Source organism: Trichosurus vulpecula, chromosome 5 (assembly GCF_011100635.1).
Source record: "Trichosurus vulpecula isolate mTriVul1 chromosome 5, mTriVul1.pri, whole genome shotgun sequence".
NCBI lineage: Eukaryota > Metazoa > Chordata > Mammalia > Diprotodontia > Phalangeridae > Trichosurus > Trichosurus vulpecula.
Genome location: NC_050577.1, coordinates 112,250,714 through 112,539,071, shown reverse-complemented (window position 1 = coordinate 112,539,071; position 288,358 = coordinate 112,250,714). Strand labels below are relative to the sequence as shown.

Genomic DNA, 288,358 nt, shown 5'->3' with positions numbered 1-288,358 from the left:
AAGATCATTCTCCTCGATGGAGAAAGTAGAAGAGTAGGGTAGTTTTGTCTTATCTCTGTCATCCATTACCACTATCCCCTCCATATATATCACCAGCAGTTTTGCCTTCCCTTCTTACATCTCTTCCCTTTCTCCTCTTCCAGACTTTTGTCCCCAACACGGTTTTTAACAAAACTTTTTTATACTTAGCAGCCATCCATTGCCATCATTATGATCTTTTGCACTTCTGACACTGTTCTTACAGGACCTTGCCAAGCCTTTTTGTTCATCCTCTATTACCAATACTTATTTCTATTTTCTACACTTCTTTTTAAAAATCTAAGCTTATTGATGAACTCCTCCTGCCCTGTTTTCTTTGGCTAGCACTCCCTGCGCTTTCTCCTTAAAATATTTTATATTTAATGCAGGATTGCATTCTTAAAGGCATTCTATCCTTCTTGGGTTGATTTCTCCTCGGGGATTTTTCACCATCGAATCTTCTGAGGGCTTTGAAGTATTTGGTTCCAAAATTTAGGATGCTTTCTTTCTTCTCTCCCATCTCAAATTTTAAGATGGGTTACTTCCTTCCAAACATCCCATTTCTTATTCAGCAACCAGTTCCTCTCTCTCAGGTCCAGAATAGCATTTCCCCTCACCATTTGTTCTACTTTTTAAAGTACAGATCTATCATTAAGGCACGTCAAGAAATTATCAGCTACTATTCACTTCAGTCAGTCAGAAAGCATTTATTAAGTGCTTACTATGTGCCAAGAACTTTTTGGCAGTAGTCAGAATAGCTGAAATTTCCCCATCCCTTCCTCTGCCCAAACCCATCACTACCATACTGCACTTTCATAACAAGGTTGTAGTCTGTTTCCTAAATGCCTTGTCTATTCTGCCCTTCCATCCAGATGGTTGTAGTATACGCCACAATACTGCTCCTGGTCCTCCCTCCACCGATTTTCACCCAGATGGATCCCACCATGATTCTACTCCCCTCTCCAGGGCCTAGATTTCCTCCCACAAATAAGCTATAGCATGCCAACAACAAATTCCAGCCAACTATCCCCCATCCCACCAAGTCTCAGTGATTTCTATAGAGCCACATTTGCCTTGGGCTTTCTAGCTCAGTTCATCACTCATAATTTGTATGTGGATATTTGAAGTCATAGATTTTATTACTGGATCTCTTCTTGGCTATGCTGTCCTGTGAATTACTCATCTTTTCTACTTCTATTCTTTGGTCTAAATAGCTCTTGCTGCTCTAACTGGCATCTGGTTCAATAGATTATATGTGGACAGTTTTCTCCTTTCTCTCCTCAATTTAGAGCCCTCTTGATCAGAGTCACGAGACTCCAGGCAAATATACTTTAACTAGGCCAAGGTTCTTTCTGGTGTTATCAGTTGCCCCCAAGTGAACTTCCAGTGACAGATATTGGTTATATGTGAAAAGCCCTGGGAGGTCTGATGTGAAGTATTATTGAGAAAACAATATTATTTCATCCCAGGGTCAGTTTTAATTTAAATGATTGTGTAATTGCTTGTCCTAATGAACTCTTCAGTTTCTATGTTTCCCATGGGCTTTTCCAACTCTCACACATAAGAGAGAAAGAGAAGAAAAGAGAGGAAGAGGAATAGTGAGCAAAATGACTATTTGTATAGTGTTTTCAGGTTTGAAAAGCACTTTAGAGACATAATGATCTTTACAAAAGCCCTAAGAGAGAGTAAGGGCTATAATGTGTCCCATTTTCTAGGTCAGGAAACTGTCTCAGAGAAGTTCAGAGACTTATCCATGGTCACAAAACCAGGAAGCGAAGGACATGAGATCTGAACTCATGTTTCCCTAGACTGAATGCAGCACTCTTTCCTCTACTAAAACAATGAAGAATAAAATAAGCAAAGAAAGGAGTTGGAAAAACAAGAAAAATGGAAGCAACAGATTCCTAGAACTGGAGGATGATGGAATGTTAGAACTGGAAGAGATGTTGGCAGTCCCACCTTATCATTTGAGAGTTGAGGAAACTGAGGCCTGGAGAAGGAAGAAGATTCCTCCAGCTAGTTGGTGCCTGTGAGCCATTATAGAATTACAGAATGGCAACAGTTGGAAGAGGCCCCAGTAGACTTACATAGTCCAATCCATACCTAAGCAGGAATCCCTTTGACTTCCCCAAAAGTGGTCTCCCCTGGAAGACCTCTGGTAATGGGGGATCTCCCTGATTCAATTGTAAACTACTTTGGGGAAAGGACTATCTTTTTGCTTTTTGTTTCCTCCACACTTAGCACATGCCTGGTACCAAGGTAATAAATGTTTATTGATTAGCTGATTGACTGGGGAACTTACCCCCCTAGCAGGCCCATTTCATTTTGGGGACAGCACTTTTCGGCAATTAAAAAAAGAAGAAGAAAAACAAAACACTATGCCCTTCCTCTGAGCTGAAATCTGTTCCTCTTCATTTTCCATGCATTGTTCCTAATTCTAGCCTCTGAGGTCAAGCAAAACAAGCCTAATCATGGTTCTTAATGATAGTCTTTAAAATGTTTGAAGATAATAGCTGCCATGTCTCCTCTGCCTTCTCTTCTCCAGGTGAAGCATCCCCAGTGCCTTCAAGCAACCCTTTCCCAACCTATCTTCTCTTGGTTAATTATTTCCTATTTGTCCTATATATAGCTTGCTTTGTATATATTTATTTGCTTGATGTCTCTCCCATTAGCTTATAAGCTCCAAGAGGGCATGTACTGTTTTTTACCTCTTTTTATATCCTTAGCATTTTGCAAAGTGCCTGGCACATAAACATAAATGTTTATTGACTGTTGACTGACTTGTACAGCATAGTATTTTTGCTCTTTTGCTCCGCCCCCTCCTCTAGATACATTCGAGTTTATCACTGTTTTTCCTAAAATGTGGTGCCCAGAACTGGGGAAATTCTCAGGATAATATTCTCCCCTTGGATCAGACTACATCTAAAGTATAATTTTTCTGGGCATCACATTTTAGAAAGAGTATTGATAAACTGGAGTTTATCCAACACAGATTGCTTCCAGTACTGTACTGGTAAATATTTAATAACCAGCTCTCTGACACACTTTTCATTTGAGTCTGGGCAATCAATAGAAGCCTGATGGGCAGCATTAAGAGATTTTTTGAGGTGTAAATGCTCACAACTAAAAATTTAACAAATGACTCTCAAAGAGCTGGTACTTGCTGGTTCTGTGATGCCTCAGGTTGTCTGTTCCCTTTTCTGTCTGCCTAGGTATCAGAGTTAAGTTGACTAGTGCTTGTCAGCAAACATCTTCATGTTTACAATCCATTCCAAATTATCAAAGTGTAGTTAACCCCTGAATGATGCAGGAACTGAGAGAAAATCTGGACCTGGGAACAGCTTTGGGGTGGTACAAAGTGGAGTCTATTGGTCTTCCTGCCCCTGGTTCCTCTTGACTCTAGTCCGTCCTCCATAGTTGCCATGGTAATATTCCCAAAGCCCAGGTCTGACCACTTCACTCCCCTGTCTGAGAACTTTCAGTGACTCCATCTTTCATCACGTGCAGACTATTCTATATGGCATTTAAAGCCCCTCCCAGTCTGGTTCTGGCCTACTTCTTTGGGCTTCTTACATGTGACTCCCACTTCATGCACTCCACAGTCACACAAGCCTGGCTTGCAGTTATCCATGTACATACTATCTCCTGATTCTACACCTTTGCCCAAGCTTCTCACATGCCTAGGAGGTACTCCATTCTCACCTTCCCCTCTTCAAATCCCTAACTTCCTTCCAAGCTTGACCCAAGTGCACTCTCCTAGATGGAGCCTTTTCGGAGTCCTTCCTCCAGTTGCTAGAGCCTCTCTCACCTTCAAACGACCTTGTAATTTGTTTTGACTATATTTTGTATTTGCTGATATATGTATATATTTTTTCCCTGATAGAAGTAAGGTCCTTGAGGACAGGGAATTTCAATGGTTTTTGTCCTCATGGAACATATTAGATACTTAGTAAGTTTTAGCTTTAATAATAATGTTTTAATTGATTGATCTATCAAGGCAGATAACACATATTAAGAAAACTAGGAGTGACTATTGCTGGAAGGCCATTGCCAGGAGAAAACCATGGGGGAAAGCTATTCACTCTAACAAGAACGAGGAAGACTTTTTCTTCTCTCTTTGAGAAGGTCAAAATGAACTTCTACCCCTAGACAGACAGAAGTCAGTTCTTCCCTGTGTTGCATAAAATCACATAGATAGCAAAAGGTAGTATACTGGAAGGAACATTGAATTTGGAATCAGAGGTCATGTGTTCAAATGCTGTCTCTATCACTTGCTTCCAGTGTGACCTTGGACAAGTCCCCTCATCTTTTTGAGCCTTACAAGTGTTTGTTGCTTTGCCTTGTCTTATTAGCTCTTTCCACTCTATCAGCTCCAGCTCTGAAATTCCACAGAGCAGTAATTTCTAAACAGCCATAGACAGTACTTTCTTTGCAGGAATGGTTGCTAAATCAGAAGTATGGCTGAATCAATGTGGCAGTCACAATCTAGTCACTGTGCCTAAAGTCTATTGGCTAGATGCAGACCATGGGAAGGCTCTGGATACCACTCCGGAGGGCATGACTGAACTTTGTAAAATGGCACCAATGGCTTTATTTTATAGCATATAATGAGCACTTAATGATATCAATGTTGCTGATTTTCATTTTGGTTTTATCTGCCAAGTAAAACAGAACTGAAAGATAAGGAGTAGACAGAGACTATTCACAATAGTGGTGCTTACAGTTGGTGTGGCTCACTGAAAACTAGGAATGCTTGACCTTGTTGAGTTGGGAACAACTCCCATTTCTTATAGGAGGAATTTTTAACACACATGGGTAAGTTAAAGAAAAAAAGTGTAAAAAAGTCCATCTGTTCAATATCATTTGACCACAGATTTTTAGAGGTGAAAGTGCCCTGAAAGGCCACCTAGTCCAAACCTCCCATTCCACAGATAGGGAAACTAGGGGCCAAGAGAGAGGAAGTGATTTGTTCAAGGTCACACAGTAAATTAGGGCTGAAGCCAGGGAAAGGTTTCAGATCTTCCAACTCCCAGTCTCCAAGTCTCCAAAGTTGCTTCTCATCTGTCAGGCCATCCCCACTTTTATATCTTAGAAGCATAAACAAGATCTATTCTTGTAAATATGATAACACAAAACTGCTGCTAGACTTGGGAGACTGAAATGCTTGCCCTCAGGGTCCATGTTTTTGACCTGGGTTCAGTCCTAAGGGAAGCTTGGCCTCTGAAGAAAGAGGAAATGCCATTTTTTCCCTCAAATTCTGATTCATTAGTTCTCTCATCTCAAGAGCCCTGCGGAGAGGCACTTAAAGCTTTGGGTTGATTCATATTCCCCAAACAAAGCCTTGAAAGATGCTCAATGAACAATGTAGATCAGATATAGGACAGCTATTTAACATCCAGCTCTCACAGCTTTTCCTTCTAAGTTTTCCTTCCATTGACTCTGTGGGTATCTTATTTGTACCCATTTAATTACATGCTATCTCCCCCATTAGATTGTAAGCTCCTTGAGCATAAAGGTTGTTTTTGCCTTTCTTTGTGTCTCCAGCATTATAGAATCTCGCACAGAGTAAGAACTTAATACATGTTTATTGATTGATACTTTACACAAAAGAAATGCATAAAACACAAAAGACCTGCAAAGACCCTGACAAATACTTAAACATGAAGAATAACTTGGAATTACTATTGTGCTCTCCCAGGAGGTTGATGCTTCAATCACCAAAACATGAGATATTGGCATTTGGACTTCACCTCAGCTCTGCACTGTTCCAACAGCTCCCTCAGGGTAGATGTCCCATGGTAAGCCAGGACAGGGTTGGACTTCTCTTCTTGTTGGTGGTCATCTCTGCCAAAAACCACTGTAGTAGTCTTTAGGAAGTTCTTCCTGAAGTTGTCATCCTTGTTTGTCCTTCATTCTCGAAGAGGACCACGGCATCAGGAAGGTAATGTCATGACTTGCAAGTGAAATGGATTTAAGTGAGGCAGGCCTGTGCAAAGTCACCAGCCTCACTTTCCCCTCCTGAGCCATCTGGGTCCAGTAGCAAGATATAAATCAGGATGACTGGAGATGTCCCCAATGATGGATGAAAGATACTGTTCGAAAGAAGGGGAAAGGAGAGAAGGTTGGGATATTGGGTTCTAGAGGATGACAGATTCCAGTCCAATCCCGAACTCAGTACTATAGTTTTGGCTGTCATTCAAGATCAGCCATGTCATGTACAGGAAATGCTTGTCTCAACTCATCAACAGCAACCATATCCTGGAAAATCACATTTCCAGGTATGGTCCTGAATTACAATTAGCACTGAATAAGAAAATCAAGAATTCCCAAACTTCCAACAGAGTCACTTCCAAAAACTTCATCACTCAGGATTGCATTCTGCACGCTGATGCTTAGGGCAAGAAACATAAAGCAGAAGAGGCAACCAAAGGCCTGAAATCCTGATCAAGTCCACCTATGCAGTCCCTGCATTTGAAAATTCCTGAAATAAGGAAGGGTACTTCCATAACCTTTCAGTGCTACTGTTCAGTCATTTCAGTCACATCTGACTTTTCATGACTGTGTTTGGGGTTTTCCTGGCAGAAATACTGAAGTGATTTGCCATTTCCTTCTCCAGATCATTTTACAGATGAGGAAACTGAGGCAAACAGGGTTAAGTATCTTGCCCAGGATCACACAGCTAGTAAGTGTCTGAGGCTGGATTTGAAAGCAGGAAAATGAGTCTTCCTGACTCCAGGCATGGCATTCTATCCACTATGACACCTAGATGCCCCCCTCAACTCTTCATAGGAGTCTCAAAAAGAGAGTGAGTGATGTGTCACAATTTCCAGAGAGAGAAAAGAAAAGAGTTCAGAAAGTAGAATTACTTTTTTAAAAAATCTCCTTAGTGTGTGATTCTTCCTCTCTTCCTGGTTCAGTGACCAATCTTCTCTAATGCAGCCTCCTCTAACCTTCATTCACATACCATGTGCCCACAAAGTGAAGGCTTAGGAATTGCTGCATCATCCCAAACACCAAGTCTTCCAGCACTGAGCCAGAATGTGTAGTTGACCAGAACAGGCCAGAGTGAATGTGTCTCTGGAAGGGATTCAGCTCCAAGACCAGGACATGAGGCACTGCAAGGGGCCCATCACCATGGATATCTATTCTAGCCAGAGACATTGGGGAGATGGGATTTCCTCTGAACATACTCATTATACAAACATCATAGCAATTACTTGAACCAGGAGCCAGGAAGACCTGAGTTCAATGTCAGCTTCAGACACTTACTATGCTACTTTCTACTAGCTTCATTTTCCTCAATTGTAAAATGGGGATAATAACAGTACCTACTTCACAGAGGATCAAATGGGATAATATTTGTAAAGCTCTTAGCACAGTCCCTGGCACATAGTCCACACTATAGAAATGCTAGCTAGTATTATTTTTTCAACCAAAGCAACAGGTGGTCAGTGATGTTACTAGTTAATTATTGCTGAAATGAGAAGCACAGAAGAGCCTAGCCAGTAGTAGGTGAATATCAGCAGTTAGGATCAGCTGCAATCCAGAAGCTTCATTATTTCCAATTAGAAGTTTCAGGTTCCAGTTCATTGTTTCCATTTCCCTTTTCCCTTTTCCCACATCAACTGGTTGACAAGTCTTGTTGATTCTACCTCCATGGTCTCTCTCATATGTTTGTTCCCTTATCTCCACTCAAATAGCTATCATCCTAATTCAGATTCTCTTTGCCTCTGGCTTCGACAATAGCTACCACAATAGCTTCCTAACAAGGCTCCCTGCCTCCAGTCCCTTCCCTGTCCATTCCATACTCCACAAAGATAACAAACTAATACTCCTATAGCACAGGTCTAAATATGCCATTTCTCTGCTCAAGAGACTTCACTGGCTCCCTATTGCCTCTCAGATGAAATACAAAGTCTTCTGTTTGTCATTTAAGGCTTTTAACAAATCGACTCCAACCTCTTTTCTAGACCAGAGGTGGGAGGAATTAAGCGGCAGATCAGAGTGGGAATGCAGAGCCTGCTTGGATCTGGGTAGCGGTCCCGGTTGTTGGTTCTTGGGGGAGGAAGAGGACTGGTGTGGCAGACCTTGCTGTGTATAAGTGGCTCTGAAAACAACATCGAAGCCCCTCAACCTTGGGACAAAGTACTCTCTACTCCACAGGCAGTCATGCACTGACAAAAAGCTCAAGGGTCAAGTAGTTGGCTGGGAACAGGGCCAGGCAGTGAAAGTGGACTCAGATTCAGACTCAGACTTTGGAATCTTTCCTTGGTGACAAAGAAGATCAAAACATACAGCCAGAAGAAGTCAACAAAGTCAAAGAGCCTACATCAAAAGCCTCCAAGAAAAACATGAACTGGTCTGAAGACATGGAAGAGTTCAAAAAGAATTTGGAGAGGCAAGTAAGAGAAGTAGAGGAAAAATTGGGAAGAGAAATGAGAGTGATGCAAGAAAACCATCAACAACAAGTCAATGACTTGCTAAAGGAGACCCAAAATAATACTGAAGAAAATAACACCTTAGAAATAGACTAACTCAAATGGCAAAAGAGCTCCAAAAAGCCAATGAGGAGAAGAATGCCTTGAAAGGCAGAATTAGCCAAATGGAAAAGGAGGTCCAATAGACTACTGAAGAAAATACTACCTTAAAAATTAGACTGGAGCAAGTGGAAGCTAGTGACTTTATGAGAAGTCAAGATATTATAAAACAGAACTAAAGGAATGAAAAAATGGAAGACAATGTGAAATATCTCATTGGAAAAACCACTGACCTAGAAAATAGATCCAGGAGAGATAACTTAAAAGTTTTTGGACTACCTGAAAGCCATGATCAAAAAAAGAGCCTAGACACCATCTTTCAAGAAACTATCAAGGAAAATTACCCTGATATTCTAGAGCCAGAAGGTAAAATAGAAATTGAAAGAATCCACTGATCACCTCCTCAAAAAGATCCCCCTCCAAAAAAAATTCCTAGGAATATTGTTGCCAAATTCCAGAGTTCCCATGTCAAGGAGAAAATACTGCAAGCAACAGAAAGAAAACAATTTGAGTATTGTGGAAACACAATCAGGATAACACAAGATCTAATAGCTTCCACATTAAGGGATCAAAGGGCTTGGAATATGATATTCCAGAGTTCAAAGAACTAGGATTAAAACCAAGAATCACCTACCCAGCAAAACTGAGTATCATGCTCCGAGGCAAAATACGGACTTTCAAAAACATGGAGAAATTTCAAGCTTTCTCAGTGAAAAGACCAGAGCTGAATAGAAAATTTGACTTTCAAACACAAGAATCAAGAGAAGCATGAAAAGGTAAAAAAGAAAGAGAAATCATAAGGCACTTACTAAAGTGGAACTGTTTTGCTTACATTCCTACATGAAAAGATGATGTGTGTAATTCATGAGACCTTTCTCAGTATTAGGGTAGTTGAAAGGAATATACATATATATACACAGAGGGAACAGGGTGAGTTGACTATGAAGGGATGATATCTAAAAAAAATCAAATTAAGGGATGAGAGAGGAATATATTGGGAGAGGGGAAAGGGAGAGATAGAATGGGGAAAATTATCTCACATAAAAGTGGCAAGAAAAAGCAATTCTTTGGAAGGGAAGAGGGGGAAGGTGAGGGGGAATGAGTGGATCTTGCTTTCATCGGATTTCACTTGAGCAGGGGATAACATACACACTTAATTGGGTATCTTACCCCACACAAAAGTAGGGGGAAAGGGATAAAAAAGGGGGGACGATAGAAGGGAGGGAATATAGGGGGGAAAAGTAATCAAAAGCAAACAGTTTTGAAAAGGAACAGGGTCAAGGGAGAAAACTGAATAAAGGGGAACAGGATGGTAGGGAGGGAAATACAGTTAGTCTTTCACAACATAAGTGTTGTGGAAGGGTTTTGCATAATGATATATGTGTGGCCTAAGTTGAATTCCTTGCCTTCTTAGGGAGAGTGGGTGGAGAGAGAAGAGGGGAGGGAGCAGGGGAGAGAATTTGGAACTCAAAGTTTTAAAAACAGATGCTCAAAAAAAAAGCTGGTTTTGCATGCAACTGGGACATAAGATATACAGGCAATGGGGCATAGAAATCTATCTTGCCCTACAAGAAAGTAAGGGGAAAAGGGATGGGAGGGAGGCAGAGTGGGGTGACAGAAGGGAGGGCTGACTGGAGAACAGGGCAAACCGAATATATCCCATCTTGGAGAGAAGGGAGGGTAGAAATGGGGAGAAAATTTGTAACTAAAAATCTTGTCGAAATCAAAGCAGAAAACTAAAAAATATTAAATAATAAAGTATGGAATTAAAAGAAAAAGAAAATTAAGGATGAACAACAATTCTAAAGCACTGCCATTTATAATTTCTTGATAAATGTAAATAGTTTGCACACTGAGATCCTCTTGCACTTCTGTAAAGTAGCATGTAGGTGCTTTAAGTAGCTGTTTAAACACTGTTATGTTGAGAAGGGATATCATAGAAGTACAAGGGGAGGGCTATGATTTCAAGAGGGCACATATTCAAGCACTTAGGGGCTGGTGCAGCTAGGTGGCGAAGTGAGTAGAGCACTAGCCCTGGAGTCAGGAGGACCTGAGTTCAAATCTGGCCTCAGACACTTGACACATGTACTAGCTGTGTGACCTTGAGCAACTCACGTAACCCCAATTGCCCTGCCAAAAAACAAAAACAAAAAAAAAACAGATCAAGTACTTTGGGGTTGTTGGGAAGTTATCTGAAAGTAATGGTAAGAGAATAAGGGATTTTCTTCTGCTTGGGGGTACATTTTGTCACTTAGCATGTGTGCTATTCAAAGACAGAGGTGATATAAGAGGTTCCACAAGTTTATCATCCAGCATATAACGTTACCCATTATTTATCCTAAACTTAACTCCGCTCAGCTTCAGGATTCTAGTTCCTGTCTATGATCAGGTAAACAGGAAGGCAGTGTTGCTGTTCAGTCCTTCCACTCATGTCCCAACTCTTTGTGACCCTATTTGGGGTTTTCTTGTCAAAGATCCTGCAGTGGTTTGACATGTCCTTCTCCAGCTTCAGATAAGGACACTGAGGCCAACAGGGTTAAGTGACTTGCCCAGAGTCACATAGCTCATAAGTATCTGAGGCCAGATTTGAACCCAGGAAGATGAATCCTCCTGACTCCAGGACTGGTGCTCTATCTATTGCACCACCTAACAACCCTTAAGGAGGCAGTATTGTACAGCAAAAAAGAACATTGACGCTAGAGAAAAAGGACATAGGTTCAAATCCCTTCTCTGTGTTATAGCCAGCTAAACGATACAGTGGATAGAATCACTTAAGCCTGTTTGCCTCAGCTCCTCATCTCTAAAATGAGCTGAAGAAGGAAATGGCAAATCACTCTAATATCTTTGCCAAGAAAACCCCAAATGGGGTCACAAAGAGTCAGGCATGACTGAAAGGACTGAACAGCAACACCACTTGTGTTAATCCTGGATAAGTCCTGGATAAACTTCAATTTCCTCATCTGTAAAAATGAGGTTGGACCAGATGTCCTCTGATGTCCCATTCAAAGCTACATCTCTGATTTTGGATTTTCTCCTCCAAGACAATGGGTGGAGACAGGGAAGGAGAAGTCATACAAATGAGACTACTTACAACCAACCCATAACTGTCAGCTGAGTGTCACTTTCAATACCTGTAAAAGGGGGAAGGTTGATCCCTCAGGTCCCTTCCAGCTTCAAATCCTATGACCCTATTAGGAACTTAGGAGTATCACACAAATGCTTTATATCTGGCAACTGTTTCTGGGCCAGCTAGCAGAGGGCTTCATTCAGAGATTGTTACAGAAACAAAAGCAGTCATTTGTCTTTTCTAGAAATTCACATCTACCTTTCCAAAGACCAAAGACCTCAAACAATATTACCACTCACGTTTCCTGGTCTACCATCTTAATCTTGAATGTACCCCACTGCCCTTCTTCCTAATTTCCCCTCTCATGATGCAAGGGTCTTCCTCATGGCCAGCCAAGTCTTACCAGGAAATGCCCTAGAAGGGCAAGAGTCAAGGAGAGCTAGGTTTTCTGTGGATTGAATAAGAGGTGTGTTCCAGACTTCTCAGAAAGATTGGCATGAGAGTTAGGATGGGGAGAGATAGAGTTCTTCCAAAAGCTTTGTGATATACTTCTTCTTTTCCCTAAAGAAAATTCTCCAATTCTATCAGAAGACAAAAAAGCAGCCATATATAAACACTTCCTACTTCCATGATTAAAAAAAAGGCAGGGGAGTTATTGTAGGAGAAGTGTACAAAAACAGTATTATATTTCTTGGCCTGTCTTGGCAGGAGGGAAGAGTCAATTCAATTGACCAAATAATTTAAGTTCTGAATCACAGCAAGGCACTGTGCTGGGAATCAGAGCCATAACTAGGGTCCAATAATAGTGCTTTGACCTACCAACACCAACATTTAGAGGGTGAAAAAAACTTCGCATGCATGCTACTTCGCAGTACAAGGGTCATTCTCTTCCCACCTACCCCTTTTCCCCATTTGATTACACTCAGTTTTGCTAGGTAAGCAGCCAGAAACAACTGATTGGGAAGAAAAATTGGTTAAAAGAGGAAGCTAACAAACCAAACTCTGGACATTGTACTGTGAACTACTGGAGCAATGAATTTCCCCTTTAGCTCAACTGAATTTCTTTTCATTATGTCTTTTAATGACTGAAGTTAAAGATTCTGACAGACAGAGATGAGGAGAGAGTGTGCTTCAGGCATGGGAAACTTCCTGAACAAATACAAAGAAATAGGAGGTGGGATGCTGAGTTCAGAAAATAACAATCCAGTTTGACTGCAACTTGTCAGTTTGGAATAATGTGAAACAAGGCTAGAAAGGGAGAAAGGAGTGAGACTGCAGAGAGAGCCTTAAAGTCCAGGCTAAGGAGTTTGTGCTTTATCCTATGGCCAAATGACAATCACTGAAGGCTTTATAGCAGGTGGATGGCATGGTTATCCTTGTGACTTAGGATAAAGAGGACAGACATTGGAGACTTACTGGGAAACTAATTAGCAAGCAATTATTATGTAAAACCATGAGGTAAAACCAAAGTTATAGGTTTACACATACTGGGTTCACTATTGGGAGGGTTCTCTCTAATCACACTCTGCAAACCAATGTTTCTCCACATCCAAGGTTCCTCCTGGGAACATCAGAATTTGGCTCAATCCTAGTTCTCAAGAAACAGGACCCTCAGGGCAACTGGGTTGCTCAGTGGATAGAGCAGAGGCCCTGGGATCAGGAGGACCAGAGTTCAAATATGGCCTCCAACCAGCTATGTGACCCTGGGCAAGTCACTTAACCCTGATTGCCTCCAAAACAAACAAATAAACAAAGAAGAAAAAGGACCCTTAACTGCCATCTGAGCACTCAGCTCAAATCCCACTTTCCTCAAGTGGCCTTTCCCAAGAGGTCTTTCCCAGTACCTTCCTCCATCCACTTGCTAGTGCCTTCTCTCTGTAAATCTTGTATGTTCCCAGTATCTTGTATGTACATCAAGGTTTGCATCATATTTCTGTATTTGCCTGTATTTTCCAGTGATTAGCACAGTGCCTACTGTCATAGTAAGTACTTAACGAATGCTTGGACTTTTTTAAATTATTTTTTTTCCAATCAGCAAAAGTCTACCCTCTCTCCCTCCCCCTTAATTGATAATGAAAGAAAAAAAAAGCCCTGCTACAAACATGTTTAATCAAGCAAAACAAAACTCTGCATTGGCCATGTCTAAAAGAACATACACTTATATGTACATAGATACATATCTAACACATACAATCATGTTTTACATATATGCATATATATGTGAATCATAGGTCTCATTCTGAACTTTGAATCTCCCACCCACCAGGAAGTGAGTAGCATGTTTCATCATTAGTCCTCTGAAATTGTAGCTGGTCATTCTGTTGATCAGAGTTCCCAAGTCTTTCAAAGTTGTTTGTCTTTAACTGTTCCCCTGGTTCTGTCTGTTTCGCTCTGCATTAGTTCACATAAGTCTTCCCAGGTTTCTCTGAAACCAAACCTTTCATAACACAATAGTATTTCACCACATTTATATACCATAATTTACATACTACAATTTATATACCCCAAGAGATGGGCATCCCTTCAGATTCTCATTCTTTGCCACTGCAAAAAGAGCTATAACTATCTCTGTATATCCTGAGTTTGTTTTGCATAGGACTATTCCCTCCCCTAATGTACCCTCCTTCCAATTCCTCCTCCTTCTCCCCTTTCCCTTCTATTTCCCTGGTGAATGAAATGTATTTCTGTGCCCACCTGTGTGTACGTGTGTATTCTTCTCTTCCCTCCTTTGACTAGTTCAGATGAGAGTGAGCCCTGGCCAGTCAGCCAGTCCCTCACTCTTTGTATAGACTTCTGCTTGTGCACTCCAATTATGTGAGATCATTTACCCCAACCTTCCTTTCCTTTCCTCTCCACAATGTATTCCTCTTCCCCTCCCTTTCCATTCTCATTCTCCCTTCTATTTCATTAGATTTCCTCTATGACCCCTTATAATGATAGGGGTCAGAAGAGACACATGTATTATCTCCCCATATTAGAATGTAAATAGTTTATCTTTTAGTCATATTTACTTTTTTATGTTTGTCTTAACCTCTGTTTTTGAACTGGAAAGTGTCTATACAGCTCTGATCTTTTTATTAGGAATGCCTGGAAGTTTTTCTGGGTAAGTTATTCTTGGCTGTAAGCCTATGTCCTTTGCCTTCTGGAATATCATATTCCAAGCTCTTCATTTCTTTATAGTGGTGGCTTCTAAAACATTTGTGATCTTAACTGTGGCTCCTTGGTACTTAGTATCTTTCTTTTTGACTGCTTGCTGTATTTTTTTCTTTGAATTTGAAGCTATGGATTTTGACTATAATAGTCTTCAGAATATTCATTTGGTTTTTTTTAGGTGGTGATTGGTAATTTCTTTCTATTTCTACTTCACCTTTTGGTTCTAAAAGATCTAAGCAGTTTTAAGATTTCTTGAAATGTAATGTCTACACTCTTTTTTGTTCTAGCTTTTAGATAGTCCAATGATTCTTCATTTTTTTCTACTTCATTTATTTTTCAGGGCTGTTGTTTTTGCTACATAACACCCTATTTTCATTGTGTTTTTTCAGTCTTTTTTGAACATTTCTTGTTGTCTCATTGAATCATCTACTTTGATCAATCTTATTTACAGGGATTTGTTGTTTGGGTGAGGTTTTGTACCGCTTGTACCATGCTATTAATTCCTTCTCCAATTCTTTCTTCCACAACATTCCTTTCTCTTCTAATTTTTTCTTCTTGAATTCTTATTTCATCTATGTAAACATGCTAATTTTTTTTTAATTCTTGCTTTATCTCTTTCAGGAATCTTGGTTGAGTTTCTGCCCAAGTTTTGTTTTTCTTTGAGTATTTGTTTGTTGTTTTGGAGTCATTCTCTTTTTCTGGGTTTCTGTCTTCATTGTCCTTGTTACCATAATAGTTTTTTCATGGTGGGATTCTTTTTGGTTTGCTCATTCTTTTAGCCAGCTTCCTGACTTAAGACTTTATGTTAGGTCTAAGTACTTCTGGAGGAAAGGTCTGAGTTGGTTCTTTTTTGTTGCTATTCTAGTCTCTCAGGGACCTTGAGTGTTCCTACGTAGTCTGATCTAGGGCAAAGTCTGACCACTGCCCAAATGGTCTGGGCTCTGCAAGTTCCTGGCCTAGATCTGGGTATGAGTAGAAGTAGAATGCTACTGGATTCAGCCCTTATCAGCCATCTTCAGGTACAGAGTAACAGAACTGTCGGTTTCCCTTTGATCTAAGATATCTGACCTGTTTATTCCTCTGCAAGCTTCAGATTGGGCTAGAAGCTGGAACTGGGACCCACCTTCACTCCTAGGATCCAAGCCATCTATCTATTGCTTGCTTCTGAACTTACTCTTTGCTTGGTACACAATCACTCCTCATTCCAGAATGCTATTCCCGGACATAGAGCCCTTCTCAGTCTTCCTGGAAAAGAGTAGTAAGCAACAAAGCTGGCAATTGGCATTTGTTCCTGAACCCCATAACAGGTCTTGGTGTCCCATATGAATTTGGGTCCTCATCCTGTTCTTGTTAACAGTCCCTAAGCACTGGAGTATTCTCTGTGGCCAGCTAGACTCCATTTCCAGCATCCATGCACCTATCTGTCTCTGGACTGGTCAAATAATTCACTGTGATTTTCTCGTAGATTTTATAATCAGGATTTGGTCTCATACATTTTCTAGATCTGCTTAGAGAATTCTTGGGAGGGGGGTGGGGATATAGAGTGGAGCTTGCTATACTTCTTCCTGCTATTCCACCATCTTGGCTCTTTAATAAATCCTCAAAGAGGGGAGCTGGGTGGTGCAGTATATAAAATACCAGCCCTGGAGTCATAAGGACCTGAGTTCAAATCCAGCTGCAGATACTCACTTAGCTCTGGGATCCTGTTCAAGTCACTTAACCCCAATTGCCTCCAAAAAGAAAAAACCAAAAATAAATAAATCCTTAATAAATACTTATTGACTTGACCAGACTTGACTCAAATTACAACTACCCATCATATACAGGGCAAATTTCATTTAATCCTGCAAAAAAGGGGGGAAAATAAAGGAGTTTCATTCAAGCATGTCTACAGACAAGCATTTACCTTTATGGTGAGTCTCTAGGTCTCGAGAACTTATATAGTCACCTCCAAATATGTCATTCTGATCAGAAGTTGAGCCCCCTTCCTAAGCAGTGAAATAAGAATGGTTAAGGAGTTCAGCAGTCTGCCCTTCCTGTTAAATCTCTTCTTCCTTTTGGATCACAGAGCGAGTAAGTGTCTGAGGCTGGATTTGAACTCTTACATAGTCCATGTAACTTATAATACTAATGAAGCACAAGATCCAGGTTTTTTCTTCCACCTTACAATTCTCTCTCGTTCATTGATTCTGGCTCCATCATCCAGGAACTGCTCTGATGGGTCCAGGAAGCATAATCAAGAAAATTCTCAGTTGTTTTTCCACTGCTTCTGGACAAAGTTTCGGTTCTCCTTGGCTTGGCTCAGGGATGCCATCCCTGGATTCCATCTTTGGTTACATATAGGAACTTCAAAGGTGTACAGACTTCCCTTCCATGAAACCAACCAAGTCCCAGCCTCTATCTGTAGCCCTTCTCTTTTCTGAACAATATAGTTTCCTCTGCCTGTGTATCAGCTCTCCTCAATGTCCAAAGTCCAATGGCATAGTCTAGGTATATGAATCAATAAATTATCCCCCGTGTTGCCTTAATGAGGATTGGTGAGCACCCAGAGACAGGCAAAAGGGTCAGGCAAATTCACCCCTTGCCAAAGAGCAAATCTTGGGAAGGGAATTTAACATGGATATCTGTAGGTACCAGAGAGATTCAGGAAGGCCTTCAGGTTCCTCCTGGGCATGGTGCCTACAACAATAATCCAGATGTGAGGAGGGCCAACACAACTGTCCAACCTAGGGGATCATATTTTTGTTTTACTTGCAAGTTGTGTCAAGTTAGTTTTGCCCTCTGAACAGATGATTTTCAGAGGGTGCTGGCTCCTCTCTACTATTGGTTTATTTAACCGAGAAACCTTTACTTGGTAGAAGGAAAGAGAAAGAAAGGATGAAGGATCGTGGAATCATACTATGTGAGAGCTGGAAAGGAATCTTAGAGGAATAAAAACAGTAATACTTGTAGTAGTGATGGTAGTAATTATCGTAGTAATAATATAATTGAATATAGAGAATTTAAGTAGACATATATATTATATTTATTTATTTATTGCCTAGACATGTGATTTCAGAATTTGGAAACTCTACCACTACTTGGGGCAGGGGTGGGGAACCTCCATCCTTGAGGCCACATGTGGTCCTCTAGGTCCTCAAGTGCAGCCCTTTGACTGAATCAAAACTACATAAAACAAATCTGTTCAATCAAAGGGCTGTGCTTGAGGACCTAGAGGGCCACATGTGGTCTTGAGGCCACAGGTTCCCCACCTCTGGCTTGGAGCATGGAGAGATTGTGATTTAGACAGAGCCACACGGTGATATGGTCTAGAGGAAGGCCTTGAGCCTACATCTTCCTTACTCTGAAGGTGGCCCTCTCTATGCACTGTACCTTGCTGCTCCTCTGTAATAATAATGCAATAACAATTGGTATTTATCTAGAATTCTAAACTTTGCAAAGTGTTTTATATACATAATCTTATTGGGGCCTCGCCAAAGTTCTGTGAGGCAGGTGGTGCCAACAGCATTCTTCCCACTTTACAAATGAGGAGACTAAGACTCAATTAGGGAGGCTGTGACTTTCCTGAAGTTGCCATGCTCACAAGTGTCTTCCTAGGCTTTGAACCCATGTCTACAAAGTCAAAGCTGAAGACTCTTTCCACTAGACTCCACTAGGCTCTTGACATATTTGAGCTGAAAGGGATCACAAGGCCATCTAGTCCAACACTCTCGTGTCTCAAATTGAGTGAATAAGTCTGAGAAATGACTAAGGCCACAAAACCAGCGAGTATCTGAGCTAGGACTAGAACCCAAGTCTACTGATGTGCACTCTTCACTAAGCCACAATTCCTGTGATTCCTTTTTGGAGGGTCGTGTTGCTGCACTTTCACAGACTTCCCAAGATTGCCATCAGCTGGATTCCCCAGATAAGAGGTTGAAACAACCAAGAAACAAGCATTTTATCCACTGACGACACTTTCCTTGTATTGTTTCACCTCCCTTGCTCCTGGGCCTCACAGCATGTGCCTGACCTCCTTTCTCTTGCTATCACTAAGTACAAAGCTGATTTGGACAGAGTAGAACCCAAGAAGTTTATTAATTCAAGCTTTTGGCAGTGGGTTGACTCCATCTATGATCTGGTCTGAGCTACTAGGCACTAGATTGACTAAGATGTTGGGTACAGCTTCGTAACATGTTCACTTTTGTAGGGAGCGATGATGCTAGTGACTCCTGCACTCACACTTCTTTCTCTCTAAGGAGGACATTCTATGTGAGTCATTTTCTCAAGAGGAAAAGCACAAAATGTTTTGGTTTTAGTTTTACGTGACAACTCTGATATAGATAGGTGGTGGGGAAGATTTTTTTTTATTTTCACTTTACAGAGAAGGGGGGAAAGATCTCTATAACTATTTTGTTGTTGTCTGATTGTTTTTAGTTGTGTCTGTGTCCAACTCTTCATTAACCTATTCAGGATTTTCTTGGCAGAAGGACTTGGAATGGTTTGTTTCCTTCTTGAGCTTATCTTACAGATAAGGAAACAGAGGCAAAAAGGGTTAAGTGACTTGCCCAGGGTCACACAACTACTGTCTGAGGCTAGATTTGAACTCAGCTCTTCTTTATTCCAGGCTTGGCATGCTAACCACCATGCCACCTAGCTGCCCCTATATAACTAACTATACAGTAATATAACAACACGTTGGTTCAGTTAATTAAAGCAAGAAACTAAGAAGGTGATGCTGTGGATAGTGCATTGGGACCATACTTGGTTAAGAAGACCTGAGTTCAAATCTGACTGAGATGTTTGACTCTGGGCAAGTCAGTGACTTGCCTCAGTTTCCTCAACTGTAAAATTAAGACAAGAACAGCACCTACCTCCCAGGGTTGTTGTGAGGAACAAGTGAGATAATATTTATAAAGCACTTACCACAGTGCCTGTTACATAGTGGGTACTATATAAATGCTTCCTTCCTTCCTTCCAAAGAAGGCCAGTCATGGGTCCAACTCTTGCCCTGGTGACAGAGCAAGAACCTTGTACCATATCCATAATCCTGGCTTGCCAACTTTCATTAGTCACAAGGGGAACTTGACAGAAGAATATGGACGATTCAATGCAACTCATCCCTCTTCCAGGAAAAACACCTCAAGCATGTCTTTATGTGGATGGGGTGGGTGGGATTATTGCTACATAATGATGCCAGTAGCATTCTCCCCATTTTATATATGAGGAGACTAAGGATCAAGGTGGTTATGACTTTCCTATGACTTGCCATGCTAGAATTTGACACATTGAAGCCATGTCTTCAAAGTCCAAGCCTGAGGCTCTTTCTACTAGACTCCCCTGCCTCTTGAGATATTTGAACTGGAAGAGATCACTGAGGTCATCCATCCCAACTCTATCATGTTTACACATCAAGAGAATAAGGCCCTTTTTTAATAAAATGGGAACTTTTTTGCCCATAGAGCAAACGGGGGGAAAAATCTGTCCTTTTAGGTTTTTCTATTATCTAAGCTCACAAATGTCTCCATGATCCCCATGATCAAGGTGAATAGTAGCATAAGGGCCTTAGGATACATATTAACGATTAGACATGAACTCTGTCCCCAGGAAGCCCACAGTCTAATATTAGAAAGTACAGTCCTCCCGGCCTTGATTAGGTTACATGTGGAACTATTTCAATACCTAGCGAATGGATATGAGGGATCCTCCTAGACTCCAATTCTTTTCATCATAATTTATTGAGATCTTTCCTTTTAACATCACCTTCATTTCTAAATATATACTTCCCTGCTCCTATCCAGCAAGCCAGAAGGGAAGAGAAAGAAGAGAAAGTGCTTTAAAAATTCAGCAAAGCTAACCAACACTTTTACTGTCTAATAGTATATTTGTAAACCCATAGTAACCCACCCCTGCCAAGAAGGGAGACAGGTGCATTTTCTCATCTTTTCTTTGGGTACAGGCTGAGCTTAAGTGCTTAAAAAGTAGCTCCCTCCATAAGGAAGAGCCCCATGGGTCCTGCTAGAAGGGCTGAGAGAATGTGGTTTAATAAATCTTTTGAATTCCATTGTGTCCTAATCGGCTTTATAGCTTGGTGAAAAATGACCTCTGAGATGTGAGAGAAAGGGAAAAAAGCACATGCTGGGGATCACAGAGGAAGTAGACTAAGAACTAGTAGGTGAGTGTGTCCTGGTCACTCAGCTTATTGTCTGGGGATCCAGATGATGAAAACAGAATCAGAGGGCATCTTGGAAAGCCCCACAGGTTAGTGAAAAAGCAGCAGTCCAGTCCCACCCCACCGAAAGGAATTTTCTGAATTGTGGCAGAGTGAAAAAAGCAAAGAGGCCTGGGAATCAGGAGACCTGTGTTCTTGGTCTAACTCAGATCCTAATTAATGGCAAGCGCAGCTAGGTGGCACAGCGGACAGAGTGCTGGGCCAGGAGTCAAGAAGACTCATCTTCCTGAGTTCAAATACGGCCTCAGCTACTTACTAGCTTTGTGACCCTGGGCAAGTCACTATAACCCTATTTGCCTCAGTTTCCTCATCTGTAAAATGAGGTGGAGAAGGAAATGGCAAACCAGTTCAGTATCTTTACCAAGAAAACCCTGAATGGGGTCACGAAGAGTTAGACATGACCAAAAAATGACTAAAGGACAACAATTAGCTGTGGGACCTCAGGGAGCAAGTTGCTTTACCTGCTCTGTGAGGTGCTTTGCCAGCCTTATAACACTCTACAAAAAGGGACTTGAAGTTGATGCTCTCTAACATCCTGTGTACACAAAGGATCCCAGATTTAGAGCTAGGAGGTACCTTCGAAGTCAGAGAGTCCAACTCCATGTCTTGAGATAAAATGAGTTACAAATGAGGTAGGAGAGGCGCAGAAGGTTAAGTGACTTTCCCAGGGTCACACAGCTAGTAAATATCAAAAGCAAGATTTGAATGTAGGTCCTCCTGACCCCAAATCCAGCACTTTATCCTCTATTCCACAGGAATTCATCTTGCCTTCCTTCATCTTCTCCTCTACTTTCCTCCAGGCTTGGGGAACAATACCTTTCTGGGTTAAATAAAATGCCATCAGAAGAGTAGGAACAGGATAGGTGTGCTAGAGAAGAAACGTAATCTGGCCTACTCAGGTGAATGAAGAGAGTGGTGGGCAAGGGGTATAGTCGGATATGACTAGGTGACTAAACAACACAAACCATAATCCGTAGAGAGGGTGAGACAAAATTGAGCCTGCTGAGGGAAGGGTTAACTCAGAGGTCTCAGTCAAATCCCCTTAGGGCAGCTTGTTCTGAAACCAAGAAACACAAAAACACCTCCTCCTTCCACAATCCTTTCCCAAGGAATGTGAGAGCTTCTGAACCATAGTCTGCCCTCGGATGGTTTACAGGAAGAACCCTTGAAGCTGCTGCTGAGAAAGGTGGGGACATGGAAAGTGGACTTCTGAAGAACGCCAGCCACTTGACCTGCCTTCCGGGTAATCTTTCAGGTAAGGCTGGAATTCCAGGATCCTCCCCCTGACTACATGGTATGATAAAATTTTATGGGAGCTGGGAGGGAGACCCTTTTGAGTCACAGGGTCTTTTTGAGAGAAGGGGAAAGAAAAGAGGAACAGTGTCAGTGATGTTTGAATCTAGGTGGTAGGCTAGACAAAGTACCAGCTATAAAAAAGCTTAAGTTTCATGGGTTTTTATAAAGGCAGAGACCAACTTTTAGACAGCTGGCTGCCCGTGGTTCCGAGCCAGTCACTGAAGCAAGAGTAGTGGCAGGTCAGATGCAGCTCCCGATGGACGGGAATCCTGCATGTGACAGGAGCACAAGATCACAGGGTTCAGAGACAGAAGATCTCAGAGATCATGAGTCTGACCCCTTATTTCAGAGAGGAGGAAACTGAGGCCTGGAAAAGGGGGAAGGCTTGCCCTGGGTCACAGAGCATGCAAATGCAGGCCCTCTGCCTCCAGATCCAGCAACCTAGATTAGAGGGTAACAGAGGTATCTACCTTTACCCTGGAGACAGAGAGAGATTTAGATGGAGCAACGTGGCTGGGAGTAGAGGTTGGTGGGGAGTGGGAGAGTACATGTTTTATTCTTTTAAGGAGGTAGATAATTTCATGAAGGAGATATGGGTTAAAAATGCAAAAACAGTGGTTTGGATGGGGTAGGAGTAGAGGGGCACCAAAGGCAGGTTGTTCCATGGGGCTCAGATGATGTGAGTGAGGTTCAGAAGAAAGTCAGAGCAAAACTTTTTTATTGCTTATGTGGTTCAGATGCATTTAGTTTTTTTTTTTATTTGAGGCAATTGGGGTTAAGTGACTTGCCCAGGGTCACACAGCTAGTAAATGTCTGAGGACGGATTTGAGCTCAGGTCCTCCTGACTACAGGGCTGCCCCTGCATTTCATTTTTAATATAAAAACATGAGCAGGAGGAAGCTCTCAGTGACTGCCCTGCATGGTAGATTTTGGAAAGGGCACTGGCCTTGGAATCAGAAGACCAGGGCTTGAATCTTATTTCTTCCATTTTCAATCTGTGTGACTTTGGGCAAGCCATTCACCTCTGGGCCTCAGTTTCTCCATCTGTAAAAAAGGGGACTGGACTAAATGGTGTCTGAGTTTCCTTCCTTCAGCTCTGGCACTCTGTAGTACTGGGCCTTCAGCACCAGAGAACTTGATGATCTAACAATGAGCCTTCTACAACACATGGTTTTCTGGAGACAGGGTGTTCACTGTACTTATCTCCAGCCTTGGCAACCAGACGTAGGAACTTCTAACAACAAGTTTTTTATAGCAGCTGAAAGAATAAGATGTTCTGTACAGTTGTTTAAAATGGTATTTTCCCAGAAAAGCTGGGAGGGAGAGTGCCAGCTTTGGGGCTGGTGTCTGATTTTGTTCCTTTTCCTTCTTCTCTCTAGAAGCTCAATGCGTCAGGCCCCTCCCTCCTCCTTTTGGCTCCTACAATGTGGAGAAAGGCTCAGGCTGCTCCCTGGGCTCTGTTGTTGTCTTCTCTTGTCAAGTGGGATATCAGCTCACGGGAAGCACAACAACGATTTGCCTCTTGGGGGACAATGGTACAATTTGGAGTCATCCTGAACCCCGATGTGAGGAGGGTAAGAAATACATCCCATGGCATCGGACGATGCCTGGCTGGGGTTGGCCATTCGGGCAGCACCACCCATCTCACGCTAAGTTTCCTTATGTTGTCTTCATCCCAGTTACCCCCAAGCCGCCTAATCATGGCTCCCAAGGGGCAGTGACTGTCTCTCTCATCAGCGGTGCCATCATCCTTGCCATCTGTATCTCTTTTGTCATGTGTTGCCTGCAAGAAAGGGGGCTGAGGAGCAGCTCTGTGGCCACTCAGGCCATGTAAGTATCTCACATTGGGACAAGCAAGTTCCCAGGACATCTAGCAAACTGCTCTGAGCCTTTGGGGGTAGAATAATAATAGCTAGCATCTATATAGGCTCTACAGGTTCCCTACCCCTGAATAGAACCTACAATGTACCAGTATGGGGCAGCTAGGTGGTGCAATGGATAGAGCACTGGGCCTAGAGTCAGAAAGACTCCTCTTCAAATCCAGCCTCAGACACTTACTAGCTGTGTGACACTGGGCAAGTCACTTAACCCTGTTTGCCTCAGTTTCCTCATCTGTAAGATTAAATGGAGAAAGAAATGGCAAACCATTCCAGTGTGCTTGCCAAGAAAACCCCAAATTGGGCTCACAAAAGTTGGACACAACTGAAAAATGACTCAGCAACAATAACTGTGCATCACATATTAAGCCACATATTAAGTAACAGAACCAGGATTTGCCTCTACATATTCTGACTCCATATTCAGTGTCCCACTATACTGCCTCCGGTCTTGCTGGATCTGGACTTTCTGAATATAGCCAGTATATGAACTCCCAGGGCTTCTCTGATACACCCACTGGCTCCAGAGTTAGAGGACCTGGATTCAAATCCTTGTTCTGCTACTCAACATCTATCTGCCTTTGGGTAAATCCCTCAATAGGGCAGCTAAGTTCCATAGTGGATAGAACACTGGGCCTGGAGTCAGGAAGACCCAAATTCAAATCAGGCCTCAGATACTCACTATAGCTGTATGACCTTGGGGAAGTCACTTAACCCCATTTACCTCAATTTCCTCATCTGTAAAATGAGCTGGAGAAGAAAATGGCAAGCCACTCCAGTATCTTTGCCAAGAGAACCCCAGATGGGGTCAGGAAGACTTGGACATGACTGAAAAATCACTCAACAGCAACAAATCCCTTTACTTCCCTGGGCTTTGATGTCTTGATGGGGATGGATAGGTTGGACTGGAGTGCCCCTGGAGTATCTTTCAGCTCCAGAGTTACGATCCTATGATTCCTGGAAGCTTTGATCTCTCATCTCATCCTAGGAAGTAAGTGTCTTAACTGAAGCCTCACCAAGGATAGCAGCACCACCCAGTGGAGAAATCCAGACCACTCCTGCTCTTCCTCCTCCTCTTCACTGTTTAGGAGAGACTTTGCTGGATCAAGAACAGAACACCAGAGTGGACCAGCTACCTCTAGTTCAGACTTCAAACAAACTGAAAACTCCTTCCTGCACTAGCCCCCAGCGCTGTCCATGGTCCTGTTCTACTGAAGGATGAAAAGGATCATCAGGATTATATTATACACAGGTCAGGCAGACCTGATTATAGCTGGAACATCAGTTACAACAGCTATACTGGGCCCTTCTGATGTGTGGCCACCACTATACATTTCCCACCCATCCTTGACTGTAGTTCAATTTTTTCAGGTCCCCAATACTGTTTCAATATGTGAAGCCTCAATTCCTGATCACGAAGACTTCAGATATATCCACATCCCACCCAACAAACTAAGACAAGAAAAAGGAAAGAAATGTTGCACCAACTTAACTCCAGAAATTGCAAAGGCTCATTTTGCTGTTTAGGTCATGGAATTATAAATCTAGAGCTGTAAGGGGCTTCAGAAACCATCTAGTCCAATACCCTCATTTTACAGATGAGGAAACCGAGGCCCAGAGGTTAAGTGACTTGCCCAAGGTAATACAGGAAATAAGCATCAGAAATGGGATTTGAACCTAGATTCTCTGAATTCAGAGCCAGTGTTCCTTCCACTGCAAAGATGTAATAGGGTCTGCTTATTCCAGTTTAGGATGTGTCTTGGATTGAATTCTTTGCCTTCATCAAAAAAGGCCAAATTCAAGCAATCTTATTTCTCCCTAAATCCAAAGCCATTTAGTCATGAACTATGACGCTCTGTGAGAGAATAAAAAACCATGTAGAAGATCTATCCATTTTGGTCTGGCTTTCTTCCTCTCTCTTCTTCACCTTTCCAAATTAACAAGATGAGGTGAGTAGCTGCCACTCTTTAGGCAAGAGGAAACCTTGAAGGCTGAGGAGGGAACCTGCCCTTCACATCATGGTGGTGTGGAGAGGCATTGTCTCCTTCTTGCTCCCTATCATCCCCACCTCATTCCTGAACACATTAGAACATGTTCACCTTCTTGGGTTAAAAAAATGTCCCTCCCCACAGAGAGACTTTCAACCAAGTCACCCAAATGAAGGACAGGGTGATAACAGATTCTGGGGGTGATACAATCACCCATTCCAGGACAGGGTGGGAAAGCAGAGGTAACTACTCAAATCAAATTATCTAGCCAGAACCTTCACAGATCCCTGCTCAGCTGTCCTCTGGGCCATCCAGGGAACTTTGGGTAAGGCGTGCATCTTTGGAACTTCTATTTGAGAATTTAGCTGAGAATTCCTTGTTTGGCAATCATCATTCAAAGCAACCCTCCCAACTTTATACCATGCAGCACTGGGAAAATGGCTGCAATGAAGGAAGAATCAAGGGCTTCTTGTGACCTTAGCCTTGTACTCACTAGATCAAGTATTCTTAATCTTTTTTGTGAGGTGGCTCCCTTTTTTAATCTGATGAGGCCTATGGATGCCTTCTCAGAATAATGTTTTTCAACATATAAAATGCACAGGATTACAAAGGAAACTAATTATGCTGAAATGAAGATGTAATTTCCCCATCCAAGTTCATGAACCCCCTGAAATCAATCCACAGGTCCCTTGGGGGATTGTTCTGGGGGCAGGGGGGTGGTTCATAGACCACAGATAGGAACACCTGCACCAGAGGCATACTATGTTAATTTTGCCTATGGAAAGAATAAAAGAGCTCTTACTAGGGAAAAATCTTGGCTTACTTTAGGTTAAACATCATCAGCCTATGGGGTTACTCCCACAGAGTCAAAACCACTGCTGGCATCAGCCTCTCATGGCTATAATACCTAAACAACCTAAGATGATTCCCAGCACAAAGACAGCACCATGGTACTCTGGTCAGAAGGGCTGGCCTCAGGTGAAGATGCATGCTAGGCAGCATATATATCTGTTATATTGGTGTTTTATTTCTGAGGTTTGAGATTGGCAATGGAGAAGGTGGATGTTAGGCTATTGGAGAATTTCTGAAATGAGCATTGGACTAGAGATTAGAATACCTGTGTTTGAGTCTTAGCTCTTTTACTTACTAGTATAAGTACAAACTTGGGCAAAACCACCCTGTATCTCTGGTTCTCAGTTGTCTGATCTGTAAAATGAGGATAATAATCCTAGTGCTACAGACACCTCACTGGGCATTTGTCAGTCTCAGATAAGATCATGTATATAGAGTGCTTTACAAGCCTACACAGATTTTTCCTCGTCATCCTTTCTTCCATGCCCAACCCCATAAGTTTCCCATGTTCCCTTCCCCACAACTGCCAAGCCTGAGACAGAACAGAAGAACTCCAGAGAGTTCACCTTGTGGTTTCTGATTGGTGGACAGAGGCACACTTACCCCAAAATCTACTACTCAGCAATGGCCCTGCTCCACTTCAGAAGCACATACTCCTCCCAGGAAGGCAAGGGAGGAGGTTTCATGCTGCTTTCTTCCAGGGTAATATGAGAAAACCTTTCACAGATTCATTTTAGAGCTAGAAAGGAGTTTAGAGGTGGCCTAATCCATACCTTTCATGTAAAGATGAGGGAACAAAGGCCAGGGGAAGTTACGTGACCAGGCCAAAGTCATCCAGCAAATAGTGGTAGAATTTGGACAAGAGCCTCCAACTTCCAAAGCAGTGCAGTCTTCTTTCTGGGACAGCAGACTAGTATTAGGGTTTGCTGCGTTTTGCTTTGGTTTTTCCCTACAGGTATCACCAAGGCAGGATGTCTAACATAGGAAGAAGAGCTGATTCAACTGACAAGGTGCTACAGAGGCACATGGGGGCTGATGGGAAGGACCAGAGACAGAGGGGGAGCCTTCCTACTCTACTAAGCTCCATTTATCCTGGCACCCTTACAATCTATGACAACTGGGGCTTCCAGAGGTATTATTCTCACCTAAGTTCATGGGATACTTTACATGTAGGTAGGATCGCTCCTAGTTGGACATGCATGAACCCCAAAACAAATGCCTTCATTTGGAAAGCAGAGATGCACCCTTGGGCTGAACAGTAAAATGAACCACATTAGAGAGAAGAGCCAGCAAAGCAATGGACCAGCAATGTAGTCTGCAAGTGAGGATTCAGGCAGGATCTGGGGCCAGCTTTATACCTACACGCCTTCCCATTGAGCTACCAGATTATCCCACAGTTCAGTTCCTCACCACAATCCTTGATGCTTTACATTATGCTACTAATATTCTGACCTACCCCTACATAAGCATATACTATTTTTCCTGGGTATACTTCCTCCCCTCTTTCTCACATGGAAACATCATGGCACAGAGAACTGACCCATGAACCCCAAAAGACCTAGATTCAAGAAGCATTCTGGCTGGGTGACTCTGGACAAGTTACTTATCTCTCAGTGCCATAGTCAATAACCTAAGACAAGAAGTGGCAGAGAAGGTGCCAATCTGAATTTTTTCCCTGAAAGTTCCCTATACCAACGAAATGACAGGTCTTGTCCCTATCCCCTCTCTCACACACAGTTCCTACAACTGGGTTTCATTATGGCACAATAGCATTTAGGGCTAGCAGAATATACAAGATCTTGGGAAAGTTATTTAATCTTTCTGTAGCTATTTCCTCACCTATAAAAATAACGAGGGTAGGTTTAATGATCTCTAAGGTCCCTTAACATTTGTTCCATGATCCTATAATATTGTTCAGTACAGTCAGAAGGCTATGCTCAGAGAAGGCAGCCTGGGGATCCAGTACTCCATACCAGCAGAGGGCAATGCCTCCTCCTTTCCCATTGCTCAGAACCACCACCCGGAGCTCCTAGAAGCAGACAGCTTCTCTTCACCCAGACCAGCCTCTGCTCTTTGATTGGGAGGACCAGCAACATGTATTGATTTTGCTTAGCAAAAAAAAAAAAATCACTTCTTCTCTAATATCACAAAGGACATAGCAAGATCCTGAACCGGGTCTTGGATAGTGAATGGAGAGGGATACAATCAAAGTACAGAAAGTAAGAGCTTATGCTGTGGCGGGGGAGAGGCAGAAACGGATAGGAAAGTAGTAGAGGAGTATAGTTCCTCTTTGTATTGTGCAGCTAATGTTTTGACCTGTTCCTACATAATTATTTATTATGTTTGTTGGGTATATTTCCTTTTCTCTGTCTCAGATAGAGGCAGTATGGCATAAGCTGAAATAAGCCTTCAGCTCCAGCATCCATTCTCTCTTAGTGCTGAGAAATAGCATTGGGCCTGAAGGGAAATAGGGCAGGAGACATAGTTTTGTTCATTCATCATAGCCATGGACTTGCCTCGGTTGCCCATGGTGGCACAGCCTCTGTTTGGTTCATGGTCCCCTATGCATTATTCCTTTTTGTTCTGCACAGGAGTCAAGAGACCCTTCCTTGGGCCACTGTGCAGACTCTGGGCTCTGAAGTCCCAGTGGCTTTGCAGCAGGGATCCCTGTCCCCTCCTCCCACCTATATATACCTGCTCCAGGAACCCAGGGACCTGCCTCTGCTGCTCCCACTTCCACACTGCCACACTCACCTCCCCAGAGAACCTCAACCAGCCTGTACCCGAGGAAACAGAAGCAGCAGCATGGAAGACGGAGATCAGGATAAGCAGACCTAGAACCCCTTCCCTATACATCCTTTGAGGCTTTTGGAGAGGATCACACAGCTTGCTTTTTCCTGAAGCTCCCTTTCAAGCTTCCTGGGAAGGCATAGGGCAGATATAAAAGAGTCCAAAAGCCAGGGGGCCTTGCAAAGGAAAAGAATGCTCACGGCCCTCATACCCTTTCTCATACTTGGCTCAGCTGGGTTCAGAACACACTCCACTGGCTCCCTGCAATAATCCAAACTGCTTCACTGGGCTTTTGAAATCTATCATAATGTGAATCCAATCAATGTTTCCATACTGATAAAATCTTACCCTGCCCTCCACCCCAGCTCTATGTTCCAGCTAAACTGATCTTGTCATAGCCCCACAGGTTGGGTGGGGTCCACCTCCCACCTCCATGCTTTTGTACGGGCTTTCTCTCTTGCCTGGAATGCTTTCCCCTCTTACCTCTATTTCTTGGGCTCCCTAGTTCCCTTCAAGACACAGCTCTGATACCACCTACTACACAAGGCTTTTTCTCATCCTCCGTGGGTATTTTTTAGTGTTCTCTCCCCTCTGCCATCCCCATTATCACTTTGTATTTTACTTGGTACATATTTTGAATTTCCTTGTCAGTGTGGGTGGTTGTTTTTTGTTGTTGTATTGTTCAGTGAACTTAAGTTCCTTGAAAGCAGGGACTGTTCTGTTCTAGTCTTTTTATCGGCAATGTCTCACTTTAAAAATGTTCGTTTTAATGAATTGAAAATGCAGCAGTCTGACCTGCAGAAAGGGAGTCTGGGAGAACCTAAGTCTCCAAATCCATGAAGGCATATTGTACAGCTGATGACCGCCATTTTCCTCATGACCCCTGAGAAGCTGGACCAGATGCTGGAATCCTTCCTTGTATATCTCGGAGAGAAGCCCCTACCTGTCTAGGTTACCTTGGGGGAGAATCCTGTCCAGTGATAGGAAAGGGAGCTATTGAGATTCAGGTCCTACAAAAGTGAGCGATATTTAAGTTGAGCTGGACTATAGAGATCCTTCCAGCCACTTGGTCACTCGCCTGTATGCTGCACTGTCCAATCAGAACAGAGCCCGCAGTAACATAACTCAAGTTCACTCTTTAAGCGGTCTCAAAGGGTACCAAAACAAGTATTCCCAAACCCCCTCTGTTTTTGCTTCTCAAACCACATGTGGTACGGGAGAGAAAAAATAGCAAGACTTTAGGAAAAGCTTCCCCTTTCTTGACCTCTAGGGGGCACAGAAGGGCGCCAATTTGTCGCCGGAGGTCTTGGTCAATGAAATTGATTCTCTCCCACCAATTAGAACTTGCTCCGCCGAAGCACTGATCCTACTGCCAGCTTGCAAGGGCTACCGCTCCAAGGAAGCAGCTTTCCAGACCAGCCCCAAACACGCGTGCGTACGCACAGCCCGCCTCTGCTCTTATCCTTCGCGGATTCCTCTCTCCCCGCTACCGCTTCCCCTGTTTTCAATCGCTTGCACGAGAGCCTGCCAACTCCCGGTGACTCATCTTTCATTTATAAAGTCTCAGCTCTCCAAATTTCTCCTTCCAAATCTGCTTGTCACTTCAAAGCCATACCTACAACTCCAAGTGCTCACATGATTTCTCATTTTCTTAGATTTGCCCTCGTTAGTGATAAAACAAATGTCTGTAAATTGGGGCGGGCTACCCATCATGCTTTCGTTCTGAAGTCTCCAACAATGTAGTAGTGGCCTCTTTGGTGCCCTCACAATTTGTGATTCTTCATGCTCACATTTCTCTATTTTTTAACAAGTAAAATATTTCTCTGCCTCTTCATAATAGTAAACCGCTCCCGCACAAGTGAGACATTATTCTACATTGTTAATAAAGAGATCCAGCTCCTCAAATGTACACTACACATGATTTTCTCTCCGTTACTGTCAAAAATCGCATCTAAAATCTGTTTCTCCACATACATATTGTAGTAGTTTATATCCAAATAAAGTTCATTTTCTACACATAGCTGTATTATCTTTATGGAGCCCAGATTTAATCATCAATGTAGATTATGTAAGGAAAGCATGGAACACATCATTGCAGGCTGTATAAATTTAGCACCTACCAAATAACCAGCAGGATATGACCTGATGGCTAGAAGTAATACATCAAAAGCTAACTACTTTGACAATCACTATGAATACAAACCTCAAAATACCCTACAAAATTCAACCAAGATGCTGTCCTGCAGACCATCACTCGCCAAACTGTTACCCACAATTATCTGGACATAAACTTAATCCATAAAAACTTAAGAGTGTGTTTAACAGATGTTGCCATACCTCTCTCTCTGTCTCTCTCTGTCTCTCTCTCTCTCTCTCTGTCTCTGTCTCTCTCTCTCTGTCTCTCTCTCTCTCTCTCTCTCTCTCTCTCTCTCTCTCTATATATATATATATATATATATATATATATATATATATATAATTTCCAAGCTGAACATGAATGTAGGAATAGAATTGAGGTCCACATCACCCCAGCTATCCAGTCTGCTACTGGAGAAGTGAAGATACTTTCAGTGCACATACAGAGGATGAATTTATAGCCTAATACTTTTATTCAGCCTCAAACAGCAGTTACTTTATCCATCTCTGCCACAGTCCATAGAATGTTAATTATGATAATAATTATTATAATTATAATAGCTAGAATTTACATATCACTGAGGTTTACAAAGTGCTTTATACACACACACACACACACACACACACACACATATATATATATATATATATATATATATATATATATCTCTTATTTGATCCCCACAACATCCCTGGTAGGTCAGTGTTAATATCCTCCTCTTAAAGATGAAGAAATTTAGGTGGAGACTTAAAGTGACTTGCCCAGGGTCACACAGCTAGTAAGTGTCTGAGGCAGTATTCAAACTCAGGTCTTCCTGACTCCAGCCCCAGTGTACTATTCGGTAAGTTTCCTAGCTGTCTCCAGAAGAATAATAGCAAGATAGTGACTTGCCCCAGGACTGTTTCCATCTGAACCTCATGGGGAAGACTAGAACAAGATAATACCAATAACATGAGGCATCTAGGTGGTGCAGTGGATAGAATCAGGAGGACCAGAGTTCAAATCCAGCCTCAGACACTTACTAGCTATGTGACCCTCGGCAAGTCACTTAACCCCAATTGCCTCCAAAAAATAAAATTATTATAATCACTTCTTTTGAGATCTACAAAGTGTTTTATATGCATGATCTCATTTTAGTCCCACAAAATTCCTTTGAAGTAACTGCTAGAATAATCCCTATTTTAGAGATGGGGAATTGAAGTTAAAGTTAAGAGAGTTAAGAGAAGTTCAATGACCTCTTACCCAGGGGTACACAGCAAGCATATGTGCAAATATTGCACATTTGAAATATGAGTTATGATTTTAACCACAGTCTTCCTGACCTCAAGTCTAGCACTCTGTCTTCTATCCCACACTGCCAAAAATTGAAAAATTTCAGTTTACTTTGGAGCCATTTATCCGTCAGTCGGTCAATGAGCATTTATTAGGCGCCTTACTATGTGTCAGGCACTGGACTAAGAACTGGGGAAACAAAGAAAGGCAAAACACGGCAACCCACAAGGAACTCATGTTCTAATGGAGGAGATGGCATACAATTAACTATTTACACACAAAATGTATACCGTGTAAATAGAAAATAATACCAGGAGGAGGATAGGAAGTGTTGGAGGCGGGGAGGGAAGGGAATGAGAAAAGCCTCTTGCAGAAAGTGGGATCTGAGCTAAATCTGGAAGGAAGTCAGAGAAGGAAGAGCGTTCCAAATATGAATGAAAAGGCTCAGTTAAAGATGGAGCATCTTGTTGAAGGGACAGCATGTAGGCTTTTGTAGCTAGATGGCAGAGTATGCGAAAGGGAGTAAAGTCTGGAAAGGAGAAAATGGCTCAGGCAGCAAAGGGCTTTACATGTGAAACAAAGCATTTTATATCTCATCCTGGGGGTGAGAGGAAGCTACTGGAATTTGTTGGGGAGTAGGGGAGTGACATAATCAGACCACACTTTAGGAAGGCAGCTTTAGGAAAGCAGAAGAAGGGACTGGAGTGGGCAGAGACCTGAGGAAGGAAGAGCAATCAGAAATGTCCAGCGATGAGGAGGGTTTGCACCATAGTAGCAGCTGAGTGAGTGCAAAGTTAGAATCAGAAGAGAGCAATGTCACAGACACCTGGAGGACAGAGTCAGTCTCCAGGAGAAGACAGTTATCAACAGTACTAAAGGCTGAAAAGAGGTGAAGAAGGTTGAAGATGGAGAAAAAGCCATTAAGCTTGGCAATTAAGAAACCACTGTTAACTTGGGAGAGAGAATTTCAGTTGGAGAGTTGGAGGTGGGGAGCCAAGATGGCAGCTGGAAAGCAGGGACTTGCCTAGGGTTCTCCCCCAGGACCCTCCAAACACCGATAAAAATGGCTCTGAACAAATTCTAGAACTGCAGAACCCACAGAATAGTGGAGGGAAGCAGGGCCAGGACAGCCTGGATGGTTGCTGGGTAGGGTCTCTTGCACGGAGCTGGGAACAGAGTGGAGCAGAGCCCAGTGTGGGCTGCGCCCAGACCAACCAGACTGGGAGCCGGGTGGAACAGGCCCTAGCGCCCTGAATCAGTGAGCTGTGACAGTTACCAGACTTCTCAACCCACAAACACCAAAGACAACAGAGAAGGTTAGTGGGAAAAACTGCAGGGACAGAGTGAAGGGAGTTTGCAGTTCAGCCAGTGCCCCAGGGGCAGCAGAGGTGATGCAGCTACAGAACTATAGCTGCAGTTGCTTCTGGCCCCAGGCCCACCTGGTGGGAGGAATTAAGTGGCAGATCAGAGCAGGAGTGCAGAGCCTGTGTGGATCTGAGTCGCAGTCCTGGTTGGTGGTTCTTGGGGGAGGAGGAGTGCTGGTGTAGCAGAGCTTGCTGTGTAGAAATAGCTCTGAAAACAACAGAGCAGCCCCTCAAGCTTGGGACACAGTACTCTCTACTCTACAAGCAGTCATACCCCGATGAAAAACTCAAGGATCAAGTAGTTGGCTGGGAACATGAACAGGCAGCAAAAATGGACTCAGATTCAGACTCTGGAATCTTTCTTTGGTGACAAAGAAGACCAAAACATACAGCCAGAAGAAGTCAACAAAGTCAAAGAGCCTACATCAAAAGCCTCCAAGAAAAACATGAACTGGTCTCAGGCCATGGAAGAACTCAAAAAGGGTTTGGAAAAGCAAGTAAGAGAAGTAGAGGAAAAATTGGGAAGAGAAATGAGAGTGATGTGAGAAAACCATGAAAAACAAGTCAATGTCTTGCTAAAGGAGACCCAAAAAAATACTGAAGAAAATAACACCTTAAAAAATAGACTAACTCAAATGGCAAAAGAGCTCCAGAAAGCCAATGAGGAGAAGAATGCCTTGAAAGACAGAATTAGCCAAATGGAAAAGGAGGTCCAAAAGACCACTGAAGAAAATACTACCTTAAAAACTAGATTGGAGCAAGTGGAAGCTAGTGACTTTATGAGAAATCAAGATATTATAAAACAGAACCAAAGAAATGAAAAAATGAAAGACAATGTGAAATATCTCATTGGAAAAACCACTGACCTGGAAAACAGATCCAGGAGAGATCGTTTTAAAATTATTGGACTACCTGAATTTCAGTTGAATGAAGTCAGAAGACAGACTGCAGAACATGCGGAAGAAAGAAGAGGAGAGGAAATGGAGGTCCCAGTATAGACAGCCACTTCAAAGATTTTAGCTGAGTCCATGAGGAGCAATACAGAATGGCAGCTAGGAGAGATAGTCCCATCTGCAAGGCACTTAGCAAGAGGGGCCAGGTCAGAAGTGAATGGCCTTGTTAGTCTCTCACACAGAAGAAGCGAAGCTGTTGCAGGAAGGGGCTAATGCACCAACAAATAGCAAAGATGAGCTAGGGACAGGTAAAGTGTGGCTGATGAGGCATTCACAACACTTTCTGCTGCAGAAGCCTGAACTGACTTTGGGACAAAGAAGAAACATAACCCAGCAAGGTCAACAACATTAGAGATATTAAGAGGAGAACCATGCCTGGATATACTCACATGCACATTTTACTTCTTCAATACCAAGATCAGTGATGGATCACATTTTTGGCAATAGGGATAGAGAACGAAGAGGTGAGCCGATCCAGTGCCTACAAAAGTAACAGAAGCAGGCTGGGAAGAACTGAAAACCAGGCAATGTTTTAGAGAAATAACCATCCCTGTGACTTCGGGTAATTCACTTAACCTTTCTGGACCTCAGTGTCCTTATCTGCAAGATAAGGGGTTCAGATTTAGATAACCTCAAAGGTTCTGTCCAGATCCAAACCTTTGTGGGTCTGGACCAGTGATGTCAAACTCAAGTAGAAACAAGGGCCACTCGACTACACATAAGGATCCACGCAGGTCACAGATGGACTTAGAAAACATCACGAGTTTTTAGATACATAGATACATATGCATGTCTGTATGTCTATGCATATATATGTGCGTCTATGTACATGTGTGTATGTATATAGAAAAGTATGTATGTATATTAGAAATTATCATATTAGAATATAATATATATTATATTAGGTATTATTAGGTATTCGGTATAATTAGGTATTAGATATTATATTAGAATACATTCTATTAGGACTGAGAAAACCACATGTGTTTATATATATATATATGTATGTGTATGTACATATACATATATTCTTATTAATGCATCATCAACACATTAAAATCAGATAGGAACTACATTTTCAACTGATTCATGATGCACTCAGGGGCTCTGTGGGCCATGTGCTGCCTGCATTTGACACCTCTGGTGTGGATATTCTGCGGGCACCAGACCTGTTTTAGAAATCCAGTTCCTGTTTTCAAAGCAAAACCAGACAAGACAAGGCTAGCAAGAACTAGTGTTTCCGTTGGCCTCATGAGACAAAGAATTAAAGAGAAGTGGATTATGTGGAACCAGTGAGGATAGGAGCTTTGGAGCTTTGCCAGCCTTTCTCCTAGTCTCCTTTCCTGTCTTATTCCTTTCATTCTTCTCTCTTGGTTTACTCATCTACCAGTAGCCATTGGGAGAGACTCTCCAAGTCCTTTCAAGACTGTTAAATATATACTTTAGGGTGGCACAGGGGTGGAGAACCTGAGACTTTGAGGCCACATGTGGCCTTCTCGGTCCTCGGGTTCAGCCTTTTGACTGAGTCCAAACTTCACAGAACAAATCCTTTTATTACAGGGATTTGTTCTGTGAAGTTTGGATTCAGCCAAAGAGCCACACTTGAGGACTTAGAGGTCCCCATGCGGTCTTGAGACTGCAGGTTCCCTACCCCTGGAGTAGCGGAATATATCTAGTATTTTTTGCATTCGGTCTGGACCTGTGAGCTCATATGTGAGGGAAATTCCTGACGTGGAAAGTCTCTCCATCTGCAACAAATTTGTAACTTACAATCTTAGAGAGTTGCCTTGGGCACTAAAAGGTTAAGTGACTTGCCATTGGTCACACAGTTTTTATATGTTAATGTCATAATATAACCAAATTAGAGGTTTATTTCAAAATTACAAAATTTTGGAAGTAAATCAAATTATACTCCTCATATCAAGTTACTTTACAAAAGTAAACAAATATCTAAAAAGCTTAAGAATAATGATAAGGAGGGGCAGATAGGTGGCACAGTGAATAGACCACCAGCCCTGGAATCAAGAGGACCTGAGTTCAAATCCAGCCTCAGACACTTACTAGCTATTTGCCTACTACCTAGGCAAATCACTTAACTCCAATTGCATGGGAAAAAAAAAAGAATAATGACAAGGACTAGAAAATTAACATGAAGCTGATTGAATCTGTGTCAGTTATAAAATGTATAATAGGAGTTAACAGAAAATTTGTTATTAATTTTTATATTCTTAATATAAATACTTAATTAACAAGTATTTATTTCTTTACTTTCCACCTCCTCCTATTGAGAAGAAAAATTAATAACAAATATACATAGTCAAGCAAAACAAATTCTCACACTGGCTGTGCCCAAAACTGTCTCTTTCTGTGGCCAGTTCATCACATCTCTGTCAAAAGGACAGCAGCATCCTTCATCATCAGTCCTCCAGAATTCTGGTTGGTCGCTGTATTGATCAGAGTTCTTTAGTCTTTGAAAGTTCTTTGCTTTTACAACGTTGTTGTCCCCCAGAGTCTTCCTAGTTCTAAGATCAGTCCTTTCTCCACCACTCCCCACCAGTTCTGGTTGTTTATCATTACCAGAATCAAAGGCTAACTACCACCCTAGAACCAGGCTAGAAGACAATTAAAAAAAAAATAAAAAAAGATATGATGCAAGGTCATGGAATTCAATACTTTAGAGCCTCAAAACGACCTCTGGGTTGAGAACATCTGCCACAGTCTGGAATTTATTCTTCTGAATACTTGATGATGTTATGATGGTTAGACATGCTCTCTCATTCTGTAACATTGCTCAATATTACCTAACAAACATGAGTTATGCTCATCTTGAATAGTTCAATCTGAATTGAAAATGTTCCCGCTAGCTCATCATCACTGGCAGTTTTTTTTTAATTAACTTGCTGGTACTGCTGCTGTTTTGGCTGGGAGGGTTTTTGGTTTTCTATTTTCATTTTGTTTCCTTTTTTCTTTTCTTTTTTTTGGGGGTAGTGGATTAAGAATGCTCCTCTGTTATTTCTGTTTCTCTGCATTACACAAAGCCTACGTATGTACACACAAAATCCTTACCTATGGCCTTCTGTAGTTTCTGGCTCCCAAGTTTACCTTTTTACAATATAAAGAATTGTTTTTGTGTAAATTGTGTTCCTAGTTTGGTTTACTTCATTCTGTATCAGTTCATATTCAGGGGTGGGGATCCTGTGGCCTTCTATGTCCTTGGATGCAGCCTTTTGACTGAGTTTTACAAAGCAAATCCTTTTATTAAGGGGAGTTGTTCTATGAGGTTTGGATTCCATCAAAGGGCCACACCTGAGGACCTAGAGGGCCACATGTGGCCTCGAAGCCACAGGTTCCCCACCCCTGAATAAATCTTACAGGATTCCTTTGAAATGGCTCTTTTCTTAATTCCTTATTTTTGCAATAATATTCTATTACTTTCATATACCGTGATCTATCTGTTCAACCATTCCCCAACTGATAGATACTAACCCCCTTAGCATTCAGGTCTTTACTACAACAAAAAAAGCTGCTTTCAACATTTCTATGCATATGGGTCTGTTTCTTCTTTCTTTGATCTCTTTTGGATTTAGGCATAGTAATGGTCTTGCTGGGTCAAAGGGCAGACACAGTTTAGTGCTTTGGGGGCAGAGTTCCAAATTGCCTCCCAGAACAGTTAGAGGACACCACAACTCTGCTGACTGAGCATTATTGTGTTCCTCCTTTCTTTTTTTTTCCTTTCCATAGCCCCTCTTACAACTGTCATTTTCATTTTTAATCATCTTTGCCAATTTGATCAGTGTGAAGTGGAACCTCAGACTTGTTTCAAATTATATTTCTTAGATCATCAATGATTTGGAGCACTTTTTCATGCAGATGTTATCTTGGATTTCTTCCTTTGAGAAAATGCCTGTTCCTATCTTTTGACAATTTATCTGTTGGAAAATGGTTCTGTTCCTGACATACCTCCTCAGTCTCCAAATCCCAACCGAATGCCCAAGTTACAAGTACTTTCAGACAGTTTTCCTGGCTGATACTCCAAAAACTCCTCGTTCAACCACAATGGAAAGTGGTAGAAGTCTTCAGAACAGAAAAAGTGATGGCAGAAAACAGATGAGTGCAAAGCATTCTGCTAAGCTTAAAGCACCATAAAAATGGCAGCCATTATTTTTAATATGAATGGTCAACGGATGGTTTAGTTTCATTGGTAAGAGCGCTGCTTGAGAAGCCAAGTTCAATAAAACTGCACATATCCTTTGACCCAGCAATACCACTTCTATGTCTGGAGCCCAAAGAGATCATAAAATGGAAAAAGGACCCACATGCACAAAAATATTTATAGCAGCTCTTTTGTGGTGGTCAAGAATTGGAAATTGAGGGGATGCCCATCAATTGAGGATGGCTGAAAAAGTTACGGTATATGAATGTAATGGAATAGTTTTGTTCCATAAGAAATGATGAGCAGGTGGACTTCAGAAAAACCTGGAAAGACTTATAGGAACTGATGCTGAGTGAAGTGAGCAGAACCGGAAGAACATTGTACACAGTAACAGCAACATTGTGTGATGACTAACTTTGATAGACTTAGCTCTTCTCAGCAATGCAAGGATCTAAGACAACTCCAAAAAAATTCTTGATGGAAAATGGCTATCCACATCCAGAGAAAGAACTATGGAGTCTGAATGCAGATCAAAATATACTATTTGCTCTCTTTTCTTGTTGTTGCTTTGTTTCTTCTTTCTCGTGGTTCTTCCCATTGGTTCTAATTCTTCTTTACAACATGACTAATGTGAAACTATGTTTAAATTGAATGCTTATGTAGAGCCTCTATCAGATTGCATGTCATCTTGGGAAGGCAGGAAGGGAGGGAGGGAGTGAGGGAGGGAGGGAAAGACAATTTAAAACTCAAAATCTTATGGAAGTGAATGTTGAAAACTAAAAATAAATAACTAAATTTTTTAAAAAGAAGCCAAGTTCATAGATTTAATCTCTGCTTATGCCAGTTAGTTTCTATCTGTTCTCTAGTTACTTTTCTAGCAAAAATGTACAAGGAAAAGAAAATGAGAATATGAAACAGTTAAATGCCAATCTATCACCACTACTAAAACAAATGCTCCAAGGTAATATTCCAAAGTAATGCCACTTTCATTTGGGACATTAAAATACTGTTGAGATAGTAATGGTCATGATCAAAAAGTAAAACATCGATCTCTTAGTGAAATGTGATCTACTTCCTCAAGAGCATTACTAAGAATAGAAAATTAGATTTAGTGTAAGTCTGCAGTTTCTAGCATGAGTCCATATTTTAGCCTAGAGAAGTGCTAATAATAAAAGTAACAGTAGTTAATGGAAAACAGGAAATAACAAAGATGAGAAAAATTATTCTTTGTCTCTTCAGTAATATTAGAAAAAAGTGAAGATGATTGTAGATCGAAGCAGGAGAAAGAATAAATGCCAAAAAAATTTAAAAAATATAAAGATATATTGAGTTATATATAACTGCATATAACATGTAAATTATATATTAAATATAAAGATTAAGCCTATAAAGTTCTTACTGAGGAAACTGAGAATGTTTTCACCTGGAAACATCTAAGAATGAGCAACATATATGATGACTAGGTACGCAGGCAGCTAGGTAGATAGAATTACAGTGGATAGAGTGAGGTCCTAGAGTCAGGAAGATTCCTCTTCATGAGTTCAAATCTGGCCTCAGACATTTACTAGCTGTGTGACTCTAGGCAAGTCACTTAACACTATTTGTCTCAGTTCCTCATCTGTAAAGAGCTGGAAAAGGAAATGGCAAACCACTCCAGCATCCTTGCCAAGGAAAGCTCAAATGGGATCACAGAGATTTGGACAAGACTGACAAATGACTCCACAAACATTTATGATGAGAGGCAGCATAAAGGGTCCTCCTGGTCATCAAGAAGACTTAGGTTGAAGTGTGACTTCCACACTAGCTGTTTGACCATGGGGAGGTCACTTAACCTTGGTGCTCCAGTCAACTTTCTGATTGTAAGTTAGAGAAGAGTTGCACAATTGCCATTGATTGAAGGAATTTCACAGAATCCCTCAGATAGATGAAATAATAGGTCTTGACAAAATAAAAATATTCAAACTATTCATTACCTTCATTTTAGGTGATGTAGTAGATAGCTCAGGATATAGAGGGGGAAAAATGAAATAGCCCCCAGACTCAAGAAGCTTATATTCTATTGAGCGAGACAGCATGTACATATATCCGCATAGGTGGTACACTGAATAGAGTTCTGGACTTGGAATCAGAAAGGTGTGAGTTCAAATTCTGCCTCAGATGCTTACTAACTGTATGACCCTAGGAAATTCACTGTCCATCTCAGTTTCCTCATCTGTAAAATGTGGATAATATAAGCACCTACATCACAGGGTTGTTATGAGGATCAAATGAAAACATATGTAAAGTACTTCGCAAACCTTAAAGTACTACAGTTTGCTTGCTACTACTACTACCACCACCACCACCACTATAACTACTACCACTACGATTACTACTTAGTTTGGTTCAGTTTTCTCTGGAGGCAGGAGGAGAGAATAGCTTCTGCAAGCCCCTTCTGAGCCCAGGGAAACGATTTACTAATTTACCAATTTGTCTGGACACAGCAAACCCTGGCTTCCAGAGTCTTCATCCTAGTTGCTCGTCACTATGTACTCAAGCTTCAAGGAAGCAACAAACATTTATTTAGTTCTTACTATGAGTCAAAAATAATGTTAGGTGCTTAGGATATAGAGAAAAAAGGGAAACAGTCCTTGCTCTCAAGGGGCTTACATTTAAATGGGGGAAACTACACGTACCCATGTGTCAGCATAGGGGTAGGGCCGTAGAGTGTTAGACTTGGAGTCAGGAAGACCTGAGATGAAATCAATCTACAAATACGTCCTAATTGTATGACCTTGGGCAAGTCACTTAAATTCCATCTACGTCAGTTTACTCTGTTTGTAAAATGGGAATAGGAATAGCACCTACCTCCCAGAGTAATTGTGAGGATAAGATGAGACGATATTTGGAAAACGCCGGGCAAGCTTAAAGAGCTATATAAATACTAAATGTTATTATACTACAAAATAAAGACAAAATAATGTTTTCTTGCAGGAGAGACAGTATCAGTGGGGTGGTGGGGTGGAGACAGGATCAGGAAAAACCTGATGTTAAAGATTTTGCTTGAAATGGGCTCTGAAGGAAACTAGAGATTCTAAGAAATAGAGGTGAAGAGGAGCATCTTTTAGGCACGTCCAACAGCGCGGGAGATGGATTGTAATGTGAGAACAGCAAGAATGCCCAGTTTGACTGGACTACGTAGTGCAGAAGAAGAGAAATGTAGATGGAGCTTGGAAAGGAAGATTGGAGTTAAGTTGTAATGGACATTAAACACTAAATAATGGAGGGTGTATTTGACCCTAGAAGTTATAAGGAGTCACTGAAATTTACCTAGTGCTGGAATAACATGGTGCCTTAGTAATGTCATCTTGGATTGGAGTGAAGAAAAGCTTGAGCCAGGGAGCCAAGTTAAGAAGCAACTGCATTTGTCCAGGTCAAAGGTGATGAGAACTAGGTGATATCAACTAGGCAGGGATGGTGGGAGTACAGAGAAAGGGGTGGATGTAATTTCAATTTCCTTCATTTCAAGAATAATATAAGTGCCTATATATAAGTCACTATGCTATGTATTGGAAATACAAAGATAAAAAGCATAACAGTCCCTGCTTCAAGTAGTTTATAATCTGATTGTGACTAAGGACATAAAAAGGAAAAATCACTGGTTTGGGAGTACCTAGATTCAAACTCTCCTTCTTATCTGTGTTCTGTGACCTTGCATAAGCCACAACTTCTGAGGGCCTCAGTTTTCTCATCTGTAAAATTAGGGGTTGGATTGAATGGCCTCTGAGGTCCATTTTTGGCTCAAAATCTATGATCTTGATTCTCACATAAGAGATGTTGCTAAAAGGAAACTTCAGGGAAACCCCAGAGCTGCTAATCACAGTCAAGAACAAAAGCTATTTACAAAATTTGCTTTAAGGGTAATTATTTAAAGCTTTCATCTCTAGTTTGGTGCTATCCAGATTCCAGAGAGTTGACTTTCCTCTAGAAAAGTGTTTAATATCAGAATTAACATTTTAGAAAGCCCTCAGGCAGATGGTCCTTTGCTAGGGAAACTGGGAGTTCCACACTTAGCAAAGCTGAACACACTACACTGTGTTCCATAATCTTGTAAATGTTTATACAAATACTTTCCAGCTGACACCTGAGAGAATGAATTGGCCAATAGCCCTGGCATTTTGCTTCACCTTTCACTCTCAGAGATCAGTCTGGAACCAGCCCAGTTTGAAATTTCCCTGAAACGACCTGGGAAAATCATTTAACTGGGAAGACAAGGGAACACTGCAACACATAGCAGTTTTATTTTTAAAATTACTATGAAAGATGTTTCAGCTTGCACTCAAAATGCAAACAATGAGCCAGCTAGTCTAAACCTTACATGTCAACCTCATGGCCTAGCTTTCACAGCTGCTGCTTAAGAGAATACCAAGACTAGGCTAATCAGGGAATGAAAATGGAGGGAAGGAAAATGTATGAGAACTGGGATTGGATTTTTGTGGATGTGTAATCAATGGCTATTCAGTGTCATTACTGCCAACTTCCTGCTTCACTAGAAGAGCTTGGAGCCAGATTTCATCATCCCCACACTTGGTCCAAACTTTACACTTTCGATTGTGGTTTGCCCACATCAGCAGTACCTTATTTCCGACTTCTTCTCTGGGTCTGGGAGGCAGCATGGACCTAGGTACTCATTTAGGCAAACTTAAGTTTAACTTGACTTGAGAGAAATTGGTTCTTTTGATTCTATTCTTAAAAGACAAGAAAAGATTTTAAAAGATTCTACTCTTAAAAGACAAGAGTATCAAGCATCCTCCTTGTCCCAGAAACAGAGGGGGAAAAGTGAAATGGTTTATTCCATAGGTCAAATTCCATTATAATATTATGCCCTTTCTAAATCCTTTTGCTGTTTTCAGTGCTGGCTCTGCCATTACCTTCCTATGGCTCTAGGGAAATCACTTCATCTGCTCTCAGAGTTACCCTACAGGGATGTTCTCTCATTCATCTTTGATGTGGTATCACTTTATTCTTGAAAAAAATGACTTGAACGAAACTGACATTAACATGAAATAACCTTAACTCGCTGCTTTATAGGTAGAGGGAGGAGCATAAGATCTAGATGGGAGAGAGGCATGGTGCAGCAGAAAGACCATGAGAAATATTATATTATTGAGCCATAAGAAATGACAGAAGGGACGGATACAGGGAAATTCGGGAAGACTTGTATAAACTGATGAAAAGTGAAGCAAGTAGAACCAGAACAATGTATACAATGACTTCAACATTGTAAAAGAAAACAACTTTGAAAGACAAGAACTCTGATCTATTCAATGAGCAATCATGGCTCCAGAAGACTAAAGATGAAACATGCTTCCCACTTCTTGGCAAAGAGGCAATGGACTGCAGGCTCAGAATGAGCCATACACTTTTAGACACGACCAATGTGTCAATCTGTTTTGCTCATCTATACTTGGTGGTTAAAAGGGAAAGCTTTTACTTATTTGGGGGTAGGTGGGTGGAGTTGTGGTGGGGAGTGATATTGATGCCAAAAAAGGTGGGGAGAAAAGAGTGTTCATGAGGCATGTTAAAAATACACAGAAGGGAGTGCAGATGGGGACACAGATAAGCAGAACAATGTTGGTACTAGTACATTAAATTTAATATCTTCTAACCCTGCATTGCCATGGAGATGAGACATACTCGAGCAGATGTTATTCAAAGACCACCAGTTAGTGACATTTTCATACAGAGACTCCTAGGACTGTTTTATGAAGATTTCTGGGAGGACCTGGAAGAATGGCAGCTGAGAAAGTTCAAGTTAAGAAGTTGGTCCTCCATCTTGGGACCATGTGTACAGACAGAAGTTGAGCAGGCACTGCATACCAAGGCATGAGTCCTCCAGTTCTCCCCTTGTGAGACTGTTGCTATATATCACTGTTGCTGCCGCTTCAAACAATCAGTGTGATGCTATGATTGGTGGATAGAAATGGAGTTGATATGACAAATGAGGAAGGCCATGGTTGGTGTGCTAATCAAAGCAGCCCCCAGAGATCATTCCTTCCTCCCCACTTCTGTTCCAGGAGTGGCAGCAACTCCCACTAATTATTCTACCTGGCCAGAGTTTTTCTTGTTGCATGATTAATGATAGCAATACAGGTATAGGTTTGGGGAAGAACTGGTGTGCAGAAAGACAGAAAGAGATATTTCATTTCAGCTCAAGACACAGAAAGTATTTCTCCCCAGGTGTCATAAATGGACTAGAGGCACATTGAGGCACTCTTAAACCAGCTCAGGTTTTAGATGAAGAGACTTCAAGTGGAGATCAATAATCTAATGTGAATTAAAAGCCCTAGAAGAAATATAGACTCTTGAAACAAAGGTGAGTCAAAGGACACAGGAACAGGGACTCAGTGACCAAGAATACCTCACATGTTGGCCCCGCGGACCTTTTACCCATGGTTACGTGTGGTTCTTATTGTACACAACCTGGCCCTGCCCAGCTTTTCCTTGAGAGCAACTTTACCTCAGAAGTACTCCTGTTTGGGCAGCTAGGTGGCGCAATGAGTAGAGCACCGGCCCTGGAGTCAGGAGGACCTGAGTTCAAATCCAGCCTCAGACACTTCACACATGACAAGTCACTTAACCCCAACTGCCCTGCCAAAAAGCAAAAAAAAAAAAAAAAAAAAAAAGAAGTACTCCTGTTTTCTGTAGATCATCTAAGAGTGGTGGTAACCTTTACCCTATGCAGCACCCCTAAAGGGGTGAATCAGGTGGAATATATGTATTACATATGGGCGTCCCATCCTGGAGTTTTAGTTAACAGTAGGGCGATTAAAACTAAATTTACAAGAGAGTCCCCCTTTTCTAACTTTAAATATACTTTTAAAAAAGATTCTACACATAACAGAGAAATGAGACTTCACTGAGAAGCTTCTTTCTGGACTTTGTATATGGAAATGTTCATATTAATTATAGTTTGTCAAACACACAATTTTAAGAAAAGAACATAATAAAAAATTAAAGAGCACTGGACTGGGGGCCAAAAGATCTGTATTATAATCTCCACCCTACTGTTAAACAGATACATGAACTCGGGCAAGTCAGTCACAGATATCTTGTAAAACAAAGGAGACTAGATGATTTCGAAGGTTTCTTCCTATTTGGGACTTTGGAATCCCAGTTGCTGTCGCTGCCACAAAAGACAGAATCTTAAAATGTCAGAGTTGGAAAGAGCTTCAGCAAAAATCTAACCCAACCTCTCAGTTCTACCTGGAATATAACTGACAATCACCTGACCACTGTTTGGATACCACCCTCTGAGATACTTGTAAAACTTAGGCATGCTGGCTGTGAGAATGAATGTTTCTAAACAACGTTTATTTCACTTATTTTGGTTTCGCAGAATGGTTAGGGTACATCTGCATATGCGTGTGGAGTTAGGGGACAGACTTATATGAGGGAATTTGCAAGGAGTATCAGATCCCTATCCTAGCTTAAAAATGTCTCTCCTCACAAAGTCTATTAATTAGGGATTCATTTGAGTTAATAAGTTCTTATTTGGGGATTAAAATAACCAAGAGAGTAATAACTTTTGGTAATTCATACTGTAGTGTCAATTACTTTAATCAGAACATTTAGCTGGGACAAACTCAATAAATGGGCATTCTGATTCGGATGAAAAGAGGAGGATAATTTTAGAGTATGAGGTTCTTGGAAGATAACAGGCTTTGGTGAAGTCAAACGTACTAAAGACTGGCAGCATAAGGGAGGAAAAAGAAGGAAAGAGGAAATGTGCATGAGTTGATGGGGGGAAAGTAGGCCAGTTCTCTGCAGTGGAAGCATGTTGGGTTTTAAGTCAGAGGCTCTGGAATCAAATCTCATCTCTGCCTGTGAGACCTTGGGCAAGTCACTGAACTTCTACGGGCCTCAAAATGAGGAGTCTGGATTAGATTGCCCCTTTTAGCTCTAAAACTGTAATCCTAGGCTCCCCACCATGACCTTCCTTAGCACCTTTATTATGAATACTCAGGCATTATAAAATATTAGAGCTGGAAGGAATTTGGGAAATCTGGTTCAATCTCTTCATTCTATACAAAGGAGATGGAGGCCAAAGGAAGTTAAAGGAATTTCCCAAGATCACGCTGTCAGTGGCAAAGGTAGGTCCCAAATTCAGTTTCAAGTTCAGTGCTTTTACTACTACATACTGTGCTGGATTTCTTCACTTACGCAGAAGCACCACTGTCACTATACTCTAAGTTCTCAACTTCTGGTTCTCAGAATCCCTTTACATTCTTATAAATTATTGAGAATCCCCCACCCACAAGATTTTATGTACTTTATAGCTATCAAAATTTACGATACCAGAAATCAAAACGTCTTAGTATTATTATGAAAAGTTTTAACTTCCCATACCCCTTGAAAGGTGGCTGAACTCCACTTGTCTGATGCATTCAGTGATACGCTGGAGTCCGTTCCAAACCAGTGGCCAATTATTAAATTTTTAGGGTAAGCATTTACAACTCACAAATCAGCAAATGCTACGAATTTAATTTATTGCTTTGTTGATTGAGAGTCTGGGCTTAGACCTAAGAGAGTGAAGGAGAAAATGCAAATAATGCAGATTAAACTTAAAAGTATAATATGATGGTGGTGGTGTCTTTTGTTTTTTTTTTTTTAAGTGAGCCAGTTAAACTTTACCAGCACACCCATGACTGTACCACACAAATGCATGTGCCCCCTGTATACTACTTACTTCTATAACCACTTAGGAACACAGTCCTTCTAAAAATCAGAGTATACTCCTATATCTTGTTTCTTGTTTTCAGTCCGAGACCATTCTTCCAAGATTCCCAGTATCATCATGTTTTCCAAAAGGTTCTTAGACATACTTGCAACTTGTGGGTAAAATAGGGTAACACATAAATGTCCCACTCCCATCCCTACTTGAAATCACAATCACTTTTAAAATGATCACAACCAAGGGATTTCTTTAATCCCCAGGGTAGACCTTTTTAGCTCTTAATTCCAAAATGGGATGGGATAAGACTTGCTTAAGGGAGAAGAAATGCTAATGTTTATCTCATTTTTTTTTTTAACTACAGGAGAGCAGAGGTGCCATGAAGAGAATGTGACTGAGGGAAGGAACTCATTACCACCACTAGTTAGAAAAAAAATCTTACTGTAAACACCAAAAATACAATCCCCCCCACCCCCACCCTGACCCCCACATAGATGCAGCAGAAAAAAAAAACTGGCCACAACTGAATGGAAAAGTTTAAAGAAAAAGAAATCTGGTATTTTTGCTTGGTGGAAGCAATTTATCAGCAGAAAAGATCCACAGCCAGGTTCATCCTTAACAAAGTTCTGGTACTACTGTTGTTATGCCAAACAAAAAGAAAGTTTTAATTGGTTTTCTAAGGTGATCTGTATATACAACTGCTAATATGAAAAAACAGCTCTGCTCTCTCCCTCCAAAGGACAGCTTGAAATTCATGATCAACTTCTCTTATAACCCCACTGCACTTGAAATATGTTACTTCCCACACTGATTTCATCCTTATCATTTTTTCTTCTACCTTTAAAAATCCACCCAGGTCTCAAGGTCATCATGAGCTTAGCCCTTTTCCAGCTACTAGCTTCACCACCACCACCCCCTCCCCACCTATTTTGGTGGACTTTTTAAATGGGTAAATCTGTATTAGCCTCCATTTCCAGATAATCAATTTGACTAAATATTTATAAAGGGCCTACTAGGAGCACACAGAAGACAAAAAAAGTTTTTGCCCTCAAATATCTACTAGTTTACTTTCCTTCCATCTGGTTCCTATTTTTAGTGCTACACTGAAATTACCTTAAAGTCAGATTTATCCTTGACCAAATCGCAGTATCTTTTTAGTTCTGTTATCTTTAACTGCTAACTTTAACTACTAGCTGCATCTCTTCTTTATCATTAGCAACCTTTTTTCCCTTAATAGTTATTGTAGTTTCCTTTACTTTCTCCTTTTGTTCCCTCCTCCCCTCCAATGAACTGTTAATCAGGGCTGTCTTGGGTCCAATGTTCATCGTCATCTAAACATACTTCCTTCTGTACTCCTGTGGCTCCAATTACCTCCTTTAGGCAGGGAGGCTCCCAAATCTTTTAACTCCAGCCCTAATCTCATAGCATCTCCACTTCTGTATTTCCCATCCACAGAATGGATTACCTTTCATGTGAATGTCCTATAAAACATGAAAAATAGAGCTTTTCTCTTTCCTAAGGAAATCCATTACCCCTTCTCATAAGTACTTTCACTAGTCCTGTTTTTTCAGGTTCAAAGCCACAAAGTAATCTAAAAAAAATCTTCCCCCTATTCATCAATAAATCTTGCTTGTTTCCTCCACAGCCTCTCTTGAATCCATTCCTTCTATGGCCACAATCTAGATTGGTCAACATATCACTTGAATTGTTCCCATAAGCCTCCTAGTCAGGATACTTACCTCCACGTTATTCTTGACTCTGATTCCCTCTTACATATAACAGTAACCTTTTAAAAAGCAGTTTTGATCAATGCCGCCAATCTTTTTTGATTCCGACTGCAACTCCTATGTCACTGCCTATGCTTCAGACACTTCTACCAGAAGTGACTCACCATTACAACTACCTCAATAGCTAGAGCTCAACAGGAGCCTCTCTCTTGCCAAATTTGGTCCTCCACTTCCACTTCCATCCATGTCCCCATCAGCACCTTTATGTTTCCTCCCTCAACTTAAACAGCCAAAGCTGCTCAAAATCCATCTTCTTCACAAAACCTCCTGACACTGATTCCTTCTGGATATAATCAATGTAGCGAATCCCCATGGTCAACAGAGTCACTGGCACAGGCAGACTTTGCAAGCAAACTCTGACTATGGTGTCTAGGTCTTTACAATTTTCATGACAAGCACCAAGGCATAACACATTTGTTTGGATGCTGCTCAGAACTCTGTGAACATTTTCTACAGACGTTGCTTTTTCAAAATTAGCACTAAATCAGGCTTTAGTCATTGACTGAACACTTGGTTCCTCTTTAAGGATGATGAGTAGATATTGCCAATGATAAAAAAAATTATCTATTGCTTTCAAAGGCAAGTTGGTATTTTTGCACTACTGGGCAGAACTTAAGTGCTGCCTTTGCAGTGACCTAAAAATCAAGGCGCACTATTCTTATTTACTGAAATGACCGTAACTTCCCATAGCAATTTCCTTTAAGAGTAAGAGAGTAGAGATGTTATTGGAGGGAGGACTTCTATTGGAAAGGAGGGCAAGGGGAAGGAGAGTGCAGATTGCTAGTAATAGTGATGGTGACACTTTCAAAGAAAGTCAATGCAACTTTTTAAAAATATACCTAAGTTCAGAAGGGGGACACAGAAAAACGGGGTAGTAACTGTTACTACCATGTTAAATATAATGTTCACTTAAAAAACTGTACATGATAGTTCAATTTCCTAAATAGTAATTCTTTGGTTCCTTTTATCTTAAAAACGTTCATTTTTTGTATAATTCATAATGAATTTTTTTTAATGCTGTCAGACCTAAATTCAGAGCACATATCTAAATCAATCTTTAGAGGTAACAAATATGGTTAAAAGGTAGATAATCTTGCAAGAATACAACCCTGCTTTGTGGTGTTAATTATAAAGGTACATAATCTTTCTCATTCATCTAGCAGTTCACCCATCATTTGTGTGCACTGATCAAAGAAATACTCTTCACAAAGTTTGAGATAGCCATTTTTCACATACAGGTAGAAAATCTTGAAAAATCGTCTCACATGCTTAGTCACAACTATTTGTTTTCTACTTTGTGTGAGATACTTTCAAGTATTCTGTCTCCCTTTGGATCACTAAATAATATATGCAAACTGCTTTGCAAACCTTAAAGAGTCTTTATAAACTATTAATTAGATCATTAATCTCAAGGCAGGAACAATATCTATTTCCCTTGGCATTCTACAATCTGCTGAAAATAATCTGTATGCAGTGAATATTAGCTAGGAAAAACCCAAAAAATGTTAATGAGTATATTGTTTTCAGCTAGAGTTTGATATTGTACAAGTCAAATTGGTAGCTGTTGTTCTTTGGAGGAGAAGCAAAGAAACAGACATTAATCTGCAATGCCCATCCATACCAATCTCTGCCACTTAAAAGCTCCACTTGAGACTTAACTCTTCCTACACAGTTAAGTCTCAATGTAGTCATGTAAAAGAAAAAAAAATAATTAGGAGAAAAAAGGCAAAGGCTTTTTGGGACAGCTAGGCCAACTCAAAAACCTAATCAATAGGCTATACTAGGCATTGTCAAGAAATCTATTTCCTACTCTCCTTTTGACTCATGGTATGGTTTTTGAATAAAAAAGAAATCATTCTGTTCTCAGTCTCCGTCACTTTTTAGCTGGAAATGCTTAAGAGGTTAGTTTATGTTTCACACTTACCTTATAATAACTGCATGAAAAGAAACCAGAAAGCATGTGGTGCATTTCAAAAAGAGGGAGAAGAGAGGGAGTACAAATAATAAAAATCTTACAGGGAAGGGATGGAGTTGAAAGATCAATTAATTGGAACTCTACTATTCAATCTTTCCCAACCATTTCCTTCATCTACCTTGTACTGTGGAGAGTGATTAAAAGCAGATGTTAGCGGTACAGAAAAATTCAAGATAGAAAAGACACACTGTAGGACCAGATGTACAAGGAATTTTTAAAAACATGTCATCGATTTTTATTTGAACAAAATTAATAAGTGGCTAGTTGTTTCTTTTAAAATGTCTATAATTTGAGCATCTATTAGCTAAATCTTGGAAATAGTTTTTAAAATTATTCAGCCCACAAAAATCTCTGTTCATCATGCACCTGCTTCCCTTTATAGATTATTGGTAAAGGAAGCTGTAGGAGGTAGAAAGGGTTAAAAGAGTACAAACATATGCCTGCTAACAAATCATTTACCGATACAGATTCTTGTGAAAATATCCACCTCTGGACCTATAATCCAAAAAAGGTCAAGGCCTAGTTATCATTAGGACTGTCCTGGATATTTAGGACAATGATTTTCCTCATAGTTCTTAGAAATAAAATTCCAAATGATGTAGGTCACTATTGATTGCCAGAAATAATCACCTCAAAGAGTCCCTTCTAGAAGAGGTCACGGTGCAAAGATGACCTGGGCTTCAGTCCTCCACATGCCTCTGCACAAACAAGCTGGGTGACCCTGGGAAAATGACTTCTCTCAATCCCCAGGCAACCTTCTACAAAGTTACATGCAAGCTGGCCTTCTGCATCAGTGGATGAATGATTAAATCACAGGTACATACAAGAGCTACTTTGAATCACACCCATTTAATCAGGAAGCAAAACTTTCCAAGGAGTTATCCCTTTGAAGACAATTTCTCTTGACTGCCTCATGTGGGTGAAAGAAACATTCTTTACTCTTATTTTTTTTAGTACCCCACGCCACTGGAACTGGACAAAAGTATATGGGTAGAAAGACGATGGCTTCAGAGATTCAATATTTAAGTGTTTGTACTAATGAACTCAGCTCTCACTTGGATAACTGAAGATACTTCATCTGAATTAGGATACAAATCTGACTAGCATCGAACCACCACGGGATGCCCTGAATTAGACTTGTGAAAGCTTGTTCATCTTACATGCATTATAGTTTTCAGTGTCAAAACAAACATTGGTGCTGAAAGCCTGTTTTCTGGAAGCCCAGAAAACATGTGGCAGCAAATTTAGCAGTCTGTATTTTCAAGTGTTAGTTTCTTAAACCTTATATTACAGAGAGGTAGGGCTAACTCATTTTACAGAAAGAGGCAACAATTTCACTGATTTACCCAAGGCCCAGTAGGCCCCTTAACAGCAGGAATACATTTTACAAGTATCTAATTCCAATATAGCTTTATGTTGGTTTAAAAAAACAAAGTAAACAAGTTCACAACTGTATCACTTTTTTCATTGGACCAATGCAAATCTATGATGACAAAGTTTTAATTTGGATTAATATTTTCCATATGCAAGGCATTCAAACTCCATGTCTTAGAATACTCTTTAGGGAAAGATCAAACATTTTAGAAAAAGTACAGTACAAATATAAAAGTAAGCCAAGGTCAGGCGGTCAATTCCACCCTCTAGTGTATCACAGGATGGAGCTATGATTTTGAAGATCTGTGCAATGATATCCAAGCTGTAAATATCCTTTTTAATAGGGCACCAAGCTCAAAGTGCAACAGCAAGAGATTTGAATTTCTCTAGCTAATCCACAGCTAGACAGAAACCAGGCAGACTCCTTCCTGCCATCAGGAAAACCTGAGTTCTGCCTAATATCATCTTGTTCAATGGTATGACATTATTTGTCCCACCAAAAGCTCAGTGATATAAGTGGGTTAAGGAAGATTTGGTATTTGAGGGTTCTCTACATGACCTCAGTAGTAAGGATGGATGATTTCTGCTTAAAGTTGCTGAAGATCTTGATGGTCAGATATGTTGATTTCCAGGAGGGAAAATAGCAAGAACTGAACCCTTGCCCAAATGGTCTTCTTTAATTTCTTGATCTCATAATTCCTTTACATGCTGAAGATTTAATTCCCATTCTAACAAATGGAAATATAAATCAACACTTGACTGATCATCACAATTGTTTGAAACCCATATGTTAAATATAAGCAAAAATGGAAAAAAAAAAGCCCAAAGATCATCAAGTTTTGTGTTTTATTTAAGATTTTAGTTTTAATTCTGAAGAAAGAGGTACATTTCCTTGTTTTTAGTTTTAGCGTCAGGTTATAACCATGTTTATGTTTCCTTTTTTCCTGTCTTTTCAATACTGCACAAATGTCCAGAAACTACAGGGTTAAGTAAAAGCTGCAGGCAGAGGAGGTCAAAGGTTTCACTCCTGATGGTGATCATATGGCCCCAATGCAGTGCTATCCCAGAGTGCCCTAGTCAGGTGAATTTAACTTAAAAAAAAAAAAAAAAAGGAAAAAAGAGAGAGAGAGACTGATAGAGGAGACAGAAAGATTAAAAAAAAAAATCACTTGTATTTCGGCTGCTTATAATTATATTGTTTGTATGCTAGGTATTAAATCAAATACTTTAAAAAAAAACTTTTTTTTTATTTTGAATCTAAAGCCAAAATTGTTTAAATCTCATTTTCCCCTTCTTTATGAATTCTTGAGCAACAGGCCAGTTACTGCTACAGATCAATTTGTCTTTCCATCAACTTCCATGTCAACTCTCTTGCTTAAAGACACAATCAAGTCCCCTCCGACAACTTGCCAAAAAAAATTTAAAATAAAATAAAAGAAGCATTTTCCCTGCATAGTGATATGCTGAATATAAGATAGATGCCTAGACCACTGTTCCCCCCCCATATATTCAGCAATCTCATTTAAATTAATTTGGTTTTGAAACTGCAATTGATTCTGCATTTTACTCATTTACATGACCTTCCCTATAGATTAATCGTCATTTTCTGCTATGCAGAAAATGTCATTATTATGTGCAAAAGACAAACAGTAATTTTCTAAGTATAGAGACTGCCCTTTAATCTCAATTTCTCTCTCTCTCTCTCTCTCTCTCTCTCTCTCTTTCTCTCTCTCTCTCTCTCTCTCTCTTTCTCTCTCTCTCTCTCTCCTCCTTAAAATAATCAACAGTGTTGGTTAAACACTGGATCAGCAAAGACTCTTATGACAAAAAAAGATGGTACTGACCCTGTGATTGCATTGCATCTGGGGGTGGGAGGAAAGGGAAAAAAGAGTTGATCAGGAACTGGATTCTTCAGAAAGAAAGTTATGAGAAGGGTACTGTGGGTAAGTTGAGAGGGAGGAGACAGGGCGGGGCAATTCCTGCATTTCTAATGGTTTTTTCTCCTTCCCTAATGGCGGTCCAGTGCCGAACTCTGTAGTAAATCTGTCGGGGTTTTGCTGGGTGGTCTGAAGGCGGTCTGAAAGCCTGGGGGTGGGGAATGGAAACTGGTAGGATTTGAAGGGGGAGAGTAAGGATTCCAGCTGGCTCTGTGCAGAGGGATCTGTGTGTTGAAGGGGTTACTGTGGTGGGTTTGTGATGGCGCAGCACTGGGGCCGTCCATCTCTGTGAGGGCCTGAAGGGATTTTAGCCAGTGTGGAGGATTGTCATCTTGAAGAGAGTCTAAATTATTTCCTGTTGATGCTGGGATACCTGACAAGGAAAGAAAAAGGGAAAGAACTGTTGAGTTTATGCAGAAACATGAAGTTAACCTAACAAGCAGAAAATGTGATTAGTCTATACAAGTATACACTCACATTCAACCATACTTTCTTTCCCCAAACACCGTTTTGCCTCCCCTGCCCATGACCAAGGCTTTTTTGAGGATACCCACATTGGTCTAAAAGGCCCATGCCTTCCCCTCCAAATACAAGGGCCTAGTCCCTGCTCTTCTGTGAAGACAGAGGGACAAAACTGATTTCCAGTAATTCTATAGAGATATTTCTCAATAGTACTTTCCCCTTTCTAATAGGGAAAGATAAGTAAATAGAACAGCCTTATAAAAGAGAGCTTTATAAACAAGTGGAGTATGTCCCTTTTAAAATAGAACAAGTCAGCCCATTTGGTGCCTTAGCACCTTTATCTTATACACATGTTGTCAGAAGTTACACCTACTTGGACCTATAGAAGTGTACTAGGCACTTTGCCTTATGAAAAGTATTAGGTACACAAAGAAAGCCCTAATAAGCCAAGTACGCACAACACCTATAGATTCCACAAGGCCGCACGGCGCTTGCAGCTTTGTGAAAGGAAGACTATGTTGAAGAAACCACTGTATAATGACTCAAGTTTTCAGCTGCTGATTTAACTTGTGCTAAATACCAGCATGATGGTAGTCAGTGGAGCTGAAGGAACAAGAGAGTTACCTGTGATGATGGCGGGGTCCATCCAGCTGCCAGGGCTGTCCCAATTCAGGCTGTCGGTGGTGGCAGTGTTGGACGTTGGTGCACTGTGGTTGGCGTTGGAGGGGGAAGAAGCATTGGGCAGTCCACCAAAGTTGATGTTAATGTTGGGTAGAAGTGCCCTTAGCCCGTCCTGCCATTCCTTCATATTTAAACTCTCTACAGAACTGTTGTTGTCTGGGAGATTTACCAACAAAAAATGAAAGATAAAAAAAAAATAAAAAGCTGAAGTTAGAAACATATGTCCTTCTTTGGTGGGCGGGGATTTTTTTTTTTTTTTACTAAGTACTTACTATGGGTTGCCCTCTCACAGGATAAAATTGGTTGAGATTTTAAGTGATTAGGAGCTCAGAGTCACTGAAATAAAAGGGGAAAAATAACCCTTTAAAGGGCAGGGAACTGAGTTCCCTTGTGTAGTTTCTCCATAATTTTATACTTTTGTCATCAATATTTTAGAACACAATTTTGTTACAACAAGATGAAGGTTCGCTTTGTGAGGTGTTCAGACTGCTGAGCTGCTCTTTTCTAACAAAGGACAAAAGGTTACAAAGCTGAACATTAAGGCTTATTTCTGAGCTCATTAAAATGAAAAGTCAAGAATGATCTAAGAAAAACCACATCAATGAACAGAAAAAGAAAGCAATCACAAATTCTTCTAATTGTAAAACTGGAGATGCACTTCAGAGGGAGAATGTAGCAACAGGCTACTGAATTTGAAAAAATTCAATTCAACAAACATTTGTAATGCCCTCAATCTGTGCCAGGCACTGTGGTAGGCACTGGGGATACAAATACCAAAAATTGGAAAAAAACAAAAAACAAAAACAAAAACAAAACCCAAACCCCACAGGTCCCTTGCTCTCAAAGAGCTTACATTCTACTTGGAGGGAGGGAAAAAGGTGTTTCCTTTCATTTGAAGGATAAAGGGAATCAGGGCTAAGAAACTGTTTAGAATAGTGTCAAACATAAGACTGCCTACTCTCTTCAAATGAGTTTATCGATCATACAAAGAAGTGCTATTATCTGCTCAGAACGCCAAAGTCTTCAGGACATATTTTAATTTACCATCAAATGTATGATAATTCACCACCAATATGAAAACCTTCTATAGAAATCTTCCACTACAGAACCTATGAAATGAAACAGTATTTCCTAAGAATGGATGAGTTACCAGTTATCCAAATTCACATAGTCCAACTAGTTGGCAACACTTACAATATACACAACCCAATTGTATGCCTTTTGAAAAATAATAATAATAAAATGGCTAAAATGCAAAAGACAACACCACTATTCTTTTGAAAGCAGACAAAGATACTACTGACTATAGGTTAAAATAATTTTCGGGTCTCTGAAACCGATTCAGAGTCACCATTGGTGATTTCATATGGTTTTTACTATTTATAAAACCTAGATTTTTTAAAACTTACTTTGTTTTATACATGTCACCTATCTACAACTATTTGCAATTAAAATCTAAAAACCTACTAATTCATCTACAATCAGTACTATTCATGTATTATTATACTTTCATTCTGTGGATTGTGAATTGATTTTTAGTGGGTCAAAATACCATGGAATATAAAACCCCAAGAGCATGTGAGGCCTAGATCTGGAAGGAGGCAAGAAACAGAAGAATATAGAAACAGAGAAACTAGGGGCTGGGTACCATGTTACAACAGGCAGTTTTTGAGCTAGAGAGCAAAATGAGTTTGACAATTACCAGAAAAAGATTTCCCATCAGCAACAATCCAGTTACCAAGATTCCTTTAATGGGACATAATCCTAACACAGACTTAACTATAAATTGTGCTGGTGGCCATGTCATGTGCAGTACTGTAATTGCAGCATTCTTTCCTTTAAAGCAAGCTTTACTTAGGAAAACTAAATTAAGATGTTTTTCAAATAAGACAACAGAAATTTCCTAGCAATGAAGACTTCCCAGGAAAGTTACAAAAAACCATAAACTATATTATGTTATATAAATGTTAAGGGAACTCACTGGGGTTTTTTTCAACATTCATCTTTGCTTCATAAGTTGAAAAAAACGCAGTTATAGGTCACCCAAATGGCAACGGCACATATCAGGACAGAATTGTGCAGAAGTGAAGTAAAAGATACCAGAGAAATGTATGGTGAAAAAAAGAAGGGGGCCTGTTTAACATAGTAATGAAAGAAAGGGACAGACAACACACAGACCACTCATATGCTCCACCTGCATATATGTAATGTCACAGATCCAGAGGAAAGTCTCTCAGGATTTTGCTGGAGTGGACCCCCTGCAAAAGTTTCACAGCAAGACACAGAGAAGAACTGAACAGGAAGAGGTACAGATGGGGTTGGAGGGATTAAGGTCAATGATGAGACCACAGAAATGTTTAAGTATTTTAATACTGATTTATGCGCAAGAAACTATGTAAAAGACATCATCCAGAAATAGCAAAACTGGAGAATGAATTGGGTCACTCATCCTGAAAGAACAATAGATAAGACATGGATAGCCTGGGTACTTTATTACTATCAACAGATCCTTGGAAGGTCTCCAACATGTTGGCTGACCTCTTTGGAGGATGTAGGGGAGGATATGCAAAAGAATCGCATGTAAGAAAAGCTGAAAGGGTTAAGATCTATAGTGGTAGAGGAAGTATCCTCACAGATCCATTAAAATGCTGAAGTGATATGAGTTCTATCTTCCTCTTAATGGGATGTTACAAGAATAAAGTTATATTGTAGCTCAGGATGCAATTTTAAACTACTTGTATGGTAAATTGCTCCCTAATAGCCCAGGAGTTAAGGTACTTTTCCTAATGCCAAGGAAGGGAAGTTTACTCACTTGACTCAATCATCTGGGTTCCTCGGTCTCCAATTAGGAATATGGAAATCAAATTTTTTTCTCTCTCTCACAGATCAATTGTATGGATTTCCTTAATTATTTATGAGCTCTAAGTGTTACTTTGTGCTCACTTTCTATCTATACACAGGAATGTTGTAAGGACAAATAAAATGTGTAAAGCACTCTGAACTTTCCACATTAAAGGTATTATGGTACAAGCTAGAAAAACTTAAATTTTCAGCTTTCAACACCTCAGAATTTCTAATATTATCATGGATATGAAAATAAAATATTTTCTAGTACCACTTATCCATTCTTGAGTTCTAACATATTATGTTTTTTATTCTTAGGCACCATGTAAACAAATAAATGGATCTATTTTGCAGGAGGGAAAATGGCATGTAAAGACTGAAAAAATATTAAGTCAAAACAATATTTAATAAGTACCTACTGCATGCAAGTTCCTGTGCTAGGTGCTACAGGAGCTATGGGAGTGAGAATACAAAGACATGTAAGACAAGGTTTCTGCCCTTACAGAGCTTACAATCTAGTCAAATAAACACGAGACACAAAAGTTAAAACATTTTTAAAGAAAAATATAAGATTTAAATAACATTTCAACATAACATAAAGAACTGTTTGAAAGGTAGCATCATGGTCCAGTGAAAAGAGCTCTGGTTAGGAGTCTGGGAACCTGGTCTGAAATTCTACCTCTGCCAGTAAACCAAAGGATCATAGGATACTAGATCTAAAGCTAGAAAGAACTTCAGAAGCCATCTAGTTCACACTAGATTTTAAAGACGAGGAAAGTGAAGCCCAGAGATGATAAGCGACTTTCCTGAGGTAACACAGATCCTCTATGGGCTTTAGTTCTATTTAAAATAGGGGTGATGGTGTTGTAGTGGGGGTGGACTTGATGACATCAGAGGCCCCTTTTCAGCTTTAAATCTATGATTCCATACAAGAATGGCTAACTGCCAAAGAACGATACAGAGAGTCACTGCTATAGTTCAATAGAAGGCAATTTAGAAATACGTGTGTGATAGGTGGGAAACAAGATGAAAAATGACTATTCCCATGTATTGCCGCTATGTACAAGTCTATGTCTTTAAATTGGGATTGCCTATAATTACCCGCAGACTCAAATGATTTAACTCACAAGCTGAAAACCTGACATATCAAGATAACACCAAAATAATGATAGCAAAGTAGCTAGTGATACTGTTAGAAATCACATATAAAAGCACAAATTATGTTAGAGACATTAATATTTAACCAGCCTGTGAGAGAAATTTTTAACCAGCCTCTTAGAGACAAGCATAAAACAAGCAAATGCCAAATGGCTTGGACGAGATCATTTAGCCAGCATAAGGTACAATCAGCAGAATGAAGGGTTCTTGGCTCTTTATTAATCAGACTGACATAAACAAGTGATTATGTAGTAGAAACGTTTCAATGAGAAAATCCAAATGTACAATTCCTACCAAGGAGTTATCACTGTTGCTAATGCAGCTGTTGGTTACATACAATCTTCACCTAAAGGTTGTGTATATAAAAAATTATTACAAAATATACTCAATGAAGACAAAGATCATTTTTTGCTGCTAAAAGCTTTCCAGGACTACCACCCAAAGAATCCTATAAACCTCCATTTGGAAGGCCTGTTTTGTTTTCCTCAGGACTACATTTTCAGCTCCATACCATCTCTACAGGTAGTCTTGTTACTTATGCTACTGAGATGCAGATTAACTCACTAATCAGGCTCTTCACGGACATTTACTTCAGGTTTCCTAGTTTGTACCTCCGGCCTAAATTCTCAGGTTACTCAGTTCTTCTTTGCTGGCCCCTACGTCCACTCCTCTGATGTGTGTCCAAAGTCCTCTCTTCTTCCTCACTGTCCAAAGAGTCCCACTCACAGAAATATTCCTGACCTAACCTATCTGAAGACCAGTCCGAGAAAGTCTCAGTCAGTAATTCTGAATGTTGATTTAATTTCTCTATCAAGTTCACATACTTTCTACCACTACAACTGATGTAGAGACTACCTAGGAGAGCCATTTTGTTTGTTTTTTATCATCCATTATTACATTTATTATTTTTAATAAGTCAATTCCATTAGTATCTGAATTTTAAGAAGTCTGTCTCTTGTAACATCACAAATGAGAAATTCCTTTAGCATTATACCAAAAAAAAAAAAAAATCAGTCCCCACAATGTGTAAAGATCATAATCTCCTAGACGCTATGGGAAAGATTTTTAAAAACAAACAAAAAACCAAGAACAAAGGGACAGCCTCTGACCCTTTGGGGCTTGCCATCCAGGAGCAAAGAAGATATAGGTCCATAACTGTTAAGGCATAATGTGAAAATAAAATAAGTGCAGAGTGCCAGGGTAATTAATTCAGGAGGGAAAAATTATTTTGTTAGGTAGAAGCAGGAAAAAATTTCATGAAGATGATATTTAAACTTTACTCAAAGGTAAATATTGAATAGGTGGAGTGGGAGAACAAAGGTATTCAAAGCAGAGGCAGGAGAGTGAATAAAGGTATGAAGGAGGGGCAATACAATATGTACTTGGGGAACAGTAAGTCGTTCTGTTCAGCTGAAGCACAGAATTTAGGAAGGGGGCAAAATGTATTAATGAGGCTGGAAGTCTCCTGAGGCTACATCATGGGGGACCCTTAATGACCATATGATGTTCAGATAAATGAATAATGCTTGCCCTATGCATTTAACCAAAACCAAAAATCTAAGAGCAATCTCTTAATAGAACTTCAGAATAGGAAGACTATACGAAAGCAGTCATATTTGTAGTTTTAAAACAACCGGATTCAGGAAAACCTGATAAACAAAAGAGATCTCATGGGAAGGGTTGAAGAGGAACATTTGCAAAATAACACAGGATTTTATTAAATAATAATATCAATGGGTACAAAAATACACAATTATAGAAATTTAATTTACAAACGCTTTCTAGGAATGAAGCTAAACATTCTGGAATACCTGTATTATACAACAAATACGACTTAAGGAATCAGGTCCAACAAAAGCACACACTCCTAATACTTAAGCGCAAAGCTAAACAATTTAAAATTGGGGGACTTTGATAAAGGAAAGAGAAAGAACAACTAGCTTCTACTAACAGTAGGGGACAAACACTGTAATTTACTTTCTTGTGCCACTGCATGTATCAATATTTTCTGTTACTTATCTGTAATGCTATAGACACTTTTATCCAGAAGTATTCCCCCCCTCCCCAATAGCTGCCACATTGTTTTTACCTGAGAATGTCATTTCCAACTCTGCTTTGTCTTTGTATGATACATACATATTGTCCTTTACAGCAGAGGTATTAAAGATGGAGTCCTGTGGCCTCATTCGGCCCACAATACTCTGGAGTGCAAGCTGAACCAGATTGAAATGTAATTGAAAAATATTTAACAAAATGCATAAAAATACAATAAAACATAATACATACTATGTTTTAACTATTTATTTACAAAATACTGCACGTAAAAATTAAGTCACTATGGGACCCACAGAGATCCTTATGTATGGATTAGTGGCCTCTGTTTTTAATTGAGTCTGACCCTACTGCTTTAGAATCTCAGTTTCTGTAGTTTTATCTGGCCTTTTTCCTTCCCCCAACTCAAAATTCAATTTTAATCCATCTTAATCAGCTCAATAAATCTCTTACCCAAAACATTCTTCCAAGGTTTCATGAGGTATTCTTTGTCCTCTGCCAGAAGCCAGTTTTTAATTCTATAGACTTCAGTTCACAGGATCAAAGGAGTAAGAAGGGACCTTGGCCATCTAATCTAATTCCCTTCATTTTACAGATGTGGAAACTGAGGGCCAGGAAGGTTAAATTATTTGCCTAAGTCTATACTATGCTTACTCCCTGACAATTACTTTCTAGATACTTTCAGGAACACTTTGAGAATGATTAGGGAAGGAATCTCACCCACTAAATGCCAAAATAGCATTACTTCCATGTAGATAATAATGACTAAATACTTTAAAAAAAGCAAGATGAAAATCTAGGCTTGGAAGACATGGAAGCAATCAGATATTCTCAGCACTTTGTAATGTAAACTCTATTTTGTCTGGAGCTTGAGTTCATGTAGTTACCCCAGCAGTGAGATTAAAGATAGTAACTATCCTTTATGATTCTTCTTTGGTAGGCCAACTTGTAGGCGGGCAGGCAGGCAGGCAGGTGGGCGGGCAGGCGGGCAGGCAGGCTCCTCAACTAGTAAGAGAGTTTTCAATTCTATACTGCTAATGAAAAACTTGAGCTGTGTACAGATGCCAATGGAGGTTTTGCTGTTTCTGCAGCATAGTGTTCTCTAAGAATACTTTAAAGAGTCATTTCTGAAGGACTTGTGATGATGTTTCTCCAAAGCTCTAGCAGCTATTCTATGAGCTTCTAAGTGCCTTACCACCTCCTACCTAAGCAGACTTACTTGGTCTGGGACATAATCTTTTCATTGACATGCTAGATTTTGATAAGACTGGCCACAATCAGTATGGAGCAGCTTTAGGATTAAATTACCAGTCAAGAAATGGAAAAGACTAAAAATGTTTTTCTTCTACAAAAAGTGCACACTTCTTACAAAATATAATCTCAATATGCATTCAGAACAATTAAGAGGCAGATGTTTCATTTTCATAAAGTATATACTTCACGTTAAAACAATGATTTAATGTGCTAAATTTTCAATTAATTTTACAGCTACCTCAGAAAAACAAAACTAACAAACTGATGTTTACAAAAATCTTTTGAAGGCAAACAATTTCCAATCCAACAGATTAATCATAGCTATCTGGGGTATATTTTTACCACACTATATTAGTAGGAAAACAGCAATCACCAAAAAATAGGCAGTTAAATTTTTATTTTAATAAGACAAGTTATTTATTCTGAATGTTTCTTCATCAGCAAAGAAGATCATATTTAACACAATAAGAACTTACAAATCAAGTAAGGAAGCATATTAATTTTAAAATTTTGCCTTCTTTAGTCATAAATATGAAATGCTTATAAAAACAAAGATTAAACTTTGTTAGGCTAACATACATAAAAACATATTGAGATATGCAGCTAACTCCTCTTTCACATTCCTCAATGTTTATTTATACTTTGGGGGAAATCATTGTTTTTGGTATTTCCTAGTTGTAAATTATTTTTCAATTAAGAATTATGTTTACCTTTGAATCTACAACACTTATCATAAGAACTTTAGACATTAAGCACAATAAAATGTTCAAAGAAGAAACTTTAAACATACTGGCAGAATCAATCACTACTCTTAAAAATCTGGATTATAATATCTACTGGAATTGATTGGACTTGGGTGAAAATGTGAACTGATATTCACTCCCCATATGATATTGGGGCAGAGTCACTTCACATCTCTGGGCTTAAGTTTCCACTCCTGTAAAGCCAGAAGGTTAGAATAAATGACCTCTAAGCACCCTTCCAACTCCAAATCTAAATCCCCGTGAATTTAGGTGCTTGTGTGTCTTCTACCAATTCAATAAAGTCACTTTTTTTTAATTGTATCAAACATTCAATTAAGTAGCTTACACAAAACCCTGAAATTTATAACAGTTGGTATTTTGGAAGTATGACTGCTGGACACCCAATTGTAAAATTAAGCTTTATTCTCTAGCTATTAAAGGACTGACATAGCCTATCAAGAAAATGAGCTTGGAAATATTCCCCATGATTTATAAAACTTTTTGAAATGTTGTATGACTATAGTTTCAAATATCATTAGAAGCTGTAATCCCTATTCCATGAAGATATCTTGGAAACAATGTATAAAATGTGGGAACACCCAACAAAATGAAATACCATACAAAAATCAACACTACACAGAGAAGATGACAGGGTCACATAGCAAGGATGGCAAACAATAGACTATCCAACCAATATTTTGGATCCCACAAGACATAAACACTTGACTATGAGGTTGAGAACTTACGGGATGAGTCAACAGTCAGACTACTGGGCAAAGTTGGAAATGACAGGTAAGGTATTTGGTGGATTTGTCCTGACACTGATGAGCAATGATGGATTTGGATGTGAGGTGTTACACATTAGTTCAAATGGTGTTTGTATTAAAAAAAAAAAAACAACAGAGAGAGAATGAGAACTATGTATTATAATCTGAACATCAGTTAATCTTACTTAGGGAAAAATCTTACTTAGCCTAGACATTGGTCTTCACTTGGCAATCTGACCAAATTTTAAGGATTTGGCCTAGAAGGAAATAAATAGCTCCTTGAACAGTAACCTTTACAAACTCAAAACTACTAAGCGACCACAAATGTCATAGTAACAAATATCATGTTCGTTGTATCCAGTTATAGCCTAAATTCACAATGATTTCAATATACATAGTTAACAAAACTGACATGGATATCAAGACAAGAGTGTGGAGTAATATGGCTTCAACAGCTTTACTACTCTCCTTCTTTAAGTGAGTGATACTGGTGCCTTCTTTAAAATCTTGTTGATTTATACTATTTCGCCTTGGTTCAGAAAACTTCCCAGGCATTCCGCCAATCACAGATTCTCAGTTGGAAGGGACTTCAGAGATCCAACTCAAACAAAAGCAAGACTCCCCTCGATAATATTCCTACCAGACTCAGCTTGGAGACATCCAGTTGACTGATATGCAGTTAGTTCACTATCTCCCTGTCCCTAATATAACAATACAAATTAATAAAATGCTTTAAGTTTAAAAAGCATTTTCCTTGCAACATAAGCCAGGTAAATCATGGCATTTAAAAAATGAAAGTCTCTTTCCCCCCAAACCCTCCCCTCCCTTCCTCATCCCTATTCTACCAAGGCTCACTCAGGTAAGGAAAAGAACTAATGTCTCTTGGCTCCAAGTTTAGCATTATTTCTACTCCACCACTACTGATCTGGCTAGTTTCCCTTTCTAACCTGGGGGAATCTGCCAGAATCACATAATGTTAGAACTGGAAGAGACGGCAGAAATAATTTAGTCTAGCCTACTGAACCTCCCTCCCCGTCTCATTTTATAGATGAATAAATTAAGGCCTAAGTTTTCTTGTTCTTTTTTTTTTTGAGGGGGGAAGGCAGGGCAATGGGGGTTAAGTGACTTGCCCAAGGTCACACAGCTAGTAAATGTGTCAAATGTCTGAGGCTGGATTTGAACTCAGGTCCTCCTGACTCAGGGCTGGTGCTCTACTGACTGCATCACCTAGCTACCCCAAGTCTTCTTGTTCTAAAGTTTCAGCAGGCATATTATCACATCTAAGGACTTTTCTATTTTTCAAGATTTTGAATAATATCTAACACTAGAAAGGTGGATCCTGAAATCATATTGCTGCACTTAGGCTTTTTTTCTGCCTTTTAGGTTCTCATCCATCATGATGAAAGATATATTAAATTACAGTAATTATAAGATGCATTAAATTGTTGGTGCCACATTAACAGGATTCCCTTCCTGCCTAAAATCAAGGTTGACTGGAGTCACCTTGAGTGATATCCATTTTTCCTGTGATAAAATGGCATTATAAGTACTCATCAAGTAGATTTGGAAGGGGATTCTGGTTCTGGTATGGGTTTGATTTAGATGGCCTCTAGGCTCTTCTCCAACTCTGATTCTGTAGTCACTCAGATTTTTTGGTCACTGTTGTCAAACCAGTCTGGTTAGTTTATTTCTTCCACGGTCTGTGATAATAATGACTTCCTGTCAATGCAACCTCAGATCCCTTCAATTCATTATTACTAATATGTACCTATATATCTCTCTATCTATGGTTACTACAATAATCAGTCCAAAATACAAACCATAACACATGAACATTTTCCAAGGCCCTGGGAAGATGATAAAAGAAGGCAGAGTACTGGACCAAAGTGCCTGGATCCTATAGGAAGCGGGGTACACACCCTTTCTACCACTTTGGCTTCTTGGAAACGTCTTCCCCATATAATCACTGTGCACTGCTGGTTAACAGCATCTCCAGGAAAGAGACTGGCGTGAGGCTCACTCCAACTACAGATTAAAGTCAGATGTATTTCAATTTAACTCAGGGAGTTTTAGGTACTAGTACCAATTACAGTACATGGAATTTATTGTTGATAAACTCTCCCCCAATTTCCCACTAGTTACTCTCTTTGAAGGATGGATGAAGCTAGAGAAAGCAGTGCAAATGGCAAGGGCTTTTTCAAGGTTTCACAGTGACAACAACAGTTGCACAGATAGTTGTCTGAAATTTGACATCAGAGATGAACTAAAAATAGAAGCACGGAAACAAAGGCCATCAGTGGGTCTCTCCCCATTTCCTAGTAACCTATTTGAACCGGGGCCATCTTGAGGAATATTTGGGAAATGAGTTGGGAGGAAGAGGGAAGAAGTATATGAGAAGGACCAGGCCTCTTTACTGTTAGGACTGTCTAGAGTTCATTGTGATGACCAGCTAGAAAACTGTATAGACAGGGGTGGGTAACCTGCAGCCTCAAGGCCACATGTGGCCTTCCAGGTCTTTGGGTTCGGCCTTTTGACTTAGTCCAAATTTTACAGAACAAATCCTTTTATTTAGGGGATTTGTTCTGTGAAGTTTGGATTCAGTCAAAGGGCTTCACTTGAGGACCTAGAGGTCCACATATAGACTAGATGCTCAAGGTTCCCCACCCCAAAATAATAATTGACTGGCTGAGCTGAGTCTGGAACACATCAGAATTCAAATACTTCATCATTTCCCCAGCACTCAGTTATCTATGCTTATGACTTCACATGTACATATCCAGCCTTAGCCTCCCTCTGGAGATCTAGTCTCAACATTACCAACAGCCTACAGCATATTTCCAACTAGAAGATGAATAAGTATCTCAAACTCAACATGTCCAAAAAAGAACTCCTTATCTTCTTCCCCAAACCCCCTCTTCTTCCTAAGGAAATGATGAGTTCAAATCTGGCCTCAGACACTTCCTAGCTATATGACTCCAGGCAAGGCAAGTCACATAACCTCTTTTTCCAGCCTAAATTTCTTCAGCTGTGGATGATAATAATAGTGCCTACGTCCTAGGGTTGGGAGGATCCCAGGAGATAGTATCTGTCAGGCATTTGGCACAGTGCCATTTAGTACAGCACATAGGCACTTAATAAATACTTGTTTCCTTCCTTCCTTCTACACAGCAGGGATTTAATAAGTTCTTCCCTCTCTCCCTCCTTCCTTCTTTCCTAACTTTCCTGTTTCTACTAAGAACTCAACTGTCCTTCCATCACTTAAGTTCACAACTTTAGAGTCATAGGTGTGTCTTAGTTCTCCTTTACTCTGCTACATCTAATCAGCAGCCAATTCTCAGTGATTTCACTTCTATGACTCTTAGATCCATCTCTCTCTCCATTCACATGGCAACATCCCTAGTTTAGGCCCTTATCCCCTATTGCGCAGAAAGAAAGAACCATCCATGCAGCCATACTATGTGATAGGCATGGTGCTTTAGGAAGTTAAGTGCTTTACAGTATCTCATTTGATAACGTACCTGATCTACAGCCTGTACTATTCTAAGGGCCTCAAGTCTCTCTCCTTTCTAAGAAGAACCACACAGCCACTCAAGTGATATTCCTAAAGCAATAAATGGTCAAAAAAAATCTAATGGCTTCCTATTGCCTCTAGGATCAAATACAAACTTCTCTTTTTATCATTTAAAGCTCTTCATGGGCGGGTGGAGCCAAGATGCAGCTGGAAAGCAGGGACTTGCTTACGCTCTCCCCCAGGTCCCTCCAAACACCTGTAAAAAATGCCTCTGAACAAATTCTAGAGCTGGAGAACCCACGAAATAGCAGAGGGAAGCAGCGCTCCAGCCCAGGAAAGCCTGGATGGTCGTGAGGAAGGGTCTATTGCATGGAGCTGGAAGCAGAGCAGAGCACAGCCCAACCTGGGCCATGCCAGGACCAACCAGACCGGGAGCCAAGAGGAACAGGCGGTAGGGCCCTGAATCATTCAGCTGTGGCAGTTATCAGACTTCTCAACCCACAAACACCAAAGACAACAGAGAAGGTTAGTGGGTGGAACTGCTACAACAGAGTGAAAGGAGTGCATGGTCAGCCCCAGCCCTGGGGGTGCAGAAGTGATGCAGCTCTGGGGCTGCTTCCAGCTGCAGTTGCTTCAGGCCCCAGGTCCACCCTGTGGGAGGAATTAAGCAGTGGATCAGAAGGGGACTGCAGGGCCTGCTTGATCTGAGTCAAGGTCCTGGCTGGCGGTTCTTGTGGGAGGAGGAGCACCCGTGTGGCAGAGCTTGCTGTGTAGAAGTAGCTCTGAAAACAACAGGGCAGCCCCTCAAGCTTGGGACAAAGTACTCTCTACTCTACAAGCAGTAATACCTGATGAAAAACTCAAGGGTCAAGTAGTTGGCTGGGAACATGATTCAGACTCAGACTTTAGAATCTTTTTTTGGTAACAAAGAAGATCAAAACATATAGCCAGAAGAAGTCAACAAAATCAAAAAGCCTACATCAAAAGTAAAATATGAATTGGTCGGAGGACATGGCAGAGCTCAAAAAGGATTTGTAAAAGCAAGTTAGAGAAGTAGAGGAAAAACTGGGAAGAGAAATGAGAATGATGTGAGAAAACCATGAAAAATAAGTCAATGACTTGCTAAAGGAGACCCAAAAATTACTGAAGAAAATAACACCTTAAAAAATAGACTAACTCAAATGGCAAAAGAGCTCCAAAAAGCCAATGAGGAGAAGAATGCCCTGAAAGGCAGAAATAGCCAAATAGAAAAGGAGATCCAAAAGACCACTGAAGAAAATACTACCTTAAAAATTAGATTGCGTGCATTTGGGTGGCACAGTGAGTAGAGCACCGGCCCTGGAGTCAGGAGGACCTGAGTTCAAATCCGGCCTCAGACACTTGACACACTTACTACTAGCTGTGTGACCTTGGGCAAGTCATTTAACATCAACTGCCCTGCCTACCCCCCCTCAAAACAAAATTAGATTGGAGCAAGTGGAAGCTAGTGACTTTATGAGAAATGACTACAAAACAGAACCAAAGGAATGAAAAAATGGAACACAATGTGAAATATCTCACTGGAAAAACCACTGACCTGGAAAATAGATCCAGGAGAGATAATTTAAAAATCACTGGACTATTTGAAAGCCATGATCAAAAAAAGAGCCTAGACATCACCTTTCAAGAAATTATCAAGGAAAACTTCCCTGATATTCTGGAGCCTGAGGGTAAAACAGAAATTGAAAGAATCCACTGATCATCTCTTGAAAAAGATCCCAAAAAGAAAACTCCTAGGAATATTGCCATCAAATTCCAGAGTTCCCATATCAAGGAGAAAATACTGCAAGCAGCCAGAAAGAAACAATTTGAGTATTGTGGAAACACAATCAGGATAATACAAGATCTAGCAGATTCTACATTAAAGGACTGAAGGGCTTGTAATATGATATTCTGGAAGTGAAAGGAGTTGGGATTACAACCAAGAATCACCTACACAGCAAAACTGAGTATAATGCTCCAAGGCAAAATATGGATTTTCAATAAAATAGAGGACTTTCAAGCTTTCTCAGTGAAAAGACCAGAGCTGAATAGAAAATCTGACTTTCAAACACAAGAATCAAGAGAAGCATGAAAAGGTAAACAAGAAAGAGAAATCATAAAGGACTTACTAAAGTTGAACTGTTTTGTTTACATTCCTACATGAAAAGATGATGTGTATAATTCATGAGACCTCAGTATTAGGGTAGCTGAAGGGAATATACATACACACACATACACACACACACACACACACACACACACACACACAGAGGGAACAGGGTGAGTTGAATATGAAGGGATGATATCTAAAAAAATAAAATCAAATTAAGGGATGAGAGAGGAATATATTGAGAGAGGGAGAAAGGATAGAATGGGGTAAATTATCTCACATAAAAGTGGCAAGAAAAAGCAGTTCATTGGAAGGGAAGAGGGGGCAGGTGAGGGGGAATGAGTGAATCTTGCTCTCATCAGATTTGGCCTGAGGAGGGAATACCATACATACTCAATTGGGTATCTTACCCCACATGAAAGTAGGGGGAAGGGGATAAAAAAGGTGGGACAATAGAAGGGAGGGCAGATAGGGGGAAGAAGTAATCAAAAGCAAACACTTCCGGGGCAGCTAGGTGGCGCAGTGAGTAGAACACCCGCCCTGGAGTCAGAAGGACCTGAGTTCAAATCCAGCCTCAGACACTTGACACACCTACTAGCTGTGTGACCTTAGGAAGTCACTTAATCCCAATGCCCTGCCTTCCCCCCTCAAAAAAAGAATCATAAAAAGCAAATACTTTTGAAAAGGGACAGGGTCAAGGAAGAAAACTGAATAAAGGTGGACAGGATAGGATGGAGGGAAATATAGTTAGTCTTTCACAACATGACTATTTATGGGAGTGTTTTGTATAATGATACGTGTGTGGCCTATGTTGAATTGCTTGCCTTCTTAGGGACAGTGGTTGGGGAGGGAAGAAGGGAGAGAATTTGGAACTCAAAGTTTTAAAAGCAGATGCTCAAAAAAAAGTTTTTGCAGGCAACTGGGAAACAAGATATACAGGCAATGGAGCATAGAAATCTATCTTGCCCTACAAAAAAGTAAGGGGGAAAGGTATGGGGTGGGGGGAGTGGGGTGACAGAAGGGAGGGCTGATTGGGGAACAGGGCAATTAGAATATATGCCATCTGGGAGTGGGGGGGAGTGTAGAAATGGGGGGAAAATTTGTAACTCAAAATCTTGTGGAAATCAATTCTGAAAACTAAACTAAAAAATTTCTAAAACTAAAAAATATTAAATAAAGCATGAAATTAAAAATTTAAAAAAAAAACTTCATAATCTGGCTCCAACATAGCTTTCCCGACTTGTCTCTGCCTTTGCCTTGAATGCACCCCTTTTCATTTCCCCTTCATAGAATCCCTAGCTTCCTTGAAGACTCTGCTCAAGTGTCACCTCCTACATTAGGTTCTTCCTTCTTCCACAACTGGTAGTGCTTCCCTCCAAAATTATCTTTGATTTGGTTTGTACATATTTTGCATTCATTTGTTATTTCTCTCAATAGAATGTAGACTTCTTGAGATCAAGATCTACTTTAGTGGTTTTTTTGGTCCTCATATCCCCAGTACATATAGCCTGCCACAGAGCAGATGCTTAATAAATGTTTGCCGGTTGACTGAAAGGCATAGATAAGCTTTGGTTTCCTTGGGGAATAATGGAATAGTCAATAGCAATCAAAAGAACTGTCGTTTTTAATTCCATTCATTCTTCAAGAAGAAAGCATACCACTGCTAGATTTGGAGTCAGGGTCTGGATCCCACCTCTGACACCAGCTGGGTGACCAATGCCAAGCTTCAATTCCCTTATCTATAAAACAGGGATAGTATTATCTGTAGGATCCATTTCACATGGTTTTGTGAGGCATCAACAATGTACATAAAGTGCTTTGCAAAGTTAAAAGGTAGAAAGTATAAATGGAAAGTGGGGAGGACAGTTTACCAACAACATAACCCCTTTATTTCGAATACCTGATGGGCATTAGTAACTAAAATCCATCGACAACTGAAGTTTCATACCTTCTATTTATTACTTAGGCAAGTCACTTTAACCTCTCTAAGCCTCAGTTTCCTTATCTGTACTCACCATGGTGCAATACACAAAAGTCCTACCCTGGAATCAAGAAACCAGGGTTCTCGTCCTGCCTCTGACATACTCTACCTGCATGGACAGAACACAACCTCTTGCGCTACTATTTAAGATGACGTCTAATAGGAGCCTATACCAACGAAATCTCCTGTCTGGATTACCACTCTTCTCAAAAAAATGAGTGAGATGGACTAAATGACCTCTAAATTTCCTTCTGCTGCTAAAGTCTATGACTCTAATGAGTTATCAGACTTCATAACTTTTGATTTCCTTGTCTGTTTTATACCTTGTAAGTGCTGCTCTACTTGACAAGTTAGACAAGAAAAAGTATGATGTAATAGAGGAATACAAGCCCAGACTTGGATCAGTTTTAATTTTGCCACTAACTATCTTTGCAACCTCAGTTAAGTCAAAATCTATATGGACCTGAGTTGCTTCATGTGAACTGAAGGAGGTGAACTAGATAATCCATAAGAATAATTTTGCAGCTCTGAAATTCTATTTTCCAACTTCAGGATCTCACAAAGCCTCAAAGTCTATAGGAAAAAGTCATAGAAATGCCCAAGTAACCTTTCCAGGAAAATAACCAGAAAGTCAAGTTACTATAGCTACCGTACGCTTTACTTATGGAGTAATCACATAAAATCATCAAGATTCTCTAAATTCATAAAGCGTAGTACAAAATATCATAGAGAAAGGAGAGAAGGGTTATTTAAGCCTTAACCACAAAAGAGTCAAGCAGGACTGCATATAAAAAGGTTCAGGATAAATATAATTTGCAAGGCAAACATCGAGAGATCGGCAACATTTTAAAGAGGCTGCAACATCTTGTATAATATCATTAGAATGGAACCACATTATGTGATGTGTATTTTTAATTGACCTATGCATTTTTATTCTAGTTATGCAAGCTAATACAAAGAGACCAAATAATAGTTGCCAGAAGGCCTTCGTTATAATGTACATGTATATGGTCTAATATAGAGAATGAAGTAAGAATAGCCGTAAGCCTGGAGGACAGGGAGAAGTGATGTAAAACTGGGGCAATGACTATAGGGAACACGTCCAGGAGCAAAAGCCCAAAGGGGATTCTGTGCTTTGGGCAGTGTGTATTTGTGGTGGGGGTAAGAGGAGACAGAAAAGATGATGAAAGTGCTACCTATTTAACTTTAAGGCTAGGGAGTCAGTATTAAAAGAATCTAAGGTTTTCATGCTTCATTTTGGCTTACAAAGCCACTACACATGGCATTTAATAACAAAGAGACTGGTAATTTCTGAACAACTAAGGGTTTTGAACTAGTACCATATCAAAGAGTCCAAATATAGTCAGAAAGTCAACTACAATCCGAGGCAGTCTGGTTGAGAAAAACCCTGTTCCAGGGTTCACCTAAGGAAATTCTGAGGAGTTAAAAGTCCATTATCCATGTGGTTCAGAACATCTGGTGGGTTAGAACTAAGAACAACTGTTGAATTGAGTAGCCCTTTAGTTATGACCCAAACCCAGAAAAGGCTTCCTAAAATGGCATAAACCAGAATGAATACACTCATGTAATGTGAGAACCTGGAATTCTGCAATATGTTTATGAAACAGTATCTCACGCCAGCACTAAATGCCCTGCATAAATCCCAATTACAAATCACTCCTGTTTGGTTTCTTTGCTTCTGCTCTAGGGCACCTGATTTCTTTTAGAAACCACCAAAACAAACTCACTCTAACAAAGTTAGTTGCTGACTCCCTCTAGTAGAAAGTCTTTGTATTCACTGGAAGCACTAACAGGCAAACACCACAACAAGGGCTACCTTAGATCAGGCAATCAATAAACATTCATTAATGGATTATGTGACAGGCACTGTGCTAAGCACTGGGAATACAAAAAGAGTAAATAGTCCCTGACATAAAAGAGCTTACAATCTAATGGGGGAGAACCATACAAACAGATTTATACAAACAAGCTAAATACAGGATAAAGAGGAAATAACTAACAGAGAAAAGGCACAAGATTAAAGAAGGGTTGGGAAAAGCTTCTTGTAAATTATGGGACAGGGCTGCTAGCTGGCACACTGGATAGAGTGCTGGGTCTGAAGTCAGGAGAAGCTGAGATCAAATCCGACCTCATATACTGATGTGACCCTGGAAAAGTCATTTAACCCTGTGGGCTCAGTTCCTCATCAAAAAATGAGCTGGAGAGGGAAATGGCAAACCACGCCAGTATCTTTGCCAAGAAAACCCCAAATGGAGCTATGAAGAGTTGGACATAACTAATCAACTAAACAACAACAAAAATGCAGGATTTTAGTTGGGTCTTAAAGTAAGCCAGGGTCATCAGTAGACTGAGTTGAAGAGGGAGAGCATTCCAAATACAGGAGATAGCCAGAGAATTGCCTGGAGCCAAGAGATGGAGTACCTTGTTTGTAGAACAACTATGCCAGTGTCTCTGGATCAAAGAGTAAGGTGTAAGAAGACTATGTCCTTCCTTTTCAGGTCTCTTCACAAATCCCACCTTCTCTAACATCACACTTATACATAATGAAGGGGGGGTGGGGGGGGAAAAGAAGGTGCCTCCTCTTACTGATATGAAAAGAACTCCCAGGATCTGAGCTGTCTTATCTCAGTTATCTATTCTCTTTCCTATCAATCCAAGAGATATCCCTATACTCCAGTTATTCTCTAATCTACTCTGCAAGACCTGAGGTACCTTCTTTCCATATCCAGCCCCTCGCTCTAGCATCTCTAACATCTCCTCTCAGCCACATTTCAAATATGTTCAGATCAAGCCTCTTAAAAACAAACTGAAATACATGCACTAGACCCAGATGTCTCCGATTCCAGTTACCCAATTGTTCTCCCTAATTTCCTTTTCCAAGTTGTTTACTTGCCTTAGGGTACTTCTTACTGGCTCATTTCTAACACTATCATACATGTAGTTTCCCCATGAAGGGTCTTCCTCCTCTTTTATTTATTTATATTCTACTCCTACTTCAAGGCCAATTTAAGTCCTATCTCCACCATGATGCTTTTTCTAATGATGTCAGCATAATTCTGCATATAATGTCTTAGTTCACCAGTAGAGTCAGAAAACTTCGGTTTGAATCACAATTCTGTTATTTGTTACCTATACAACCTTGGAAAAGTCCCTTCCCTTCTCTAGGTCTTAGATCCCTGATTTGCAAAATGTGTGAATCAGACTGTGACTTGTAAAGGTCTCTTCCAACTCTAAAACTATGTTACTATATAATAAAGCCAAAGGTAGAAGAAGAGTCAATGTTTTGCTTGGAATCAAACTGCAGAACACTATGTCATTTGTTGAGTTGTCACATTTGCTTATCTGAACAAAACAAAAAGCTATGGTACCTTCTGGACTATATCATGATAGTTTTAACATTTTAAGGCAGACTTCTGAAAGTTCTATGGCAAAAATCATAATTACATTCAGACACAGGATATGATTCCTTATAGATTTCTTACAGGACATGTAAAACCATGGTGGTACAATGCCTACTGCTGTAAAAACGGACTTTTGTATATCAGCAATTAGGTTCAATATGCTGAATGTAAACTAAGATATTAACAAGTCAGGATATTAACCAATGATTATTAGGCATACTTTTCATTATCTATTTATAATTGTTACCTCTCAACCAAAGTTTAAGAGAACTAGAAGAACACCTGCCCCCTTCGTGGTTTTGAAGGAGAAACTTGTATCGAGAATGTTTGCATCTGTAAGCAAACATTCATGTAGCACACCTGAAAGCCCCTGGTATTTATGTTAGTGTGTAGAAGAGATAGGACCCATATCATTAGGAATGTTCATATTTAAGAACACAATCTGTAGAAAACTCAACTTGCTTCTTACTCAATGTCCTTGGAGTGAACAATATAAATGTCAAAAATATAAATGTTAGCAAGTAGATATATATTATTCAAATTTTAGAACTTCAAATTCTAAATTATCTTCAGTTTCAACTTTAGGTAGAAATATTCAATATTTCTTGGTACCACTGTCAAAAGACAGAATAATGAGGAGGATGAGCCACATGTTTGATCCAGTGTTGAAGGTTCCTAGGTTAATAATAGATAAGAATTGACTGTATTCCATTTAAGATGTTATGAGTATTAAATTAAAGTGTTTATAACTGCTACATGAAGCAAAGGAAACAACAGTTAAAAAAGTAAAGTATTTCTGATGGAAGAATCTTGATGACAAAGAGGTAAATACACAACATACAAAATGCCATGCTGGTTCAGACTGTCTGGCCCAATAATAGGTGTGAAAATGATGCTTTGTGGGAAGAGGATATGCTTCTTCACCAGTGAAGGTGAACAAAATTGAGCTTTCTCAAATACATCTAGCTCCCTTTAATAATTCACTGTGGATTTGTCTTCCAAAAACAACTGTGCATCTACTTATGTATTACATTGTCATTTAGTGATAATGAGTTCTATCTTAAAGCAGTATTTATTTCAATTTGATCTAAAACTGATCTGCTGGGTTTCTGAAGAAACCGTTGTACAAGTGGGGATAAAATGTTTTTGCTCAAATACATTTTAAAAATGTCCCTTTTGGGCTTAAGAAGAGTGAAGAATAAGAAGAATACCTATCAGAAATCTTTTTATGATTTTTGGAAGCAAGGGGATGGGAAGGAAAGGTTTTTGAGTAATCAGGAATGTTAGTGATGATTATAAAACTTGATCTTTCACTTCCTTATTCTGTGAAAAGAAAAAGGGATTATTTTAAAAAAGGAAAGCAGAGGTGGCAGCAAGGTGGCACAATGGATAGAGCACTGGCCCTGAAGTTAGGAGGACTTGAGTTCAAATCCAGCCTCAGGCAGTGCACTGTGTGACCCTGGGCAAGTCACTTAACTCCAATTGCCACCCCCCAAGCCTCCCCAAAAGCAAGTAACAGTGGCTGGGTAGAATACACACCATAACTACCTGATCCAGAAACACTAACAAATGAGAGTTGATGACAAACTATCAGCTGTGTGAAGAAGCTCGCCCATTAAAAGACTCAGACTGTTGCCAGTAGCAGCAGAACACTGAAAAGTAGCAAATACTACTAGAAGGAATCTGCTTATAAAGCCCAATGTTTTTATTAGCATTGTAAGTGAAAGAAAACACGTTTGTGGAGAGAGAAAAGAGGGAAGGAGGGAGGGAAAGGGAGATAAAGGAGAAAGGGGGAGGAGAGAGGAAGAAAGAAAGGAGAAAAGAAGGTGACAAGGAGAAGAAGGGAAGGAAGGAGAAGACAGAAGGAGTGACAGAGAAACTAGAATTAGATTAAGCAGTAAAGAATAAATTTAACAAAGTACCTAGGTACTCTTTTATTTCTATAGGGCTCCACCTTTCAAGGCCGAATTTAAAATGAAGGTAAAGTGCTTTATTGTCCTCAAAAGCTTTTGAAAACCAATCCCTAGGCTTCATAAAGTCTCTCTGACTTCAACAGGCATTTAACAATTCAAAGTAATGAAATGTGAACACTTTATAGTCATAATTCCATTTTTATCACCTGAACAACAGTATGATTACTTTGTTGAATTTAATCACACTGTAGTCACTATGACACAGTGATCTATCCATAGTAACACCAACTTCTGCCCACTAATTAGAATTAAATCCAATTTACTTTCAATATGGGCTCTAAAACTACTTGTTCTTTAAGCAGTCCTTAGTCTTATGCAAAAACATACCTACATTCTTTACTCTGTGCAATTAATCCCAGTCTGAACATTTCCAGCTTACTTTCATTATCTTTGTCCAATAATCTTTACTACAGTCATATAACCACATTGTATAAAGATTGAAGAGTCATTGTAGAGATACTACCTCATACACCAGGAATAAGATTAGGGAATGCATACTTTTAAAGAATACTAAAAAGGTATCTTGAATCTTAAAAGTAGCTTCTTGATCTTCTACATTGCTGAAAATTTTTTCCAAAATGTGTAAAACAGAAAAAGGTTTTAAGAATGCAGCAACGAAAAAGTTATGGACTTAAAAATATAACCAAAAACAATGAATTCTAATACCATATGAATTCTGCTTTCTGAGGATCTTAAAATTTTCATATTCCATATTCCTACTTTTGGAAATCAGTAAATAGGCAGTTATTACCATCCTAATGTGCTCCTAGGAACTAGAGCGATCTATCTAAACCATATTCCAACAAAGTACTACAAATTTATTTGCCAGAGTCAAATAATAACACTCATCGGCAAAAACAAAATTATGACTAACCTCTGCTAAAGGCCTAATGGAAAAATATTTTAGCACCCAGAAGATAACATATGAGTTGCAGGAAGCAGTGGTATGAAATAAAGTTCATACTTTGATTATTTTGATGTTTACTTACTTTTGAGATACTAATGTAATGGGACTTTAAGAATAAAATTTTTGTAGGTTTTATTCATCACACAAAAAGACAAGAAATCCCTTAAGAGGTACATATTAAATGCAATATCAATAAGGAATTATGCTAAAGAAAGATAAGCATAGTCACCCTAATACACTAATGATAGAGAGGTACACTAATTAAGCCACTGCTAGTAGTTTTGATATGATTCAATCATTCTAGAAAGCGATTTGGAATTACAGAGGGAAAAAAACAATTAAAACATCCATATGCTTTGCACCAGCGATCCTACTGCTAGGTAGGTATATACCCTATCAAAGACAGAAAGGGTCTTCTATATACCAAAATATTCATTGCAATATTTCTCATGGTACTGAAGAACTAGAAACAAAGTAGGTAGCCATCAACTGTGGAATGATTAAACAAAGTATAGTATATGAAATAATGAAATATTATGGCACTCTAAGAAATGAACGCTGTGATGAATATAGAAAAGCATGGGAAGACTTACATGAACCAATGCAGAGAAGAATAATGAAAATATGGAAAACAATATATACATGTGGATTACAACAAAGTAAACACAAAACAAAAATATTCAAGCTAAATGCTGTCTAATTATAATAATCAAGCTTAGCCACAGAGGAAAGTTGAGAAAATGTACCTCCCTCTCCTTCATTGCTGATACTGGGGGAATATGAGTGTGGAATGCTGCATCTGCTGTCAAACACAGTCAATGTGTTGGTTAGTTTTGCTGAACAGCTTTTTTTTTTCCTCTTTTTAAATTCTTTGTTCTAAGGGACAGTTTGCTGGAAAGGATATATTCAGAAATGAATGTAACATAAGAACAAAAAATATCAATAAAAATATAAAATAAGTTTTGAAAAAAGGAAAAATAAAAATAAAAAAGAGTCATGCAAAAAATCCAAAGGTCCATGCAAACACCGCAAACCCTATTAAACTCTTCTTTTCTGCTGTCAGGCAACAGTAGTTTCAAAGCTTGTAGGCAATGTCCTAGTGAGAGGGAAGAGGTTGATAGTGGCATGGTTGAAGGGTTCATGTCTTCTTCTCCTTTGGAAAAATTAGTCATAGTCTAGCCAGAGGTGTCTAGATCTGTTAAGCCTATTTTTAAAATTATGCCTATCCATGCTTAACATCAGGAATTTAGTGTAAAATAAGGCATGGATTTAAAAAAATCTTACAAAATATTTAAAAAGTAGTTATAACTTTATATACTTTTGAATCTTAATATATACTATGTTATATGAAAGGTATCCCATCCTCAAGGCTTGATATTTTATATCCAGAAAAAGGAAAACAAAAGCTATCCTTATAAAAGCTTAAACACTAAAAAATAAACAAACAAAAACCATTAAGAAATATTAGGTTAAAAAACCTGAAGTGAGGTTTACAGAAGGTAAGAAAAAGTCCATAGCCAAAAGGATCCTGAAATATTGCAAATATTTAAAAAATAATTTTTATGAATTAATGCAAATATATTTACTATTAAAGAAGATTGATTTTTTTACCCTTAAAAACACTAAGACAATAGTAAAATGCTATGAAGGAGAAGATTCAACTTCACTGAAATTTATTTAAGTTCTTCTAGGTCACACATGCTCAGTTCTCTTAATTATAATATACAAATTTTTTTATTGTCAATTACTTATTTCACATGTGAATCTACATAATATTAAATTATCAAATAACCTTACCCTAATTCAACAGATAAGACTCTAATAGAATTGTCCTTCCAACTAGAATTTCAAAGAAATTCATTGGTGAAATAAAACTCACACTTTCTATAGTGCCTACTTTTGGCAAAAATAGAATATTTAAAATAAACTTTTATAGATTTTATTCATCACACACACAAATATACAACAAGTGTACACTGTAGATGATGCAACAATAAAGAAAAAAATTATTTTAATTCTCAGAACAACACATGCCTTGGTTTCTGTTGGGCAAACTATGGATCCCAAACTCTTCAGTTTACAGATGGAAAAACTGAGGCCCCAAAAGGTGAAATGAATTGCACATGGTCACAAAGGAGGTAAGGAGCAGAGCCAGGCCCTAAACACTGGTCCAGGAGGCTCTATCACTAAATTTCCTCCAGGTGCCTCACAAGTACAAGCTGAGCATAGAAATACAAGAGCATGTGGAAAGAAAAATGAAAATCTATGACCACACTTTAAAGCATATGCCCTACAGAATTTGGTTGAATGTCTTCTTCAGATATAAAGGAAAGCAAAGTCCATTTTAAAAACTGAATGGAATTGCATTTGCGAAGAGTAACCCAACTTTCTAAGAATAAGAACACTTCTGTTTTTAAAATCTTAGGTATGTTACATCTGCTAAATCCCTTCTAATAACTTGTTTAGAAAAATTTGTCCAGCATTTCCTGAAAACAAAAGATCCCTACTAAACTAAAAATGCAACATATGTAACCTAAGAAAAACACTGCCAAAGTATTCCTTTTGTCTCACCTTCTAACTCTCTATTGTCTGGCTTGTGACTTCACTATTCCACTGCTCCTTCCAAAGTAACTATCTCCTAATTACCAAATCTAAGGGCCTTTTTGAAATCCTCGTCATTGTTGACCTCTCTATAGCTCTGACTGGCATGACCCCCTCCCTCTAGACACTGCCTTATCCCTAGGTTTTCATGACGCTACTCTCCTGATTCTCTTCCCACTTGTCTGCACCTTCTCAGTCTACTTTGCTGGATCTTCATCCAGGCCACTCCCACTAACCAGGGGTACACCACAGGGCTCTGTCCTGGGCTGCTTCTCTATTCCTAGAATATCCCACTTGGTGATCTCATTAGCTCCATGGATTCATGATGATGCTCACATCTACCTACTTATCTAGTCCTAACATCTCTGTTGACATCTGGTCTCACACAGACTACTGCCTACTGGACATCTTGAACTGGGTGTTCATCAAACAGCTTAAACTCAATGTGCTGCTAGGTGGTGCAGTACACAGTGCACTGAGCCTGAACTCAGGAAGATTAGAGTTCAAATTCAGCCTCACATACTTGATAGCTGTGTGATCCTAAGCAAGTCACTTAACCTCTGCCTGCCTCAGTTCCTTCAACTTGTTAGATGGGGATAATAATAGAATTTATTTATTTATTTAGCCCCATAGGGGTTTTTTTGAGGATCAAATGAGTTAATATTTGTAAAGCACTTAGCACAGGGCTTGACACATAGCTCACTGTGTGCTTATTCCCTCCTTTCCCTCCCTGTCTCCCTTAATCCTCTCCTCTTCCTAACTCCCCTATTACTGTTGAAGGTACCACCATTCTCCCAGTCACCTGGGCTTGCAATCTAGGTGTTCCCCTCGACTCCTCAATTACTCTCAATCCTGCCCACCCAATATCCAATCTGTTGCCAAGGCAAATCAGTTTTTACCAATTTCAACTCCCGGCATTTTCACCATCTTTCTCCCATGACTGGAATGCTCATCTCTACCTCTTGGTTTCCCTAGCTTCCTTCAAGTCCCAGCTAAAATCTCACCTTCTATAGGGAGCCTTTTCTGATATCCCTTATTTCTAATGCCTTCTTTCTGTTGATTATTTCCATTTTATCCTGTATGTAGTTTGCACATAACTGTTTACATAATGTCTCTCCCCTTAGACTGTGAACTCCTTGAGAGCAGACACTGTCTTTTGCCTTTCTCTAGTGCTTGGCACAGTGCCTGGCATATAGTAATTGATTAATAAATGTTTACTGAATGACTGAGATATCTTCACTTTAATTAAGGAAAGAAGACAAATCAAAACTTCAAAGTATTTTCAGCTGGAATTAAAAAAACTGTTATTTGTATCAAAGCTCTATCCAGAAACTGCTCTCTCCATGGCATCCTTTTAAAAGTCTCACTTTTGCTTCATTTTTAGTTCAGCATTTTAAACTTTAACAAATGATAAATACATTGGCGTGGTGATATATGTATGTGTGACACGTTAGGTCACTTTGAATGAATATTCTTGGAGGGGGGAAACCATGTTATATTCCATACAACTCCACAGAATAAATATTCTATACAGTATCTAGCAAATTATGCAGGCTGACAGTTGCAAATATCTATGTTATTCTAAGTAGTATGTAATAATAATAATAAAGCATATTGAAACATCTAAATTACTTCTAGTGAATTTCTATTTATTCATGTATTTGAGTATCCTTATCTGAACAAGGCACTTTGCTGATTCCTGTAGAAAATTCCAAAGATAAATGCTTGAAACTGTTTCTACCCTCAAGGATCTTACAATCTTATTCAAACTCAATTCCTATCAGTCAATAACACTGCTTCCATGGCTCAAGTGAAAATAAGAAAAAACACCAAGACACTAGCAAAGTAACTCAACACAGAATCATAAACCCTTATAGAACCAGAAGGGTTCTTCAACATAACCTAGACAACCTGCCCATTTTATAAACAGAAAATAAGAAGAACATAAGCCATTTTTTTTTTCACGTAAAGAAAACACACAAAAACACGTCCATTATCCATTCTTTACAGCTTCTCTTTGGCAGCGGGGCAATACCACCCCAAACAGAAATCTAGATAGAGGCTTGTTAGGATAAACATTTAACAGGGGTATAACAGTTTAGGTAAACCAAAACATACTATTCCCGGGGCGTAAGGGTCATGATAGTCCTTTGGTCAGACAATCCACAAAACAAACCTCAAATACTTCAGTATTATAAAATTTATTCTAGATTTTAGCATTTTAATAAAAATAGATTTTAATGGGAAAAATTATTTAAGAGTTATTCACAGCCTAGCATGAAACACACTCTACATGCCAAGTGAGCATGTTCAATCAGTTGAAAAAAACTTGAATGTTTTAGGACATTTAAAAAATAAAATAACATCATGCCTCCCTTGGAGATGGGCGAAAAGAACATCAGAACATCAGTGACTTAGAACATTGGTCTGAGAAATTACAGGAACTGGTGAGTTGCCTTTGGATTTCTGAAGTTGGGGTTTTTTTCCTATCTGTTAACACAAAATAACCTACATATATTAATTATATAAACAAACATTTTCACAGAATAACTAATTTAGCTAGGAGGGGGCAAAGTGCTTCATACGATGCCTATGCTAAATGAAGACTCCAAATCACTTAATAGGTACAACTATGGAACTCATTAATCAACGATCCTATTCTTTTGTGACAAGGGTTAGTGTAAACTAGTCAAGCAAAGGCAGTTATGTAGCAAGCAAAAGTAAAAACACAAAGTGAAAAAGCTGATTATTATAGCTCTGCTGAGGTCCTGTATTACATTTAGTCCATACTCCTCTGCCTGCCTTCAAAGTCTTCCATAATATTGTCCTACCCTACTTAGGCAGACTAGAAAAGAAGGATATGTGGAAGAACAGGAAGCAGACACATCCACTCATTATCTCTTGAATACGACTGTCATTCTCTTCATTTAATTCTTCATGTATGATACCTTCTCTTTTCACATCTATTTATTTACAAGTCTTATCTTTCAAGATCAAGATCTCACTGAAATCTTCTCTAGCTACTATACACTAGGATGACCTTTCCCTTTTCTAGATTCCTATTACACACTTACGAATGGTATACGGATTATCACAATTTTTCAGGTTTCTTTCAGCCTCTCAAATAACTGTCATTTCTACCTCAAAGGATATTACAATCAATAACAATAACTAAAGTCTAAGTATTTTCCTCACAACCCTGTGATGTAGATAAACTAAACATTATTATCCTCAACTGGTACATAAAAAAACAAAAACGTAGGTTAAATGACTTGGTCAGGGTCATAGAGTTTCTGACTCGAAGACCACTACGCCATGCTGTTGTAGTTTATATTCCCAACAAATCTTAGCAGAATGATGGCTATACAGTAGGAGCTCAATAAATTTTGTTAGTTTTCCTTTTATATACCACATGTGTGGAAATATAATTTTAAAAAAATTATATGGCACCAACTACTGCTATAATTAAATTAAGAGAAATGTTTACTACACAGAAGGCACTATTGGGTACAGTCCCATTCCAGTCAGTTAACCTCTTAGCACAGCTATAGACTGTACCTTCCACTCTCAGTTAGTTGTCCTGTATCTTTTATTGTTCATTAGGAGAACCATGCAAGAGTACTTGAAATGATCATCATAAATACATTACTTCTAAAAAAAATTAATGTACATGTCCTAGTGATGGCATGTCAGCAGCAACACACTCATCTTCAGAGCTAAATAGTACACTGTTGTCATTATGATGTGGAAAATCTTAAAGACTCTTAGAAAAATCATGTAGAAAAGTAATATATCATCTGAGAAATCCAAGGGAGGAAAGCCTTCATGTGAAAGCAACTCTAGAACCCAACTAAAGAACACTATTAAAAACAACATGAATACTTTAAAACCAAAAGGCAGGGAATTTAAAATGTTCCAAGTGATTTTCCATAATCTATAAATGAGTCTGTTAAAGACAGCAGTATTGGACCAAGATCCAGTTTGATATCAAACTTAGAGGAGCATAAAATATTCTCCTATTAGGAAAATCTTGGAACACTAAATGTTCAAACATCTTGACCAGATCAATTTTTCCCTTGCACACTAGAATTTTTTGCACATATATAAAGTATATATATATATATATATATATATATATATATATATATATATATATATATATATATATTTGCACATATATAAAGTATCTGTGGAACATTAATACTCAGAAGTTCACGAAACATGAAGTACTTTATTAATATGCAGCAGAAGTTTGATATATGTTTGTATATATCACTGTAAACAATCTACCCAAAGTTGTTGACAAAGCTCCATCCCTCGTGCTCTCACTAATTACCATCATTAAACATTTTAGCACAAGTTTTTAAGAAAGTAAAATCAGCACCCGTACTTTATACTCAACTCTATAGTATCATAATTCCAGAATCTTTTTTCTTTTTATATATATGTAGGAAACCCAAACCTGGCAAGATAGCTGTACAAAAACTAAAAACTACCCGATATGCAATAGAATTGTTCAAAGTAATAAAGATTATAATACTCCACCATCCTTATAAAGCTCAATGTTACAAGGCAGAACGTCCAATTAAACCTTTTCAAGATTACTAAAAAGACTTTAAAAATAATAAGTATTTCCACAGAAATTCTCAGGAAATTTAGTTCTAGTAATTGATTATTCCCTCCCTCTTCACCCAAGAACCTGAAGGCGTGAGTCATTTGCAAATTCATGGAGGCTTCAAATGAACCTACCTGCTATAGGGATCCCTCCCAGACCTGTGCTGTGTTGTGGCGGGAGATTCAAGTCCAAGAAATTACTATTTGAGGTGGGGCTTGCTGTGTGGTTCAAGTGCATGATGCTATTTCGTGGAAAGGCCATCCAAGGATAGCGGGCTGCCTGGCCTGGAAAACTGAATGAATTGTAAACCGCCCGGTGTTGTTGAAACTGAGGGAACCTCTGTGGCAAGACTGAAAAGGTGCTACCGAGAGAGTTGGCATTTGTGGGTGCGGCAGGATGCAGAAATCCAGGGCCTGGCCCTTTGGCGGTGGTAGTGTGTGAGGAAGGGTTCTGAAGAGATGTGGGCGAAAGGGAAGGTTGATCTTGGACTGACAGTTCCTTCTCAATCAGGTCTGCTAAGGCTTTGCGAGTGATGTCAAAGGGGTCAAACCCCAAGTCATCCTCTTGCTGTTTAGAGGAACCAAAGCCAAATGCTGCTTGCCAGTCTGTAGAGGATGACACTGGGATTGTTTCTGTCAGGAGGGAAAAATTATAGTTAATAATATAATGTACATAAATCCATACTTTAATTTCCTCTGGAGTAGTATGTACGTGGGCCTGTGTAAGAAACTTGTCAAATATAATATGTTGTTACTGTTTAGTCATGTCTGACTCTTTGTGACCCCATTTGGGGTTTTCTCGGAAAAGATACTAGAGTGGTTTTGCCATTTCCTTCTCTAGCTCATTTTACAGATGAGGAAACTGAGGCAAACAGGATTAAACGACTTGCTCAGGGTCACACAGTAAGTATCTAAGGACAGTTTTGAACTCACAAAGATGAGCCTTCCTGACTCCAGGCCCAGCATTCTATCTTCTCTACCACCTAGCTGCCCAAATATAATAGACCAAGAGATAAAAACTAAATATTCCGATATCATGTGCTTATATGAGAGCTTTACTCACATGTAGACATTTTATGCTTTTAATACTTAATTCAATAATGGAAGTATAACAAAAGGATAATTTTGCTGTAGAACTGAGTAAAGAAAAAGCATTCACATCTTAATCACTGCCCTTCATAATCAAAAGTCAGAACAGGCTACTGAAATGAACTCATAGCAAATAATCAATATTACCCCTCCATTTTCCCCTCCCATCCCTCTCAATTTATAAGGAAAGGACTAAATGAAGTTAACCGCTGGTGAAGACAACAGGGTGAAAACATTTTGATGCATGGTATATACAATGCAAGGGATATAGGTACATAATTTAATAATCATGATGTCAGCTTACATTACTTTCTATTTGTGCTTAAATGGCATGCCCTATGGATTTGCATGAATGCTACCGACATTTTATTTTATGCAATCTTTCCATAGAGAAATGATCTGAAGTGAACATAAAAATCAGTATAACTGGAGAATGCCACATTTAATGTCTAGTCCTAAACCATTTACCTCTGTACTACAGAAACAAAAGCTAAAGCAACACTACAGAAATTGAATTTTGATTTTAAAAATAAGTGTTTGCAGTATTTTAACAATTCTTTTGGTTTCAAAGTCTTTAAAGACTTAAACTAAAATTTCTAGTTAAAAAAAAAGGGATCAAGTCTATACACTCAAGGGTTTCATGATGCTACAATGCCAGGAGACTCAAGCATTCCTACCTGATGTGAAGAGGCTCTGTGGTTCTGGTGCTGTTGGCCAGTCATTAGAAGTCTGTGGGGAGCTGGGGAAAGGGGGCAGCCCGCTAGGGATAGGGTTGGGGTGCCGGAAGTTGTCCGAGAATAGTGACTGTGACTCTGTTACCGCCCCTTCAAAAGGGGACCTTGCACTGTGATTGGATGAACTGATGGGGATGACTGGATTAGGTTTTGATAAACCAGGAGGTGGTGATGGTGTATCACTGTTAGATATCTAAACAGGAAAAAAAAAATGAAGAAAAGTGAATCTTTTAACTCACATATAACAGATGTAAGAGTAAATGGGGGCGGGGGGAGAATAGAATTTTATATAGTACCTACTATGTGCCAGTTACTGCTCTGAGCCCTTTACAAATATTATATTATTTGATTCTCACAACAATATTGTGGTGGTAAATGCTGTTATTATCCTCGTTTTAAAGATGAGGAAACTGGGGCAAACAGATTAAGTGACTTGCCTAGAGTCACACAGCTAGGAAGTGACTGGGGCTGGATTTGAATTCAGGTCTTCTCGACTCTAGGTCCACTGACCCATCCACTGAGTCCAAGCTGCCTATGTTAATCATTTTTCATGTGAACATATACTTGAAAATAGCCACTGTCAATCATTTTAAATAAGTGATTACTTACAAATTATTAACCTAATATAAGAGATTAGGTAGACAACAGACAGACAGAATGCCTCACACAGAAGTCACATAAGAACATATCTAGACCACTGGGAAAAAAAAAAAGATACACAAAAAATGCCTCTAAGCAGTCAAAGCAGATGCCAAAAAAAAAAAACCATGCTCATGAAATTTACACAGTGAAGAAATCCTCAAGAAATAAATCAAATTTAAAATTGGGCACAATTCTAACAAGATGGCTTTGGTCATCCCCGCCCCACCCCCCACACACAGCCCCACAACTTATAGCAATTAGGAAAGAGCCAATTAGCAAGTGGCAGAGAATTGTTTAGAGTCTCAGGCATTATCAGAAAGGGAAAAACTTAAAAAAAAAGACAATAACTCAAATAACTAGAGTCTTACATACCTCAATAGTTACTGAGGATATGATAATATCAAAGTATAATATAATAATGGCTGTTAAAAAGATGGCACTGATTTGTCAAGAAAAGCAATTATATTTCCTACATTCTGTTTTAAGGTGGCAAGTAAATATAAGATACATTTTAAAAATAATTTCATAAAAAAATAGTTAAGTAAACTTTTAGGGCTATAAGTGAAAAAGTTCAAATATATGGAAAACTAATTCATGTAGAATATACCTCATTCCTCAATGTCAGAAAAAGGAAATACTACTTGACCAAAATCTTACCTGTTGGGAATTGTCACCATTCCCTATACTGAGAGAATCTGAAGGTTTGTCAATGGGGCTGTAGGGAACACAAAGCAAAAAATTCAAGTAAACTCATGCCCCCAACAAAATGCACAGAGAATAACCTATTATGTAATGACAATCAAATACTTACTCAACACCTATTATGCTCAAGGAACTGTGCTAGGCTCTGAGGAACTCAAAAAGATATAAAATAGGGTGCTGGCTCTGATAGAGCTTACAATCTAAACAGAAAAATTCAAACTGCTCAAAGTAGACAATTCAACAAACCTCCCTATGTTATAGTAAAAATTCTTTTTGTGTGTAAGTTTTATTAGATGGCCACTGAGGTACCTTTAACAAAAACTAAATTATGAAGGAAAGACAATACTATTTAAATCAGATGCTAGTCTGATTTGTTCATCCAGAGCAAAATCTACCAGGTGAATTTTATTTATATGGATACAAGCATGCTGCATCATGGTATCCCAAAGCAGCAACTTCTCAGTTTTTAAAGATAATTAATAAAAACGAACTACATCAGTTGAAAAATTCTCCTGATGAATTTAACAGCAAAAAAGATACCTTAAAGATTTTAATATTCCAACCACAAGAATTCAGGGTCTATAGAAATAAATGAAGAGCTAAATAACCGAAAACACTTTTGGGTGTTCAAGATTGGGTCAGAACAATGTAAGAAAATATTTTCAGAATTAGAGATTTAAATCAATACGAATATACTTTTTTAAAAAACAGAATCTGATAAAAAATAAAAGGAAATTTATAGGGAAAGGAAAATAAGAAAGAAAATTGAGGAGCACTTTGAGGAAAAAAATCTTGTAAGAGTAGATATGCTCACTGAGGCTAAAACAAATCAATCATGACCAGCAGAATTATTAGGTACTCAACAAAAAACAGAAAAAGGGAAAACCAAACCAATGAAACAGAAAGAAGCCAAGAATAGACCAAATACACACAAAAGGATTAGTGTTTGATAAGCCTATGGAAAATAAAACTGGGGAAAGGAGTCATTATTTAATAAATATTGGGGAAATTTGAGATGTCAGAATATAATTTATATTCTCACCCTATACTAACTACAATAGTTTTCTGCTGGATAATACACATAAAAGGCAACTACAAAATATTAGGTGAAGGTAATAGTACAAATGATTTTCAAATATAAATGTGAGATAAATTTTTACCTAATATTCAAACTGAAGAAATAGCAGGGAAGAAACTTATCTACATTAAAATTTCTATGCAACAGCAACAAGGAGTAACCAAGATAAGAATAAAGCAACAGTTTTAGTATTTGCAACAAGTAGAACAGATAACAACTAAACACAGACAATATACAAGGATTGACACAAATGTTCATGGGAAACACACTTCTTATAAAAGGATATGAACAATTTATAATAGAAGATAAATTATAATCACTCAATAAATGTTCAGCTCCCTAAGTTAAAGCAAAACTTCTGAGACGCATACAACAAACATTTTAAGCAACTATGTACAGATCACTGTAGCAGGATACAAAGTTTAAACAAGACATCAAAAAAGCCTAAAGGATAGCAGGGAAATAAAAACTAATAGTTACAATATACAATATTTTATAAAAAATACATTACAAATTTACAAAACTAATTGCTACATGAGATTTGAAGGCGATTATTATTAGACTTGGGATGAGAAAGATTTCACAGAGCAGTTGGCATTTGAGTTGAGCTTTAAAGGACAAGTAGGAATTTAATAATCTAAGAAAGGCAGGGCAAGCACTGCAGGCATAAGGAACTGATCATGGGCATAAAGGTATGAGGATGCTTTGTGGATTTGTGTGGCAAGGTGGGGGTGGGGCTGGGGGGCACGGCGACAAACAATCATGGCATTGGGCTGAAGCATACAGTGTGAGACAGAGAATATGAGATGAGGTGGAATCTGACTGTAAAGGATTATGAATGCCAAGGAGAAGAGTTTGAATGAATTAAGATATCTGAAGTAAGCAATATGACATGAACGTATAAGATATTAAGATGTTGTAAATGTAAAAACCATCGATGAGAACAAATAACCAAATATTCAAAAAAAGATAAAATCATACAACCCTTAGCATTTAAGCTAGAAACAAACAAGAAACAATTCAAAATGCTTTTGTTTGTGTCTCCTTGGTCTGAAAAAATTTAATAGCACTTTAGTCTATGTGTCAAACAACAATTGTGCCAAGTACTATATGAAGCAATGGAGAAACAAACCAAGGCAAAAACAAGAGTCTGTGCCCTCTAAAAAGGGAAAACAACAGACAAGCAAATTAGGTACATATAAAATATATACAGTGTAAATGGAAAGACACTGACAATGAGAGGATGGGGAGAAGAAAACCTGGAAAAGTCTCTTGCAAAAGGTGAGATTCTGAGCTGAGGCTTCAGAGAAGCCAAAGAGGGGGAGAAGAGAAAGAATTTTCAGGCATAGGGAACAGCCAGTGAAAAGGCAGGGTTGAGAGCTAGCATATCTTACATAAGGAATGCCAATGTCATTGGACTATAAAGTGTAAGAAAAACGGAAGGAAGGAAAAGGCCAGACTGTGAACGAATTTAAAAGCCAGCCCATGAGGTAACAGGGAGCCCCTGGAATTTATTGGTCAGACCTGTGCCTTAGAAAAATTGCTTTGGCAGATGAGTGGAAGATGGATGGACCGAAGTGGGGAGAAATTTGGGTAAGACCCCAACCAGAAAGCCACAGCAACAATCCAAACATAAGGTGATAAGAGCCTGTACCAGTGTGGAGGCTGTATGATTAGAGAGAAGAAATATACATATGAGAAATGTTGTAAAGGTAGAAAAGACTTGGCAACATATTGGATATGGGCAATGAGTTCCAGAGAGGAGTCTTAAGGGTAGGTGTAAGCTTGGGTGATTGAGAGGATGGTGGTACCCTTGAAGAAAATAGGGAAGTTGGGAAGAGGGGAGGGTTTGGAGGAAAAAGATAATGAGTTATGTTTTGGACATGTGGTCTGAGATGTCCAAAAGGCAGCTGATGATGAACGATGAAGTTAAAAGTGAGGTAAAGGCTAGATAAATAGATGTGAGAACCATCTGCATAAAAATAATTTAGCCCAAGACAGATGATGAGATCACCAAGTAAGAGAATATAGTGCAGAGGATTTTTTGTGTCATGGATCCCTTATTTACCTCTTTTCAGAATAATGTTTTATAATGCATGAAGTAAAATACATAGGTTTACAAAGAAAATCAATTATAATAAAATAACTGTTTTTAAAAAATTTTTTAAATTCATGAACTCCATGAAATCTATCCACAAACTCATAAGGGGTCCATGGACCTCAGATTTAGAACCTCTGGTATAGAGGGAGAAAAGAGGGCCTAAGACTTTTAGGGGACAACCATGAGGAAGAGCTAGCAAAAGGGATTGAGGAGAGGATCAGACAAATGGGAGCAGAACCAGGAGAAAGGAGAAATAATCTAGAAGAGGGTGAATAAACCTCACTGTCAAAAGCTGCAATGAGGACAAGAGGGTCTACATGCAATTCTGGTTCTGTTGATTTTGCTTTGTATCACTTCATACCACCAAGTGTATGAGGAACAAAAATGTTAGATAAAGCTTCTGAAAATTCCCTGTGCACTTGATATTCAATTATATTAATAAATTATAATTTATTTGCTAGTCTCCAATTTTTTGGACATATAAATCATTTCCAATTATTTGGCTCTTATAAAAAGAAAAGGTTGGAATGTTTTTAAAATGATAGGTCTTTTTTTTGTTTTTATGATATATTTACGATCAAGTCCTAGAAACAGAATCCCAGGATCAAAGGTCAAGATAGGTACTGTAATTTAAATACTGTCATATTACACTCTAAAACATTGGTGAGCCCCACAGCTCATGTTCATGGATCAATTCCTTTTAGAATCTAGGTGCCAAAACCTTATCTGTTATATTTACTGAAAATATTTTTCCCCATCTGTCATTATTTTATTTTTGCATATATTACTTTATGCTGTGCAAAATCCTTTTATCTTTGTATCGATCCAGTTCTACTTCAATATATCAAATGGTATGGAGGTCACCCTAGGTTCTCAAAGGTCACATCACCAGAGTATAAGCTATGGGAGGCTATGCCTTTCTGAAAACGTTTCAGGTATGGCCTCAGCAAAAAAACTGTTAAATTTACTGAATGAAAGAGAGAGAGAGAAATGAAGAGGATATTGACCACTACAACAATTTCATACTGAATTAACCCAATAAAAATCAACTGCTATTAGGAAGAGAGCAAAAGAACCTAAAAATTAACCAATAAATATTTATTAAACATTTACTTTGTACTGAGAATACAAAAATGAAACTGTTCCTAGCTTTAATGTAGTTACATTGTTATCTTTTCTAAAAACCACCTTAGCCAACACTTTCTTTACTTGCCCAGCAGAAACCTTTTGGACCTACTCAATAAACTCCAGTGGCTCCTTATTACTTCCAGCATCAAACAGCAATTCTTCTGTTTTGCATTTAAAGCTCTTTATAATCTGGTCCCTTCTTTTCCTCATAGTTTCCTCGCACTTGACGTGTGTGTGTGTGTGTGTGTGTGTGTGTGTGTACACACATGTGCTATGATTGAGTTAGGCTAAGCCTACTTGCTCTTCCTTGAAGGACACATGAAACTCCATCTACCAACTCCATGCATTATCCTGGCTAGCCTCCATGCCTGGAATTCTCTCCCTTTTCACAATCCCTAGCTCCCTCTGACTGAGCTCAAATATCATTTTCTGCAGGAACCCTTTCCCGTTCCCCTTTCTAAAATGACCTCCCATTTACTCTGTATGTAACTTTTCACTATCAAGGTCAGTAGAGCTACCACATCTGGACTTCAAAATCATTAACCCCTCCACCCCCAAGAGTCACATCAGGGTGTGGCAACAGCATTGAAAACAACAATACAAAGAGCAGCCTGACTGGACCAAGGTGACAAAGTGGAGGCAAGGGCTAGAAGTAGAAATCCTGACAGTTATAAGAAGGACAGAGTGCCTTGCCACTGCAAAGGAAGGAAGCTCCATTTTCACATCTCTGCTTCAACTGCAAGCTTGGTCAATATAATGAAATAGCACTGATTTGTTAATTTTTATTTTTTATTCCTTCATATTGTGGTAGTCATTCTGTTTACTGTTTTCATGTTTTTGCTTACTTCATTTAAGATCATTTCATCAAGTCTTGCCATGCCACTCTGTAATCATAATGTTCATCCTTTCTTACTATGAATTAATATTCAATTACCTTCATATCTAACAATTTGCCTATTGATGGCTACCTAGCTTATTGTGATTATGCTTCTATAAACATTTTGGTGTATGTTGAACCTTTTTGTCTGGGACCTCTTTGTTGTTTTGAACTTGATGTTTACATGAATGTAAATGGCTTTACAATGGCTAATGGGAAACTAGTGATATAGGACAAGAGACAAGAAGAGGGAAAGACTGACAAGAATGGACATCCCTTCAAACTTACCACCTCTTCCAGACTTCCCTATTACTGATGAGGCGCCACCATCCTTTCAGTTATCCATTGTCACTCATGTTGCTTCAAGCTTTAGCAGCTCCCTATTACTTTAAGGATCAAACAGAAACTCCCATTGGATATGTAAAGCTCTCAACCGCCTGGTCTCTTCTTTCCTTTCCAGTCTCCTTACACATTATTCCTCTCCACAAACTCTAAGGGCATCCTAGATGTTCTCCTCCCTTTGAGCTGGCTCTCCTGAAAGCTTGAAGTGTTCTCTGCCTCCCCAACTCTGCCTCTGGGAATCACTGATTTCAGTCAAGACTCAGCACAAGGCCCACCAAGAGGCCTTTCCTACCCCTCCTCCCAGCATCTACTGTCCTCTGATGTCCCTCTCTGTCTTCAAAGATTATTTTGTATTTGATTTGTGTATGTCATACACACACACACACACACACACACACACACACACACACACACACATACTCTCTCTCTCTCTCTCTCTCTCTCTCTCTCTCTCTCTCTCTCTCATTAGAATGAGCATCCAAAGGATATGGATTATGTCCAACACAGTACAGTGCCTGTAACATAATACATGCTTAATAAATGTGTATTGATTGGGTTTTTCATATGCTAATAATGGAATGTAGAAGCAGTGTGACAAAGAAAGTGAGGGCTTCAAAATTAGAACATCCCACCTTCGTTGTAAAAACCAAACGTTTCATATGCATTATTTATTATAAATAGTTTAAACAATAATTTTAGTTTCAAACTAAAAATCTTTCTAACTGAAATATGTCTTGTCTTAAATATATAAATAATGATGTAGGCTTAATTTTGACTTTTTTAAATTAAAAAATAAACCATACGATCATAGCCAGACCTCTCAGTTTCCCCTGTCTGGAGTTTTACTGTGGTTCCTCTGAAAAGTCCCTGAGGCATTTAGTGACTTTCCCAATACAGTGGTCTTAGGGGCCTTATTTTTGGGGGGAAGGGAGAGGGGGAAGTCCTTTCCTAAATGTTTAAAATACTTATTGTGCTGACCAGGATGCTTATTTGATGTTTGAAGAGTTCCTTGAAACATACATCTTTAAATTTTCCAGTATGCTTTTCAAAAATTCACCTCCTACCTCCATAAAACATAATACTGAATTTTGCTGGGGAGGTAATTTTGTGCTCAGAGCCAGCTCAAGACGTTTCAGCTTCTCTGATCTTTGCTTTTCCTACTTGAAAAGTCCAACGGGATCCTGGAGACTGTTCCTTGGTAAATACAGTCCAGACTTTTCATGGTAATTTATACTATTTTTTCCTTATTTACATAATGTTGGTGATATTAACTATTAGGTTCTTTTTTGTCCTGTGGAACCTTTCCATTTGTACTTGACCAGCTCTTGCCAGTTCTAGAAATACATTTGATGATTTCCTGGATTATGGTTTCCAAATTCTTTTGGCTTGTGTGCTTGTTTCTAAATTTTCTGAGATGTTAAGCACTCTGAGAACTATATTATGATCTATCCCCTGTATGCCTACTCCAGGTCTGTCACTTGAGCCTGAATGTAAATGGGAAAAGTTAGTGGAGTTTTTTGAGCTTGTATTTTCCATTTTCTGCTATAGTAAATTTGTGATTGGTTGATTCTATGAATTAATTTCTTGTTATCATTTCCATCAGGTTACTACTTTTCTTTACCATCTCCCACTTAATATCTTTTAATTCTACCTTCATTTCTTCCTAAGAGTTCTTTAAAAAAAAACTTTATTCAAGTTATTCTTTTGTTTGGTCCACTGATTTGCCCATCAGTCAAAATTTTTAACTTTATTTGAATGTATTACTTAAACATTTTCTGAACTGTCTTGAGATCTTACATGCTCCTCCAGTCCCCCCACCTACAAAACACACACACACAAACACACACACACACACACACACACACACACACACACACACACACACCCCTCTGTTGCTTTTGGTACTTGAGCTAATTCAGTTCTGCAGTTTCATATTTTTTAAAATGTTTATATTGGCACTTTGAACTGCTATTTTAATTTAATTTTCTTCTATTAGGTATCTGTAGTTGGTTATTGTGGTATGCATGAGGAGTCTGCTTTTGATCCTCTCACATTGCCATCTTGTATGAATTCCGTAAGAAAAAATGATTTGGCAATAGTATGAAAGACCATTTGGAATGAGGAAGATTGAGAAATATGAAGCCTGATTAGGAGGCCATCTCAATAATCCAGATGGGCAGTACCATGGGCCTATGCTAGGATGTACCTCATAACCACCAACTTAGCAAAAACACAAACCAAATTAACAAAATAATGCTGCAGATGGCTGACCTAGGGCAAGTTTTTTTAGCCTCCCAGGGCCTCAGTATCCTCATCTTTAAAATAAGAGGATTAGAACTAGATATCATCTAAAACGTTTTCTAGTTCAAAATTTGTTGGCTGTGAACAAACAGGCCCATTCATACACTGCTGCTAGAAGTGGGAGCTAGTAGCACCTTTCCATTCAACACTCTGGCAGTATACTGTAACATTAATAAAAATAATCATACTCACTGACTCAATAATCTTAATACTGGAAATACATCTTAACAACATTACAGATGACACCATAAATATCTCTGAACATGTAATTCTTTTTAATCATTTGGAAAAAAAAAAACCAGAGAAATATACAATGACTAACATTTGAAGAAAGACTAAATAAACTGACATAGCAATGTGATGCAACAGAGTAGCATAAAATCTTCTGCTCAAGGGCTGGTAATTTCTTTGATCACCCCCTCTACTAATAAAGATCTTAATCCCTCTATATCTTGGATGTAGGTCTTCAAAAATTGTTGTGGCCTAAAAATTCATCATTGTCTAGTTAGGGTGATGGTGAGATTATCTGATTTTAGCTAAAGCAGGGTTTGAACTTTAGACAAAGTTTATTGTTGGTATCATACTTAAAAACTTCCTGGCTTAGGAGAACGTTGTGCACAGCCACAGATATGTGGATTCTGTGAGGACCAACCCTGACATACTGCGCTTCTCTCAGCAACCTAAAGGGGCAAGGACAACTCCAGGGGACTCACGATGGAGAATGCTATCTTCATTCAGAGAAAGAACTGCGAAGTTTGAATACAGACTGAGGCACACTACTACATGCTCGCCTTTTCTGCTTCTCTTTTGTTTTTGGTTTTGGGGTTTTTTTTTGGTTTTTTTTTTTTTTTTGGTTCTGTTTCTTCTTTCTCATGATTCATTCCATTGGTCAAAATTCTTCTCCACGACTTGACTAGAGCATAAATTAATTCAATGCGAAGTTATACATGACAGTTATATGAGACTTCATGCCGTCTTGGGGAGGGAGGGGGGAGGGAGGGGAGAAAAACTGGAACTCAAAACTATGTAGAACCGTGTGTGGTAAACTAAAAATAAATAAAAAAAAAAAAATATAAAAAAAAAAAAAAAACTTCCTGGCTTGGCAGAACCTTTCAGATTAAGGGCTCTACCTGTATAGCCTTTGAGAAGCAAAGATAATCTCGACTCCATTAAAAAGAAGTAGGAAGAGAATTTTATAAGAGAGTAACGCAATTAAGTAGCTAGGTGACCCAGTGGATAGGACACCAAGCCTGGACAGGACGACCTAACGGCACACACTAGCTGTGTGACACTGGGCAAGTCACTTAACTGCTGTGTACTTGTCTTAATCCACTAGAGAAAAAATTGGCAAACCAAACCTACATCTTTGCCAAGAAAAACCATTAATGGCATTAGCATGCTTTGGGCCACTTGGTGATAAAGAGTCAAACATAACTGAACAACTACAAAGCAATTAAACGCAGTGTAAACAAATGTCTGTCTATATTTATGAGTGCCTTCTATGTGGCCTAGCATACAATTAGATTTTTTTTAATAATTTCCATAAATACTTGTTTTCCCATTGAGTTCTCTTGATATAAATATACATATACACATAGGAGTGTGTGTGTGTGTGTGTGTGTGTGTGTGTGTGTGTGTGGTCTAGTTTAAGACTGTAACTCTGTGATTTATCTTCTTAGTTGACATTGTCACAGGCTGATAAAGGATAATAAAACCAATCACTATTACTTTTTTTCAGTTCTTTCAAGGCTATTAAACTTTCCTTTATGAATTTTACTGTCTAATTATTGGACATATTGTATACACGTACACATATATGTATGTATGTACACACACACACACACACACACACACACCTTTATTTATTCAAGATGGATATACTTTCATTTTGAATAGCACCTTTTAGGAAAACAGAATCTTCTTATTTATTGCTTTCTGCTCTGAATTTGACTGCCCAATATTATTAGTACAACTCCTGATTCTGGTGTATTTGCTGAATTTTAAAGACATCTTTTATTTTTAATTGATTTTGATCCTTCTGAATTAAATTTGCTTCTAAAAAGAGGCACGTTGAGTTCTGCTTTTTAATTCATTTATGAACACATTCCATTGGCCATTTATATTTTATAATTATTAGTTTGCCTTTTTTCAATCAGTATAATGAATTAACAAAATTGTATGATTTTAAGGAACATGGAAAAGCTTATAAAATAATAGAATGTGGGGGAAAATCATATCAGAACATCAATGTAGGGATGAGTATGAAAAAGAAAAAAATTAAAATTATTGAGATGAAAGGACAGAAAATGGAAGGGAATCAAGAAAGAACTAGTAAAGAAGTCATGCCAAAGTTGAAGAGATAAGTTTAATTGATTATAAGTGTAAGTTTTATTTTTTAATTATTTAACTTCACAATAAATGACTCATTAAAAAAGATCAGAAAAATCAGATACAACACATAAGACAAATGAATAAAACACATATTAAAGGTGTCCCCAAATTCTTGGTAGAATTTTAAGCTTTTAACTTGAAAAGTATAAATGCTACAAACTTATAAAAAATTTGAAAGGTTATTTAAAATTTTAAGATACTGATATTTCTTATTAAAATTCAACACAGCCACTACCTTGTGCTATGTACAATGCTCTAGTCAATTTCTGAACTTTGGAAAAACCTTCATCAGCTCTGTTCTGTGACTCAAAGGACTGCATTTGTAATACTAACCTTAAGATCATTCAATAATGAGGCCTTGATGCGTACACAAGAGTTTTGATATGATATCACAAAGTCTAACAAAGACAGATCAAAAGAGTAGAGTGACTCCACTCCTGATCCACTGGTCTTAGAAAGTGTCACACACACACACAATGTATAATGACAGGGTCCCCTTATCTTGTTAAAATTAAAATTTTAAATGTATTAAAACTTCACACAGCTAAAGTATAAGAGAAATTTACAGAAACCTTCAATTGATTTTTTTTGTTAATTCGTAGCATTTATACTTCTAAAGTTATCCAAGTTTAAAACCAAAATTAAGACTTTTGGGACACATTATATACTGTGGAATCTAAAAATATTGCCTTGGGTATGTTCCCACAGTATTTTAGCAGAAAAGTTGAAACCCAGGCATATGGAACAAAGGTAGTGACCTAGCAATGTGTTCGATAGCAATGCAAGCTGAAATCCTCTTTTAAAGTAAGTCTAACTGGGAGAAAACAAAATCCCTACAAAAGTATCCCAATGCTGACTAAGAAAGTGAGGTTGTGCTTAAAATAACAAAAAGTATCCATTAATATGGTATCTGGCACAAAGCAGGTGCTTAATAAATGTTGATTGACTGAATGATTAATAGTCAACACTGGTTCTTCTAATCATGTACTAGGATAAATAAGAATTCCTGTTTCTAAAAGCTATCCTCTACTCCCTGAAATTAGAATTGTCAAAATATAATCAGAGTAATTGTTCAAACTGAGTGAACATTTTATCATTTAGCCTACTCACAGGATCATAGTTCATAAATTTAAGAACTGGAAGGAACCTAAGACAATCTTCTAAGGCAATGGTGTCAAACTCAAATAGAAATGGGGGCCACTAAATCATACATAAGAATCCCTATGGCTGTATATTGACTTTAAAAAACGTGTCTGTGTTCTCCTATATTTCTATTTATTATTAAATATTCTCCAATTGTATTTTATTCTGGTTCAGATGAAGCTGTCCCTGTATTTGACACCTCTGATCTAGGTTACTAGATGTTAACCAGAAATCTTGCTCAAACAGAATGCCAGTTTCCATCCTTGGGCCATGCTGCCAAGATTGGTGAGAGCTTACCATATCTAGCTGGCCCTAAACACCTGAACGCTATTCACTAACACCTTGCTATTCTGCCTTCCATGTATCCCCCTTCTCCCTTTTCACTTCTTACTCTGGGAATAGTAACCAAATCACCATAATTACTGCCTCTGGAAGAGGGATGTCGATTACACTGTGACCCTACTAGCCATTCCTGAGACTTCCTAGACCAAAACACCCTTCCCTACTCACCATCTTCCTATTCTGTGTTGCCTGCCTTACTAGGATGTGAGCTCCTTGAGGGCAGAAAGTAACGCCTGTATCTGAACCTCTAGTGTATAGTATATATTAAGTGTATAATTTCATTCATTCATTTCTTTCATTCATTCATTCATTCATCTATTGAGTCTAATCCTCCTCATTTTACAGATGAAGAAACTGAGGACCATAGTGGTTAAGTAACTTGCCCAAGATCTTATAGGGAGTAGGTGTCGGAGAAGGGATTCAAACTCAGGGTTGATGATTGCAAGTTCAGCACCTCAAATTCCACAATTTTCCCACTGCACCACAATGCTTATTCACACAATAGCTATGCCTGCTGGTACCATAGAGTAGAGGTGATCTCTTCTATCATAACCCGTACTCATCCATACCTTCAAATGTCAAAAATGGTCAGGATCCAAAATCATGAATATCTAATCCTATGTTACCACTTTTATCAGCCTGTATTTACTGAAAGCCAACTATATGCAAGACATTGTGGAGGATAAAAACAAGTCTAAAAGGAAGTCTGTCTTACAATGTAGTTAGAAAGACTACACATACACATGAAAAAAAATGTTCCTGTAAGAGGCAAATGAGTGACAAAAACAAAATATATCAGAGTTCAGAGGAGTCAGAGATCACTTCCAGCTGGGGTGGTTACGAAAGCCTTCAGAGAAGAGGCAGTATAAGAACTGAATCGTGAAGGAAAGATAGGATTTAGTTAGGCAGGGAGGAAGAGTGACAGTATTACAAATGGACAGGGTAGTTCAGTGCATGGAGGGGTGTGGAATGCTGCGAAGAAACAGCCTGAAAAATAGGGCAGAGGCAGGAAGGGTATCTTTAGAGGACAGTAAGTAAAATAGCTGAGCTAGAGCCAAGAGCTGTTGCTAAGGAATTATGTAGGCTGAAGTAGGTTGAAGCCAGATTGTGAAAGCCTTGAATCCCAGGACAGGAAATTTAGACTTCATGCTCTAGGGAACAGGGCACTACTGAAAGTTTTTGGAACAAGGAAGCAACAATAAAAACGGCACTACAGAAAGAATAACCCAGGATGGATTAAAGCAGGATAGAGACTGGAAGTAAGGTTCATTATTGGGAGGCTAGTATATTTAAATAATGTGGGACATGACACTAATTATGGAAAGGAATATTGGGAATAGACACAAAAAGAGTAGTTTAATGTCATAAGTTGACTTTTCTATACCAATCACCATTTAAGAGCTTCAAGTTATAATTCCACGAATACATATCATTGTTAACTCAACAAAAATCCATCAAAATCACAATATCAACAAACTGTACACAACACCTATATTAAAGAGAGAATAATCAGTAAAACTCACATAGCTTAAGCCATCATTTGGTCTATCCCTTGTTTATAGGGTGACAAGTGCGACTTTTCTTAGAAACAACTCACATCAGTGATCAGCAGTATGCTTCAAGAGTTTTTATTTGACAAAGATGAACAAAATATTTGTCACTATCCTTCAAACTGTGAAAAATCAGGATTGTTACAAAACATGGGAAGAGTATTACATTGTTCCACCTATTCTCAATGGAGTAACTAGTTGAAACTCTAATAATAGTTGGCCAGCCAGAGGAATTATGTGTGAATGAAGATTCTGAGCAAGAAAAACAAGTGACTGGCCCCTTTTGTACATAAACTGCAAAATGTCAACAAGTTTAAAATGACTATTAAAATGTTACCTCTGAAAATATAGGAATCCTGGAATAGGTCCAAGATTGTTGAAGAAATCAAGATGCTATAATTGTATGAGACAAGATAATAAATAGGATCAGTTCCACAGAATTTAAATATTCAAGACAAAACCATAAAGCTTTTCCACATCAACTTTCTTTCTCATCTCTTATGAAATTATTTGTAATTTGAGGGAAAAACTGGATATGAAATTTTTTTTTGTAATTCCTAGCATAAAGAATACTTAATAATTACTGATCATACTACCACAACAGTAGCAGAAAATGGTAGTATACAAGATCCGCTTATTAATGGGAAAAAGGTATAAAGGGGAACTACAAAATCACACAGAACTAATTTAGTTCTTTTAGATAAGTATAGAGTAAAGTACTATCTAACTATACTATAACAAATGAACCAAGACCTGATCTAAAGTAGGAGAAAAGTATTTATACTTTTGAAAGAAACAGAAAAGTCTGTTGTTGTTTAGTAACTTCAGTTGTGTCCCATGAACCATTTGGGGTTTTCTTGGCAAAGATACTGGAATGGTTTGTCATTTCCTTCTCCAGCTCATTTTACAAATGAGGAACTGAGGCAAACAGGGTTAAGTGACTTGCCCAGGGGCACACAGTTAGCAAGTGTCTGAGGCTGAAATTGAACTCAGGTCTTCTTGATTCCAGGCCCAGCACTCTATCCGCTGCACCACCTAACTGCCCCTTAGGAAGGTCTGTAGGACCACCTAAAATTATTGAGAGGCAAAGAAGAGATAGTAAGAACATCCTTCCATTCCAGATAAGGATTGGCATTAGGACACAAAAAGGAAGAATAGCTCCACTCAGCTAGCTGAAGAACACTGAAAATGCTAAGATTAACAGGAATTTGGATTCCACAGTATAAATGGGCCTAAAGCAGGGATTCTTAATCTGGATTGGGGCAGTTTTTGCTTCAGAACATGTTATCACATAAAATATGTAAATGAAAAAAAAATTATTCTTTACATTTTATGGTTTTAAATAAAAGCCATAAACACCCACAAGAAAAAAGTGATTCATATCACAGCTCACATTTACAGTGTTTTAAGATTTACAAAACTCACTCCCTCCAGAACCACCCAATGAGGAAAGTAATTAAGGATGTCATAGGAGTCCAAAGCGCCCAACTAGACTGAGAGATGAAAAATAGGCTTGTACTTTGGCTTAGATGGAGAAATTTTTTAAAAAATCCATTATTGTGGTTTGGCATCTTAGCTCATATGGATCCTATTATTCCTTCTTTGTAATTCTTCCCATAAACCTTGCTACTAAGCTATGAGGCAATACTAGAAATATTCTTTGACTCATTTTCCCTAAGGTCTAAATTCTTAGCATAGGCTTCTTAGTCACTGCAAACAAAAACTTTCTTTCCCTTCTCTCACCTCCCAGCTATTGGTAGTAGCTGCTGCGACTACAACTGTATGACAAAAATTTACTTTTGTATAGATTTTTACAGTTTGCAAAGAGTTTCCCTGACAAGAATCCTGAGAGGTTGTTTTGAGAGTAAGCTGAGATTTTTCTTAAATAAATTTTTATTTCTATCTTTAGTTTTTATATTGCCTATGTTTCAATCAATCCATTAGCAAGCATTAATCAAGAGCTTAATATATATTAGGCACTATGCTAAGTGTTAGGGATACAAAAGAAAAGGCAAAAACAAAAACAGTCCCTTGCTTCAAATTTTTATTCCGATGGAGGAAAACAACATGCTTCAATCAAAACACACGAGATTAATACAAAGCAGATGGAAGGTAACCTGAGAGTTGGAGGTTGGGAGGAAAAAGCATTCTAACTATGGAGAACAACCAGTGAAGTAAAAGCACAGAACAGCCAGTAGGCCAAAAGAGGCAGATCCCAGTCAAAAAGCTGGATGGTAGGAAAAGGTCAGGCTGGGAACAGCATTAAATGTCAAACACTGAAGGCAATAGGGGGTCAGTGAAGTTAGAGAGAGGGAAGGAGAAAGAGATGACAAATATGGTCAGACCTATGCTTTAGGAAAATCATTTTGGCAGCTAAGTGGAAAACAGATTAGAGAGCAGAGAAATAATTAAAGGAAGGAGATCAATTAGAAAACTACTGCAATAGTTCAGATAAGAGGTGATCGGGGGTGTGAACTAGGGCGGTGGTTATAAGTAAAGAGAAAGGCACATTTGAAGAGACGTTGTAGAGAAAGAAATTAGGAGATTTGGCAACTGACTGGATATGTTGTGTGAGAGATTATGAACTTAGGTGACTGAAAGGATAGCAGCCCCTCTTGACAGTAAAATGACAGATCAAAGTGAAGTAATAAGGGAGGCTTCTGGGAGGTGGGGAGAGGAGAGAAAGATAACAAGTTGTTTTGGATGTGGAGATTCAGCGATGCCTATAGGACACTGAGTTTGAAATGTTCAACTGGCAGTTGTAGATATATAGATATCTATATGTGTTTAGTTATATATCTATACTATATGTATGTATAGATATATGAATATATCTATCTATACATATACACACATACATACATATACTATATATACACATATATACATATACTAGAGAGAGAGAGAGTATATGTATATATGTGTGTATATGTGTGTGTGTGTGTGTGTGTGTGTGTGTGTATATATATATATATATATATATATATATATACACATATATGTGTGAGATCTGGGAACCATTTCCACAGACATGATATTTGAATCCATGGGAGCTGGTGACCAAGTGAAAAAGTATGTAGAGAAAAGAGGGCTCAGGACAGAGCTCTGAGGTATACCAACAATTAATGGTTTAAGATCAAGCAACAGAAGCAAGGCAGGGATAATCAGACAGGTAGTAATAGTAGTAGTAGCAGAATCAAGAAAAAAGTCACAAAAACTCATTAAGGAGACCATGATATTCAGAAGGAGAAGGTGGATGACAGTATCAAATGCTGCAGAGACAACAACACGGATAAGAATCAAGGAAAAAGCCAATAGAATACGTAATTTAAAAATCATACAGTTTCAACTGAATGATTTTAAAAGATAAACTGCAGAGGGTTTGAAAAGAGCAAGAGGAAAAAAAAGTAAAGGCTCTGATTGTAAACAACTGTTTCAAGGAGTTTTAGCATAGAAAGAGACAGAGAGAGGAATAGAGACAGAGATCAGTAACTGGCATAGCAGGATCCAGTGAAGGTTTTTTAAAGGTGGAGGATACATGGATTCATAGGCAGCAAGAAAGGTAGAGTGAATATTAGGAAAAGAGTAGGGATAGTGGAACAATATGATGGAGAAGACAAGAGGGGATGGGATCATGGCTACAGGTAGTGGATTGACTATGGAAAGCAGAAAGGACACCTCAGTATCAGACACTTGAGTGAAGACATAGTGAAAGATGATGTGAGATGAGAAGGGGAAAAAAAAGGCTCTCCATAAACAGTTTTTTTCATTGAAGTGTGAGGGAAGCACTCAGAGGGTGAGGAAAGAAGCATCTAGGAGACTTCAATGAGGGTGTAATAGCACTACTGTAGTGAGGCATCAGTTGAGATTAGAGAGCTAGTGAGGTACCACCTCACACCTATCAGAGTAGCCAATATGACAAAAAAGGAAAATGTTGGATGTTGGAGGGGTGGAAAAACTGGTTCACTGATACACTGTTGCGGTAGAGTTGTGAACTGATCCAACCATTTGGAAGAGCAATTTGGAACCATGGACAAAGGGTTATAAAACTGTGCATAACCTTCGTCCAGTAATATCACAGCTTGGTCTATATCCCAAAGGTATGCAAAAAAGGGGGAAAGCACTTATTTGTACAAAAATATTTATAGCAGTTCTTTTAGTGGTGGCTAGGAATCGGAAATCAAAGGAATGCCCATCAATTGAGGAATGGCTAAACAAGTTGTGGTATATGTGGCATATGATTGTAATGGACTATTATTGTGCTATAAGAAATGACAAGCAGGATGATTTCAGAAAAACCTAGACAGACTTACATGAACTGACGCATAGTGAACAGAACTAGGAGAACATTGTATACAGTGACAGCAATATTATTCGATGAAGAACTGTGAATGACTTGACTATTCTCAGCAATACAATGATCCAAGACAACCCCAAAGGACTAATGATGAAGTATTCTATCTGCCTCCAGAGAAAGAACTGATACTGACTGAATACAGACTGAAGCATGCTATTTTTCACTTTCATCCTTTTCCTTTGAGTCTTCTTGTACAAAATGACTAATATGGAAATGTTCTACATAATAACACATGTATAACCTATATCTGACTGCTTACCATCTCATGAAGGTGGGAGGGAAGGAAAGGAAGGACAGAATTTAGAACTCAAAACTTTAAATAAAAATGTTTAAAAAATTTTTTTAAAAAGAGAATAGAGAGCATAAATATATTTTGAACCTTGTTCAGTTCCATTCAGCAGCGCATGAATAAGAGTGAAGAACTGATAGCAAGGTGTGATCAGCACTAAAACAAGGGAGCAAGGGATTCAAGAGTAGAAGAGAGTATAAAGTTGAACTGGTGCACCAAAGGTTTAAAATTGGGAAGTGTCCCTGAGTGTAGCCAGAGCAGGGTGATGGCATGGGAAATGTATTGCTGCATGAAGGAATCTAATAGTGAGAATGAAGACAGGCATAAGGGGAAATTAGGCATAGGAAGCGATGAAAAAGCTAAAGATTATGATCAAATGAAGGAAATTCAGAGTTCTTGAGCCTAAAAGTAGAACTCCTGTGGGTGGTTGCAAAATTAAAGTTATGATTATCCATATGAATAGGTGAAGTAGAGTTCAGGAGACTGAAAAACTGGAAAGGTAGGATTATCAAAAGGTATGGTGAAGTCCCATAGAATGAGGGAATGAGCTGGGATGAAGACCATGAATCAAACACCAAACCTGAGAAGAAAGAAGGGAAAATATCTTTGGGGTCAGTAGGTATCTACCTGAGCCAGAATGGAGATTAGGTGATAAATTTTGAGTAAATGAACCAAAAACCTGGTGGATGATGGCATTAAACAGAGAATGAAAGTAGCAATCAGGGGAAAAGTGTACTCAGACATGCCAGTGAGCCCACACATATGAATAATAGTGCATGTAATCTGTCCTAGAAAAAGTGGCAAAATAAGGAATCATCAGGAGGAAGTCAGGTCTCAGTAAGTGCCAAAAGACAGGAGTAATAAGGACAAGGGGGTAAGATGAATGCAAGTTTGATAAAATAAAGTTTCCCACTTGAGTCTATGACTCGCTGGAAGGTGGCTAGGATAGGATAAAGAAGGAAAAAAAGGAGTTTTAAAAGTAATTTTTCTTATAGTTCAGGAATATTCCACTTATCTAACCATTCCCCATTTGACAGACATTTACTTTGTTTCCAGCTCTTTGATATCACAAAAATAGTTGCTGTTTTAGATATTTTAGTGTATATGAGGCCTTCCTTTCTGTGACTGTCCTCTTTACACCTTTTGTTGTTGTTTTCTTTAATGTTACCAGCAGAACCTAATAGAACTAACAGTGGGCCTCCAACCACACTCACTACAGGAGTTTTACTGTAGTAGATAACTGTATTGATAAAAATTATGGTAACAACTGCATTTGTGATGAATAAAATAGAATACTGTGGCCTAAAATAAACAGAAGCTTGTACTGAACTCAAAGGACAAAAAAGGAATTCTTTAGTTATGTTGGAGTGAAAGACTAAAGAAAAGGATATTAGAGGCAAATTGGCCAAAATTTAAGAAAAGGACAAGGTAAAACTAGCCCTAATTTTGATTCTCTTTGCCCCATCACAGAAAATGATCTGTGGATTGCAAGATGCAAAAAATGGTCAATGGGAAGTTGAAATCCAAAATAAATAAGACAATAGTGAGAGCTCTTAGCTGATGTCAGTGTTTTCTTACCAGATAGCTATACTACAAGGTATAAAAGTTAGCAGATATAACTGCTGAGTTTCTGTCAGTAAACTTTATAATAGAAAACAGGAAAGATTCTAAAATACTGGAAAGGGCAAATGTTATTTTGACTTTCCAACGAGAGAGAGAGAGAAAGAGAGAGAGAGAGAGAGGGAGAGGGAGAGAGAGAGAGAGAGAGAGAGAGAGGGAGACAGAGATAGAGAGAGATAGAGACAGAGACAGAAGAGGATGGAGTCTAAAAACCATTGACAAGTAAGCTTGGTTTTTATTTCTGGAAAATTTCTGGAATATGCTAAAGGAGAAATCTATCACTAAGAGCCGGCATGTCTTTATCAAGAATCATGCTAAACTAATCTCATTTCCTTTCTTGAGGAGATAGCTAGAATGGAAACCTTGTGAATAGCTTGGACATAGTTTACTTGGATTTTTCTTTTTTTAAAAGTTTTTAATTGATATACTTTTAACACATCATAAAAACTCCAGTATATTCCAAATTGAATCCCTCGCAATGCACAAACCCAAGAATTAAGTAAAACCTAAGAGTGATAGTATCTGAGGGTACCTGGAACCTTACATTTTAGTAGATTTCCATTTGTTAAGAGGTAGAATAGATGTATATTTTTGTAACTTAATACCAACACTGTCAAACATTTTTGATCTGAGTTTTGTTGCTGTTTCAAATTGGTTTCATTTATTTTTAATTTTTTTAATCAACAAGCTTCTAAAAATTAATCTCTTGCACCAATACTCCCATAAGTAAATTAAAAATAAAATCCCTGAAAAATAAAGTTTTCAATATCAGCTACAGAGTGTGGTAAACATATATGTATATGTTTATATAGATATATCTCTCTCCATATTAATCATGTGTAAAAATGTATGCCCCTTCTTGCTTTTTAAGTTGTCACCTTTCTGGCAGACGGTGAGTAGAGTGCTTTCTTCTTCATTCTTTGGGACTCCTTAATTGCTGTGTTGCTCAGAGTTCTAACAATCTTCAAAATTATTTTTCTCTATGATGTTAATTCAGTGTATAAATTGCTCTTCTTGTTCTCTTAACTTCATTCTGCATCAATGCATAGAGGTCTTTCTAGTTTCCTCTGAAACTGCCCATTTTATCATTTCATACGGCACAATAACATCCCATCACATTCATATACCATAATTTGTTCAGCACTCGCCAAAAGGAGGACACCTCCCTCCCCTAGTTTCCAATTTCTGGCTAACACAAAAAGAGCTGCTATAAATATTTTTGCATATAAAGTCTCTTCTCAGGGGGTGTGGATCTGGTGGTCACATAGTTAGGTCAAAAAGGGTATGCAGAGTTTGGTAACTTTCTGAGCATTTTTCCAAATTGATTTCCAGAATAACTGTCCATGGAATTAAGCAAGGACATCACCACCAGAGCCCTAGAATGCCTTTTTTCCCATAGATTCCATCTCCAACATTTAGCTTTCTCCTTTTTGTCACCTTGCCAAATTTGACAGGTGTGAGGAAGAACCTAAGTTACTTTAATCTGCATTTCTCCATTAGTGGTTTAGAAATTTTTTTTTCATGACTGTTGACAGCTTGGGGCTTTTTTTCCCTTTGAAAATTGCCTTCCTATCTTTTGACCACTTAAATACTTGCTCTTAGACTTAAAGACCTTTACCAAAGAAACTCGTTGCAAAGATTTTTCCTACAGTTTTGTTTCCTTTTTAATTTTTACAGATCAAATCTGTTCATCTTAACTTGTATAATCTTCTCTACCACTTCCTTAGTCATGATCTATTTGGGTCTGTGGGAAAACAGGCATATTAATGTGCTGTTGGTGGACTTGTCTTGCTTAATTCCTTGGACAGCTCTCCTGAAAAGCAATTTGAAACTATATCCAATTTGGAAGTATCTTTTTGATACTATATAAAAAGAGTGCTTTGTTCATGTTGTATCCACATCCTACATCTTCCTACTTTTTTCTGAAATCTTCATATTCAATGTTCCTTACATAACAGTACTATTTCATTACACTCACATACTACAATTAGTTTGCTATTCCCCAATCAATAAATACTAAGTTTTCTTAAAAATAATGCTACAATGACTATATCCCAAAGGTTATAATTTTGTGAAAATTCTTGAAAAATTACTAATTATATTCTAAAATGGTTAGATAAAAATCACAGTTCCATTAGCTGTTGATTAGTTTTTCTGCTTCACAATATCCCTGCCAAATGAATTGGCAAAGATGGAAATGGGGGTGGGGGTTAGCGCAAAGAATTTATCCATTTAGAATTTTAGAATTGGATTAAGATACAGTTTTTAACTCCATATCCACCAAAATGTTATCTGGTGGAACATGGTTTATTATCCAATACTCTGTTCTTAGATTACAAAAGCTTTGCCTGCAGTATAAATTTCCTTCCAATTATTATTTCTCCATTCTGCTGGTCAATTTTAAATTTTTTATGCTCTATCAGTTAATTTTGATAAAGGCATCTTTATAAAGAGAGTTGGAGATCTGGTAATAACATTCTCCTTTGTTGCTACACTTCCACCAACTCATCCTTGGCATTATTGGGATTTGGTTAATCTATGAATATTCTGTCATCATTTTGCCCAATTCAACAGAGTATCCCCTTTGTACTTGATTGGAATGGATTTGAATCCATAGATCAACTGGACAGTAAATCCACTTTTATTAGAAAAACTTATCAAGAACATTGAATCTCTCTTATATTATTAAGATCTTCCTTTCTTGCTGTGAAAATGTTCCACGTATGTCTTTGCAGATTCCCATGTAGCATTGTGAATTTTGTCATTTGTTAGTTATATTTCTCTCTTTTTAGCTCTTCTTTCTAGTCGTTAGTTAACAAACAGAAGTGCTGGTAATCTGGGGGAATTTACTTCATATCCTGTAACTGCTGATCAATAGTGTTGGTTCTCTAGGGTTTTCTGACAATTACTCACACAGAGATAATATTCTCTATTTCTGAAAAGTTTGTGCTGCATGAGGATTATTTGTTCTTTAAATGCTTGACACAATTCACTTGTAAGTTCTGGACCTGGAGTTGTTTTTTATTTCCCCACACAAATTCATATATGGTTTGTTCGATTTCTCTTTTTCAGGTCCTTAAAGCTATTTTGTTAGTTTTAGGATTTTATATTTGGGAGCAATTTATCTTTTCCCAGTTTTATTGTTCTATAACTGGGTATAATATTTCATTATATTTGTAGTCCCATAGATGTGGTACAACCGTGATGCAATCCATCCATGCCTTCTCATCTTCTACAATTCTTGTCTATGTCCTTCCAAAAATCCACAACAGGGTGTCCAAGGTCTACCCAATGTACCAGAGATCTTCCCCTAGATCTGTTGACATTACACTGATAATAATGGAGTATAGCAGCTTTGGTTATCCCTTCCTCTTTGGTGTATGACTGACCCAAATGCTTTTTGGTTCCTACATTTCTTTGATGACATCTTTAATACTTCTTCTTCTTCCCTAAAACATGCTGCAGCCTGACAACTCCATTACCCTTTGGATGACTTGAAACTTTAATTCTTCGGACACTCTGCTATTTCATGATTTACACGTATATAATCAGTGAAATAATAGTGTTTTTTAAAATGGCCTTTGTTTCATGGAGAAGCTTGGGGGTCATTAAAAGAATTGTACAATTTCTCAAATGGAATCATCCCATATTCTTCCAGTTACTATCCAACTTAAGTGGGCATAGTCGTTTATGATAATTTTCTTTATTTCCTCTCCATAAGCTACAAGATCTCCTTTTTTTCATATTCTGAGGTAGTTGGGGTTTTTTTGGAGGGTGGGGGGTGGAATTTGACTTTGATCACCATCTTTAAAAATCAGATAAAGCCTTATCAATGATATTTTTTTAAATCAAGACTATTATTCTTTTTTTAAATCAACTTTTATTAGTTTGATTTTATTTTAAAATTCTAGTCCCTAAAAAACCTTGCAGAAAAAAAAGGAAGCTGGACATTATATTTCAAGACATCATAAGTGAAACTGTCCAGATCTATAAAACCAGAGGACAAAGTAAAACTAGAAAGAATACATGGATCACTTGATAAAAGGAACCCTGAAAAGAAAAGTCCCAGGAATATCATAGCCAAAATCCTGAGCTCTCACATCAAAGAAAAATACTGCAAGCATCAAGAAAGAAGTAGTTTGTATACAAGGAAACACAGTTAGGATTATATAAGACCTGATAACTTCTACTAAAAAAACAAAGCAGACCTTAGAATACAATATTCTAAAACGCAAAAGATATAGGCTTGCAATTATATGGATCATTAATGTAATAGAGGACTTTCAAGCATTTCTGATTTAAAAAAAAAAAAAAACACCAGAGTTGAGAAGGAACTTTGAAATACAAACAAGAATCCAGAGAAACCTAGAAAGTAAAATTTATTTGGAAGGGCCTGTATGATGATGCAGTGCTAACATTCTAATAGAGGGAGAAGTAACAAATCTGCCTTCAGAGCATTAAAATCTTGAAAGGATAATGAGAGAGTTAAATAAGACAAACAGAAACTTTGAGGAAGGACTAATTCTGTTTTGAGGATCTGAAGAGGGTAAAGAAAAGGGAGGGTTAAATGGCAAAATACATTAGCATAAAAAGAAGGAAGAAGGGGTAGAACTTGCCTTTTCCCATACTGGTATGAGAAAGTATAGAAAAATGAAGTAATGAGTAGGCGGAATGAGCATCGAATGAACCTCACTTATCTGAAACTGAAAAAGGAGATTGAACACACACATAAACATTTTAAACTCATCAAAACAAGTGGGGATAGGAAGAAACTGATATTGGGAAGGGAATTAACACAAGAAAACAAACTTACTGATCCTGAATTGGGGAATGTCTAAACAAATAAATGAGTGGAATGGAATATTACTGCACTATAAGAAATGACAAAAGAAATTATTTCAGAGAATCCTAGGTAACATAAACTGATGTAGAGGGAAGTGAGTAGATTCAGGAGAACAACTTGTACAAGGATACAACATTACAAAGAAAAACAACTTTGAAAGACTTAAGAATTCTAATCAAAGCAATGACCAACCTTGTCTCCACAAGTCTCCCATCTATACTGAAACATGTCACCTACTTTCTGACAAGTGACTAACAAAAGGTGGAGGTACATATTTTTGGAAAATGGTACTATGTGTATTTGTTTTGCTTGACTACGATTATTTGATACAGGAGAATGTATTCCCCTTTCTTTCTCTCATTTTGTGGAATTCAGGAGAGGAAACTTGTGAGGGAGTAAATAACAGTCACGCACCCCCTCCCAAAAAAGGTTACCACAGTAACTTTTCAAAATGCACAAATATATAAGAAAGCACAGACATGAGGAACGGTTTTGAAATTAATGTATAGAATTTATTATTTTTTTAAAAGCAGTGTGGAGATTGCCAGTCTCATATAGAATCTTTTTGTGTATGTATGTTCTGCTGTGAATATGGAAATAATTTCAGTTTTTCATATTTAAGTTCAAAATAAAACAATATGATTAAAATTAAATGAACCTCAAAAAAAGAAACTTCTGCAACTAAGTCTCATGTGCCTGAGGCTTCCTGTTGTAATAATGTAAAGGAAAGTGTCCAAGTTGATACTCTCTATACGGTAGCAAATAATAACAACAGCAGTATTTATACAACACTTTAAGGTTTGCAAAACACTTCATCCACGGTATCTCGTGTGATACTCACAATAGTCCTATGAGGTAGGTACTATTACTACCCCAATTTTACAAATAAGTTGAGAGAAGTTAAATGACTTGCCCATGGTCACACAATTTTTCTAAGTGCATGAGGCAGGATTTGAACTCAGATCTTCCTGACTCCAAGTCCAATGTTCTATCCACTATGCCTAGCTACACCAAAATACATCTAAAAATTAAATGAGTACATAAAAAATCCAAACACCAATGCTGCTCATCATATCTTATGCTATTTCAACATCCCAACAATTGGGTTTAGTAAATGCTCTTTAAAGTAAAAGCACAATAAATCTTACAGAAAGGCAAATGATATAGCAGAACAGTGAACTAGATCACCACCTGGGTTCAATTCCTAGCATTGCCACTTACCAGCCAGGTGATCCAGTACAAGTTATCATCTGTTTCCTCACTTGTAAAAAGATAACAGTAATGATCACGTCTACTCATAAATGTTGTGAGAATCAAAGAAGAGAATGTATACGGAAGTGCTTTGAACAAGAGTAATGTGCTATATGAATGTAAGGTACTAATGTTTCTACTAGTGACCCACTGATAAGTCCTTTTCAAGTTTCTAGAGATACTATTTCTTCAGTTTTCATTTTCAACCTGGTAACAAGTTGTTATAAAAAGAAGCAGCATTTAATGATATAACAAAAGCACAGAAGCTACAAGTAAACAATATAAAAATGCTGATAGGGAAATACCTGAACAACCTTCAGTAATTTTTCTAAGCCTATTTCTTCATCTGAAAAGAGGGAAAAGTAACACTTGCATCATCTGCTCTTGAAGACTGGAGTAAGGCTCAAAAGAGATGATGTATACATAAAAGTACTGTGTAATAGAAAAGCCCTATACAAAGGGAATATCTCTTTAACCAACTAACAGATAAGGACATATTTATCTTTAAACCATTATCCATAATGTAATTTAATTTTAACTACTTATGAATACCACTGTTGGCAGAGTTTCTGCTGGTCCTCCAGATAGATCCTTCTTCTATAAGGTTTACCTTCCATCAACTCTATGGATCTGGCATGTTACCTATGTTACCCAAAGCCAGCTACCCTCATGACTTAACTATCACTCTATCTCAGTCACTCAAGCTGAAAACCTTGAATTCATCTTTGATTCATTCTTTTCTTTCATCCACCCCTTATCTATTCACAACTTTTTTTTTTCCTTTGGACACTTCATAGCTACTCCTTCATTCAATTGAGACTGTTGCTCAATTATCAGTAGTACCCAAGTTACAAACTCCTTTCCATAATTTTCAAGGTTTTTTATGATTTAGGCTAAGCAACCTTATTACCTATCACTACCTAACACAAACCTTCTAACTGATCTATGAATACACTAGCCTCATTCCTACCTGCACTCAAGATTCATCCAATCACTTGTTTCTCAGCTTGTAAGCCCTCCTTTCTTCTCTTAAAATTATCTACATCCTACTAACGATCTTCAAGATCCAGAGCAAGTTCCACCTTCTCCACAAACTGCTCCAGTCCTCACCGGATCTCCCTCACCTCTGAACTATTGCTAAATTTAGAATCTATGGAATTTGGCATTAACTTTATCTTATAATGTTGATAGACTCTTGCTATATTGTTTATTCTTACTCCCGCTTATTATCATGTTTGCCCCAGACTAAACTGTTTCGAACTTCCATAACCTTCTCAAAAATGGGAGCATAGGATCAAACATGTAGATGGACAGAAATTGGCAAGGGGGGGAAGGGAGGGAAAGAAAATTATGTGGCAGAAAAGATAAAAGGGTGAAAAACTGAAAGATGACTAAACCACCCATTCATTAATTCAACCCTGGTTTATTGAAATGTTCCCATTTGTACTATATGCTAAAAACACAATGGTTACACATAATCCCTGTCCTTATGAATTTCACACTCTCTACAGAGAAACACAACACATACACATATTCAAAACTGCAATGCAAAAGAGACTATAAAAACAAAAGTACAAATAACTAAGAAAAGTATCAAGAAGGAAAAAAGATTTCTGACACAGGAGGTTCAAGGGAAAGTTTCATGAAGAAAGTGGAATTTGATTGAGACCTATAAACAATGGGAGGGATTTCAACAGTTAGAGAATAGGGGAAAGAATATATGGAATACAATGACTAACGAGAAAAGGCAAGCAATCGAGGAATAGGTATGAGGGATCTGATTTGATAGGAGCATAAGGTATACTGGGGGTAACAAACAGTGAAGCAAACTGGCAAAAATGACAAAAGATGGGAATAGTCAATGCTGATGGGGATTGGAAAGACTAGCACAGTAATGTGTTATTGGTGCAATTGTTTAAAAAAAGAAAGAAAAAGGCTCCATACAGACCAAAATATCTAAAGCAGTATATTTTGTAGCTGGTTGGTTGTTGTTCTTCATGCTCAAAGATGACCCCCCAAAAATGACATCACTATCTCAGGGTCAAAGTACAGTGTGCCCAGCTGTGATTGAACAGACCAATATGAGCTTGGAAGGCTCTACCACAGGTCAGACACATCAGTCCATATCAGCATTTGTAGTGGAGATGTCTCCAAATTTGTGCATTTCACATTCCTTTTGATTACTGCAATTCTGCTTTGCTCAAAGAGCACAGTGCTGAGTTTGATGTGAGCACATCATTCTGGGTGGCCCTGTGCCAGTATCTCCCATGTCACAACAAGTCAATAGATTCTAAATGTTTGAGGGAACTAGGTGTTTGCCTCAGTACGTTTTGTGGTAGCAAAGAACTGGAAGCCCAATTATTGGGGAATGGCCAAAGAAACTGTAGAACATGAGCTGGATGTCCTGAAGACAGCTCAAATTCAACATGTCCAAAACTAAATATAAAAGAAATTAATGTACTGTAAGAAGCAATAAATATGATAAGGGAAGAGTAGAAAGGCTTACATGAATCAATGCAAAGTGAAGTAAGCAGAGCCAAGAAAACAACATACACAATGAGTACAACAATGTAAATGGAAAAAATAACCACCACCAAACAAATGAGAAAGAAAGTTTCATAAATACATGTTTCATAAATACATAAATAAATGTTTTCATAAATACAACAAAAGGGCCCAAAAGAAGAGGTATGAGAAGATACTCCACACACACACACACACACACACACACACACACACACACACACACACTCCTGTGTGTAGGTAAGGCGTACGTGGATATGGAATACTGCATATAAGAAAATTTCAATTTATTGATTGGTTTTTGATGAATCTGTTTTCTCTCCCTTTTCTTGTGTTAAAAAAAATGGAATTTTTTTTAAAAGATGGGGGGGGGGGGGGGGGGGGCGTGGAGACCAGATTCAAGACCAACTAATAATCTGATTCCACATAAAACCCTAACTTTGCCATGGTTCTTCCTTCCAGCGCAAAGCTGGCATGATAGTTTTCTCTTTTTATCTTATCAAAATTTAAACTTATTGGCAAGCTCACAAAGAACAATGGCAAATTATGGAAAATACTAAAGCAATCCAGAAGATGGCTGCCTAAATAAGAGACAGGCCAACCAGTTCCATATACACACTCAAGAAAAATCCTGAAGTTCCCAACAAACAAAATAATAAGAAAACCAATGATAAATGACGGTGACATATTCCACCCCAAAACTACACAGAAAGCAAACCAGGTCCCTCCAAGATCAGAGAAAACATTTGCAGCCAGCAACACTCTTTGTTGGGACAGCAAGAGTGAAGGACTCCCTCATAAAGCATTAAGGTTCTCAGAAAGCTGAACAGTAGTTAGAAAGCAACAATATGGTCAACAGCAAGCTCAGGGCTGCGTAACACTTAAGCTCCCAGGTCCCAGGCCTCCCCCAACATTCCCTTGCAAAGATACCAAGGACCCTGAAGACCAGAGCTCTAAACTTCAAAGATCCAAGCAGCCCAAGCCCCAAGAAGAAAAGGTCAGCACAAGGATTCAGAACAAGATGAAACAGGGATGACTGTCCTACACAAGACCATGGGGGTTGGGGGTATTGGGGGGGATTGAACCTGGCCTTGGCAAAGTTTCAGTTCAGAAATAAATGTCTCAGATGAGTGAATAAAATATGATCAGTATCAAAAAAAAAAAGTTGTTAATCTAACTAGATAATTATAAACAGAAATTCAAAGGAAAACATAATTTTTTGCCAGGACTACATAAATACTGAGAAAAAAAAATGAGATTTAAAAAAAAATAAAAGCTCTGAAGGAAAAAATTAGGAGACTAAGTAGCTTAGAAAAAGAAAGTGGGGCAAATTTTAACCAAGAATAGTGTCCCTAAAACACTATAAGAGACCAAAGAAAAATCAATGACTCTAGGAAACAGCAAGAAATAGCAGAACAAAATCAGGACTGGGAAATAAATGTAAGATGTCAGATATCATAAAACAACTGTCCTGGAAAACACACCAAGGAGAGATAATTTTAAAATCATTGGATTCCCTAAAAACCAAGATTTTTAAAAAATTCACAACACTACACTTTTAAAAATTATAAGTGAAACTGCCCAGATCTATTAGAATCAGAACGTGAAGATAGAATCTCCTGAAAGGAATCCTAAAAGTCTCAGAAATACCAACCAAAATCCTAAATTCCCATATCAAGGAAAAAAATACTGCAAGCACTTGGAAACAAGCAATTCAAATACCAAAAATCTATAGTCAGCATCACAGAAGACGTAGCAGTTTCTATTAAAAACCAGAGGAGATCTCAGAGTACAATATTCCAAAAAAGGCAGATGAGATAGGTTTGCAACCAAGAATAACTTACCCTGCAAAGCTAAGTATAATCTTACGGAGGAAAAATGGAATTTTAACAGACTTTAAAGCATTTCTACTGAAAAAACAAGAGCTGAGAGTCCGACTTTTGAAATATAAACACAAGAGTCCAGAGAAAGGTAAGATATAATGCTAATATTCAGATGATTTTAAAGGGCAATGAGGTAATAAGAAAAACAGAAATCCTGGGGTGACATGGTTTTTTTCTGGGGATTTGAAGAGGGAAAAAGAAAGGAGCATAGCAGAAGAAATATAATATTAGAGGAGAGGGGAAGGAGGTAGAACTTGCTAATTTTTATAATTAAAGAGAACAGGACAAATATGAAGTGGCAGAGGGAACAGACATCAAATAGATCTCACTTATCTGAAATGGATAAAGAAAAGTTGAATGAATGAACACGCATACCCAAACACACACACATTGAATTAGGTACAGAAATATATCAAATTCAATATGGAAACACGTGTGAGACAAGTGGCTGGGAGTTAAGAGGGAGGAAAATACTGGGAGAGAACAGCCACAAATAAAAATTTACTAATCCTGAATGAGGTATGAGAGATGGTGGATGGAGGATGGGAGATGGGAGGAAGGACATGGGCAGAGATGAGGAAGAACCAGACTGTAATGAAGTTCCTATCAAATGAAGAATGACTCAACAAATTGCGTAAATGAATGGGATATTATTGTGTCAAAAAAAACGATGAGAGATGATGTCGGCAAAGCCTGGGTAGTACGGACTGATGCAGAATGAAGCGAGCAAAAAGAATTTACAAAAGACAACAACACTGTGAGAAAAATACCTTCAAAAGACTTAAGAAATCTGCTCAACGCAATAACTAAGCATGTCTCTAGAGATCTGTGGTGACGCAGGTTGCCCTCTTCCTGACAGAAAGGTGGCCAGCACTAGGTGCAGAAAAGGCCATGTATTTTTGCATTCAGCCTCCGTGTGGAATCATTTGGCTTGATTATGCTAACTCATTACAAGGGTTTTTTCCCCTCTTTTATTCACCCAACTTTTAATTGGAGGAAGGGATTTTGGAAAAAGGGTGGTTAGTAATAGTGATGCCCTCCCCCAAAGAGTCATTATAAACATTTTTTACAATGCACAGAAGAGAACAGAAGGAAGTTCAGAAGGAAGCACAGACAAGCAGGACAGTTTTGAAAGTAACGTGTGGAATTTATTATATACTTTTTTTTAAAGCAAGCTGTATGAAATGGAGATTCACGGTTTAACATACAGTCCTCTTTTCATGTTCTGCTGTCTATACTGATATGCTCTTTTGGGGGTGTTTAAATTCAGAATAAAAAAATAAAATTATTTTTTAAAAAATCTAATGGTAGATTGTCACAGTGGGGGCTCCCACACAGATGATATCCCTGAATCCTAACTTAGATAATTCATAGCAGGAACAATCAGCAGCAGCTGGATCACAGGATCAGGGCAGCACTGAAGAGAGGCACATCATGAAGCTGCGGTGATATTTCCCTGTCCTGATATGATCACAGGTTGGGCCAGAAGTAGATGTCATTTAGAAGCAGCATCAAGGAAGAAAGTGCTACAGAAGAAAATCCATTTTGTCAGTCTTACTGACAATTGTGACAGCATTCACTCACCTGATTCCTGGTTTTTTAATTACTCAAAAGTATTTTTAAGCTTATCACTAGTCAATAGTTAAGTACCAATCTACAAAGCCATATTTTCAATATGTAAGAAATATGTACACAAATTCTAAGCTAGAAATACATAATTTGAATTAAAATGGAATTACAAAGTTATGCAAAAATCTGGGGGAAAAAACCTTTTATAGTAATTTCATTATTGTCCTAAGTACTTCAGATGGCAATATTCATAAAAGAGTAATAATACATGTTTAATATTTTTTAAAATAGGGTAAGGAAGGAGAAGAGGAAGGTGAAAAGGAGGAGAAGGACAAAGGGAGAAAAATATATCCATCCAGCTTATTATTCTTGGACTTATTTTTATTTATGTTTGATGTAAATATAAATTTCTCATAATTACAATATAGTATGTATGCTCTGCCCTGAGATCTATAATACATAGCAACACAAGGTTGATACTATTGCATTAACCTTTAATATCCAAAGATAATAACTTAACAATGACTTTATAATCTAACTTTAAAATACAAGAAAAGTATTCTGATAATCCATATGTTGGTCAGAGATATATATCTGAACAAAGGCTTTTACGTACTAATGTATACACTTGGCAATAAAACTATGTTTTAGAGTTGGACACTGAAATGTCAACAATTTTAACTCTGGTAACGTATAAAAAAACTCAATTATCCTTGAATTACAAGAAATTTAGCTTGAAGGCTAACAGAATTTTGAAGTGATATACCTGCTGAAATAGAATACAGACCTGACTACTGAAACTTAAAGTACTTCAGGCTACAGTACAACCCAAAGAAAGGCCTAACAGATTAATACTATTTTATGATGGTCTAAAGCCATACACAGTGGTATACACCAAAATAAAATGAATGTCATCCAATTCATGGCAAATTCTACTGGCTTGTATGAACACTGAAGTTATGCAAATCCACCTAGAACCCTGTGATAAAAACAAAATTTTCCCTAAGACAAATGAGATTCTGAAATACAAGATCTCCTTATCCATGGAGAATAAGTTCTACTGATTCCCAAGAATAAATCCTTGAAATTTTTATACATACATATAGATATGTGTGTCTGTATACATACACACACACATATGGCAAGTAGACAACTGTGATCTATATATCGAAAATATCTATGGATACAGAAATATATCTACCACAGTTTTCCACTTGCTCTCCTAAAGCTCAATCTTTTCCATAGAATTTTCAGTTCTTGGGATTGGATAAAAGATAAAGCCTCAATTAGGTGCTAATCATGTTCTATACCCCTGCCAATCTTCCTTTTAATAGAGAAGGTGATAACTGCACACCAGCCAGTAAGAGGGAGGGGCTGTAGTGGCAGGACGTAGCAAGACCATCACATATTTGAAACAGCCAATCCTAAATCAGCAAATCAGGAAGGTTTCTTGAATAGTTAAGGAATTCTGCATGGAAAGGACAAATGTTAGGCCTGTCACAAAGTGCTGTGGCTTAAAAAGCATAGAATAAAAATCAGGTACTTAGGCATATACCTCTGCAGTGGTGTCACTTTGTTCTTATTCTTGTCAACGGAACCCGTAGATAGTTGAAGAAAATTGGGGTTTAATTTATATAATTCTTGAAGTAGCTTCTGTTCATACTCTTGGTGTTTACCCGCCTGGTGGAAAAAGAAAATAAAACTGCAATGGCATTCATATATTAGCTGCTATGAAATACTCCATTTCACCCTTGGAAGCTTAAAGACACCAATGGCACAAAACGAAAAGGAGTTTTCCAACCAAAGACAAAATGACAAACTTTCTGAATTAAAACAATCTCTCTATTAAATGTACATGGCATATTGCAAAAAGGCACAACAACAGAAATATTAATTTATTTGGAAAGCATTCAGTACGTAAAAAATAACTTTTTAAGACTTGGGAAACCAAATCTAAGCACTGTTTAATCAAACTTCTTTAAGGTAAAAACAAAAGGTATTCTCCAAGTCTAATTATTTAACATTTTTTCAGATATTTAAAGAACATTATTTAGCATCAAGTTAACGTAAAATGAAGTAAAATTTCATCGAATAGCCCTTTATCCTCTCATCTGCCCTGTCTCAGTCACCAAGTCACAAATAAAAATCATTTTAAATTCAACTCCAGATAGCATGATTAAATTCTCTAAGAAAGTACAAAACTTGGGAGTAGCAGAGGGAGGTGTAGAGCACAAGGAGAAGAAAAAATAAACAGAGCATTTAACTCAGACAATTAGAGACAAATAGTAAAAGTTTATAGTACTCGTTTTACTATTTGTATACACAGCCTGTCTGGATATATAAGTGATTTTTAAGTATTTTGCACAAAGTTGATTACTGCTTACTTTTGTTCAGCCTGATAATGGCACACTCTAATAAATAAGTAAATGAGGAAAAACTAAAGAAAAGTAATGCCATTTACTTGAGTACAATTACATATTTCTTTTGCAATTTCATTCTCTGTTCTGAGGTCCCACATATATACTTTTCATTCACATTTTCTTAACTACTCTATTTAGAATAAAATATTGAATTTCCTATCATGAGATAAAGAATTCTTCCAATCTTTGTTATGATAGTTATATAATAAGTTACTATTTTATATTAAGAAAATATTTTAACAAGAAAAGCACTTCTGGACTTAAGTTTACACTACTTCCAAACAGGTTAAGAAGGCTCTGATGAACTAAGACTGACTCTAAGGCCTTCACTGTTTCTAATGGTACAAACTCTAAAAAATTTAAAAGCTTTGAAAGTTTTCCATTCACAAAGAAAAATATTTCATATACTTCCTTTAAATGGTTATTGAAAATTCGTCATGAAAAGACCTCAACAGGGGCAACCCAGATAACACATGTTAAATCTCATTATCACAGGGCAGTGGCCAAAATATGTTGTTTTCAAAAAAATTTCAAATAAGCAAATTAGCTGAAGTCACTTGGTATACTTATATTATGATGTAAAATATAGATGAGAGTGGGTCTTCTTTGATGCCATCCAAGACAACTTTGCCCAGGACTCATTTTAATATTGCTTCTAGAACCCAAAGACAATATAAGGAGGTTATACTGTATTTTTTTTTATAAAGGGATTTAAACTACAGCAATTCAAAAGTCAAAGAAGGTAAACTTTTTCCAATGAAAATTAGCAATGCAATCTTCATTCTAATTAGACTTGCTCTAGGTTGATGTGAAGAATGAAAGGTAGCAATGAATGCCCCCCACCTTCTAAAAGAGAAGTATTCCTGCAAAAGTCCACAGCCACAAATCTGAAGTCCTCATCTACAATAGGGAAGTACAGCATTATATTTTGGTATAATCCTCATGTAATATGATGTCTTTTCAACATTTGCACTTCTAAAGAATATTTATACTATAAATTGAAAGGAGACAGGAGAGGAGGAAAAGTGAAAGAACATAGGACATTAAGCATTCAGTTCACTTTTTCATAGGCTACTGATGCAATGAACACTTGGAGAGAGAGCATAACTCTCTAAAACATCATCATTCCCCTATCTTGATGGATATATTTTCTAGGACACCATGTAAAAAATGCAGATAAGAAAAAAAACCAGCTAATGGGCATAACATCCTATTTAGATCACATTCTGCTGATAACATTACTTTCAACACAATATCTTTTTTTAAAAAAGCTCTCCAGTTTTGAAGGAAATCATTTAACAAAAAATAAAAACTAAGTGTTGCTCTCTCTGCAAAGCTGGCAATTCATACTGCTTTACTACCTGCATTTCCTCTTTTGTGAAGCTAGCTGCTTCATCCCCCAATTCATGTAGATACATGCAGTCAGGTTTTGGACACTGCATATTCTTTAGGAAGTAACTGCAGTATTTTGTTGTACCTAGAGAAGCCTGCCGGAAAAAAAGAAGAAAAAGATTTGAAAAAAACAAAAATACTATTTGCCTTCAAGAAGGATAATAATACAAGTTAAGAAACATATGCCAATGTATGATATTTTCAGAAAGAAATCTGGTTTGAGAGAGAAGTGATGAATTCTGAGTGCAAAATGAAGTATAATTTTCTGTTTCTTTATTTTTCTTTTTTTTTAAATATGGCTAGTATAGATATTTGTTTTGCATGTTTTCACATACATAATGGATATATTGCTTGCCTTTTCAGTGGGGGAAAGGGTAGGAGGGAGGGAGAGAATGTGAAATTCAAAATTTAAAAAGAAAAGAATGTTAAAAATAAATAATTTTAGGGATGGCGGGGTGAAGATCTGGTTTACGTTAATTCTAAAAAAAAGCTTCCTGTGGAAATTAGCAATTGCCTAAGTAGATTAACCTTGTCAGACACCAACATTAATGAATTACAACAGAAGTATTGCCTTGAAACTTGATATATAAAATCTGTGCAGTAAAAAAAACTATATTTTGGCCAAAAAAAGGGTCATCAAAAGGAAATTATATTACCTTGAGTGTTCTGCCATCTACTACTACGTTGTTGACACACTGTATGGCTCTGAGAGCATCTTCTGACCGAATGTAGGTGACATAAGCACTGGCGCTTGGACCCTAAAGTGAAAACATCCCATCCCACTGTCATAAATACTAAATCAAGGCAGTAACAAAAAGTTTCTATTAAAATAATGATAAAGAATTTAGAAGAATGTTATTTCAACAACTTTCAATAACGATGTGATTTTCAGCCAAAAGAAAGCAAAGAGCCCATTTGAAAGCAATCCTGTAAGTTAGTAGGGTCAGAAACTTTAAACTCTTAGCTTTCTAGTTCAACCCCTTAATTTTACAGATGAGTAACTCAAAGCCTAGAAAAATTAAATGACCTGCCTAATGCCACACCGGAAGCAAAGTTAGGATCTGAACCCAGAGCTTTCAATTCCAAATCAAGTACTGTTTTCTCTCCCACACATTATCTCTTCTGCTTAATGTAATATGCCTACCTTTAACTAGACTATGATCTATATAGGAATCTGAGATAATAGCATTTGATCTGGAAAAAATAAATTAAGGTCACAGGTCTTGGTTTTTTAAGTTTTAAAATTTTCAAATATAGTCAAAACTCCTTTTATGACACAGCAAATTTTACGTAGCTTTGACTATAATTTCCAACCCTCCCCCCTCCATATTATCACATAAAATAAAAACAGATAAGGCATGGTTAGTTGGTCTTACTTTAAAGTTGAAAATTAAGGTTGTCTGCCCTAATACCAATACCATTAAAATGACTTTATCAAAATTCCAATATTTGAAGACTGTGCCACTTGGAAGAAGTATTCTAAGCTAATTTCAATAAAAAGATAACTCCTATCTCGTAAATCTTTTTCTCATCATTTTGGCTGTTAGTCAATAGAACAGGAAATCCTTGGATGTGGGTCCCATTAAGGTACAAATAATTTCCTCTGGGACACCAATAGAGGGTGCTATTCAACTAACATCTCTTAACCACAAGATCCATTCATTCCCAAACTAATAATTCAAAAGAGAAATAAATTTTAATAATGAACTACTTCCTTTTAAAAATAGAATGACTAATAGCCTATGTTATGACAAAGAAAAGAAGGAAATAAAAGGAAGGAAAGAAAGAAGGAAAGAAAGAAGGAAGGAAAGAAGGAAGGAAAGAAAGAAGGAAGGAAGGAAGGAAGGAAGGAAGGAAGGAAGGAAGGAAGGAAGGAAGGAAGGAAGGAAGGAAGGAAGGAAGGAAGGAAGGAAGGAAGGAAGGAAGGAAGGAGAAAGAAAGAAAGAAAGAAAGAAAGAAAGAAAGAAAGAAAGAAAGAAAGAAAGAAAGAAAGAAAGAAAGAAAGAAAGAAAGAAAGAAGGAAGGAAGGAAGGAAGGAAGGAAGGAAGGAAGGAAGGAAGGAAGGAAGGAAGGAAGGAAGGAAGGAAGGAAGGAAGGAAGGAAGGAAGGGGGAAAAAAATATAAAGATCCCTATAGTTAGTTACCTGTGAGCCTGCATATGATGTGCTATTATTGATGACAACTTTATGTATTTTACCAAACTTCCCAAAATATTCTGGTCGCTTTAAAACCTACAAGAGAGATATAAACAGTGGCTGTTTTTCAGAAATTCATCCTTACAAAAAAGGAAATAAAAATAGAAAATGTGAATTTTCTCCACTCTTAAAAGTAAACGTTAACATGTACTACGAAGTTTAAATCAAACACTGTCGAACCCAAATTACAAGTGTATCAATTATCCAAAGTGACTATTATAAAAATCATGTGGAAAAATTGCTGTTGCCAAGGGAGGATGGCCTTAAAAAAAGGAGATTATTTAAGTACTTGCTATCTAATAAGTACAAACATAAATCTCAGGACAAAAGGCATCCAGCAAATTAAACTGATAAGTTAAAGGTAATGTGTTCAACTTATAATAAGTCTGCTTTTGTACCAACAAGACAATGTAGTATACTGAAGGTAGTATCATAAGACCTAATTATACTTTATTTCATTGCTTGGGCAGCTCTTTAACAGCCACTTTGCTGTAATACCCCCACACACACACACTATACCCAATTAAACAGTCTTTGCTTAATGATCTCCAGCAAGGAAAAATGAGCTATCTCCAGAGAAATCATTCTATAGTTCTGTTAGGAATTTTTTCCTTATAGCAAAGCCTAAATCTGTCTGTGGCAAGACCAACAAAACATTAACTTCTACAATGCCTTCATAACACATAATTTTTGTAGTTATGTGCCCCCCTTCTTATTACGTATACAAGAGTGTGGTTTTGCTTCTTAGAATTTAGCAAATTCAAGTGTTATCAAACATTCTAAGGACTACAAATAAAATAATACTGTTTGACATAGCATATATAAATACATATACAAATGTGCAAATAGCTATACAAATAATCAAGTTATATTAATATGTTATATATCTAATAATATATGAATAAGAATCCCTTGCTAGGATCTTTGTATATTGGGAATTTGTTACCCCTAACCTATGGAACCCGAGTTAACATTTCACATGGAAAATCACAAAGGGAATGGGGCAGCTAGGTGGCACAGGCCCTGGAATCAGGAGGACCTGAGTTCAAATGCGGCCTCAGACACTTAACACTTACTAGCTGTGTGATCCTGAGCAAGTCACTTAACCCCAATTGCTTTGCAAAAAAAAAAAAAAATTACAAAGGAAAAACACACACACACACACACACACACACACACACACCCCATCCCCCCCATAAGGTGTCTGATTCTTCCCTCTCCTCATTCGTTAAAAAAACTGTATCCCACTGGTATTAATTGTCCCATGCATTTTTTGTTTTCACACCTGAAACCAGTTGGAAAGATCTCCTCTCAGAAGTAGTTTGTCCATCTAGGCCCAAGGGGTCTCAGAGCCTCTGGTATCTCAGATAAAAACTTGCATTTGCCTCTTGTTAGCTAACCTAGGGGAATATTTCACTTTCATTTTCTCATTCTCCCTCAACTAATTACTGCACTCAAAGATCCCAAAGCACAATCTAGGATCAGAAGAGGCAGATCACCCCTTGCTCAACCAAACACCATCCTGGAATTGCAGAAAAGAGGTAGAGCATCTCTATATACTTCTCCAAATACAAAAAAAAAGAGAGGAGAGCTCTCCTTGGAGCTGACATACCACCACCTCAAGTCAGACATGGATTTAAAGAACTGCAGCCATCTATTCCCATTTCTGCACTTCCTGAGGCCTCAGCTGGACATGGAAAATATCCTTAAATAAATCATTTTCTGAGATACCTATATCACATACAAACGGATTTTCTACTCTTCTCTCTAGGATGGATGCAGATTCACCACACTGATACCCCACTCGTGTGCAGAACCATTTGTTGGACTGGAGAAACTGATCAAGTACACTCACTTTTAGTTTCCTCAAACTGAAGAAAAGTCTCATTCCAAATGCTGCGGTGAGAGGCCCTAATTTACAGTCTCTCTGCAAGTCACAAGAAAGAGTCTTAGTTCTAGAAAACAGATCTAATCTCACTGCCATTAGGACGGCTATCATTATCCCTTCAGTCTTCTCTACAAGCTAGACATGAGTCCCTTTAGCCAGTCCTCTCACTCTCTCTGGGAAGGGTCTGAATCCCTCGGCCACACTGGTGGCTTTCCTCTGGACGCTCTTCAGCTTAGAGATGTCCTTCCTAAAACGTCACGCCCAAATCAGCATGGTTGTTTGACTAGGACCAAGTGCAGAAGGGTAACTTTGACTTCCATGGTTCTCCAATTTCAAGGCGCTGCAGAATTTTTAAAAAAATGACAGCAGCTAACATGTATTTCCTATTTACTACGTGCCAGGCACCGTGCTAAGCTGTTTACACTTATCATCTCACTTGATCCTTACAACAACCCTGGGAGGTAGGGACTATTATTATCCCCATTGTACAGATGAGGAAACTGAGGAAGAGATTAAATGACTTGCCCAGTGCCACACTGCTAGCAAATGTCTGAGACCAGATTTGAACTCAGGTCTTCCTCAAGGCCCACTGCGCCATCTGTGACGGTAAAAGAACTGAGCAAACTATGCCAGGGGGACAGGGGTAAGGCGATAAAGGTTCTTTCTCAGGGCTTTATCCTTAATAGTAAAATAAGAAAGGAAGCAACAACAGGGACCATTCTATAGGGAGTCTTACTTCTTTATCTATTTTTTTTATCTTCCCTACTATGAACAGGTAGAGTATAGAATAAAAATGAATGGTGATCCCAGATACATTAATACTGAAGAGCTACAATTTATAAGTAGGTTCATATAACTGAAGTGCTGCTGCTAATTAGAATATTCACTCTGGTGAAAGGAAAATAAGGAGGCAGAGCACAGAAGCAGGGGTGGAAAGTGGTACTGTTACACCTTCCTTAAAAAGGTGGTGATGGAGAAGGCTGGATTCTTTGTGATTTAATCAGATTTTCTATCAATCAAGATATTTACCTGTTTACTAAATAAATATCTAAACAACTATGGGCATTCCAAGGGTTATGTAGGGTTGAGTGTGAATTCCATGATTAAGAAATGAATCTTTAGGGAGGAAAGGTCTATAAATTGCTTACCTCTGGGTCTGCTAAACGCTGGGAGAGTCCTACCACAAAAACGAGGTTCTTTTGTACAACACGTACACTGGCCAAGTGTTTGCGATTTTCTGATATCTTCTGTTTCCTTTCATTCTGCTTCTGTTTTTTCTCATTCTTTATCCTTTGCAGTTCTTCCTGGGAGAGTGGTTTATACACTGCTGGGTCCTCTGGATATGGCTTTAATCATGATACAAACATGGTAGTTAACACAAATGCAACTTGGAACAGGGTAAAGTTAAGGAGCCAATTTGTTTACTTAATTTTTAAAAAACTATTTCTGGAGCAGAATGGACAGAGCACTTTTAGCTTACCTATCAGAAAAAGCCACCTCTGTTATTCTCTGACAATTTACTTTGATCAATACTTAAAGCAAAAAAAGGTTTAAAAGAAATAGCAACCAGATCTCTTTAATCTGCAAAACTGCATTGTCACAGCTTTTAAGGACATTAATAACAGAATCATAGCAACCCTGTCTAAATACTTTAACAGATTTATATGCTATATATTCCATCACCAACATGATCAAAAAGAAGGGGCTAACTTTTCAACTCATACTTCTAATGGGAGGTAGGGCTAGCAACAGCCAGCAAGTTTGCCAGCTTGCCATTAATTTCTTGACCTTGGGCAAGTCACTTAAACTTGTCTAGACTCTGGTTTCTTCAACTTTAAAAGGAGTCTGGACCAGACAATACCTTAAATTCCTTTCAGCTCTAATGGCGAAGTAGGAGATGAATGAACGCATTTCTTAAGTCCCACTACACGTCAGGCATTCAGCTACATACTAATGATACAAATACAAAAATGAGAGAACCTCTACTAAGGGGATACATGGTCAAAGTAAATAGAGGGTATACACAAAATAAAATAGAGAGTGATAGGCGTAGGGGAAGGGGACAGAAGTAAACTCTGAGAGAAGTCCCAAAAAGAAGAAAGGAGATGGGAGAGCATTCCAGGCATGGTGAAACATGCCATGGAAAGGCATAGAGATGGGACATGGAATGTCACAGACCAGAAATAGCAAGTAGGCCAGTTTGGCAACAAAGTCAACAAACATTTATCAATCCCCTACTATGTGCAGACCCTGGGCTAAGTACAGATTGAGGGTAGGGGGAAGGGGGGAAAGAGGTACTAAAGGTGAAGGGAGCATATGTGAGATGTTAGGAAGGCAAAACTGACAGGACTAAGAAACAGAGTGAATAGCGGGGATGAGAAAAAGTGTTAAGTTAAGGATGACACTTGAGTTGCAAGCCCAAGTAGATGGGAAGGTGGTGGTGTCCTATATAGTAAGAGGGAAGTTTGGAAGGGGGGAAAGGTAGGGAGGAAGAGATAATGAGTTCAGTATGGGATTTGATAAGTTTAAAATGTCTGCTGGACAGAAAGCTAGAGATATAATACTGGAGGTCAGCAGAGACACTAGAGCTGAATAGGTATATATGAGAATCATCAGCATAGAGATAATAATTAAATCCATGGCTGCTAAAGAGATCACCAAGTGAAATAATATATAGGGAGGAAAGAAGAGGGTCCAAGACAGAATCCTATGGGACACCTATGCTTAGTGGGTGTGACCTAAATGAAGACCCAGCCAAGGACAGGTTTGGTCAACTAGGTAGGAAGAGAACCAGGAGAGAATAGCCATATGAAAACCTAGAGAGAAGAGAGTATCAAGAAGAGGATGAGTGACAGTGTCAAAAGCTGCAGAGAGGACAAGAAGGATGAATTTTAGGTCAGAAGCCTGACTGTAGAAAACAGACTTCATGTGGGAGAGGAGTCATGTAAAATCAATCAGTAATGACAAGTTCAAGCCAGACTGTAAAGAGCTTTAAATGCCAAACAAAAGTGGTAGTATTCTATCCTATGGGCATAGAGAGTCACTGAAGCCTCTTGAAAAAGCCAAGTGTCATGGTCAGATCCATGTTTTAGCAATATCAATTTGACAGCTGTGTGGAGGACAGATTAGAGAAAGTAAAGACTGGATAAAAGAAGACCTCTTAGGAAGATCCTGCAATAGTCCAGGGGAGGTAAGATAGGGTGAGCCTAGATAAGGTGATTGGAGGGTAATAGAGACAAGGTGATGCGTGCAATCAGTGTTGACGTGATTTAGGAAATCATTATAAATTAATTGACAATGAAGAGTCAAGCATAACTCCAAGATTAAGGACCTAAGTGACTAGATAAACAGTAGGACTTGAAAAAGAAATAGGGAAGTTAGAAGGGGAGATAAGCAAAAAGTAATGAGTTCTGTACTGGCCATGATGAGTTTGAAATGCTTATGGAATATCCAGGGAGAGATGTTTAAGAGAAAACTACACATGCAGATCCAGGATTCAAGAGAGATAAGGGACAGTGACTATGTAGATTTGGTAGTCATATGCATAGAAGGAATAACTGAATCCTCGGGAGCTGAGGAGATTCCCAAGAAAAAGTGTAAAGAAACAAAATGAGAAGGACCAGAACCAAGTACTTGCATATGCCCATGAAAACAGGGGACCAGATATAGATGATGGCAATATAATGGAGACCAAAAATTAGTAGTCAGGTCTGAAAAGAGCCACAACAAAGCAGATCACAAAAACTCAGGGAGGAAAGAACATCCAGAAGGTGACAAACACTGCAGAAAGGTAAAAGATGATGATGACTGAGAAAAAGTCATTGGACAAAATAAAGAGAACACTGGTGACCTTGGAGAGAGAAGTTTCAGTTGAGAGCTAGAGACAGAAACCAGAATATACGAGGTTGAAAAGTGTACATGGGCAGTGAGAAAGAGTAAGCAAGCAATATTAAACAGCTTTTTCTATTTGGGAATGTAAGGCAGGTTAGATAAGGCAATGGTTTGAGGAGGTGGTAAGATCAAATAAAAGTAAAGAAAAAATTTTTGGAAGAACATTACTGCAGCAAGATCTCAAACTGCACATAAAGGGATACAGTGGCAAAAGGAACAGTAATTAGGTGAAAATGGGGGAAACCCCTTAGAAGATATGAAGAAAGACTCAGCAGGAAATTTTAACATGAGAAAGAACAGGCTACATTTATTTGGGGGATGGAGACTATAACTTTGCTTTGATAAAAGATACCATCTAAGCATCCCATCATGGTCATTGTTACAAGTGTTTTCCAACTATTAACCAATTTTTTTGTCCAATGAAACAAGAGTGTTTTGACAAATGTTGTAGGTAATATCAAAGGAGACATTATACTTTTCTTCTTCCTCCTCTTCTGCAGGATATACTAAGCCTGCCTTTCCCTTACCCTTTCCTATATCATTTTTTTCCATTTTCACCTACTTCTTTGCTCTTTTGTAGATTTACTTTCACTTTCATTCACAGCCAACTCAACTGTATCAAGAACAAACTGGAATGGGCTGCTTCAGAAAACTCAGCAAATTTCTTGATCCAAGAAAAGTTATTTTTAAAAGCATAAATTCTTCTCATTTTCTAAAATTGGTCTAGGTTTTCTAGTCCAGTGGTCCTCCTTAGTATGCTCCTGGAAAGGGCCAAAAGTAGCCCCTAGAGTGGGAGGCATGTAAATTAGGTTGCTTAGGTAACTGGCCTCACCTCTGCAAAATTCTCCAGGGTCATACCCAGCAGTTGGGCTGCTCATAATATTTGCCATTTTTTTGTTGGTTTTGAAAAGCATTACTATTTTGAAACAAAATTTCTTTATTTGAAAACTTTGTTACAACTTAGTCCAGAGTGTCTTATAAACAAAACAAATGCAACCAAAGCAACCAATACATTTGCATTAAGGAACCAGTGTTAGTATTCTTCACACCACATGGTTAACAATTATGTATGTTCTCATTAAATTGTACCCCACTTTAAGTAAATAATAATTCTAAATTCAAAACTAAGTCATTGTTGTAACCTATAATACAAAAAATTTTAAAATCAGTAGCCAGAAGGATTCTGAGATTTAAAGATACTACCAAAAGGCAGAAGTTAACAAAGTCCTAGGAGTTAGGAATGTAGCCAAGGGATTCAAATGCATGAGAGAAGTTCTTACTGTGTAAGGGGCATTAAATAAAAAAGGGGAAGAAGGTCCTAGAGTTAGTAAAGTACTAACTAGCAAAGATTTAAAGTGTCAGAAAGGAAAAAAACTAATTACTAAAAGGAAACTACAATTTCCAGCTTCTGATGTACTATAAAAGTCAATGCATAGCATAAAACTGTCTACCATCTGAACCTTAAATGAAATGTGGTATACTGTCAGATGCAAAAATTCTATCAGTTGTTTTCTACTTAACTTTTTCTTTAATATCAGGAGGTGTTCAATTGTGAGAAGTGAGAGATGGCAAGGGAGAAATAGCCTGTAAATGACTGTACCAAAAGCTTTCAACTTGGTATTTTCTATGACAATCTCTTTGGTTTAATAATGGGAGTCAAAGGAAAAATATTTTCTCTTCATGGAAATATACATACTATGGTTAATTAAGCTATGACACATTTGTTTCAAAAAGCCAGGAGACATGTGTGATGTGATAAAATAAGTCATTATTTAGTTTTTAAAAACTGCACTATATAAGAGTGCTAGACATGGACTCAAGAAAAACTAATTTCAAATCCCATCTCAGTTAGCTGTGTGACCCCAGGAAAGTCATTTAACCTCTATTAGCCTCAGCTTCTCCATTTGTAAAATGGGGAGAACAGCATTTACCCCCCGGGCTTGTTTTGAAGATCAAAGTGAGATAACATAAGTACAGTACTTGGCAAACCTTAAAGCACTCCACAGATGCTAGATTTTGGTTTTTAAAGACAGCAAGAATCGCAAACATTAACTTCTTGATGCAAATGTCAGACACCATATCAGTTTTTGAAGTAAGTTATTTGCCAAAGACCATATAAATCACCTGATAAAAATCCCAAAAGCTTAAGGCATGATCTAATTTTATTTTAAAGAATTACAATCCAAATGTCTCCCTTCCTCATTTCCCTTTACTTCCAAGACACTAGTTCAAGACAACATACTGCAATGAAACTCATCATTGTCTCTATTCTGTATACCTAGCCCAATCAAGGGAATAACAAGCTACATAAAACTATATTAAACGAAAGGAGCTATACTGTAGAGTAGAAAGAGCCTCGATAATTGGCCACTAAGAAGCTATGTGAATGTGGACAAGACATCCAATCCCCTCAGTATTTCCATCTTTAAAACAAAGAGATGACTAGATGATTTTAAAGGTCCCCTCCACCTCTGGAGTTCTAATTATCAGTGCTAAAGTAGACAATACTCTTCTCCTTGCCCAAAACTAGACCTTATTCAAGAACCTGACACATTCTTCTATAATTTAAGGCAAAAAAATTAGTCAATACATTCATAAATAAGTCTGAGATGGCTGCGTGGTTACACCAATAAAACAAACTGAATTTTATTATATTAGTCTGGATTAGATACTATAGAGCAAGAACCACTAGGGCAATTGCAAGTTGCCAAACACCCCATATATGTAACAGAATATTCATAGGTGCACTTTCTGAAGTAGAAAATGTGCAGCTACTGACTGGGAAATGATTGAATAAAATGTGGCATTTAAATGTAGCTGAGTATTACCTGTGACATAAGAAATAATAAATACGAGAAATTTAGAAAAACATGGAAAGCCCCGTATGAAGTGATATACAGTCAAGATGAAGAACAAAATACGCACAAAGATGATTATAATGCAAATAAGAGCCCTAAAATGAAGCCAAACATGGAATAACTGTAATAATATCCTCCATCCCCACCCCTGGAGAACAGAAAATTATCTCCCTTCTCTTGGCAAATATGTAGGAGAAGGGGGAAGTAGTAGAAAGGGAGACACTCCTAGAAAAGAAAACTTATGGCATATTATTAAGATATATCCATTGTATCAGTTGTTTCTACTTCTGAACTATTTTTCATTATTAAAAGGGAATGTGCAATAGTTTGAAGGGGAAAGGAAAATATTCATAAATTACTAATGTAAAAACAAAGGGCACAAATAAAGCTTATTTTTTAAAAGAGCTGCTAAACAGTGTATGAAATCTACGCACCTGACAAGACATGAATTTAAAATACTGATAAAAATTGAATTATTGAAAGTTCTCCCTTTCAACAAAGCAATATGTCAACTTTTGTTACTAGGTTGAATATATTAACCCTACTGAAACTTTCTGGGGATATCCATCAGAAAAAAATCAAGAAAGATGGACTATGCTCTAAATCACTAATAATAAGAGAAATATAAATGAAAACACCCTGAGGCTTCAATTCACATCCAGCAAACTGGCAAAGATGACAAAAGATGGGAATAGCCAATTCTGAAGGGGCAGTAGGAAGACAAGTACATTTGTACATTGTTAGTAGAAAGCAATCTGGAATTATGAAAATAAATATACTAAAATGTTCATATCCTTCTAACTAGAGATTCTACTATGAGAGTTATACCCCAAGAAGGCCACGGATAAGCACAAAGTCTCCATATACACCAAAATATTTATAGCAGTACTTTTTGGTGATAGCCAAAAATTGGAAACAAAGTAGAAGTCCATCAACTGCAAAATGACTAAACAAATTGTTTTACATGAATGTAATGAAATATTACCGTGATGTAAGAAATGACTACCATAATGACTACAGAAAAGCACAGAAAGATCTACTTAAACCGATACAAAGCGAAGAGTCAAGGAAACAAGGTATACAACTACAATAATGTAAAAGGAAAGAACAAAAACAGACATACATACCTACGTACATATAGACCCACATGCACACAAATCAAAAGTGAATGTTAGAAAATTATGAAGAACAAATATGACTCCGAAGAAGAGACATGAGAAGACACTCTCACCATACACCTTTGCAGAGGTGGGAGGTACACAAGGATTGCACAGTGCACATATTTTCTGACTTCCTCAATGTATTGATCAATTATATTGATTTTTTTTCCTCTTTTTCTTTTTTTGTCTTAAAAAATACTACGTTATTTGGGATAGCTCTCTGGGAAAAGAGGGAGAAGGATTCTGCAAGAAATGATATATATGGTGATGTAAAAAACAAAAGAAATCAATAAAGGTGTGTTTAAAAAAAAGGAAAGAAAGAATAAAGACACAGAACAAGATATTTTCCAACATAGCCAATGAGTTGTTTTGTTTTGCCTGACTACCCTTATTCATTACAAGAAAGGACTGGGGATAGTTAATGGGCAGTAACAGAGATGAAAAAAAAGAGGACATCAATAAAACATTTTTTAAATGGAGTAAAACAAAAAAAGTTCCAAAGAAAAGCATAAATGAACAGTGTAATTTTATTACTACCTTGTTAAATTTTATATACACCTTTTCATGACAAACTATAACAGCAAAAGTTCAGTTTCATATAAAATCCTCTTTTATTCTTTGTATATTAAAATGACTATGATTATCAAATTCATAATTTTAAAAATATTTTTAAAAAGAACTAAATGCAGCAGGAAATCAAGTTTACAACTCATACATTTAACCCAAATTAATTTATTTTGTCAGCTAGATGTTCTTTCAAACTCTTATAAATGACTTAACAATAATGCCTCATGCAATAATAAACAATAAAAAATACTATGTCAATACTTAAATCTATTTGTAGTCATTTTGATGTTTAATTACTAGATTAGTCTAAGAAAGCAAACAAGATGTTTTAATATATGTTTTCTTTTATCACTTCTTACATATATTAGAATTCCTTACAGGTTACTTACATGTCAGGTTTAATTAGCTCTATCACTATGATGTTGGTATGTTTCTCAAAGGTAGAGCTTGACTTCAGCAACATATTAACAGTAATCCACATATCAGCCTTGGGAAGTGAAGATGGAAGCTGTGTATTACACAGTGCTTGGTGCTATGTAAGAGGAGGCTGAAGCAAGACAGGCAGGTTGAGGGTGGGTTCAGCCCATTCCCCAAGGATCAAATCACCAAGAATTACTTTCTGGTCTCCAAACTCCAGAAGTAGCAGAGGGACTACCAAATTCATCACAGATTCAGAGCATCAGGGCACTAAAGGTAATGATAGGGCACCAGTGCTTCTAAGGTCTCTAAGTCTGAAAGCTGAGTGCTAGCACTACATATGGATATCTTTTGGGTGTACTTCAACTAATACCATCTTGGGATGAGGTTATTAACCTGGAATGAGTTCAACTTCCTTAGGATACTGAATCACCAGTTGTTTACTAACCCAGATAGTGAGAAAAATCTCCCTAACACCTACCCAAGAGCTATATCTCTGTTCCCACTGTGTTGGGAGTAACTAATCAGGGAAGCTGGTACCACTGTTCTACACTGACACCAAGCTAATGTCATCATTAAAGGATCCTTTAAGAGTGGAGTACTGATCAGGAAACCTCTCCCAATGTTATGATGGACAAACTACCAGGTCCTACTCCCCTTTATCATGTGATTCAGTTGAAAGTTACTTAGACGAAAATACTACCTCCTCCCATCCCCACTCCCCCAAAAAACCTTCTCACCCCTAACCACCTTGGACTACATTACTCATAAGCTACAGCTGCCCATTCATTCTAAAGCATACTGAAACCTCACTTTACCTGAAAATTGCCCTTCACCCTCAAATTTTTCTATCACACCTCTTCCATCTTCTTACACTAAAGGAAACTCAGCTCTCTCTGGAAAGCATCCATGGACACTATCTCTAAGAGCAGTCACTGAATTTCTCTCAAGCCCATAAACACACAGGGCCAGGAGGCACAGCCAGACTCCCTACTCTTTAGGCAGCTAAGTGGTACAATACAGTGCAGGGCCTTAAGTCACAAAGATCCCAGAGCTCTAATCCAGCCTCAGACAATCACTGGATGTGTGACCCTTGGCAAGTTGCTTAATTTCTGCCTCAGTTTTTCCACAGCACCTACCTCACAAGGTTGTGGTGAAGATCAAATGAGATGTTATTTGTAAAGCATGTAACACAATGCCTGGCACACAGTGTGTCATTCCTCCCTTTACTTTCATTTGCTTCCATTATTCAACAACAGCTCCTTCTTTGAAATTCACTTCATTCATCTACAACAACCAGTCCAGGTCTTGGTCCTAACTGTCTACTGGCATTCAGATTACTTACTACTGGAATCTTTCCTACTCAAGGAATTCCACTTCCAGCATAGTCTTCCTCTTCAATGCCACCCAGGCCACATGCATGTGTGTATTCACGTCCCCTTGAACACTGGTGTCCCAATTCATCACCCTCTCCAAAATCCAACCTCTCCATGGGCTACACTGCTAAACCTCAGCTACAAAAAGATGGTCATCCCCGTAATTTCATTACCATCCATAACTAAGCTACCTCTGAAACCCCTCTCTCTGATCATACCTTCATATCCTTCCATCTCTTCTTTTGCCTTAATCCTCTTAATTCTATTCTTCATCTTCACCATCACCACCAATCCCTCTACACTCTCTGTTTAATCATCTCCTTGTGCTTATCACCCTTGCTCTGGCCTCACTTTTCTCCTTAAGACTTCATTCCATAACTAACCAGTTGATTGACTCACTATTCTCTTCCCTCAAATTCCTTGTCTCTGCCAGATACACTTTGCCAAACTCCAACTTGGGATAACTCCATCAACCTTCTTCATTCCTAGTGACAGCAAGGTGAAAAAAGTTATACAACCTTTCCAACTGGGTTCATTCCAAATTTATGCAATCTGATCTCCACCTGGCCCTTGATGCTGCACAGCAACTCCCTCACTCCCTTGGTTTGGTTTTTTTTATGACTATCTCACTTTCTGTAAGAGCAATTCTATAATGTCTCTTCTCTTTTCTCTAATTTCCTACCCCCTTTTAAAGCCTCCTCTCTTCTCCATTGAGAATCTCACCTCCTACTTTGAGAAAAGAGCTTTGCAAGCTCATTCTCCCCCAATCCATGACTTAAAATTCTTCTCCATCACTCATCTCTAGTATCTGACGAAGAGGTGGCTGTTCTCCTTGCTAAAGCCAATACCTCTGTTTTTCCTTGTGACCCCCTTCCTGTGGGTTTCCTCTCTAGGAGCTTCTTTCAGTCTCTCTTTATCCACTAACTTTCCCTGCTGCATAAAACATGTCAAAGTCTCCCACTATTTAAAAACTCAACTTGATCCTGCCATTACTTCAAACTATTGTCCTGTAGCTCTTTTCTCATTTACAGTAATAATGTCTTTTCTCATCCTCCCACAGTTCAAAGTGAAATTGTTTGTTTTCCTATATTCCTACTATAATCCATAAATAAAATGCAAAATTTTTCAGGACATTCTCAGCACTCTGCACACAGCTCATGTCTAAAGTATCCACTGAATTAAAACTAAGCAGTCATTATGAAATATCCAATGAAATTTCAGTATTCTAAAAAAAAATGAAAAATAATCAGAAATAATAGAGGCCTTAGAAGACTAAAGCCCTTCTTCTTCTGTAAAAAGAGAAGAAAAAAATCTAAGTAAATTAAGATAATCTAGATGGAACTTTTTATATAACTGTACTCTGAACCAGGCTGTCTAGCAACATAGAAAAAGCAGTTAAGTTTCCATCAAAATTCTCCTTAACATATCCTGTTAATATTATTTCAAATCTGACTGTGAAGAAATCTTCCACTATTACATATTGTGCCTGATGAATGAAGTATAAGTCAAAAGAAGACATTATATGCCAATTTGTTGCAAGATTTAAGAAGTGACTTTGCCCACAATTACAGGTAAAGTCATGTATCAGACCATGAATCTTTCCTATGTAGTACTACTTCAGACTACTTTCTAAATCTTGCACAGCAGTTTACAAAACTCACCAGTTAATTTTTAATGTATTATCAGAGAGTTCCAGCAGATTCAATGATGTTTAATGATGCAGAAAGACATATTAGAAAGTCGTATCAATGAATGAACTCATGTTGATTAGATCACAAAAAAACTTGAAAGACAATAAAATTAAAACCACATCACTTCACTACACAGATTTAGAAATATGCAAAACCCAGGAAGAAGTGTTAAAAAAAATAAGAACAGACTATTCACCTTCAATTTTTTTGAAAGCAATATAGTAAGATTTGACTAGCTTATCTCCAAGTTGCCTTCCAAGCCATTTTTTATAGGTGTTTGGAGGGACCTGGGAGGGAGCTCACACAAGTCCCTGCTTTCCAGCTGCCATCTTGGCTCCGCCCCCACCAAGTTACCTTCCAATACTAAAATTCTATGAGTTTATGTTCAGATAAAACATATTACTTTGTCAGCATATGTGTATACACACACACACACACACACACACACACACACACACACACACACACACACTCCCTTTATAGCTCAAATAACGACATGACCATAGAAGGGAAAATTTTGCCTCACAAAAACAAAGTTTAAAGGTTAGTACAGTTTCTATTGAAGCACCTTTGAGGCCTAAATAAACAACTCAGCATTTTCCAAGTAAATTGCTGTGACTCTCTATGGGGGCTGCCTATAAATGCCAAAGACTGAATGCTCTGTGAATTTTGCAAATAAGACAAATTTCTTTTTCTTTAAAAACAAAAAGTAACAGTGTTTTTCACTTCATTTTTCCTGACAAAATGATGTGAGGAATGAGGGAAGAAGTCATTGATGAGTGACAAGTAGTAGCACAGAGACCTGACCTAGTCCTTGGTGTCAAAAAAATCTAAATCCTACCTCTCGTACATAATGGCTGTATGATGCTGGCAAATCCCTTCACCTCTCAAATGCCTCAGGAGACTCAAAGACTATAAATTGCAGAAGAATTGTTGATCTACATTGGTAAAAGGAAGTTTCCCCATAAGCAGTTCCCTATGTCAGTGAAATCAAAGTTCTACACTCAAAGTTTCTCAAGCAGCAAACTGTCTAGATGGGGTGGAGGGTGGGGGTGGGGGGACGGAAGGAGTTGGGGATGGAAGAGGTTGCATTAAGGTTCACCTATGGAGATCAATCAATCATTAAACATTTGTTAGGCACATGCCAGGCACTGTGCTAAGTGCTGGGGATACAAAAAGAGGTCAAAGACAGTCCCTGCCCTCAAGGAGCTTACCGTGTAATGGGGAAAATAGCATGCAAACAAATATATACAAATCAAGCACATAAAAAAGATAAATAGGAAATAATTAACAGAGGGAAAGCATTAGAATTAAGAGGGATTAGGGAAGGCTTTCTGTAGAGGTGGGATTTTACTTGGGACTCAAAGGAAGCCAGGGAGGCCAGAGTGTAGAAGGTAGAGCATTCCAAGAATGAGAGATAGAGAAAATGCCTGGAGCTGAGAGATGGAATGTCTTGTTCATGGAACAGCTAGGAGGACAGTGCCACTAGATCAGAGTATGTGGGGAAAAGTAAGGTATAAGAAGACTGGAAAGGTAGGAGGGGGCTAAGTTATGAAGAGCTTTGAATGCCAACCAGAGGATGTTGTATTTGATCCTGGAGGCAACAGGAAGTCCCTAGAGTTTACTGAGTTGGGGGAAAGGGAAGAAAGGGTGGTAGTGACATGATCAGACTTGAGCTTTAGGAAAATCAATTTGGTGGCTAAATAGAGAATGGATTAGAGCAGGGAGAGACTTCGAGAGAGGAAGACCTACCAGCAGGGTATTGCAAAAATGCAGGCATGAGAAGATGAAGGACTGCACTAGAGTGCTGGCAGGGTCAAAGGAGAGAAGAAGTGAGTACTTGAGAGATATTGCAAAGGTGAATTCTACAGGCCTCAGCCACAGCTTGGACAAGGAGGCTGAGGGATGAGGAGTTCAGGATGACTCCTAGGTTGCTAGCCTGAGGGACTGGCTCAATAATCAATTGGTATGCTTATATTATTGAGTATAATCCCTCAATAACTTTTTCTTTACTGTGTTCCCCAAGCAATTTTGCCTTCCTCTACTGACTATGTAAGTAACTAAGTGACTACTTTGTTCTTTCTCAAAGTCTTCACTTCATAACACTCCAAGTCAAAAGATAATAAACACTATTAAATCTATTAGGTTCAGGAGAATGAAATTGAGTGATCATCCTCAAACCTACCCTATTTTAAAAAAGTTTTAAATATCACTCACCGTATTTTTTTTAATCCCAGAAAATAGAAAGAAATTTATTTGACAGATCTCCAAAGTCCTAAAGAACTGGGGTTTTAATTCCAATACTATTTCAATATGTACAAGATTTTCACAGGCTATTCATTTATCATTTTCAAAGCACTTCCACAGTCTTAATCACCCTTAATACATTGTACATTATTTCTGAACCAAACAGGTACAAAAGTGGATTGTTTCAAAGACATCTATGAGATCTTTCCTATCATGAATTTAGAGCTTTATAAAAATCTAATGGTACGACATTTTTAGTAGCTATCAAGTAAAAGAAAAAGCAGTAAAGTTTAAAGATGTCCTTAGGAACCAAAAGATCATATTAAAAGCCACATGAGTAAAGAAAACTTATCTCAGATCTGAAAGGGACATTCTTTGCATCATTCTCAAAGCTCATCAGCAAAAACTTCCAGTGTTGAAGCAAAACATCGCTTGCTAGGACATCATTATTATATACTGTTCGTTAGTTGATTTGTGATTTGTATATCAACAAGAACAAGAGGAAGGACTTTAGTAATCATCTAATCCTAGCCTATCAAGTATGTACATACAGAGAGAGAGGAAAGAGAAAAAGGAGAAAGGACAGAAGAGAGGGGAGAATCATCGAATAAATATCTGTTGAATCAAAGTAGGTAAAGTCCTTCATTTCACATATACGAGCAAATTCACAAATATGAGTTCAAAGATTAAGTGACATGCCCAAAGTCACACAGATAGCTGGTTACAGAGCCAGGACCAGATGCTAGGTCTCCTAACTCCTAAAGTACAGTGCTATTTCCACTAAAACAGGACTGCTTTAGGAAGCATATTACTACTTGTAACTTCAGGTGAAGATAAATACAGATTCCCTCCCACTCCCATAGTCAAGATGAGTTTCCTAAGCTGCTGATTCACCAACATGAAAAATTTAAGCAGTTTACCATAGGGTATATACCTTTCTGCAAGCAGGACAAAGTCCATTCTCATCAGTGCGAATACGATGCCAACAGAAGCGGCAAATTTGGTAGCCACAAGTGCAAGGGAAAAAGTTGATATCATCGATCTCTAAGGGCTCCATGCAAAGGGGGCATTCCACAGGGTCTTCCTTTGCATCAGGACTTCGAGACATCTTCACGTGTATACACAGCAGCAAAAAAAGTTTATAATAACTTAAGGGAGAAGGAAGGTCAGCACTGAAAATTAAAATGGAGCACTCTGAAGACCTGTGAGAAAATCAGAAAAAAATACAACAAAAATTAATTGTGCATGTAAAACACTGAAAACTACAAGTTTTACCTAAGTTGTAGCTTTACAGAGTAAATGACTTTAATAATTTTTACATTTGATGTAAGAATTTAAAGCATGTATTACATCACTAGCACACAAATCTAAGATCAAAGGCTAAGTACAGATAGGATTAGGGGGGAAAACTGGTTCCATAGAAGGTACTGCATAAAATAGAGAGCTAAGAAAATACTCGGCATTCTTAACAAGATTTAAAGAATATCCAAGCACTATAATGACATATCTCAGAGGAAGGGAGGAGATGAACAGGCATCATCTGTCTTAACCCTTATTCTTCAACCTCTCAAGCACCTTTTACTTTATGGTAAGTTTCTCATAAGTGAAAAACAAAACATATAACATATCTAAACATATCATTAAATCCATAAGCACATATAATAACATGCTAAGCATAAACTGGTTAACTTCTAAGATTCATTACAACTATACTAAATATTGAGAACTCCAATCTAATAAAATAGGTATATGTAATGTATATGCCTTACAATCTAACTGCTTATACAGTAAATATGCATGGCCAGGTTATTGGAAACCAATGACCCACACCATTATTTCTGAGACACAAAACAGAAGATTTACGTGCAAAAAAAATTTACTCCTAAGTTCACACTGTAAATCAAAAGAAATGAGGAAAAGAGATAATAGCAAAATGTAACACACCTGATCCCACCACCATCCAAAACACTTTTTAAAAAATGAATTAACCACGACTTCAGAAGATTAAGGGTGAAACCTGTTTCCCACCTCTGGGCAGAGATAGCATACCACAGGGAGAGAATTGAGGCATACATTTTCAGTTGTGGCCAATGTATTTTGCTTGATAATACTTATTTATAACAAGAGGAGCAGGGGAAGGGGTAGAAGAGGCTAGTAAGCAGTGGGAGTGAGAGTGTGATTAAAAAACAGACTTCAATAAAATTTTTTTTAAAAAGTGCATTAATTTCCTACATAAGAGTTAACACAGGCAGCCAGAGGGCCCCAGTGGATAGAATGATGGGCCTGGCATCATGAAGACTCATTTTCCTGAGTTCAAATCTGGCTCCACATGCTAGCTGTGTGACCCTGGGCAAGCCACTTAACCACATTTGCCTCAATTTCCTCCTCTGTAAAACGGGCTGGAGAAGGAAATGGCAAACCCCTCTAGTGTCTTTGCCAGGAAAACTTTAAGTGGGGTCATAAAGAATCAGATACCACTGAAAAACAACTGAACAACAGTAACAACACCTCAGGCAAATCATTTAACCTCAGAGGCTGTTAGGGGCAAAATGGATTAAAGTACTAGGCCTGGCGTCCACAAGACTTGAATTTAAATCTGGCCTCAGACACTCACTAGCTGTGTGACCCTGGCAAGTCACTTCACCCTGTCTGTCTCAGTTTCCTCATCTACAAAATGAGCTGGAGAAAGAAACGGCAAACCACCCCTGTGCCTTTGGCAAGAAAACTTCAAATGGAGGCAGAAAGAGCCAGACACGGCTAAAATGACTGAACAACAAAGAATTAACAGAACACTGGTGGTATACTTTATGGAAAATCTGAATTAAAATTCTGCTTTCACACACGGTACAAAGACAAGTCCAAAGGACTCACGATGGAGAATGCTATCTACATCCAGAGAAAGAACTATGAAGTATGAATGCAGATTGAGGCACACTTCATGCTAGCCTTTTTTTTCCCCCTTTTTTTTTCTTTTTCTCTTTTGGTTTTCGGGTTGGTTTTTTTTTTTTTTGGTCCTGTTTCTTCTTTCGCATGATTCATTTCATTGATCACAGTTCTTCTCCATAACTTGACTAGTGTATAAATTAATTCAATACAAAGTTATACGTGGAAGCTATACAGGATTCCATGCCATCTTGGGGAGGGAGGGGGAGAGGGAGGGAAGAAAATCTGGAATTCAAAATTATGTAGAACTGAATGTTGTAAACTAAAAATAAAAAAAAATGCTATAATAAAAAAGGAAAAAAAATTCTGGTTTCATTAGAGAACTGAAAAATATTTATCTTTTAGCAACAATTTATGCCATTATATCACAGAAACAAATCTAAGCTCAACTGACAGAAAATTCAAATATGTTATTTAGAATTGATGTAATACATCTGTAATCTACTTTTGACAGGCAGTCAGTCTACAATCACTTAATGCAACCAAAGCTTTGAGATTTTTCTAAAGAGATTTAGGGGGAAACTATCTCCCATTGGGGGGCAGCTAGTGGGGGCAGCTAGGTGGCGCAGTGAGTATAGCACGGGCCCTGGAGTCAGGAGGACCAGAGTGCAAATCTGGTCTCAGACACTTGACAGACTTACTAACTGTGTGACCTTGGGCAAGTCACTTAACCTCAATTGCCCTGCCTTCCCCCCTCCAAAAATTAAAAAAGGGGGAGGGGGGCAGCTATGTGACACAGTGGATAGAGTGCCAGGAACTGAAAAGCAAGAAGACTCATTTTCCTGAGTTCAAATCTGGCTGCTTCAGACACCTACAAGATGTGTGACCTTGAGCAAGTCACTTGAACCTGTTTGCTTTCCTCATTTGTAAAATGAGCTGGAGAGGGAAATGCCTTTTCAGGACATGTATCTTTCTGCAAGCAGGATAAAGTCCATTCTCATCAGTTCTAATATGATGCCAACAGAAGCCCAAAGTGCAAGGGAAAAAAGTTGATATCATCAATCTCTAAGGGCTCCATGCAAAGGGGGAATTCCGCAACAATATCTCCCATTCGGGGAATGTTCTCCCTCCTAATTTCCATCTCTTATCTTAGGCTGCCCTAGCTTCCTTCAAATCCCAGGTAAAATCCCATCTTCTGCAGAAAGGGTTTCTGATCCCTCTTAATTCTAGGACCTTCCCTCTGTTGCTTATTTTCAATGTATCTTATAAACAGCTCGATTATATAGTAATTTTCATGCTACCGCCTCAATTAGATTGTGAGCTCCTTGAGAGCAGGGACTATCTCCTCTTTCTTTGTATCCCTAGGGCTTTGCACAGCACCTGACAAATAGTAGACACTTAATAAATGTTTACTGACAGAGGAGAGGAACTAATATGAGACAAACTGAATTTCAGTGGAGGAATGCCTAATGAATGTGATCAAATGAATTCCAAAATTGGAGAGATAAATGATCTAAAGGGCACTGGACTTGGAACAAAAATACACAAAAAATACACAACTCTAATTATTCAATATATGACCACGGGAAACTTCCAACTTTTTTGAGCTTGAGTTTCCTCATTTGCAAAATGGAGATATTATGTATATTACCTGAAGAATATGCTTTGTAAATGATAAAGCACCATATAAAATAAGCCAATTATTATGCAACCAAACTTGGAATATCCAATTAGTAGCATGAAAAAGTGTAGAAACACAAAATTGAAATTGGAACTAAAGCCAAATCTCTTTGGAAGCTATCATTGGAGCCAGGAAGAAAGAGAATAACAGACTTAGTTCTAGGAAATCATATCATATTGCTCAGAAAAGTAAGACAAGAAAAAAGTTTCTACTTCATTTCCCAGGTCTGTTCCCAGTCAAAGTAAACTTCATACTATTCCTAAAAGACAATATAAGCTTTCTCCCCTTCACCCTTTCACTCAAACTATTCTGTTTCTAGAATGTCTTACCCTTTTTCCTCTCCCCCACAGACCTCATGGTGAAATATAACCAATCCTATTAGCTTACCAAGATTCATGAAAACAGACCTGAACATTTATAGAAAAATTTCCTTGCCCATGACTGGAATGAACCAAAATAATAAACATCAATAATCTCCCAATTCATTTACAATAAATACCAATGAAAGTACTAACAGGTTACTTTATAGGACTGGATAAAATGGTAATGAAATGAATATGGAAGAACTAATGAGTTGAGGACAAAAAGGGAGAAATCAATTTTCTACTTCAAAATCTATTATAAAGCTATTATGATGAATGATAATTGAAACTTCCCAAGTCCAGAACAAAAACAGATTAATGAATCTGAAAAAGAGGTCATAAACTAACCAAATATAAAAAAATTACTGAGGTCTTTTTTTTTTAAGTTTTATTGAAGCCTTTTGGATTTTGCACCAATCATTTCTTAAACATTCCAACTACCCCACTGAACCCTTCTTAATAACAAAGAAAAACAACTAATACAAGCTAACTGACAAAGTAATACATGACACGCTGCACCCATAGTTATGTACCTCTCCCCCAAGATAAATGAAATATATTGCACCATCTGTTCCACAGAAATAAGCAGATCAACGGAATCAACCTCGGTTCAGCTGATCTGTATATTCTCACTTAACTTGTAAAGTGCTTTATGCACCTTTCTCTCCCTATTCTGCTTTCTTTGCTCTTAATTGTATTAATTAATACAGGTCTTCAAATATTATGTTTAATAGTGGAAAATCAAGTTGGCATACGCAGTAAATAGAGTCAGCCTTAAAATCGGGAAGACCTCTGTTCAAACAAGTCTTGCTTCTGACACATACTGTTTGTATGACCCCTGCCCAGATCAATTAACCTGTCAGAATCTAGACAACTCCCTAAGACTGAAATGTAGAGAAGGTAAGAAGCTATATTTGTAGGTAGAGAGAATTTCCTAACCCAGGAGTTCCCTACTCTATAGAAGTCACAAGTCCACTCCCCTTTATTACTTTCATTCTCCCTCCTATTGGATTGGGAGGGAGGGAGGGAGACAAAGAGGAAGAAGAGAGACAGAGAAATGTACTTCTCACTAGAAACTTTCCCAAAAGTTTCCCAAAAAATGGGGGCAAAACATGGATTTCTTGTCTATTCCCACTATTATTATAGTTTTTTAGAAATGCTAGCAATGGCCATGAGACAAGGAAAATTAAAAGTCATCAATATCCCCAAGTTTTAGTAAATCAATGTCTTAATCTATCAATTAAAAAAACATTAAATTTCTGTTATAGGGCCTGATATTCAACATGGAGAGAATTAATGCAAATATTTAGGAGCAAGAGTCACTCCCCAATAGATAACCAGTTAAAGGATATGATTAAAGAATTCTCAAAAAAAAAAACAGCAAAATATTAACTATCACATGAAATCACCAAAAAAAAAAAAAGGCAAATTAAATTTAAACTTTTGATGTGGCATGAACATGGATAGGTTTGCAAAGTAAAAAAAAAGAAAAAAAAAAACAAAAACAAAAAAACACACCTAACTTCTTTAGCATCGGTTTATACAAAATATATGCCACATGTATGATCACATGAGCAAATCTCTATCTACATCTGTTACTTTATCCACTTGCCAAGGCAAATTGCCTTGCACACAGTAAAGATGTTAAAAGCCAATGTTGGAGTGGGCTGCAGAAAAACAGGCACACTCATGGTTCAATCATTCAGGAAAGTAATTTGGAACTATGCTAAGAAATAGATGATTAGAATGACCCAGAGAATTGACCCAGAGATCCCATGGGCAGGTGTATATATACCACAGGAATCCAATACAGAAATATCTGATATATATGAAAATATTCAAAGCAGTACTATTCATAGTAGCAAAGAACTGAAAACAAAGTAGGTGCCCATTAACTGGAGAATGGGTAAACACTGGTACATGAATGTAATGGATTGTAACTGTGTCATAAGAAATAATGCATACAAAGAATTTGCAAGCATGTAAGGACTTGTGTGAAGAGATGCAGAACAATATTAAGTAAAACCAGGAAAAAATATGTATGTAATGATCAGAACAATGTAGAAGGAAAACCCCCAAAAAAACCCGAATGCTGTGCAATTGGAACAACCAAAAGCTTGGTGCACAACAAAAGTTGAGAAAATGAATCTCTCCTCCTTTGTTATGCTGGTGGGGACACAATGATGGAATGCTGATTATAACATTTAATGCAATTAACACATTATCTGATTTTACAAAACTTTTTTTCTTTTTAAATCTTTGTTATAAGAGATGCCTCTCTGTGTAGGGAAAAGGGGAGAGACGTGTAAAAAAAGATACCAATAAAACAAATATATACATATTACACGTTTGCTGTGTCCAACTAGCAACTAGAATTTATAAAGAACTGCAACGTATTAAAAAAGACATAATAACCAATCTCCAATAGGCAAAAGGTTAAATGATACAAACAAAGAAGGAAACTCAAAATACAAAACTGTTCAACTTCCTTAATAATCAGAGACAAATAAATTAAAATAATTTTGAGGCAGTAATTCCCACCAATCCAACTGGCAAAAATAAAGTGACAAAGCAATGCTGTTAGGACAGTAGGGGGAAAGGGCACATTATTATACTGCATATGGAATTACAAATTGGAAAATTTCGGTAAATCTACCTGGTAATCTGTCTAGTTAAAAAATTAATCATTGCCTCTTTGACCCAGAGATCTCATTAGAAGGCGCATACATCCTAACGATGTAATTGAAGTCCTAGCAGTACAAAAATATTCATAGCTGCTCTATCTAATGCAAAACTTACAGCAAACTGTACAACAAATCTGGTAGAATGTGATGAAATATTGCTGCGCCATTAAAAAATCAAATATAAAGGGAATATAAGGAAATAGTAAAAGACATAATATAACACAAAGTGAAGAAAGCAGAACTAAATGAATGGAATACACATATAAACTCTAAGTGCATTTTTAAAAACTAAACAAAAATTAGGAAGCAACAGATTTCTTAAGGCAGAGGCAGAGTTTTTTCAAACTATGGGGGACAGCCTAGGAGAGGGGTGTGTGTGGGAGGGGGGGGGAGGGGGACAGCCTAGGAGAGGGGTGTGTGTGTGTAGACCCTCAGGATGAGGGAAAAGAGATTGCCACAAAAGAACAGTAAAAATAATGGAGTATTTTAAATTACACTTCTTACAAAAATATATGCCCTGTTTCAATGAAAATAAATTGCAAATCAAAGTCAGCACAAGCAAAATGAATCTGGCAACCTTACTCCAGCCAACAATGAATGCAATGCAGACTATTTAAAACATCGTGTGTCAAATTTAAGGAGCCATGAGTCAAATCTCTCTTTTTGGAAGGAGATGTGCTACAATATCATCAATCTGCATAGGCCCATGACACAAAAAATTGTGTGGTTATGCTAGCTGTTGTATTTTAATACAAAGAAAAAGTTAAATAAACATCATGTGAAAGTTAGAAAGGACATATCAATTACATTTCTCTGTGTTTAAGTAGAAAGTAAGTTAATTTCTCCAAAATACTTTTTTTAAAAAATTAAAATAATTGAGAGAATTAAGTTTAACTTATTGATAATATCAAGTTATTCTAACTTTTAAGTGAAAAATATCACTTCATTTTGAATAATATCAACTGGAAATATAATTAAGTTCACTAGAAATTCACTGGAGCAGTTGAAACAGGCATAAGCAAAGACAGCAGAGTTTAAGGGTTGGAAATTACATAAAAACAAAGCAAAAAAAAAAATCCAGAAAATATAATCTACCATATTTATAACTGGGATTTACAAAGTTTTTCATGAAAAGACTGCTCTGTACAAATTATTTCACTAAAAAATAGCATCACATTCCATATAGTATTAAAATTAACGAAATGAAATATTTTGAATTATACATTATAAAATACAGTGGCAAAAAAAACTGGTAAAAAGAGAAAATTCAGTTTTTAATAAGCACGAACAAACTTTTTGAAAACAATGACTGTAATAGCAAAAGGACTGCCTGCATCACATATAGCTGTTTACAGAACCACTAAGTGTTAAAAACCTCATTCTAAAGGAGAAAAACTGCTGGTCTCACTTGCAGGTAATAGAGTGTGGAGAATTGCATGTGCATCTGAAGACCTTTTTGATCAATTGAGAAACTACTATCTTCCAGTTTTGCGTGGCAAGTGGATAAAGTAACAGATGTAGATAGAGATCAGCTCATGTGATTATACATGTAGCATATATTTTGTATAAACTGATGCTAAAGAAGTTAGGTGAGTTTTTTTTTTTTTACTTTGCAAACCTATCCATGTTCATGCCACATCAAAAGTTTAAAATATAACTGATGAATTGGGGGATGAAATTTATGATTACATGCACTTACAGAAGACAACAGATGTGAGAAGAAAAGGAAGATCTACGTACAAGCACTAGTTAAAACGGTAGCCCCCTCATGCAGTCAGATTGCATGATTCACAGAATCATTTCTATAAAAAAAAGTGTGGAAATGCATACAGTTTTACCAGTTGTTACAAGAATAGTCAACATTACATAAAAACAGCCTATTAAAAGGAAGGCTCTTCTCAAAACTATGACAATAAAGAATCAGAAGATACCTTTATAATACTGTGAAACAAGCAGACTTTTTACAAGCCAGATTGTGTACCGTAAGCCATTCCACCTGTTCTCACAAGTCCTCAGTACAATGGGTAAACTTCTAGTTTTATCATTAAAGGCGGAATCGCAGTTTGACACATTCACACTGAAAAGATTCAAAGGCATTTACAAAAGTGCGCTTGATCAAATTTATCCCTTGAGATGTTTATAATTATGGCACTATGTTCTTTCTGGTACTGATATGCAAAGAATCATTACAGAAAGATCTTCTAGTTAATTGAATTCTCAAGATAACTCAAAATTATCCCTGTAGAATAACAGGATGTTAGCCCTGGAATGGCTCTTAGAAATTATCTAGTCCAACCCCCTCATTTAACAGATGAGAAAATTGAAACCCAAAAAGGTAAATGACTTACCCAAAGTCAAACAACAGTCAGAAAAAGATCCAGGTGTCCTCAATCCTGGCTTAGGGTTCTCCCTACTACACCACTTGCTACTTTAAAAGCCAAATCCTTATAATAATAACTATTATCATTCATTATAAATCTAAAACACACAAAATATAAAAGAATAACAGTGAGTTATTGCCTTGTCTCTGGATTATTTCTATCAGAATCCCATCAAAAAAGAGGGAGATGATGATGATAGTGATGATAAGCCCTTCAAAATACAACCAATGTAAGAAGGAATAGAGGAGATGAACTAATGGCAAAGTGAGGAAAAATCACTCAAGTAAATATACTCCTATGTATCAGGGGGCCACTATAATAGCTGTGAGAGCCTGAAAGGAACCATAGATTGCTAGGTAAATGAACTCTGGCAATACCACTGGCTAGGTTAGCACTTTGGCAACTGTGAGGCTAAGAAAAAGACAGGGTGGGGATGGATTCCTGCCTGGCCTTACTCGAAACCATCATGGTAATTATAGCTTGACAAGGAGAATAAGCAGATTAACTGATTCTCATACTGTTCTTTGGCAATGATATCTTCAGCTTCAAGTAGCAGAATTACATACTGCAGATATAAGACAATCAAAAGAAATAACCTTATTAGAGATTAAATAAGAAAAGACACTTTTAAGTTACTTAACTCTAAAGAAGAGAAAAACCAAGACTCTGAAGGCACTGAAAAGCTACCCTTAATATAAACTCTGTAAGTGCCATCTAATAATGAAACATGGTAAAAATAATAATAATAATAATAATAATAATGCTGATTTTTCTAATGATTTGAAAAGGAGATAGGCAAGGTTAGGCTATAAGGTGTAGGCAACAATTCATTTTATAATTGCATGCTAGTTCCAGTAAAATTCCATACAATGGGCAACTAGGTGGCAGAGTAGATGGAGCTTGGAGTCAGGAAGACTCATCTTCCTGAATTCTAACCTAGCCTCAAACACTAGCTATGTCCTGGGTCATTTAACCCTATTTGCCTCAGTTTCCTCAACCGTAAAATGATCTGGAGAAGGAAATGGCAAGCCACTCCAGGATCTCTGCCAAAATCCCAAATGGGGTCACAAAGATTTGGATGTGACTGAAATGACTGAATAACAAAAAATCCAGTAAATTAATTTGCTGAAATCTTAAGACTATTTTGTGGCTTGTATTTGGAAGTGTACAGCATTTTGTTGTCTGTTAACTTTGTAAAGATTAGTGAGATTCAAGTGTGCAATTCTAGCCACCTAACCATGTCTTACTAGGTATCTAGGAGATGCTAATTCTTGCAACTTGAAGTGATGGTATAGTTTACTCCATTACATAAACTACATGGATAAATAAGTCTGGACTTCTTTCTGTAATTTCTACTAGCAGGGACCTGATCCAGAGTGGCAATCAGAAATACTTTCATTTCTGAAAAACAAATCTACATGCCTCTGACAATTGTTTAGTGCTTTATCATTTATATTATTGGTTGAGTTTATGAGGATATTACCCCTGCAGCACCTTTTGATACTATTCTTGCATCTTAGCCATTTTATAGACTCTTTCTAGAGATCAGCCTCTCTTGGTTACATTGAACAAACACAGTGGCAATTATACCTCTTCTTAGCTTTTAGTTTTTTTGGAAAGTGCAATCCTTTTGTTCCAAAAGCATTTCTGTAAATTTCTAACCTGTTATAAAGTGCTCTGAGAAGAAAGATCCATTTTTATGCTTCTTTTTGATATGTGTTAAATTATTCTTTGACTCCCTTGTGTTTCATTAACATTGTCTGGTTTATTATTTGGGTAATTTCTAGCTGTGTTATATATTTTGCCATGCCAAAAGTATACATGAAGCATACATGATGCATACATGAAGACTGGTGTTATGTAGGTTGTGTTCTTTGACTCTAAGTTGCCATTCAGTCTAACATACTTTGCCTAAACTTTCTCTTAGAGGTGAACAAAATTGTTTGTCTCTAAGTACTGTCTTTATGCTTTGGCTCAATTTGACCTTTGGGTTCCAGCTCAAAGTCTCTAGTCTCTGTTCATTGTTGATGCACAATAAAAAAAATTTTTTACCTTTACTGGAAGTAGCTGCTTTTCAGTGGAACTGTATAATTTGATGCATCCCTGTACATCAGGTGATTAAAAAGATGTTTTCTTTGAGTCAATTTTTAATTTGGAAGCCATTCTCTTGCCTACTCAAGAGGGATGGTAATGGGTTTATTTAGGCCTAAGTAAAATATAAAGATCTAGTGGTATAAATTAAACCACATGGGGATAAGGCAAGCTGTACATCATAGAGACTGTTTCATCATTCTTTTTACTCCTATCCTCAGCACTTAGCACATTGTCTAGAACATAGCAGACACTCAAATGCTTATCGACTGGTTGATTCCTATAGTCTTATCTGCAACTGGAGTTTCCTGAATATGCTTCCAGTGAGTCTATAGAAGATGAGCTTACACCTCAGCTTACACCTTATGCAAGCTGCTTTCCAGTAGGAATTGTTTCATTCATCTATACAGACAGATCTATATCCCCAGTGACTACCACAGTACCTGGAATGCAGATGTTTAATAATTACTGTCTTTGCCACCTGTACAATAGTCTACAGAACATTAAATATACAAGAATAATAGCAGGAGAGAAATAGTGTGAGAACAAGCAACTATATGAATTCCATCAATAAAGATGAAGAGAGAACAAAAACAGTAAAATAAATAGGAACAGTCCTGGGGCAAGTTGCTACCCTGCTATCTGAACTCCACTGAAAACGAGAGGAACAAGAATAACAATCCAAACTGAGAAGCATTTGAGAAGCATTACATTTCTATCAACCAATAAACATTTATTAAGCACCTACTATATACCAGGCATTGTGTTTAGGCACTGGAAATACAAAGTCAAAAATTATACAGTCCCCCTCTTCAAGATTACATTCTACCTAACGTAGTCCACTGCTTTTATAAACAGCTTATAACCAAAATAAATTACTTATTTTGGATGACTCAGAATCATCACTGCATCCATCACCAATTTTTTTTTTTTGGTCTTCTCTCTATGAGATTTTCAAATGTCAACTGCCATCATATAAGCCTACCTTTCAAAGCCCTTCCTCTTCTAATCTGCTAGAATATAAGCAATCAGAAAATCAAGGTTGTTACTGTTGCAATAGATTAAATGAAGAGTCAAGTCTGTTGAGAGGGGGCAGCTAGGTGGTACAGTGAGTAGAGCACCACCCCTGGAGTCAGGAGGACTTGAGTTCAAAACTGACCTCAGACACTTGACATACTTACTAGCTGTGTGACCTTGGGCAAGTCACTTAACCCCAATTGCCCTGCTTTCCCCCTCCAAAAAAATAAAAATAAATAAATAAATAATCTGTTGAGAGCCTTTCCAAGAGATTAAAGTACTTTAACTTTAGAGCAGGAAGACATTTTAAGATCTCAGAGACCTTTTCTTTTCACTGATCAGCTTTGGTTTTCAGCTGTTATGGTACCCAACCTCTCATCCCTTAAGGTGAGGCAATAACCTCCTGCCCCCATTGTTTTCTTTTGCAATTTCTTATATACTGGTATGGAGGGTAGAATACTGAAGCATCAGGAAACCTAACTCAATCCCCACTCTAATATTTACTAGCTTTGTGACTAAGAGCAAGTCACATGCTCAGTTTTACTGATGAGAATACCCTTGTACTACCTGCCTTAAGGCTGAAAGGAAAATGCTTCAGGCTGAAGTGTTACATGAATGTGAGTTATTGTGTCATTCTTTTCTCAAAAGTTTCTAATGCCAGTCCTATCTACAGGGAAAAGTCCAATCTCCTCAGGAACAGGAAGAAATGAAGTAGGTGCCAGTGATTCATGAACTGGGGAAAATCAGCACAAGAGGAAGGAGTCAAAGGAGTTTGAGGAAATAGTGGTGCCACTGATGGAAATAAGGATGGTGAGAGAGGAGCTGGTTTTGTTAGAGGGGAAGGGACAGTAGAAAAAAAAGTTTCCTTTGAGACATGTTGAATTTGACATGACCATGTATTCAGTAGGTGTTCCATGAATAATGGCAACTGAAGCTGCAGGACAAGGGAAACTAGGGTTCAGAGAAGAAGCTAAAACCCCAGCTACAGCTTGACAGCTTATAGATAAGAGCATCCCCAGGACAGAAGTCATTTGCAACAAAGAGATCAGAGAAAACAGTAAGATAACCAAACACATTGGAAAGAAGGCTAGATGAGCTCTAAGATCCCTCACAATACTCAAATTTTGGGATTCCATGGGAATATCTACAATTAGACTAGGAAAAGAAAAAGCAGAATCAGTGAAATAACAGTTTCCAGAGTGAGGAAGAGTCAAAAAATTTACACTTACAAAAGCAAAGGGAGGAGATTTGTCAGAAGTAGCCAGGTGATAGCACCATGGAAGCCACATGGAGCCTGAGACTAAGTTGGGCTATTGGTTGGAAGTTGTCCTGGAAAGCCAGAGCATGAGCACCAATGCCACATTCAATGTCGTGGGTGTGCTGCAGGCTGAGCATGAAGATGACATTCTCAATGCCATTCCTACCTGTAGCTGGCTCTCTGGAGCCCTACTGTAATAACGGAAGGTCTTCATGGATACCTGCCTGATTAAGAAGTAACCGTGGCTGGGTCTGCTAAGTGGCACAGTGGATAGAGTGCCAGGCCCAGAGTCAGGAAGTCATCTTCCTGAGTTCAAATCAAGCCTCAGACACTTACTAGCTGTGTGACCCCTGTTTGCCTCAGTTTCCTTATCTCTAAGAGGGGGTGGAGAAGGAAAAGCCAAGCCACTCCAGTCTCTTTGCCATGAAAACCTCATATGGGGTCATAAAGAGTCAGACATGACTGAAAACGCCTGAACAACACCACCACAGTAGGGTCTGTGGTTGCCACTCAGCAACATAAAGTATGAATAAATCACTAGTATAATAGCTGCTACAGCTGGCTATCAAAACTCCTAGGCCAGGGGTGGGGAATATGTGGCCCTTTAGGCCCTCCAGTGCGGCCCTTTGACTGAATCCTAACTTCAATTCAGTCAAAGGGCCCCACTTGAGGACCTAGAGGGCCACATGTGGCCTCTAGGCTACAGGTTCCCAACCCCTGTCTTAGGCCATTCCTCTTTCAACATCAAGCCACTGGCTCTTTGTATCCTCATGAAATGTGTCCAACTACCAGGGCACAGTCCCTGAAGAAACCATCCCATTTAGGAGAGCAACTACTTCTTCCCTAAGGACTCCCCTTATCTATGGTACAAGGAATTATTCCATTTGAAGGTGATCGGTGTCTGCTGATGATCCCGGTAGTACAGAAGAATCTAGAACATCATGATGTGCATTACCATACCACGCAGGTCTGTGACAGGGGATCTGCTGACCAGCATTACAGGCACACACACAAAGTGAGGTACAGCCAGAGTGATGACTGCTGCTTGTTCTGATGTGAAATTTTTAGGACCATGTCTAAGTTTTTATGCTTTTTAACCCCAGAGATTCTCAAAGCTGTCAGAGAAATTGAAGTTTACTTAGCTAAAGGAACATAGTGAAGTCTTTGAGAAAACATGGCTCAATTTTCTCAAACACAAAGTGTCCACCTACCTCTACAAGAAAATTCTCCTGATCACACAAAACTCCATCATGCCCCACCAATCTACTCTCGCGATCGACTTCCTCACCACTACCAACAACAAGCCTCCTAGTCTTCGATGACTTCTTTGTCCTGATTAATGAGCACAGCCTTGAGTGCCCTATGTTGTACTACAAGTCCTACAGCCCAGTGGGTCCGGCTTTTTTTTGATGAGAAATACCAAGTCTACTTTTTTTCCTACCCGAGAAATCTGTTAACTTCTTCACACTAACCTGATTATGGGCTGCTTGTCACTGACACCCTCTCCTGAGACACATCATCACCTCCATCTGCAGCATACTCTGAAGAAGCACTAACTGTAAGGTCCTGGTTCAATGTCCCAGGGCAGGAGCTAGCACTGAGAAAGAACGGGATGGAGACAAAAGGAAAACCCCTTAAAAGCTCCCCAGAGGGGCTGAAGACTCCCCTAAAGTTCATGCTGGCACAGGAGCTGCTATGTTGGATGGATGACCCCTGTATAGAACATTCTGCCCTAGACTGACACTCAGGCCTTCACCCCCAACCTCTTCTCCCCACTCATGGCAGTTTGGGAATAAAGTTTTGTTGTTGCTTTTAAACAGACAAAAAATAAAGGGTAGGCAGAAGTCAAAGAGAATAAGAAGCTGCTACCAGGTAATGATGTCAAAATAAGCAGCATCCACTCTGGCTGTACCTCAATCTGTGTATGTGCCTGTAAGGCTGGTCACCAGCCACAAGGAAGACGGGGTGGTTCAGTGGTGAGAGCACTGGCCTGGAGTCAGGAAGACCTGAAACCAAATCCAGCCTCAGATACTTATTAACTGTGCGATCCTGGACAAGTCAGGTAAACTCTGTATGCCTCAGCTTCCTTAACCGTACAATAGAAATAATAACCTATCTCCCAGAATTGTTGTGAGGATTAAATGAGATAATATTTGTAAAGCATTTAGCACAGTAGGTGTTGGCACATGGTACATGCTCTATAAATGCTAGCTGAGATTATAATGATGATGATGATGATATTATCATATTTAGCAAAGAGGTCAGATACCTTCAAGAGCGGAGCTTCTATATTGTAATGAGGAAAATGGAAACAGTAAATCATAAAATGAAAAGGTAAGTAATAAGCAGATATTTAGGATGCAACACTAAGAGAGAATGGCACGCAGTCAGGAAAAGAATGCCCTTTTGCTTTTTATAAAATGTTAACTTTTTATGTCAAACAATTCCACAGCTGAACTAAGGATCATAGCAAAGATCTCGATGCTTGAGTATGTATTCTATTTAGCAGCAGAGTCTCAAACCAGTAAAATGTACTGCCTCAAGTGCAATGAACAACTCTTTAGTCTTTGCCAGCTTTCACAGGCCTATGTCCATCAGAGCTGTCAGAATTATACCTTTTTAAACCGTTGTTTTTTACTACTGTGGTATAGTATAGTAGAAAGGGTGCTGCCTGGACAGGTAATCAGGAGAAACCAAATCTCAGCTCTCACTACAGACTAACTCTAACTATAAGCTCTAACACTTAATCTAATCACTTAACATCTCTAAATCTGCATTTACCTATCTATAAAGAAGACATAATTACCTACAGCACCTACCTCACAGAGTTGTCATGAGGATCAAAAGAAATGCATGTAAAATACTTTGAAAACCTCAAAGTGCTATATAAAATGTCAGTTAATCTTTAAGTCGAAGAAAAAAGGAAAGTTCTGTTATGATAAATGTGTATGTGGTTTTAATGTGTTTAAGTCATTGAACTGCTTTCAAACGAAATACATTTACGTTAGCTATGTCTTTGTAAGGATATCTTTAATATCCCACTGCCCAAGTGCTTTTTCTTGCTGACAATCTAAAAAATTCCTTTACATGCTTCCTTGAGTCAGCACAGTCAAAGCACAGGATGCTTGAAAGAGTCAATAAGTACATTCATTGTGCATGTGTAATAACATGTTATAGAAAAGATATTAGTGTTTAAAGTAATGAGTACATTCTGGATCTCAATGCTTCTTTACACACCTAGTTTATGAAGCTCCATTAAATCAGAAATCTTTTCTAGATTTCTTTTATCCTCAATCTTAAACCCAAGTGCTTAAGAAATACAATCGCAGGTGTGAAATAGTCACAGTACAGCTACAAAAATACAGCTATAGATATTTATGGTCCACCGGATTAAAGTAGGATAATCTCAACCAATGCTGAATGAGAAAATGTACTGTACTCCCAACACCATAAAAAATGTTGAAGGATCCCCCAAATGACTGGGAGGCCTGGCAAGCCAAAGCAGGAAGCAGTACAGATACACATTAGATAACAAAACTTCTAAGTAAGGATGAAATATACACTCTGGACTTGACCTGCAACACCAGCACCCCACCAACCCACTCTGGATCCCTGGGTTTCTGAATGGTGTGTCTTCCCCTCTCCTTGATTAACCCAAGCCTCAAACACAGCTGTTCTGTGACTACCTTCACATCATGCCACTGAGCCCATTCCCTACTTCCAGCTTTAGGAAAAAAATAAAATCACTACTACCATTCTAAAAAGATATGTCAATCATATCCCTATGACTTCTTTGACAGAAACACCCCTCCCTGGGCATCGCTTCTCTGTAAGAGGGATCTCTCCCTATTAGAAAATAAGCTCTTTGAGTGTAGAGGTTATCTTGCATTTTCTACTTGTTTCCATTTCTTTTACAAATAGTAAGCATTTAATAAATGCTCTTTTAATTCATCCTAAAGCAAGGCCGATTACAAAAGTAAAGGAAGCTGAAATACAGTTATAATCTTCAGAGATATTAGTTTAAAACATTTTTAAAGTTAGGATGGAGGTAGGACGATTTAAGAAGTCATGCTTGACACACATGACTTCACTCCAAGCTCTGACTCATTCACTGGACTTTTTTCCAGTTCAGCTGCCTTTAGACCACGAAGAATCTTCCCTAACCTCCTACCCCTCCTTCCCCTCCCCCTCTCCTAATTGATGACTTTTTCTTAAACCTCTTTTCAGGAGTTCAAACTACTTTCACTTCACTCTTGCCTCAATCACTATCCAGATTTCATCACCTCTCCAACTGGTACTTTTCCTCCTCTTCCAACACTCCTCCCCCACTTTCCAGCTCCAGTGTTGACTCTCTCCATTAGAATGAAATCGTTTTGAGGGTGGGAATTGTCTTGTTTGCTTTTATTTTTATCCCCTGTGATTAGCCCAGTTCCTGGCCTATAATAAATACTTAATAAATAATTCCTTCAACTATCTATTGGCCCAGAAAACAAGAAGGGAGTGAGATTAGACAAACATCAACAAAAACAAAGAAAAGATGCAAAGGTTTGGAAATGGGAACAAAAAAAATTGTTTGGTAGGAAAATTTAGAGGCTAGAATCAGGAATAAAGTCTGGATTTAATGCAATTCAATGAATATTGATTAAACCCTACTAGTATATGAGGAGTTCCTAGAATTTATATGAGGGTTCTTATAAAGAAAAGGGACAAATAGCCCCTTGAAGCATATATTTGAAATTGACAGGAAGTGATCTGAAGGAGCCACGGAATGCTTCTAGTGAAAAGACTCAAAACAGATCAAATAATTTTTTAAAAAATTCAAAATATTTACCTATCTTCTACCCAATTTTTTCACAAAGAATTTGTTTTGAAGTACAGCTATATTCATCATAATTGCATAAAAAAAGTAGAGAGAGCATTGGTCTAGGTATCAAGAAATATGAGAATTGACCCTACTTTGCTAACTGACTCATCATATGACACTAGGCAATTTAAAGTGTCTAGGTCTCAGTTCCCTCATCTATAAAAAGGAAGGATCTGGCCTAAATGTGTATGAGCTATTCCAGCTCTAGAATTCTACAATTTAATTCTTTTGAATATCAAATATTCAAACTGATCATTACCTAAATGAGAGATAAAGTTTCAGAAAAATAACTTTTCAAATTCTAGCACACAGATAAAAATGTAAGACTACTGCTATTCCACAAAACACAAGGATGATTTTTTTTTGAAGACTCAAAAAGACATGGACAAGAGTCACACACAATGAGCAAGAATGTATGAGTTGTGATCCATATCATTAAAGGGAATATCCAAAATTGCTAAGCAGATGACTAAGAACGCAGTCTCGTAACAGCATCATCAGGAAGGTTAATTCAAATTATAGTTTTTAAAAATGCTCAGGACAACAAAATGGACTTTAATAAAAAATAACTGCACCTGAAGAAATAAATAGAAAAGAAATCCACCATACTGGATGCAACACAAATTTAAAGGCACTCAGATTTAGCTGCAAGATCTCAGTGAGAAGAAGACTCTAAAATAATGAGGGAAAATGTCAGAAGTACTACTTTATTTTCTAAGTATTATTTTAACTACCTTCCCTCATTCTCTCCCTCCTTTCCCCAAAGGATGGCTATCAATTTATGTGCGTATTTTCTCAACTCTTTAAAAACTTTATATAATTGTTAAATGAACACATTTAGGCAAGCTTTATAAGTATGTCTTTAATCAAAACATGAATAATAAATATTGCACACCATTTCTGATATTTTCGGTCCTAGAACTGACAGAGGCATAAAAAGAAAAAGCACTATTCTGTCCATTGAATTATTTTTAAAATATCTTTTAAAATAAACCAACGAGATAACCTGAAAAAAAAATTCAGCCTCAGTTTTAAAGGTTCTCCTCAAAGTATCTTCTATGTATATGTTAAAATCCTAAGTATCTATGACAGATGCTACTACATAGTAACTTTGTTCAATGACCTATCCACTGATAATCAAAAACAAGGATAGTGATTGGACATGAGATTTCAGTAGGACAGGCAATTTCCCGGATGAGCAAACTTCCTTTATCAGTACAGGCTGGCACCTTTCTGTAATTTATGGTCTTAAAGAGTTGACTGGGATTCAGTGATTTGGTCCAGGGTTCAACAGCCAGTTGAAACTCTTCAGTTTCCTCCCAGGCCATCATCCCTGCACTGGCGATCTCTCCTTTCTCCTTCTTGACCTCTTGGTGAACCAATTCAACTCTACACTGTCCTCTTTTCTTGAGTCCCTTACGGTATCTCCAATCTTGCGGTAACAAGCCTCTGCCATGGATCACTCCCACCATTCACTGCCTTCACTCCTACACATATGCTGCTGAATGAAGCTAAAGAGAATCAGTAAACCATGCTGAGTCCACTATAAATTTATGCTACATTACCTCAACTGGGCCTTCAAGGCAATCCTTTTATACTTTCCTGATTAACTCACTAAACCAACTCACCGAAACATTTTTCAGCCCTCCTCAAACTTCTCAATTCTTCCTGTCCCCACCCTCTCAGCTGAGGAACTTGCCTCATATTTTACAGATTTAACTTAAGCCATTCACTGAGAGCCTTCTCCACTCCTCATCTCATATCACCTAGATGCCATCTGCCAGTGTAGCCCTCCTTCACCCTTTCTCAGATGAAGAGGTGGTGGCTCTTCTCCTTGCCAAGTCTAACCCTCCTACATGAATAAGTGATCCCATTCCATCTTGTCTCCTCCTGCTATCATCCCCATTCTCATATAATTACCTTCAATCTCTCCCTGTCTACTGGCTGCTTCTCTACTGCCTACAAACATACTTATGTCTCCCCATCCTCAAAACAAAAACAATCCCTTCCTTGATCTATCCATTCCTGATGGCTATTGTCCCAAATCTCTCCTTTTTTATGGCTAAACTCCTTGAGAAGCAGGCCCTGTACCACGGGTGTACCTATTTCCTCTCCTCTCACTCTCTTCTTAAGTCTCTAGAGTCAGGCTTCTGATCTCATAATTACACCAAAGCTGCTCTCTCCAAAGTTACTGGTGATCTCTTAATTTTCAAATCTAGTGGCTTTACATTAATATTCAACATTTTTTTTTTTGCCTCTCTGTGGCCTCTGACACTGCTGATCTCCTATTCTCCTTAATATTATCTGCTAAGTTTTCATAATACTACTCTCTTGGTTTTCCTATCTACCTGACCAAACCTATTTAGTCTCCTTTGCTGACTCTTCACCCAGGTAAAGCTCACTAACCATGAATGTCCCACAAGGCCTGGCATCTCCTCTCTTCTCTCTCTGTACTCTCTCACATGGTTATCTCCTGAGCTGCCACGGACTCAATTATCATCTCTACAGTGATGATTTACTTACCCAGTCCTAACCCTGCTGCTGATCTCCAGTCTCAAATCTCCAACTAAATGCCTGTTGAACATTTCAAACAGGATTCCAAACTCAAAAAGTCCAAATCTGACTTCATTTTCCCCCAAAAATCTTCCTGCCTTTCTAAACTTTCCTCCTACTGTCTAAGACATCACTATCCTCCCTTGCTCCCAGGCTTGCAACCTAGGTGTCATCCTTGACTCTTCACTCTTTCTTACCTCTCACAATCTGTTGCCAGGTTCTGTCAACTTTGACCTTCCTTACATCACTTATTTGCCAAGAAAACCCCAAATGGGGTCACAGAAAGTGGGACACAACCGAAAGAACTCAACAATAACGAAAAAAGTTGCTTACATATGCCCTCTTCTTTCCACCAGATACCACCCTGATATAAGTCCTCATCACCTCACAATTGGACTACTTCAATAGCCTGATGGTTGGTCTACCACAAATCTCTCACCACTCCAGTCTATTCTCCAGACAACTCTCAAAGGGATCTTCTTAAGGTACATGTCACCATGTCTATCATGCTCAAACTCTAGTAGCTCCATACCTCCTCTCAGATGAAACATAAAATACTCTGGCATTCAAAGTCCTTCATAACCTGCCCTTATACTTTTTCTGTCTTCCTATACCCCGCCACATACACACATACACCATACTCTGGCCTCCTTGTGTTCCTCAACAAGACATCCCATCTTCCAACTCCAGGCATTTTCAATGGCTATCCCCCTTGCCTGGAATGTTCTGCCCTTTCATTGTCACCTCCTGGCTCCTTTGACTTCCTTCAAGTCCTCATTAAAAACCAACCTTCTACAAGAAGCCAAACCCCTCTTAATTCTAGTACCTTCCTTCTGTTAATTGTTTTTAAATTCTTCTTTTACATAGCTTGTTTGTATATTGTTTGCTTGTTGTCTCCCCTTATTAGACTGTGAGGTCCTTGAAAGTAGGAGTACTGCCAATCTTTGCATCCCCAGGTCTTAGCACAATACCTGGCATATAGCAGGTGCTTTCAAAATGTTTACTGACTTTTTAGAAGTTATTATAGTATTTTGGACAACCTAGCAAACTTCATTTTCAGTAGCAGTAACAGCCAAAAGAACTCAAAACAATGGTAAATAGTTGTGATAATAATAAATTCTTACAATGTCAAGAGTTAAAAACAAAGAGTTCCTTCTAAGAAGAATGTTTACAAGTAAATGGGCTGTATGTGCACAACTAAGTAGTTTTTTTTTTTAATTAAAATTTCTTTGGCAAAAAATTACTAAGGTGACTTTTTAGAAAAACTTTGAAAATGGACTAGTGGTGGTTTATTAAAAAAAGAAAAAAAAAAGCAAGAGTTGCTCCATTTTCGATGACTAACAAGCATCTCATATCAGTAAGAAGATCTCTATCAGAAGACTGTGCTAAAGAGTATTATGACTAGCATGCTGCTATAATTTCCCTAGTTCCATTCATTTTTGCTCTACTGGACAGCCAACAAGCATTTATTAAGCACTAAATATGTAACAGGCCCTATGCTAACCTATAAATTACAAGTCTCCCAACAACTTTATTTAAAAATTAAATTTAAAATATTGTAGCAAATACATGGAGCCCTCAATCACTACAAAGTTTCTTCAACTAAATTCATAACCTCTGAAAAGAAATCAACCCAACTATCCACATTGCAAAAACCAGGTGAATGGAAAAATACCACATATATGTTGCCAGAGAACAATAAGCTGAGCCTAGAATATGAAGAAGTTGGGCTAAATCACATTTGAGCAACTAGCTAATGATTTTAATAATCGCCAGCTCCTCCTACTACAAGAGTCTATCTTCTAACGGATATTTTCCTGTTATTGCTACATAACTACAAATTATGGAACGCCACAATCTCAAGAAAAGTATTTCAGGCAACTCAAAACACACATAACAAGCATAAGAAGGCTGCAACCTTATTAACTATGATGTGGATATACGGAAGTTACACCAAGAATAAGAGATATCAGATAGATTTCCCAAGTGTTATTCGGCAGATTCAAAACTAAAAGAATAGAAGGAAGGCCTGCTAAGAAGAATGAGCTTGTTATGGATCCTCCCTAGTAAATTTATGGAAAGGCACAAACAGAAGAATCTTGAAATCTATATTAACGGAGGCAATATCCATATCCATAATATCACAGATCATTTTCCAGATACCTCTATCTCCCACAATGTACAGAACAGCAATATTGGCGGGGAGGGTTATAGAAGTAGTTTTGAACTATTATTTACAAGAACACTATACCCCAAAATGTAGACACAGAAGGAAAATATTAAAAAATAAAATTTAAAAAAATCAACAGATATCTGTTGAGTACCTATCATGGTTTATAACAATAATAATAGCTATTACTTCCATAGCACTTACTATGTGATAGGCACTTATTAAGTACTTTACAATTATCATTGCATTTGATCTTCACAATAACCCTAGGTACCATTATATCTCCATTTTTACAGTTGAGGAAACTGAGGCAAACACAGATTACGTACCTTTCCCACAATCACACAGCCAGTAAATGTCTGAGTCTGGACCTGAACTCAAGGCTTTCCTGACTCCAGGCCCACTGCACCATTTCTTTATAAGGTATTTCCACCCAACATTACTAACTTGCTGGTATGAGTTTTAGGCTTTTACTACTCCAGTTAGTTTATATTATCCAAGAAATTCTTTCCTACTGTTTGTTCATTCATTTCTCATTTGGTAGCAGAACCTGAACAGTAGATTCATTCCCAATGACTCTAGCTGACATAATGGGCACCACCTATTTAATATCTTTTTTATTTTTGAATGGGTACCAAAGGAGCTTACCTCAGCTATTGATTTTCCCTCACTCCTGTCATAAGCAGCTCTTTTTCTGGCTGGACATCAATTTCATAATATGAATTACACTACTTTTGGTGTGCAATTCTTCACTGCCCTCTGGGTGACTCACAACATTGATTTTTCAGAGACTGTGGCAGTCTATGAGTTGCTGTCATATAAACTCACTGGAAGAATAATGGTGTTAAAGAGATGAGTCTTTCATTTCAGAAAGAAACTTGGTGTTATTAAAATGCTGTGCAATTTCCAAAATACAATCCAGGTTCAAGCTTATTCCTCTTATCCAATTCTGAGCCTAGTTCTGGGCCATCCTCAGTGTCTGCCCAAGCCACACAAGGCTAGTCAAACAAATGTATCTCATAGTCTAAATCAGTTATCAAACATATGGTCTGCAGGCAGCATTTTGCTCTGGAGTGCAGGCCAATCAAATTAAAATGTAATTGGGAAATGTTTAAGAAAATTAATAAAAATGTAACAGAACACAGAGATTAATATGTAGTTTTAAAGTCAATACACAGTCCACAGGGATCCTTATATATGGCCTAGTTTCTAAACAGGTTTTCTTCATTTCATTTTGCCAGTAGAGATAGTTAGGCCTTCATAGGCATTGATAAAACTTTTATTTCAAAAATAAAAATAAGTAGGTATGGTTAGTGTTTTAAATGCATGACATTTCTTCTCATTTTTAGCCAATTTGGCATTGAAGCTGATCTCTGTTGTAACAAGCTGATGGTCATTGTATAGAAATAGCTGATTTGGAAATGACTCCCACATCAACAGCCAGTCATTTCTTGTTTAGCTGTAGCCAATTTCTTTTTATAGTTGTTATTAAGTACTAACCATGAACATTTGGTTTCTTTCATTTTGAAATCCTCAATAATATTTTCCCAAATACTTTTCACTGTCCTCCCTTATATAAGGTGTCCCACAAGCTTTAATTCAGTTTTAAGCCATTATACCTTAAAAGATTTTTGAGAAACCATGTATATATCTTTGAATCAAAGTCATGAGGTAGTAATGAAGACAATTTAGTTACCTCAGGTCTGAATGAGTTCTTTATAGAATTTCTCTACTTCTTGCTCTACAAAAGATGTTGGCTCATAACCTGCACTTACATTCATGGCATCCTTTCTACAAATGTTAGTATAAAAACGCCATAAAACCATGAGGTTTCTTGTCCCTTCAGGTATATGATAAAACCAACTCTACCAACTCCTTTATTTCGGGAGGTCTTATTTACAATGTGAATATCAAGACTAATGATTCATTTCAGTTAGTAGTATGTCAACTCTCTGGCTGTTGAACATGGATCTCACATTTAGAGTGCCAATGATTAATGGTCATTAAAAATTGTTAATGATTTTCAAAAATTTTTATTCTGAACTGATCACCAATAAAACAGGCATTTCCTATACGCAGTTAACCATAAAAGGGTCTGTACATGAAGCTAAAGTTCTCTATTATGTACAGCTTCTTTTTTTAAATAAATAGAAATTCAACATGTAACTTGAGAGATTTCTTGCTTAGCTGTTATTCTTTCTGATCACCCTTCTCTTTTCTTCTCTTTTTTAAAATCAATGTTTCAAAGACCCTCTTTTCTTTTTCTTTTTTTTCTTTTTTGGCTACCCTATCCTAAACTTCCTACCCACTGACTAACAAAAGAACAAAAACAAAACCCTTGTAACAAATATTTATAGTCAAGCAAAACAAATTCACACATGGGCTGTGGTCAAAAATTAATTTCTTTTCCTACACAGTGAGTTCACAGATTGTCAGGAGGCAGGTAACATACCTTATCATCAGGCCTCTGGAATTATGACTAGTTACTACATGATTAATTCTTAAATGTTTCAGGATTGTTTGCTTTCACAACATGGTTGCTAGTATATAAACTATTCTGATTTTATTCACTTCACTCTGCATCAGTTCATGGAAGTCTTCCTAGTTTATCTGAAATCATCCCTTCTGTTATTTCTTATAGTTCATATAACATAACTTGTTTAGTCATTTGCCAATTTATCGACATCACCTTAGACTCCAGTTTTAATTTTTCTGTAGCAAAAAGAACAGCTATAAATTTTTTATGCATAAAGGCTCTTTTCTTGACTTTCTTTGGATTCTTTGGGGACTAGTAATAGCACAGCAGAGGGAGGACTGGGCCTGGAGTCAGGAAGACCTGAGTCTAAATCCAGCCTCAGACACACTTTCCAGCTTTGTGGTCCTGGGCAAGTCACTTAACCTCTGTTTCCTCCAGTTTCCTCAACTGTAAAATGAGATCATAATAGCACCTACTTTCCAGAGTTGTTGTGAGATTAAACAAAATATTTGTAAAACACAGCTCTTGGCACAAAATAAGTGCTTAATAAATGCTAATACTTCTGAGTGAGAGGAGATAAGGAAGTGGAGAAAAGAGGGAGCTCACTGTGAATGACCTTAATTCTTTTCTGTAAAATATGTGCGAGGTTCTCAGTGGAGAGAATGAGGAGTGGAATGAAAAGGAGGTCTGAAAAGCTGTTGTGGAAAGTAGGCTATAAGTTGATAAGGGAAGTATTGATGGACTACCTAGAAGCAGTTGAGGTTATGTAACATAAATTTGCAGTGGATGCAGTCAAAATGGTTTCATAATTTTCTCCACCTTTATTCCAGCAGCACATGTATAAGAGAGAGGGTGGTGAATGGTAAGATGATCCATACCTCAGGCTTAATAAGGGGTAATAGGTGAAATGATAGGGCAAGGATCCAAGAGAGGACACTGCAGAGTTGAACTGATTCACCAAGGGGTCAAGATGGGGAAAAGAGTACAGGGGAGATGGGTTGGAAGAGAATTGAGGGGTCCAAATGAAAATTAGTCACTCTGGGGTTTTTTTTCTGTAAATACAGTCTTTTAAGATTTGGCAATAACAAATTAAGGTTGGTCATGAACGATGCCCCATAGAGCAAAAAGTACACCAAATAAAAATGAAACACTCTCAACTAAATCCTCATGAACTGATCCTAGTATCTGATATGATACCTTTTAAGCATGTTGAACCTAATGGACTTTGAGTAATCCCTTTTTCTATAAACTACCAGATATATTACGGGAATCTCACATTTAAAGCACCAATTGTTTAAGTACCTGTTTCTTGCTCTGAAAATACACTGTATTTGTTTCCTTTCTATTAAGTTTCATGGTCATGTAAAAAAAATGAGGTAATTAATGAAACACGTCTTTTCATAGTTTTAGAATAAAATTTTATTTATTTTTTAATTTATATCATCTACATTTTGCAATATGTAAACACTGCCCCCCTCTAGCCATTCCCTATAATTTTTTTAATCGAGCAAAATCAAACAACACATTGAAAGACTGACATTATATGCAGTGTTCTACATACACTGTTTCTGAAGCTCTGCAAAGAAGGTGCTTTCCCTTGATATAAAGTAAATCCACACATATCATCAGCATTCCTATAATCACAAACAAAATCCCACAAGAAGAGATAGTAAGAGATACCCTATTTAAAATAACTCTAGACAGTATAAAATATCTCAAAGTATACCTGCCCAAAACAAACCTAGGAACAAAATTATAAAAAAAATTTTTATACAAATGAAATCAGATTTAAATAACTGGAGAAATATTAATTGTTGATGGGTAGGCAGGACCAATATAATAAAAATTACAAGTTGACCTAAACTAATTTATATATTCAATGCCATCCCAATTAAACTATCAGAAAAAATATTTTAGTTAGAAAAAAATAACAAAATTTGTTTGGAAGAACAAGAGGTCAAAAATATCAAAAGAACTAATGGGAAAAATTGTAAAAGAAGGAGGTTTAGTAGTACCAGATCTTAAACTATATTATAAGGTAGTAATTATCAAAACTATCTGGTACTGGCTAAGAAACAGAAAGTAGATCAGTGGAACAGAGTCAACAATTTACAGCAGCAAATGACTATAGTAACCTTGTGTCTGACAAGTCTAAAGACTTTTAAGTTTTTAGGATCAGAATTCATTATTTGTTAAAAAAAAAATTGTTGAAAAGGCTGGAAAGCAGTCTGGCAGAAATTGACCACAGACCAATATCTTAAACCATTTACCAAGATAAGGTGAAAATGTATACATGACCTAGATATAAAGATATATTACTAGAAAATTTGAAGAACATGGAACATATTACCTATCAGACTTATGGAGAAAACAATTTATGAATAAATAAGAAGTAGAAAGCAGTGTAAGGTATAAAATGGATAATTTCAATTATATTAGATTAAAAATGTTTTGTACAAATAAAACAAATGTAGCCAAGATCAAAAGTAAAGCAGAAAATTGGGGGGAGGGGAAATTTTATAGATAGTTTCTCTAATAAAGGTCTCCTATCTCAAATATATAAAGAACTCTATCGAATCCATAAGAAGATGAGTCATTTCCCAATTGATAAACAGTCAAAGGATATGAACAGGCAGTTTTCCAATGAAGAAATCAAAACAATTTGTAGTTGTAGTCATGTGAAAAAAGGCTCTAAATCATTATGATTAGGGAAATGCAAATTAAAGCAACCTTGAGATATCATTTTACACCTATCAGATTGGCTAAAATGATTGAAGGAGAAAGCGACAAATGTTGGAAGGAATGTGGAAAAAGTGGGACACTAATTCACTGTTAGTAGAACTGAGAAGTGATCCAACCATTTCAGAGAGCAACCTGAAATTCTGCCCAAAGAGTCATTAAACTGCCTATACCTCTGACCCAGCAATCCCACTGGCTAGGTCTGTTCCCAAAGATGAATAGGGGAAAAAGGAAAAGAACCCATATGGTCTAAAATATTTATAGCAGCTCTCTCTGTGGTGGCAAAGAACCGGAAACTACAGGGATGCCTGTCAACTAGGGAATGGCTGAACAAGTTGTGGTATATACATGATTGTGATAGAATACTACTGTGCTATAAGAAATGATAAACTTGATGATCTTAGAAAAATATTGATAGATCTGCATGAAAAAATGAAGAGCGAAATGAGCAGAACCAAGAGAACATTGTACACAGTAACAACAACACTATTTTAAGAACCACTTTGAAAAAAAAAAGAACAACTTTGGGCAACTAAGTCATTTTGACTATTAAAAATACCCAAATTAACTACAAATAACCTAAGGAAGACACTATCTCTATCCAGAGAAAGAACTGATGAAAAGAAGTATGTATAGAGTGCGCCCGTGCCCACCTGCAAGCGCATGAGTGTGCGCGCATGCACGCACACACACACTTGTGTCTAATGGTAATCATTGAAAGGGAAAGGAGAAAAAAAGGAAATAAAGTTATATGATAACTATATTATATATTTAAAAGGAATAGCAAGTTATACATAACAGATTTGCAATTTCATGTACAATCATATGTGTGTTTTATTTCTTAAATTCAGAGCAAAATAAATAAAATTTTTTTTAAAAAGCAGTTGTCTTCTCAAATTTCCCCTTGGGGGTGGGGGGGAGACAATCAATTTTGGTGATATAGTTGCATTTTATTTTTATTTGTTTTCATTGATAGCTAATAAGGCATTATTTTTCCACTTTTAACTATAGTAACTGTTATACTGGTAATAACTATTAATAAATATTTACTAGGTGCCCCTCAAAAAGTAATAGCTAACATTTACATAGAGATTTAGGGTAAGCAAAGTGTTTTGCATATATTTTCTCATTTGAACATTATGAATGAATGTATAATAAATAATAATAATATAATAAATAATAATAAATAAATAAAGACATTTGTTTTATGCGCTAAGCACAGGGATACAAAGAGAAAAGCAAATAGTCCCTGCTCTCAAGGGGATCACAACACACATGAAAAATTTCAACCACCAAGTCAAGATGGAAAAGTCCCCTGCTCCTTAGAGTACAGCAGCAAAACAGGTTAATATTACAAATGCTAGCATTAAAGCGACCTCATCTTCTAGAATGGCAATAGGGCATAATGCCTGTTGAGGACTGGCCCTGGAGACTGAAAGATCTAGGTTTCCATCCTACATCTGGCTCAGACTGGGCTGCGAGGTTCTAGAATCTCAGTGCTCTTGGCCAGTGGTGTTATAATCCCTACATAAAGATTCCTAGTAGCTACAAATTGACTTAGTTTTAAAATGCAATGTTATTTATGCTTTATTGCATTTCAGGGTCAATAAATGTTTACCAAATACCTCCTATATATCAGGTGAGGGCAGCTAGATGATAGAGTGGCCCTGGGCAGCACAACTGAAAGAACTGAACAATAATAAATGTATCAAGACTGTGCTGAGCACTGGAGGATACAAAGAAAAACATAAGACACTTCTTCTCTCATGGAGCTTACAATCTAATGGGGGAAAATGGCGCATAAAAATAAACTGGAAAGCAGGGTAGGGGGAGGCGGAAGTAGGGACTTGATGAAATCCTGGGCATAAGAGAAAAATGATCTGGGAAGGCATAAGGTACAGAGTTGACTTTTATCTTTCAGGAATCTGGAGATCATGAAATCCAGCAGGCCAGCTAGGTGGAAAATGATGTGCTACAAACAGCCTGTTTGACATCTCTTCTCTAGGCAATTTATTATGACTATATATAAAACTCAGAGGGTACTGACCTGCATTAGTAGAGGGAATTTTCTCTCTAGTTAGTTCGCCACACCCAGAAATTAACAGTATAATCCCTACTCCCAGATCTTCCAGATGAAACCTTCTAATTCTAATTTTTGTGATTCTCTTTGCCCTCTGTTTAGGTAGGTCTCAGTGGGACCAAATGTTTAAGGACACTTAATGAACTTCTAACATGTTTTTATTCTTAAGGCTCTTAATTTTTAATTCCTCTCCTTTCCTGGCTATTATGAAATCTTAAAATCTTCCTCACTTTCAAACTTCTCTATTACTATTTAAGGGCATCGCTATCCTCCTAGGCTCAAAACTTAGGTGTCATGCTCAATTCCTCACTATCTCTTGCCCCCCCCACCCCGCCCATATCCACTTTGTTACCAAGACCAGTGGATTTCACCTTTGCCACATTTCTCAATTATACCCCCTTTCTCTCCTCAGACACTGCCACCACGCTGGTGTAGGCACTCATCATCTCACATCTGGACTATTGCAATATCCTGCCGGTGGGTCTGCCTGCCTCAAATCTGTCCTTATTCTAATCCATCCACAACTCAGCCACTAAAGTGATTTTTCCTAACAGGTCTGATCATGTCTATCACACACACACACACACACACACACACACTCACACTCACACTCACACTCACACTCACTCAGCTCCAGTGGCTCCCTATCACCTCCAGGATCAAATACAAAAATCTTCTGTTTGTCATTCAAAGCCTTTCATAACGTACCTGCCTTCCTCCCTTTCTTGAATCTTACTCCCCACCACGTACTCTGCCACCCAGTGATAGTAGCCTCCTATTGTTCCTGGTAATACACTATCTCTCTACTCTGGATATTTTCTCTGGCTATCTGGCATGCATTGAATGCTCCCTTCTCATCTCCATCAATTTGACTTCCCATGTACCTTTTAAGTCCCAATTAAAATCCCACCTTCTATGGGAAGCCTTTCCCAATTCCTCTTAACTGTGCCTTCTCTTGGTTAATTATTTTTTGTTTATCCTATACATAACTTGTTTGTATATATATGTTTTCTTGTTGTCTCCCCCATTACAACAGGAGCTGTCTTTGGCTTTTTTTGCACCCCCAGCATTTAGCAAAATGCCTGGCATATAGTTAGCACTTAATAAATGTTTAGTGACTGACTGACACAGAAACCAAGTGTAAGCTAGGAATCAAGTGTCATCACAGTTGTTTTAAACCACCAGATTTTCCTGCATTTCTGAGTGGTATTATGGTAATGAGTTAGATGTCTTTTTTTTCTCAATTTCAACAGATAAAAATTCTCAATAAATGACTAAGATTTGAACTGTTTATGCTTAAGTCCCAGCTTTATGATGTCTTTCAATTATAATATCAATTTTTCTCACTGCTGTCTTCCCAGATACTGCCATAAAATTCTAAAATTTCTCCTGTACATTTTTGATATAGTCCTACTTCAATACTTCATTGCAGTAAGGAGATGAGGCTGGTTCTCAAAGGCCACACACACACACAAGCACACACAGAGTAAAAAGTACAGGATCCCTTAAATTCTACCATACAGAAAAGGTTTTAAGTATGTGCAACCAAAATTAGTCTTACCTGCCATATTTAAACAAGTAATAATGCCCCAAATGGGAAAAAGATAAAAGAATCACCACTAACAAACTATCACCATTTCCCAAGAAGTTTCAACCAAGTAAATAAATCTCAAATAAGACAAAAACTTCCAGAAGCCAGCAAACTTGCAGCAAACTCCTTGCCAAGTAGAGAAAGATGGTAGCCAAAGATAATATGAGTTTAGAATATAAATTTGTTTCTAAAATCTTACAGAGAAGGAAGAGGCGAAGATTATCAGCAATATCACCTCACAAACACTGAAGCAATGAGGAGAAACAAATGAACAGAATGCTAGTTTAAAAAGTGAAATCCAAAGTAACTAGTCCCCCTTGTTTCTCTGCCCTCTACAAACATCTTCCACACAGTTGCCAAAGCGATATCCCTAAAATACAAATCTGACTAAATTCTCTTGCTCCAAAACTTCAGTTGGCATCTTACAGCTTCTAAAATTTATAAAACAAAAACAAAAACCCTCCTTAGCCTAGCATTTAGAGAGCTCCACATTCTTGTTCCTTTCCACATCCCTTTCCAAATTTATTCCACATAACTCTCCTTCACACACTATATTCCAGCAAAACTGACCTCTTTGCTACTCCCCAAAGTTGACATGCTATCCTCTTTGTGCCTTTTTACATAAGGAAACGGTTTCCAAACTTTACCAATACCCCCTCCACCCCTGCGCTTCAAAAAAAAAAAATGCCAAGCCCCACTGAACATTTTTTTAAAAACAAAAAACAATCTACAAAATCCTTAGTTCACATTTTTTAAAAAATTAATGATAATTTTAATAACAAAAATGATAAAACTTGAAAAACCTATTTAGAAAATAATTTAAAGTACATATTTATAATTTATAAACAAATTACCATAAAAATAATACCAAAATGATGGCTTTATTTTTGGTATAGTTTTCAAAGTGTGCTGTCATTGACACTGCTATTCACAATTCTTTTTTAACCACTAACCAGGATCAATAATGTCTTTATATAACTACAACACAAATTCCTGGTTCACACAATGTTACAAATGTTAGTAAAACCTGTCATCATTTCATTTGATAAAGCAAAGAAACTCATTCACCTGTAGCTAAGACATCTTAAGATTTTCAAATATTTGTTTAAATATACAATCACAGGACCATTCTATGAAGCTTTCTTATTTAAATAGAGTGAAACCAAATCTTTTATATTTTTTTAGTGTCTTTAAAATAAAATCAGGACTGCTTCTGTAAAATAGTCAACTAATTAAAAATAAGTCTTCCATTTCATTTGCAGGGGAGGTATTTTTAAAATTGAAAGACACATAAAATTGTTCACTAGTAAATTATCCACAGTTTTAGTTTTTCATAAATATAGTCACTTTTTCCGAGAGTATGAATTTGAGGACCTTGGATTAATTTACTGTGAATACTCAATTCTCACACACACATACACACACACACACACACACACACACACACACTCTTCAGGAAGAAATTTTTATTAGAGGATTTTGTTTCATGTTTACTATTATCATTAAGAAAAAAATCCACAATCTCTTTTGGGTCAACCACCCTTGATCAGAAGAAAGAAAATGTGTTTCACAATAATAAAAAGGTGCTCAAAGCACTGGTCATTCATTGCCTCAATTTTACAAAGAGGCTTCTTTTCAATGGAGTAGACAAATAACGTTAACTACTCTTGTAACAACTTTAAAAACTGTATGCCGCTCCATACAGATTTCTTTCAATATAAGTGACTGATTATCTATAGAGCATGCAGCGTGTACAAACTAGACAAGGGGCCACATTTTAAAATGGTGAATGAAATGAAAAAAAGGATTTAAGTGCTTACTAGGTTCAGAAACTCTGATAAGTACTGTGGCAATACATGGAACAGGCAAAGTCCTTGCCTTCAAAAAGCTTATATTCTAATATACAGGTGAATGTTTGCCCGGAACATTTTGTTTTGACAAGTCACAGGAATGGGTAGAGTCATAAGCGACTGACATATCATTTTCAGGAATAATTGTATTGATTTGGTTGCTTATCCTGTCAGAAGAGAAGAAAAGGAGCATGGGGAAAGAACATACGATGTCAAGAAGATGACCAGACTAAAATTAGGGTTCACACATCTACAATCTGTCCCGATTTAAACTGTACTCGAGCAGCACAGAATCAAATATAAATCAACATTTTTGCTTAAAAATTTATCCATTATATTAAAATTTCCCCTTGATAAATTGTCAATAGACTAGCAAAATAACCAACATTCTCTAACATCAGTTTCAACAACATATCATACATATGTAAACAACTGAACATTTTTATCTACATCTGTTGCTTCATTCACTTGCAATGCATAAAAGAAAGATTTTTGTTTCTCAATTCATCACAAAGGTCTTCAGATAAATGGGCAATTCTCCTTGCAATAATATCATCTACAAGTGGAAAGATTTGAATTTGCCTTGCAAATGACTCATCTTGTATCATTTGGACTATATCTGCTGCTGCAGGTAGCAGTAATTTTTCTCCCACAAATGAAGCTTTTTACACTTAACAATTCTAGAAGCAACCTTTTACAAAGCAAGCAATCCTCTTGCTGCCACAATTTGTTTTTGCTTTTTAAAAGCATATCGTTCTCGCTACAGAATTTCTCACCTTACCAGCTTATTCTCTATAGTCGCTTTCAATATGTCATTTCAATTTATGTTTTCATATAATCTACAGCTAAGGTGGTTGTCCTTCATTCTCGAAAAGGATCGAAATGATATCACTATGCTTGAGTCAAGATTCAATGTGTCTGAGTGTGGTTGATCACGCCAATACGAGCTTGGAAAGCTCTACCACAGGTCAGGCACAAATAAATAGTCCATGTGAACATTTGGGATGGATACTCCAAACTTCCGCATCCTGTGTTTTCTTTGAGGTGTTTCAATTCTGCTTTGCTCATAGAGCACAGCACCGTCTCTGATGTGGGCATGGCACACCATGCTGAGTGGTCCTGTGCCAATGTCTCCCACGTCACACAATCAATTCCAAAGTTCCTGAGAGAGACCTTGAGAGTGTCCTTGTATCGCTTCTTCTGACCAGCATGTGACCACTTGCCCTGTGTGAGTTCCCCATAAAATAGTCTTTTTGGCAAGCATATGTTTTGCATTCGAACAACGTGGCCAGCCCTTCGGGAGTTGCGCTCTCTGAAGCAGAGTTTGAATGCATGGCAGTTTAGTTCCGAGAAAGGACCTCAGTGTCTGGTATCTTATCCTGCCAGGTGATCTTCAGAATCTTCCTAAGACAATTCAAATGGAAGCGATTCAGTTTCCTGGCATGGCCCTGGTAGACTGTCCAGCTTTCACAGGCATATAACAATGAAGTCAGCACCACAGCTCTGTAGTCTAATACCTCTTTTTTCCCATACTTTCCTTCAGTGCCTCCCAAACACTGAGCTAGCTCTGGCAATGCATGTGTCAACCTCATTATCAATGTGTACATCCCTGGAAAGTACACTACCAAGGTAAGTGAACTTATCACAGCTAGGGTAGTATACAGACAATGGTAGTCTTGTGAATCGCAACTATATGGTCATATTTTCTAGATAATACACTTGTTATTTTGCATTTCTCTATTTTCAATATTTAAATTTTCTCTATTGTCTATGTTTAAATTAGTTTGAGCAGCTCCAGTGGTTATCATGGGCAGATGGGGGGGGGGGAATATACTTTAAAAAGAATTAAAAATTTATTACTATTAAATGCAGTTGTTGAAAGTATTATCTATAAGTGTTAAGTTATGTCAATGTTTTAAAGTTGCAGAGGCAAAATTAATTCAATGTTAAAAATATAACAAATATTTTGTGCTTTTAATTTCCCTACAAAACTGCTCAACATCAAATTTAAACACTTTACATTCCAATGCAGCAAGCAGCTCAACTCATCTATGTCATAAGCCTACACTGACTAATGATAACAGTGGCTGATAACCCCCATATTTGCCTAATCAAATTTAATCCAGTTTGCACATACTCTATCGAATTGCTGCTTTTCTGCATTCTCTGGCAGTTGCAGCAAAGTTACCATGCCTGTCTTGCTTTTGCTGACTTTGAAATGAACTTTATTTTCATTTTTTAAAAGTGGAGATAGGAGTTTAACTTGTATATATTCAATAATTTTGTTATTGTTGCTTAATCATTTCAGTCATGACCATTTTTGGGGTTTGCTTGGCAAAGATACTGGAGTGGTTTGCTATTTTCTTCTCCAGCTCATTTTACAAATGAGGAAACAGAGGCAAACAGAGTTAAGTTACTTGCCCAGGATCGCACAGGTGGTTAGTGTTTGAAGCTGAATTTGAACTCAGGTCTTCCTGACTCCGAGCCCAAGGGCTCTATCCACTGCACCACCTATCTGCCTATCCAATAATTTTTAACAATGATGTATTCTCCCGCCCACAGAACACCTCACACAACTATAACTACAATTACCACCTCAGGACGGGACAAACCTGCCTGATAAAAGATGGTGCCACCCTCCTGATCCCTCGAGTCCTTACTGCATACTCCTTCCTAAAATTACCTGGGACTATGGGTAAATCACATGACATCTCTGAGCCTGAGTCTGTCATTCCCACCTGCTAAGCACATTCTGGATTTCTTTGGCTTCTCCACCACGCTCCCCCCACCATAGGTACTTCTCCCTCTCCCAATCCTATTTTCAGCTTTTATTTGTGTGTAGCCTCTTGAGGGAGGGAGCTGTCTTTTGCCTCTTTTTTTATCCCCAGCACTTAGTACAATGCCTGGTACATAGTAGGTGCTTGATAAATATTTTGTGACTGACTACTTTCATCCAAGTCCTTCCTTCCCCTCTTCACAATATGTCACCAGTCAACCTTTTTCCTGCCTTATTTCAAACGATCCACCTCCACAAAATCTAAGCTCCAGAGGAACTGCATTATTTACCAAATCACTTCATTCCATCCTCCCCTTTCTTTACCTCTCTATGCTTAAAATTCCCCCTCCCAGTTGTTTACCTCCTATCCAATTCAACCCCTCCTCCATAAAAGTCTCTCTAATACTCTCACAAATGTGACCTCACACAGCACAAATGCTGTATTACTCTTTGTATGCAACATACTTACCTACTAAACACCCCTAATTTCCCCAAGGGTACAGACCCAATCTTAACTGAAGCCTCTATTACTCTCAGAACAATGCTCCTTGGTGTTTAATAAATGTTAGTTTAATTGAGCTATATTAGACCAGAAAACTGGGTTAGCGTCAAATTAGGGAGAATCTTGAATGCCAGGCTAAGAAAAGATAACGCTATTTGGAAATCTCACCCTAGGATTGAGCGATCTTGATTATTAAATATAAAATCATCTAGTCCAGAGATGTCAAACACATGGCCCACAACACTTCCAAGTGCAGCCAGAACCAGATTAAAATGTAATTGGGAAATAGCTAACAAAATAAATATACAATAAAACATAAATAATGCTGCATTTTAAAACTAAATCAACATGCAGCCCACAGAGATACTTACGTACAGATCCATGGTCCTGTTTCTACCTGAGGTTGACATCACTGATCTGCACCATTATATCTAAGGGGCTCTCTGCTTCAAATTCACTGGGCCATCTAGTCATCTGTCCGGTCAACACAGTAACCTTCCCCTTTTCGGTCTTTTGCTCTAGTCATAGTAAATAAATCAATATCACCGTTGTTTCAGGAAAGGGTGGGTCAATCCAGTACCCTATGGGATTCACTGATCATCCTTGATGACTTTTCAGACCAAAATTTCCTTCCCAGGACACCACTCCCCTATATGTGTACATACATACATACATACATACATATACATCCCCTCCTTGAAGGCAAAGATTGATTTAATTTTCAATTTATATCCTAAGTGATTTGCATAGTGCTCAATACATAGTAATTGCTTAATAAACTTTTTAAAAGTGATTTATTCATTATTTGCAAAATAGTCACTGCAGGAATGCTGACAAGATTAGAAGGGTAGGCTAAGAAAACTAATGGGTCAACAACGTATAAAAATGGCTTGGCTGAAAGCACAAGCAGGAGGATAATAAAGGTTCAGAAAGGTACACTAGAAGTCTAGGTCAGAGTTGTTTCTTATTTACCCCACCTCTCCCAGTATATTATTCAGTCTTTATCCTCACACTTAGGAAATCAGCTTAACAAGCCTTTCTGAAAGCAAACAGGTAAGTACCATCAAGTTAAACAAATATGAAACCTGAGATCAAAGTTATAAGCAGGAGATAATCCAAAAGTCCTCTTAACTATAGTTCCCTGTTACCAACTACCTGCTATCTCTACCTTGTTGTCCATATTCATTTCAATGTATTCAAAATATGTTCAAAAGAAAATTCATATGGCCCCCGAAATTCGTCCCTCTATTAACCTTCCCCCATTTCTCTACAGAGCCCCACCATCTTCCCAGCCACCAAGGCTCACAATCTCAGTTAGCCTAGACTCCTTTCCTTTCCTCACCCCGTATATACCCAATTAACTGCCAGTTCTTGTCCATGACTCTCACATGCTCCAGCTTCTCTCCATTTAAATAGCTTCTACCCTATACATGCCCTACAGACTACTGCAATCACGTAATTATTTTCCCTTCTTTAAGGTCCTACTCCAATCTATCTTTCACATAAATGTCTAAAGTTATTTTTCTAAAATGCAAACCTTACCACTGACCTACTTAATAAACTCCAGCATCTCCATACTGCTCCAAGATCAGATATAATGTCCTCTGGCAAGCAATTAAAACTCTTCACCACTTGGAGCCTTCCTATCTTTCCAACCTCATAATGTCGCTCCTCCTTCCAAGTGCTTTACGATCTAGCCAAATGATTCTTTTTGCTGTTTCACACATAGACAACAGTCTATCAATGCCCCCCCCCATGCCTCCTTATCTACTGGGTTCCCTTCAAGAGTCAGCTCAAGCACCCACTTCTACATGAAGCCTTTCTTCCTCGTCCCCCTTCCCAGGTCACCTTTTCTCTATCTTGTGTCTACTTTATGTGGGTGTGTTGTTTCCTCCATTACAACGTAATCCTTCTGAGGATATGAACAAGCAATTTTCAGAAGAAGAAATCAAAGTTATCAATAGTCACACGAAAAAATGTTCTAAATCACTTAGAGAAATATAAATTAAGACAACTCTGAGGTACCACTTTACACCTATCAGATTGGCCAAAATGATACAAAAGGAAAATGACAAATACTGGAGGGTTGTGGAAAAGTAAAGAGACCTGTTGGTGGAGTTGTGAAATGCTCTAACCATTCTGGAGAAAAATTTGGAACTATGCCCAAAGGACTATAAAACTGTATGTACCCTTTGACCTAGCAATACCACTACTAGGTCTATATCCCAAAGAGATCAAAGGAAAAGGAAAAGGACTTATATGTACAAAAATATTTATAGCATCTCTTTTTGTGGTGGCAAAGAACTGGAAATGGAGATGTTCATCAATTGGGGAATAGCTGAACAAGTTGTGATATATGACTGTGATGGAATATTATTGTAGAATAAGAAATGATGAGCAGGATGGTTTCTGAAAAACCTGGGAAGATTTATATGCACTGATGCAAAGTGAAGGGAGCAGAACCAGGAGATCACTGTACACAGTAACTACAATATTGTAACAATGATTAACTGTGAAAAACTTACTCTGATCAAAACAATAATCCATGATAATTCCAAAAGACTCCAGATAAAAAAATGCTATTCACCTCCAGAGAAAGAACTAATGAACTGAGTACAGATGAAAGCATACTTTTTCAATTAAGTTTTCTTGCCTTTTTTTTTTCCAATGTGGCTAATATGGAAATGTTTTGCGACTTCAAACTTATAACTAATATATTACATTCTCCAGGGGCGGGGAGCGGCTGGAGAGAATTTGTAACTTAAAAAATGTTTTAAGTATAATTTTTAAATATGTAGCAATCCGCGGTGACGGACCTGACAGAAATTAAAAATGGTTCAGCGTCTGACATATCGCCGTAGGCTGTCCTACAATACAGCTTCCAACAAAACTCGGCTGTCACGAACCCCGGGTAACAGAATTGTTTACCTTTATACCAAGAAAGTTGGAAAAGCACCAAAATCAGCCTGTGGTGTATGCCCAGGAAGACTTCGAGGTGTTCGTGCAGTGAGACCTAAAGTTCTTATGAGGCTATCGAAGACAAAAAAGCATGTCAGCAGGGCTTATGGTGGCTCCATGTGTGCTAAGTGTGTCCGTGACAGGATCAAGCATGCTTTCCTGATTGAGGAGCAGAAAATTGTTGTGAAGGTGTTGAAGGCACAAGCACAAAGTCAAAAAAGTAAATAAAAAGGATATGTTTTTTGAATAATAAAGAAAATTAAAATTTTAAAAAAAATATGTAGCAATCCCTTTGAGGGGAAAAGCTGTTTCACTATTTTCTGCATATAACTAAAGTCTAAGAAAATCTGTCAGAACAGGCATTTAATAAATATTCTTCCATTTATCCTCTACACGGCAGCTAAAATAATAATAGTCTTAAAGTTCTGATCACATCACTTCCCTGATCAAAAACTTTCAGTTACTTCCTCTTGTCTACAAGACAAAAGCTAAAGAATTCTCCATCTAGTTTGTAAAGCTTCACTGATTTTAGCTCCCCTTTTATTAACTCCACTTCATGCATTTTCTTTTCCATTCAAAATGGCCTACAAGCTGTTCTCCTCCTCCCTCCTTTGCCCAAGCCATCTCCCCGCCTACATCTAAAAAGCATTTCTTCCTCTATTTGAATAGCTCAGGGGAACAATCTTCAACAAGAGGCCTGCACAAATCCCCTTAGTCGTTACTGCTCTTTTCTGCCTAAAAACACTTTGTATATAGTTTGTATTGTATCTGCATGTTATCACCACTATCACCACCATCACCTCTAAAAACATAAACTCTTGAAGGGAAAAAATTATTTTATTTTTGTATTCCCAGCACCTTACACAGCAAGACCTCAACAAATGCTTAAAATGAACTGAGTAATTCAATCAAACTAAAGTGGTAGCAAGCCCAGAAAGGAAGAGATGGGTGTCAAATACTGAAAACAAAGAATATTTGGCAAATGATCAGATATGGGAAGAGAAAAAGAAGTGATGCTTATTTGTAGATGTTAAGCAAAAGATATAATTGGTGCTTCTAAAGTGAGTGAAAAGTTTGTTCTCTTTAGTCCAAATATTCTCTCACCAAAATGTTCCTATTATTAATATGCTTAATCTAAGAAACTGCATGTGATCTTCACCCAATCTATTTCTGAATGATCACAGATATCAAATTAGTGGTTGAAATTAAATAAGATCTTACTGAATTTGTTAAGAAATTCACAACATGACATACACATAAGAGGATACTGAAATGAAAATGTTCAAACTTTCAAAAACCTGCATTTCCTAGCATAGTATCAGCAGACAACTTGTAGCACACCAAAGACAAAACTTAGAAAAATCAGGTATCTTGCCACTTTAAAAGAGAAAGATTTGCTACCACTGAGGATATCCAAAACTATACACCCCAGATTCTGAAAGGCATTTTCAATAGAAGAGGCTGCCAAACGTTCCTCTATTGGAGCTGAAATGTTAGAGCAGGAAGAGACCTGAGGAAATGACAAGCCTAAGGCTGGCAGTAGATATGGCATTAGAGCCCAGCCCTCAATATATCAACCAAATAACCTGGTCACTCTGAGGACATGGCACAGGTGAGTAACCAAGTGTGGGGCATCTCTGAACTATGGAAGTTGGAAGATCTTTCATACTGGGAAATGAGCTGCAAAGTAGCCAGTAAGAACACTATATAAACACAGAAAAAAAATGTTAATTTATTCAAAATTGTCAGCAATGAGAAGTCCTAAATTAGGGACTTTTCCAAATAACTGAAGCCTGTATTGAAAGACATTCAATTCTCAGCTGTGAAAGACTTAGCTACTGTGATCAAGACAATGATCAAAGACAATTCCAAAGGACTCATGATAAAAAATGCTCCAAAAAGAGGACTGACCTCCAAGTGCAGATCGAAACATGCTTTTTTTCCCCCCACATCCTTTAATTTTCTTGAGAGTTCTTTGTGTGTTTTCTTTTGCAACATAGCCAATATGGAAATACGTTTTGTATGATTTCACATGGATAATCAATATGTTGCTTGTCTTCTTAAGTAGTAAGGGAGGGGCAGAAAGAAGGCAGAGAATTTGAAACTCAAATTTTTTTTTAAAATGGGTGTTAAAAACTGTTTTAAACATAATGGAAAAATACTTAACAAAATAAAAAGATACATAATAAAAAAAAATTAAAATGAAAGAGGGCTCAATTCAACAAGCATTACCATGGATTGATCACTATCCCAGGTACAAAGATAAAAATGAAATCATCTGCCCTTCAAGTAGCATTTTTTTCTTTTTTTTAAAGACAGATTTCTTAAGCAAAATAAACAGAACATTCATATTAACTGAGTGTCTGTTTAAGCACAATATGCTATACGCTAAAGGGGATAACAAATTTAAAGAAGACATGGTCACTACCTTCACAGAACTCACAAACTAGAAGAAACAGGATATATACACTAACAATGACATGAGGTAAAATCTTTTTTTTTTAACTTAAACTTAACTTTAACTTTAACTTATTGTACTGTGCTATCTATTGACAGGGATACGCAGGCACTATTGACAGTTTATAAGCTATGTGCCATCTAAATAGCTCCACTCTATGCTTTTTTAATTTTGTATATGCTTTTTATAGTCTTTCTATTCCTTGCCTCAATCTCAGATTGTCAGTCATCACTTCTTACTGTAATCATTTTACCTCCATCAAAAGACCACTGGAAAAGCAGACAATAAAAGTCTTTATAATTGTGGGAGGTGAAAATGAATACATCCTAAATAAGGGGCTGTCTTATAGGTGAAATTGTATAAGCTACAATGCATAGACTTTGTGGCAACTATTCTGTCTGCTCCAAGGATTTTTGTTTGTCTACCTCCTGGATCCTTGACTATGTTCAGGGCAATGGAGGATTACAAATAAAGGACACAGGCTAAGTAAGGAGTTGTATATGCTATTTAATAGTTAAAACTTTGTCACTTTGGAAATTCTGATCTATTTTGAAATTTCTCACTGCAAATTTTTTTTCAGCAGCAGGGTGGTTCAGACCTCAGTAGTAGAACTGGGTCTCAGTACCAGCTTCCAGCCCAATCTGACGCCTGAAGAATAACCAGAACAGGAATCCTAGACCAAAGGGAAGTTCACAGTTCTGTCATTTTGACTCATCAGAGCTGCACACTACTTCAAATGGGACTAGCCCACAGGCTAGTTATTCAGACCCAAATGCAAGTCAGGAATTTGCTGAGCTCAGACCTCAGGGGCAGCAATCAGACTTTGCTCTGGATCAAACAGACCACTTTGGAAGCACTGAAAGCCTGCCAAACTCCAATCCGAGCTGCCTCTGAGATACTAGAATAACCCAATACTCAATAACCCAATAAAGCTGCAACAACAGCAGCAGCAGGATCCGCCCAAACCTTTACTTCCAGAAGTGTGCAGAGCCTGGCCCCTACATAAAGTCTACTGTCAGAAAGTCGGCTGAAAGAATGACAAAAAAAATAATCCAATCATAAAAAGCTGTTATGGTAACAGGAATGTTCAAGTCACAAACCCAGAAAAGAATTAACTGAAAACATCTACAAGCAAAGCTTCAAAAAGAAAAAACAAACAAAAACCCACAGTTTGGGAATAAGTTCAACAAAAATTCCTGCAGGAGTAAGGTTTTTTTAAGTTCAAAATATTTTTAATCAATGAAATTAGAGCCTCAAGAGGAAACAACTGAAAAAGAAATGAGAGTTATAGAAGAATTGGAAAGAGAATTAACAGCTTGGCACAAGAGACACAAAACTTTGCCCAAGCAACAAACTCTCTGCAAATTAGAATAAACCAAAAAGAAGCCAACGACTCCATGACACAAGAAGAAATATTAACACAAAATCAAAAGACTTTTAAAGAATAGAACATGTAATATATCTCATAGAAAAAAAAATAAACAAACAATAAAAAACAACTGACCTGGAAAACAAATTGAGGAGAAAAGAATGTAAGGATCATTGGACTATTTGAAAGCCACAACCAAAACAGAATCTAGAAACCATAAAACATAGCTGTCCAGATCTCTTAGAATCAGAGCACAAAGTGAAATAGAATCCAACGGTCACCTCCTAAAACTCCAAAATGAAAAACTCCCAGGAACATTATCGCCAAAATCCAGAGCTTCCAGGCCAAAGGAAAAATACTGAAAGCAGCCAGAAAGAAAGAAGTCAAGTACCAAGGATCCAGTCAGAATCAACCATGATTCAGCAGTTACCATAATAAAGGAGCAGAAATTCTGGAATACAATATTCTAAATGGCAAAGGATATATATAGGCTTACAGCCAAGAATAACTTACCCAGCAAAACTGAGTATAATCATACCAGGGGAAAATGGACCTTTAATTAAATAGAGAACTTCCAAGTATTCCTGATAAAAATGAAAGAGCTGAGTAGAAGCTCTGAAATATAAACAAAGGAGTCAAAAGAAACATAAAAAGGTAAACTTGAATGGTTATATTAGGGTCTAAACAAACATCAACTGTTTACATTATTACATAAGTTGATGCCCATGTCCCCTCTATACCTTATTATCATCAGGGGTTCTAGAGAGAGTCTAATTAGAAGACTTGGAAGTAATTCTGTTAAGTCTTGATGATCTTAAAAGAGAAATGGAAAGAGAAAAGGAGAAATATAGGGGGAATATACTGCCAAGAGGGCAAAGGAAGTCTACAGAAACAAGGAAGATACTGAATGTTGAATTTATGTTGAATTATGTTGAAATGTGGAGTTTATAATATTTTCTTAAGAAATGCAAGCTACTATTGTTAGAGGAGTTGTGTGACTGACAGACTCTTCTCAGCAATGTAAGGATCTAAGACAACTTCAAAAGTGGCTGACACTTGAAGCTCACTCTCATCTGAATTGGTCAAAGGAGGAAAGAAAATACACACACACACACACACACACACACACACACACACACACACACGGTTTGGTACAAAATTTTAAACTTCACTCAAAAGGGAAATAGGAAGGAAAGGGAAGAAGGGAAAAGGGGGAGTAAAAGAAAGTACATATAAAGGAAGAGATCAGTCCTAAGCAACACAAACTAAGGATGTATAGTTCTTTTTATGGTGGCAAAGAATTTGAATATAAAGAGGTGCCCATAAATTGTAGAATGGCTGAACAAGTCATATAAGAAATGATAAAGGAGATGGTTCAGAGATCCTTGGGAAGATTTATATGAACTGATACATAGTGAAATGAGCAGAATCAGGAGAACAATGTATACAATGATTATAACATGGTAAAGTCAAACAACTTAGACAGATTTGGGAGTTCTGATCAACATAGTGATCACAGTTCCAGAAGTTTCGTAATGAAAAATGCTACCTACCTCTTGATGGAGAGGTAAAGTACTCAGAGCAGAATGAGAAAAAAAGTTTTTTTGTACAGATCCAATGTGGAAATCTGTTTTTGCTTGATTATTCATGTTTGTACAAGAAAGGGGTGGGGGGAGGCAGGTCAGCTAACTGAAAAGAATTTTTTTCAAATAGAGTATGTTACCCACTACTTGACAATGAGGGAGGAAATATGAGGGGGTAGGCTGACAGATCCACTTTCAGAAATGGTTAATATGTGGATTTATTTTATTTGATTATGCCTACTGGTTATAAAAAAGGTTAATTTGTTTTTTAATTAGGGTTAGGGGATTTAGGAGGGAGGTGACTATTGATAAGGATTCTCCCAAAAAAGAAAAAAAGTATCATTAGAGTATTTTTAAAAATGTACAGAAGGATCAGAAAGAGACAGAGAAAAGCAAGATAAGTTTCAAAGTGAAATGTTGAATTTATAATATTTTCTACTATTGTAGAATTATTATATTATAATGTATTATAAGCTACTATTGTTAGTGGAGTTGTGAACTGATCTAAAAATTCTGGAGAGCAACTTGGAACTGTGACCAAAGGGCTATAAAAAGGTGCATACCCTTTGCCCTAGCAATACCACTTCTAGGGCTGTATCCCAAAGAGATCATACAAATAGGAAAATGACCCATATGTACAAAAATATTTACACAAGCTCTTTTTGTAGTGGCAAAGAACTGGAAATTGAGGGGATGCCCATCAGTTGGGGAATGGCTGAACAAGCTGTGGTGTATATGTATGTGTGTATATATATGTATATACACACACACACCACAACTTGTTTTATATATGTGTGCGTGCGCACGTGTGTGTGTGTGTGTGTGTGTGTGTGTGTGTGTGTAATGTAATACTATTGTACTGTAAGAAATGATTAAGGAGATGGTTTCAGAGAAGCTTAGAAAGAATTGATGTAGTGAAACAAGTAGAACAAGGAGAACACTGTACACGGCAACAGCCACAATATGTGATGACTAACTCTGATAGACTTATCTCTTCTTAGCAATGCAAGGACCCAAGATAATTCCAAAGGACTCATGATAGAAAATGCCATCCACATCCAGAAAAAGAACTATGGAGTCTGAATGCAGATTGAAACATATTATTTGTTCTGTCTTTTTTTTCCCTTTTTTTGGGTTTGTTTTCTTCTTTCTCATGATTTCTCCCACTGGTTCTAATTCTTCTTTACATGACTAATGTGAAAATAGGTTCAATGTGAATGTATATGTAGAGCCTGTATCAAATTATATGCCATCTTGGGGTGGGTGGAGGGGAGAGATGGGGAGAAACTTTGGAACTCAAAATCTTTTGGAAATGAATGTTGAAAACTAAAAATAAAAAAGTTTTTTAAAAAAGACGAAATGCAAGCTACTAAGTGAAATGAGCAGAACACTGTACACAATAACAGCCACACTGTGTGCTGACTGACTGACAGACTTAGGTCTTCTCAGCAATGTAAGGATTTAAGACAACTCCAAAAGACTCATGATGGAAAATGCTATCCACATTCAGAGAAAGAACTCTGGAGTCTGAATGCAGATGGAAGCGTACTACTTGCTTTCCTTTTCGTTATTTTGTTTTATTGCTTCTTTCTCGTGGTTCCTCTCATTAGTTCTAATTCTTCTTTAAATCAGGACTAATGTGAAAATGTTTAATATGAATGTATAAGTAGAGCCTATATATCAAATTGCATGCCATCTTGGGGAGGGAGGAAGAGAGAGAGGGAGAAAATGTAAAACCCAAAATCTTACGGAAGTGAACACTGAAAACTAAAAATAAATTAATTATATATTTTAAAAGATGTTTTCGTTGGTATTTTGATGTCTAAAGTGTTGATTAAAAAGGCTGTAATGAAACCATTTTAAATATCTAAAAAAAGAAATGCAAGCTATGCTTAATAGATGTTATTTTACATACAATCCTCTTTCTGTTATATGTTTATGAAAATTCATGTTTGACATTTGTCAAGTACAGAATAACCAAAAAAAGGAAAATTAAAGGGAAAAAAAGATGATTTGGGGGAAGAATTATTTCAGTCTTCAAATATCTTAAAAGCTGTTATATAAAAAACAGGGATTAAACAATCTGCTGGGTCATAAAACGCAGAAGTAGGACCACTTAGTGGGAAATTATAGGGAGGCTAATTTCATCACAAGGAAAAAAGACTTAACACTGTTAAGAAATGGAATGGATTACCATGAAAGGTAGTGAGTCTCCTATCACTAAAAGTCCTTCAATAAAAGCTAAAAACATCTAGAGACTAGGATTTAACTTTTTGAGGCAGCTTGGCCTTTACTGAAAGTGTACTTCTCAGGGATTCTGGAGAGCAGAGGCTATTACACATGCTTGCAGTCCAAACCAGATTGAGAAATATTTAACAAAATAAACAAAAATATAGTAAGGCATAGAGAACATTCCATCTTAAAACTAGAAGCTGCAAGGAGCCTTATTTATAGTTTATGGCCCCTATTTCTCTACTAGTTCGACACCACTGCTGTAGAGGGTTATACACCAAGGCCTCAGGCCCCTCTGAGATCTCTTCTATCCCTAACTTTTACAATTCTAAATATGTAACCCCTCTTCTACATGACAAATAACTGAAGATTACTATCATGTTGCCCTTCAATCATCTCTTCCATAGATTAAGTATTTATAGTTTCTTCTATTGCTCCCTATATGGCAGAGTTTCATGTCCCCTAGTCACCCTCCTTTCTAAAATGTGTTGTGCATAACTTGACACAGTACTCTAAACCTAGTCTGATCAGGAGAATTATAACAGTGACTTCCTAGCTGTCACCTTCAAAACATCTGTGATCTCAGCAATTTAAGTATATAGGGAAGCAACTCATTCATGTCATCTATTCCTGTGCATTTTTTATCCATTTCCTCATGACCTACCCAACACACCAGAGGGGCCGTTCCTCTACATTTTTGGCTTCTGAAGAAATCAGTTCAACTCTGAACACTATGCTTCTTTAAAATGGCCTAAGATCACATTTGTTTTACTGGCTGAGACTACACTGCTTACCAATATTGAGTTTACTCACCAGTATTTGGCAAGGCACAAAAGTTTGCGTTGTACAAAAACACGAAAAAACCAAGACTGGGTTTTTTCCTCCCCCTATCAACTTCTATCTACTAACATCGCCCTGCATCCTCTATTTGTGCAAATAACTTCTTGTACCTATATGATGAGAAGGGAGGGAAGCCAACAGCAAGTTCACCAGCAGCTTAGGGTATCCACCCCTCTATTCTCTTTTGTAAATAGTGGCATTTGCCCACCTCTAGTCCCATAGCATCTTTTCCACCACAGTACCTCAAAGATCACTGACATTTCAGTAAAGCCCAGATTCTTTCAGCATCCTGGGATGTAGTTAGCTGATATTAGAGGAAGAACTCACCAACAGCACCAAGGTATTCTTACTATTGGGGCAGCTAGGTGGCACAGTGAATAAAGTACCAGGCCTGGAATCAGGAAGCCTCATCTTCCTGTGTTCAAATCTGGCCTCAGTCACTTAGCTGTGTGACCCTGGACAAGTCACCTAACCCTGTTAGTCTCATCTGTAAAATAAGCTGGAGAAAGAAATGGCAAACCCCTCCAGCATCTCTGCCAAGAAAATCCCAAAGGTGTCACGAAGAGTTGGACATGACTGAAAATGACTTACAACAACAATTTTTACTATCTCCTAAATTATCTTAACTTTATACTCCATGCGAATTCTTTAAACTCTTCTTTCCACTCTGAAGATCATTCTCAAGGGTAGAAGATAAAGCAGCAAAACAGCAGTTCAACTTTGTCTCTTGATCTTCCTGTCCCCAACCTGGCTAAAAAAAGACCTTTTCATTTTCTCTACATTGGATAAACTTCAGTTCTTACTGGGATTTATACCCTTGCAGAAACTTAAAACCACTCTGCTACTTCTTTAAGCCTTCCATTTGTCTTACCCTTACTCTCATCTCTTATAAGATCTTACCTAAGCTAGCCTATGAACTCCCTGTGAAGTTCCTTTCCAAAGGAATTCATAAAACTCAAGTTAAGCTACAGCAAGCACCAGCATTTCATTCTGAAGAGTGTCTCCCTGACTTTATTCAATCTCAAGCCATGAGATCCTTACAAACCTCTTTCTCAATCTTTGAAATCTATGCTCAAGTTTGTGGGGCATGGCAGATGTCCAGGGTTTCTTGTATAAGAAGTTCTACAATCACATTTGTTTACAAAGTATAAGCAAACAAATTTGTGTTTCATATAGGGTCTTGTGTCTACAAACTACAGAGTGAACTGTGTCTTCCAATTTCTTGTACTTCCACCAGAATTTTTCCTAGTTCTAGCTCCAGAGAGGTATTTCAATAAATGGGTGTAGACTGATGAATACTACATAAAAAGTATAGAAATTATTTTTACCTCAGATCAGTAAAGGCAGAAGATTATATAAAATAATGCTTTCAAATTAGCACTTAAAAGCTAGTCTCAAGGAGTTAAACATCAGAGAAGAAAATCTTAACTAATCAACCTCCTAAAATAACAATGAGGATATAAAAGAAATATTTTAAATTGCTAAAATGTATTTTATTTTACATGCAATAAGAAGTTTCCATTATTACACCTTCCAGTTGGTGGTTGGGAAGCTTAAATTCAAATCACAAATGCCAAAAACAGAAATGGTAAACAAAAGGTTCACTTAATTTTCCATTTAGTGCTGTTAAAAGTTATTTTCTGTCCAACAGTTATTTTCTGTAACTCCTAAACTCAAGCAATCCATCAGCCTCAGCTTCCCAAGCAACAGGAATTACAGGCACACACTAATACACCTAGTTCACCTTAAAGTTCGAACAGATTGTAGATGAGCTGTGAACTGTATTAATGGAAGGAATACCTACGCTGGTGGAATCACACCTACCGAAGCAGGGATGTTTATTTTATTATTGAAGAATTGATCATTTAAAAGAAGTGGTCATAATACCGAATAGTAAAATCAATGTGAGCAGCAACAATAAACTGGTCTAGGAACACCTTGGCCTTCTCAGCTTCCATGACACCCACTTCAATTCTAACTTAAGAGAGAGGAGGAAGAGATAAGTGGATGGACAGCATTCCTGGCGCTGAACAGATGTACACAGATCCCTTTGACCATTTCCAAAGCATCCTTCCCTACCCTTCATTAGGTCTCAGTGGCTCTACTACAGGTCTCAATTTGAAGTTGGGAACCAACTCATGGCAAGATATTATCTTTTTCTAATGGAGCGAGGGAGAGAGATGGGGAGGGAGGGAGGGGAGGAGAGGGAGAGAGGGAGAGACGGAGAGACGGAGAGACAGAGAGACAGAGAGAGAGAGAGAAAGAGAGAAAGAGATAAAGAGAGAGAGAGAGAGAGAGAGAGAGAGAGAGAGAGAGAGAGAGAGAGAAATTATTTGGCTCACTAAACCTAAAATAAATTTTTTAAGGACTGCACTATGCCCAGTCAGTGATTTTATTTTTCCTTAAAGAGATCCTCATATCTTTCCTTTCCATTCCACTGGCAAAACTAATCTTTCTCAAACATGACTTTTATCCTCTCATTCTTGCTCCAGGATGTACAATGGTCTGATCCTATCTCCTGCATTAAAATAAAATATTTTTTGGAAGCTTTCAATATAGTCTTGCCCCACTCTATCTATGCCATCTTATCACTTATTAATACATCCCCCTATCTGGTTGAGTAATCTTGTCACATCCTCCCATCATAAGCCATCCTAATTTCTGTCCCATGCCCCTATTCAGGCAGTTTTCCCCTTCATCTCAGATACTAATCCTAAGCCTTTCGACTGATTCAACTCTAACGACCAACTGGAGTCCTACCTATTTTACGCAATTTTCTGCAACTACTCCAGTCCATATTTATCATTACCTTCTTTGGAAACCTGACAGCACATAACAACTTAGTGTTATGATTCTCCACCCAGCACCTAATTATGAAATCATCCAATAGCTTAACATTTCATGTGCAGCAAACTAGAAATATACCTATGGCAAATCTACATTCTGTTGAGGGGGAAACAGGGAGCATTGGAGTCATTTTAATTCTATAGAGCAAACAACAAAATGGGCTATCTTTTTCAACTAAATATTAAACACCATGACCAATACATATTCAATCATACATATGACTGTACTAGCAGAATGATGGATAACAATGTTAGAACTGAAAGGCAATTCACTATCTAACTTATTTGATTTTATAAATTAAGTTCATGAGTTACTCTCCAACATCACATAACTAGACAAAGCAAGTACTGCAACTCAAACTTCTGACGCTGCGTTACATTACATGGCTTCTCAGAGGCTGATTTATATGGCTTGTAAAAGCAGAGCGACTAGTGATCATAAGGAGAAGTGAACTCTAAGAGCAATACACAGGAGTTAGTTCATTACAGGAGTTCACGAGAACTGACAAGAGTTGTTAAAAAGAATAACAAAGGATTGAAGATCTCTCTAATAGTAAGTGTGAAAGTCAAGGAGAATTATTCCATGATATACAAAGAGTATGTAATGGTTTTCTCTGATGGTCAACAAACTGCTCTCTGGCTACTCAAAGTAGTTTCTCATTTAGAAGAAAGGATTTTAAAAGTTAGTAAAGCATCTCCTTCCTGGTTTTCAGAGAATGAACTTTAACTTAATGATTCTTAAAAAGATGGAGGGAGGAGCAGCTAGGTGGCACAGTGAGTAGAGCACTGGCCCTGGAGTCAGGAGGACCTGAGTTTAAATCCAGCCTCAGACACTTGACACACTTTCTAGCTATGTGATCTTGGGCAAGTCACTTAACCCCAATTGCCCTCCCTTCCCCCCTGCAAAAAGAAAAAAAAGAATTAATAAAAAAAAAAGATGGAGGGGCTTTAAAGTAAAAACAAAGAAAAAAAGGAAAAAGAACTCCTGTAAAAAATGTGCATAGAGACTTACAAAGCTAATTGAGAGCATGAGAAATAATATCTAAGTAAGAAGGTAAGAGGGTATAGATAATAAAGAGTGGCAGCTACAACACAGTAAATATAATGGTAATAAAAAATATTCAGTAACACAAAGAGATAAAATATAAGAAAGCCAATAATAAAATCTATGGACAGAGATGTCTATATACAAATGCAAACAAGTACAGATAACAAGCAAGAGCGTAATGAAGGAGCCAAATTAGATTTCATAGGTAAGACAGAAACAGTGGAAATTATGAAATATGGCTGTAGAATTCTGTATCTTACAAGTAAAACAAAATGAAGGGGCAACATAGCACTTCATATTAAAAATACTGATGAGAAGAAATGCACGAACCAGGGGGGAAAACATGGAGAGAACATTCCCGTTAAAATTAAAGGAGAGACACTTTCTCCCCCAGAGTCATCTGGGTTCAGTGGCCAGATATCCACCAGGACAACCGGAGATACAGTGGGAAACCTTAGACCCTTTAAGCTAAAATCTTTTCAGGTTCTCACTTTGAGTGAGGCAACACCCTTTCAGTGAATAGGCCTCTTTAAGAAGTGAGTCAACAACCCTGACAGACTTCGCTCCTCTCAGTAACACAAGGTGCAGGCACAAATCCAAAGGACTCATGATGGAGAATGCTGTCTACATCCAGAGAAAGAACTATGAAGTTTGAATGCAGATTGAGGCACACTTCATGCTCGCCTTTTTCTCTTCTCTTATGTTTTTGTTTTTGGGTTGCTGTTTTTTTTTTTTTTTTTGGTTCTGTTTCTTCTTTCTCATTATTCATTCCATTGGTCGTAATTCTTCTCCGCAACTTGACTAGTGTATAAATTAATTCAATGCGAAGTCATTCGTGGTAGTTACATGAGATTCCATACCGTCTTGGGGAGGGAGGGGAGAAAATCTGGAACTCAAAATTATGTAGAACCGTCTGTTGTAAACTAAAAATAAAAATAAATTTTAAAAAAATGGTAATAAACAAAGGAAATTAAGTTAGTCTCCTAAAAAAAAAAAAGTGAGTCAAGGGATGGCCCTTTACTCAAAAAAAAAAAAAAAAGATTAAAGGAGACAGAAGAAAGCAATATTATTGCATAAGTATACTATAGACAATCCAAACAAAAAGAAGAAGTGGCTGAGTTTTTGAAAAAACAAAAGTTTGGAATAAAGGCAGGGTAGAGTATTAATGGGAGACATTTCAATATCCCAGACACCTGCTGAAATGGTGTCTCAGACAAAAGCAGAAGTTGGTAGTTCACTGCTGTTGCTGTTGTTCTTCAGTCATGTCCAACTCTGCATGATCCCATGGACCACAGCATGTCAGGCCCTTCTATCCTCCACCATCTCTCAAAGTCTGTCTACATTTGCATTCAATTTTTCCATGACACTATTTATCCATCTCATCCTCTGCTTTCTCCTTTTCCTTTTTCCTTCAATCTTTCCCAACATCGGGGTGTTTTCCAATGAATCCAGTCTTCTCATTATGTGGCCAAAGTATGTAAGCTTCTACTTCAGTATTAGACTTTCCAATGAATAGCCTGAATTAATTTCTTTAAGTATTACTGATTTGATCTCCTTGCTACCCAAGGGACTCTCAAAAGTCTTCTCCAACACCATGATTCCAAAAATATTCCTTACAGTCCAACTCTCACAGCCATACATTGCTACTGGAAAAATTATAATTTTGATTAGACAGACCTTTGTCAACAAGGTGGTATCTCAGCTTTTTAGCATGATGTCCAGATCTGCCATAGCTTTCCTTCCAAGGAGCATCTTTTCATTTTTTAAATTAATTTTTAAAGTAGTTCATTGGCTTTTCTTAATGATAATTTTATTCTTCAAAAGATAGTAGAATTGCTATTAGGACCTCATCATTCTAACTAAAAATGAAGAAAAGAGATTTCAAAAGGTTCCCAGAAAGGATAAGTAGAATCCTATGACCTAAAGTTCCACATATCAAGCCATAAAGATGAAAACCTCTTAAGAATGTAATTCTGAAGACACAGAGACAATTCCAGTGAAGATAAAAAGTGGGAACTATCTAAAACAAATGATGCTTAATTATCTCTAATATGATATCAAAGATATCAGATTAAGGGAATTAATACATATAAATCAAGGGAATTAATACAAATAAGACCAAAAGCCATAATTATGTGAAAGATAGCTCTATATCACTAGTAAGAGACATGAAAATCAAAACTGAGATTTTACCTCATACCTAACAAACTAACAAAGACAACCAGATGGCATAGTCAAAGTTGGAGGAATTATATGGAAACAGGCACACTATTATCTGTTGGGAGAGTTGCAAATTGGTCTAACCATCAATTTGGAACTACGTTAAGAAAGTGACTTAAAATGCCCTTTGACTTGGAAATTACTAAGCATCTATCCTAAGAAGATCAACGATGAAAAGAATTTCCACATACACCAAAATATTTATATCAACACTTTTTGCAATAGAAAAGAACTGGAAATAAAGTAGGGGCCTATCAGTTGAGGACTAGCTAAATAAACTGTGGTACATGAATGCAATAAAATATTACAGTGCTGAGAAGAAGTGATGAGTACAGAAAAAAAAAGTCAAAATATTAAATGAACTGACGTAAAGTGAAGTAAGCAGAAACTGGAAAACAATATGTACACTATGAAATTATAATGACCAAGCTTATCCCAAAAGAAGAGAAGAGAAAATGTATTTGCCTCCCCTCTTTGCAGAGGTGGTAGATTATGGGTATGGAACACTTCATATATTCTCAGACAACTAATGTTTTGGTTAGTTTTGTTGTTCCTCTTTTTTATTCTTTGTTAAAGGGATGGCTCTATGATGGGGGAGGAAGATATACTGGGACTTAAAGGCAATATAAAAATAAAAAGCCAGCAATAAAAATTCAAATCAAAAAAAATAAAATTATGAAGATACACAAAGAACTAAACCCTTGGAGTTTTAAGAGACATACAGAAGATGAAAGCACGAATCAATAGAGGATAAATATAAAAACACTGCATGGCTACAACAGAGTCATGAGCTCTAAAGCTCAAGTCAACCTGAGGCTGGCAAGCAAAGCTAAAAACAACAGAAGTGCTTTCTTGGCTACCTTCGATAAAAGAGGAGGTCCAAAGAAGGGATGCTGCTTAAGCAGGACAGGTCAGTGACAATGGATCAAAAAAAAAAAGCAGAATTACTCAACTCTTATTTTGCTTCTGTTCTCTCTACCTAGGAAAATGATCCTTGGACTAGAAAAGCAAAACAAATATGGTAAACCATGAGCTGAAATAAGTAGGGAAGATAGTAAGAGGAAAATCTATCTGCCCTGAGATGAAGTCATCAGGCCCAAACAAACAATATCTCAAAGGACTGAAATAACTGATAGGTATAATTACTACAACACAGTCAGTAATCTTCATAAAATCAAGTTGTGAATTAGATGAATACCAAGGAGTAAAAGACCACCAAGCATTTTCAGGAGGAAAAAAACGCAACAAAATAAAGAAAGTTTAAAAAAAAACATATACTTTAATGGTTACTCAGAGTTCACCAGTTCTCTCTCTGGAAGTCGATAGCATTTTTTATCATGAGTGCTCTGGAACTGCCTTGGATCACTATACTGATAAGAATAGCTAAGTCTTTCACAGATGGTCATCATTACTATGATGATCAACAATATTGCTGTTACTGTGTACAATGTTCACCTGCTTGTTCTCACTTTATTTGCATCAGTTTATAAAAGTCTTACCAGACTTTTCTGAAACCATCCCCTTCACCATTTCTTACAGTACAACAGTATTCCTCATAATCATATACCATAACTTGTTCAGTCTTTCCTCAATTAATGGGCATCTCCTCAATTTCTAATTCTTTGCCAACTGGTCAATATTCTTAAACTCTAAATTTTAGAATGTATTATTAAAGGGCAAGCTTGTGAAAATTTAGAAAGAAAAGCAGTGTTCACTATCAGGCAGCATGGTTTCATCAAAAATAGGCTGTTAAACTAACCTCAAACTGTTAAACTAACTAGGCTGTTAAACTAACCTTAAACTAGCCTTTTTGAGAGAGTAAACTAGACTGGTATAAATATGATTTAACTAGAATTCAGCAAAGTATCATTCTACCCACTGTGGATAAGGTAGAAGTAAGTAGGCTAGGGGATAGTGAAATCAGGCAGCTCCAAAGAGAAATCAGTAATGTCATATCAACTTGGCCAGAGATCTCTCTGTCGCTGGCCCTGTTCTGTTCATTTTTATCAGTGAGATAAAGGCAAAGACAGCATGCTTATCAAATATGATTTACATAAGGGAGATACAGCTAATGTATGAAAGTACAGTTGAAATCTAAAAAGATCAACAACCTAGGAAAATAAGGCAAATAGAATTTAATGTTAGAGTTTACACTTGAATTTTTAAAAATCACCTTCACAAATACAAGATAGTGAAGTCACAGCTAAATAGTTCATGTATACTGCAAAAGCAAAGTTAATAAGATCTTGTTCTACACTAGTGGAGACATAATAGCCAGAATATTGAAAAAGACCATATTCTGTCCTAGTCAGACCACACCTGTAATGTGTTGTTTAGTCCTGGGTGTCACACTTTAGGAAGGACCTTAATAAGCTGGATAACACCAGAGGAGAATGACCAGAATAGTAACACCACGAGCCTTACCACAGAAAGTATTGGTTGAAAGAACCAGGGTTGCTTAAAATTTAAAGTCTAAAGAAAAGAAAATGATAACTGTATTCAAATATTTAGAAGCCTATCTCTCAGATGAAGGATTAAACATGTTCTATTTGGTCCCAAGGAAAGAACTAAGAGCAATGATTGCAAGCTGAGAAGAGGCATGATAAAGGAAAAACTATTAGAGTTAACTCGCATTTAAGCACCCATGTGCCAGGCACTGCAGATACAGAGAAAAGCAAAAGAACAGTTCTTGCTCCTAAGAAGCTTACAGTCTAATAGAAAAGACCACATACAAACAACTATATATTAACAAAATATACGTGGGATAAACTTAGGGTAGTCTCAGAGGAAAGGAACTAAGATTAAGGAGAATTGGGGGACAGCTAGAGAAAACAGTCAGTAGATGGAATGTCCTACATAAGGAACAGCAAACAAGGAGGCCAAGTGTCATTGGATCACAGAGTAAATGAAGGGGAGTAAGAAGTAAGAGAGCTAGAAAGGTAGGAAGAGGCCAGGTTATGAAGGGTTTTGAAAGCCAAAGTGGTGACAAGCTCTGATTCGTGCTTTAGGAAGACCAATTTGATACCTGAACGAAGGACAGATTGGAGTGTGGACATATTTGACAATGGGAGACCAACTAGCAGGCTACTGCAATAATCCAAGCATAGGTGCGAGAGTGTTTACAGTGTTAGAGGAGAGAAAGGAAAATAGGTCAGAGATGTTACAAACGTCGAAATGACAGGATGAGACTACTGATTGGATTGGGGGGAAAGAGGGAATAAGGAGTCAAGGTTAGGTTGCAAACCTAATATCAGAGCTATGCAAAGGTGGAATACTAGGCCAAAGGGCTTTCCTGTAATTACAGTCTAAGCTGCAGATGTTATAGAGGAAACACTTGTTCAGGCAAGGGTGGTTACATCCACTAAATCTGTCTGTCCTTCAAACTCTCTCCTGGGCCCTCTTCACACTTTTTGCTTAGAGGTAGTGGTGGTAATTTGGATAGAGTGCTGGATCTGGAGTCCGGAAGACCTGGGTTCAAATCTGACCTAAGAAACTTACTAGCTATGTGATCCTAGATAAATCACTTAACTTCTGTTTGCTTTATTTTCCTCAACTGTAACTGCACCTAAGACTCATCTTCCTAAGTTCACATCTGGCCTTAGACACATACTAGCTATGTGAGCCTGGGCAAGTCACTTAACCCTGTTTGCCTCATTTATGAAATGAGATAGAGGACATGGCAAACCACTCCAGGATTTTTGCCAAATGATGTCACAAAGAGTTGGACACAACTGAATATGACAAGCACTCCATGGACTGAACTCCTACATGGCTCCTCTGCACTTTTTCCCTCTTCCCCAATCTTTTGAGCTTTCTTTTGTGTTGTTTCCCCCATGAGATTGTAAGCTCTTTGAGGGCAGGGACTGTCTTTCTTTTCATTTGTGACAGTGCATGGTGCATAGTAGGTGCTTAATAAATTTTTATTGACTTTCTGAAAATTTTGACAAGTTAGAGAACGATGGCTGAAAAGTTAAATTTGGGTTAAAAGAGGCTTATTTAAAAAAGGAAAACATGAAAATTCTCTACATGGAGTGAGTCATGTAGCAATAAGTGAACAGGAATAGTGAACCCCTATCTTTCTTGATCTTTTAAGGGAAAATGAACAAAGCATTTTTTAGGGAGAAAAGGAGGTGGCAAAATTAGGTATTTCCAGATGATTCAAAAAAAATCAAAGCACTAAAAACCCTAACAACTAAAACTCCAAAGTTCCCAAGACCCAAGGAAATATACATGTCAAAACCTCAAATTAACCTATGTTAATTTTATTCTTTAAATCAATAACTTTGTTCACTAAGATATGCTACTAGTTACGCTTTTTTCATAAAAATTTTGAAGCAATATATTGCTTGGCTTCTGTACAATAATATATTGGGTCCACATTGAACCTTCTTTCCAAAGATTTTTTTTTTTAACCAAGAATTGCATTACCCAATTTAATCACCTACTTTATTTACCACACTTTCCTCCAAAACTTCAGCTGTTTTCAAAAATCAAGCCTACCCTCAAAAGACAAAAATTTGCTACCTCTAAGGATGTTCAAGGTAATTTCTACAGACGATTTCAAAAAAGTATTTTGAACAGAGAACCATTGAGAATAACGGTATTGCTTGTAAAGGTGATAAGCAGACAGTCATTTAGATAAGCTATAAATTTATATAAATCATAAGTTTATATAAATCATAAATTATATAATCAATTGCTGATATGTATTTAGTGTTATCCTTACAACAATACATTGAAGTAGGTTGTAGGTGCGTTAATATCCCCATTTTGAAGATAAGGAAACTGAGGCTCAGAAAGCTGACATGACATGCCTTGGGCCATTTGTTCTTCGAAGTTTGGATTCAATCAAAGGACTGCATTTGAGGACCTAGAGGGCCACCACATGTGGCCTTGAAGCCAAAGGTTCCCCACCCTTGCGCCTGGGCCATTGTAACCCTGTGGTTTGAATATCAGTGCTCTTTCTACTACACTACCCATGAACTACTACATTGATCTAATAGGGAAATCAACCATTTCTCACATCTAACAGGAAGAAAAGATGTACAGATGTGCATTTGTAAACAAATATTATCTCACTCCAGAGTCAATGCTCTTTCCACAGAACTGGACAGAACAAGAAGCTGCTATGAAGCCCTTCTGAAAATCCCTATATCCTGAATACACAGAGACTCAAGAGAGAGATGACCCATTCCCCACCATCCACCCATGCCCAAACACAGATTTTTCACCCAGGAGACATTCACAAACCCAGGGACTCTGTTAGCTTCACTTAAGCAGGGCAACAAATCCCTTTCTTCCATGAAGATTTAGTGAAAGTTGCCCTTAGACTAAGAAATGAAAAGATGAAAAATCAGATGGAGAAGGCACAGCCTAAGACTCCAAACAGAAAGTGGGTGAGAGAGGATAGAAACAAAGCAACAGTTAATTTCTAGGTGTGGAAGAGTAGAATTGTGGGAAAAAATACACTTTTTCCTCCTACTCACCAGGGGCAACCTTCCTCAGAAAGAATAGAGTGAATGTTATGATTTCAAGGTTCCTCTTCTCATGCCAACCCCTTGAGCCCAGTTCAAATATACACTTCTCACACTGGCTGAAATTCTACCAATCAGAAATTCAGTTAACTAGCAAAATTTTCTATTAGATTTAAGGGAGTACTCACTGAATACATCAATGTAAATTAGTTTAATCCTTAAAATCTAGTTCTGTATCAAAGTACACAGAAAATTAGGGGATATTTCTCAAAGGCAGGCCTAGAACTAGCTGTGCACAGCCAACATAAAGTGTGGCTAACACACTGAATTCAGAAAGAATGATAACTGTGAATAAAGTGTACTGAGAGTCACAGAGTTGGTAATGAGCAAATTTTATTAGACAGTACTATTTTAACCCATCAAAAGCATGCTAATAACTGATCATTCTCAAAACAGGAATCTTGATTCCAAAAAGACTAATTCTCTCCTGCCCACAGCTCCTACTTGATGCCTCTTTACCCCTCTCATCTTTTTATGCCCATGGCTTCTCAGACTATTCAAGTAGAACTTGAACTGACTATTTGTACTGTCTCAGGACTTTTTCACACTCTTAAAAATTATTGACAACTGCCCCAAAGACCTTTTGTTTATGTGGGATATATATACCAATATTTACTCTATTAGAATTTGAGAAGTTGTAGAATTATTATGAAAATAGCTTTGACTTTGCAGAATGTTTATGCTATACTTTGAGAATTACTGCTTTAGAGCCCAACAGCTTTTACCTACCATATAGCTTTCTTGTTCTAAGAATAATTTTTTCATAGGCTTTCTCCTACTCTGAAAGCCCTATGTCTCCACTCTCTTTTCCTTAAAGGCTCTGAATGATTCTGCCTAAGTACATTTAAACAAAAATGGAAAAAACTAAGTTTCTTCCTATCCACCCAGACTGAGCATGATACTTCCCTCTATAGGATCATCTTCAGGGCTTAATAATATACACCTACATTTTAAGACAAATTCCTATTGGCTTTTACTAAACACTGAATTTTTAAAAACACTGAATATTGATGTGTCATCACCGCCCCCCCCCCAACCTATCATCATTAATTTGTTGCACAAAAACACAACAGTCAGGCAAATCAATGTTATGAGATCAAGGAGTAGTAATCTCAAAGGAAGAGAGCTAAACAAAATTAACAAGGAGAAAACAAGGAGCAAAACTTACAAGGAGAACACTTAGCCTACAGCAGGTCAAGGAACAAAAGCCAAGAAAGACATTGTGGTGGGAGAAAGGATATTATGAAGCAGAGACCAGAGCCACAGCAACAAAGAAGATTGGTTAGAAACAAACCAGGTATGAAACATGACATCACATCAGGGCTCAGGGAGGTAGGGTAGAAGTTAGTTATAATGGTTTAACAATGTAATTCCTGGGGCAATATTATTTGTAATATTTATTTTCAACACTGACCATCTTTGATCCTCAGTCTAAGATGATACATTAGATCACAAGATATGAATACGAACTATCAACTTTGCACAGTGATTTTAATGCTAATTTGAATAACAATATTATTTGTTAAGTGCCAAATATCATTCCATATCACAGGCCCTGAAATATTTGTTAATGATGAAATAAACAGTCAAGCAAACCACAAAAGCTGATTCCTAATATCAGTTGAACCCAGATCTACTATAAGATCAACTGTTAAGAACGTTTCAAACTTAATTACTCCTCAAAATGCTAACAGTTGGAAGTACAAATATTTATGGGTATGATGTATAGCACCATGGACAGAGAATAACAAAAACTAACCACCATATTAAAGTCAAAAGAGAAAACAGTCAGCATATAACTTCAGTTGTTAAATCATAGTGAAGGCATTTTTAATGTGAATTTATATCCATAAAACTAATTCCTTAAAAATAATACAAGAAAGTGTTCTAAGATTTTAATATGAAGTGGCTTTACTTCAAGGGATGCTTTGAAGGTAGGTAACTACCTTTCCTTTCTGAGAGATCCTCATTTCTCCCCCTAAAACAGAGGAGTAGATCTGGAGGGGGGAAAAAATACACAGTTCCTGGTACCGTAAACCCTAATACCAAAAGAATAGGAAAAAAAAACTTCTGAGCTCCATAATAGTAAAGGAAGAGGGAAGGAAAAGGCTTTAAAAACTGTTTGTTGGCACTCTCCTCCTTCCCTGTAACACACACAACTGAACACTGTAGTATAGTAGACAAGTGATAATTTGAAGCCCAAAGTTCAAATCCCAACCCTACTTACCTGTATGATCCTCACCAAATCAAAACTTCTCTAGGTCTTCAATCATAAAAAAATTCAACATTCTCTAAGGTTCCTTCAAGTTCTAAATTATGAATTCCGTCATGATCCCCTCATGTCAGCACCTGGTCAATGGCCACTGCAGCACAGGATATTCACTTCACAAATATTTATTAAGGCCCTGCCTAATATGTACGAAATCACTTTACTAGATAGGGAGAGAATTACAGACTTAGAAGGGCAAAGACTACAAATAAGACATGACCCACAGGCAGAATGACTGGAATGAAATGTCAGAGTTCAAAAGCCAGACACAGACTGAGGCTTTGGACTGAAGACGTTCATAAGAAAATGGCTTCATTTACAAGGTGAGACAGTTGAATATTACTCTAACTATGAAGTCCCTTCAAGAGACATCAGGGTTCAGCGGAAAAAAATCAAATGTAGATACTTGTCTCATTTTCCCCAAGTCTCCTTCCTGCTTGATACGAATTTCCCTGCTAATGTCTTATGTGATCATATGTAGAATAATGTCTCTATTAAAAGAAGACTGTATCCCACTGTTAGAAACTTCATTACCAGAAGTAGAAATAACATTGGAGTTACAGGGATATATATATATGTCAGAAAAGAACTAGGTTACAGTACAAACACAATACCAAATTCAACATCTATATATGAGGGCTAATTTAAACTGGAGGCAGGTAGGTGGCTCAGTGGATAGAGTACTAGGCCTGGAGTCAGGAAGACCTGAATTCAAAACCACTCTCAGACATTTACTAACTGTGTGAGCAAGTCTGCCTCAGTTACTCATCTGTAAAATGAGCTAGAGAAGGAAATGGCAAACCACTCCAGTACATTGGCCAAGAAAACACCACATGGGGTCAGAAAGAGTCAGACACAACAGAAAAACCACAACATTAACAATTTAAAGTAGATATATCTAGAAGCCCTGAAGGCTTAAATGGAGAAGAGTAAGATTAGTGTTCTAACCTAGGTTCCTGCAAGGAGGTTCTGAGAGGATCTTGAAGACAGATCTGTGCTAATACAGTGAGAGCTCCACACATTCTAGAACCTCTAGAGGTTCACAGCCTAGGATTTCTGGACCCACAAGTGGTGCTGGATAGACTTCAAGTTTGTGAGCTTGGATGGATTAAAAAAAAAAATTTATATTTTTCACTGAAATGTAGCATTTCTTCAAACTAAATGTAAGTAATCCTCCTGAAAGGGGTTCCATAGATTTCACCAGATCACCAAAGGGGCTCCTAATATAAAAAAGTTAAGAAGCCCTACAGATGAATGTCAGTCCTCTGCCCCCTGAATTAAAGAAGCTTATCCTGCAACAATTGAGCCTCCCTAAAAGATCAGAGGCCCAGACATGCTAAATGTTTACCAGCAGGTCTGGCACTTCTCATGAACCAAATTAGGGACCACCCCCTAAAACATTTCCATACCAGCTTGTTAAATCGGGGAATTCTTTTAATAGGGTAAAATTTGGCATTCCACAAATAGAGGTAAAAGCTTAAAAATCAAAGCCTGATTATTAAGGCTAAAATTAAATCAAAAGGTGTATCAGAGCTTCTCCATTCTGGTTAAGAAGTGTGGGACTAAGAAATTTCATCCTTTTTCCCACTAATAGTTTCCTGCTTACTATTACTGGAATAATAAAAAAGCACAGAAACCAAGTGTGGAGACACTAAGAACAAGTTCTTTGTAATTTTGATCTTTTTAATGTATCTGTCTTCTCTCCAATTTTAAGCACCAGAATTCATTCATTCAACAAACATTTACTAATTAAGCAACCACAATATGCAAAGTACTATGCTAGGGAAAACAAAAAGAAAAGGTCTCTTCCTTCAAGAGGATACATCTAAACAGAGAATACTAACACCAGGAAACAAAATATTTCATTACAACCAAAGGACCTAGTACTCGGCCCACAAGAAGAATTCAATAAATGTTGCTGAGGCTCATATGTGGATCTTTTCTAGTTCTGGGGATGCAAGAAGTTGGGGAGCGGAAGGGCAGGAGGGTAAATGAAGGAGATGGATGTTCAAAAGAGCTGAGGATACAAAGACAACGTCAACTGCATCAAAATTTCACCTAAGGTAATTATTTAACAAACAAAAGCTGTTTGCAGAGGTATTTTTGTCCAGTCTAGGTACATTCACGAGGGAAACATTGCTATTATCCTGTTTCAATAAATGACCTAGTTTGTACTGCCAATTTTGTTATAAAGGGGCTTTATGACAACCGTGTCATTTCTAGTTGATTCCTTAGCACATATCCCAGATGCTATTTAAAATATTCTCTTACAACTCAATCCTACCCTCTGCTTTATTTTTGGTAAATAAGATCATCTGATCTAGACCATCCAGTGTAAGTATCCAGTATAAGCTCCTTCAGAGATCTTCACTCCTATCTCAACAAAGGGCCCTCCAATTGGGGGAAAGGCCAGTCTTCATTCCCACCAGGCACTGCTGCCAACCGTCCAGACAGTGCTACCATGCCTCAACGGTCATTTAATCCTGAACCTTCCATCAGAGCCTAAGCTCTCCTTCCTTCCTTCTCCCACTGCTGATTTCCTCCCTGAGGCCTCCATGCTGGGGAGAAGGCCAGGCCAACCTTTATTTCTTTCTTGGAAATCCTGACTTTTCAGAAGTCATGGCCCAATGTGGTACCCTCTCCCATTACTTTTCAGCTCCTTTTGTTGTGTCATCTTCCTCCCATTAGAATGTAAGTTCCTTGGGGGGAAAAATCATCTTTTCACCTCTTATTTGTATATTCACTGCTTAGCTTGGCACAGACTGTGCACTTAATAAACACTGCTTGCTTCTGTAACTTTCCAATAAGATTCCTCCTTGCTTACAGTTAATACTACTATTTGTGCCATAACAGATTCACTCTCACTTTGCATCTTTCCTCTCAAATATCCCTGCTCTGCCTTCAAACACACAAATACCTCATCTTGGGGTTCAAGGGTGGGGGCAGAAACTCTTTCAACTTTCTTCTCTAGATGCTTTATAGTCTAATTTCTCTGCTCTATGTGCCATCTCAATTTCCATTCTCATTTCCATGCAAGGTTTAACAGTATCAAGTAATACCATATAAACTCTAATGCCTACTGACTGATTTATCAGTTGATTAGGAAGGAAACTGGCCAAATAGCTACTGAGAACTTGATTAATTTCAAATCATCAGACAAATATATGTGTGTGTGTGTGTGTGTGTGTGTGTGTGTGTGTGTGTGTGTGTGTATGTATATATAAAATAGAAATCAAGCAAAGAGTTAGTCTTGGGTAATTTAAATGTATGTAATATTAGAAATGACAAATAGTAAACAGAAGTAAAGATCATGGGCCTTGAAAACCCCAGGTTGCTAAAATCTTCATGCTCAAGCACAAAATAGGAGTCTTTTAAATGAGTCTCCTCCATTCACACATTTAGATAACTGAAAAACATTTAACTCTTTATAATTTGATGTAAAGAATTAAAGAAAATACCAGTAATAGCATAAGTAGAAACTTTTCAAAATTCAGATACCATCAATTTTTTCAGATAACTCAGAGGTTATCTGAAAAATGTTAATCTCAAAACGAAGGCACATTTGGATTGAAAAGTAGTACATGACTAAATATATGGCTGCTCTTCACTATCAAATGTGTACTAAAATTCTGTCACTTTATGGGTTAGGAAAGTCAGACACAGATATTTAAGTCCAAGCAAAAAGCAACGTGGGGTACGGTGGAAAGACGACTGAGATGGGAGGACTGGTATTCAGATTTAACCTCTGAATAAGATAGCCCGAACTGTGTCCCACTACTTTTGTTTACCTTGAACAGGTTATAACCTCTCAGTCTCAGTAAAATGAGGCATTGGTTCCCATTCAGCTAGAAATCTATGATCTTAAGTGAGTCCTGTAAGGACAGCTATGCTTTATTCATCTGAAACCCCTTCAGCCTTTCAAGAAGCATAACTCCAGTTCATGACGAATGAACCCATTGATTTACTCTAGTAAAATTCTTCACATTGATAGCTGGTATCAACCAGCTCCCAGACCAGAGGTTCCCAAATTTATTTGGCCTACAACCCCCTTTTAAAAAAAAATTACTCAGCACCCCCCTGGAAACCTACATTCTTTAACCCTTTAACTGATTTTTTCCTTGAAATTTGCATCATTTAAAAAAAAATAAAATATTTTTTAAATGATGCATCTTAAATTTAATAATTTATTGTAAATTTGTGAGGATTTTCCTGAATTGAAATTTTGATGGCACAATATTGTTTCATGTAACTATATAGTATCATATTGTAAACAAGTCATTACATGCACATATTCCTGCCAATACATGCTGGACCTCCCCTCCCAACAAGGCACTACACATTCACCTGCTAACACCTGCTTATTAAGACCTTTCAGTGGACTTGACCACTGATTGGTTTTAACTTGTATTTTGTGTGTTTATTTGGAAAACAATGTAATCACTGCAACTTTAACTCTGTTACACAACAAATGAAACACGTACAGTTTTTCAAAATTTTCTTATCTTCTCTTCTGTCCTTATGCTTCCACTGCCCCCTTATTTTTTAATCAATGCCCCCCAATTGCACCCAAGGCTACTACCACCCCATTGTTCCAGTGCCCCTCAGGGGTGGTATTGCCCACTTTGAGAACCTATGACCATTCTCCTTCCTTTCTAAAGGAATTAAGCACATTCTGGTTCACTTCTCCTCCCCACTTCTTGGCACCTTTATAAATATTCATGCTGAAGCTCCCTCAAACACTTAAACTCACAGTTCCTCCATCTTCAAATGCCAACACCTATTTCATTACTCTATGTCACTACTGCTAACAAATGTTCCATTTCCTTTCTAGCGTTCCTCCATTTGACCCTAACTTCCTATCAATATATTTTCCCCTGTGCTTCACACCTTCTAAACCTATTCTTCACTCTCATCTGGACCTCAAATCGCTCTAGCCCTCAGTACTTTACCAGTTCAGTTAATTTCTCAACCAGCCCATTAGCCTTCACTTTTCTTCCTTCACAGTGTCAATCTTCTGGTTAATTCTCTACTCTCAAATCCTGCCAGGCAACTCACGCCAAATCTCAGCTCCGGATTATTCCCACCACCTACCTCCTCTATTCCTATTCACATGAAGTTTACCAGAGCTGAAGGAAGTCATACAATCTTGTTCATTTTGCAGGTTTATGTTATCTAACTTCAACGGGGCCTCACCTTTCCCACTAAACTCTCCCTCCTGCCAAACTATTACTGTCCAGGGCACCTCTATCCTCTCCCCGTCCCCCAGGCTTGCAACATAGGTATCATCCCTGACTTTTTGCTATCTCTCATCTCCACATCAAATTTGTTGCCAAAGGTCTGTCAGTTTCAGCTCTGCAACATCTCCTAAATACACACTCCTCTTTCCTCTGATACTGTAACCTTTCTGGTACTGACCCTGATCACCTCACACTTGGACTACTGCAATAGCCTCCTGGTAAGTCAACCTGCTACAAATCTTTCCCCCTGCTAGTCTATCCTCCCCACTCAGCCACTAAAGTAATTTTCCTAAAGTGGAGGTCTGACCATGAAATCCTCAACCCTCATACTCAGTAAGCTCCAGTAGTTCTCTATCACCTCCAGGATCAAATACAAAATCCTGTTTGGCATTAAATGCCCTTCATTACCTAGCTCTCTCTTTCACATCATAATGAGCCTCCCACCTCCACCCCAATCCTAACTCTACAATCCAGTGACACTACATTGGCCTTCCTGGCTGTTCTATGAACAAGACACTCCATCTTTAGGTTCCAGGAATTTTCTCTGGCTATCCCATTGCCTGGAATGTATTTACTTCTGATTTCTACCTCCTACCTTCTCTGGCTTCTCCAATTCTCAATTAAAATCCCATTTTCTAAAGGAAGCCTTTCCCAATCCCTCAATTCTAATGCCTTCTCTCTTCTTCTCCCCTATTTATCTTGCACAGTTTATTTCTATGTATCTGTTTGCTTGTTGTTTCCCCCATTAAACTGTGAGCACCTCAGGGGCAGGAGCAGTCTTTTTGCCTTTCTTTATATCTCTAGCACGGTGACTGGCATATAGTAGACACTTAATAAATGCTTTTTGACTGATTGATTCCCTACCTCATTACCTACAAAGGCTATTCCAAGCCTTCTTTTCTCTCAAGCCTCCCCAAACCTTCCTCTCTCCCGATCCTATCAGTCAAGGACCTCACCTTTTACTTTACTGAGAAAGCATTTGCCATAAGCTGCCTCTTTCCTTCTGTTCTCAAATGCCCTTGATATCATCTCCTACTATCTCCTGTTTTCATCTCTGACAATGAGGTAACCCTCCTTAACTATGCCTTGCCTTAGTCAAAGTCATAGATTTAGAGCTCTGAGAAACCTGAGGGACCATCAATTCCAACCTTTTCATTTTACAAATGACTGAACCAGAAAAAGCCTAAGTGACTAGCCCTGAGTCACATAGCTACTGAGATGGGTTTTCAATACATGTCTTCTTGACTTCAACCACAGTCTTCTATCCACAATACTGCCTCCTTCTTCATATGTCCTTGATGTGATTCCCTTCCAACTTTTCCAGCCATTTGCCCCCTCAATGATCCCTGGTAGAAACCTGCTGGCTCTTCACCTACTGACTTCAATTAACTAAGTTTCCACTATCCTCAAAAAACCTTCAGTAGGCATGACCATCCCATCTTCCATCCAAACTATTATCCCATATTGTTCCTCCCTTCTCCAGTGCTTAGCACTGTGCCTAGCACAAAGTAGGCACTTAACATTTATTGGATTTGGATTTTCAGCCACTCCTAGAAAAGGCTGTCTACATTTAGTGCCTCCATTTCTCTTCCTTTCATTTGCTCCTCATCCTTTTGCAATTTGGCTTCCAACTTCATCACTCAACTGCAACTTCTCCCTCCAAAGTTGTCAATGATCTTTTCATCAAAAATCAATAGCATTTTTATAATCCTCATCCTTTTTGAATTTTCTCCAGCATCTGACACTGCTGACCGCCATTTTTGTGACACCATTCCCTACTGGTTCCCTTCCTACTAGTCTAAGTACTTGTCCATCTCCTTAGTTGGCTCATCTTCCTTATCAATTAAAATAGTATTTGCAGAGTACCTAGTCCAGTACAGTACCAGCACATAGTACATGATCAAGAAATGCTTATATCTCCTCCCCCCACCATGGTCCTTAACTACACATACTCCCCAAGGCTTGATCCTGGGCCCTCTGGTTCTTTGTACTCTCTCATTCAGTCATTTTAAAAATCCAATAGGTTTAATTATCATTCCCATGCAAAAGAAGATGATATACAGCTTTAATCTCCACTCTTGAGTTTCAATGCCCCATCACTTGAATATGTTGCCTTTTGGACATTTCAAACCAGGTATCTCAGTGATATCTCTACCTCAATACATCCAAAAAGAACTCATTCTCTGCCACCCCCCAGCCTGCTCCTCTTGCCAACTTCTCATTTCTGTTAAGGTTACCACAATTCTTCCAGTCTACTTGATTTCCCTCCTCATTCCCCACTCAATCAGTTGCCATATCTGAATCTCTCTCTACTCAGACAAGTGCAGTCTCAGTTCAAGTCCTTTTCATCTCTCACTTATTGTAATGGCCGCCTAAATGATCTCCCTGCCACAATTGTCTCCTCATTCCAATCTATCCACCACACAGCTGAGATGATTTTCCCAAAAATCCTGACATGGAGCCAAGATAGTGGATTGGCAGGAAGACATACAGAGAGCGCCCCTCTCCCCTCCCCCGCCCGCACCTCCCAAACTCCTCTGAACAGATCTAGAAAATGCACCACATCAAACTCTAATGGGGAAATCCAAGAACAAATCACAGTAATTCATTTCTCTAACCCACACCAGCATATTGAGACAGTCATAGAGGTTTGTGGACACTAAGAATGGGTTTTAACCAAGAGTTAATGAAGCAATTCAGGAGAAGCAGAACCTGTGCACCGGAACAACAGGACGTCCTAGACCCATATGGGGCACCCCAACATCATGCAGGTTGTGGAAACAGGTACCAACTGGCATCTTTATCAATAGAAATGTGGCTAGGAGAGGTGTGGTGGCATATCAGGGTAAGGAGCAGTCACAGGGCAAGGAGCTATGCACAGAGAGAGGAACATGCCAACAGCAGTATGACTTAGCCCCCACGAGTAGAGAGGAGTCCCAATTCAAACTACTTACTCTTACTCTACTCACTCTTACTACTTACTCAAGCCTAAGACAGTAGAATAACACGACATTCAATAACACAATAAAACAGCAACAGGACCAGCCCAGACCTGACCTCCAGGAGTACACAAAGGTTGGTCCTAACATAAAATCTGAAAACAAGTTGGAAGAATGAACAAAAAAAGAATACAACCACAAAAACTATTACGGTGACAGAGACATTCAAGTCATTAATCCAGAAGAAGAGAATAATTCCCAAACATCTGCAAGCAAAGTCTCAAAGAAAAATATAGCTTGGACACAAATTCAACAACAATTCCTACGAGTGATAAAGAAAGGCTTTTTTTCAAGTTCTAAATGCTTTTAATCAATGAAATGAGAGCATAAGAAGAAACAACTAAAAAAGAAATGGAATATATTGAAGAAAGAAATGGAAAGGGAAGTCATACCTTCGCACAAGAGGTATAAAACTTTGCCCAAGCCAACAAACTCCCTGATAATCAGAATGAACCAACTAGAAGTCAATGACTCCATGAAACAGTAAGAAATATTAAAACAAAGACAATTGCTTTTAAAACTAGAAGAAAATATAAGATAGCAAAAACTGGCCTGGAAAACAAGAAAAAAAAATTAAGACCCAATGGACTATCAAGCAGGATTCCAGATAACCTACACGCCTCCTAATAGAAAGGTAAAAGACTCAGGAGTGCAAAATGAGGCAATATATCTACAGACATGGCCAATGTGGAAAATTGTTTTGCTTCATTAGGCATGCAGGTTGTTTTCATTTTATTCTTGATGGGAAACAGAGAAAGGAGGATTTTTACTTATTAAGAAAAGTAAATTTTCTTAAAGTGATTTTCCTTTTCCGTATCACTCATCTAGTGGCTCCCTTCTGCTTCCAGGATCAAATTAAACTCCTTTGTTTGGCTTTTAAATACCTCACAACCTAGCACCAACTTATCTTTTCAGCCTCAAACATCACTCTTCTTCCAGAACTTTATCGACCAGCCAAACTGGCCTTCTCCCTGTTCTTCCTACATAGTACTTTATCTCTCATCTCTGTGCCTTTACTCTGGCTTCCTCCATGCCTAGAGGGCTCTCTCTCCCCATCTGCACCTCATAGAACACCTCTAGATCAATAGACAGTTCAAGCATCAACTCTTACTGGATACTTTTTCCTAATCTTAACTGCTAGTGTAATTCCTACCTATCTACAGTGCTTTGCACTGTAATAGCAACCAAACAACCTTTAACCGGCCAAGCAATATCCTGTTTTAGAATGGAAAAATTTGTATCTCTTCCACCTGTCATTTTCCACTGTAGTTAAAATAACTGGACCCTCAATACAACAAGACAATCCTTTTATTCTTCCCTATGACTACCTCATTCATCACAGGAGTTGTTCCTAACTTTTTTTTTCTTCTTAAGCCTTACAACCCACTACCATCTTTCTCCTCTCTTCTAAGCAGAGTATTTAGCCTTATACTTTATTGAGAAAAGAGGTCACTTATCATAATTCCCTCTTCACTTCTATTCTACACCTCAAAACTCCTTCAGGGAGGAGCCAAGAGAACGGCTGGAAAGCAGGGATTTGCATGAGCTCCCCCCCAGGTCCCTCCAAAAACATATAAAAAATGGCTCTGAACAAATTCTAGAACTGCAGAATCCACAAAATAGCAGAGGGAAGCAGGGATCCAGCCCAGGACAGCCTGGATGGTTGCTGGATGAGGCCTATCATGCAGGGAGGGTAGTGGAGCTGAGCAGAGACCAGCATGGGCTGCGCCTGGAACAACCAGACCAGGAGACGGGTGAAACAGGCCCTAGCGCCCTGAAATCAGTGAGCTGTGGCAGTTACCAGACTTCTGAACCCACAAACACCAAAGACAACAGAGAAGCTCGGTGGGAAAAGCTGCAGGGGACAAAGTGAAAAGAGTTCCTGGTTCAGCCACTGCCCAGGGGGTGGGGGGGGGGGAGCAGCAGCTACAGAGCTATAGCTGTAGTTGCTTTCGGCCCCAGGCCCACCTGGTGGGAGGAATTAAGTGGCTGATCAGAGCAGGAGTGCAGAGCCTGCTTAAGATTTGCTTCAGGTCCCAGTTGGCGATTCTTGAGGAAGGAGAAGTGCTGGTGTGGCAAAGCTGGCTGTATAGAAATAGCTCTGAAATCAACAGCACATCCCCTCAAGCTTGGAACAAAGTACTCTTTACTCTACAAGCAGTCATACCCCACTGAAAAACTCAAGGGTCAAGTAAGTTGGCTAGGAACATGGCCAGGCAGCAAAAATGAACTCAGATTCAGTCTCAGACTTTGGAATCTTTCTTTGGTGACAAAGAAGAACAAAACATACAGCCAGAAGAAGTCAACAAAGTCAAAGAGCCTACATCAAAAGCCTCCAAGAAAAACATGAACTGGGCTCAGGCCATGGAAGAGCTCAAAAAGGATTTGGAAAAGCAAGTTAGAGAAGTACAGGAATAACTGGGAAGAGAAATGAGAAGGATGCGAGAAAACCATGAAAAACAAGTCAATGACTTGCTAAAGGAGACCCAAAATAATACTGAAAAATATACTGAAGAAAACAACACCTTAAAAAATAGACTAACTCAAATGGCAAAAGAGCCCCAAAAAGCCAATAAGGAGAAGAATGCCTTCAAAGGCAGAATTAGCCAAATGGAAAAGGAGGTCCAAAAGACTACTGAAGAAAATACTACCTTAAAAATTAGATGGGAGCAAGTGGAAGCTAGTGACTTCATGAGAAAGCAAGACATTATAAAACAGAACCAAAGGAATGAAAAAGTAGAAGACAATGTGAAATATCTCACTGGAAAAACCACTGACCTGGAAAATAGATCCAGGAGAGATAATTTAAAAATTATTGAACTACCTGAAAGCCACGATCAAAAAAAGGGCCTAAATATCATCTTCCAAGAAATTATCAAGGAGAACTGCTCTGATATTCTAGAGCCAGAGGGTAAAATAGAAATTGAAAGAATCCACATATCACCCCCTCAAAAAGATCCCAAAAAGAAATCTCCTAGGAATATTGTCGCCAAATTCCAGAGTTTCCAGATCAAGGAGAAAATACTGCAAGCAGCCAGAAAAAAACAATTTGAGTATTGTGGAAAAACAATCAGCGTAACACAGGATCTAGCAGCTCCCACATTAAGGGACTGAAGGGCTTGGAATATGATATTCCAGAGGTCAATGGAGCTAAGATTAAAACCAATAATCACCTACCCAGCAAATGTGAGTATCATGCTCCAAGGCCAAATATGGACTTTCAACAAAATGGAGGAGTTTCAAGCTTTCTCAGTAAAAAGACCAGAGCTGAATAGAAAATTTGACTTTCAAACACAAGAACCAAGAGAAGCATAAAAAGGTAAACAAGAAAGAGAAATCATAAAGAAGTTACTAAAGTTGAACTGCTTTGTTTACATTCCTACATGGAAAGATGATGTGTATGATTCATGAGACTTCAGTATCATAGTAGCTGAAAGGAATATGCATATATATATATATATATATATATATACATATATATATATGTATATATACATATATATATGTATATATACATATATATATACATATATATATGTATATATACATATATATACATATATATACATATATATATGCGTGTGTGTGCGTATGTATGTATATATATATGTGCATGTCTATGTATATATATGTGTAGGTGTATACATATATATATGTGTGTGTGTGTATATATATATATAGACAGAGGGCACAGGGTGAGTTGAATATGAAGGGATGATATCTAAAAAAATAAAATTTAATTAAGGGATAAGAGAGGAATATACTGAGAGAGGGAGAAAGGGAGAGATGGAATGGGGTAAATTATCTCGCATAAAAGTGGCAAGAAAAAGCAGTTCTGTAGGAAGAGAAGAGAAGGCAGGTGAGGAGGAATGAGTGAATCTTGTTCTCTTCGGATTTGACCTGAGCAGGGAATACCATACACACTCAATTGGGTCTCTTACCCCACAGGAAAGAAGGAAGAAGAAGATAAAAAAGGGGGGACGATAGAAGGGAGGGCAGACAGGGGGAGGAAGTAATAAAAAACAAACACTTTCAAAAAGGGACAGGGTCAAGGGAGAAAATTCAATAAAGGGGGATAGGTTAGGAAAGAGCAAAACATAGTTAATCTTTCACAATATGAGTATTGTGGAAGGGTTTTACATAATGATACGCATGTGGCCTATGCTGAATTGCTTGCCTTCTTAGGGAGGGTAGGCGGGGAGGGAAGAGGGGAGAGAATTTGGAACTCAGAGTTTTAAAAACAGATGTTCAAAAAAAAACAAAAAGTTTTTGCATGCAACTAGGAAATTAGATACACAGGCAATTTATCTTGCCCTACAAAAGAAGGCAAAGGGGGATGGGAGAGGAGTGGGGTGACAGAAGGGAGGGCTGACTGGGGAACAGGGCAACCAGAATATACACCATCTTGGAGTGGGGGGGGGGGCGGGTAGAAATGGGGAGAAAATTCGAAATTCAAACTCTTGTTTGAATCAATGCTGAAAACCAAATATATTAAATAAATTAAATTAAATTTAAAAAAAACCACCTACACTCTCCTGACAGAGAAGAGATGAATTTAAAATCTGGAGGCAATTGGGGTTAAGTGACTTGCACAGGGTCACACAGCTAGTAACTGTCTGAGGTCACATTTGAACTCAGGTCCTCCTGACTTCAGAGAAAGAGACATACATTTGCAGATATGGCCACTGTGGAGATTTGTTCACGTAGCTATGTTTGGAAGGCTTTATTTTATCTTTAAGTATTTTCTTTTTATGTTTGCTCACTGGAGGAGAGGGGAGGGCTTTGTGGGAGGGATTTTAAAAAAGAAAGAAAAACACACAAAAAATCTAAAGGATATGTATCATATATCCCCACACAAGGGGATGGCAGAGGTTGAGATGGATAGATAGTACCATGGAAACAATGAATGTGAACTTGGACAGACTTTGAGAGATAATGGAGGACAGAAGTGCCAGATGTGCTGTGGTCCACGGGGTCACTAAGAGCTGGTCACAACTGAATGATTGAACAAAAACAATCCACAAATACCACAAAATAACCCATTGATGGGCAGTGTTATTGCTCCAAATTAAAACGCAGGCACTGAGCAACTCTGTCAAAGAGGAATGGAGAAAATACAGTATCATCTTGCTGGTAGAAGACAATTTCAATGCACTGCCTTAAATGGGGGAGGACTGCTATTGATAGCACTGTTATTGGGGACGTATGGGGAATGTTTATTGAAAAAAATGTGTTAAGTGCACAGGATTTAAGGTGGACACCATTTGTACCTTTGTCTCATTGTATTGCTGTCACCAGCTGTGTAATGAAATTTTAAAAAAGCAAAGATTAAAAAAAAGATAATCAACATAGTATAAATATTAAAAAAAAAAACTCCTCATTCCCTATCCTCTACTTGTTTGCTCCAATCTCTGATGGAAAAGGAAGCCCTATTCCTCAACTTGATCAACCCCATTATTCATGCCTTTGACTCCATCCCTTCATCTCCTCAGGTGTCATGTCCCCGCAAGCATCCTTTTCCTCCTCGTTATCTAATGTTTCCTTCCTGGGGGTCTACAAACATACCCAGCTCTCTCCCTCCTTTCAAAATAATATCTTTCTTGATCCTACCATCCTCTTATGCTATTACATGTGTGCATGTTCATAATTCAATTCAATAAAGATTAAGCACCTACTCTGTGCCAGACAGTGTGCTAAGCACTGGGGATACAAAAGAAAGCAAAAGACAGTCCCTGTCCTCAAGGAGTTTATGATCTAATGGGGGAGACAACATGCAAACAAATAAATGCAAAACAAGAGAGATGCGAGATAAATATGAAATAATTAAAAGAGGGAAAGCACTGGAATTAAGAGGGGGTTAGGGAAAGCTTTCTGTAGAAGGTGGGACTTTAGTTTGGACTTAAAGGATGCCTGGGAGATCAGTAGTCAGGACAGAGGAGGGACAGCATGCCAGACATAAAGGACAAAGAAAATGCCTGGAGCCTAAAGATAGTGTGTCTTGTTCATGGAAAAGCCAGGAGGCCAGCGTCACTCAATCAAGAATATGCGTGAGGCAGTCTAAAAAGACTGGAAAAGTAAGAAGCAACTAGGTTATGAAAGGCTTTAAATGCCAAACAGCATTTTGTATTTGCTCCTGGTGGCCACAGGAAGCCACTGAAGTTTACTGAGTATAGGGGGTAGTGACATGATCAATCGGTGTTTTAGGAAAAGCACTTTGGTGACTAAATGGAGAACGGACTGGAGTGGGGAGAGACTTGAGGTAGGCTGACTCACCAGCAGGCTATTGCAATAATCAAGGCATGAGGTGATAAGGGAACTACACAAGAGCTTAGTAACAGTGCCAGAAGAGAGAAAGAGGCCTATTTGAGAGGTGTTGCAAAGGTGAAATCAACAAGCCTTGGCAACAGATTAGATATGGGGAGTGAGAGAGTGAGGAATCCAGGATGACTCCCAGTTTTCAAGCCTGAGGGTCTGGGAGGATGGTATTGCCCTCAACAGTAATAGGGAAGGTAAGAGATGAAGAGGTTGTTTAAGGGGAGATACTGAGTTCTGTTTAAAACATACCAAATTATATATACAAGTATAATTTTTATATATAGACACACATACATATACATACATACACATATATATGTATATATGATGAGTTCTGTTTAAGACATACAGAATTTATACACATAAGTATAATTTTATATAATGTATATATACACATATAATTATATACACATATGGGTATGTATACACACATATGTACATGCACACACATATACGCATACGTATAAGTATAAAGATATTGTGTAAGTATAATGCATACAAGTGTGTAACCTACCCTTTACAGTTAAACTCTTAGAAAAATTTGTCCACATGTTTGCCTCCAATTCCTTTCCCCTTGCAGTCTGGTTTCTGACCATCACAGCTGAAACTATTCTCCCCAAAGGTACCAATGATTTTTTGATTGCCAGATCAGATGACCTCTTCCCAATCCTTAACCTCCTTGGCATCTTTGTGGCATCTGACATTATTGACCATCTCCTCGCCTCCTGAATCCTCCCAACTTACCAGATTTCTTATATGGCTGCTCAACGTAAAGACTCTTACCAGTTTCCCAATACTTCTCAAGTCTCTTCCTTACTGAATCACTATCTTTATCCTGTTCCTCTATGTGTAGGGTAAACACAAGGGTTTTGCATCCTTTTTTTTCCCTTTTCTCCACCATATGTTGCCAAAGTGGACAATACCATCCCCTGAGGGGCACTGGTACAATGGGGAGGGGGGGAGCAGTAGTAGCCTTGGGTGCAATTGTTGGGCATAGATTAAAAATAAGGGGGCAGTGGAAGCATAAGGAAAGAAGAAAATTTTGAAAAACCATTTGTACATGTTTCATCTGTTGTGTAACAGAGTTAAAGTTGCAGTGATTACATTATTTTCCAAATAAACACACAAAATACAAGTTATGACCAATCAGTGGTCAAGTCCACCGATGGGTCTTAAGCAGGTATTGGCAGGTGAATATGTAGTGCGTTGTTGGGAAATCCAGCATGCATCAGCAGGAATATGTGTGTGTAATGACTTGTTTACAATATGATTCTATATGGTTATATGATGCAGTAACGTGTTATCAAAATTTCAACGTAGGAAAAATCCCAAAAATTTAAAATAAATTATTAAATTTAAGATGCATCGTTTTTTAAAAATATATTTTATATTTTTTTGAAATGACACAAATTTCAAGAAAAAAAAAACAGTTAAAGGGTTAAAGAAAGTAGATTTCCAGAAGTAATTTTTTTTAAAGGGGGTGGCAGGCCAAATAAGTTTGGGAGTCTCTGCTTTATTCTTATGGTGATCTCATCAGATCTCGCTCATCCCCTAGGCAGATGACTCAAATCTATACAGTCTCTCTCTTGAGTTACAAGACTAAATAACCAACTACCTATTGGATATTCTAAATTAGATGTTCCATATTCATCTCAATCTTAACATAGCCAATACAAAATTCATTTCCTTTTTCTCAAATTCTCCCCTCTTCCTAACCTCTGTTAGGAACATCAATCTGTTGAAGACCGCCATGCTTTCTGTCACCCAGGTCTCATCTTTGCTTGATTCTTTACATTCCCTCAGCCCCCATAGCCAACCACCTCCAAAGCCAACTGATTCAGCTATACCTTACTCCTCACTGAAATAAAGTAGCTGGGAAACTCCTAGAGTAGTCAGTATATTTAGCTACCTGCCTTCTTCTCCCCTCTGTCAAATTCAATCAATCCTTTAAAATGTCTCTCCACTCCCCAGAAAACGAAGAGATATGCATTTGGCAACCTCTATTGAAGGCCAGGTAGGGTGCCAGGCCTGGAGTCAGGAAGACCTGAATTCATCAAATCTGACCTCAGACACTTATAAGCTACGTGATCCCAGTTAAGTCACTCAACTCTGTTTGCCTCAGTTTTTTCATCTATAAAATGAGCTGGAGAAGGAAACCACTCTCCTCTTTTTTTTTATTTGATATTTTTTAGTTTTCAGCACTTATTTCCACAAGATTTTGAGTTACAAATTTTCTCCCCATTTCTACCCTCCCCCCCACTCCAAGGTGGCATATATTCTGATTGCCCCATTCCCCAGTCGGCCCTCCCTTCTGTCACCCCACTTCCTCTAACCCCCATCCCTTTTCCCCTTACTTTCTTGTAGGTCAAGATAGATTTCGATGCCCCATTGCCTGTATATCTTATTTCCCAGTTGCATGCAAAAACAATCTTTTTTTTGAGCATCTGCTTTTAAAACTTTGAGTTCCAAATTCTCTCCCCTCTTCCTTCCCCAACCACTCTCCCTAAGAAGGCAAGCAATTCAACATAGGTCACACATATATCTTTACGCAAAACACTCCCATAAATAGTCATGCTGTGAAAGACTAACTATATTTCCCTCCCTCCTATTCTGTCCCCCTTTATTCAGTTTTCTCCCTTGACCCTGTCCCTTTTCAAAAGTGTTTGTTTTTGATTACTTCTTCCCCCTATCTGCCCTCCCTCCTACTGTCCCCCCTTTTTATCCCCTTCCCCCTACTTTCATGTGGGGTAAGATACCCAATTGAGTGTGTGTTATTCCCTCCTCAAGTCAAATCCGATGAGAGCAAGATTCAATCATTCCCCCTCACCTGCCCCCTCTTCCCTTCCAATGAACTGCTTCTTCTTGCCACTTTTATGTGAGATAATTTACCCCATTCTATCTCTCCCTTTCTCCTTCTCTCAATATATTCCTCTCTCACCCCTTAAATTTATTTCATTTTTTTAGATATAATTCCTTCATATTTAACTCATCCTGTGCCCTCTGTCTATATATATGTATATTCTCTTCAACTCCCCTAATACTGAGAAAGGTCTCATGAATTACACACATCATCTTTCCACGTAGGAATGGAAACAAAACAGTTCAACTCCCCCACCTTATGACTTTTCTTTCTTGTTTACTTTTTCATGCTTCTCTTGATTCTTGTGTTTGAAAGTCAAATTTTCTATTCAGCTCTGGTCTTTTCACTGAGAAAGCTTGAAAGTCCTCTATTTTATTGAAAATCCGTATTTTGCCTTGGAGCATGATACTCAGTTTTGCTGGGTAGGTGATTCTTGGTTTTAATCTTAGCTCCATTGACCTCTGGAATATCATATTCCAAACTCTTTGATCCCTTAATGTGGAAGCTGCTAGATCTTGTATTATCCTGATTATGTTTCCCCCAATACTCAAATTGTTTTTTTCTGGCTGCTTGCAGTATTTTCTCCTTGACATGGGAACTCTGGAATTTGGCGACAATATTCCTAGGAGTTTTCTTTTTGGGATCTTTTTCAAGAGGTAATAGGTAGATTCTTTCAATTTCTATTTTACCCTCTGGCTCTAGAATATCAGGGCAGTTCTCCTTGATAATTTCTTGAAAGATGGTGTCTAGGCTCTTTTTTTTGATCGTGGCTTTCAGGTAGCCCAATAATTTTTAAATTATCTCTCCTGGATCTATTTTCCAGGTCAGGGGTTTTTCCAATGAGATATTTCACATTGTCTTCCACTTTTTCATTCCTTTGGTTCTGTTTTATAATATCTTGATTTCTCATAAAGTCACTAGCTTCCACTTGCTCCCATCTAATTTTTAAGGTAGTATTTTCTTCAGTGGTCTTTTGGACCTCCTTTTCCATTTGGCTAATTCTGCCTTTGAAGGCATTCTTCTCTTCATTGACTTTTTGGAGCTCTTTTGCCATTTGAGTTAGTCTATTTTTTAAGGTGTTATTTTCTTCAGTATTATTTTGGGTCTCCTTTAGCAAGTCATTGACTTGTTTTTCATGATTTTCTTGCATCATTCTCATTTCTCTTCCCAATTTTTCCTCTACTTTTCTTACTTGCTTTTCCAAATCCTTTTTGAGCTCTTCCATGGCTTGAGACCAATTCATAGTTTTCTTGGAGGCTTTTGATGTAGGCTCTTTGACTTTGTTGACTTCTTCTGACTGTATGTTTTGCTCTTCTTTGTCACCAAAAAAAAAATTCCAAAGTCTGAGTCTGAATCTGGGTCCATTTTCGCTGCCTGTTCCCAGTCAACTACTTGACTCTTGAGCTTTTTGTAAAGGTATGACTGCTTGTAGAGAGTACTTTGTTCCAAGCTTTAGGGGCCTTGTGCTGCTGTTTGCAGAGCTACTTCTACACAGCAAGCTCTGCCACACCAAGCTCCTCCTACCCTAAGAACCACCAACCAGGACCTCGACTCAGATCCAAGCAGGCTCTGCACTCCCCCTCTGATCCACTGCTTAATTCCTCCCACAGGGTGGGCCTGGGGCCGAAAACAACTGCAGCTGGAAGCTGTCCCAGAGCTGCACCACTTCCATGCCCCTGCGGCTGACCATGCACTCCTTTCACTCTGTTCTAGCAGTTCTACCCACTAACCTTCTCTGTTGTCTTTGGCGTTTGTGGGTTGAGAAACCTGGTAACTGCCACAGCTCAATGATTCAGGGCGCTAGGGCCGGTTCTGCCCGGCTCCTGGTCTGGTTGGTCCTGGCACGGCCCAAGCTGGGCTATGCTCCACTCCACTCCCAGCTCCATGCAATAGACCCTTCCCCCTGACCATTCAGGCTTTCCTGGGCTGGAGCCCTGCTTCACTCTGCTATTTTGTAGGTTCTGCAGCTCTAGAATTTGTTCAGAGCCACTTTTTATAGGTGTTTGGAGGGACCTGGGAGAGAGCTTAAGCAAGTTCCTGCTTTCCCCAAACCACTCTCAATATCTTTACCAAGAAAACCCTAAATGTGGTCACAAAGAGGCAGAAACAACTGAACAACAAAACTTCCCTTGAAAAGTTTGCCAATAAACAAACTAATGAGTTGCACTCCATATTAATATATAATTTTTACTCTATATAACTGAACAAGAAAGTTGACCAAGTATTACACAGTCCTACGAGTTGTGGAAGATCAGAGTCTGGAAAACCCCTCATAGAGACATCTTCATCAATAACATAGGAGGAGGGAGAAAAGTGAGAGGTGCATCATAACTCGTACCTACACTGAGTTTAAGGCTTGCAAAGTTCTTTTCTCACAACAACCTGTAAGGTATGTGATGCAACTGTTAATTATCCCTATTTCATAGACGAGAAGATCAGGTGAGAGGTTAGATGGCCTTGTCAAGGATCGTAGGATGACAGAGTCAACTAGTCCAAGCCTCAAAAGGGCCGGAGATGTGAGTGACTTAGACCGAATGGCAGGACCATTCATTTAAACTCAGGTCTTTTAACTCTGTATCCAACACTCTTTCCACTTCACCATACTAGGTCCAACAGCTTTAACTACAGATTTAGATATCTCCGTATTAACCGGAGAGGAAATAGGTTAAACTGAGAGGATGTAATGGGGAAATAACTTCTTTAGAGGAAACTGTTGGCAGCCTTCCCAAACTTCCCAATTTCCTAAGCCAAAACATCTTAAGATGTTCTTTGGTCACTTTAAATGTATGTTCTTGGTAGGAGTAATAACAAATATAGCCAGAATTCACAAGGCTTGAGATGAAAATTCAGCCATTGAAAATTTTATGTTTAATCACATAAAGTCTTTTAAATTAGTCCTTTCCACTGAATGCTCATTAAGGCACATATGCCAAAAATCAGAAAGAAAGATTTTCAGTGACACAGCAAGCTGCCATCAGGGGCTCTCAGAAAATTGCAAAGCATGCAAAGCTTTTCTTTGGCACAATCCTACCCCCTTTGGAACCCCTCTCCCCACAATAATGTCACACTGTCTTCTGCCAGACCTCTAATTCACCTAAGGCCTGCCCTCCTACTCCAAAAATTACTCCTTCCTTCTTCTTACACTGCAAATTTCTTCTAGGTTTTGATATGATGGAGTCCAAAGGCCCAGATTCCAAATTCTAACTCTGACACAACCATATACCATTGGTCGGGTCACCTAACCTCTAATAAGGAGCTCAATTTCCTCATACACAGAATAAGACGATTGATCTAAACAACCTCCATTGTCCCTTCCAGCTCTCAAGATCCATAAGTCTGATTTGAGTAATTCAGACCATGATATAAAAGAAATTGGTTCCAATGGAGGGAAAGGAAGGAGTGGAATGAGGGGAGGAAATGATTTTCCAATTTAAAGAAGCTGATTAACACATGCGAATCTTTGAATCTCTGAATGTGTGTGGCTTACCTCTTTATTTTTAATTAGCTCATCATAAAAAATCCTGAAATACACAGAACTGGGGGAGGGGAGGAAAGACATTATTCCATCATTCCCCACTTCCAACTGTGCCTCAGTGAGGTACAGAGCTGCTTGCAAAACAATAAAAAAAAGTCAAGCCTGGGGGAAAAGCTTGGCTTGGCACAAGAAGCACAACTTATTCCAAAGCATGATAAAATCCTCAAACATAGAGGCCCTCCTATACTTAAAGACTATTCATTTTTTCTCACCTCTAACAACAATAATGAAGAACTGATGAGATCTTTCTCTATAAGGAATGGTGCAAGAAGCAGTATGAAACATCATGAAATCCTAAGCTTATTTTAGGAATAGCCCTCCTGCCTCAATAATTATCACACACACAAAATGTGAGTCCAGTCTTTTTAACCAAAGCTAGAATGTTGAAAACACTTTGAAAAACAATTCTGCAAGAAGAATGAGATGGCTTTTTTCCACTGCAAAAAACTCTGGAATGCCTATCTAAATTGGATAAATAAGCAAAAAAATAAAGATATGTCATGGTAAAAGGTTCAAGAAGGTCATAGCAAACACTCCAAGAGTAAGAGAAAATGTTTTCCATGAAATGTTATATTGCACAATATCTTTAATCGTTATTATTTACCTAACACTGTTCATAGCACTTTCAAAAAAAGAAAATAAGAACTGCTAGGGAAAAACTAAGATGAATTTAACATAAAGCTTTTAAAAACCACACCCACATCTACTTTCCTTCTTCTGAATTCCTCCAAACATAAGATTTATGTTCTAAATGTTTAGAAGAAAAATATAAATCATGCTTAATTTCACGTACATAATATTAAAAAGAAAGAGTTGTACTATATAACTTTCAACAAAGTAATAACTTAGCGACATTAATATTTTTCTTCAGCTTTAAGATAGCAGAGTCAATAGAAGTACAAAATTAAACAGTTTATAAATTTACTAATGTAATAGAGCAAATATATTGAAACTACACAATAAATGCAGAAAGTTGATTTAATGAAGGGTCAACAAAAGAAACAAAAGCAAAGGCTTTTCTGACTTCAAAGAAAATAGAGCTCAAAAAATCCAACCAAAACTAATATGGGTTAGTGCTTAAGATTTTTAAAAAAGAAAAAAGCACGCACCTGTGGAAAGCATAACTACATTGAAGAATAAACTATCATTTCACCATGTCCCTGGCAACCTTCTTCCTGCTCACCTAACCTTACGCCCTCAAGCAATGAGGTGGAGCTAGTAAGATTGAGTCTTACACTTCACCAGGAATTTTCTCTCCAATTTTAGATACAAATTGGGCCAATTTTAAATATAAATATTAAGAAATATCATAATATGCAGCTAGCTATAAGCTGTTCAAATATACTGTCTCCCAATATTAACTCCTTTTGAACTAACACATACGTAAAGCAGTAAGTAAACCATGATTTTATCCTGCTTCTTTCCTTTTCAAATTTCCACACATCTATCCCCAAAAGAATAAAATTAAAATTTTTATAATACTTATTAATCTTTTCTACTGGAATTTTTTGTGATTGTAAATTGAGCAATCATGTATCATTTCCTTTCTAACAACTTGCTAGCAAAAATGAATCTCTTCCACTTCTCCAGTCCCGTAGGCTTGACTTCTGTCTTCTCTTTCACTCCTTAGATCCAACCAATCAGTAAATTCTATAACAGTACTAACCTTTCCACGGTATTTTGAAAGTATGCCTTACTTACATTTCACTTGATCCTCACCACCACCATTATGAGGTACTACAGACCTACAATACAGATAATACTATATTACAGTACTACATGCCTATTTTATAGAAGGAAACAAGAGTCTGAGAAGCTAAGTGATGTACAGAGCTAATAAACGTGGCAACATTCAAACCCAAGTTTTTCATTCCACAGCAGCCTCAGAGTCACCTCTCAGGATTTCTTCCAAGCGTCTCAAATTCATCCCTTCATGGTCACCATTATTGTCCTTGCCCTAGTCCAGTGCTGAGTATATCACATCTGTACCATGGCAATAGTTTCTTAGCTTGTCCTCATGCCTGTAGTCCATCCCATACACGGGGATATGAGATTCCATCAGTATGGGCATTCTCTCCAACCACACTGATTGCAGCCCATCCATGCCTGCCCATCTTGGACAACTCTTGCCATGTCTTCCCTTAAGTTGACCAAAGGGGGTTCACTTAACATACTAGAGACCTTTATTCAGATCTTGACACTGTATGGATACCAATGCAGCACACGAACAATCAGTTACCCCTTGAAGTCCTTATGAGACCAACCAGCATTCTTTTTCTACAAAAAATTTTCTCTGATGGCATATTTTACTCCAGCAGTTCTAAATACTTTTGGTCTCAGGATCCCTTTTACGATAAAAATTACTGAGGATCCCCTAAAGAACTTTCTTTTTTTACGTGGGTTATATCTATATTTAATTTATGAGAATTAATAGTACCTTAATGCTATTTATGAAAATAGTTTTGACCTTGAGGACCCCCTGGAAGGATCTTGGGGAACCCTAAGGGTCCCCAGACATGTTGAGAACTTTTGCTTTTCCATTTTTCCAGAGCAAGTTCCCAAGGGATGGTGTGATGTAACGTATCCATTGTACCACACTGCCTATCAGGAAGAACCGGGCTAAAGACTGCTTCTGGCACATATCAAAGTTGCCAGGCTGCTTTAGTGGAAAGAGTTTACAAGATGGGAGTTCCCTACACTGAAGAAATCAGAAATAAAGACTCCAAAACAAATGTTGAAGATTGTGCCTATCCACCATGCACCTCTCCACCGACCTTTGAGTGATCTTGTTCAGTGCTTTGAAGACTGAGATGCCAAGATTCAAAGCCTAGATTCAACATTGATGGGAAACCATTGTTGTTAAAAAGATGGACCTCTCTTTCAGAGCCTGCGATTTCCCAAAGACAATCTTGCCTGCTTTCCTTTTTGATCCTGAGCCCAACTCATTGTGCATTTGTACCCCCCAATAGACATCTTCTACTGGTTACCTACTCAACAGCATATCATAATCTAGACAACAGGAATTCTTCATCTACTTGTTTCTCCTGTGTGGTTAATTAGGCCCAACTCTGAATTACCATGGATTAATCTTACTTATTTAGTAGGTCCTGCAATGTTCCCAAACTTGATGCAATTAACACAATGTCATTCACCAAAGAGAGAGAGAGAGAACGAATTTAGAGAACTTCACCAAATAAGGGAATCCCTCACATAGGTCACCAGATTAACCTTTTTATTAATGTCATCATGGCACTCCTCCTGCTCAATAACTTGTGATGGCTCACTATTGTCATATCAAATATTTTATATTATCATATCGAATGGCAACTCCTACTTTCTCCTCCCAGAATTTGCCTGCTCACTTATCTCTTTTCTCTCAAGTTGACTTGTTATTGTTCAGTCTTTTTTTAGTCATGTCTGATTCTTCACGACCCTATTTGGGATTTTCTTGGAAGAGATAATGTAATGGTTTGCCATTTCCTTCTCTCATTTTACAGATGAGGAACTGAGGCAAACAGGTTAAATGACTTGCCCAGGGTCACACAGCTAAGTAAGTGTCCAAGGCTGGACTCCAACTCAGGTCTTCCTGATTCCAGGCCTAGTACTCTATCTACTGCATCACTTAGCTAGCTGCACAATCTCATATTGAATGTCTCCCCAAATACTGGCTTTACTTAATTCTACAATTCATGTCCAAATGTCTCTCATTCTTTAAAAGAAAAAAACATTCACTTGAATCTGCCATGAACTTAAACTAACATCCTAATAACTCTCCTTTTCACTGTCAACATCTTAGTGTTATCTACTCTCTCTCCCTCTACTTCTTTATAACCTTTTGAGAGTGGTTTCAGTAGGGCTATAGAATTAAGAAAGAGGTAGGCAGGTGGTCTTGTCTGACTCTATGACTTCATTTGGGGTTTTCCTGGCAAAGATACTGGAGTGATTTGCCATTATACCACCTAGCTGTAGGTGTTAAAGGATCTTAGCTGCTATATCCAATGGCCTTTTCTCAGTGCATATCTCCCAAACCTCTATAGTTTTTGAATTAGACATGTCTTCCTAGATATCCTCTCCTCCCTGGCTTTCATGACACTGCTTTCTCCTGGTTTTCCTACCTGTCTGATAATTCCTTCTCAATCTCCTTAAGTATGTCTAAGCCCTTCACATTTAGTTAAATCTGGGTGTTCTCTAAGTCTCCATCCTCAGCCTTCTCCCAGTCACTCTAAACCCTATCCCTAGAGCGTTCCCTCCTCTGTTCCTGTTAACTATCTCCATGCAATTAACTCCCAAAATTCTCAACCTAATCTTCCATCTTAAATCCAGTATTCTATCACCAAGAGCAATGCCGGATATTTCCATATGGCTACCCCTTTAACCTTTCAAACTTATTATCTTCTCCCCTTGAACTTTGCCCATCTCCAAACTCCTCTCTACTTCTGCAACCATCTGTCTAGTCAACAAGATTCATAACTTCAGTCACTCTTGATTCTTCCCTTTTATCTTCTCAAGCTATACAGAATAGGGGAGATAGAGTGCTGGACTTGGGATCAGGAAGATCTAGGTTGAGATTCCACATCCAACCCTTGCTAGCTGTATAACCCTGGGCAAGTCACTTCTCTCCACCAAAGTTTCCTCATCTGGAAAACTGGGACAATGTTGGCACCTACATCACAGGCTTAGTGGGAGGTTCAAATGTGATATTGTTTCAAACCTTAAAGTGCTATGTGAATGTCAGATGCTGCTGCTGCTACTACTCTTTCCCTGAAGAGCAAGCCATCAAGTACTATGAGTTCCACCTCTACAACGTCTATCTACCCTTTCTTCACTCAAACAGCCATTGCCCTAGCTTGGGCCTTCATCAGCCTTCACCTAGACTTGCACCAGCCCAAAACTGATTTTCTTGTTTCCCATATCTTCCTTCACTAGTCCATCCTTCAAAGAGTAGCTGAAATAATCTTGTCATAGGTCTGATCATATTCTCTTGCTCAAAAACTTTCAATAGTTTTCCGTGGTCCTTATAATAAATTGCTCAGCCTGGCTCTTAAGGCCCTTTGTCATCTGGTACCAATCTAACATTTCATATTATTTCCTTTCAAGAACTCAAATTCCACCCCAATTGGACTACTAACCCTTCCAGAAAACTTGAAATTCCATCTCCTACCTTCATGAATTCAAATAAGGTTTCATCTCTCAAGGAGAACATATGCTGTCTCTCCTCATCTCCAAGCCTAAAATTTCTTATCTTCTTCCAAGGCTCACCTCAAGTACTACCTCCTTGATGAAACCTTCCTGATTCTCAATTTAGCATCCTTTCACTCTTAAATAACTTTATATTTATACCTGCATCGTAATCATGCATCTTATACCACACCAACACCAAGCAGAATGCCAATACTCTGATGGCAGGAATGGGCTATTTCATATTTGCCTTTGTACTCCCCACACCCAAAACAGTGCCTTCCACATAGAGGGGACTTAATGAGGAATTTAATTGGATGTGATAACTCTCTATGATCTAGCCTAATTTTGCTTCACAAAGTTTTCCACAACTCCTCCAAACCAATTTTCCATTCTAGTCAACAAGTCTCTTACTATCCATCTACTCACACCATGCTTATAGGCATTTGCTCATGCTAGAACTCCCCAGGCTTGGGATGGCTTTAATATCTAAATCCTCTCCATTCTTCAAGTTCCACACTCACCAGGAAGCCATAGACCACACTATTCTCCTGCTTTCTGAGCCTCTACTACACTCTGTGGGCTAAAAATGCAGAGTAAAGAGTCACTTGTATTTTCCTGTTTTATGTATTAAAAAGTCTTCTCAACTGGATCATAGGCTGTTTTATATAAAACTTCTGCAACCCCCTCAGCATCTTACAAAACACAATCGGTGCTCAATAAAGTACTGACTCTGATTGTTAATATTACTTCAATGGATCTCTGATCCCATCAATACAAGTAACTCCCTCCCAAAGTAAATGAGAAACTACCCCTTGCCCTCTTATTCTGTGCTATTCTTATCTATATCACCCAGTAAATCCTCCACAAAGGATCCACCCAACTGACTAGAAGACTCTCACTAGATTCCTTAACATTCCCTTTCCATCTGTTAGTTACCCATGATGAAAGTTCAATGTCACAAGTCTCAGAAAAAGTCTCTTTACTTCACAATCAAGGATGAAAATCAAAAATAGTTTGCAATACATTCATTCTGAATGAATACCTTAGCCCTTGTGTATAAGTTTCCTGGAATTTTTTTTCAGAGTACATGGTGGTGTGGTAGCCCAATTTTAGCCTCAGCTAAAAATTAGCAAAAGGCATTGTGTTAAAGACGCAGAAAAATCAAAATGCAGGTGGCAGAAAAAGTGTCACTACCAAAAGTAGTTTCATAGGATTATAGCTTTTGAAGGGACCTAACAGATCAGGTTGTGAAACCCTCTAATTTTCAAAGGAAGAAATTGAAGCCTTAAGAGGCTAAATGATTTGCCCAAGGCCATACAGGTAGTAAGTCACAGAGCAGGAATTTGAACCTAAGACCCCAGACTAAATCCAGATTTCTTTCCACCATATCTTGCTGCTTTACCACTCCCAAACTCAAACTCTAGTGCTCTCTATCACTTCCAGGATCAAATACAAAAATCTTCTGTTTGGTGTTCAAAACCCTTCATAACCCAGCCTCCCACAACTACCTTTCCAATCTTTTTATGCCTCATAGACCCCACTACATCAGATACTCTGAGACCTGGTGACATGCCTCCTTGATGTTCCATTAATGTGACTATCTCTCAGCTCCACGAATTTTCTCGGGCTGCCTCCCATGCCTGGAATTCGCCCTCCTCATCTTTGCCTCCTGGTGTCCCTGGCTTCCTTCAAGTTCCAGCTAAAATCTCACCTTGTAGAGGGTGCCTTCCCCAATCCCTCTTAATTCTAATACCTCTCCTGAGTATCCTATATATGGCTTGTTTGTACATAGTTGTTGCTTGCTGTCTCCCTCAGTAGATTGTGAGCTTCCCAAGGGCAAAGACCATCTTTGGCCTTTCTTTGATTCCCAGCACAGTACCTGAAACAGCTTAGCACAATACCTGAAAGTCAGAAAGCACTTAATAAAAGCTTGCTTACTGACTGAACATCTCATCATTTTCATTTATTACAGGCTCCTTAATTATTGTTAGAATCAAACTTGTAAGAAATCAAAACTCAACTGGTAGAAAGTAAAGGAGAAAGGAAAAAGTGGAACTGATAAATCAGATAGTGGCCAGGAATCCACGTAATGATGCCACTAAGGTCACTCAACAGTACAAAGAGTGAAGGCTCAGTACTGCAAATACCCCAAACTGGCATTTCTTTTTATTCCAAGAACTAAAAAAAAAAAAAAAACTCTTAAGAAAGTTCAGATATTTGGCACAAAGGCAAAGTGTCTACTTGTTGCAGCTAAGGAAATACTCCACCCTTTTGATGTTTCAGTTAATAGTTGTTTTACAAAACTTGATGACTACTTTCTTCAAAAAATTACTTTCTACTCTGCCAAAAGCAGCAGCCCAACATACTTCTATCTTCTGATTCAGGTAAGATATATATATATATACACACACACACACACACACACATATATATATATACACACACACATATATATATACACACATATATATATATTATATATACATATATATATTATATATATACATATATAATTTTAATCTCATTACTTTTTGCTTTTTCTTAATAGAAAATAACTTTTTTTCATTTCAAAATTGAATACAAGAGTCAATAAGAAAAGTTTAACTATTCTGTTTTCCTTCTCAGTCCACCTTTTTCTAAATACTCAAGATCAACAAGCATTTATTAAGTGCCCAACTATATGCCAGGCGCAATGCTATACAATGAGCCCGCAAAGACAAAAATAACCTATCCTTGCCCTCAGGAAGCTTAAGAAGAGCTATCATTGCTAAAGAAAAGATTTGCTTCCAAATTATTACTATATGTGTAAAAAAGCAAGGCCTCGCTCTCATCAATATGAGATACAGAAGATATAAAACACCATCACCACAAGTCATCTAACGCACTTAAAATATGAATTCCATAAGGTATCAAATTTTCTTTCTAAAAAAGGAAAAATAGCAACCTAATGACCATAAAGTAACCTTCAAAAGTAAGCTGCCCACACAAATAGTTCTAAACTGATGCTCAAAAGATATATAATCCCCTTGCCCCAAAGTCAAGTTTTCTTACCAAGTCAACTAACAGGGCTTTTCTTTTTCGAATTGCAAAAAGATTCACCAGTGACAGATGATTCTCCCATAGGAAAAGTTCCTACAAGCAGTACTACAGTGTTTAAACCACATTTCTTTTATGATTTCCATTTTGAACCTCTTCTCCCTGCTCCCTCCAAAACACTGTGAAAAAGGACTGTCTGTCACGATCTGTTTCAATCTTCTACAATTGCAAAAATTAACATCATTTCATCATTTTGTAAGAAACCATCAAAAAGTGCACATGTAACAAAATTAAAGGCCTTAAAGTTTTGAACAAAGCTTTTTTTAGAAGCCAATGAAATTTCTACATAAACCAACATGCTTAAAAGTAACATATTTGCGGCTTTTACAATTTTTTTGCATTTTTTACAAATTAAAAGAAAAGAAAAATTAAACAGAAGATAAAGCTCCACCATCATAATTTTTTATGTGAAGATGAAGAATCAAACGCATTACTAAGCCTTAAAAAAATCAAAATGGGGATTTGCACACAAATTTTTCCAAACATTACTGGGCTCTCATAATTTTTACAATTTTAGAATGTTAACTAAGCTTTTTCCAGTACATGTTCTTCCTGTATGGTAAAAAGTACTTGAATCTTATTCTAGAAGATGAAATCCTTTGGGAAAATTACATAGTGCATTTTAGTTATGATGTTTAATGAAAAGAAATATCCATGTAATCCAATTCATTGATCTTTAATCACCGAAGTTGGATCCTGTCACTTTCCTCCCAAAAAGTCAAAAAGGCATTATTTACTGATAAAAGCTAATTGAATCTTATTCAGAGTCAGAAGTCAAGTTTTTGGCGTGTGAAAAAAAAAAAACAACCTTAACCTAATGGTCTCTTTTTTAAAATTAGGAAAATGAGTTTCAGGAACTTTAAATCAGTGCAACAAACATAGCCACATAAAACTGCATTCGAAAAAACATGTTTGGAAACCACTTTATTTATATTTTCTCATTTGAGCCTCACCACAACTCTGGGGGGGGAGGGGGAGGGCAGGCACTACAGGAGGTATCAGCACCAGATTAAAGATGAAGAAGCTGGGCTTGAGAAATTTAAGTGATCATATAACTAGTGTCAAAAGGTTATAAACCCAGTGAGTGCCTCCGGACTGAGTTCAGGACTCTTTTCCATTACTTGATGCTCTATCCATTACACAATGATGCTTCTCATTCTTTTAAAACTGTCAAGGGGGGGAGGGCGGGGGAAGGCCTTTAAACTTTATTACCTGTATCAGTACTAAGAAGCTATCCACTACCAATAAGGATTTGTAAGATTATTTTTGTATCAAAATTTTCCCTTCAGGTAGTTCACTATTAAGCAATAACTTATTTCTTTTATGCAAAAATGCTTGCATGTTACCACCAGTACAAACACTCTAATTTGGTTTATGTCGTTCAGAAATTGAAGGATATAAGGAAGCAATATCATTTTCCTTTAAGTTCCACTATGAAACTGTATTTGTCTCAACCTCCAAAGCTAGAAGTTTTAGTTGGAGGCAGTATGGAAACCTAAATTTTTTAACAGCCCTACTTCAAATTATTTATGTTTATCACACAACTTTCTTTTGAAATAATCTATTTATCTCAAGGACAGAACTAGTAAGAATTCCTGCACTGACAGGACATGCCCCAAGTGTTCAAAGAAAACCATGACAAATATGAAGCTGTAATGCCTGAAAATAAACTATATGACAATGTTTTAGAAATCCAATTACTATTCCCAAACAAAATGAGATATTACAGTCCTTAGCTATCCAAAAGAAACTCACATTAAATGTAGAATGCTAAAGCTAAGAATGTGTATATTTATAGGCAAGAAAAACAAAGTGAAGGGAAGATAATTTATCATTGAATTCTTAAAGAATATATTTAATGGAGAATCAAAGAGAAAAGCCTTTAAGAAGAAAATGGCGGGGGCAGCTAGGTGGCAGAGTGAATAGAGCCCTGGAGTCAGAAGGACCCAAGTTCATCTCAGACACTTGACACTTACTGGCTTCGTGACCTTGAGCAAGTCACTTAACCCCAACTGCCTTGCCTTCTCCCCTCCAAAGTAAAAAGAAAGAAAATGGCCAAATTACTGCGTACCTTTTGCCATGCAAAAGTAATATTCTCCTAGAAGAAACTACTTGCATTTCGGTCAAGCTTTACTGACATTTTTAAACCTCTCGGAGTATAAGGTTTGTTTATGAACTGGAAAGCTTTCCATTACACTATCAGGTATAACCCTGATGCTTGACTTTCAATACTGATGATCAATTTTATTATCACAACCCTATCTCAAAACTAATCATTATTTCAAGGAAAATGCAGGATATAATAGTTTCTCCATTAACTTTCATCAGTAATTTAATGATAGAGGGTGGAGACAAATTAGGAGCCTGAGAGGCTGAAAAGAAAAAAGAGGTTAAGGAAAAGATTAGCTAGTCTAACTTTTGACTTCACTTTTTGCCACAAATGCCAGAGCTCAGAATATTGTGATGAATACAGGGTTATCAGGGTCTACCTTTTAAAATAAAATTCACACCAATATCACACAGAGATTTGGATGTGAACCAAACTTACTAGGTTTTTGTTTGTGAAAAGTAAAAGATATACTAACAGATGGACATCACACCTTCCAACCTATTTCCTAAGGATACTGCTTAAATATAAAAAAATCACATCACAGACTAATTTGCTTTTCTGTTAATTCTGTATGATTACAGCAAACTCATCTAAAATGCAAATTCCTTATATTATTTTTTACTTTCCATTTTTGTCTTTCTAAAAACACTTCTACAGAAACTAACCACACTCCCTCCAATCTATCTGTCCTTTTCACTAAGTCAGTTTCACTGACAGTGTCACCAGCACCATGCATGGATAGTTTTATCTTTTCTCTTAACCTAGCCCCACTGTCAGGTTAAAAACAAACAAAATAAACAAATCTCTGTCAGATTTTTCAAGAAAAAGTATTCTGTTCAGGTAACTGCCATATTGGAAGTTAAAACAGAAAGACTCACTATTAATTCCCCCCAAAATACAACTACTAACCAAATCTAATCTTAACTACAGAGAAAATTTCCAACAAAATCCTAAATGAACTAGATAAGTGACAAGTTAAGCCATATTTCCAGACATCCAGTCACCTAGTCAGCTGTCAATTATGGAAGGGATCAGAAGCATGGAAAAATCCAAAGTAGTAATCCAAAAATCATTTATATTTAGCTTTGTAATGCATGTGTGTGCCAGAGCTACCTTCTTTGTATCATTTAGGGTAATATTATGAATAATTTACATAATCTGAGGATATACCAAGTGGCTGAAGGAGAGGCAAATCAGAAGCACCCTACACAGGATAGCAGTCTAAAAGGAAAAGATTTGTCAGAGACTGGTAAAAGCAGCTAATGCACACATGGATAGTTGAAAGTAAAATGAAAAGACTGCTTTACTACAGTTAAAATTTGAGCAATCTGCTTAAAATTTCCCAAAGTGGTATTTCTTGCTTACACTGTCATTCAAATCCCCAGTTCTTTTACTCTCTAAAAGTCCCAGTAAGCATGGCCAAACACGGGGCATCATCCCTTCAGAAACTAAAGATTTAAAGACTCTGACTAAAGAAATAGGGGGATATAAGAGCAGCCGGGGTTATGGGGAAAAGAGGTGGGGGAGGGGAATAAACAGCAGCTTTAATATAGTTAAGGGACTAAATTAAAATAAGTGCTTAAAGGGTAGCATGGGCCAGGATAAGTTGTAAATGGGCAGCAGCAGTAGTTATCCCGGGGCAGGTGTACCAGTGTGTTGGCTGAAAGCAGCAGCTCCAGGGCGTCAGAAGGGCTAAGGGGTCCACGTCTGGAGTGATGGCAGTGGGGCAGATAACAAGTAGCAGCCCTGGCCGTGGAATTAACGTTCAGCAAGCAATAGGAGTGAGAGTGAAGGTGATGTTAGTTACAGGGATGGGGGCGCGAGGGCTCTGGGGAAGGGCTGAGACCAAAGGCATAGGGAGTTTGGGGAAACATGCAGTATCAGCCCCTAGTCTTCTGTCCCAAAAAGAAAGCGGGGGAGAAAGAGGGGGGAGGGAGGAGCTACACAGGCTCCCCCATGGAAAAGGCTTTCTAAGGAGGCTCCAGCTTGCCCCAGCCTCCTCCTCTTGCTGCTGCTCCTGCTGCTGCTGCCGCCGCTACTGCCGCCGCCTCGCTCCCTTTTCCTGGTGGCGGCTGCTGAACCGAAGAGGGAGGAAGAGAAGGAGGAGGAGGAGGAAGACGAGGAGGAGGAGGGTGAAGAAGAGGCAGGGGGTGGGGTATGTGTTGGGGGGTGGGGGGGCGGTGCGGCCTGCACAATCCCCGCGAAGCCTCCGCGCTCTCGTAGCCGGCCAGCCTCCGGCTCCCCCTAAGCCCAGCCCCGCAGACACCCACCCGCCTTCCGCACCTCGCTTTCTCCTCCTCCCGAGCCCACGGGCTGGCGCGTCCTCGCAAGCGACTGCTGAGCGGCTGCCGGGGGAGGCCTCGTCGGGACCGGGCTGGATGGCTCCTCCAAGTCCGACCTTTATGGCTGAGAGGGGGACTCTCGGCTTTCCGTGGGTTCCACAGCCGGACGGGCCACCATCTTACATTAGGGTAAGACTGCTCCGGCCTCTCTTGCGCAGGCGCACACAGACCCAGCCGGGAAGGGGGGGGGAGGGGGGAACCGCGGGAGGAGAACGAGGTGGCTCAGACTCGTCTCGCTGCACGCTGGGACTTGTAGTGCTTCGGGAGCAACCGCCCAGTTGCAAGCCGGGAATTGAAGTTCCCCTCCCTCTCTCCTTTTCCTTCTTCGGAGGGAGAGCGGGTGGAGCGGTGGGCAGATCTCACGTGGCTTCCTAAACTGCTGACTGCCCTGGCCCTTCCCTACCCTCTCCGCGAGCGTGTAGCGCTCCGGTGTCATTTGATTGTGGTTTTTCGTTACTGCTGTGTTTTTTCCCTCTGTTTGCTGAAATGCAGCGATTCGGGTTGCCCGTGGCATCACGGAGCAAGTTGTCGAGACTGGGAGAAGAGAGAGCCTCCCCCGCTCGTTTACCCCAGAAAATGGGATGACGGGGGAAACCGGGACCGAATGAGAAGCTAACATTAAAAATCGAGCACTAGGGGTGATCTATGATGCCAGGTCCCAGCTGAGCAGGATTACCACTAGAGCTGAGTTGATGCTCACGGAGCGTGGGTGAATATATAGTAGTAACAGTTAAAAGATCTGTCTTCCCCTTTACACTTAAGCTATTGTCAACGTTTCCTCATTTTTAGCGATAGTGACAAAATACAAAATGTTCTCGTTCGGTTTCTTCCGGAGCTTACAAGAAAAACTAGCTGCACATGCAGAAATGTATGAGTTGACGTGCAAGCACAGGAGAGCTCACTTTGCCAAGGGTGGGGTGGCGGACCCTCCGACGACCAGACCGTGCTTCTGTTCAAACTATTGCCGCTCGGCTCTTTTGCTCATCTTTTCCCCTCTCCCCCAACCTGCCCAGGAAGCTGCAAAAATGGCTAGCCTCGTAAAAGTCCTCATGACTCCAAAAGCGTCCAGTTCATACGCCCCTACCGTTTGTGACTCCCAGCACCCTAAAACGAAGGTTCAGCAGTCTCTTCTGCTTGCTTGCCCTTGTGACACGAGATACGGGTCCGCGGTAAAGCAATAGTTTCAAGTTCCAAATCAGCTTCCGCCTAGGCAGCTCTTGCCTGGCTCTCTCAGGCTCCCCCTTCTGTAAATAGAAGTGACGCTACTTTGACAGCTCCGCGAAGGCTGAAACTGTCTGGCGTTTTTTTTTTTTCCCTCCGTTCCCGACTAAAAAGAGCCACAGAATTATAGAATTTAGGAGATAGAAGAGATATTAGAGATAATTTAATCCCACTCCTTCTCTTTAGCGATGGGTAAACTGCTTGTCAATTTACATCCTTCAAAAGGAGAGTATTACCATCGTTATAAGAATAAATGAGAAAAAGTTTTTGAAAAGTTGAAAAGAGCTTCCGTAAGAAGGTATACGAAATGTAAGATATAATTAGTAGATGCACAGTAAATACTTGTTGACTGATGCAATGTTTGGAAAGTACTTTGAAAGTGTTTTTTTTAAGTATATATGCTAAAGTTGTGTGTGATTAGTGGTTAAAAGTACCAATTCCTTAACTACCACAAAGTGAGTAGTATCGTGTTGAAAGAACATCCTCCTTTAGCATTCGACCTATTTCCCTCCGATCAGTAAAGAGGAATGTACCAGTGACGACTTCACTAAGTGAAATCCTACTGCCCACTCTACATCAATTTGACAAATACTTTTAATCAAGTGCCGGGGGGGGGGGGGGGGGGGGGGGGGAGGGAGCCGGAAGACCAGTCCTTTCTTTCAACTTTCCTTCACTGATTTCCCTGGCCAAAAGCTCACTTTCTCTACTTGGGATTCTCTTGGCACTTTATAATTTATGCATTTTCACACTCCTTTTTTTTCTCCAAATCTGTGCTTTTGTTGGTGGAGGGAATGCCCTCGAGGATAGTTCCTCTACCAATTAGAGCAAATGTAGGTTAGCAACTTAGGACCTTAGAAAGTTGCCTGGGGGCACTGTGAAATTAAATATCTAGTTTGAGATCTCGGGGAGGAGTCAGGATCAGAACTTGAATCCAGATCTTTCTGACTTTTACACTGACTCTCTTTTATTGCATATGTATATGAATGTCTCCTTTTCCTCCAGGAGCTTAAACTCTATTTGGGAAAATGAGACATGGTCAAAATGTAGGTAGGTAGGTACATCTTTTTACAGTACTACAAACCCCATCGAGAACAAGCATTGTGTCTTATTTATCTATTTATCCTACTCAAGGCCTAGCACCTTGCTTTGCTCAAAGAGAGGACTCAGCAATACTTAATAAACTCAAATCCTCTTTTCTCTTTCCTCTTTTCTGGTTCCATTTTCCTCTCCCTTCTTTCCTTCATTGCTTCTGTCTTTGTCCTATCAGTGACACCCACAGGCAATGATAGCTTTGCTAAAGAGATTGCCAACAACCCTCTATAAAGTCAGATTAAAAAAGGAACCATCCATCTTAATAATGCAAAAATTGTTGTCCTCTCAGAGTTCTATTTTTCTGGCATATTATAGATGCACAATAATTATTTACTGTACTACTCAAAGGAATGTATCATTAAAATAGAAAAGTACTCAGAGCCTCCTCCTGCTAGATCATAACAAGTAAGTTTTGTCTTACCTGTGATATAATTAGCCATTTCATAGGACCTTTCCAGTTCTAAATACTGTTGCTCTCTGAATTGGAGGAGAAGCGTCAAAACTGTAATTGAGCAAGCAAGGAAATGCTGATATAGAAGGGAAGGGATCAGAAAGAGCAAATTGAGATTAGGATCATCATTTTTATGTCATTATTCCTTAGCTACTTCCAAAACTGGGGGAGAGGGGTTTATAGTGTACATTAATTTCAAAAATAATAAAAGTATGCAAATATGAATTGATTATAATACATATAAATATTAATGAAATATTTCATTTCTCCCAGACTCTAATGTATCTGTGACGTTGACATGGGTTCTTTCCCCAGGACACAGATCATGACCAATCCGTGCCTGCCCATCTTGTGTGTCTCTTCTCCATGTCTTCCATTCATGAAATAAACATGTTTATCAATATTTAAAAACAAAAATGCCATCCTGATAAAGACTAAAACATCTAATAAACTGTACTTTTAACAGAACAGCTTAGTCACAGAATTATAGAATAATCAGCCTGGAATGGAACTTAAGAAATCATCTGAACGTCTAAATCAGAGGTTCTTAACTTGAGGTCTATGAACTTTGTTTTTCCTACTTTGACAATTGTATTTCAATATAATTGGTTTCCTGTGTAGTAGTATGTGTTTTATTTTATTCATTGAAAAACATTACCCTGGAAAGGGACCATGCTACAAAAAAAAAAAAAAGTTCGGAAAGCCTGGTGGAAATAATCAAGAACAGGTGTTATCTATTCTCTTGCTAATTTTCAGAGAGGAATTTCAAGCCCATCTTAGAGTTTTGTCACCCTTACAAAGAAAATGTTCCTTTTAATAGCCAACAAAAGTGCTTCCCCTTCCCCCACTCTTTATTTGTTTGTTTTCTCCTTGTTTGATCTTCCATGTACATGGTGGGAAGGATTCTATCTGGGGTTCCCTTTTATAATTTGCTCTTCCAGTTCTCCCTTTCTTCATAGAATGGCATCCAAGGTGATATTCTTGTTGATGAAAATAAGAACAAAGGACTTAAGTCCAGCAAAAGCCAACAGAATGTTTAGACCCAATAAATATGATCTCCTTGATAGCAGGGATTGATTGATTTTTGTATTTGTATCCCCAGTGTCTAACACAGTATCTTGCATATAGAAGGTACTCAATAAATGTTTGTTAAATTTAATCTAATGCTTTTTAAAATGGATAATACATAACCCTTAGCTAGCAGAATGGAGAGGGTCTTCTGATTCATTCTTTTTTCTACAGAAATACAATCTTTATTCAAAACTGAGAGGCACCTTGGCATAGTGAATAGGGAACCAACCTCAGAGTTAGAAAAATTGGGGTTCAAGTCCAACCTTTGACTGGGGGCAAATAACTGAGCTCTCAGTATTCCAGGCAGTTCTCTAAGGCTACAAAATGTACATACAGGAGCTAATCTTTACTGTTAGAAGGCATTTCCTCTTTGGAAGTTTCCTACACCAATGAAATCACAGCTCCTATAAAAAAATTTATAAACTAAATGATGTCCTTTAGGCACATCAAGGAAGTTAATAGACCAGTGAGGGAATATTTCTTTGCTATCCATCATTGTCCTTAATTGTTTGCCCCCATTTTTTTTTCTTTTACACCATTGGATGAGGTAGGATTAGTGTCTTGGTATGTGTGGATATGTCATTTAAACTTATCCAAGTTGAATTTTATTCTACCTTGCTCAGTATTCTACTTCCGAACTTCTTTTATGCTCTTTATTTTCTCTGTGGGGTCACAGGACTCTGACAGAATGTCAGAGGTGATATCAGAAGTCACTAATCCAAACTGCATCTGATCCCAAATCACTGATTCAACTCTCTAACAAGTGATTTCCTAGCCATCATTTCTTCAATCAAAAGGAAACCCACTTTCCTTAATTCTACTTAAGTCTTTATTTGTATCAACTGTCTGTCTTCAACCTAGTTCTGTATCGGCCAAGCCTATGTGAAATTTGCTAATAATTTACCATGTCATGTAGTGTTTTCTGTTCATGTAATCGTTATTATTAATCTTTTTTAATGTTTACAGTATTGAATATCATATGAAGGGCAGCTAGGTGGCACAGTGGATAGAGTGCAGGGCCTGGAGTCAGGAAGACCCATCTTCCTGAACTCAAATCTGGCTTCAGACACTTCCTGGCTGTGTGATCCTGGACCAGTCACTATTTGCCTCAGTTTCCTTATCTGTAAAATGAGCTGGAAAAGGAAATGATAAATCACTCCAGTATCTTTACCAAGAAAACCTCAAATGGGGTCGAGACACAAGTGAAACAACTGAACAACTTCAGATGAAACACAATTTCAGAGTTTAAATGCAATTCCCTTCCACCTCTCTTATTTTCTCTAATATTAGCTACCTAAAGAACACCTTGTCTTCAGTTAATATGTTCATTTTAAAATTTTTTATGAGTATTTTACAGATACTTAACAATCAATCCTATTTTTGAAGATTTCTGGAGAGATCACCACACCCTCATCGCTAAGAGTCTGTTATATTTGGGCAATTTTAGGATCACCGTGTCTGGAAGCCTTGAGTAGGATCTGAAAAAGACTTGAAAAAAAATGAGGGAGGTGATTTTAATAACAAAAACTAAAAATAGAACACGTGCTCAAGAATTGAGGAATGGCTAAATAGATTATGGTATATATGGTATATGACCACAGTGGAATATTACTGCACTATAAGCAATGATGGCTATAAACAAATCAGAGAAATGGGTGAAAATTTGAATGTAGCAGATCCATAAATATATCCAAATAAAGCAGATCCAAAAGTGCAATATGCACAAGAGCGACAGTAATATAAAGCAAACAATTAGAAGACAACAAAATTCTGATGAAATACAACAGAAAATACTGGTACTAGCAGAGCTAAAGCAGAAACCTTGCTACTAAGTGACTTCTGAACCTTTTTCCAGGAATGTACTTCGAGGATCGAATGAGATAATCTTTGTAAAGCTGGGTGTACTGGGTGTGGTATGCAGTAGGTGCTTAATAAATGCTTGTTCTCTCCCTTCCCCCAATCACCATCCACACCCCTCAGAAGGGATTGCTTGGGATTTTTATTAGGATGAATCAAAGAAAAGTATAACAATGCTTTTTTGAAGTAATGAAATTATTTCGAAAAAAGGAGGTTGTTTAGGACAAAAGGACAGCGAAGTAATAAGGGACATTCATTAATGGCTCATTCATATCAATGTGATTAATGAGTATAAGTGAGAGTGAAAATAGACAATACCAGTCATTTAAGAACTCCTAATAAAATTTGCCCTGAAAATATACAAATTACTTCAGAGACTATGGTGAATTATTTACAATTTTTGTAGTAATTGTTCATTTATTTAAGGTACTAGATTGTGTATTTTGTGATTTATTTCTAATAGATGAGTGTTCTTTAGCAGCAGTGGAATATAGTTGTTCTTGAATAGTGCCTGGCAAAAGTAAGTGCTTAATAAATACTTGTTAAGCATCATTCATTCATTCATTCATTGGATAGAGATCTGGTCTCACAGGCAAGAAGACCTAGAGTTTAAAACTCTCTTCTGACACATTTTTACTGTGTGATGTTGGGCAGATCACTTAACCTATCAGTTACACAGGTACTTTGAGACCATATAGTAACAATTCAGCTAGCAGGAGCTATTGAGGTGTAAGACCCTACAAGACCAGCAACAAGAACTGCCAGCACAGGTTCTTTGATCTGCTTTACTAAGGAAAGTAACTTTAAGGGGTTAATAATCTTACTTTAATCACACATACACATATCATTCACTTAGTTCAGGAGGAAAAGTCAGCAACCTGAACTTCAGAGCAAATACAAATAAATTACAAACAAACCTACAAACCGACATCTGGTTTGGCAGGGTGGGGGGAGGGGTTGAGGGGGGGCCAGAGTTACAGTGCCTTGCCCAGAGTCATTCACCACTCTTCCAGTGAGTGAGAGCCCCAGACAAAATGCTAACCTTTGAGGTTTTATATCCTGTTCAGGGCCTGAAGGATTCACACCTAATCAGCAAAAGGGTGTGTGCCTGGAGCTTTGCACCTAGTAAGACTTACAAAAGCACTTAGTTAATTTAGCATTCTAAAACAGCATCTCGTCATAAGTTCCCTATACCAATGAAATCATGGCTTCAGTCAAAAAATAAAATGTTCTGGCTAAAGAATATCTATAAAAACAAAACATGAAAAATATCAATAAGTGGCTACTGAAAGGGAATAATTTATTCTGGAAAAGTGGACTTGTCATGACAAATCTATAGGCATAATATCTGTTGAATATATTGTCTCACAAAGGAGACATCTTGCACTCCACCCTCACCCACCAAGTACATTCCTGGAATATTTTTAAAAGCCACCTAGTAGCATGATGTCACTTTCCACATTTGTAGTTTACCCTTCATCACCAATAAAGATATCTGCTTTAACTCTGATTTCGTGATACAGCACTGTCCGTTATATTTGAATGTAGCAGATCCAAAAGTGCAATATGCACAATAGCTAAAATAATATAAAATAAACAATTAGAAGACAACAAAATTCTGATGAAATACAGCAGAAAATATTGGTACTAGCAGAGCTAAAGCAGAAACCTTGCTACTGAGTGACTTCTGAACACTGTTGCTGTTGTCTTTTTATTGTGGCCTTCATGTCACTGAAGCTGTTGTGCATGTGGATGGATTCAACTCAGCAAAACATTGTTGTGCTAGATCTTTGGTGGCAGGGGAACGGAAAAGGAGGGAAAAACAAAGACAAAAGTGAAACAACTCTCTCCCTCAAAATGCTTACATTCTTTTTTTTTTTTTTTGCAGGGGGGAAGGCAGGGCAATTGGGGTTAAGTGACTTGCCTAAGGTCACACAACTAGTAAGTGTGTCAAGTGTCTGAGGCCAGATTTGAAGTCAGGTACTCCTGACTCCAGGGCCAGTGCTCTACTCACTGCACCACCTAAAAATGCTTACATTCTACTAGGACATAATAGGTACTTAAGTAAATTTAATGTAATCTGAGAAGGGAGGGAGCACTAACCATAAAGGGGATTAGAGAAAGCCTCAAGGAATAAGTAAAGTGAGCCTCGAATAAAGTAATCTTTCTTCAATATTCTGAGAGATTACCTTCCAGGAATTGGAACTCCTTTGTGTAAATACATGGGAATGAGAGATGTAATGTTCAGTTGCAAAGAAAAACTAGAAGTCTAATTTGGCTCTATATAGCATATCATGTGAGGGTGGTTTAAAGCAACTGCAGATGCTTGTCCTAGAGAAGATAAGACATGAGATAGGGAACGAAGAGACATATGAAAATTTCTCATTAAGTCTTTGAAAGACTGTCAAGTGTAAGAGGAATTAACCTTGTTCTCCTTTACCAAAAGACAGAACTAGGAACAATGGGTGAAAGTTTCTGAGAGGCAAATTTAGGCATGATACAAGAAAAAACTCCTTAACAATGAAAGTTATCCACAAATGGAATGGACTGTCTTGGAAGGCAGTGGTTCTCTCCTCAAAAGAGCCTTCGAGCAAAAGTTGAATCTAACCAATTTTGTATATTTTCACCTGCATCTGGACTCTCAGGCCTCCTGGATACTTTCCAATTAAGATTCTGTGATTTTCTGGTATCTGTGAGATGACAAACTTGGTGCAAAGGAAAATTGCATTGGAATTGGAATGAGAAAACCTGGGTTCAAGTCCCAGTTCTGCCATTTATTTCTTCTGTTTATTCCTAAAATGAGGGGATTAAGTGAGATGGTCTCAAAAGTTTCTTCCAGCTCTCAACTATGATTTCATAATGCTACATTATTTCACCTCTCTGAATATCACTTTTCTTCTCTATGAAATGTTGAGGTTAGATTAGGTAATTCCTAAACTCCCTTCCTCCTCCAAATCTTTTGAACATCCTGTACTTGACCCAATGTGGCAAACATTTTCTCCATCACCATGGACAGCACCTGCTCTAAACCACTGTATATTTTATGCCTTTCTCTCGTCCTTTACATTCAGTCAAGCTGCCAAGGAACTACCATAGTGGGTTAGACTTACATTCCATCTAGCCCAAAATTCTTCCTGTGGTAGAAGCTCCTTGGGAAACTTTGTAAGAGGGCATGACACCTCTGACACCTCTGACACCAACTTCACAAGACTTGGAAAATACCCAAATAACTGGATTCTCCTTAATAATACCGTATGGCTAATTATTAATTTCCCTAAACTCTTACAAAATTATTTGTATGTTTTAGACTCTCTCACCTTTTGAGATAGTGCCATAATTTGAGTACCCCCTGTGTAAAGCAGTATTTCATTTTATTTGTCATATGTAAAGGGCATAATAATAATAGCACCTACCTCCCAGGGTTGTTTTGAGGATAAAACAAAATAATATTTGTAAAGTATTTTGCAAACCTTAAAGTACTACACAAATGCTAGCTATTATTATTACATAGCTGTTATTTGTCCTAGACTTAACTCTCAAGCTTCAAGGAGGTCCTTCTAATTCTAGCCTGCTAAGATTGAACAAACAAGTCCATGTTCATCCTTTTTATATTATTCACTATTTTGTAGACTTCTGTCAAATCTTCTTTCAGCTTTCTAGCTTAAAGAGTCTTATTCTTTTTAATCTGTTCTCAAGTAGCAGTCACCCATCTCCTCCCTTCCCATTTCCTTAATCAATTTATTTTCCTTCCCTGGACTGTCTCCAGCTCCATTATATCTTTCTTGAGGTGCAACTGCACTGTGGTTTTGCATAAGGATACAATATTGTTTTCAGATTCATTTCTAATAACCTTCTTGATGATGCCCAGTATTTTTATAGTATCAGAGAATGTAAAATCTGGAAGGTACCTTAAAAATTAACTAGTCCTCATTCTAAAGGAAACATCACACGGCAAATTATCACACTGATTTCTATCAATATATAATTGTTGCAAGGTGCTGTGGCAAAGTAGTAGAAAAAAGTAGTAGGCTTGGAGTTAGAAGAATTGCACTCAAATCCCAGCTCTGTTAACTATCTGCATGACTTTGGATAAGTCATTTAAATTCTCTGGGTTTCAGTTTTCTCATCTGTAAAACCACAGGGTTGGATTAGATGATCCCTAGGGTTACTTTTAGCTCTAAATCCATGGTTCTGTGATCCCTATGAATTTTTCTAAGGTTATAATTGAAAGTCTAGATCCAGGACCCTGTAGGATTATGTAGGATTTGCTATGCATGACTCCCTCAGAAAGATGTCTCAAATTATATTTGTCCTGTCAAATATTATCCTTGATAAATGCCAAAATAGAAAGTCTTTTATTTCTTCTTTTTCTGTTTTCAGCAGCACAGGCCGCTATGTACCTGGGCACACCAGTGGTCCCAATAAAGCCCTGATGGGAGATGTGGGGGTGTGGGAACTAAGGGGGGTACAATAAATCTTGGAGAAGACAGTTTGACATTCTAATTTCTACCAGCATGTATTCTGGGGTGGGGGGGTAGCCATATGCTCCCCCCCCCATGCTAGAAGCTGAACAGCAGTTAACCATACATGGCTCAGACATCCCATCATCCTATAAATACAGTTCATATTATTTTTCCCTGAATTCGTTACCTTGAACTTATTTCCATTGAAACTCAACTCATTTGTTACTTCTCAGCCCACTCATACAGCTCTACTTTTCTGCAACACTTGAATCTATTAATTAATCTCTGTTCCCCTGGATCCCTTGTCCAAGTCCTAATCATCACACATCTGGATTTTCCCTAAACTACTTCTTTGGTATCTCCAGAAATCAGTCTTTTTATGATCCAATATATTCTGTGAGGTGTGCCTAAAGGCATTTCCATACCCAATGCTTTGACCATGTTCCTCTGCTACTCTACTATCTAGATAAGATCCTTCCCTCCATCTATAGACCTTATAATTCTCTCAAAAAAGCAATCAAGTTTGCCTTATGTGACTTATTCTTTAGAAACTTCCCAGGCTATTTATTACTTAGTTTCTCTCAAAGACAGATTTTTTTTCCAGTTGCTTCTTTTTCTTCCTTTGGAAATAACAGCAAATAAAAGCTATAGGAATTTACTTTTTTCAATCCTGAGCCAATGTTGCCTATGCTTTTTCAAAAATATTTATCATTAGTATTGTAAGCTCACTAAGAAAATATTAGGGTACCACAAAGAAAAGAACTTCTTAGTAGGATGGGAGTAGGATTGGAGGAAGGGCCAATAGTTAGTAAACATTAAGCACCTACTATGTGTCAGGCATCATACTAAGTGCTGAGGATACAAATACAAAAAAGAAAAGCAGTCTCTGCCTTCAAGTAACTTACAATCTAACAGAGGAAGACAACTCAAAAAAGAAAACTGAAAAGAGGGGAGAGGGAGTACCCAGTGCAGGGAACATGGTAGAAAAGTCAAAGAAGTTAAAAATTAGTACATTTGTCAGCAGCCAGGTGGGAAAATGAGGAAATATCTTCCCAGTCTTCTCTCCTTTAATGGGAGTTGAGGAGTTCATGGCTCTATCCTCCAATCAGAGGGTCAGAAAGTACTGGCTGATTGAATCTTGCAAGATGACAAAATTTCCCAGTGATGAGTTTACTTGGGGCATGATAGAGAAATCAAAGAAATCCAAAATGAGTATAGTCAGAAGTCAAAGAAGTCCAAAATGAATGCAGCTGGGTAGGAAGGGGTGGGTGGGAATACAGAGCAAAAGCCAAGAGATCTGAAACACTGGTAACCTAATTGTTCTCTCTGCCATCCTCCAAAGAGCTGAAAAATAGATATTCGTAAAGCACAATTCTGATAATGTCAATTTCCTACACTGGGAATTTCAGTGGCTCCCTGCTGCCTCAAGGATAAAGCACAAACCCCTGTTTCCCATTTTAAGACCTTGACAATCTAACTCCAACCAATCTTTCCAAATGATTTCACATTACTCCCCCTCACACATTCTGTGTTCCAGCCAAAGTGGAGTTCAATGAAATAACTACCTGCTGTTCTACTTTCATGACATCTCAATTCCAGCCTCTCTGCGTGTTTTTGCAAAGGCTTGAGTGCTTTCACCCCTCACCTCTGCTTGGAATTCTTAGCTACCTTGAAGGCTCAGTTCAGGGGCTGGCCACCTCTTAATCAAAGCCTTTTCTGATGCCAATAATTGCCAGTGCCGCCCCTCCCCATCCCAAATTACTTTGATTTTAGTTTTTGTGTATCTCATATTATCTATATGTGTACATGTGTTCCCTGCACCAGTAGAATATAATCTCCTTGAGGGCAGGAACTGTTTTGTTTTTATCTTTGTATTCCCAGCATTTAGCACAGTACTTGGCACATAGTAAGGAATAATAAATCCTTATGGAATTACAACATCTGTAACTTCCATAATGGGAGAACTTGGAAAAATCATCTGTTAATAGATGACTTGGTTTCTAGCTCACAAAATACCCTAATTTCTAACCTGGAATTTATTTCTATAGGAACATTCAGGAAAACAAAGGCTGATTTCATTTTTAGTGACTCAGGAAAATGTCATGTGCTTCTTGGAAGACCTATGCCAGATCTCCTGAACAGATAGCTTCCTTCTTCCCCATGGCAAACTTAGTTATGTTTCACTGGTGCTTCTGTGCCTAAAAGGATATTATTTCAGATAACTGGGAGAGGTAAACCTCCCATTCATTGGGGTGTAGGCTGTGACCCTCCAGGATGGGTAATTATCAGTGCTATTAAGTAGATGGATGCAGACGAGAAATAAATATAGCTCAAGAGGAGAAACTAACAGTCAGAGGCACATTGGCCCAAATATAAAAGGATGAAGTATAAAAGAAATGTAATAATTATGAACTATGAAATGTAAGAATTCAACAAGAAAATATAACTCTTATTGAACAAAAAAAGTAGAAATGGACAGGGAAAAGACACAAGAATAAGACCATGAAAAGAGAGAGGGAGAAGGCCCTAGTAAGTGATCAAATGTTCCAATCAGGTTACTAATCAGGGACTTTTGGAGTTTAATACTTTCAAGAGTTAGTAGAGGTAGAAATCCAGGCATTCCCTGCCATGGTAACTGAAATTCCCATCATTGGTGGTCTTCATCAAGTTGTAGTTAGCATCAAATGCAAAGAATTTCAGGGTCCTTTTTAGGCAAATGGACAGACAGTATATTGTGGAGCAAAAGGATGCTTTATATTCTTTGTTATTTATTAATATTCTTATTTGATTTATTTTTATTTAAATGTTTTTTACCCAAAGCAGGAGCATTTGATAAACTGAGTATTCGATAAACCAGCTCCCTATCGTGATGCCCTAAAAACATGTGTTCTCTCTCTCTCTCTCTCTCTCTTTCTCTCTCTCTCTCTCTCTCTCTCTCTCTCTCTCTCTCTCTCTCTTTCTCTCTCTCTCTTCTTTACTTAGGAAGAACTCTTTGCTTATGAAAAGTTCAATGCCATGACTATTCAGCCTTTTTCTTTGATGCTAAAACCTCACTTGATGAAGTAATATGGCAAAGTAAGAGAGGATACTTAGAAGATTAAGTAATAATCTCCTCTCCTCCAGGCCCTCACCTGGATCTATATGAGCTGGATTCAGTCTTGGTAGTTGGTATCCAAAATAATACTTCTTTTTTTGTAGATTTTTTTTTGCTCTTAATAATATTTTTTTCTAATTACATGTAAAGATAGTTTTCAACATTCATTTTTGTAAGATTTTGAATTCCAAATTTTTCTCCCTTCCTCTCTTCCCTCCCCAAGACAGCAAACAATCTGATATAGGTCATACATGTACAATCATGTTAAACATATTTCCACATTAGTCATGTTGTGAAAGAAGTATCAGAACAAATGGGAAAAACCATGAGAAAAAAAGTAGCAAACAATAGCATGCTTCAATCTGCATTCAGATTCCATAGTTCTTTCTCTGGATGTGAATAGCATTTTCCATCACAAGTCTCCAAAATAATATTTATTTGGAGTGTCCTCTCAATCACTCTTTTTTTGCCTGTTTTGTTCCCACCCAGAATTCCCTCTAGGAAATCTCAGAATATAGACAACATATAATGTAATGAGAGTTTGATGTATGCCTAGACTAACTGAGATGTTGTCACCAACATGGAAGATGTTAGAGGTCCTGATTTTTTGAGATTAGAGGACTGGAGAATAAATGTACATTAAGCATTGGCTTGCTGTGTGTCTGGAAACATTCTTTTTTCCATTAACTGTATGGCTGGAACTGTCTGTATCTTTAAAATGGCCTAACTAAGCAATGGCTAAGGGCTTTCTACTGTATTCCTGTCTAGGGGTGAAGGACTATTTCATACTCCTTGTAGTAAAAGTTCTAGGATCTAGTTCCTCCTTCCCCTGCAAGTGAGCTCACCATGCATCTATATGTATGTGTATGTCTATACACAAACATATATGTGGGGCAGCTAGGGAGCACAGTGGATAGACTCTGGAAGATTCATCTTCCTGAGTTCAAATTTGGCCTCAGACACTTACTAGTTGCGTGACCTCGGCAATTCATTTAACCCTGTTTATCTCAGTTTCCTCATTTGTAAAATGGCAAACCACCCCAGTATCTTTGCCAAGAAAACCCCAAATAAGGTCATGAAGAATTGAACATGACTGAAAGGACTGAACAACAAATACACATATATATGTATATAGATGGACAGAGAGATATCAATATGTGTGTGTGATATACATTCATGTATATAATATATCCATGCATATACGCACATATGTATATATGTATCTCCACAGGGACCTGGGAATCCAGCAATCCAGGTTAAGTACTGCACCAAGCCCATCAGAGAAGCCCAAAGCAGCAAGTGTCCAAAGACATTAGTCCACTGGGGCTTTGGACTTAAACTTGGTAGGACTAATGCCATGTAGGAATAGAGCTAAACTATAAGCTCAATTCTTTTCTTCCCAAAGACCAAAGTAGTATGTCTGTGTGGTACAGGGATTATGCCTTCAAAGTGGTAAGGGAAATTTTTTTACGTTTTTTCTTGCTATATCTTTGAAGTAAATATCCCTTTGTAAAAGGTAGTCCCGTATTAAGTGGTTAAAATAAACTGGGGTGCTAATCACTAAAAGAGAGAAAACGCGATTGGTGGATGCTCAAGCCAATGGCAGAGAAAAGAAACTCTTCAACCTCTTTATGGTACTCAAGTACCCTGGAGGTAAAATATCACAAGCCTGGCCCTCAGACAGTCTCAGATACAGGTAAAAGAATGATCAGCTCCCATGCAAGCACTCAAAATAACAATGCATGTAGAGTGTAATGCAGTTTTTATTTCATGCCACAGAAAATACAAGAAATGCATAAAGCATTTACAGTAGCTTATAAATGATCAATGTAGTTTTTCCTTTCCGATGAGCTCTACCTTTCCCTTAGAACCTCAGGTTCATGGTAATAGCGGGGGCAAGTCCATGCTATGACATTAATACCTTGCTCTCTCTCAGATTTTTTGAGGGCCATGTGTGCAGCCCTCCTCCAGAAATTAGCAATGGCCGAGAATTACACTTCTCTCTCTAGAAGGCTTGCTCCTTGAACTCTCAAACTTTGAGATAGCTATAGAGACGACCCTAAGACTAGTATTATTTGGGAGGTCCCCTTTTCTCTCTGGGGTTCAAGTCCTTCCACTAATGGGCATTGTGATTCCCCTATCCTGAAGACATGTGGTTCAAATACTCCATGCCTCATTCACTGGCTCTTCAGTGTGAGCTCAGGCCCTCTTGCTGCTCCTCCACTGTCCTAGCTACTACCATCACTTGTCATCTCAGACTCAGATGGGTGCAGTTGGTCAGTCCCTGGGGCACTAGGCCAATTTCACAGACATCTTCCCTCCAGCAATCAATGGACATTCTCGTGATTCTTCTGATTTGTGCTCAGAAAAGGTTTGGGGGGGAGGAGATCAAAAGTAAGCTAACACCAACGGGTGGCTCCAATTCACAAAAGTCCTCAAATGATGAACTAAAAATCAGAGTTCCCAACTAAGGCTCCCCAGCCAGTTAAGCCCAATAAATCTGACCAACCTCCTACAGTAACAAATCATGTTGAAATAAAGTCTTGCAGTAGTAGTGCATGCTAAATAGTTACGTTTTTATAGTACGTTGCAATTGTAAAGTACTTTGCATACATTGTTTCATTTTATCTTCACAGTAACCCTGTAAAGGAGTATAAATAATAGAAAACAGGGATGAGAAAACCAAGGCCAAGTTCATAGAGGTGATCAGTGGCAGGCCAGCATTCAAACCTAGGCTCTTTGGGTTGAGTAAGGACTCTTTCCACTATGACACACCACCCCCTCCAAACCTAGTGATTTAAATCCTCACTTTACAATTTAGAAATCTGAGGCCCAAATGATTAACCCAAGGTTATAAAGCTAGCGAAGAAGAACCACAACTTCTCACCGGAATCTGATTCTAAAAGCAATGCCCTTTCTCTCCTACTGCTATATTGTAAGCTCTTCTTTCACCTCTCTTCTTAATTTGTTGCTAAGGCTAAGGAAGCATCTTAACCAAGACTGGTCAATGAATAGGTTAAGTAGGAAGTCACATCTATGGTGAGTGATTTGAGAGACTTCAGTGATCAAGTACCACCTGCCCAGACTTCTCTTTCCTACCAGATGCCACACTGCCTTAAATGCTTCCATTAAATATTTATAGCTCTAGGTAAAGTACTCCCCTCTCCAGACTTTTCTTTTAACATTAATACTAATAATAGCTGACATTTCTATAGTACTTTAAAGTTTGCAAAATACTTTCCATACATTATCTCAATTTGAGCCTCATAACCAAATTCAGGTACCTCTCAGGAGGTACTATATTGTTACCCACACCTTAGTGTGTATTCGATTATCAAATCTGTTTCCTTGGTACAGGAACACCCAGGGCACCTGGGAAAGCAAGGAATGCTGGGTGAGGTGGGGTGAGGAGGGGGACATGTGTGTAAAAGAGCCCAAATAAGGAAAGGTGGGAACAATAAATAGAAATTTTTACCACTTCAACGTCCTCCTCCCACTACTACATTTGGTCTCACGATTTAAATCTGTAAACACAAGAATAAAATAAAGAACCATAATTAGGCCAAGAGAATCAGGGTTTTGTCCAAGGGCACATAAAAGCAACTAAGCTTTACACCTACATTAGCAAGAATAATTAATTGAAATAGCAAGCTACCAGACAGCCACAGGCTGCTCCACCCTAGGTGCACTCTTCCCCAGCCTACAGCCTCTCACATCTCCCTCACACAGTTTCCCCAGCAATTATTTTCAAACTCCTAGCCTGAGCACATAAATTAGAGGAGAGGGCTCTGAAAACAAAACAAAACAAAATAAAACCTACCATCGATGTTTGTCACTCCCAATGGACTGAAAGGAGGTGATAGTGTCCACTACAGGGGATTGCCTTTGTTAGTCCCTCCAATACTTTCCCCACTTGCTTATAGCACTTCTTCTGTACCTATCATTTATATTTTTCAGAGATTGTTTTGTATTACCATTATTTATCTAGATGTCATATCCTGCTGTGAGACCATATTGGACTGTGTCTTATCTACTTTTTTCATCTTCCCCAAGGCCTACTTCAGTGCTGTGTTCGTAGTCGGTATTTAATAAATGTTTGTTGAATCAAATTGAATGAAGACTAATGAAAATGATGCTGAAACACAATGGGAATATATTGGACTTCTGCAGTGGTGAAAGAGAGGAAATCATGAAATGTGAGCATATGTCCTAGAAAAATTAGCTGATGACGGAGTTTGTGTAGCATGAATGAAATGAATATAGGACCAAAAAATTCACTCAGATGGTTTCCCTAGAGACTTGCTCTCTTAGTGAAATGCCAGCTGACAATCTAGTATTTCCCAGTCTCTGCCTGCCACCTATGGATTCATCTACATCCACAAAGACAAACTAGGGCAAATGGAAGGGAGTGTTGAGCTCACTGAAGTTTGGCTGATAACCAGGGCTGCATGACCTTCATTAAGCAGACTAGACAAACCCTCATAATTCTAGACTAGGTGTCGATTCCAATGATGGCAGGCCACTGTTTGACTTCATTCATCCACCCTTCCTGTACCTCTGAATAAGACCAATAAGTATAGGTTACCCCAGAAGCTACCAAGCAAATGTTTAATTGCCTTTTGGGATAGTTTGACTCTAGTTGTAGCTTAATAAGATCATTATTAGGTCATAGCTAATGATGCCACAACTGCCAAATATGGAAAGCATTCCTAATGTGTTCCCTAAAACAAGGAAATAGTAATGTCACATTTCTATAGCACATTAAAGTTTTATGAAGTTCCTTCCTCACAATAATTCTGTGAGAAAGATCATATGAACCTTATTACCCTCATTTTACAGATGAGGAAACTGAGGGCGAAAGAGGTTGTGGCTTGCCCAGAATCGGGCAACTAATAAATGGAAGAGCCAGGTAACTGTGGTGACATAAAAGGCAACGACAAGTTAAATCAACACTTGTTTATCATGTGCCATGTACTATGCTATGAATGCTGGGGATACAAAGAAAGGGAAAACCTTGCCCTCAGGGAACCTACAGCCTAATGAGTGAGAAAACTATGTGCAAACAGGACATACACAGCATACATTTGAGATCATCATAGTTAGTCACTAACATTAAAAAGGACCAGGATCACAATTGCATTCTAGTGGTTGTTGGCCCATCATTTATAGCCCATACTTTGATTTCTTTGTAGAATGAGGCCTGGAATGGACCCCTGGAAGTCCTGTAATCCATATCCCCCTTCCACCCAGCACAGTGGCATCCATAGCATCTGAATGAGCTGTGCACACTTAATGATGTTTATTGAATTAATCTAGCTTTAAAAAAAATTAGATCTTACACTTTGAAAAAGTTGAAAGTTTTTTAAAAAGTTGGAATGCACTGTGTGACTGTTAATATTGTTATTATTTGTATGTTAAAACCATTGTCCATTATAGATCGTAAGATTCTGGAGAGAAGCAACCGACTGTGTATCTTGCTTCTCAGAATGTCATGTGGCTTCTTGCACATATTCCATTTAATACTCACTAGAACATAAATCAATGATGATTTTGTCTCCTGAAAGCAATTGGTTTATGGTCTGGTGGGAGCTAACTGTGGATTCTTATGGGTGAAAGGAAAGAATGAGCTTCCTATATCCATCTGACACCACCCCCCCCCACACACACACACACACATACACTAGTAATGTGGCTACTGGCTAAGGAGGAACTCCTGTTATATGTGCTTTAAGTGTGCAAAGTGCACTCTCCCTAAGGAAGGTAACAGATATAGGGAGCATACCAGAGAATTACTTGGTTCCAGTCTTGGCCTTCTCACTTCAACCTGGGAAATAGCCTCCATTGGTCCTGCAGTGTGCATGGGCACTTCAGTGTCAATTATCCTGCAATACCTATGAATTAAGGAAGTGATTCTCTTTCCATCTCTTGTGGCTAGGCACATCAGCATGCATGCATGTGTACTTCACTTTACCCAGAAAGTTAATCAGTCTTTGTGTTTGGTTCTTTTTTTTTTCTTTTGAGTTAAGACTCATCTGTCTTCTGGACTTTTATTTATATATTTATTAAATAATATTTTATTTCCCCCCCCCAGATACATGTAAAGACAATTTTAACATTTATTTTTTTTAATTTGAGTTCCAAATTTTCTCTCCCTCCCTCACTTCACCCTTCCCTGAGACAATAAGCAATTTTATATAGCACATGCATGTTTAATCATGCAAAACTTACTATCATATTAGTTATGTTGTGAAAGAAGACACAAATCCAAAGGGGGAGAAATGAAAAAAATACAAAAAGTGAAAAATAGTATGCTTTGATCTTCATTCAGACTCCATCAGTTCTTTCTCTGGAGGTGGGTAGCAGTTTTTTTTATCATGAGTCCTTTGGAATTGTCTTGAATCGTTGTATTGCTGAGAATAATTAAGTCACTCACGATTGATAATTGCACAGTATTACTATTACTGTGTACAATGTTCTCCTAGTTCTCTTCATTTCACTTTGCAACAGTTCATATAAGTCTTCCCAGGTTTTTTCTGAAATCCACTTGCTTATCATTTCTTATAGCACAATAGTATTCTGTTACATTCATATACCACAACTTGTTCAGCCATTCCCCAATTGATGGGCATCCCCTCAATTTACAATTCTTTGCCACTACAAAAAAGAGATGCTATAAATATTTTCATACAAATAAGACCTTTCTTCTTTTTTGGATCTCTTCAGGATACAGACCTAGTAATGCTATTTGTATTTGGTTCTTAATCCAGGCTCTTGAAATGCCAGGGAAAGGAAGGAAGGAAGGAAGAAAGAAAAGAAGGATTGGAAGGAAGGAAGGAAGGAAGGAAAAGAAGGAAGGAAGGAAGGAAGGAAGGAAGGAAGGAAGGAAGGAAGGAAGGAAGGAAGGAAGGAAGGAAGGAAGGAAAAGAAGGAAGGAAGGAAAGAAGGAAGGAAAAGAGAACAAAAGAAAGAGGAAGGGAGGAAGGAAGGAGGGAAGAAAGAGAGAAAGAAGAGAGGAAAAAGAAAGAGAAAAAAAGAAAACATTCTACAGTGTATTCAGATGTATTTACTCCACAACAAGATGCATCTTTTCCTCAATTTTCCAAAAATGTCTTGAAGAAATAAATAACCTGTTTTCATATCAATGACTTTTTTTAAGTGAGGAACACACTATTGGAAACTTCATAGTGCAACTGTTTCTAAATATGCATCATAATGTTACTACGCAGTCTTAGGCAAACCATCAAAAGAATGTTACATATGCTGAGATAAAGGTCCTGTTCTCTCCTTTTTTCTCTTGTTGACCCTCTGCTTTCACCCACCAAAAATTCTCTCTCAGTCTTTTGCAAAAATCTTAGAGAAATGTTTCCTGCTCAAGACATTTGCAAAGACTAAACAAAAAGCAGAAAAATTGAGACAGAAATATGCACTCCTCTATCCAGCCAAGTTCAGCCTGCAATGTTTCTCTTCTTTCCACTGGGAGAAGCCAATAAAAATTTACCACCACCACCCCACCCCACCCCACCCCCACAACCAAAAAGAAAGCTGCCATAAAGCCACTAGCAGGACCATGTTACACAAACCATGCACCACACCACACCACACCACATACACATACATACACACATAATCCAGGATGCTCACTAAGTCAATACACGTGTTATGGTGTACATATGTGTAGACATGCATAAGGTACATACTTTTCTTGATGCAGTTTGTATTTTTAAATGGTTATTCATTTTAAATTGATTATTTGTATAATATCTCCCTTTTACTTTCTCTTCTTTTTAAATAGGGGACGATTTGGGAAATGTGTGTCCTTCTTGTAAGATCTGTCTAAGGCAGTGACATGACAGGAACAAGCCTATACTGAATATTTCTTGTGTGACAGGTATTTTGCTGGGGATACAAAGAAAAAACAAAAGCATCCCCTGCTCCCAAGGAGCTCCCAGGCTAATGGGGGAGATTAAATGTATGTGAATACATACAAACAAGATTCCCACATTTTCTTTAAAATAAAATTTTAAAACAATTGCAATCAGTGTCAATCAACAATCATTTAGTGTTTACTATGTATTAGGTATTATCAAAGAGCACCAGGGATGTAAATAGAGGCAAAAAAAAAAAACCCCAACAACAACAACAAACCCATGGTCCTTGTCTTCAAGGAGATCTCATTTTAACTTAGGAAGAAGTATCTGAACAACAATATACATATAAAATTTGTACAGTGGAAATAGGTAATCTCAGAAAAGGCTCCAGCAGAGGGGAAGACTGGGAAATTCCTCCTGTTGAAGATGGCCCTTGAGCTAAGTCTTAAAGGAAATCAAGGATTCCAAGAGGTGGAGGTGGAAAGAGTACTTTGGGCAAGGATGATAATTCAAAGGTACGGGGATAGAAAGTGAAACTTTGTGAGTGAGCAATAAGCACATTGGCTTACTTATGGTTGGTCCATAGAGTACTAGTGTACAGGGAATGGAGTACTATATAAGAAAACTGGAAAGAAGGAAAGGGGGCTGGTTGTGAAGAACTTGGAATTCCAAATAGAAGATTTTATATTTGATCCTAGAGGTAAAATGGAACCACTGAAGCTTATTAAGTAGGAGTGATATAGTCATACCTGCACCTAGGAAAATCACTTTGACAGTTGTGTGGAGGATGGATTGGAGTGGGGAAAGACTTGAGGCAGGGAACCATCTCTAGTTCCTAGTCCCTTGTCTTGGCTTCCTAGCCTGACAGCATAGCTAAGATGATGATTCTTAGTCCTCCTGCGCTGCAAGGTCTATCAGAGTACAAAATTGTATTGATTCAAATAAAACTCATACTCCTAAAATGAGAGCTCTTTCTCTCCCATTTCAACTGAAAGGAGATGCTTATTTCCCCATATCCAATAGGAGAAGGAACAGCTGGGAATACGGAATACTGCCATCACATTTGTTGTTTGTTTGTTCTCAAAGAGGACCAGTGACATCCGTAGGTGATGTCTTGACTTGCAAGTGAATTGGATTCAAGTGAGGTAGAGCTGTGCAAAGTCATCAGCCTCATTCTCACCTCCCCCATTTCCCAGGACCATTCTTCCATGTTGCCCAACTGCCCACCCATCCCCCATCAAAAAAATGAGAGAGAAGTCAAAGAGGAAAGAGTGGGTTGCACACACTCAAGACTAAGTCCTTGACCATGGTGTTGCACATTTCTGAATTCCACCAATATAGTTCAAGCTCAGAAAGATTCCATGCCCAAAAGACAGAGAGAAAACTCGATGATTCATTTTGTTAAAATTGTAGCTTAAGAACTGCTTTTGTTGATACAAATTGATACAGAAAGTCTGTTTTGCCAAAGTGAAAGGCAACACAAAGCATGAAAGTCAACTAACAGTTCAGTCCGGGCCTCTTCTCTCCTCACCACAATCTCTCCCTGTTTTAACAGCTCCTACTGATTCTGTTAAATCTGTGGAATGTGGGATTATGGTTTCACTGAGAGAATGAACTGATACATAGAAGTATTATAGGATGATTTTACACACACACACATACACACATATACATATTTGTGTCTAATGGTAAGTTGGGGGAGGAAAAAAATTTTTAAAAAGAAATTTACATGATAACTTTATTACATATTTAAATTGAATAGCAAGTTGTACATAATAGATTTGTAGTTTCATGTGCATTTTAAAATTATACTGTTATGGAAAAGCTTGGTTTATTCCATAAATTAAAAATAAAATAAATAAAAGTCTTTAAAAAAGAACTCCTTGATGAGGAAATTCATTCTACAAATGTACACTGACACTTTCTATGCAACTTATAGTCTTATATAGACTTGCCTAGAGATTGAGAAGTCAAATGGCTTCCTTTGAATCACATGCCCGGTATATGTCAGAGGTCTTCCTTGTGTCTCAGGACAACTTTGCTATCTCCTATGTCATACTAAGTTTCTTTTTTTTAAATTTTTTTTATACTAAGTTTCTATCTCTACAGATAACTACCAAATCCATCTATCCCTACTCTCACAAACTCCAATCCCATATTTCCGCTATATTGCTGACTATCTTTACCTGCATGTCTCAGGAGATTCTTTTACTCAGGCAATTTCAATGGTTTCTTATTGCCTCTGGAATAAATATGAACTGTTCTGTATAACTTTCAAAGGCCAATGTAATCTGACATGAACCTACCTTTCTGGTCTCATTGTATATGACACTGACTTCAACCTGAGGCAGACAGTCAATGGCTTCAGCATTGATTGATGATGGTCTGTTGAGAACACTATGGAAGTGTTCAGCCCATCTCTCCAGGATCATGTCCTTATTGCTAATCAATGTGGCTCCATCAGCACTGAGTACTCGAGATGCACCATATGTCTTTGGTCCATAAATAGCCTTCAAGGTGTCATAAAAGCTCTTTGGATTTTCTGAAGAACTTTGGAATTGATTGTATGACTTGAGAGACGCTGGCACATGACTGCCCAGCATGGCATGCCTTCATCAAAGAAGGTGCTGTGCTCCATGAGCAAAGCAGCATTGAAGTAGCTCGAAAGAAACACAAGATGCACAAATTTAGAGAATCCACCCCAAATGTTCACATGAACTATTCCAAGCTCACAATGGTCTGATCAGCCACAGTCTCAGACACACTGTAACTTGACTCTAAAATAGTGATGTTATTTTTGGTCCTCTTCGAGAACGAAGGACAATCAACCAACATGATGCTCCTTCTCGCACTCTGTGATCCAATCAAGCTGGCCTTCCCTTTGTTCCTCGTAATATTGCATCTCCACCCCCCATGCCCACCTTTGCACTGTCTGTCTCCATACCTGGAATGTACTTCTTCCTTTCTTAAGCCTCAGAGTCTCTTCCTTCATTTAAGATGCAGGTCAGGTGCCATCTTTTTAATGAAGCTCTTCCTAATCCCTCAGCTACCAGTTCCCTCCTTCCCAAACTACCATGTATTTAACAGCTTTATGTATGTTTGTATTTGTTAGCTTTATATTCTTGGGATATACTTTTTAATATATAGTTGAGTGCCATTTAAAAATGTAAGCTTATTGCAAGTAGGCATTGTTTCATTCTTTGTACTCGTATCTCCAGCACCCAACACAGTTCCTGGAACATAATAAATGCTTATTTATCAGCTTAACATTTGCTGATTAATTAATGAAAGCAATAAAAGTAGGAAGACCAATTACGAAGCTCTTGCAGTAATCTTGATCTGTAGTTAAGGGATCGTATGTAGTAAGAGACGGTTGTAGGAATAAAAAGTCAGGGAAAGGGAGAAAATCAAGTCCAAGATCCTAAATACCAATGGTACCATGATAGAAACAGTGCAGTCAGAGGGAAGGATGGGTTTACTGGAGACACAAGTTTCTTTGCTGACATTTGTATTAATTCTGTTCTGTTGCAGTGGAGCACTCACAGCCTGAATATTCAAGTGAGCGGTAGGTGGTACTGCCGCAGCAGGAACACAAGAGAACAAAGGTCCCTAAGGTCTTTCTAGTGTGATGAAGGCCACCCTCAAGGGGTTAGAGATTTGTCAAATTTGAGAAGGTGGGGGAGGAGCTAATCCTGTATGTCCCTTATATACTCAGAAGGCCTCCTCCCTATTAAATACCCAAAGATACCTGCACCTTAGGCACTACACACCTGAAGAAAATTCCTTATTGGCTCATGCCAACTGTTCTATGTTTGTGATCTAACCTGCCCCATCCCCACCTCAATTCCTGGCCTATCATGGACATGTTTGGGGGCTCAAGGAATATCCTACTGTATAAGTCCTATAGGCAATTTGAGATGTAGGTCTAGAATTTGAAGAAAAGGACAGATTGAATTATGCCACTGAGTGTTTGTTGTGACTTCAGTGTCATACTTAGTCAAACTATAAAACACAGGATTATCAGCAAGATATCAAAGACAAGGAGCTCATGAGTGTGCTGCACATTTGCAGGGATATATCTCAAGGGCCATGGTGCCTAAGTATTGACTATTCATTAATTAATTGATTATTAATCCTTGATTATTCATTGTGATTTGTTCCCACTGGACCCAGGGTGAGGGCCTTACAGTTGCCTCTTGCACCGAAGTTAATTAGTGCCTCTATGCAGGATGCTACCACAATCAGGAAGGCAGAGTAGTTGATCTATGGGGCAAGAATACAGTAGCTTTTGCCACTTCAGTCATTTTCAGTCATATCTAACTCTTTGTGATCCTATTTGGGGTTTTCTTGGTAGAGCTATTAAAGTGGTTTGCCATTTCCTACTCCAGCTCATTTTATAGATGAAAAACTAAGGCAAGCAGAGTTAAGTGACTTGCCCAAGGTCACACAGCTTAAGTCTCTGAGGCCAGAATTGAATGCATGAAGATGAGTCTTCCTGATTTCAAGCCCAGTGCTGTATCCACTGCACCATCCAGCTGCCCTATAACTATTGCCAATAAGCCTAGAGAATATACTAGCCCAGGGGTAGGGAACCTGAGGCCTCAAGGCCACATGTGGCCCTCTAGGTCATCGTGCTGCCCTTTGACTAAATCCAAACTTCACAGAACAAATCCCCTTAATAAAAGGACTTGTTCTGTAAAACTTGGACTCAGTCAAAAGGCCTCACCTAAGGACCTAGAAGACCACATGTGGACTTATGGCTACTTTTTTTTCTCATTTTCAAGCTAAGAGGATAAAAATAGGGACATCTTAGCCCTCTAAGCTAGTAAACAGGCTTTTATATTGCGATGGTAAAACTGTGTTTGAGGAGAAGGGAGAACAAGGTGAGAGAACTTTTTTGTGGCAGTATGGGACACTTCTGGGCATCTAGTTATCCCAGTGGTTTGACTTGTACAGCAAGAGGTTGAGCAAAATGATTCCGTGTCATTTCATCAGCAGCCAAATCCTTGACAGAGCCTTATGGAGGCTTCCTAGTACTCTCAGGCATGCTTTTGTCAAAAGTCCCATGTCCTGACCCAGAACTTTGGGGATCACAGGATCATAGAACTCAAGTTGGAAGAGAACTTAGAGATCTTCTAATCCAAGCACCTTATTTTACAGATGAGGAAACTGGGGGCGTTCCCAACATGAAGGTACTAAGTGGTAAAGTCCAAATTTGAACTCCAGTCCCATGAATTCAAGTTCAGCATTCTTTTCACTGTGCCCACACTGTCTCCAAACTTGGTGATCTAGAAGATCAAAGTCCACTGAGAGGAAAGGATTCCATTTTGTTCCACTCAATAAACAAATATTAACTAGGTGCATACTAGGTGTAAAGCATTATATTAGGTACTGAGGATGCAACGACAAGAAGAAGAAGCAGAAGATGAAGCAGAAGGAAGAAGGAGAAGAAGAAGGAGGAGGAGGAGGAGGAGAAGAAGAAGAAGAAGAAGAAGAAGAAGAAGAAGAAGAAGAAGAAGAAGAAGAAGAAGAAGAAGAAGAAGAAGAAGAAGAAGAAGAAAGAGGAGGAGGAGAAAAAACAGTCCCTGACCTCAGGGAGCTTTTATTTGGTTGGGTTGACTTATATAAAAAGAAGTAAATATAAGGTATGTACATAGCAATATGAAGTCATTTCAAGAGTGAGAAAGCACTGGCAACCTGGAGAATCAGGAAGTGCTTACTGTAGGAAGTGGCACATGAGCAATCACCTGCCAGGCAATGGAAAGGGGTGGTTTCACCTTTAGTCTTATTACTAAGGAACCTTACTGTTTCCTCCTTGCCATCTTGCGTGCCCTTTGGATAAACAGTTTACAAAGTAGTTGTCTGGTTGGCTGCAGTACAAGTGGAACCTTTCTTCCAACCGCTCTGATTATCCTATAGGAATCAGCTGAGAAAGAGCCCTTCCCCCCAACTTCACAGGCTCTTCCTGGTCAAACAGGGTGGGGTTGGGTGGGGCTGAGAGAGGCAGTATAATATGTAAGGAGATAGGGCCAATTGAAGCAGCTCACAGAGGAAGTACTCAAAGATGCCAAGATACTTCTGGATTTCTGAGAGGAAAGTGATTACTATCTAGACTTGCTCAATCTATCAGTCCCTCACTTAACTATTCCAGCAATAGTTGTTCATTCCAAGTCAGGTTCTGGCTGAGAAGTTAGAAAAAGCTGGCACAATCCAGGAATCTCAACCTCATAGTCCATGGGCACTCCTCTGCAAAGTTATATTATGCAGCCCATTATCCCTGGGTTCAAAAGAATATATAACTAGATTAACAAGTCTTTATGGAAAAATGCTCTCCGCTTCCAGAGAAAGAACTGATGGGGTCTGAATGCAGATCAAAGTCTACTTTTTAAAAACTTTTAAAAATTTTTCTTTTTTTTGTCTTCTTTATCTTTTTTCTTCTTTATCTGTGCTTTCTTTTGCAACATGGCTAATATGAAAATATGTTTTGCATGACTACACATGTATAATCTATATCAAATTGCTTGCCTTCTCAAGGAGGGGGCAAGGAAAGAAAGGAGAGTATTTAGAACTCAAATTTTTAAAAAATGAATGTTAAAAATTATTATTACATGTAACTGGGAAAATGTTTTTTTTTAAACAGAAAAGTATTTATGAATAGAAACAAAGATTTAGATAGCAGTAGCAAAAATATATTAGTGACATGAACTTAAATATATAATTTTATTTGCATATCATTGGCGTGCTTTTGCTTCCTACTCTGCCAAAGATGCCTGATATATTGATTAGAAGAGTTAGTCCTAAGAGGAATGGCAAATATCTGCTGGAATTACTGAAGGAAAACCTCATACTTCACTAATAAGAAACTACCCTGGATTATATATGGTGTATCCTAAGAGATATGTCAAAACCAAAAGCTTTCCTAATCAGATGTACACTTACTGTAGGCATAGATTCACAAAATGCCAGATCTGGGTGAGAAATCCCAGGATCTCTGGGGCAGCTAGGTGGTGCAGTGAGTAGAACACCGGCCCTGGAGTCAGGAGGACCTGAGTTCAAATGCAGCCTCAGATACTTGACACACTTATTAGACGTGTGACCTTGGGCAAGTCACTTAACCTCAATTGCCCTGCCCTCAAAAAAAAAAAAAAGAAATACCAGGTCTCCTTAGCTCATCCAGTAAATTTATCTGGAGGTCTGACAGAGCATGGAGATATAAGATAGCTCCACTTGCTCACAGGGCCATAAAGTATCCTCATAGACACTATCTGGGCCTTAGGGAATTGCTTTTCCAGGCCACTTCCAATCCATATTTTCAATACAAAGAGCATGTGTAGTGGCTATAAGGTCCTCCATACCCCAGTGGTATAAAAGAGCACAACAACAATGCCATGTCTCACCAGTGCCATAACCAGGAATCCTGGTACTTGGGGCAAACTTAAATTTTTTATTTTTTTTTTGCAGGGGGGATGGCAGGGCAATTGGGGTTAAGTGACTTTCCCAAGGTCACACAGCTAGTAAGTGTGTCAAGTGTCTGAGGCCGGATTTAAACTCAGATCCTCCTGACTCCAGGGCTGGTGCTCTACTCACTGTACCACCTAACTGCTCCAAGGGGCAAACTTAATTAAGTGGGGAAGTGGTGGTTCAGAGGAGAAGTTGTGCCAGGAGAGAAGATGATCCATATCATTGAGAGTCTGACCCTTTCCCCTAGGAAAATTACAGTGTAGGTAGACCCTAGGTCAGGGACAAAACAAGGATGGCATTATTAGGGTGGTATCATAGAGGAGTTTGCTGCATAAAAGACTGGGCAGATAGAGGAGACTCCCATAATGAGATGTGAGAAAGAAACCCATTTTCTCAGGAAGAAAGCATTCCCATTTACCTACTGGATGACAGTGCTCCAAAGGAAAACTCCTGTACTAATTATATTATTGTGTCCCACCGGTAGGTGATAGCTGATCAAAGGTTAATGGCCAGAAACTGTACTCAGCAGACCTGAGCATCCATCTTCCATACAAGGAAAGGAAATTGCTATCAGAATTTTGAGCAGAGATGAAAAAGATCAGAACCACTAATGTATAGTCAAATAATGTGAGATTGTATAGTTCATAGAAAAGGAGACTTGATTTGGAATCCAAAGATCTTGGGTTCAAGGCTTGCTTCTGACACTGTATGACCTTGAGCAAATCACTTAAGTCCTCTGAGCCCAAGTGACCTCATCTGCAAAATTGAAATAATGCTTATTTCTACACCATATGTTTGTTGCATGCGTGGGGCACAGGGGTGATGGGTCATGAAGTATCCAGATGCAGTTTCTGACAAACTTTAGTTCAGGAGCTCAGAACCAGTGGAGAGATGATCATTTGTATCATCCAACACATATACCAGGTCAGAATCCTCTTAGCAGTGGGCTATCATATATCAGCCATATTTCCTTCTGTTCCTTAAAAGGGCCAGCCTTATTGCAAGCAGGGATCTTTTTTCAATGCCATCATTTTCCACGTTTGACTAATTTGTTAACTTTAAGACAACAACTATTATTAATGCAGTTCTCCTGATCACAAATTATTGTTTTGTGAATAAGGGAAACGATGTTAAAATTTTCAGTAGAATTAATACCAATAATCTGAACTAACCACGGATAGTACAAATCCATAAATAACTTCTAAACCTCACTTCATTCAATACTTTCAATTTTTCTACCACGATTTCTTTGGCTGACATGACTTCTAAAAGCCACAAGCAATTTGATTCGTATAATCTTCCACCTACTTACAGATGGCTCACTATTATCAACATTTTCTCATTGGATATCAACTTGCATCACACAGGACGCTGGGATTCTATGGAATGAAACTTTGGGAAACTACAGTGTCCATTTCAAAGCTTCGCTTTGGATTGGAAAAGCTGAGGTCCCCCTCCAACTCAAAGATTCTAATACTTCCCACTCCAACTCAACTGGCACAGATAATAGAGGGTTAATTGTGGTTATATAGAAATGAGCAATAGTGCCTAACCAAACCATTTTGTTTCCTTTTACACTCAGAAAGGAAGAGTCTACATGGAAAGATGACGTGTATGATTCATGAGACCTCAGTATTAGGGTAGCTGAAGGGAATATGCATATGTGTGTGTGTGTGCATGTGTGTGTGTGCATATATGTATGTGTATATACATATATATATATATAGAGACAGAGGGCACAGGGTGAGTTGAATATGAAGGGATGATATCTAAAAAAAATTAAATTAAGGGATGAGAGAGGAATATATTGAGAGAGGGAGAAAGGGAGAGATAGAATGGGGTAAATTATCTTGCATAAAAGTGGCATGAAAAAGCAGTTCTGTAGGAAGGGAAGAGGGGGCAGGTGAGGGGGAATGTGTGAATCTTGCTCTCATCAGATTTGACCTGAGGAGGGAATACCATACATACTCAGTTGGGTATCTTACCCCACAGGAAAGAAGGAGGAAGAAGATAAAAAAAGGGGGGATGATAGAAGGGAGGGCAGATGGGGGTGGAGGTAATCAAAAACAAACACTGTCAAAAAGGGATAGGGTCAAGGGAGAAAGTTCACTAAAGTGAGATAGGTTAGGAAGGAGCAAAATATAGTTAGTCTTTCACAACGTGAGTATTGTGGAAGGGTTTTACATAATGATACGCATGTGGCCTATGTTGAATTGCTTGCCTTCTTAGGGAGGGTGGGTGGGAAGGGAAGAGGGGAGAGAATTTGGAACTCAAAGTTTTAAAAGCAGATGTTCAAAAACAAAAAAAAAAGTTTTTGCATGCAACTAGGAAATAAGATACACAGGCAACGGGGTGTAGAAATTTATCTTGCCCTACAAGAAAGGAAGGGAAAAAGGCATGGGAGGGGAGTGGGGTGACAGAAGGGAGGGCTGACTGGGGAATAGGGCAACCAGAATATACGCCATCTTGGAGTGGGGGAGTGGGTTGAAATGGGGAGAAAATTTGTAATTCAAACTCTTGTGAAAATCAGTGCTGAAAACTAAATATATTAAATCAATTTTAAAAAAAAAGAATGGAAGAGTCTAAAAAGAAGGCTGGAGTCTATCTAGCATACTCTTATATGTATGCTGTTGTCTTCTGCTGTGAAGACATCTTTTACCCCTCCAATGTTCTCCATAAGGCTCATGCTGGCACATTCACAGGAGCAGACTGTGAGGTCCAAATCCTGACATAACTTAATAAAAGCATAGATCCATTTTCTGACAGGTACCTTTTCCAGTCATTCTTTTCTTAAGGACCGGAGAGAACAAATATGTTTGGGAGGTAGGTGGCATAGCTTGGTGGATAAAATGAATAACTGGATTCGGGAGACCTTGGATGGATTGATCATTGGCTCATTGTCGGTAGAAGGGTACTTAACCACTTCATACCTCAGGGTCAGAACAACAGGGGAAATACAGTTTGTTCCTCTATCTTCCAGGTCTTCGTATGAAGATATGGAATGATGCTTTACATGTGTTACCCAGAACTAAAATTCTGGGTTTTCATAGATCAGTGTATGTCTTGGAGGGCACCTCAGAAATTACTCCTTTGTGCTAATTTTGCTTTCACACAAGGCTCCACCCCAGAGAAAACAAAATGTAGCTCATATCTAGATCTCTACAGAAGAGGTAAGAGAACTCTCTTTTCCAATGCAAGAACTTGGGCTAACAATACATCAAATATAGAACATGCTTTATTTCACCTGATAGCAAATTCAAAGTGCAAAAGGTATGCCCCTGGGCCCAAAGTGGCAGAGGCCCTTCTTTAAATCCTTTGGTATTGTATGGATACCAATACAGCAATAGGCTATCCATCAGACATCCCTTATTCATGTTGAATGACTGGTTTCCTTCCTTTTCTGATCATAAACCTTTCTGATGAGATGATTTATGATGCTTTTCCTGAGCAATTCTTCATTACTAACATGTTTCATGAACACCATTTAGTGAACCTAAAACTTCAATTCTTTATAGACTATGGCATTCCATATCTAGCAGCCATAGATTATTCTAAAAAATTTCTTTTGAAGAAATGGGAAAGTAATTGTTATTAATACTTTTTGATAGCTTTTTTTCAGGGAATAATAATGTCTGTAGTATTTTCCAAGCATTTGGTACTCTCCCTCCTTTTGCTTCTTTTGAGAATTGATCCCATAGCACCTTCAAGTCTATGCCATCAGCATCTCTCCTTTGTGACTAATTGGTATAGTCCAGCTTGATATTCACATTTTCATTTTTCTTAATGACATTTCTAATCTCTCACATTTCAGAGACATATGTTAGGAGTTCATAGTCACTGATGGGCAAAATTTTGCTATAGAAATCTTGACAGATTTTTTTCCATTTTTCAACAGGTTTTTCCCCTTTCATCCAATCCAATTCTTAAATGCTCTAGGGATTATTTTTCTAAGTTGGGTATTTCATGAAACTTTTTGTAGACTTTCTTCCCCCTCTACTGCTTCTTACTGTTTCTATGACATGATGCTTTTCATAATCTTTCACTCTTTTCTTCTGTAAGATTTTATATATGAGTTTATATTCCAAATTGATGTTGTTCAATGTAGTAAAAATTAGAAGGAATAATAGATAATTAGGAGAAAATCTTTGCAACAGGTTTTTCTGATAGACAAAGAACTGGTTAAAATTTATGAAAATAAGTATCATTCCCCAATAGATAAATAGTCAAAGAATACATATAGACTATTTTTCAAGGAAATCCAGTTGATCAGCCAACATGTTAAAATAATGCTCTAAATTAGTAATAATTAGAAAAATGCAAATCAAAGCAACTTTGAGGTTCTGCTTCACACCTGTCAGACTTGGCAAAGATGACAAAAAATTAAAATGACATGTGTTAGATGGGCCTTGGGATAATAAGTGCATTAGTGCACTGCTGATATAGCTCTTAACTGGTCTTAACATTGTAAATAGCAATTTAGAACAGTACCCCAAAAGTCATTAAAATGCACATACCTTTTGACTCTATACAATTAGTAGGCTAAGGCCCCAAAGAAAGAGGAAAACAATCCATCCATCAAAAATACTTACAGTAAGTCTTTTTTGGTAGCCCCAAATCAGAAACTTAGGGGGATGCTCTCCTATTGAAGAATAGCTAAGCAAAGTGTGATATATATTGATATTGTTTTCTCTATTTAAGAACAACTTATATCTCAATGTATTATTGTGCCATAAGAAATGATGAAATTGACAATTTCAGAGAAAACTTGGAAGAACTCTATGAATTAATTCGGAGCAAAGCAAATAGAACTAGAAAAACAATTTCTTCAATGATTATAATATTATAGAGCAGTGGTATCAAATAAATGGAAATGAAGGCCACTGAACCATACATAATGATCCCTACAGGCCCATATTGACTTGACAGCCACATACTAATGCTATCTATGTTTTATTGTATTTTTATTACTTGTATTTTGTATTTTTATTGTATTTTTGTTTATTTTGTTAAATATTTCCCGGTAACATTTTAATCCGGTTTAAGTCATACTCAGCAATGTTGTGGTTTCTGTGTTTAATATCTCTTATAGAGAAAAACAACTGAAATATTGTGGAACTCTAACCAATGCAATGGGAAACATGAATCCAAAAGAATGAAGAATGTTACTCACCTTCCAACAGAGAATTGAATTTTTTTTAAAAATCATTTTCAGTTCCAAAGGTCATAATTACTATATTGCTGTTACTGTGTACAGTGTTCTAGATCTGCTTACTTCACTTTGCAAGGAACAGATGTACATTTTTGGACATGACTGATGTAGAAATTTGCTTTGCCATACTATGTATCTATGTACCAAAGGTTCTATTTCTTGGGGTTTTTTCTTTTGTTGTTATTGTTGTTGTTTGGGAGCTTCAGAGGAGGGGAGGAGTTACTCATTGGAGACTAGAGAGGATAGTGAGAGGGACAGATCAAATAAACAAACACAAATATACATCACTCATAGTCGTTCTATCCACCGTTTTACAGGAGATCAAATGTTTGCTAGCTGAAGTAGCTTTTAGACTTTTGGTGTCTTCTTGTATCAATTTGTATCAATGCTGATACCCTATGTTGATGTCCTCTCATCCATTCTCCATTTGGGAATTTCATCAACTTTGGAGGTACCTCTATTACACACTGTGATCTTTTCGTTTTCATTATTCCTACTTGGTTTTACTTTTGATTACTACTCTTAACAAGCCAGTGGGTTTGACTGCTGACAGACAACCAATTAAGAAATAACTCTCACATCAATAACAGGTTGTTTTCCATTGTTAGAATATAATCAATTTAGTATATTTGTGATATTATTCAATGCTTGCCGATCTAGTGTCTCTTGACCCTCTACTTGATGAAGCTCATGTTGTAAAGGTGTAAGGCTTCTATACAATGTATATGCCTTTGCATTTTTTCTACTTTCTTACCCCTAAACCATATTTTCCAATACATTTTTCATCATGTTCCCCTGTGCCAATCTTTGCTTTTGTCATAAAGCACAGAAAGTATATGTTGATGTAAGTGATGAGTTCTTGGTAGACTTCTCCTACCTCCTCATCCTCTGTCACAGATACTGACGCATTGTCTTCAATTATCTTCATGGTGGCTTTATTAGATGTTTTATGTCCAATGAAATAACTTTTCATGTTACCTTGAATGCATGATGTAAACAACCCCACTAGCATACCTCTCCAAGGAAAACCTGGAGCCATCCTACCGTTAATTTGCTTCCGCTGATGTATAAAGATTATCAAATATGAAAGGAATTAGTATTTGAATACATGTAAACATAGTTCTGAAACTATCATAGAAAAAATCAATTACACATGTATGAAATTGGATAATACTGCCAGAACAGCATCTTAATATTTATTCTCTAAGCCTCTAGAAAGAATATATTCCTGCTTGCATTCCCTTCCTCTTATTCTTTTCATTCCCTGACCCGAGATGTCCCCTATAACAGTAACATACAATCAATAATTATAATAGGTACACCGTAAGTACATATATTCCTATAAGAAGAAAATATTATATAACATTGTTGCAAAGATATACCATGTATTTGATAATATTTCAAAATGTATAGATGGAGACAAAAAGTGGGATTGGCCTTCAAAATTTTCTAGAGTATTTTATTTTTTCACTTTTTAATTAAAAAATTTAAAATTTATTCTGAAATTAAATTTTAAAGGGAGCATTTCTATACAACAGAACACAAAAAGAGAATTCTATATCCAGCTGTGAATCTCTATTACACACCACTTTTTTTTTAAAAGGTACATAAACATTTTATACGTTACTTTCAAAACTGTCCTGCTTCTGGTCTATGTTTCCTTTTGAACTTCCTTCTATTCTCTTCTGTGCCTGTAAAAAAATGTTACAAGGGCCCTCTTTTTTCTTCTTTCTTTTCTGGCATCTCTGTTGTTTGAGACAGGTGGGTTGTGAAGTGAATACTGTGTTTCACCACACAATCGTCGCACCCTGTTTTTTTTTTAGCCCAAAAATTGGTTTATGACCTTTTATTGCCTAACCATGGTATAATTCTGATCATCACGCTGCTTAAATGATAAATAGAGCTGCAATGCATTCACCAATGGCATATGGATAACATTTACCTCTTGCTCATTTCCAGCCTTGAGCCTAGAATTCTCAGCATACATGCATTGTCAGTATATTTTGGACAGCTGACTCGAGTGGTTTGTTTAGAGTGCTGCAGTACTAATGGTATTGTTACTCAACCCAATGTGCCATAGGCATAAGGTGAGCGAGTGGGCAGGCAGGGGAAGCTGCCATGAATAAGTCATGTGATAGGGTAAGACTTGCATCTTCCCAATTTTAACATATATTCACAAGTATTCCCTGCATCCTACTCTTGCATCAAAGACAGTTTAGTAATAAATGATTTTTAAGTAATACCAGCATAGTTTTTAAAAATTTCACATTATAGTTGCACCCCATATTTGACATAAAATCTGTGATGATCATGCAGTGAGATATGATAAGAGGGACTTAGAGTTAGGGGAACCTGAGAGCAAATCCTGCCTCAGACATAGTATCTGTGTGATCCTGGGCAAGTCACTTAACCCGTGAGCTGCAGTGTCTTCATATGTAAAATGGAGGTAATAATAACACTTTTCTCCCAGGTTTGTTGTGATGATCTACTGAGATATAGATAACTTTGCAAACTTCAAAGCACTACATAATTCTATATAAAACTATAAAGCACTATATAAAGCAATACATTAATTCTTATAAATTACAACAAATAAACATGAGTAAAATGAATATACACAATGACCATGTTCAAAACTATATGGCTGTACCTTGTGTCCAGCTTATTTCAGGAGATGGGTAATATGTTTCATGAGAGGTCCTCTGTAGACATAGTTGGTCATTGCCTTGATCAGAGTTCTTAAGTCTTCCAAAGTCGTTTTTCTTTATAATGTCGTTGTCCTTGCATATATTGTTTTCCTGGTTCTACTCACATCACTGGATCAGTTCATACTACCCAGGATTCTCTGAAATCATCTATTTTGTAATTTGTTACAGTGTAATAATATTCCATTGCATTCATATACCACAACTTGTTCAGCCATAAGAGGCAACCTAAGGTACTCTATCACATTCTTTTTCTTTATTTTCCCCCCTCTTTTATCCTTTAATTGATGCCCTTACTACACTGCTTCCTCTATGTTTGTATATTCTTTCTACATGCCACAATTATGAGAAATAGTACCTCCCTGCCACCTTCTTTCTCTTTTCTAAACTAGTAGTCTTCCTTTTATCCTCCCTTCTCTTTTCCTTCTTCCAACCCTCAGAACAGAACCAATCCATTTCCAGGACCTCTCTTGTTTCTTATTTAATACCTTTAATACCCTTAATACATTTTGAAGACATTAAACACCATGTCATCAGACACTTCCTTTCAAATGATCAGATAAAATACGTTTACCTTTCGAGGCTTCTCTGAACTCTAGTGCTTGTATTTTAAAGTTCTTCCACCCAGCTCTAATCTTTTTTTTTTTAATCAGAAATGCTTTCCTCTATTTTTTCATTTTGTTCTAGTATTTCTTGCTGTCTTATGGAGTCACTGATTTCTGTCTGGTCTATTCTAATCTTCAGGGATTTCATTTCATAAGTAAGACTTAGTACTTTTGGGGGCAGAGCCAAGATGGCAGCTGGAAAGCAGGGACTTGCTTAAGCTCTCCCCCAAATCCCTCCAAACACCTGTAAAAATGGCTCTGGACAAATTCTAGAGCTGTGGAACCCACAAAATAACAAAGGGAAACAGGTCTCCTGCCCAGGAGAGCCTGGATGGTCACGGGGAAGGGTCTATCACATGGTGCTGAAGTGGAGGGCAGCCCAACGTGGGCCATGCTAGATAGACCAGACACAGTCAGCCAGCTAGAACAGGCCTTGGGGCCATGAAATAGTGAGCTGTGGCAGTTACCTGACTTCTCAACCCACAAACGCCAAAGAGCAGGTTAGAGAGAAACTGCGGAATTGAGTTCAGAGCAGTCCATTCACCATCCCTGGGGATGGCGGAGGTGGTGCAGTGCTTCCCGAGTGCCTGGCTCACACAGTGGGAGGAATCTAGCAGTGGATCAGAGCGGGAGCACAAGGAGTACTGTGTGGGCACAAAGGCAGATTCTCTTCTGTGCCCTGCTTGGATCTGTATTGCGATCCTGTTTGGCAGTTATTGGGAGAGGAGGAGTGCTGTGGTGACAGAGCCTGGGGTGATGGTGGAGTAGAAGTAGCTCTGAAAACAGCAGTGCTTGGAACCTAAAGCTTGGTACAAAGTACTCTCTACAAGCAGTCATATTCTAACAAAAAGCTCAAGGGTCAAGTAGTTGGCTGGGAACATGAACAGACAGCGAAAATGAACTCAGACTCAAATGCAGACTCAAACTCAAACTCTAGATTCCTTTTTTGTTGACAAAGAAGATCCAAACATACAGCCAGAAGAAGTCAATAAAGTCAAAGAGCTTATATCAAAAGCCTCCAAGAAAAATATGAATTGGTCTCAGGCCATGGAAGAGCTCAAAAAGGATTTGGAAAAGCAAGTAAGAGAAGTAGAGGAAAAATTGAGATGAGAAATGAAAGTGATGCAAGAAAACCATGAAAAACAAATCAATGACTTGCTAAAGGACACCCAAAAAATACTAAAGAATAGACTAACCCAAATGGCAAAAGAGCTCCAAAAAGCCAATGAGGAGAAGAATGCCTTGAAAGACAGAATTAGCCAAATGGAAAAGGAGGTCCAAAAGACCATTGAAGAAAATTGGAGCAAGTGGAAGCTAATGACTTTATGAGAAATCAATATATTATAAAATAGAACCAAAGGAATGAAAAAATGGAAGACAATGTGAAATATCTCATTGAAAAAAGCCACTGACCTGGAGAATAGATCCAGGAGAGATAATTTAAAAAATTTTTGGACTAACTGAAAGACATGATCAAAAAAAGAGCCTAGACATCATCTTTCAAGAAATTATCAAGGAAAACTGCCCTGATATTCTAGAGCCAGAGGATAAAATAGAAATTGAAAGAATCTACTGATCACCTCCTGAAAAAGATCCCCAAAAGAAAACTCCTAGGAATATTATGATCAAATTCCAGAGTTCCCATGTCAAGGAGAAAATAATGCAAGCAGCCAGAAAGAAACAATTTGAATATTGTGGAAACACAATCAGAATAACACAAGATCTAGCAGCTTCTACATTAAGGGATCGAAGGGCTTGGCACATGATATTCTGGAGGTCAATGGAGCTAGGATTAAAACCAAGAATCACCTACCCAGCAAAGCTGAGTATAATGCTCCAAGGCAAAATATGGATTTTCAATAAAATAGAGGACTTTCAAACTTTCTCAGTGAAAAGACCAGAGCTGAATAGAAAATTTGATTTCAAACACAAGAATCAAGAGAAGCATGAAAAGGTAAACAAGAAAGAAAAATCATAAGGTGGGGGAGTTGAACTGTTTTGTTTCCATTCCTACATGGAAAGATGATGTGTATTCATGAGACCTTTCTCAGTATTAGGGGAGTTGAAGGGAATATAGACAGAGGGCACAGGATGACTTGAATATGAAGGGATGATATCTAAAAAAATGAAATAAATTTAAGGGGTGAGAGAGGAATATATTGAAAGAAGGAGAAAGGGAGAGAGAGAATGGAGTAAATTATCTCACATAAAAGTGGCAAGAAAAAAGCAGTTCTGTTGGAAGGGAAGAGGGGGCAGGTGAGGGGGGATGAGTGTATCTATTCAACTTGAGGAGGGAATAACATACACACTCAATTGGGTATCTTACTCCACAGGAAAGTAAAGGGAAGGGGATAAAAAAAAAGTGGGGATGATAGAAGGGAGGGTAGATGGGGGAGGAGGTAATCCAAAGCTAACACTTTTGAAAAGGGACAGGGTCAAGGGAGAAGATTGAATAAAGGGGGACAGGATAGGATGCAAGGAAATGCAGTTAGCCTTTCACAACATAAGCATTGCAGAAGTGTTTTACATAATGATACATGTGTGATCTATGTTGAATTGCTTGCCTTCCTAGGGAGGGTGGGTGGGAAGGGAAGAGGGGAGAGAATTTGGAACTCAAAGTTTTAAAAGCAGATGCTTAAAAAAAAAAGTTGTTTTTTTGCATACAGCTGGGAAACAAGATATATAGGGAATGGGGCTTAGAAATCTATCTTGCCCTACAAGAAAGTAAGGGGAAAGGAGATGGGGGGGAAGTGGGGAGAAAGAAGGGAGGGCTGACTGGGGAACAAGGCAATCAGAATATATGCCATCTTGGAATGGGGGGGAGGGTAGAAATGGGGAGAAAATTTATAACTCAAAATCTTGTGGAAATCAATGTTGAAAACGAAAATATTAAATAAAAATGATAAAATTTTAAAAAAAAAGACTTAGTACTTTCTCTTCTAAGCTATTTTTTTCCCCAATTCTTTCCTTAGATTTTATTTCATTTTTTTATCCCCTGCATCTTTTCTTCTAGGCATTCATGAGTTCTTTGTGAAAAATCCATTTTTTCCTTTGAGTCTCTGCTTTTAATTGTTATACAGTTAGCTTTGCAATAATTTCTGATACTTGTAGGTATTTCCTCTTATGTATTTATTTCATCTTTACTTATCCCACTTATTTCAGCTTTACTTCCTGAATTGGAGTTTTACAGCATGGCTGACTTCCTCTCCCTGATGCTCTTTTGAATGGGATGATCCATGTTGCTTAGTCTCATTCTAGGTCCCCTGAATTCTTACACTGATTTTCTTGTCCTGGCAACAGCTCCCGTCTTCATCCCACCCTATACTTGAAGTTCAGAGTATTAGATCTTCAGGGCCCTCTCTGGAGTCTCAAAACAGTTTTAGAGACCTCAGAGCCTCTGGGCCTGGGCTGTCTTTGTCTGAGCACTGTGACACCGTGGTGGTCATTGCCTATTGCTGTTCCACTATGGTTTCCATGTCCCCACCCTGGCGAGTTCTCAAGGGAGCCCTCTCTTCTCGATATTCTTGGACAGAAAGCCTTGAAGGGTGCATTATCCAGTCTCTGGTTGTATGGGAAGGGCTGGCACTGGCTTTGCTTGGAGGAGAAGACCCTTTTCTCTTGCCTGTGGGATGTTAGGTAAGTTTTTGTGCCATTCTCAGATGAAAGGTATCACTTGCTATAGTTTCTTATTGGATTTCTTGATCATTATTTGGTCTGCTGCAAACTTCAGGGTTTTGCTGGAGCAGGTATGTGAGAGCTAGGTTAGGAGTTGGGGGCAGTGGCATTTGCCTATTAGTCAGGTGACCATTTTAGACATTAGTCTCCTACAGCAGAGGTGTTAAACATGCAGTCCACAATACTCCTGAGTGCTACCAGAACCATAAAGTATAATAGGGAAACGTTTAACAAAATAAAAATACAGTGAAACATAGATAACATTACATTTTAAAACTGAATCAATATGCTTACCTGCAGGGATCCTTATGTGTGGATTAGTGGCCCCATTTCTTTTTGAGTTTGACACCGCTCTTATAAAGTACTTTCTCTGAACCTTTCTTTCCTCTTTTATTACTGCCTTGTTTTATACATATCTTTGTAAACATCCTATCTCCCTAGTAGAATATAAGTGCCTTGAGAACAAGAATTATCATTTTTATTTTTATATATCTGGAGTTCCTTGTCCATAGTAGGCACTTAAGAAATATTTGATGAATTCACTGAATTAAGGACCTGGAAAATCAACTACGATGGAAGCTTAGGAAAAAGTACTAAAACAGATTTATCATAAGGGAAGCTTGGATGAGAGAAATAGATGTCTGCTACCAGATGGACCCCTTTTTGGAAAGAAATCATCTTGGAAAGCCATAAACGCAAATGTTAACATGTTAAATGTCTTTGTTTCAGTGCTGGTTTACCTCTCTACCAGGCCAAGCTGCAGGGCCTGAAAACTCAGAACTTGGGCTTTTGCTCTGAAAAAAGAAAATGAAAGCAATCTTTCCCTTGGAGCAGAGGCTGTTAGTGTATGAAGTACTGAATTTTTAAAAGGTGGGCGTCAAGGAGGCAATTAACACCTTCATTCTAAAAAACTAGTGTGGCAGGCCAGAACACTAAATGCTCAGGAGCTGTGAATCAGTCTTTGCGTAGAAGATAGATAAGAGAAAGTCACCTTCCTCTCCCTAAGTAGGAAGAAAAACTTAGGTTTAGATGATTAGTGGGTGACAATAATTGAGTTTCTGGCCAATAAGAGGTGTTCCACTCTGTCCTTAAGTGCTTTTATTCTTTTATATTTGGCCTAATTTGTTTTTTTTAACAAGCAGAGGGTAGAAATTTATTAATAACATGCTGTTATTTTAATAAAGAGTTCTATTTTTCTAGTAAAAGAATATGTGATTAGACAATTTGTTCTGTACCAACATCTTCAATTATATACTTCTGTAGAAAGCTTTAATGCTTCTGGTACCCTGGACCTCTATCCCCAAATTGGAGGTATAGAGGATAAGAATTCCCCAAAGAGAGGAGAGTTTGTTCTAATTGACCCAGAACCTCAGTTCAGAAGCTAGGTTGTGGATATAGTTGCTGAACCATTGACAGTGATATTTGAGATTGTGGAGGAGAAGGACTGCGGGATTGGAGAAAGACAAATGTTCCAATTTTTCAAAAAGGAGAATAGAATAGAATCTATGGATTCTAGGCCAGTGAGCTTGATTTCAATTCTTTTTTTTTAAATTTTTTTTGTTTGTTTTTTGGCAGGACAATTGGGGTTAAGTGACTTGCCCAAGTTCACACAGCTAGTAAGTGTCAAGTGTCTGAGGCCAGCTTTGAACTCAAGTTCTCCTGACTCCAGGGCCAGTGCTCTACTCACTGCACCCCACCTAGCTGACCCACTTGATTTCTTTTCTAAGGAAATTTTTAGAATGTATTATTAAAGAGATGGTTAGTAAATATCTAGAAAGGGAAGCAGAAATCACAATGACATAGCCTGAATTCAGGAAGGACAAGTGATGTGAGACTAACCCTATTTCTTTTTTTCTTACAAGGTTTGTAACCAGATAAATCAGGTAAATGCTATAGATATAGTTTAGTTCAATGTTAGCAAAGTGTTTGATAAAGTATCTTATCCTATCCTTCCACAAGAAGAATCTTTTCTACAAAAGATGGATAGATGTGGACTAGACCACAATAAATTAGATGCATTTGGGATACGTTGAATGGACAAATTCATAGAGTGGTGGTTATGTCAACTTGGAAGGAAATCTCCAGTGGAATAATCCGAGGAATGGCTTTGTGCTATTTAACAATTTGTATCAATGTATTAAGCAGGTGCGGATGATACATGATCATGAAATTTACAGATGATAGCTAGCAGGGATAGCTAATACACTGGAAAATAGTCAAAAAGGAAAAATATCTTGACAGGCTAGAACACTGAGCTCAATCTAATAAAATGAAATATAATAGGGATTAAATGCAATGTTTTATGCTTATTGATTAAATCAACTTCACAAGTATAAGATGGAGGAAATGTGGTTAGGAAGCAGCTTATTTGGAAAAGGTCCGGGAGTTTATAGTATCTTGTAAGCACAGTATCAGTTAAACAATGTGACATGACAGCCAAAAAAAAGCTAATGTGAACCTAGGTCGTATTAAGAGAGTCATATTTTCTAGGAATAAGGAGGTGATACTTGACCTTCTAGACCTTATCTGGACTGTCATGTTTAATACTAGTCACCAAATTTTAGAAAAGACATTAATAAGCTGGAGAATATTTAGAAGAAGGCAAATAGATTAGCAAAGGACCTCAAGTCCATGCCACATGAGGACCTGTTGAAGGATATGGAGAAATTTAGCCTGGAGAAAAGAAGATGAGGCAGGGAAGGACAACAGGACAGACATAATAATTATCTTTATATACTTGAAAAGCTATCTTTTAGAAGAGGAAATCTACTTATTCTCTTTTTTCCCCAGAAGGAAAGATTAGGAGCAAGAGGGTAGATGTCACAAAGATGCGTGTTTAGAAAAATTCCAAAATAATTAGAGATTCCAAATAATTAGAGATATTCAAAAACAAAATGTGCTCCCTCAGAAGGTAATTGGTTCACTTTCATAGGAGGTCTTCAGGCAAAGACTAAATGACTATTCTGGGTATATTGTAGTAGTTATTTGTTATTGAATATGGGTTAGACTAGATGTCTCATAAGGTCCCTTCCAATTATGAATTTCTATGATTCCCCCACGACTAGCCAGAACATAGACGCCATTGTGTAGTACTGAATCTGGCTCTCTTCTCAGACTGATATCAAGTCGTCTTTGCTCTTTTATCTCAGTGAGAGCAAAGCTACTTCCTCTAAGCAGAGGCATCCAATTGGGATGGGATTGACTGAGCCACTGTGAGTTGGCTAGGACAAACCAAGGTGTAAAAATGAGAGTCCTCTGATAGCCATGCCAGTTTGAAGCAATGCTCCCTCCAAGGGAAGTATGAACTAATTTGTAGACAATAATAGCTGGCACTTGTGTAGGAACTCAAAATTTGTAAAGTATTTTATATGTATTGTGTCATTTGAGCCCAAAAAACAAACAAACCCAATTCTTTGAGGTATTACTATTATTAACTTCCATTTTATAATTGAGGAAGCTGAGGCTCAAGAGAGGTTGAGTGAATTACCCAGGATCACACAGCTGTTATGTTTCAGAGGTGGGATTTGAACCCAGTAGTTCATGGCTATAAAGAATGAAAAGCATTTATTAAATGTTTTATACTTAAAGTTCTTATTATATATCAAGTAGTGTGCTAAGTGCTAGGGATACAAATATAAAGTCAAAACATTGCCTCAATGAGCTTATATTCTAATAGACAGAGATAATACCTGTGGGTGAGTGGCAAACAGAATGGGCTATTTTGGTTCAGCAAGTCACAGGGATGGTGATTGGAGTCATTGGGGAATTGATTGACATGTCCCTTCCAATGGCAGTATTGATTTAATTATGTTGCAGAGCCAGAAAATAATTGGATAAAATATTTTAAGTCCAGCGATTTGTCCATGTCACTACGATCCTCCAGGATACCAAGGCAAACTAGTAAACCTGGTAAGCATTGGTCCATGGGAAAGTCTCTCTTGTAAAGTATGCCTTAATTTCAACCTAAATTCATCAGTATCATTTTCCAGCTTCCCTGACCAAATGTTTGCCTAGTGCTTTGCTAAATATTCATCCTTGAAACTGGTGCACCAGACTATTTTTTGCTTATCCATTCATAACACCTGCTAGCTCAAACTTGTTTGCCCCTGCTTCAGCAGGTAATTGTAGAATTATAGAATTTCATTTTTGAAATGCACCTCAAAGACTACCCAGTTTAACTTGTACTTCACCAATAATCTCTTCTACAATGGTCCTAGCAAAAGTCATTCTATTTCTACTTGAAATTTTCCAATGAGGAGGAACCACTGCTTCCAGAGTTGATCTGGAAATTATCATTGCCATCCAACCAATTCAGAATGTGCCTAAACGTATTGTCATCCAACATATAGCTTTTTCTTATACACATACCTTAATCACAAGGATATTATGAGAGACTTTGTCAAATGTCTTGCTGAAATCACTGTATTATTCTGTAATCTTCCCTTATCTACCAGTACAGCAACACTGTTGAAAAAGGAAATGAATTTAGTTTAGCATGACTGAGTCTTAATGAACCAAAGTAGTGATTATCTTTCTATCCCTTTAGTAAAGAATTTTACAAAGAAGAGATGTCAAGATAACCAGCCTAGAATTTGAGTTTTCACTCTTCCCCCTTTTAAAAATTGGGATGTCAATTGCCCATTTCTGGACCTTTGGTACACAGCAGTTCAGCAATCACACCAACAATTTCTTTTGTTTCCCTTGAATGCAATTTGTCAGAACTAGGTATCTTCAACTTATTAATGTCAGCTAAGTGTGTTTTCTTACTATCTTTCCTCACTTCTCTTGGATTTTTAGTCAGTGGTGTGTTGGTAAATCATTAACAACTAGCTAGCTGGAAAATTTATATACACACACATCCACATATGTGGTGATTAAAAAGGTTTGAGAGACACAATGTCTAGGTAATTTAATCATCATTTAATCAGTCATTTGGCTGTCTCTCTCTTAGACCAAAGACAATCATGCCAGGCTAACAACTTTTATGGCCATTGGAAGAGGGGTGTTCCCAAGGGTGGCAATCAACCCTGATTGGATAACAATTAATAAGAGAATGAATGCAGTAAGGGATTACACCTGAACTTTGATTATATCATTTACTTCTAAGTTACCCTCAACCTCGGGCAATCTATTCAAAGAATTTATCCCCACCCAACCTGACTAGAGCACAACGGCTTCCCTATGTGGGTGGGGTCTGAGTAGAAGAGAAGTATAGCTCAACATTCAGAGTTAGGTCTGGAAATAAAAATAAAAGAAAAAGGGGGAAATCTGAATCTCCCCAAATAATCCTCTCTCTCTCTCTCTCTCTCTCTCTCTCTCTCTCTCTCTCACACACACACACACACACATACACACACACACACACACATACACACACATACACATACACATACACATACACATACACATAAACACATTATGTATATACTATTCTGTCATTTCAGTTGTTTCAGTCTCTTTGTGACCCCATTTGGTATTTTCTTGGCAAAGATATTGGAGTTGTTTGGCATTTTCTTCTCCAGGTCATTTTATATATGAAGAAACTGAGGCAAACAGGGTTAAATGATTTGCAGGTCTTCCTTACTCCAGGCCTGGCGCTGTATCCACTGTGCCACCTGGCAGCCTGTGTGTGTGTGTGTGTGTGTGTGTGTGTGTGTGTGTGTGTATACACATTATTATTAACATATTAGCCATCATTTTCTTAAATCTAGACAATCAACAAATCCATAAACCAAGTCCTGATTTGTAGAATTTGATGATTTTCAAAGTGTAAATTTAACAATTGTCACTGCAAATTTAACAATTGGCTTGCCTGGTATGAACTGGACTCTGTGATTAGTTCTCATGAACAATTTCTATCTTTGAAAATAATTTTCCTTCGCAGAGAAAACAGAAGCCAAACAGGAGTTGAGTAGTTCTGCTTCCAACTATTGATGTCATCCTATTGACTCCATAAGGATTGGGTCCTTTCCCTATTTATCCTTTTGCTTCAAACCTAGGTTTGTTGTTGTTGTTTTTTTAATTAACCTCTTGTCATTTGTATAACTTATATTTTTAATAGCTTTCCTAATGTTTAAATAACCTTGCAATTCCTGGTATTATCCTGGAATTATCACTATGATCACTGGTGATGGTGAAGTCTTTTGAATATATTGCTGTAGCCCCTTTGCTAATATTTTATTCAATATTTTGCAATGATATTCATTAAAGATATACGTAGTGGATAGAGTGCTGGACTTGAGTCAAGAAGACCAGAGTTCAAATCCTATTTTAGACACTTTCAGCTATGTGACCCTAGGCAAGTCACTTAACCTCTCTTGAATTCAGTTTTCTCATCTGAAAAATGGTGATCACAGCAGTGCCTATTTAGGGTTGTTTAGAGAAACAAGAGATTAACATATCTAAAGTGCTTTGTAAACCTTAAAGGCCCATATAAATGCTAGCTATTATTGGTCTATGTAGCTTTTTCCTCTGTTTTACTCTCAATTGTCACCTATAACATTTATCAGAAGCCAAAAGTCATAATGGTCTCCTTGATATTATTTTTAGAGTATTTATTATTTTTTTATTCATCCTCATTCATCTGCCCCACTCTTCCTGCTTTTTGTACATGTTTTAACTCATCAAGGAACTCCCTTGAAATCACATAGGTCTTGGTAGACTCTTTTTCAATGAATGCATTTGTGATTTTTTTGTCAGAATTTAATTTTTTGAGCACCTAACAATTCTCTCTAGCTGACTTCTCTCTTATAGTCTCAGGCCATGGAACCATATCTATCTTATCTTAAAACTCACTCAAATCCAATTAAACTTGAGTGACCATGGCATTATTACTACTGTAATCAATTTGTGTTACAGCCACTGCCTTCCAAAGTTTCAATCATTTCTTTCTCACTAACTAGTCCCTTCTTATTGGTCATATTTAAGTCTCAAATAGTTGTTCTTCCTTGTTACTTCTTCTAAGTTCAGAACGACAAAATCATCAAAAATTAACCGATGTTCTGTATGTGTGTGCATGCACATGTATGTGTGTGCATTCGTGTGTGTGTGTGTGTGTGAGAGAGAGAGAGAGAGAGAGAGAATCACCAGCCTATCAATGCATAGTTGATATTCCTTGTAACAATTATATTCTGTCTCCATACCTACTCTACGTCAACTAGATGGCATAGTGGATAGAGCACTGG

The 288,358-nt window shown here is 38.1% G+C and overlaps 2 protein-coding genes across 3 annotated transcripts; one reads left to right on the top strand and one right to left on the bottom strand.

The window, feature by feature from the left end:
- Positions 1 to 54,349: 54,349 nt before the first annotated feature.
- On the bottom strand, positions 54,350 to 240,562 carry CNOT4 (CCR4-NOT transcription complex subunit 4). 2 transcript variants are annotated; one of them, XM_036759201.1, is made up of 12 exons: positions 240,344 to 240,560; positions 144,347 to 144,614; positions 130,354 to 130,551; positions 127,267 to 127,353; positions 125,779 to 125,880; positions 125,092 to 125,217; positions 122,866 to 122,990; positions 89,678 to 89,735; positions 88,322 to 88,571; positions 86,691 to 87,188; positions 56,541 to 56,753; positions 54,350 to 55,827 (listed from the first exon to the last, which is right to left on the bottom strand). In XM_036759201.1, exons 2-12 carry the CDS (start codon positions 144,518 to 144,520, stop codon positions 55,526 to 55,528), a joined length of 2,133 nt encoding a protein of 710 aa, XP_036615096.1. In that variant the 5' UTR covers positions 144,521 to 144,614; positions 240,344 to 240,560; the 3' UTR covers positions 54,350 to 55,525. The 2 variants fall into 2 exon arrangements, with proteins under 2 accessions (XP_036615096.1, XP_036615097.1); XM_036759202.1 differs by lacking the exon at positions 56,541 to 56,753 and having other exon boundaries at positions 240,344 to 240,562.
- LOC118850025 (60S ribosomal protein L34-like) lies at positions 184,190 to 184,596 on the top strand. Its single transcript, XM_036759207.1, has one exon. It carries the CDS (start codon positions 184,203 to 184,205, stop codon positions 184,554 to 184,556), a length of 354 nt encoding a protein of 117 aa, XP_036615102.1. The 5' UTR covers positions 184,190 to 184,202; the 3' UTR covers positions 184,557 to 184,596.
- Positions 240,563 to 288,358: the final 47,796 nt, after the last annotated feature.

Excerpts from the sequence above, each read along its gene's own strand:
- LOC118850025 (XM_036759207.1), top strand. The coding sequence starts at position 184,203 with ATGGTTCAGCGTCTGACATATCGCCGTAGGCTGTCCTACAATACAGCT.
- CNOT4 (XM_036759201.1), bottom strand. The coding sequence starts at position 144,520 with ATGTCTCGAAGTCCTGATGCAAAGGAAGACCCTGTGGAATGCCCCCTT. Across the intron at positions 125,881-127,266 it reads CATCATATGCAGGCTCACAG|GGTCCAAGCGCCAGTGCTTA; the intron begins GTAACTAACTAT and ends TTTTCACTTTAG. Across the intron at positions 87,189-88,321 it reads ACAGAGCCTCTTCACATCAG|AAACAATCCCAGTGTCATCC; the intron begins GTAGGAATGCTT and ends CCCTCCTGACAG.